The 246,382-nt window shown below is 40.8% G+C and overlaps 9 protein-coding genes across 13 annotated transcripts; 7 read left to right on the top strand and 2 right to left on the bottom strand.

The window, feature by feature from the left end:
* Window positions 1-15,307: 15,307 nt before the first annotated feature.
* On the top strand, window positions 15,308-37,834 carry LOC131459849 (ras-specific guanine nucleotide-releasing factor 1-like). Of its 2 annotated transcripts, none has more exons than XM_058629975.1 (27): window positions 15,308-15,979; window positions 21,080-21,186; window positions 21,809-21,956; window positions 22,645-22,737; window positions 23,282-23,535; window positions 23,618-23,697; window positions 23,978-24,171; window positions 24,909-25,018; window positions 25,414-25,532; window positions 25,761-25,921; window positions 26,028-26,091; window positions 26,815-26,957; window positions 27,337-27,419; window positions 27,731-27,979; window positions 29,681-29,730; window positions 30,465-30,581; window positions 31,777-31,947; window positions 32,719-32,825; window positions 32,915-33,027; window positions 33,375-33,435; window positions 33,575-33,681; window positions 33,838-33,922; window positions 34,021-34,218; window positions 34,708-34,787; window positions 34,954-35,071; window positions 35,794-35,862; window positions 36,070-37,834. In XM_058629975.1, exons 1-27 carry the CDS (start codon window positions 15,704-15,706, stop codon window positions 36,160-36,162), a joined length of 3,450 nt encoding a protein of 1,149 aa, XP_058485958.1. In that variant the 5' UTR covers window positions 15,308-15,703; the 3' UTR covers window positions 36,163-37,834. The 2 variants fall into 2 exon arrangements, with proteins under 2 accessions (XP_058485958.1, XP_058485957.1); XM_058629974.1 differs by having other exon boundaries at window positions 29,681-30,054.
* A 1,383-nt stretch (window positions 37,835-39,217) lies between these two features.
* Window positions 39,218-45,854, top strand: wdr76 (WD repeat domain 76). Of its 2 annotated transcripts, XM_058629214.1 has the most exons (14): window positions 39,220-39,443; window positions 40,148-40,270; window positions 40,428-40,520; window positions 40,648-40,706; window positions 40,789-40,906; window positions 41,026-41,127; window positions 41,495-41,535; window positions 41,680-41,833; window positions 42,074-42,232; window positions 42,725-42,840; window positions 44,214-44,312; window positions 44,398-44,550; window positions 44,640-44,693; window positions 44,825-45,853. In XM_058629214.1, exons 1-14 carry the CDS (start codon window positions 39,390-39,392, stop codon window positions 45,078-45,080), a joined length of 1,581 nt encoding a protein of 526 aa, XP_058485197.1. In that variant the 5' UTR covers window positions 39,220-39,389; the 3' UTR covers window positions 45,081-45,853. The 2 variants fall into 2 exon arrangements, with proteins under 2 accessions (XP_058485198.1, XP_058485197.1); XM_058629215.1 differs by lacking the exon at window positions 44,640-44,693 and having other exon boundaries at window positions 39,218-39,443; window positions 44,825-45,854.
* A 201-nt stretch (window positions 45,855-46,055) lies between these two features.
* LOC131459408 (FERM domain-containing protein 5-like) lies at window positions 46,056-127,483 on the bottom strand. Its single transcript, XM_058629213.1, has 14 exons — window positions 126,823-127,483; window positions 65,826-65,930; window positions 64,818-64,860; window positions 64,625-64,703; window positions 63,241-63,338; window positions 60,276-60,399; window positions 59,471-59,558; window positions 59,151-59,239; window positions 58,128-58,191; window positions 57,312-57,403; window positions 57,138-57,212; window positions 53,339-53,407; window positions 53,122-53,228; window positions 46,056-49,652 (listed from the first exon to the last, which is right to left on the bottom strand). Exons 1-14 carry the CDS (start codon window positions 126,922-126,924, stop codon window positions 49,066-49,068), a joined length of 1,722 nt encoding a protein of 573 aa, XP_058485196.1. The 5' UTR covers window positions 126,925-127,483; the 3' UTR covers window positions 46,056-49,065.
* A 2,958-nt stretch (window positions 127,484-130,441) lies between these two features.
* cry5 (cryptochrome circadian regulator 5) lies at window positions 130,442-135,462 on the top strand. 2 transcript variants are annotated; one of them, XM_058630348.1, is made up of 11 exons: window positions 130,442-130,578; window positions 130,967-131,188; window positions 131,321-131,515; window positions 131,599-131,717; window positions 131,832-131,986; window positions 132,538-132,678; window positions 132,801-132,968; window positions 133,069-133,209; window positions 134,086-134,237; window positions 134,319-134,539; window positions 134,627-135,462. In XM_058630348.1, the coding sequence occupies exons 2-11, from the start codon at window positions 130,974-130,976 to the stop codon at window positions 134,677-134,679; spliced, it is 1,560 nt and encodes a 519-aa protein (XP_058486331.1). In that variant the 5' UTR covers window positions 130,442-130,578; window positions 130,967-130,973; the 3' UTR covers window positions 134,680-135,462. The 2 variants fall into 2 exon arrangements, with proteins under 2 accessions (XP_058486331.1, XP_058486332.1); XM_058630349.1 differs by lacking the exon at window positions 130,442-130,578 and adding an exon at window positions 130,583-130,664.
* Window positions 135,463-136,042: 580 nt separating this feature from the next.
* On the top strand, window positions 136,043-152,790 carry LOC131459988 (alpha-protein kinase 3-like). The gene is given in 15 exon segments (XM_058630200.1): window positions 136,043-136,118; window positions 139,508-139,614; window positions 139,722-139,919; window positions 141,039-141,160; window positions 141,466-141,583; window positions 141,717-142,884; window positions 144,462-146,403; window positions 147,523-147,670; window positions 147,902-148,029; window positions 148,118-148,153; window positions 148,254-148,528; window positions 150,395-150,483; window positions 150,586-150,803; window positions 151,138-151,186; window positions 151,301-152,790. Coding segments are annotated over 14 exon segments (4,878 nt in total). The 5' UTR covers window positions 136,043-136,118; window positions 139,508-139,537; the 3' UTR covers window positions 151,611-152,790.
* A 2,690-nt stretch (window positions 152,791-155,480) lies between these two features.
* sec11a (SEC11 homolog A, signal peptidase complex subunit) lies at window positions 155,481-161,014 on the top strand. The gene is made up of 6 exons (XM_058630019.1): window positions 155,481-155,669; window positions 156,125-156,234; window positions 158,473-158,622; window positions 158,792-158,911; window positions 160,440-160,497; window positions 160,588-161,014. The coding sequence occupies exons 1-6, from the start codon at window positions 155,619-155,621 to the stop codon at window positions 160,636-160,638; spliced, it is 540 nt and encodes a 179-aa protein (XP_058486002.1). The 5' UTR covers window positions 155,481-155,618; the 3' UTR covers window positions 160,639-161,014.
* A 1,073-nt stretch (window positions 161,015-162,087) lies between these two features.
* On the top strand, window positions 162,088-166,378 carry LOC131459881 (uncharacterized). 2 transcript variants are annotated; one of them, XM_058630017.1, is made up of 11 exons: window positions 162,088-162,523; window positions 163,023-163,155; window positions 163,291-163,510; window positions 163,613-163,889; window positions 163,996-164,173; window positions 164,299-164,375; window positions 164,467-164,647; window positions 164,885-165,133; window positions 165,255-165,426; window positions 165,742-165,890; window positions 166,055-166,377. In XM_058630017.1, exons 1-11 carry the CDS (start codon window positions 162,203-162,205, stop codon window positions 166,231-166,233), a joined length of 2,136 nt encoding a protein of 711 aa, XP_058486000.1. In that variant the 5' UTR covers window positions 162,088-162,202; the 3' UTR covers window positions 166,234-166,377. The 2 variants fall into 2 exon arrangements, with proteins under 2 accessions (XP_058486000.1, XP_058486001.1); XM_058630018.1 differs by lacking the exon at window positions 162,088-162,523 and adding an exon at window positions 162,630-162,890 and having other exon boundaries at window positions 166,055-166,378.
* Window positions 166,379-170,266: 3,888 nt separating this feature from the next.
* On the top strand, window positions 170,267-176,015 carry LOC131460064 (tetraspanin-3). The gene is made up of 7 exons (XM_058630335.1): window positions 170,267-170,417; window positions 171,651-171,842; window positions 171,978-172,052; window positions 172,586-172,687; window positions 173,405-173,557; window positions 174,034-174,117; window positions 174,846-176,015. The coding sequence occupies exons 1-7, from the start codon at window positions 170,355-170,357 to the stop codon at window positions 174,936-174,938; spliced, it is 762 nt and encodes a 253-aa protein (XP_058486318.1). The 5' UTR covers window positions 170,267-170,354; the 3' UTR covers window positions 174,939-176,015.
* Window positions 175,992-182,835, bottom strand: LOC131460063 (proline-serine-threonine phosphatase-interacting protein 1-like). The gene is made up of 15 exons (XM_058630334.1): window positions 182,658-182,835; window positions 181,970-182,070; window positions 181,589-181,663; window positions 181,060-181,094; window positions 180,854-180,960; window positions 180,586-180,648; window positions 180,412-180,504; window positions 180,012-180,057; window positions 179,857-179,936; window positions 178,766-178,864; window positions 178,277-178,373; window positions 178,038-178,134; window positions 177,740-177,804; window positions 176,776-176,891; window positions 175,992-176,664 (listed from the first exon to the last, which is right to left on the bottom strand). Exons 1-15 carry the CDS (start codon window positions 182,688-182,690, stop codon window positions 176,533-176,535), a joined length of 1,239 nt encoding a protein of 412 aa, XP_058486317.1. The 5' UTR covers window positions 182,691-182,835; the 3' UTR covers window positions 175,992-176,532.
* Window positions 182,836-246,382: the final 63,547 nt, after the last annotated feature.

The following is a 246,382-nucleotide window of genomic DNA, read 5'->3' as shown; positions in this document are numbered from 1 at the left end:
TTCAAGTCAACCCTCCAAAGTCATTTTATACTTAAAAAAGCAAACAAGTGATAACAGCCGTCAACATGGTCACAAACGAAAGACTGTGAATGACTTGAATTACCCCAAAGCTTTGTCTGACTCAGACGTTGACTCTCCAGCATATCTGTAGGTAATGTCATGCACATGCCCTTATCAGTTCTCCGTCCAACGGATTCAGAATCTATAGCTGGGCTGGAAAAGTGATAAGGAGATGTGAGCGACCACAGTAACGTTTTAATCTCTGTCAGACTGTGATGAAGGACCCATTGTACAGGGTGTTTCAAAAGCCCCCAACCAAGGGCTGCATGAATCTGCCATCCTCTTCTTCAAAGTCCCGGCCGTGAGAGTGGACTTCCCGAGGTCGGAGCAGATGAGGTCTGTTGTTTCATTTCCATCATTCAGCGACACCAAGGATGAATCTGTCACGGAATAACACAAACAAACAAACAAAAAAAAAAGAAAAAAAACCTGCTCCTGTCTGTCTCTGTTTCTAGCAGTCAGAAAAACACCCACATCCTTACTCAGCGAGGAACCAGTTACGGTTAAACTAGTTAACGTTGGCTCCTGCAGCAGTAGACCTTCACCGTTTGACTGCTGACAGACGTTTGAGACACACCCCATTGATGAGTTTTATTTCACTGCAGCCCCGCCTGCCTCGCAGGGATTTCACCGCTGCCATTGGTCCGTGTTCAGAACTCACCATACCTGCCCCCTGGCTGCTGTGGACAGAGGCCAAATAGTTCCTTCAGCTGTCAATCACAGAGAGATCAGCCACTGGGATGAGAAAGGCCAGGCCCGGTGGGTGTGTTCACCGCAGGTGTGGCTGAGAAGCACATTCCAATATGTACATACCTGTCAGCTCCTCTGGCATTCGGCTGCTCCTAGAAAGTGAGACCTCTGTTGACCACTCTCTCTCCCCCTCTCCTCCTCGTGGGGCCCAAGCAGAGGGAGAAGCACACAAATCCTGTTTCACTGCACAAGCAAGTCATTTTCTACCTGTGCCTCGTGTATCTTCAGTTGTTTTTTCGTGCACTGACTCCTCGTTTAATTCGCGATATCGGGTTTCAGAGGGAGACCTTTGGTTGTCATTGTGCATCAACAATGACGCAGGAAAATGCGTGTTGCTGTAAAGTCACTGTATGGGACGGATACGGCTTTTCTCTGTGCCTCAAAGGCTGTTTGGAGTGTAAATACATGGACCTTGCTATAAGCGCCGTGAAACCATGTGGACACAATGTGTAGGCCTCCTGACATTTGTCACATGGTGCCATGGCTGCACCTCATTATACAGTAACTCCTGTTCATTTGAATCAGTTGGTGTACAGGTGCAGGCAGTGGCATGTGTGCTTCCCTCATTCAGATGAACTTTTGTCTGTTTTCTCGCAGATGAGACCCTCAAACGAGCTGTCTGTCGCTCTGGTATGACGGATTCTCTCTTTTTCTATTCAAGCCATTTTCTTTTGGTCTTTCTGTCTCTTTATCTCCCCTTCTTTCCCTCCCACCCCCTCTGAGTCTCTTTCTCTTGCAGCGGATTCCTCTGTCTCCGTCTTTCCGTTTCTATCTCTCGCGCTCTGTCGTAGAACAGATGTGAACAGTGTGTGCCTCGGGCAGGTGTGGGAATGCAGCTTTGCAGCATTCATGGGCCTCGAGCAGAGTAAAGCAGAGCAGAGCCCATGCAGCGATCACCCAGGGACGAGTCTGTGCATGTGCGGAGCTGAATCAGAGCAGCCAGCAGTGACTAAGGTTCTCTGTTGTCACCAGTCATTCCCCCACACTGCATCTGAAGCTCTTATCCAAACCTTGATGATGCTGTCTCTGATGTAAATCATCCACTTCTAGCATTCAAAGAGTTTATATTCATTAAGGTACCATGACAGATGTTTAATTTAAAGTGCTTTAATGTGAAAATGGCAGTATAAAAAGATGCGGTAGATCAGGGGTGTCAAACATACGGCCCGAGGGCCAGAACCGGCCCGCCAGAGGGTCCAATCCGGCCCACAGGATGAATTTGTTAAAATTTCACACTACGATTACAATCTAAACGTAATGTCAAATACAATATTTTTCTCTTCCAGATACCTGTGACTAAATGTTTGTGCCTTTTTAGAGTCCAGTGTGATGTGTAAATAGTACATTTAGGCACGATATTGTTGAGATTGCACTTGTTTCTCAAGAAATGTCATGTTTTGTAAAAATATCCTTCATTAAATGTAAAACAAAGGAGAGTTCTTGTTCTTCATAGGTTATTATGCTATTATTTTACTATTTTTACTGGCCCCCCTGGTGACACAGGCGTTTAGTCGATGTGGAGCAACAAGAATACAGAATACACTCTGTTTTGAGTTGACTGTTAACATGATTTAAATTGATAACCTGTATCAGCAGCATATGTGAGAAAAATCACACTTTTACTGCTTCATTTCATGAAAAAAAACATGATTTTTGCTTCTCTTTTAAATTAGAATAGATTTCTTTACATTTTACAGCAGTGAAGTATGTGAAATCCCAAACAATGTGGAAGTAAAATCATGTAAAGAAACAGCAATAGATTGATAATTATTGCAATTAGTCTTATTTGTCGAGTAGAGACTTAAATACACAAGCCTGATGTGGCATGTCCTTGTGATTGTTGTTGTTATTGTTGTTGTGGGAAGTAAAAGAGTGGAGGCAGATCAGGTTCGGGATCGGGATCAGGACCCGAATTTCTAAGCCCTGGACTGGAAGTGTGATTTTCAGATAGTTGTAAAGGCAGTTCAGGCCCCAAGGCTGTTTTCTGTCACCAGGGATAAAGACACTGTCAAGTGAACACACAGAAAACAGGGTGGTGCTGAGTCAGCTGTCCACCTCGTTTAGCACACGCTGCGCTGCCTCGGACTCTTCACCGCACGGTTCCCACCGGCTCCTCAAGTCAGAGGTCACGGTTGCTTCATAATTTGTGCTGATGAATCTTGATTTTATTCATTCACGTTGCTGTTGTTGTTGTTGTTGTTTTTTAATAGATTGCATATTACAAATTAACAAAATGACATGGAGGCAGAGGTGTGTGTTTCTCGTGCGGTAGATCGAACATTATTTATGACTGAGGAAAACAAATATAAGTATAACCATTAACATTTAGTTCAGCTGTGTGTCTAAACAAGATGATTTATCATGTATAATGATAAGGTATCATTTTCTATGTATAGTATTTTTCCATTTGATGACATGCAGGCCTCTTCTGCATGGCTTGACATGCTGCTCTTGATACTTTTTGATGTCTTAGCACATTATCAGGGGAGGAAGGGCTGCAGTCGTCTCGACTGGCATTGTTGTCAATTATTTAGTCGAATTGCTCTCTTTAGTGTGAAAGTCTGGTGCAAAACTAACAGCCATCAAAAGCTCTTTATCCAGTTCCGGGGGTTTTGTGGTAACATTGGCCCCCGGGGCCACTCATGTGGACCAGAGGAGATCTGCTAAAGCATCTTCTGTCCCTCACTGGTATTAGAGAGGACACATTCCTCACCCCTCTGCTCTGCGGCTCCCACACTCATGCTGCTCTCTCTAATACACACACACACAAACCTTTTTTTATATCTTAATGAGGACACATCATAGACATAATGCATTCCTTAGCCTCTTACCCTAACCTTAACTTAAACCCAATTGTAACACTAACCCTAAAACCAGGTTTTAACACTGAAAAAGCTGTATAAAGTTGTGGAGCCCAGACAAAATGTCCTCACAGAGATAGGTTTGTAGACAGACAGACAAACAACATAACCGCAAATGATTAAGTTAAGGATGGTGCAGTGTTCCAAATTGACGTTGATGATAAGATAGTGTAAATATGAGCACAGACCTGCCTTATTCTGTGCACATTATCTTCTTTGGTCTCAAGCTCTGGCTGCATGAGGACACACAGGGTAATTCACACATCACACGCAATGTTCGCTCATAGCTAGGCACTGAGGGGAAAGCACCCCCTGGCCTGGCCTGGTGTGTCCAATCCTCCCCTGGACGTTCTCCAGTGGAATGTCCCCGCGTGCCTCCTCCAGTGCTGCAGGTTTTCCCACTCTCAAGGATTCCTGTCCCACACATTTACTGTGCGACTGCTGCTGTTCAGAGTTTGCACCTGTCAGATATGTACATTCAATCCAGGATCCAGGACAAGGTTATCAAACTTTCGGATGATTTATTGTCATTCTTATTGTGATTAAAACAGTTTTGGTCATACGCTCAGCTAGTGACCTGAAGTGTAAAGAACTGAGACTTCGACCAAGAGAGCATTCATGGAAGTGTCAGTGAGCAATCAAGCTAAATGAAATCCATCCATGATTAACTTTTTTATTAGGAGTGTAGGTTTTAGTGACATCTAGTGGTGAGATTGCAGCCTGCAATTAATTATATATACACCTCACTTGCCGAGATTGTGAGATCTAACCCTAACCCTAACCCTTGTAATGTAGTTTTTGGTTTTATTGGACATTTAGAAAACAATTTGTTGTCTCTCAACAGATGAACTTTCTGCTCTCACCTTGAAGAACTTGATAGTCTGATCATTAACAGGTGCGGTAAAGGTAGGAGCGTATATAGACTATATAGAGTATATAGTCAAGCCTGTTGTTGTAAGATCCTAAACGAAGGCCTGAGGGCTGACACATCATCCGTTTTCTACCTCTTTATCCTTGGCTGACACAAAAATAACAGACAACTGCACATGGACTTTTTTTTTGTGTCATTTTCCAGTGACAAAAAGTGTGGTTTTATCCTTTTTTTATTGTTTTATTGTATTGCTTGATCCTGCATAGTCTCACGCTAAAAAGAAAGCGTTAAATAAAGTGTCATATACAGTTGTTTCAGAAAAATTCAAACCATATTGTACATACTTACTTGGACTGCAGGTGGCGCTGCTCTCAGGACAGATTTCAAATCTGCATTAATAGCCCGTTTTGTTAAGTCTCTACATTTTGTCACTACCTATGACAGGATGTTGTGTGTACACCACGTGGCCTCAGGTGTAACAGTCTCACACATGAGATAATTAAAACACAATTATGTTACTATAATCAATGAAGATGCATTTAGGTTTTCAGCTACTTTGACTCAACGTGATCTTCTGATTTTGTTTATTTATTTATTTGTGTTTCTGTTTTATTTTTTATTTATTTTCAGACCACCCCTCAGTCCATTTTGATGGGCCAAACTGCACTCTGTTGCCATGGACACAAATAATGTGGAGGTTTGAAGTAACGTGTCCTTGACAACAAACTACAACTTTCTGTTTGCATTGAATTATGAAGGAAGCTACAGTGGTTTGCTGCTTCTTCTGCCTGTGTGCACACATGTCATTTCTTGGAGATAGTGACATGACTGTAATGCCTTAAATTAATAATAATAATGATGATAATATAGTGTAACTAACTGAACCTGTCAACCACAGGAGAAGCAACAGTGCTGTAGAGCATCTAGAGCTGCTGCTGCTGCTGTTGTTGTTGCTGTTGTTGTTGTTGTTGTTGTTGTTGTTGTTGTTATGCTGTGCTACACCCCTGCTGTTCACTGAAGGGTGAAATGTGATCATGGAGGGATGACAGCTCACATCAGGACCTGGCATTTGAAATGGCAAGTCCAGCGAACGGAGCTCCGACAAGCCTGTACTGTCACCATTAGCTCATGAACACTAGAGGGCGAGCAATACCTTCACTTTGATGCTGCCTGTCTTAGTGAGTGGACAGTATATAGATATAAGTTTACACAGAGGTCAATTATAATAAAAGTTATAACAAAAAGTTTTTTTTTTTTTTTAATGATGACTTTTATTGATTATTGTGTGATGTTTACATCGGGGAGGGATGAGTTTGAAGGTAAAGAGGCTCTGTTTGCTCTGTTTGTTCACAGCTTCAACATTGAGTTAATGACATCTGATTATTCTGATCGATCACTGCACATGTTTACAGTATAATTCCGTGCACTTTGCTGCAGCCGTGACTCGCTGTCGTGCACAGCTGGAGGATTCAGACCAGGGGTGGGAAATACAGGGTACCTTGATACGCAATACAGGGTCCACGATACCAATAACATCACGATCCAACGATTCTGTGACAATCATATAGCAATATCTGTCTAACTGAAGAAAACAAAACGTCCGTGGAAAGTTAAAAGTGCAGGATTTCTCTAAGTATTCACGACATAGAGAACAAAGTACATAAAGTCTATGTATTGAATGGGGATAATGTAGCGTTTTCCACCATTATCCTGCTGTAATCTCCCTCTTCTTCGGTCAGGTAAGTAAGTTTCCCTCAATTATTGCATTGCACGAAGAAGGACAACGATATGTCACCAAATCGATATTTTGACCCACCTCTAATTCAGACCACCACCAATCCTCTGTCGGGGGGGGGGGTTTAGTGTCTTTAAGGGCAGCTGTAGTGAGACTACAATTCAGTTGTTGGGCTCCTAAAAGTTGCATGATTCAAAAGTAAATTCTTTTAATCCCCTGTGTCTTTAAAAGAAGTGAAACTGATAGGTTGAAAGAACAATGTGAGGATCAAGCCAGTACATACATCATCCTGATAATGTTGTTGGTTCCTGAATGTATCATTTGGTTGATTAAAAGACAAGATACCTGTGGAAAATCACACATTTTCTCAGAACAAGTTACACATTTTGACACACTAATATACTATTCATATTTAAGAAGGGTTTGGGCATTTACACTTAAAATTAAACTCTAAATAGCTGTTGACTGATTTTCTCAATTTCATCTTGTGTGCTAACTAATTATTTGAACTCTCATTGGAAACAAAATTCAATTAAAGCAGTTGCAATCTTCTATTACAAGGATTTTATATTTAGGCAATAAAGCGCACAGGAACTTATTCCATGACCTGAGGGCGATTTGGTTAAAACATTAGAAACCTAGTTAGAGTGCCACCTGGTGGAGCACAGTAAGATATGGCCTTGTGCACAAACCTAACATGAATATTATACAGTGCCAGGGTGATGTTTGATGCTGTGTGTTTTGTGGGCTCGTCCTCTCTCCTTTTTCCACAGGTGCCTTCACTCCTACAATCAGGCTGTGGGGAATTTAAATGTAGAAAAAAGGCTGGAACTGGAGCCATATGTTGTGCATGTGAGCCTGCAAACCACCGAGCAGTGTTGTTTCCCCCCCGTGCAGCCTAGGAAGCTGTGTTACCCAACAACGGTAGGTGTCATATTTTCTCATGTGGAGAAAGGGGGTATTGTCTTTTGTTGATTGTTCAGTTTGTTGTTCAGTTAGTTTGTTTTGTCCTGACTATTTTGAGTTAACCTTGTTTCTCTTTTCTAGTAGATTCACTTTAAGTTAAAAGCTGTTTAATTTATTTTACAGTTAATTTTCTCTCTGCCTTTTTGTATTTTAAAGATTCCAAGTTATTTTTTACATTGTGACTCCCCTCATCCCCTGGAATGGGATGTAACAAGTGTAAGCTTTAGGTGAAATGATTTTCTTTTGGCAGAAACTGAACATGGGCCACATGGTTGGTGTAGTGGATAGCACTCTTGCCTTTGCAAAGAGAAGAGTTTGGGTTCGCGACCTGGTCGGAACAAGATCCTTTCTGCCTGTGTGTGCATGGGTTTTTCTTCGGGTTCTTCACTCTCCTTCCACAGTCCAAAAATGTGCAGATTTGGGGATTAGGCTCTAAATTCACAGTGGGAATGAGTGTGAGAGTGGATGGTTGTTTGTCTCTGTGGTTCTGTGATGTACTGGCGACCTGTCCGTGTCAGCTGGGATCCTGACATAGGGCCATCACCCCCAGTTACCCTCATGTGAAGGATAAAGTGGCAGAAGATGAGTGAGTGTGGTGTTTTTAATGGGCAAGATAAACACCTTTTGAGTTATAATGCTAACTGAAAGCTACCAAAGGTTCCTATACCTGTAATTACATCAGTAGATGTTGCTAAATGCTTCACACTGTCACTTTTAAACAGAGGACAACATCTGTGGAGCCACAAAGGACATTCATATTGCTCCATTTATATTTTACATTATCATTTAAATACCTGTGAGGACCGTGGGCCTTTCTTTGTGGAATTTGCATGTTCTCACCAGGGTGTGCTCGAGTTTTCTCCCACAGCCAAACACACGCAGAGCTTAACTGGACACATTCTAAACTGACCATAGGTGTGAATGTGAGTGTGAATGGTTGAGGAGAATTCTTCTGCTCCATCATACAAAGCACCCTGCAGTATGGAGGCTCAGTCTGGTTTAGTGGCCTCTCTCAGTCCAGCTGAGAACCATGGTCTGTATTGTTTTTAATTATTATTGTTGGTTTTTGCTTTTGGCTTTCCCCGCTCTAGGGGAAACCACAGCTGATAGTCCTGACGTATCCCTCCCATTCATTCATCAGAGCTTGGGACCGGCACTGGGAGCACATTGGATGGAGTTGAGTGTCTGTAGGGACCAGTGGAACTCAGAATCAAACCCTTTACCTTCCAGCTGAATTTTTTTTTTTTTGCGTCTATGATTTTTAAACAATATTCTAATAACTCTTTTCTATTTTTCTGACTACAACTAATTCCTAATATTGTGTAAACTTTACCTGGCAATAAACCTGACGTGTTGAGGCATGTGTTGCAAGACAAATGTCTGTGTGACATTTTATTATCTTATCATGTATCTTATCTTATCTTATCTTATCTTATCTTCAGTCCTGGCGACCCTCACAACTGTGCCTGTTCCAGTTTATCAGTGTGTTCATACCCTGTTGTGCACTGCAGGCGGTGAGTACTAATTCAACTGCAGTTTTCACACTAAGCACGGCATACTCTGGGAGGTTTTATTAGTTCCTCCCTCCTTCCCACTCTCTCTCTCTCTCTCTCTCTCCTCGGGGCAAGGCAACTGTGGAGAAACACTGCCACAAATAGACTCTCTAAATATGGAGGGCTTCAGTCAAGAGAGAATGCATGATCGAATTTTGGGCCTCTTCACCAAACAGCTTCTATAAAAGGAACAAGACAGAGGAGAGTCAGTGTTTTGAGCTGTCTGTTAGTGTGGGTACACAACATGCACCTGTAGAAATCTGCAATCATCTGTGTTTGTAAGTTTGTCCCTGTGATCATTTTGTTTGCCCATATGTTTGACATTGAGTTAAGAAAAGATAGCATACAACACACTATATATACAATACAATATACATGTTGGAAACATATTGTATGACAAACATTTAGACCACATTTCTTTCTTTCTTTCTTTAAATAAAACGTGTCCAAAAGTATATGTTACATTTTGCACAGACTGTACAGACGCTGAGACGTCCCCATCATGGCCGTCATTGTGATTCAGTGGGCTCTTGAATATTTAAAGATGTGAGCATTATTTGAAACTGGAGTTGCAGTCCACTAACAGATGTCTCATCCCATGTACTTTGCATACTTCAGTGTCATTTTATGTATTTATTCTAATGTCATTATTTTTGCTTTAATGTGCAATAGATGGGGTTCAAAATGTATCACCCAAAATTCACCGGGTTTGATGAGAGTTAGGGAAAAAATAGTTCACTCATTACAAACCAGGTGTAACTGGGCCAAATTTCCTCCAACCACTGAGTCTTATGCTTTATGCATTGTCTGTCTCTCATTTGATGGCTGGCAGATACTGTATGTACAGGGCAGGTTGTGTTTTCTTTTAAAGTTCCTTTTAATGCAGCTGAAATCAATGCTACGAAAACAGTGTCAGAAGCAAACAGTAAAGTTAGATCTGAAATAATAAGTAATAATATCTATATAATAATAATATAATAACTAAGAAAACCGAAGGTTACACAAACACACTCACGGGTACTACATTCAATTTGGACCCTCCCAAATCTTAAAATGTCGCTTTGAAACTTTGCATTTATTCCCATTAAACCACCCGCTTACACATACGCACACAAGTTATTTTGCCATGTCTTACTAGTCCAAGCAAATGTGAACGAGAGTGAGTTTCATTACCCCGGAGCAGGTCGAGTGACCCTAATAACCACCAGAGTAAAATCATATACAGTACATGTATCATGAGACCCAAAATATGCAAAATATGAAGACACTTTCACACGGACTTTATTATAATTTGAACACATGTCCTCATGAGTCAGCCTCCTCCATATTTGATATGCATGTGCTTGGTGTCTTTTGGCGCAAATGCACAAATGTGCACGCGTCCATCAGTCACATGTCACAGCAGATGTTGTCCAGGTCCTCGGTAGTGTCTCCGGTGATGAACTGTCCACTGACGTTCAGTAGCATCATGTGAGGTTTTGTCAAGGACAGTTCACTTCTGTGGCTGATTATCATGCGTTGCTTTTCATTAATGCGTGTCACCTCCAGATCTGTTATACCGCATTTGCATGACATTACCATACCATGTCTGAGCTTGCAGAAATGACACCTGTTAGACTGGTAGGCAGATGCCACTCTAGGCCACAGGGTCACAGAGAGGAGGTTTGTTGTGTGGGGAGAATGAGCGCAACAAGAAAGAGTAGGTATTTTGTTGCATAACTTTTCTCATCAAATTTCTTAAAGATGCAGTCTCTAACATTTAGGAGTGTTTATAGGCAGACATTGAATATACTTGTGGATCAGTCTCCATGATGTGACCACGGGTAAAACACTTGAAAGCATGCTGCATACAGATGTACAGAATGTGTGATTGAATGACAAAGCTGTAGTATAAAGTGCTTTGAGTGGTCATCATTGTTACAGAGATTTTTGATTATCAGGTGAGAAAACTTATGATGGAACCTCTGGAGTCAGTGATGAGTTAAGTTGAAAGATTTTGTTGTAGACGGCTCAGATCCGAGGAGAACTGAGACGATGCCTGACATCTGAACAGTCAGGCATCATCGCAGATTCTGGCGTACAGCGTGCCAGGTCTGATACATATAGTTAGTAAGACTTGAGATAGAGTATCAGGTCCAGATGCCTGGCGCCTTGGTATCTAGGGAGGGAACCTTGAAAGGCGCCTAGTTTGTCTTATCCTAAGTTATGGCTGTTTATGTCAAACACCAGGCCTGGTTATAAGAATATGTGAGTAATTAAACTTAAAGGCGACATAGAATGCTTGTATCACACATATATGTTAGTTATGGAGGTCTACTTACATATATTAACTTGTTTTCATGGTTAAAAACCTCCCAGTCGCTGCAAACGAGCCGATCAAAATATCTCCTCACTGACGCTCTCGTCAGCCGCACTGTTTCAGACCAAAACCACACCCCCAGAACGTGGACTGTGTTGTGATTGGCCAGCCAACGAGAGCTTTCCCACTGTCCTGTGATTGGCCAGGTACCTGGAAGTGACGTAATTGGTAGGCCAGCTCTCAGATACACAGCTCCCCCTCTGGCACGGTGGATGCTCTGCATCTCAGCAGCTACAACGAGAGTAGTTCTTCTTCTTCTGCGGTTGAATGTACGCAACCGGATGTGCCCGGACTAGTGCCCGCACCGGGAGGTGCTACGGTGGTGAGAGGAGTGGTGAGGTATACTGATGACAACATCAACATACGGAAGTGCTGATCCACTTCGCAGAGCCCAGGAAAACAACACAACACTATTTTCTCAGCAGTGGCTGAACTGTTTGTTCTGAAACTTTAGGGTTTCATAAACGAGGTAATGAAGAATACACACACAAACGCAGCGTTAATTGGAGCTTCCGGTCTATGTGGCCTTTAAAATTGGCTGAAGATTAAAATTTGTAGACATTTGGCATAAGTGTGTTTCGGCTATATGTATTTTGTGGTCACTTGTAATGTGTCTAGTTGTATTGTGGGATCGATTGCATCTATATCTTTGTAATCTCATGTGATGACATTTGTGTCAAATTTGTCTTTATCTTTCTCCTCCAACCGGCTTCAGGCAGTGGGTTTTCTGTGTGTTTTGAGTGTGGAGTTTTGAAGAGAGAGAGCAGAGACAAAGAGAAAATATACATCATTTCCATTAGTTGCAGTGTTCCTTGTTACTGCAACCTATTCCAAAAATCTTCTCTGAACACCACCAGAAACAATTACGGTCTCAAGTTTTACCCTGAAAACAAATACCACACACATACAGGACACATGCAGTACACGTGTATATGTACACACATAAATTGACAGATTTCCTGTGCCATGTTGTTGCCCGTTTAGAGTGGGAACTCCTCTTGGATGTAGATTTGTCTGTAATTTGTAGGTGACATCTGCGGTTAGTTCCCTTCTGCGGCTCCAGCTTTGGTCATTTCTGAGGATGCTGCAGTCAGGTGGTGACCCTGCATGCAACACCAAGCACACAGCAGAGTGCACGCAGAGCTGTGGCCAAATCCTGAGGTCTGAGACCTGCCTGCACTGGCCAATCTGCCACCATCATAAACAAGCTGTGGACAGACGCTCTCACTGATAAAAAAAATCCTCTGGCAGCAATTATTTACTATTTCACAAGAGAAAACTACAACATGTTATAATAATAACACGTATGTATTGTATGACGATGTATGTGTCTAAAATGTCCTCGCGCGTCTGCTGACAGATGTTAGTCAAGTGTCAACAGGGCCGCTTCTCTAATCTAGCAAGTCTTTGCGTTACTTCAACATCCCATAATGACTGACAGCGTCGCTGATGGATTATGACTTCAAACAATCACTGACTCGGATGCACGCTGTGAGGATTCATGGTCTTCAGCCTCCAAACTGGCTGGCAGGTCCGAATCCATGTATATCCACGTAGAAGCATGTAGCCTCATAAATCCATGTATATAAAGCCCTATAAGAACTTTGATCATAGTCACAACGCTTTAAAACTCAGTTTTCATTATCTGAGCCTTCCATTAACCCTCTCGGTCATTACCTCTTCTGGGTTATGGACAGATTAGCTTTCGAGACACAGCAACCCAGAAACCCAGACAGGACGCCTCGAAATCCCATTGCACAATATTCCTAAAAACACTCCAGCTCTGGCTCCGCCCCCTGAAAGCTCCTCTCTCTCACTGGCCATAATTTCATGAATTTGAATCCCCTTTTTTGACCTTTGTCAAATGTCATCACCACCCTGTCACTTCAATCTTTTGCGTCCCTATCCATTTTATACCCTCTTATAATAGGGAGCCATAAAACTAATCTTTACTATCAGTGCCATTCAGGGACAAGAATCACCGACTCATTACAGCCACTGTACGAGGGGCTAAATATGGGATATAGGATGCCTCGGGCGTCCTTCCACTCTGTCTCTTAAAGACTGCATGGGATTAAATTGTTACTTATTCCACACTGTTGCGTCGCTCCCCCTCAACTCTCCTGACTCTCTTCGCTGCACATTTAAGATGAAGACCAACCAGAGCAAGTGAGACTCCCTCGGTTATGTGTCCTGTTACAGATCCTTTTAATGATCCCACACAGACAAAACCCTGTGATGCCACAGTAGAAAACACCCCGTGATGAAATAAACCATTGTGTGTGCTTGCTGGAATATGCTAATCCAGGATTAATTATGAACCAACCCAAGTGAGTATCCCTCTTGCCCTCTTAGATATGCAAATGTTCCAGGCATGGAAACGTGTTGACAGGCTTTTAACTGTGTGCTCAAAAAAAAAAAAAAAAAAAAAAAAAGAGGCTGAACAGGATGCAAAGAGACAAGGACAAAGGTTTAAGACCATGAGGTCGCAATGGTTCAGAGGTGTAAGTGATGGATTAATGTGAGTAAAATGTCTATCTGTGGATTTATAGAGAGCATGGCCCCTTAGATCAATAGAGAAAATTAGGGCCAGACAATGTGAAATGTCTTGCATACAGAAGGTCCAAGAACAACCGCACAGTCAGTTCATCACAATGGACAATTGTTTCAGTTCTTCTGGGATTTTGTGTCGTAGAATGGACCCAAATTAATCTGTGGCCACACATGAACTGGAGCTGATATTCAGAGTGAAGGTTGTTGGTTGGATGTGAGATGGTCTTTTGGGCCTCATATGGTTTTCTGAAATAAGGTGTTTCAGTTGATGGACTCCCATAATCTTCATTTTCTTCTGTACACAGTGTGTTTATTTGGACTGAAATGTCCAGTTCTCAACATGAAACACTGCCCAGACATCAGGATCCCTCTGCTCAAATGAACACCACTCTAATACAGCAGGTTTTGAACTGTTTTTATTTATTTATTTATTTGCTGAGATATATAGATAGAGAATGTCTCTCTCTCTCTCTGTTACTAGTAGCCCTAAAGCCCCAAAACCTATAGTCCCAGTGAGGCAGAACCACATTTGTTAGTCCCTGGTTAAAGTAGGATTAAGACCAAAATTATGGTCCGGTTAAGGTTATAGTTAGGATTAAGGTGTGAATTGTGATATGGTTATGGTTATGGTTGGGTTTATTTCAGAGTTAGGTTAAGGGTTAAGTTGCCATTGCCTAGAAATGTCCTCAATTAGACAGCTTTATGTGTGTGTGTGTGTGTGTGTGTGTATTTGTATTTATATTTTGTATAGTCATCATCAGTCATCATCTACCGCTTTATCCTCAACCAGAGGGTCGCGGGGGGTGCTGTGCCAATCTCAGCTACATCGGGCGGAGTACACCCTGGACAGTTCGCCAGTCCATCGCAGGGCCACACACAGATAGAGACAAACAACCATTCACTCTCACACTCACTCCTATGGTCAATTTGGAGTGTCCAATTTACCTACCCCCACATTGCATGTTTTTGGACTGTGGGAGGAAGCCAGAGTACCCGGAGAGAACCCACGCACACACGGGGAGAACATGCAAACTCCATGCAGAAAGGCCCTTGTTCCAACCTGCAAGGCGAGAGTGCTAACCACTACACCACCGTGTGGCCCTATATTTTGTATAGTCAAATTAAAATGTACATTTTGACCATGCAGGGACATTTTGTCTGGGCCCCACAACTTTAAAGGGCTTTTTCAGGGTTAAGACCTGGTTTTAGGGTTAGAGTTAGAATTGGCTTTAGGTTAGGGTTAGGGTTAAGGTTAGGGACTAAGTTGTGGTGATTAAGATTAGTGTAAGGGGCTAGAGAATACATTATGTCTATGATGTGTCCTCACTAAGATATAATAAATAAAATAATAACAATTTTATTTTTTACAAGGTAAAAAGTTAAGATGAAATAAAACGGACAAGATCAACACAGTAGATGGAGGTTGAGGTTAAAAATTAACACAATAATTCAAAACGCAGAATACTGAAAAAACAAGTTTGTGTGTGTGTGGTTGTTTGGAGTCTCTGACCAAGGTGCTGAAATCTACTGCTCTGGGAACAGGTCACGTGACTGCGCTTTCTTCTGAGTGAGTGAGAGAGAAAGAGAGAGAGAGAGAGCGAGCGAGCGAGCGCACGTGTGTAGGCAGTGCACGCGGACACTTCGGTCCTCAACATGAGTGCTTCAGGCTCATGACGACGGAAGGCTTTTCCCGAACACCACGGCGTGAGGTTTGTTTTTACAACATCAGACCTGAAGCGTGGATTTAACGCGAGTCTCGCACCTTTCTTGTTCTTCTTGTTCTTCTTCTTCTTCTTCTTCTTCTTTTGACCGCGACAAAACGTTAGTGTGGCCGCCGTGAATGGGCACTCAGGAGTGGGCTGCTGCCCACCAAGTCTGACTGTGTTTCGGAGCGGCTGAGAAGAAGAGAAGAAGAACAGAAGAAGAGGAGGAGGAGGAGGAGGAGAAGAAGATGTGATAAATCCGCAGGCACCGCCGCAGATCTCAGCCAACAACATGCAGAAAGGGATGAGACTCAATGACGGACACATCACCTATCTGGCTCTTTTGGCGAAGAAGGACGGCACGAGGCGAGGCTGCCTGAGTAAGAAAAGCTCCGACAACACAAAATGGCATTCAAAGTGGTTCGCTTTGTTGCAGAACATGCTGTTTTATTTCGAGAACGACTCCAGCTCACGCCCCGCCGGACTGTACCTGTTGGAGGGATGTGTTTGTGACCGAGCACCGTCACCCAAACCCTCTCTGTCAGCGAAGGAATGTTTGGAGAAGCAGGTAAGAAGCATTCAGCGAGCGTCGTTCAACTCCCTGTTGATTACACTAACTTATTGACCTGGTCCCGGAAATAAAAAAAGCACCACCACCACCAGTGGGGATCAGGTAGTTCCACGTAGCCGCTGCAAAAATGTGTAATTATGCAATAGTTATCATGATGTGACGTCAAACTGTTTCCCAGGGATGCTTTGGCATTGTAATGCACCTGACGTTGATTGTTGCGTAATGGCGTCAGTCCGTGCGAAACGAGTCTGCTGCGTCCGAAAGAAACTGGAGAAAGCACTCAGAGAGCGCCAACCTCCGCCAATGTAAACCCGAACTTTCTTAATCCGGATTGACGCAGTAACACAGACCAATGTGAGCTAGCTTTGACATGTTTCTACCCAAAGCAATGCTGTCTCACTGTGGCTGTATCTGTCTCTGTATCCAGACAATCTTTCCTGGAACATTGGAACACAACCTTCAGCCCCAGAGCAGTTTCATTATAATCCATCATTTTCTTTTGAGTTACGCTCACAGACACAGAAAAACAACAGACACAGAAAAACAACAGAGACATGAAGATAGAAAGCAAATAAACACAAATAACGACTTAAATATCCCTTTAAACCGAGGGTTAACGGAGGGAACAGGATTAGTGGGATTCCAACTTTGCATACACTACACTTCTCTGTAATCTCGCTCATGTTGCATCACATGAACAGATTATAAAACCCTTGTTTTTCTGTTTTTTTTTTTTTTGGGGGGGGGGGTTCGGGGGGGTGTTTGCTGACATCTCATAATGTAGGGGAGTGAGGAAACTTCAGCCACATCCCAAACTTTTGCAGGTTGCCATCTTGCGGAGGAGAGCTGCCCTTTCTCTGTCATTTTGACGTATTGATTTAATTCCTTGTCTTGATATTAATAGCAACCTACCTTGGCAACTGCGTCTCCCCAGTTTATAGCGGCTTGGTTCATTTGATAGCTCTCTCATTATACCACCAGGTTGTTAACAACAGCCATGAATGAAAACCAAAGGATGTCTCTCAGGAATGATTCCTCCCCTTCCTCCCCCCCCCCCCCCCCCCCCCCCCCCCGGTCCTTAGCACATCGCTGTTTGTTTGATTTTCCTCGGGAGTTCAGTATCATAGATTACAATGAGTGAGATGCATGTAGTAGAGGGTAACAGCAGAGGGATGGTTTCCTGTTTGCAGAGGTGAGGTAGAGAGAGGCTGCTGACAGAAACCTAAGCGTTTTAAAAAAGGTGGTCGAGCTGCTTTGACCCATGATGACTGCAGTCACCTTCTGAAATTTGCTCTGCCCACTGCAGTCTGTTCTGTTTCCCCCTGCAGCACAGACACTAAAGTGAGACGACCAGTCGATGGGTCTCTTTTTTTTTTAACCTGTGAACTGAATCTGTGTTTAGGCATTGTCTCTTAACATTATTTACCCTTTTTGTTTAGTGTGTGTATGAAGGGTTGTAAACCTGGTCTTGATTGGCCTTGTGTTACACTTTCGTCCAAGTGTTTTATGCAAAAAACCTTCACATGAATGATGATTACAAATTCGATGCTGCGCTTTTCACTGCGCGAAAATGTACAATAAAAACAAACAAATGCAGCTGCAGTGCACTCAGTTACTGAGAAGAACACTTAAATGAGTAAGTAATAATCACCAACAGGTGTGGTTAAGTTTTCTGAACTCTGAAAGTCACAGTTTTGTTTACAAAAATCCACTTTTGTTCAAGTGTATTTGATTAACGTCTCGGGATAGACTGTCAGCTGACAATAAATAAAATCGTACACTTACGCTTACGTCTTCTCATCAGCTGTCACATGACATTTTCTTCACACAGTTGCCCTCTGCTTGTTGGCTGAGTTGATAGGATTAGCATTCATTTTGGCCAAGAATCGCCACGTACTGTACAAGTACCAGCAGAAACTGGATTATTTTGAATCAAATTGATACTTTGAGGGTTAGATTAAATTTTTTGCTGTTGTTTTCTTTTCCAAATGAATATTCTTGCAGTTACAGTCCTCTGCAGAACATCACACATTTTTACAAAGTGTGTTTTCCTGACAGTGTGGTCAGACGATGAAAGGTACAGTCACATGGGCTGTCTTTAGTTGGGAGAACTTGTCGGTCACTGCGGTGGAGTGAGCTGAGGCTTGTCCAGCACCCCGTGTCTTTATTTAAAACCATGCGAGGACAAAGAGACAGCCGCTCGTCTCCGGGGCTGACGCATGGACCGATGGTGACACATGTTCATGCAGGCTGCTCCAGTGAATTTAGTTCAACAGTGAATTAAATGAATTTGAAAGCCTGCAATTAGCATAACACAGTCTTCTGTTCGGCCCATGTTCTTTCATTTAATATGTGTCAGGAATAAATTCTCTCAGTTTCACTTGTATTTGTGTGTGTGTGTGTGTGGGGGGGGGGGGGTTTGGTGCATTAAATTTGCATATGTCCATATACCATTTGGATGTCTAGCGGTCGCTCCGTGTGCCACTCGTTGTCATGCCAGCATGTGCGCGTCTCTGAGCGTCCACATCTGCGCCGTGCGTCTCGTGGACTCCCTGAAGTCCATGTCTATGAGCCTCACTGTGTCCTCCTGCATACACGGCAGTGTGGGTCCATAGAGGTAAGCTGAGGACAGAGAGAGCAATCAATGCTCCAGGTGTCTGCGGACGTACAGATTTCCTTTTCACTTTTCACCCACTCAGGGGAAAAAACAAAGGATGACACCTGAGTGGATGAGCAGACTGCAGCAGAGGTCGATGTGACTGGACATTTCTGACATTAGCATCTGTTGCGTGTACAGACAACAGTAGATTTTCTTTTTTTTTAGTCTTGCATCTCAGTGGTGTGTGCACCACTAATACTGTATTTATATGTTTGTGATACAGAGCTAAAAGGGGAACGGTCAGATGAGCACTGGATCTTATCAGTGTGTGACAGCGAGAGGGACAATGCTGCCAATAGATACTAAGCTTACTGCCACCTTTCAGGGCTACGGTGCTTTTTATAGCTCTCACTCCTCAAAAAAAAGAAAGAAGAAGAAGCCAAAAGATTGTTCTCCCCATGTGTCTGTCTCTCCGTTCTCATTGTATTCTTTGGAGTGTTCTACTTTTTTAAAGGTTCTTATTCCTCATTTAGAAGGCGAGCTACGTTTAAGCCCCCAGTTACTATGGCAACCCCTATTTGCATCTGAAAAAGTGATTTTGAAGGGGCCAACAAAATGTGCTACAACATGCCTCGGCACTATGCTGTACGAGTACAGCATTTACAACGGTGTCAATATGTGGTCACTTCACTTTTGATTTGACAGACATTATGGGGTGTTTAACCGTGGGTATAGGTTTGAAGCAATGGTCTCCACCTTGCGGCCCTTTGATCGATTTTATTGTTTGTTTTTGATATATTTACAGATTCATTTTGAGTCATACAGTATGTCGTTGCGTAACAAAGCAACGACAAAGCTTTATTTTGAAATGTTGTCCAACATCGTCACAAGATTCCCCCCCCAAGACTGAACAGGTGTTTTTCCCCACATAGTTGGACTTTTCTTCACCTGACCACACGACCAAGCTCATGTGGCCTCCAGGTCATTTGACTTTGAGACCCCTGGGTTAAAGTCATTTAAAAAAAAAAAATGATGTGTGTCCAGAAACGAGGCTTAAATCACTCATGTCCTCTGCGAAATTAATGCTACGTCCTATATATTCATATATATATATATATGTACAGATAGTTATAAAACTCCATCAGCTGGAGGAATTAGTGATGTGAAAGATGCACTGTCAGCATCAAGCACAGATACTGAGGATATAAAACGCCAGTATTGCTGCTGGAGTCTGTCCATCAGATTTTCTGAAACTCAGCAGTCGTTTAAAGTCGTGTTTTCTCTCATAAATGAGGTTGAAATTGTCGTCAAGTTCGTTACGATGATAAAACTGCGTTAGCAAAACGGATCCAGGCTCTCCAGAACTCCACAGATAAAACAAACCGTGACAAACCAGAGAAAGCACCCAGAGTCTGCAAACCTCATGTCCCCTCAGTAGGTAAACAAATTGTTTTCACAACCTACATTTTTCAAAAATAATGAATCCAAATCCGTCCTCTCTGAAAGAGTAATTTGGCCAGAGGTTTTTAAGACTGTGGCGTTCACCCGTTGAAAGTCTCTTTCTTATCAGCCGTCATTAGAAATGTGTTCAGGCTTTTCACCTTTTCTCTGTTCCAATACAAATTCAGCAGTTTTTTTTACTCATGGGTTTAAAACAGGGGATTTAGTGTATGGCGTACGTTGCCTCACTTACCGACAGAGAACGTTTCTGTGGCAAAAAAAAAATGTAGTGGCATAGAGCTAAATATAGCTGCCTAAAAGGCTTGACACACCAGCTTGCAGGAAGCGGGAGATGAGAAGCACATTATTGACAAAGGCCCGTTCTGCTGCTCATCAGGAAATATAGAACATTACTCCCCTTCACAAATGATTTGCTCTTGGCATTTGGGAGGGATAAAAAATCCAATATATTGGATTTGTGGGGGTCTATTTACCATGCATCAGTGTTATGTAATTTCATCTGTTTCTACCACAAATAGTCTGTCTGTACTATTATTGCAATGACCACCACCACCTGATAAGCCTATTAGAAAACAACTCCACGCGCATTTGCCGTAATTGCCACAACTGTGGGGTTCGCTGGAGACAACTGGAGAGTGAGTAAAAAAAAAAGGGTGGTCGGGGGGGGGGGATTGGGTGGAGTCCCAGGTGTGTTTGTGTCATGAAATCACTGGGATAAAGGAAAACAAAAGAAAACATGGCGTCAGTGAGAGGTTTCTGCAGACGTCAGATTAGCTTAATGATAAATCTGTCCTGACTGTTTTTTTCCCTTCAGGAACTTTGTTGTCTCCCACTCATTCACACTTCTGCACAAGCATGCACGACTTCAGTGTCAACAAAATCTCACTTTCAGAGAAATGCTGCACAGTGACGGCCACAGTGCAACGTTGAGATATTCTGTTTTCTACACCTTTCACTTTCAGTCATTTTAGTATATTAAAAAAACAACACCAATTATTTGACTCTTTTTCTATGCTATTTTTTTTGTTTTGTTTCAGTATTATTTCACTGTCACGTTTAATCATGACAACCAGAAGGCTTTGGAGCTGCGCTCCGAGGACGTCAAGGACTGTGATGAGTGGGTAGCTGCTATCACACAGGCCAGGTACCTCTCACACGTGACCTCTAACCTGCATATGCACTTTTATTTCTGTGTCTGTTCATGCAATTAGTAATTAAAATATCACTATTTTTACAGTACCTCACTTTATTTAAGAAATGTATTATATTAAGTCATGAAATGACCATCACATGTCTTCAGAGATTATGGATTAATAACAATAGGCATTGAGTAGCAAACACATTTGATTTCAAATCCCTGCAAGACAAGGAACTGTTAGACGACTGTTTCAATAATGAATAAATCAATTATGGACAATGCAAATTAAGACAAGACCAACGAAAAATAAGCAAATCTCAACTAAAACAGGAAAAAACATAGGAAAAGCAAATCTTATTTGGCCCTACCACCTTACTTACACTATGTCTTTAGAATAAATGTTCAAAAAATGATGTAAAGAAATAAAATGCAGAAGCAGCAGTTACACTCGGTTTGCCAAACTCCCAAGTATTTGAGGGATGGGTCGTGTACGTAAGTGCATGTGCTCTGTGTGGACGTCGGTTCAAACATATGCTGATCAGAGGTCCGCATCTGCTTTGATAAGACTATGGAGAGCCCATGAAACATGCGTTAATGAGGCCCTTGCGTTGCCTGTGTGTCTGTATAGTTACAGGAACCTGGCTACGGAGCATGAGACCCTCATGCAGAAGTACCTCCATCTACTCCAAATCGTGGAAACAGAGAAAACGGTTGCCAAGCAACTTCGACAACAGATAGAGGATGGGGAAATCGAGATAGAGCGTCTAAAAGCCGAGGTAACATGCTTGTAATTTCATGCTAGTAGGACCTGTGTATATGTGTGTGTTTAGTCAGAGAAAAGAGAGAGTGAATGTAATCTAAACATAGACATGGGGGCACAGGACAAAGGTCCTAACATTGGTTTCTAACCACAGTGCTGCGAGTTCATGTAAGCGCTCCTGTGATGTCCTTTCCACAAATGCTGCAATAGTGCTCTGTGTTTTATGTCCTTATTATTCACTCCAAACTGGATCAAATGCATCTCTCTTTGATGTGCTAATGGGAAACTCTAGTTGGACCAAATGTTTTCAATATGCATGAATCAGCTGCTGTTGTTAATGAAGACTTTTTTGTGTTAAAACGTGAAGTCGTAATGGATTTTCTCTGAGTTTTTTTTCAAATTCTAGCCTTTATTGAAAGGTGTTTTTACTTGAGCGTGTTCCTATTCACCGTCCGAACACACTGTGTCATTGTGATCAGCGCAAATTAGAGAGGGTTCACATTTTGTTGCCACTGTTCCACTTTCATATATTTTATTTTTGATAAGAACAAAAACCCTGAATAAAACAGGAATAATAATAAAAAAACACACGGAGACACAGAGGGCAGTGAGAAACGTATGATGTGACCGGGATCAGGCTTTTAGTTGCATGATGATATAAGGGACACAGAGTGAATTCATCACAGGTTTGTGTTGAATTTCAGATTGCTGGACTGCTCAAGGACAACGAGAAAATCCAGTCAAATCCAGAAGTGCCACCCAGTGACGATGACACAGAGATCAAGAAGATCAAGAAGGTGAGATCCGTCTGTGCAGTTTTAAAGGAGAAAGCTCAGCTAAAATGTTTGTTGTCTCGTTAAGAAAAACGAAATAAATACAAGTGGGGAACAGAGGTTTTTAAAGACTGCATCTTCCTCTTTGGTCTGTCACATCCTGGCTCCTAAGTCATACCAATTTTAATTCATTAATAACAGATTTTAACCTTGACTTTCCATTTGGAAGAGGACCCGCTACAAGGGCATATACTGTATTTCCCACTGGCTAAACCAAAGCAAGAGTGAATATGCGACTTGTTTTTGGAAGAAACTTGACTAATGTCTAAAATGTTGCCCCCAGGTGGCAGAAATTGTGTTAATCGGTACAAACGCTGTACATTCTTTATCAGCTGGTAACACTGTGATGCTGGTATCCATATCAGAAACAGAATTTGATGTATAGATCTGATCTGAATGAACTGAATATTGGTGTTTTTCTCAATGCCTTGTTAAGTTTGAAAGCTCAGCGGTACAGAGACAATTTTAAGACCAGTATAAGGCAGGCGTTAAAACCTTTCCACCACAGGTCCAGAGCTTCCTGCGCGGTTGGATTTGCCGCAGGAAGTGGAAGACCATCATCCAGGACTACATTCGGTCCCCCCATGCCGAGAGCATGAGGAAGAGGAACCAGGTGGTGTTCAGCATGCTGGAGGCTGAGGCAGAATACGTCCAGCAACTCCACATCCTGGTCAACAACTTCCTGCGGCCGCTCCGCATGGCCGCCAGCTCCAAGAAGCCGCCCATTACCCACGATGATGTCAGCAGCATCTTCCTTAACAGGTGGGTGGCAATGAGAGATTGTTTGTGGTTGTCGAGAGTTATAAACAATAGTTTAGAACCACCTCTGTTCTTCTTTTGTCAGTGAGACCATCATGTTCCTGCACCAAATCTTCTACCAGGGTCTGAAGGCCAGGATATCCAGCTGGCCGACATTAGTTCTGGGTAAGAGGCACAGGTGTGACACCCATCATCAGCTATGTTATGCTTTCTTTCTGTGACAGTCCAATTACACATGCAAAACATTTCATTCCTATTTATGTTTTCAGTTGTGCCACAAACCATGCACGATGAAGTTGACAACGTCCTTTACACGCACACATTTCATACTGGAAACATAAACAGCTGTTGTCTGCTACGGCACATGCCGAGAAAGCACTCCCAAGTCCACTGAATTAGACTAAATGCACTGAAGGTATTCATGGGGGCTCCTGTCACTCCACAGCGGACCTGTTCGACATCCTGCTGCCTATGCTGAACATCTACCAGGAGTTTGTGAGGAACCACCAGTACAGCCTGCAGATCCTGGCCCACTGCAAGCAGAATCGTGACTTTGACAAGCTGCTGAAGCAGTACGAGGCCAAACCTGACTGTGAGGAGAGGACGCTGGAGACTTTCCTCACCTATCCCATGTTTCAAGTAAGATGACAGCGTCGAGTCTTACATTAGCGTTTCCCAAGTAGTGACCTGAATGTGCTTGGCCTGGAGGTAAATAGCAGATTTACATCACAGTATTACGCAGCGATCCGGAGCCTTTTCTTGAACCTGATGCAGCATGAACTTACTTTGATGACTTCATTAGTGATGCAGAGATGCTACTTTAGATTGTATGTGTTGAAATAAATAGGTTTCACACCTACACTTAGATTACAAAAAACAGACATAAAAGATAACAGGTAACATTTGTCACCACTCAGAAGGATTGAAATAGCAACAGTAGTGGAACTGTGCTAAAATGAGCGCTGAGGTTTTAAAAGTGACCACACAATTATGACAATGACTTGAGCAACAAGTGAGCACAGATGTATATAATGTGTATATATATATATATATATATATATATATACACATTATATACATATATACAGTATGTATATATATGTGTGTGTGTATATATATGTATTTATATATATATGTATATATTTATATATTTGTATATATTTATATATATATGTATATATATGTATATGTATGTATATATATTAATAAACAGTAAAAGTAATAGTGAAAAATGCATACCCTAGACAGGTCTCATATACAATTACCTACCAAACCATGAGCATCAGCAGTGTTTCTTAAAAAAGCCTTTGACCTTTGAAAAGTTTGAACATAAACATGACCGTGTCCTAATCCCACTCCTTCCGTGTCCCTCTCAGATCCCTCGTTACATCCTGACACTGCACGAGTTGTTGGCTCACACGCCCCACGAGCACGTGGAGAGGAATAGTTTGGACTATGCTAAGTCAAAACTCGAGGAACTTTCCAGGTATAATTATTGTCTGTCAGTCAGAAAAGCGTTTTTTTTTTTTTATGTTTTGCTGTATATTTCAACTGAATGTTGTATTGGGAGTCCATTCATTTTGCATTGTTTTCAATTTATTTTATTGGGTCTTTCTAAGCATAACCTTTCTAAAAAAAAAGGAAATTATCCATAGATAACAAGCAAATATTATTTCCCGGTCCTTAAAGTACATTAAAGTAAATTACTACTATTTCAATGTGTATTAAAAGCAGGCACATGACACCTTGTTGTACTGGTCCTCTCAGATCAGGTAACGTGGTCATGCAGCAAATTAAAAAGCTGTTGTTGATGCTGTATTATAAAACACACTTTAATAACAGTGAAGCGCTTAAGTCAGTGAGTATTTGTCGTTCTTTCAGAATCATGCACGATGAGGTGAGTGAGACGGAGAACATCAGGAAGAACTTGGCTATTGAGCGGATGATTGTGGAGGGCTGTGAAGTTTTGCTGGACACCAGCCAGACTTTCGTCAGGCAAGGTAAGTTGGAGTTCATTGTCAGATTGTTGACAATGCTGACAAATGTGAATCAAGGTAAACAAGGTAAACACAAAGAAACATTGTTACTTACACAACCAATAAACTGCAAAGCTGCTTCCAAAAACATGGTTTTAGGATAATGTTCTCATTTTCTCACATTATAAAAGCCATTCAAAGGTTAGTCACTTTTCCCCCCTCACGTGTTTGTATGAATCCATGACTCCACAGGTTCTCTGATCCAGGTACCAATGAGTGAGAAAGGAAAGATTACGAGAGGCAGACTGGGCTCTCTGTCTCTGAAGAAGGAAGGAGAGCGACAGTGTTTCCTCTTCTCCAAACATCTCATCATCTGTACCCGAGGCTCTGGAGGAAAACTTCACATCACTAAGGTACAGCACTGTAATCTGTAATCCAGTGAAAAGGAAAGCGTTCTGGAAGTTATACAAACACCACCGATGTCTATTGATTGGCAACAACCTTTTAACTGTGTCACAGAATGGAGTGGTCTCTCTCATAGACTGCACACTGATGGAGGAGCCAGAGGGCACAGATGATGAGTGTAAGTTACAATGTGCAGTGCAGGATGTCCATGTTTTTTCTCAGTATATACCTATGTAGTAAAATTACATGTACTGCAGAAAACACAGTGAAATATTAAGTCATATAATCTTCTTTTAATAAACGTCAGATACTTTTGCATCACCTCGGATAATACAAACCCACACCAACCTTACAGTCCTAAACCTCCCCAAAATTACATGTTGTATTAATTCATCCCTAACTGGCTGTCCTGTCAATCAATGATAATTACTTACTCCAATTTCCATTGCTGGAAAATGGGTGAATGTTTCTTTATTGATGAATGTATACTGTATATACAGAGAGACGTTTTTCTCACAGCACAACAAAATATTTAAAATAGACAAATTGTGTTTGTTTTGGTGGCTACAATTTATCACATAGTCATAAAGAAATAGTCAAATATTATAATTAGCTTCATCATTAATGCCTTTTTCTTAATTCCCATAGTAACTTTCATGGTAGCAAAGAGTAAGCAATAAGTAAAACAGTATTTCTAAACTCTAAATAAGTACTTTGTTTTATTATTTTCTGACTGAGTGAAGTACTTTGAGCCTGTTTGATACAGACTTACACCACAATACAATTTTGAATGTTTATTCAAATTATTTATACTTTGAAATACATACAGACAGGGACGTGAGTATTTTACATTAGCCAAAATCCATCCATTATCTTATTTGATTTGATTTGTGCTCTCCAGCCAAAGGGGAGCGGAGTGGCCAGGATGTAGAGCATCTGGACTTTAAAGTGATCGTAGAGCCCAAAGACGTGCAGCCTTACACCGTCATCCTGGTGGCTTCATCCCGACAGGAGAAGACAGCATGGACCAGTGACATTAGCCAGGTATGCCTCTTCAAACTTCTTCTTTTTAATCCCGGTAGACTGAATATAGCATGTGACAAGTCCCGATGTGTCTGTGCCATTACGTGAGGGAGAGTTAATACGTAAAAGTAGAAGATAAGCTCCCTCCATATCATGAGACAATAGTCAGGTTCAGTTGAAACTTACACAAAAGTGACTACTCTGTGTTGACCTGTTGTCATTTAGTTTAAAAGTGAGTCATGTACAGTGTGAGCAACTTTACCTGGATGTGTGGGGTAAAATCATTTAAAGGCTGACAACAGGGCGGCAGCTGTTAGGGATGGGGTTTGAACTGGCTCACCCTGCTGTGCTGTTATACTCAGAGAGCCCTCTCCCTGTCTGTCTGCTTGCATTATTACAGTGCATCGACAACATCCGCTGCAATGGTTTGATGATGAACGCCTTCGAGGAAAACAGTAAAGTCACCGTGCCACAGATGATTAAGTGTGTGCCCGACACTGTGCAGCAAAGTACATTACATTATACATGCACAGAAACATCAACAGCTGAATTACACACTGTATACACATATTTACATATACATGCATATACATAATACATGCAGCCAAACCTACACTTACACTATACTTAAAAAAAAGTCTTATGTGTTCTTCACTTTCTGACACATTACATTTTCAGGTTTTACATTTTTAAATCCTTATACATCACGTTAATATTGTATAACAAATCCTTACAATAAATACTGTACATCCCTGCAAGTAACACACCATAACATGTCCTGCCTTTGAACCCAGGTCGGACACAAGCCTGTACTGTGACGATGTTGACATTCGCTTCAGCAAGATGATGAACTCCTGTAAGGTGCTGCAGATCCGCTACGCCAGTGTGGAGCGCTTGTTGGAGAGGCTGACCGACCTGCGCTTCCTTTCCATCGACTTCCTGAACACCTTCCTCCATTCTTACCGTGTCTTCTCCAGCGCCGACGTAGTGCTCGACAAGCTTATCACCATCTACAAGAAGCCAATCAGTGCCATCCCTGCACGGTGAGTGTCTGCGTTCACGTCACATGTGTGTGTTTTTCTGTACTAATATTTCTGTTGTGACATAAATGCTCTTTGCATTGATGTCTATCGTCATCCTTCCTTTTTTTAAAACTTGGTACAGTTCTCATTATAATTGAACTATTTTCTAAAGGGTCAATTTAAAGAGAGCCTGAAGTGAAAGATGCAAAATAATAACCAACCTGGACGTACTTCACCTCAGAAATAGTGTTAACAATGAAGTTACTATGGTGTCTCTACAATAGTGTCCATCCCTGGACATTCTCTGTGAAGGGATGCCGTCGCTCAACTAAAACATTTCATTCCAGTAAACCAAGCGTCTCTCTGTGATTCGATTTCCCCACACCTTCTGAAGTTGCTGCAGCTAGTGCTGTAATGGTGCAGTGAAAAGGTGGGACTTCCTCCGTGTTTGAATTTGTCTTTGCACTCACGTGGACTGTCTATAAGCAGCCTATCATGCTATAATTTCTGGTCCAGGTGAGAAGGGACCAGAGGATGAGGCAGTGAGAGGTCACACCGACACATCTTCAGTCCACCATCACAGTTAATTGGGTCCTGTATCCACCCACCTCTCCCTAACCCCTCCTCCTCTTTCTCGTTACTCTCTTTACCCTTTTCCATTCTCTCGCTTGTATTTTTCTTTCCACAAGTCTGACCATCCCTCTTTCCGCTGCGCTGTCACCATGGCAACCCCTCACTCTGCTGCAGGACCCCACCCTCTACTTCTCTCCTTGTCTCCTTTCTCCCTCCCTCTCTCCCCCCTCTCTCCCTTTCTCCCATCATCTGCAGTGGCTTTACTGTATTAAATATTGATGGTGGTGTTTTGCACCCAGACCCTCCTCTCCTCTCCTCTCCTCTCCTCTCCTCTCCTCTCCTCTCCTCTCCTCTCCTCTCCTCTCCTCTCCTCTCCTCTCCTCTCCTCACCTGCCTACCATCTCTCCCTTCTCTCCCACACACCTCTTCCTCCCCAACACTGTCTTTGCACCTTTCATCTCTGTTCTTTTACTGTTTAACAAATTCAAGTGAGGAGACACAACATGGCTGCAGCAGCTAACACCATGGAGGCTTCCCATTCGCCCACTCCCAGCCAGCAGCCCTCACTGTGGTGGAATCCATATCCAATATGTTGCTCCTCTCTCGCCCGCCCCCTCCCTCTCTGTCCGTTTCTCCCGTGTATTTTTTTTCTTCTTCTTTTTACATTGCACCTCTGTCTCTTTCTACCACTTCCCCTCTCTGTCTCTCTCTGGCTCCCCTGTTCGCTTTGTGTCTCTCTCCCCATGTCTCTGTGGGCCTCCCCTGGGCTGGTTGCTGTTGGCAGCACCCGTGCCTCCCACACTGTCACTTGACATGCTATTTATAGGCCTTCAGAGGGGGTGGCTCTCAGTGCAAGGAGGATGCTGTCTTAAACAATGTAGCTTAAATAAAAGAGGCAAGATCTCCCGAAGAGCCCTGTGGTTAATGTGTTCCCTCTCTGCTTCACCAAGCAACACACACACACACACACACACACACACACACACACACACACACACACATACACACCCTTCCCACTGTCTCCCATCCAGACTACAACATTTTTTAAAGTGTTGTTTTTTAGTAGTGAAACTTCTAAACTTCTGTCTTTCTCAACACCTCCTTCTCATTTCTCCCCTCTTTCAATCCCTTACATATATATATCTGCAGTTCTTTGGAGCTTTTCTTTGCCAGCAGCCAGAACAACAAATTCCTCTACGGTGAGCCACCCACGTCACCGCGTGCCAGCCGCAAGTTCTCTTCTCCTCCTCCACTCACCATAACCAAGACATCCTCGCCCAACCGCCATCGCAAGCTTTCACTCAACATCCCCATCATCACAGGGGGCAAAGCCCTGGACCTGGCTGCACTCAGCTGTTCTCCAAATGGCTACACAAGCATGCACACTACCATGTCCCCCTTCAGTAAGACCACCCTTGACATCAACAAACTGTACGTGTCGAGCACCATGGCCAGCAAAATCCCCGATGAGGGCGAGTCCAAAGCTGAAGGCAAAACTGAGGAGTGTGTCCTCAACAAGCAAGGTCAGAATGCGAGTCCAAGGAATTTTGCCAAGTTTTAATTGGGTTCTCATGCTCTGCGCTCACTTATATAAGTCATATCCATTCATGCCCATTACAGTTAAGTGCGGCTGATGTGTATTGTGGTTGAATGTAGGGTTATAGTTGACATTTGCGATTAAACGGCAAATGAGCAGCCAACAGAGGATACTTTTGTGGAATCATAATCTTTTATCATATAAGAAGAATTTTAGTATCTGTTTTTATTTCATAACGACAGTGTTCAAAGATTCAACTGACCAAGATAACCAGCCGTAAAGATTTTAAAACACTTTCTTCTCTCAGACTTTGTAATGTTTCTTCATTTTTTTTTCCACAGATCTTTTTAATTTTTACATTTACTTATTGACACCAATCACTTATTTTATGTGCAGATTTGTCAGTGAGAGAAGAATGTGATGAAGACCCGGGTCACACTGAAGAGACCGAAGCAGAAATGTCTCCTCCTAAGTCTCCGTCAACACCTAAGAATGTCAAGTCTAAGAACTCGGGTACAGTATGACTCCGTCTCACCGCCATTGTGTTGTAAGTTGTTGAGAACACCTTGTCGCCTTGTGGTGTAGAAGTTTAAAAACCAATTAACACAGATTTAAAAAGGAAATGAAGAGTTCCAGGAGAAGATTGACGTCGTCCTTTTGTCTGTGCAGTACAAGTGACGTGAAACAAGCTGTTTGAATCGAAGCCTAAATAAGACAACATCATACTTTTTTACAAAACGTGTGTTTAAGAGTTCAAAAATGATATATAACATCATTTTTTTATGCACGGTTGGGTATTATACAAGTTGTTTCGTCACAAGGTTGCCTGGCAACCAGGGAAATCCCAGGATGTCGCTGTTAATTTGTGGACTTAAGAGATGTTGACGTGTGATTTTGTTAGCAGGTTGGTTATCCACCGTCTCCCTTGTTTCCAATCTTTGTGCAAAGATTAACACTAATCCTGACATGAAACCAAATAAGTGTATTTCATCTCTATTTATTTACAATTATTATTCAGAACAATTCTGTATTAGCAGGAGTTTCAAATAAAACGCTGTTCTGTGTTTTACAGTCAAGCCACAGATCGAAAAAAAGACCAACAATGCAAAGTGTTCAACTCATGTAATGTAATATACAGAAGCCACAGAATACTTTTAGCAAACTTTTCAGATAACAAGTGTAATTATAGCCAAATAAGGTCTTGATAAAAACCACCCACAGCCTCATGGCCCTTCCCATACTGCAGAGAAAGGGAGCATCCACCCTGTAGGTAGTCAGGCACAATTTATCCCAAGTGTGATCTCTTCCCACGGCGCTGGATACAAGGGAAGCCAATGCCTTGTGTGAGTAGGTGGAAGGAAACCTTGTACCTTAGCAACGATGTGCGTGTTCTTCTATGCCGCCCCCGGTTGAACGGAGGAAGGCGAGGAGGATGGGAGGGAGGGAGAGAAAGAGGGAGGCAGTGAGGCAGACACACAGTGGAGTGTACACTGTACTCCGTCACTGCCACAAGCGACATGACACACTGTGCTGCATCTGTCTCAGCTCTTTGTTCCCCTCTAGTGGTCAACAACTTAGTTTGATGACACTCACATAGTTCATGCCCAGCTATTAACAATCAAATCACTGATAATGTAAATGTTTCTGATTAAAAATGGACTGTAAATGACAACATGTACATCTCTACTATTTGCTTTACTCAATGTAGAGTTTTCCCTGTTTTCCTTCAACAATGGCATGGTGGTGTCATCCTGCCGGGAGCTGGACAATAACCGCAGTGCCCTCTCTGCTGCCTCGGCCTTCGCTATTGCTACAGCTGGAGCTAATGAAGGCACACCGACAAAGGAGAAGTACCGCCGCATGTCCCTTGCCAGTGCAGGTACGTCACATTAGTTATTACAAAGGCTTGCTGAGGACTGTCAATCATTTTCCTGCGTGCTATTGTCCTGTTATGTAGATATTCTGTCATTAAAATGTGTGACAAATCAAAAACACACTGGTCAGATAAGCAGAAAACACCTGATATCTCAAATAGAGCTGAAACAATTAATCGATTACTAAATAAATCGACAACTATTTTGATAATGGATTAAAGCTTTTTTCCATCATTAAAACAAGATTTCCGATTCTTTACGCTTCTTAAATGTGAGTATTTTCTTCATTTCTTTGCTCTGGATAACAAATAATTAATCAAAAGTTAATCATTTTGGTTTGTGGAGAAAACCAGACATTTCAGAACATCATCATTTCCAGGTTTGACGAACACCGATCAACATTTTTTAAGGTCATCTGATATTTTATGGACCAAATGATTGATCTATTATTCGAGAAAATAAGTGACAGATTAATCGATTATGAAAATAATCCTTAGTTTCAGCTCTAATCTCAAATATTAAGCATCACTTTTTGAAAAAAGGACATAAATAGATCCGCTAATGTAACTTTTGGTCAAAAGCAATTTTGTTACACCGTCAGCTGTAAAAGTAAGGAATGCTGCATAGTAAGAGTAAAAGACAGAAGCATAATAATCTACATATGCTGTATATTTTAAAGTTCTTTTTCTGTACATTACTGTCAAACATCATCTAATAACGAGGCACTAGATTTGTGTCATTCATTTTAAATAGAATTTTGTTAAACTTGGTCCTAGGTTTCCCCACTGACCAGAGGAATGGCGACAAAGAGTTCGTTATCAGAAGAGCTGCCACAAACAGAGTCCTGAACGTGCTGCGTCACTGGGTCTCCAAACACTCACAGGTACACTTCACCTTTACATCTTTTACACCACACGACAACACACGACACTTCTGTCATGACGCTGTTGTTGTTCCTGTGTTGGTCCTCAGGATTTTGAGCTGAACACAGAGCTGAAGATGCGGGTAATCAGCTTCCTGGAGGAAGTGATGCATGACCCAGAGCTCCTGACGCAGGAAAGAAAGGCAGCTGCCAACATCATCAGGTTGGCTTTGTCATACAGTTACATACAGTTAGTCAGCATGACACATGGGTTTGTCAGCAGCTAGTAGACAATGTTTACTGCAAGTCTATCACAATATCAGTGAAGTGTATGTTCTTTCTCTGGGGAAAGAAAACTCCACATTTGTGTAACACAGAAAAATAATCTCACCAACCTGCCAGCATGTGGTTTTGTGACCTCAATATTATAAATACATGTAGCCGCATCCATCAGTGTGTCACTCAAGCAGATTAAAAAATGGCAAATTACTGTAATACAGCGTGAACTCTGTCATGATGGTCCTTTTTCCTCAGGTTTAATTCAAGTGTTGCCTTTTTTTTTTCATGCAGGACTCTTACTCAGGAGGACCCCGGAGACAACCAGGTCACCCTGGAAGAGATTATACAGATGGTGAGGGAAAGAAAATGACAAAAGTGTTTTCACTATTTGAAAAAAATATATAAAAAAAACCTTCCGTGTGTCCTGTAGAAAAGATTGATGCTTTAGATGTGGTAGCACTTTTCATTTTGTGTGTGTGTGTGTGTGTCAGGCCAGGGAAGACTGTAAGACTGAACCATTTGAGAGCCACTCTGCCCTGGAGATTGCTGAGCAACTCACTCTTCTGGACCATCTGGTCTTCAAGGTCATTCCTTACGAGTGAGTACACACAAACACACAAACAAAGGGCTTAGTCCATGAAAAAAAATATATTGAGAGTATACTGAGTGGGAGGTTGAGGAGGGAAGTGCACATGATGAGTGTTTGTTATTGTTGATTATTTGAAACATCTTTTTTTTTCTTTACCTTCTACAGGGAGTTCTTTGGTCAAGGCTGGATGAAGAACGACAAGAACGAGAGAACTCCGTACATCATGAAAACAACCAAGCACTTCAACGATGTACGTAGATAGATAGATAGATAGATAGATAGATAGATAGATAGATAGATAGATAGATCACAATACTGAATTTCTCTGTTATTTTTTGTTTTTGTCAGATCAGTAACAGGATCGCCACGGAGATCCTGCAATGGGATGATGTCAACCTGCGTGCGGCAGTGATCGAGAAATGGGTGGCAGTGGCTGACATCTGCCGCTGCCTCCACAACTACAACGCCGTGCTGGAGATCACGTCCTCTCTGAACCGCAGCTCCATCTTTCGCCTCAAGAAGACCTGGCTCAAAGTCTCCAAACAGGTATCAGTCATTTCGTTAGGTTCCAGTCGTAATGCTCAGCTACGCTCCAGCTAAACTAAGTTACCTGCCTCTGGCTCCATATTTACCTTGGTTCCTCCCCTTACATCCAAAAACTAGGCTAAACATCAGGGGCAGATGTGTCTTTTCAGCAGTAGCTCCCATATGAATGAATGAGCCACCCCTCCTTCAAAATGACCTTAACACTTCTAATTTTCTTTTATGACATATTTTTATTCCTTGGCTTTTAATTCAGCATGAGTTTTGTGAGGTGTGTCTTTTATTGTTTTTTGTTTTAATTCAATAATGAATGAAATAACTTAATTTATTTATGTGCAACACTTAGAGAACCTTGTTGTTTTTCAAATGTGCCTTTTTTATGATGTCTTTTTCAAAACATGAATCTTATAGTTTTGCACGTGAATATCTGATATAGTTAGCAAAAGATTCCAGTTGCATTTGTTGCAGTTCTGCTTTGATCCATTTTTCTAGACAAAGACTGTGATCGACAAGTTGCAGAAGCTGGTGTCCTCAGAGGGACGCTTCAAAAACCTGAGAGAAGCTCTGAAGAAGTAGGTTTCTCAAAGCTCGTCTCTCTCTATAGGATGTTCACATGTTCCGGTGGAGGAGTTTTGTCGATCTCTTACATATTGTGTATTGATCGTTGCTTTTTTGTGTGTGTGTGTGTGTTTGTGTGTGCGCCTGTACATTTACTGTTTACCTGTCTGATGTCATCAGCTGTGACCCTCCGTGCGTCCCTTACCTGGGAATGTACCTGACTGACCTGGCCTTCATTGAGGAGGGAACACCCAACTACACTGAAGACAATCTGGTCAACTTCTCCAAGATGAGAATGGTAAAACACATGTGTACATGCATCTCATGTTCAGCACCTTTGTGGTTTTGCTTCCTTTTGTCTCGTTGTGTGCTGAATAACTCAAAAGTGTCAGACAAATTTTGATTGGCATTTTCTTGGGGTCGCATATTATTGAGTGTTTGACCCTGTGGGAAAGCTTTGTGCTCCCTAAGACCCCGTTCAGACTGGGTATTAACATCCTTCCTGAGTGATTTGATTATGTCCACATCACGTACCTACAGTACAGGTCTGAATGCTTCCAGTGTGTCCTGAATGTCCTCAAATCCAATCACAGAAGTCATATTTGGAGGTGGTTTCAGGATGCATGTGACCACCACCTCAGCCAACGTCCTCCGATCCTCTGGTAGTTTCACAGTATTTTACTCTAACCTGAGCCCATATTTTAATTTACTTGCAGCCACTGCAAGAACATGAACAATGATTGTCACATGATGGACTTTGTGCGAGGAGAGCTTTGATTCTCCTCACCTCCTCCTGTCTCCTGTGTTTTTGAATAAAGGACAGGGAAGCCAGATCCCATGATACGTGGTCACAGGTGTTGTCCACGTGTGATGAGATCACTGAGGACAGAAGTTGATACCAGCTCTGAACGGGACCTAAGTGCTTTCTCTTTTTTAAGTAGTTTACTGACACTGGAACTAGTTTAGTTTAGCTGACTGCAAAATTGAATCTGACATCATTTTCTGTTGATTGATCCGCAGATATCTCACATTATCAGAGAGATAAGACAGTTTCAGCAAACAGCTTACAAGATTGATTATCAACCAAAGGTGAGATCAAGTGTTTTTGTCACACTGTGTGTACACTTACACTCCCGGAATGTCTGTATTGATCAAAACTCAATTTTAAGACGTCGTAATCAATAACATTGCATATGTATGGTTATTAGCCATGGAATAACTGTTCTATTTTTACACAAAATGTCCATTCTATATGATAAGAAATGCTGTTGTGATTGTGTTTGTTTGTTGCTGTAGGCTGCAAAGTACTTGTTGGACTGTAGTGCAGCGCTGGATGAGGAGAGCCTGTATGACGCATCTCTGAGAATCGAGCCCAAATCGTCATCATGAAGAGGATTTGGCTCAGTGCTTCTATGGACTGTACAGGAACACTATATCATAATGTACATATACTATACTTTCTATTAGACACAGTAGGTCGTTCTCCTCTAGTATGTGCTCCCTAATGAACCCATTGTGTATAACTGTTAGTAGAGACTGAGTAGAAGCCCACAGAGGTTTTATTTATCTAGTCAAAGAGTATTTATATGTTATTTATCGTGAGTTATTTTCAACCACAGGGAAAAAAAACAACAAAAACAAGGAGATGAGAGAGTATTAATATATGATATAGTATATCACACTGGGAATCCGTTGTATGTTGAGACATGGTCGTCACATTTGACACATGATGATCAACTCCCACTTTTCTGCTCCCATGTCAAAATCAATTGAGAACTTCACATCACTGCAAACGTATTTAAAATTTATTTAAATGCCCTTGCTCTATAGGTGCAGAAGCCATTGCTTCTTCCACAAGTGTAGACTTTACTATGAATAGCATGTCTGCTAATCCTATAGCTGCATGAGTGTTCATGTCAACTTGTACTGTAATTCAGCGAGGGATCGACGGCAGACTCCTCCGACGTGAACTTAAAGATGAATGGCACAAAAGTAGATGAAATTATGAGTTACTTCTTTGGTGTTTCTTGAAAATCATAAAGATCTGTATACATTTTTTTTTGTCACTTAAACACAAAAGTAAAGGAGGTGAAAAGTGGGACACGCATAAAGCTGAATCTTGTTTTATGTAGCGACTGAACACAGAGTCAGACCTGCTGATTCTGACTGAGATGGGACATGTTTTTTCAGTTTGGAGAGACGGGTTTTTAATGCTTTGCTTATTATTACTTTATTCCCCTGGTGGGCAACGTGATGTATATACAGTATAAGCACCGGGCAGTGTATGTAGCAGATGTAACCAATATTGAGCCACTTCAGGAAGTTAAATTCCCAGCTTTTACACTTCGACAGTGAGAGCATAGTTTTTATGGTTTAATCCTCTTTGGCCAGTGCATTATGTTTTTTTTGCCTTAATCATTAAATTGATTATATACCACAAAAAATATGTAAACTATTTTGTTCTACAATTTGCCAATGAAGCAGAAATATCTGCTGTGTACATTACGATGTACAGGCAGTCTGATGCATTTCCTAATGTGCAATGTGTTCAAACAAAACATATCCCTCAAAATGTGTTATTCTTATGATCGTTCAACTCTGTAATAACTTTTCTGTGTACGACACTTTGAGACAAATGTTGAAAACAACTTATAAGTGTAACACATTCTGTATCCTGTCTATCCCCATTTGTTAGCAGGAACTATACAGTAGTAATATTGTGCTTATTATTGGAATATTTGTATACGTATTTTTTACAGGCTTTGTATAGAACACATAAGCTTAAGTGGCAGGCATGCACCACTTTCACGTGTTCAAATCAAATCTATATCTAGAACAGTATGTGTACTGTATTTAAACCCTACCCTTGCACATGAATCTTTTACCCTCCAACAGGCACATCAGATGTTTGCAGTGAGCAATACCTAGGTGGTATGAGAATTATATTTCAGTCTGTTTCAACAGCTTGAGTAATATTTCCAGTTTTGTATAAAAGTGTATTCTTTCCTGATTACCTCTTGTTAATAAATCTATTCTTTCTCAGGGGGAGAAGGGTCTGAAAGCTGCCAAATGTTTGTCTTACACTCTATTAGACCATGAGCTTTGTTCTTCTGGATTTGCAGGTGAAATGGTTTGTAAGTATGCACGATACATCTAATTGGAGCTTCGGGGGTAGTTTTTGCTTTTACTCAAAGGCAAGTTTGTACTTACCTTTGTAAAATGTACCTTCCCAGTACATTTAAGTGCCATAATTTACTGTTGTGTGCATTTTATGTGCTTTCCATTCTTGTTTTTTTGATCATTTTGGCTGTGTTCATGCATATGGCATGAGTTTTGGCACAATTGTGTATTTTTATTGGATCTTATTATTTCCAGCTCAGCTCGTAACGGTAAGGCTAAAATACACAAGTGTGTACAAACAAGTGTTACACTCTTACCGTTAAGTACAAAAAAATGTGCCATTGAAACCCTTTCAAATTGCAATTTTTGATCTCACTTTCATTAAAGCTTAATACATGCAATTTATTATATCTCGCTGTCAATCAGGGCATTGTTTTCATTGATAATTTTTACTACTCTCCACCAGATAGTGTTGTTTTTGGCCATATTCGCCAAAAAACATGCTATTTCCACTAGATGGCACTGTCACAAACAAGTCTTGTTTAGTAATACAATTTGGAAATTGAAATGAACGCTATATGAAAAATAGGCAGTATTTTAGGCAGTAGTAAATAAATCATTGGAACTATTGGGAAATGTAGTCTTTGATACTTAATACTGATATAATACATAGAAACCAGCATGATTAACTACAAACAGGTGTGTCCTGTTTGTCTCGAATGTGGTACATCTGTACAAATGTATGGACAGTTGAAAGAGTTGGTATATGTGAACATGAATATTCATTCATAATGTAAGAAGCCTTAAATGCAACAATAATAACCGTGTCTTTTTTGTCAAGGGCAGTAATAAAACTAGTTTAGGTGTTAAGATAAGATGGAAGCAGTTGCATTTTCTTAGTAGAAAAAGTTTGTGAGCACTTTGTTGTGCAAACATTTCTTGTCTTTGTACACTTGCTACATACAAAACATCTAATCTTGTGTCACAGTAGCAGTCCACTCAGTAGCAGTCCACTGCCAAACTATTGTTTATCAGTCAACACAATCACTTTTATCTTAAAAAACCCTACTTTTTTTGACTGAGTTGTTAAATGTTTTTCAGTGCATCTAATAACTAATATCTATCTGAATACTTTTGCCACAATCCTGCTTATCCCCAAACCTGCCGAAAGATGGCGACAGGGTGACTCCACTGCTCTCAAACGGGGGGGGGGAGGGGGACGTCAATCATTTCCCAAGACGTTCATTGGCTATTGACATCATACTCCCGCCCCTTACGTCAATAACGTACCTTTTTGACCAATGAGGTGATATGATTCAGTTTCACAACATGGAGAGGTGAGACTTGTTACAGAACAGCGTTTTCAGCATGTGGCGCGAACGTTATCCAAGACTTTCAGCTACCGCCGTGTGTGTGTGAGTGCAGAGAGTTTGTTTTTGTATGTCGGCTGAACTCAGTCGTTCCTGAGGAAGAAAGTTCTTTGTTACAAAACTAAAATGTTGACAAGACGAGTGAAACGCAAAGCTGCTGTGACGACGGTACAGAAAATGGTAAATTCATGTTTTCTCTATATTAACCCGCCTTGTATTTGTCCTTTTGGTAGCAGCTGAATTACATTAACATTCTCTGTGTTAGCAACTCATTACATTTTGAATAAACGCATTGGTTTGTTATAAGGCGAGTTGTTTCAACATCTAAACGCTGTTCTGTAACTAATTGAACGTTTCTGATATTCACAGCTTCAGTAAATTAATGAATGAACATCTTTATTTCGGTAACATCCGGTTACACTACAAACATAAAGCAGAACAAATGTATTTAGAATTTGTTCTCACTTTGCTAGTTCCCTTCTCTTTCGAATGTCTGAATGCAAACAGGGAGAGTTTTATTCACCACAGGATAAATGATCTCTTGTGTTTTTGAATATAACATGTCTAGAAGTTTTAACAAGAAAGATCCTATGAAAATATTAGATATTTAACAACATATTACTCTGATTTCTCTTTTCTGAAGTTAAATTACACAATCTAAGTTTGTTTTATAAGTTCTCCAAACTTTGGCAAGTATGGCATGTAAGGCATTATAAGTGAACAGTACAATACACTAAAGCAGATTTTATTCAATAAATCCTTTGGTTTACGAAGAAAAGAATAGAAGATGTGAATAACCTTGTCATCAGCGAAACCCATACTTCATGGTCATTTTGTGTCTAAATACAGTAATAAATGGTTTACCATGGTGTTGCATCTTGCAGGAGAGGACCCCAGTGAATCTGGAGGATGTTGTGCGACGATCATCTCGACAAGCGCTGACACCCAAGCGTCTGCAGTACTCTCCTGAAAACATCAGCACAGCTGAAAAACCTAAGAGGAAAAAGGCGAGATGCTCCTCAGAAATGCACAAAACATTTTTTTGTTCTGCTTTTGGATTTCTGTTTTGACTTTTATGACCAAATCAAGTGATCACTATTCTCATCTGTTGTGTGACAAATGTATGCCTGTTTAAAGTGTCAATACTTTCTGTTTGTGTAACAGAGTGAGCTCAAAGAGCTTTCAGAGTATGAACTGGAGCGACAAGAGAACATCAGAAGAAACCAAGAATTCCTGTCCTCCATCAGTTTGTTCCAGGTAACTAAAGGTTATGAATTACCAGAGAAGCAATTAATTTGTTTCATACGCCTATCCTATGACTCTCTTCTCTGACTGTTATTGAACAGATGTGATAACTGTGAACTGTCTATATCTTTCTCTAAAGGCCTCTGAAGATGTCAAGCAGCTGATGCGTCCAAAGGCATCACAGAGGGGTCTCATGAGGTACAGATATTATGGAGCTCTCTGTTCAGTATGACACTAACTCCTAAATACCTGCTGTAATGCTTGGTTTCTGTTGAAACAGGTCACAGCCTGCTGCAAAAGAAGCGCTGCCAGTTCGTAAATCCCTTCGTCTCCAAAATATAGAAGCCGATCATTTGACTCTTCCTCCTGAACCCAGGGACACGCCTGTCAATAAACAGGTACAGCCCCATATAATATACAGTTATGTAAATACAATATGTAAAACACTGCTCCATTGCTGTCTCTGTTACATTTCCTGTTTTTTGATTGTTCACTTCTGTTCTGATTTGCTTTAAAGTCTGTGTCTCTCAAGAAGTCTTCTGGCTCTCTGCCCATGCATCCAGTCAACATGGAGGAGGGCAGCACACTGCCTTCAAAACTTTTTGAGCTTTTCTCTGAGGTAGGTACCTTTTTGTGCGAGTACAATGACTTACTGTATGTTCTAAATATGCTTTAACTTGCTGTCTAGTGTTTTCCATACCTGTAGAAAGTTATCGATTAACATTATTTTTGTTTTTTCCATTGACTCGAAATGTTCCTCATGACAATGCCAGATATATATATATATATATGGTTATATATATATATATATATATATATATATATAGGGTAAGGGTATAAGGTAAGGGTAGTGTGTATGAAATGACTTGAAAATATGAATCCTTAAAACAAGGCCTTACATAGGTATTTTGTTGAATAGGTCATTGATGCTTACTTATACTCCTTGTGAATAAATTCACCAATTTTAGCCTAACTTTTTTTCACAGGGCCCAACTGAGGAAAGCAAGGTACAGCTTGATCTGAAGAAGTAAGTTTCAAAGTTCTGACTTTTAAGTGTATCACCAATGAACAAATGACTAATTACCTAAAGTGGTGCATCAGCTGCTATTTTTTCTCAAATGATGCTAATATAAATGTGACAGACAGATGTGAATTGACTGGTTGTCTGCAGGTATACCTCAGTCCTGAGGAACATGAAGCTGACTGAGGACAGAGTGGCCAAAGTGGTGAAGGATCGTATCTTCTCTGCTGCTTTCCACCCCTGCACCAGCAGCCTGTTGATGGCAGCCGGAGACAAGTGGGGCAAAGTTGGCCTCTGGAAGTTGGTAGGTTTTTAGATCTGCAGTGATCCAAAGATGTTGAAAATGGGTGTTAGACCACTAGAGGGCAGGAAGTGAACACTAAATATGCTTATAGTAACAGGCCTCGATATACACACACCTTATCTTTCAGTAAACACCAAACGAGTCACATACAGTGTACAATTCCTGTTTTGAAAATTAAATTTACAACTCTTTTGGGTCATCATATGAACTCTACATCTTTTGAATGGTGTGCTTCTTCAGGGCGGTGACTGGGGTGATGATGGAGTGCTGCTCTTTGAGCCTCACACTCGTCCAGTGGGCTCTTTGCTGTTCTCCAAGGCTCATGCCAGCCATCTACTGAGTCTCAGCTACGACGGCTCTCTACGCTGCATGGATCTACAGAAGGCTGTCTTTGATGACGTGAGACTTTTTGTTCGATGAATTCATGTTACCAAGTTTGTACTGCAAACGTTTAAAGGTCCAGTGTGTAAAGATGTGTTACATGTAATGGTGGAGCTACAGATTGCATTACTAAAACAAGTGTGTCCGGTAACTGGAGGCTGTAGTATTCCAGAAAATATGCTTTTCATCATAGTTTGCACCGCAAGCTTCTGTTTTAAAAATGTGGAACATCTGCTTTCACTGGTTTGTGTGTTTGAGCTGCTGCAGAAACAGCAGTGCAAGAAGGCAGCCTCCATAAAGCAAGGTCCCTGACTCCAGGTTATATAAAAGGGTTACAAAAACTAAATTGTATTTTGTAACAATTTTAAACACATACTTTTAGGTAATAATATTTAATTTATGCCAAATAAACCCTCCTTAATGTTCCACACCGGATATTGTAAACTGATAAAAATCAATTCATCACAAAAGTTCACAAAAAGTTTGTTTTGTGTCTGTTTATTTGTTCAGGTGTATGACACTGAAGACGGCCTGAAAACATTTGACTTCATGTCACATGACTGTTCGACACTAGTTGTTGGTAACTGGTACGGAGAAGTTGCCATCGTTGACCGGCGCACCCCAGGGTAACGTATTATTGGTGACGTTGCTGAATATAAATGTTTTTTGATCTTGTTTCATTGTGTTACAGTTAGACTAAAGGCAAGAGGGTTGAAACGCCATGGGAATTAATGAGAATTTATGTACACTTTGGATAATTTAAAGCAACTGTCCTAATAAAATAAACATTTTGTTTCGTCATAATCAGACATGCATGCAAAATTATACAATTAAATAACTTGACACCGATTCATTTGTATGTATATTAACTATCCATGTCTAGCTAACTATATGGATTGATAGTAAGATAGTTAGCTGTGCCTCTTTCTCGCTGGAGCACTCACTCATGCATAAAAAAATACTGTCGTATACCGTGAATACCGTGGTATACATTTTTCTAGGTTTATAAAATTAATCTGTGCATGTGACTGAATTATAAGAACTGGAATGATCACCTCCCCTCTGGCACCATTCATTACGATGAAGCTGCTCACCCAGCACATATGCTGAAAACCTTTTCTGACTTCTGGGATCATTTCTGGGTTATACAGCCCATAGACTTTGCGCAGTAGCGCTATTCCCATCATGCCTCTCGGCTTTGTGAACAAGTCATTCGGAAATACAATATCTCTGTGCTTTTTATGGCCTTGAGGAAGGTTTTATAAAATTAAACTGTATTTAAAATCAAGAATATAAACCTCAATAAATGACTATGTCCATGTCTCGAGGTGTCCTGTGAAAGGTTTTATAGGTGTCTCTTACTTTTGTGGTCTATGGGACAATTGCTTTTTTGGATCCAGTTAGTATTCTATCCAGTTCTTATAATACAGGTGTGTCCAAACCTTTTTTTTAAGGAGAGCCAGATTTGATAATGTGAAGATTCCCAATGGATTGTTATAATAATTTTATTGTTATTGTCATTGTCATAATTATCAATGTATGTAATGCATATATCTGTCTGTCATGACTGGGTTGCTCCTCACCAGCTGAGCTAAAGGGGATGACATTTGACTGGGGTCGATTTTTTTTTTTTTTTTTTTTTTTTGTCCTACTCTGTCCCTGGTTATAAATAAGACTCAAAACCGAATCTGCAGGCAGAAAAAATCTGAGGGCTGGATTTTGGACATGTCTGTTAAAATACATCCATAGCACGTGATGGTGGAACAGTGCATATAGGGGGTGCCAAGATTATGGTACACTATATTATTCATCAACGATATTTAAGTTCCCAACCTTCACTTTTGAAAATGTCCAGTTTATTTTGAGTTCATTTCCATGGAAAAGTGTCACTTTTGCACATTTCTGGAACTTTGCAACTCTAGTTACAGTATGACCCTATTCACTAACTCAAAGTAAAACTATAATAATGATTCAATATTGGTGATTTATTTCTCTGCAGAAACTCCCATGAGTCTGTCCACTCACTGGACCCAAAGGTTGTGCGCTGTGTCAGTGTCCACCCTGTGCAGAAACAGTACTTTGCTGTGGCAGAAAGCAGGTATGGTTAATTATTGTCTAATTCAAATATTTTCCACTTAAATCTGTCAGGTGATGATCTTATTGTTTTGTAATCTTGTCTTAAGGGTAGTAAGTATCTATGACAGCAGATGCCTGAAGAAAACGAACAGCAAGGCGGTCTCCCAGCTGCACGGCCACTCTTTAAGCATATCCAGCGCGTATTTCTCCCCACACACGGGGAACAGAATTCTCACTTCCTGCATGGACAATTGCATCAGGTGGAGCTTGATATACAATTTAAAAAATGTGTTGTATTTGCTTCAGTTAGTTAAATCCCAACTCACTTTCTAAATGCCTTTTTCTACAGAATATATGACACATCTGCACTGACAACAGAATCTCCCTTGTTGAAGAGCATCAGGTACATCCTTTTAGTTGATTCACTAACTTTGTCTTGGATTGTGTTCTTTTTCCTCCTCTGTGCTATGAGAACTATGTAGCATGAGAACTATGTAGCCTGACCCTGTTGACGATCTTTTGTCCTTATTTCAGACATGACATGAAAACAGGCCGCTGGCTGAGTAAACTGTCAGCAGTGTGGGACCCCAAACAGGAAGACTGCTTTGTAGTGGGAAGCATGTCGAGGCCCCGGAAAGTGGAGGTGTTCCACGAAAGTGGCCAGCCTTTGCACTCGTTCATGGATTGTGAGAACCTTACCACAGTTCTGTCCGTCACTGCTTTTCACCCCACAAGGAATGCGTTATTGGGGGGCAATTCATCAGGGCGGCTGCATGTCCTCTCTGACTAGGTCCAATACATGACAGACTATCACCTCAGGTTGCCTTTAGAAAGGTAGAGGAAGAGAGGAAATACAAAGTCTCACTGCTGGTTTGTGACAGTATTGTTTGTTTCTTCCCCTGTTGAGCTTTTATGCAGCATTGTCTCCATCCGTCTCCATATTCAAAGCCATGTCCCTCTAAAATTTTAATGCATTTTACACAATCTAAGTTTCTTAGGTTGTGTAAAATGGATTAAAATCTTATACTAGTGACATATTACTCTCACAATAACACATCAGAATATATTTCTCATCTATTTACAATGAAACACTCATCTGTACGATCATTGGGCTGCTTATTAGCCTGTTCTTGTTTAAGATGCAGTTAAACGCATCATTGGACTTTGATAGAAGACCGCACTGTAATTAAGTCTTTGCTAACCGTCCAGACACGGTCACGTTTCCTGGTGACTGTTAATGATCAGAGTTCTGTCTGATATTCTGGACTCCAGCATGATGTTGTGTTGTGAAGCCAGTCCTCTGCAGATTTGGGTTTTTCCCGTTTTTTTTTCTTCTTCCCCCTCTGCCTTCATTTTACCCTCTGCCTCAACAAGCTGTCATGAGGATGCAGCTACCTCCTTTATGATGGAGAGGAATGATCAGTAGCCTTTATGCTCAGTTAGGGTCCAGTTAGATAACTTGATACCCCAAATGTCTGTATCTAATCAATGTCATTATTTGTAAATTTCATTATTGTTTTTTATGTTGCCTTTAAAACAAATACAATAAATATCAATTGTTTATTCTAAAAACATTTGGGTGTCATTTTTACTATCCATAATATTGGTTGTTCCATAAGATGGCAGCATTGTAACACAATGCTTGAGCGTGTGTGTGTGTGTGTGTGTGTGTTAATTCAAGAGCAAGGACACTGGAAAAAACTGGCATTGACAGTATCTTCAGAGACATCAACATTGAACTTGTAGCCGCAGTTACTGCTGGTTGTCAAGAATAGATTATATTTATTCATAAATAGTGTACAGCAGTATTCAGTTAGTGGTTGGAAATAAGCAGCCTTGTTGGAGGTAATAAATGCAGAGCACATGCTTACAGAGACAATTCCATGTGTGGGGCTATGGTACAGGAAACAATCTTACAGTAAGACAAAATCTCAGGCTTAACTCCAGTCAACATTAATCATATGAATGTAAGATGGAGCTGTCTTCCTGCTCTATCATGGTGTGGCTTAGGTGATCTGAAACAGATTTGAGCTGCACAAAAAAAAAACCAACACAACTGCATTGCACAAAGAGAGAGAGTCGAGTAGTTCAGTATGCTACCTATGCTGTTTTTGAATTGGCTAGAAATAGAAACTGCTCCAACGTCATGGAGGCCACACCTTTTTTCTGAGTCAAATAAAAAGCTTCTGCTGTCACTTTATACAAAATCTTTTTGTCTAATACATTTCCGTGGAGTGAGTGAAAAGAAAGCAGTTTCGAAGGAGGCAACAACTAAACAGGACTTGCATATAAACCTCCTCCCCCCCCCTTTCATGAACAATAGATACTCTGAAGAAATATCTGTACCACAGAGTGTTGTGTGCTGCTGGCTGCTGGAGAGCACTGGGCACCATTCTGTTCTCACATGCATCTACAGTCTGTTTTTACCCTCTGAGTGAATTCAAAAGACATTTTCCATGTTGAGTAGACAGATGAACATTGATTGGTTAGCTGTTCATTGTTAATCGTGTCCATTACATTGTTTACAATATTTATTGCTCAAATTATGCTGCATTTTCTTGACACACATGAACATAAAATGAGAAAATCAATCCGGTACAAAGCAAAAATATCTACTGATTCAATTTACCTCCACATCAAAAACCACCGAATACAGAAACTACAGAATATAAATATATCTGATATTTCTGTTTCTCTTGTCTAACACTGCACCAAACAGAAAAAAAGAACAAAAAAAGACCTGTGGTAATTTGAAGAACTGCCCATATTGCTTTACCTTTTCCTCAATCATTTTGTGGTTAAAGTCGTCAACGATCAGAATGATCACTTGCAGACAGCATATACCTACAGTACATATTGTTTAGGTTTGTCTGTGGTGTTAAGTATGCTGTTGTTCGCTCTGGGCTGCTGATTTACATGTGAAGTAACACAACAACACTGGAGAAGGACAGCAGGACTATCAGAGTTTTCCATCTGATGCTAACTGACGGACAACAGCGGTTTCTTTGGTCGGTTGAAGTTGGACGTAAACATGAATTATCTTAGGGTCTCTCAGAAGCAGGTGCGGGTCTGATAACCATGTATCTACTATAAAAATGACTTTTCAAGTCCACTGAAAGTTGCCGTGAGGAAATCTCCATGTGTATAAAATGATGAAATATAAACAGCAGAGCTAAACACAAAGTGGAACATGGGTCTTAATTTTAGAAAAGAAAAGAATACGTAGGACCACATTAGCCGTCTTATAACTAAAATATAACTAATATTTGCTCTACATTCTACAAAGACCAACATTTCCATCATGTAAAGGACTTTATATTAACAGTTTTGCACACAAAGATAAGCTCCTTTCTACAGAGTCATAGAGCAAACCAACACATCACTATCACTACAGCTCTAACATAGTCCCATCAGCTGATAGTAGTTACTGTATTAGCATTATTTGGCTGTTATTTAATTAAACCAGTGAACCTACCACCTCCATTACTGTCATACTAACAAAAGATTGAGTTATAATCAGTGGACAATGAAAGGTTTTGGTGTTCTGGCCGAGATGGTGATGGCGCACGACTAACAATAAACTAAGTCACTTTCATTACAAAGAATTATTCAAGGCTTGTAACAAGGCAGCATTAACATCACTCCCAGATTAAATAGCTACTACAACTTACTTAAACACCTTCATATGTGGTTGTTTAACATACCTGAAGAATTCAGAAAGGTCTAGTTGCTTTAAAGGTACATTATGCAATAGTCTGCATCCATATAGTATAGTTCCGAACTATAGTTCTTCAGCAGAGAGGCGTGTCACACTCCTTCTCTGTGTGTTGTCATTGGAGCCCCTGTTGTGAAAATACTCAATCGAATATTGCATATTGGACCTTTAAAGTGTGCTAATGGCTCTACACACATTGCCAGTGCAACAAAATATAAGATTTGTAAATATTGTTTTTACACAGGACTGATTTACATTCAGAAATTGCTGCTCAGATTTTCTTTAAACCCACCCGTTCACACACACACACACACACACACACATTCTTGTCTTTCCCCAGCTGTGAGGACACTCAATGGCAAAATGCATTCTCCAACCCTTGCCCTAACTTACACCGTCACAGCCACCACCCTAACGTTAAACTAATTTTAGCCCTACAAACCATGACTCAACACTCAAACAGCCCTTTGAAGTTATGAGGAGCAGCCAAAAATGATGCTGAACCAAAACTGGCTATCACAACAAAAGTACACACAGACACACACCAGCCCAGGTACTGTTATTAGTCTCAGAACAGACCCCAACAATGATAAATGTTGTTGTTAGTGAGACTGCAAACTTCATCTTACAATCGCTGGTCAACAAAAAAAACACACCCCAAGACAGCAAGACAATCTGTGTAATAATGATGTAACAGCATAAATTAGTCAAAAAGTAAAGGCAACTGTTTTTAGTGGTTGGATGAGTGTAGTCCGTCAGACATGTTTGACCCCGTAGCAGTGATTTTTGTGCACAAATAATAATCAAAATACTTTGCAAAGTAAATATGATATATTTTTTCCCTTGCTGAAATGGTCAAAACTTGTCAGGAGTCAGTCCGTGGCTCTGTGGCAGGAGCTCCTTCCTCTGAGACGCTTATGAGTCCATATTAGGAACCATATTTTTTTTCTTTTCCCTCCTCTTGCCCTCTCTCCTGACCTGTCTCTCTGTTGAACATGTCTCATCTCCATCTGTGGAGGGTTATGCTGTGTTGTTCAGTCAGTGCACCATTCAGCTCACCTCACTTACTGATAAGAAAACCTCCCATCCATCGTAACTTACAGGCGAACCAGCGCCGCAGGGGGCAGAAGTATTCAAAGTGGAACTGCTGGAATTCCGGTGTCTTGCGGATGTCCCTCAGGAAGGCTATGTCCAAGTCTGATTCTGTCAGCATGATGAGGAGCAGCAGCAGGGCGAACAACAGTCCGATGGTAACCAGGAACAGACGTAACACACTCAGGATGAATTTGTTCAGCTCCTCTGCGTCGCTCTGTGGTGACTGTCTGCTCCTAACCATACGCAGCGCTCTCCTGCCAAGCCTGAACTCTGCTGCCTTCCCTTCCTTTAATGTCCCCGCCCCGGAATCCTGCTCCTCATCAACGCTGCAAGTAGACCCATTGTGGTGGCGGTCCAAAGGCATTTCCATGCCATGTTCCGCCACAGGTGTAGGCAGCACACTGTCTGAGGGGCTGTAGGCTTCATCAGAGATGACGGCCGATGTACTTGCCTCGCTGCCGTCCATCAGCCGGCCCCGGGAAGGCATGAAGTCGCCATGGGAGACGGAGCGTACAGGCGTAGAGTGGGCACTGTCTCGAAGAGACTCCAGACCTGAAAACAAACCACAGAAAGGTCAGAAAGGAGACAATTGTAATTGACAGGTATTATCTCCTGATTGACTCTCTCTTTCATTTCCTCTTTCGTTGGTTTATGCATTGGCTTCATGTCAGTAAATCAGTTCACCATCATTTGCATAGTAAGTGGAGCAGCCCACACAGTCCACTGTCCCATGTCCCCCAGTGTCCCACAATGTCAAACATATGGCGTAATAATATAGTCCATGCTGTTGGGTCTAATCTATCTGAGTTAACAGATAAATTGAAGTAAACTGAACGGAAACTATTGTTACTATTAAGGTTAAGTGTAAGACTTCTGCCAAGTTGGTTATGTTTTCAGCAGCATTTGTCTGTCTGTGAGCAGCATACCGCAAAAAGTAAAGGACCAGCTTTGCTGAAATTATCTAGGGATGTATGTTAATTGGACACTCTAAATTGACCCCAGCCACGGGGCGCCTCATCCAATGTACCTAGTTTCCTAGTAAAAATCAAATTAAATATGCAGATCATCCGCTGAGGCGACCCATAGAGAGACAGAGAAGCCGAAAATGAAAAAAAAAAGAGCTAGGGATGTATTTAATGATGCATCTGGATTTGAATTGTCAAAACTGTATTGACACTGGAAAACTGAGCCTTGGGGAGTGTTTTTATTTTTTATTATACCGCTTTATCCTCCATATGAGGGAGGCATTGGGCTGGTGCCAATCCCAGCTGACATAAGGCAGAAGGCAGGGTACACCCTGGACTGGTCACCAGTCCACTGCAGGGCAAACACACAAGGATGAACAACCACTCACTTTTACATTCACAGTTCTGTGCAATTTAGAGGGACCATTTTATCTCTGCATGTTTGTGAACTGTGGGAGGAAACCCTTGTGCCGGGCATGGAAGGTTCAGAGCTACAGTGGATGACATCACACCCTATAATCGAAAATTCTCTCTTGTTCTCAACTTGCCCTTTAGTTCCTAAATTTCACTCTACATACATGATTTGTGACCACAAATGTGGCTAGTTTCATACAGTGTCACTACCACCCAGCTTCTCCCACTCTTGGGCAAAAACACACAAGTCCCCAATTTTAAAACCTCTTCTTCAATTTTAAAATGTAATTCTTCTGCTCAAGGCTTGTTAACAATTTCATCAAAACAAAACTACGTGCATCAAGGTGCATCAGTGGTGCTTTCTGTGTATCTTTAATGGGCCTGCTCTGTATCTTAAGAGGTGCCATTGTTATTGCAACCACTAACTGCAGGTGCGTCACACCCACAGCTGAGTCAGATGAGCAGATTAGACTGCACACAGGTAAACACACACACAAGCAAAAGGCACCAATCCCACTGCAATTTCTTTAGAAATGCCTATTTTACTAGGATAATTGTCCTTGTGTTAACGTGGTGCAGTTTAAATCAAATTAGTTTTTCTGTTATATCACACATGAAATATGTGCGATTTGACAAAAAAATCTTGAGCATGTACAAGTGAAACTCTAAAGATATCAGATGTTTGTATTATTGCTAGAACACATTAACTATGGCACTCATTCTAATTGATTGAATTAGACATAAAGTTCAGAATTAACAGCCACAGTATATCCTGTTTCCTTTTGTGTTTTTGGAAGCAAATATGAAAAGGTTTACGGAAAACTTTGTCGCCTGTTTTTAAGAAATGGATCCAGTTGTCCAATTGTGTAAGATAAAAGACTTAAAGGTGTCACCTCTGACACTACAGTAAACATGAGACCCAAGGACAATAACCCCTACGAACAGTTTCATAGGGCCAGGATAATCCCCTATCCCCACGAGTCATGAGAATATCATACAGACGACACAATCCTGAAATATTTGATTCACTCTTCAGAGCTTCTTTTCAATCTTTTCTAAAACCAGTCCTGCTAAATGTCCCCATTGTGGGACTAATAAAGGATCATCTTATCTTACCATCACTACTGCCTGGTGGGCTGCATCCTTGGAGTTTGGGTGGGACAGCGAGATTGGAATGGCTTCTGGAGCTCTGTCCAGCTCCAGAACCAGAGCTAGAAGTGGAAGAACCACCAGGTAGAGCGGGCAAGATTGGTAGGACCCCTAGGGCCTTTCCCAAGAGCCTGGGTCCCAGAGACAACACGCGCACCGTCACATCACGATAGCAGTGGTTGATCATGCGCAAGTGAACATTCACCTTGGTCTTGATCCGGATCAGACACTTCACCATGGTTCAAGGCGAGCAAAGAACACCTGTCTATCTGTAACTGCGTTCCAACACACTGCTCTCTCTTTTTCTGTTATCCTTTAGAAATGATCCACTTTTTCCTCCCTGTTCCTCTTTGTCTCTAACTACAGTGGCTCGGCTCAACAGCAAGCTTCCACATGGCTGGCAGGCAGGTCAGCAGAGAGACAGAAAGAAAGATGGACTGGGGGTGAAAGACAAGGCACAGGAATGTGGTCTACTTGTGCACAGTCCACCTCGCCTCCCCCCTGCTGTCAGCTGTGACACTCATGGCATGGCCACTGATGGCAGGAGCTATTTACAGCCAGAGATATTATTACCAGTGGAAAAAACAACACAGACAGAGCAACAGGACAAAACACAAGGGATTTGTTTCCCTGTTGCAACAATGTAACAGACTGCTCTTTATGTCAGCGGGGGTTAGTGTGGCAAAAGACCATTTTACAGTGAACTTACTATCAGTTTATTTGATTGTACTCTTGCTGGTTGAATAACCGCAACTTACTCACAGTGGCAGCAATAGTAAAAGGTTAATAGCCTGTTGTAAGACAGAAGGCACAGTAAGTGCCCTTTATAAACTGACAGGACGGCTTTCTCACATGAAAATAATGCCGGAGTTCACTGGCTGACGGAGTATTTCCGTGTTTCAGAAAGTGGACAAAAGAGCGTATCAGCCTATTAACATATCACACAATTAGGTAGTTTACAGGGACCAAAAAATTGAGTGATAAACATTTTGCACCGTGGGTGTGTTTTGTCATGTGTTTGACCACTGTTGAGTCAAATAATGAAAGGTAAGTGGTATTTATTCAGAACAAGCTCCAAGCTACATTCCGGGGTACTACTCATGCATAAGCATCAGCTAACTAGCATCACACATGTTGATGAGAAGATCCCGCAAGAGTAACCTAACTACGGCATCGAACGGCCATCCAGTGCAGCAGCACATCTGTCTACAACCACCACTTTCTGATCAGGTCTTCCTTGGGTCCAGTATTCACTTTCTCCACGCACGATTGCAACATAGACCTTTTATGAAAAGAGGTCTATGGTTCATTCACCAAATACTTCTGGAGCTTCACGTGGGTGATGGAGGTTCAGAGTTTATTTCAGATTAAAAAAAGACCAGTTTCACTCTCTCCTTTGTCCCAGGTATGAAAAATAGCACAGATTTTTTCAGACACAAAAGTTTTAGTACTTCTCCCCTTTGTGTGTGTGTGTGGGAGTGTGTGAGATTTACCTTCCATGATGGAGATGTGTACAGCTCTACGTCGGGTCCTGGGCACACTGGTCAAACGAGGGCCATGGGTGATGGATGGACAACTCCTACTTGGTACCATACCAGCCCTGAACAAGCATATATCAGAATATCATGCATATGGACCACAATGTGAACATGACTGTAGGAATACACAAAATCCCATCATTCATAACAAATATGTAGTTTAAAATGTTACCTGTGGATTTCTGGGGGGTCTCTCTTAATTTTGGCACTTTGTTCCATTACTTCCTTTGCAACTTTTCCACTAAGAAAATGGAAAAAGACAGTCAGTTCATATGCGGTTTATCCATTTTGGCAGAGAACTATATTTGGTAACTTCCACAGACATCCGAAAATGCGTCACCATGCGTTACCATTCGTTACTGTGTGTTACTGTGCAATACTGTGAAATCTTAGAAACGCATAGATTTCCCCCAGCCAATCAGCAGAGATTCAGCAATATCACTGAAATGTATCCTTATCGTGAAAAAACAGTTGTGTTAGTTAATTTTAGTTCAGTGTCACTTCCTGTTTTATTTTGGTATGGGGTTTTCTCTACTTCCTGTGAGCACCTTGTCTGCCTTGTTCTGTGTCTCGCCTGATTCCCTGATTGTTTTCACCTGGTGATCCTTACCCTTACCCTCACTCCCTATATATACCCATTTCCTGTTGCCAGAGTGTCTTACGTGTATTGTCAGCGTCCGTGCCACTTCAGGTTTTGAATCAAGAAAGAGATCTTTTTGTTGTGTTAGTCTAGCTTATGTTTTTGTATATTTCTCAGTTTTTTAAGGTCAAGTTTTAACTAAGCTGTTCCAGCTCCACTTTTGTTTTTGGTTAAAGGATGCAATAAAGCTCTTTTAAACCCTTCTCCTGTTTCTGGCCTTGTGCATTTGGGTCCAAGCCTTGTGAGAGTTCCTAGTCCATAGTTTGCTAGAACGCTCTGGCCAAACTATGGACCCAGCCGAGACCGGAGCAGTGAAGGCTGCCCTTGGAGCCCAAGGAATGAGGCTACGGGAACTCAAGGAGCAGTTTTCAGCCTTGAACCAGACGGTGCAACGGCGGGGAGGAGGGGAGGGGTTTCTATTGTGGACAGTCAGGACATCACAGAGCTTCGTGTCTGGTAGGCAAACCACTCACCAAGTCTCAACAAACACTTGTTAACGTTCCTAGCCTGCCTAGTTACCCTCCACCTGTCTTTTCATGCATTCAAATCACCTTTTCACTCCCTTGAACTTGGTTACCCCTGGTTAATAAAACACAACCCCAAGGTGAATTGGCGAACCCAGGGAGGTAGAATCATGGGGAGGGGAATGCTCAAAATTCTGTGAAATTCAGTGTCCATGTTTTCCACAGTGAATAAGACTTCATCTCACAGCTGGTGCATGATTTTTCTTCGTGGCCAAGAAAAATGTGTCCCTTCGGCCATGCATAGACTATAGTCCACTTAATTCGATTACTATCAAAAACGGTTATCCTCTCCCCCTCATGTCATCTGCCTTCGAACAACTCCAGGAAGCCCGTGTATTCACTAAGCTAGACCTCAGAAATGCTTACCATTTAGCTAGGATCAGGGAAGGGGATGAGTGGAAAACTGGCTTCAATACCCCCACTGGACACTATGAGACACTTGGTGATGCCTTTTGGTTTGTCTAATGCTCCAGCCATTTTCCAATCCATGGTCAATGACATGCTGTGTGATTTTCTGAACCGGTTTGTTTTTGTTTACCTGGATAATTAAGACCCACATCACCCACGTTCGCCAGGTCCTCCAGCAATTATTAGCCCACCAGCTGTACGTCAAGGCAGAGAAATGTGACTTCCACACCACCACAGTCACATTCCTCGGATTCATCATCACCACGGGGAAGATGGAAATGGACCCGGCCAAGGTCAGTGCAGTGAGGGACTGGCCTACATCTACCAACTGGAAAAAGGTCCAGCAGTTTTTGGGATTTGCCAACTTCTATAGCAAATTCATCAGGAACTTTAGCTCAGTCACCGCTCCTTTACATGCACTGACCTCACCTAGTTCTCAGTTTGTGTGGAACCCACAGGCAGAGAAGGCATTCTAACGCCTCAAGACGTCATTCTCCTCTTACCGGTCCTTATCATCCCGGACCTGCAACGCCGATTCGTGGTAGAGGTGGACTCATCTAATGAGGGGGTAGGGGCGGTCCTGTCCCAGAGTGCGGCTCAGGACAACAGACTCCACCCCTGTGCCTTCCTGTCCAGGAACCTCACCTCAGCAGAGCGGAATTACGACGTGGGAAACAAGGAGCTCCTGGCAGTGAAGGTGGCTCTGGAAGAGTGGAGACATTGGCTAGAGGAGGCTCAGCTTCCTTTTTTGGTCTGGACCGGCCACAAGAATTCTCGGCAAGCCCGGTAGGCCTTGTTTTTCAACCGCTTTAACTTTGTTCTCTCTTACAGACCTGGGTCCAAGAATGGGAAGCCTGACGCCCACTCTCGCCTCCATGACCCAGAGCCTATGGCCAAGGATCCTGAACCAATCCTTCCACTGAACTGTGTGGTTGGAGTGGTGACTTGGCCTATAGAAAACCAGGTAAAAAGTGAACTTGGTGTGAACCCGGCAACTAGTGGCTGTCAGCCTAAAAGGCTGTATGTCCCTGAAACCATGCGGTCTCAGGTCATTCATTGGGCTCACACCTCACTATTTACCTGTCATCCGGGGTCCAGACGGACCAACTTCCGGCAAAGTTCTGTTGGCCGGGCTTGGACCAGGACGTGAAAGAATATCAACCTCCTCTGTTCCCAGGTACCGAAAAGGAGGTGGTGGTGCCGTCCGCACATTCTTTGGTGAGGAGATGCCGTCAGGTGTGGGCATCTGCTCGCTGAATTCTCCTGAGGAGCGCTGACTGCCTGTAGCGGCGGGTGGCACCGGAGTACAGGCCAGGGCTCCACGGTTTGTTGGTCCCTTTCCTGTGTCAAAAGTCATTAAGCCTGTGACTGTTCGTCCCTGTCTGCCCAAATCTCTCCGAGTGCACCAAACATTCCACGTCAGTAGACTCAAGCTGGTCACCGAGAGTCCTCTGGTTCCCCCATCCAGACCCCCTCCACCCCCCAGGATGATTAATGGCGACCCAGTTTACGCAGTGAAAAAGCTTCTGGCGGTCAGGAAAAGAGGACGGGGTCATCAATTCTTGGTGGACTGGGAAGGGTACGGTCCAGAAGAGCACTCATGGTTACCTGCCAGTTTCATTCTGGATGACAACCTCATCCGGTTACAGTACTGTCATGCACCGTCAGTTGTGTTAGTTAGTTTAAGTTCAGTGTCACTTCCTGTTTTATTTTGGTAAGGGGTTTTCTCTACTTCCTGTGAGCACCTTGTCTGCCTTGTTCTGTGTCTTGCCTGATTCCCTGATTGTTTTCACCTGGTGCTCCTCACCCTCACTCCCTATATATACTCCCTTCTCCCATTTCCTGTTGCCAGAGTGTCTTACGTGTGTTGTCAGCACCCGTGCCACTTCAGGTTTTGAATCAAGAAAGAGATATTTTTGTTGTGTTAGTCTAGCTTATGTTTTTGTTTGTTTCTCAGTTTTTTAAGGTCAAGTTTTAGCTTAGTGTTTAGCTTTTTTTGAGCTGTTCCAGCTCCACTTTTGTTTTTGGTTAAAGGAAACAATGAAGCACTTTTAAACCCTTCTCCTGTTTCTCGCCTTGTACATTTGGGTCCAAGCCTTGTGAAAGTTCCTAACACCTTGATTTTCTACATGAAAAAAAAAAACATTTCGGAGGAAAACAGTCTTGTTATATCCTCCAATAACAACACTCTCGGGTAGAATTTTTTTCATTTCCAAGTATGAGTGTCCTGTAAAGGGTAATGCAAAACAAAAAGTGCAACACCAAGTACACATGTGCAATCATTTTTTTTTTTTTTACGAAGATTGTGGAAAAAACCCCACATGATCCAAGTGGATGAATATGAACAGTAATATTCCTGATTTGGCCAATGTATTATGACTACATAACACATTTAATACCTGTATCTGAAACGACTACCCTTGAAGAAGAGATTACTACTGGACACAGTGCGGACTTGACTTGACTTCTCCAGCCTGTGGGAGAATGTGGAGAAATATCACAAACAATTTAATCAACTGAAACAAACTTAAAAATCATTTTCAAAGTAAATGTGCTCAGGTGGTCTGACTCACTTGAAGAAGGCTTGATTCTCGACTCCACACTTCCACAAATGCTTACAGGCCTCGGGTGTAGGTGCAAAGTAAGTCAGGATGATCTTCCTATCCTACAGTCAACATGTTACATAACATTAAGAACACTTTACTGATACTAATGGACGACAATTTTTATATTTTCTTCAAGCTTATAATTCCTTCAGAGCGATTGCTACTGATTATTATCAAAGTATTTATATACAGTATATATTGACCATCTCTTAAACTGTGTCTTTACTTTGTCCTTTTTCTTGCTATTAATGACAATTTCCTGTTGTTCCTCCTGTTTTTTTGGTAACCTACGTTCTCTCTTGTTTCACATTACTTCACTTCCTTTGTTTTCCCACCACCTTGATTACATTCTCACCCTCCATTAGTTTCAGCTGTGTTTAATTTACTCACCTCGTTATATAGCCACAGCTCACCTGTGAGTTTTTGCCAGTTAATCTTGTCTCCTGTCAGTCTGCGTACCAGCGTTCACACTCTGAGTCTTTCGTAGTGTTTAATCTGTTTAGTTCTTTGGACCTTGTCTTAATCCTTTGAGATTATGATACCTTTGCTAAATTATTGACTGCCTGTGTACAGACTGTTTTTGGACTTCTTATGCTGATCTTGGTGTGTTTGGTGTCCTGCATTTCAGTCCTGTTACAATTTCCCAGTTACATCTGTATTAAGGATAGATTATTTTAGCTCCCCAGTGACAGTGTCTCCATGCATAAAACAAGGCCACACTCATTTAACTTGCTGATTTCCACAGGCCAAAAAGGGCAGTGTTTCAATAATTAATTTGCATACCTCCTTCTGATTTGCATATATATGGAATGTCTTTGCTTCAAACTTGAGTTTGGTAACCTCATCCCTGAGACAAAGAGACAGAACAGAGGCCAAATAGAGAAAGAGTGGTGAGAGATGTAAACAAATTGAAACAGAAATGACATGAAGTAAAGTTCAACAGAATTAAAGAAAAAAGGTGAAGGCAGAGCAGAGGAGAGAAAGGCAGGGAAAAGAAGGCAGAAAATGAACAAAGGTGCTAAAATATTAATTGAGCTGGAGGCCCATTAATAAGCCCAGAAACCATTCATTTCTGTGAAGAAAAGGCTAGAAGCATTGATTTAAGAACATACAAGACCTATAAATTACAAGACAACAAAACGTCTGTGAATCTGAGCTTCACAGTCGGTCAAGTCAGCCTTACACTTCACAAACTTTAGATAAATGAAACCTTTGACTGCACACAGTCATCCATCATGACATGATGCATAAAGCCAAATCACATTTAACACACAGCACCGCTCCTGGCTGAACAAAGTTCCACACATTTGGTTGGAGCTTTTTCTCATAAACAGGCATATTACAATAAATTCAATTATTTTAATCTCATCATGATACATGTGTGTGTGTGTGTGTGTGTGATCAATGTAGGAGAACAAAAATCTAAATCCTAAATACAATGAAGAAAAAGTGATATTCACAGCCAGCAGTAATAATTTGGATTAAGCCACACAAGCTGTTTGAACGAATGATAAGATTTGCTTATTCCTTTATCTGGCACTAAAATGATCTGAGTCTGTTATTCTGAGGAAGAGTGTGGATGATCTATACTAAATCACTTGCAGCCAGATTTGCTGCCATACATCTTGGTACAATTGTTTATGCAGGATATTTGTTTGCTCAGTTGGAATAATGCATGTTTTTTTATTTTATGGGCACAGAGCCGCCACAACAACACACTTTATCACACATGCTTTGACCTTTCACTTGTGACTGCAAAATCCATGTCCAGAGCATGTCCACTTGTAACCATTCATCTGTACTCACCATTTGAGGAAATGGACCCTCCTGTTTCCTTGCAGCACAGTGAATCCAAAAGGAGTAAACGCCAGAAAAGCTGGGTTGCCAGATACGTCCTGACAGGAGCATAAAACCATGGATTTAGTTGAAGTAAAATTACAGAGAGATTTGTTGTACATTTCTGACAATGATATAGGGATACTCAAGATTGAAGACAAGAAATAAAACACATCATTTACAATTTGTTAAATGCTCCTCATATTTAATCCAAAAACATACAGTACAGAATTACTCATCATATCCAGTAGTAAACCAAACAATGCAAACTTAAAAAGTTAACTTTTTACCTTGCATGGATGAGGGTCCACCCCATATGTCTCCAGCATCTGAGCCTTCTGGAGGAAGTTGAGCTCGGATGTTTCAGGACTCTGACCTCTGGGAGGAAAAAGGGGCAAATTTTTGGTTCTGTTATGTTTTGGTTATCAAAGGTCAAGTGTGTAAAATTAGATGATATTTACATAAGTCTACATATTTTATATTAGTTTACATTCACCTGACTGTATGAATTGTTTTTCATAACCCTAAATGAGCCTTTTATATTTATACAAGGAGCTGAGTCAGCTCTACGGAGCCACCTTTTTGGACCACCGTGTACTTAAAATAGCCCACAATGGACAAACTAAATTGGGTTTTTGAGTTTTGATGCTAAGTGAAGGCTACATACGTCATCCAACATGCTTGAAAGGAAGGGATGAGGTGAGAGCTTTTTCAGTTGCAACATGCAAGTTCACCAATAAATGGAATTCCTACATTGTGCACACTGTAGGTATAAGTCAAGCAAAACGCTTATTAATAAGTGTATACAGATATAACCCATAGTATAGCATTTCTGTTAAAGCATAGTGCACTTTTGTGATGCTACTCTCTGTCACTTATCATGGGAATACAATTAGGAAGGCTACAACTCATATAAACTACGCCAGTGTTGTGCCCATACTGCTGTTACTGCTACATGTGTATTAAATGTTATGAGAACACCTAAAATGATCAGAGGGGATGTTCTCCTTGTTCCCTTTTTTTGCACACAGAAAATTGTTAGTAAGTTGTGAGAAGGTTGCACACACTGGGGCATGCACACAGGTGTCACCTTACATGAGCTCAGTCTTGTGGATGTCAGCAATCCGCCGCTCCAGCTTCTCTGAATGCTTGGGGAAGAACTGGAACTTGGAGCAGTAGCCCTCCGGGTGTTTCCCGGGGTCGTAGTCACCGATTTCAGCTACGATGTGGGGTTAAGAAGAGACACAACAAAGGCAGGGATGAGCATGTCTTTTTTGTTTTGAGCCACTTATTTCTGTTTCAGTCAGGCCTGAAAGAGAAATGACCACTCTTGATTATAACAAAGTAAGTAAGTAAGTAAGTAATAATAATAACAATCTTCAGTTATGGAGCACTTTGCTTAACAATATTATAAAGTGCTCAACATTCAAATCAAATCAGAGAAGAAGAAGGAGGGGCATTTAGAGACAGAAGAGAGAGAGATCAGAAGCAGATGTATAAAATCACATCAGGTAGATGGAAATTGTTAAACCCCAAAGATGGAAATGTTTATTATCCTCAAATGACTTTATAAAAAAACCAAAAAGGTTTTAATACAAGATTTCTCAGTGGAAGTTTGGTGATATAGATAGGAGAATGGCAACTTAAAGTGAGTATTAAATATTTTTTCAATCAATATGGGAACTATTCAGGAGCCAATGAAGGGAAGCTAGGACTGGAGTGATGTGTTCATATTTGGTTGTTCCGTTGATTAGGTTTTGGACCAGCTGAAGACAATGCATAGAAGCCTGTCGGACAGCAGTGTAATGCATTACTATCATCAAGTTTATGGATAAAAATGGGTTGAGTCGAATGGGACAGGACTGTGCAACACTTTTAACTTCTTAGAAGGAGATAAAGATTAGAATCAAAGATTAACCCTGAAATTCCATGCAGTGTGACATTTCAGCATCTAAAAAAAAAGACCTATTTAATGCAGCTCAAAGTGGCAGAAACAGAAATTGCCCTGCATTAACCAATAGATGAGTGAGTTTTCTTGTTTGTCTTGATGGTGATTGAATGCTAAGCCCAGGACTCAAGGCGATGCAGGAGGACACAGTGGTCAACCGCGTCAAAGGCAGAACTTAAATCTAAGAGAATTAAGGGGTTACCTCTGTCAGCAACTAGTTAAAGACCATTAGTGACTCTGACAAGTGCTGTGACGAGCTCTAAAATCAGACTGAAATTTCTTTTAAAATATTATTGTTTCAATTCAATTAATTTTGCAGATAAACATTTATCAAAGACTTAAAAGAATAAGGTGGAGATGGGCTTGTAAGTACTCTGGAACAAGGGGTCCAGTTGCACTTTCGTTGGAAAATGTCTGAAACCAGAGCAGTGTTAAATACATCCAAAATGACTCATTAAAGTGAGCCATTAATTAACTACAGTCATTTCTAATGCACTGAAGACAAACTGTCATACTGAACTCATGTCATGATTGTCGGAAAATGCACAATGCAGTATGATTTTGGTCTTATATGCACTGACCAGGGTTTAGACATTATCTCACTGTATTCAATACAATGACAAATAAAGCTACTTCTATTCTATTCAATAAAACAAAGGGAGAGGGGGACTTTTGAGCTCAGATTTGATATTTAAACCAAAAAAAAAACCAACAGCCATTTGTTTTTACTTTGTATTTATTAACTCGACCCAGGGCACATTTATATTTGTCTGCGGTTATCCTGGTCGTAACAGTTAATACTGTTCATGGTGGGGCCTTGGCAATGGAACATTTGCAGAATACACAAGGCAAAGTGAAGGTTATGAAATACACATTTCATGACTGGACCCCTGAACGCTGATGTGGAAGAGCTCCAGAGTCAAACTGAAGATCCACAGAGTTTAGGTTGTGATGGACAGTTGAAGAGAATTGCTCATGTACACTGTGTATGTTATGCACTGTGCAGTCTGGAGGCTGAATCTTTTAAGAACTTCCATAAATATGTTATAGAAAACATGTGTGAACCACCACACTCTCTGGAGGGAACCTTTAGTCAAAGTTTGTCTTTGAGTATTCAGTTGGCATGTCTGTATCATAGCTGCCAGTGTTCTGTGCAGAGCTGCAGTCAGTTGTGCTGTTGCTTCCCAGTTTACTACTGACATCAGTTTACAGATGGTGAAGGAAGTACTGTGCTGCCCAGACACATGCCACTGTTCAGAAGTATACTTTGGAGAGTCAAAATTCTTCTAGTTTATATCTACGATAGCCATTATGGAGTCACATGTTGTCAGAAGGTTCTTATTTAAACCAGAAATACTTGGTAAAGCTCTGCGTGAAATGAAGATTCAGATAGTCACAGATTTGTCCTGTTTCTTGCTTAAATAAGAGCTGTTTGACAACATGTCAATAACGGTAGGGATTATTACCATATAACTGTTTGTAAATCGACCACACAGTTGGTGTAGTGGTTAGCAATTCTGCCTTTGCAGCAAGAAGACCAGAGTTTGGGACACGCATGGAGTTTACATGTTCTTCCCCGTGTGTGTGGGTTTCCTCCCACAGTCCATGCAGATTTGGGGATTAGGTCATTTGGACACTCTAAATTGACTGTAGGTGTGAGTGTGAGAGTGAATGGTTGTTTGTCTCTATGTGGCCCTATGTGATGGACTGGCGATCTGTCCAGGGTGTACTCTGCCTGTCAGCTGAGATTGGCACAGCGCCCCCCTCCATCTTATACCGATAAGGCGGTATAAGATGGATGGATGGATGTTGGGTGAGTTCAAGTAGGGTGCCAGATCATAAGAACATATTGAAATAAGAAGCTGCACTTATACTTGGCGTTACACAGTCCCACTGTTTATTTTATTTGTATTTATTTATTTATTTAATGCACCCGCAACAGGCGGGGATTGTGAGTGAGAGTGTGTCTGCTTGAGAGAAGTAGCAGACAATCCCCACAATCTTACATATGGCACCTTTTTAACTGCCAAGAAATTGGCAGTAGCTGCCCCAGCAATGAAGGCACAGTATAGCATTTTATGTCCATATTCTTACATGACCATGTTGTCATACCTTGTAATATGTAGGCAGCCAACAGAGCAGCATCTGATGTCTTGCAGAGGAGGCGACCATGGTAGAGATCCCTCTTAACCTGCAGGAAGACGAGATATCTGTGGAGTGGAACACAAAAACAATCTAATTTGGCTCATTATTTATGTAGGATTGGTGTATTGGCTGTCCTTCAGTTAGCACGCGAGGTTTAGGCAAGGACATACGCTGCGTGCTTTGACACAAATTGCCGCAGTAAAAGTAACATACTTTTTACGAAAATGACGACATGAAAAGGTATGTGATTGCTGCTTCACACTGAAGTGCTCTGGGAGCAACTCTTCTGGTCTGGTCTGGTCTCCAACATCCAGAGATTACTAACGTGTCATTTTCCTGTTTATTTATGCCTGTGATTCGTCTCCAAGTAAAGCAAAAGAAAAAGAAAGAAAAGAAGCAGTGCTATGCAGTACTATGCAGTATACATATACACAGATACCACCTGATGGTATCAGCTGATGTCTGTAGTTATAAGATATATATGTTATGATACACAGTGTGATCTGATCCCAAGAAAATGAATGCTTGTAATTAATAAAGCTGAATTTCAGCTTCCATTTCCATTTTATTATGGAGTATTATGGTTAATTAGTAAGTTGTGTCTATTAATCGATTATTATTAATGATATTATAATCTATTATAACATATATATATATATATATATATATATATATACATATATATAATATTACTAATCTATTACTGCTCTATAAAAGGGGCTTTATTGTGAATAGGAGGTTTCATTGCATGGCAACTAGTCGAGGGATGTGATTTTGAGGGATGTGTGTGTGCGCTCAATATCTCTCTGGCTCAGTTTGTTCAGCTGTCAAACAAAGACGCCACATACTATGTAATCGTCGTGAGGAGCATCATGACACTGTAGTTTATGCAGCTTAGGATTCGAATACCCGTGCAGACGGACTCACTGCATGGAGCTCTACTGCTGCTGCGAAATTAAACATTCTTTTGGAGCCAAAAGTTGAGACACTATTATATTATGCAATGTAGAAGCTCTTCATGAGATAATGCAATTGTTGTAACCTCAAAATAAATAACAGCTACAAAATATTTTTGATGGGGCAATAATGGAGGAACAATCTGTCATTCCCACTGTGCGCCTGACCCTCTGTCCTTGCAATATGCCTGTCTGGTTAACAGGCAGGAACACTGTGACAAGTGTATAACTTAATATTAGACCCAGCAAGTTCAAGAGTAATAGTGAACTGAGGCCAGTTAAAAAGACTTAGCCGTTGTCAAAAGAGCTCATTCTTACACTTTATTGACACTCATAAGCTACTCTTCCATTTCTAAATTCCACCTGCTGCCCTCTGAGCTACGAGCAAATCTTACCTTGTGATTTCCTCTTTCAGGGCAGCTGGGTCAGGTGGGTAAAACTTGACACGCAAACACATGGTGAATGGAGGCTGGGCTGCGGAGGAAAGGGAAGAAATATACTACTATGCAAATGTGCAGTCATCCGTTTTGTGTCTTTCTCTGCTATCTTTGCATTTTGTTTCACACACAGGTTACACCTAACACTTACTTTTCATCTGTTTGGAAATTGACTTTGAAAACTCCAACCAGTGCTGAAAAGGACAGAAAAGAAAGTAAAGATGTGGACGTGGGATTTTTTTTTTGCTGTCAAACTGCCAAGTCTGAAGTTGCTGCATCCTCAGCAGTTGAGAACGAGGACGTGTAATCTCAAAGGCACTACCATCTTTTTTGCCTTCTGTTTATTCAAACTCACATGCAGAGAGGAGACGTGTGGAAGACAATCACTGAAGCGTCGTCTTTTCTCAGAATAATAAGCAGCTCAGGCTGTAATCAGTGCGAGGATGGCACACCGACAATGACGAGGCACTGCACAATCATTTCTCAGAAAGTTAGTTGACTTGTTTTGTTTGTTTTGATCAACACCTGTTTTATTGTGTGTTTTTTTTTAAATACCTCTAAACTGGCTGCTGTCCTAACAGAAGCTGCAAACGTGTGCACTTTTTTTTGTTTGTTTTTTTTAGCTCAGCAAGCATTTGTATAAATTAACATTTCAAAAGTGCACAACAAACAACTGTGTAGTTCAAGCTCTGCGGATTCACCAGGCACTGTGTTAATTGCTATGATTGATATTCCTATCAGTTATAGAGGCTGATAAAAGATTCATTATTTTTTTTAAAGTCTGTAATAAAGTATCTGTCACTACCTCTGAGATTGAATTGGTAATTTGCTCTACCAAGTGATCTGCAAGCCCCACACAGTGACTCACATCAGCCTTTCTGGGCTTTTTACAGTTGTCATTTAAATAGTGCAATCATCCTTGTCAAGACGGTTAATGCTATATTATCTTACATTAAAATGTGTTTCAGCATCTGCTTTATTAACCTATACATGATCAAAGTTCAAATCATGCAGATTAAAGCAGTGTTCCAAACGAGGTGGGAGATAAAAATGGTCAACTGAGGCTCCAGGAAGTAGGAAATCCTCAGAGGAACTTTATGGTCACACTCTGTCACTGGACGAAATGTAAATGGGTTTATTATTAAAAATTAAAACGTACCCTCTGCTTGTCCGGGTCGACATATCTAATGCCAAAGTAGTCTTTCTCCAGCAGGTTGAGATGATGGCAAATGAGGTCAAACAGGTACTGTCCCTTGGCATCGCGCTGAAAAAGAAAATACATCAGGAAATGTATAAAATGTAAGACACAGCAGGATATAATCTCTGGTTTGACCAGGTTAAAATTTCAACCTGTATCACACACATAAAAACCCCAAAAAGATTTCCATTCCCATTTGATTATGATGCTCATTCTTTCTGGAGCCTCTGAAATGTCCGACAGAAACTGTTAATATTTCACTACCCTCAAGGGAGACGCACTATCAAATATTCATCACGGCAGTGGGCATGGCATCTGAGAAAGCTTTGAGACATGTCTCAAATAAGGTGCAGAGAAAGCTGATGAAGGAGAGAAAGCATTCATTCAGCATCGCCTAGAGTAAAGAACCAGGACATACACTAGAATGTAATTTAACCTAAAATAGCTCGGAATTAGTGACACAACAAGGAAACGTGTGTGTCTCATGGAAGCAGATCTGCTATTCTGGAAGCTGCAGTTTGTCTCAGCATGAATACTGCCTGACATAAAACCAAAACTTTCCCCAAAGACTCATTACAATCGGAGTCTTCATTTAGATTTTACAGCGACATAAGGTAAGAGACAACAAGCCTGCCATGGACGCAACACACAACGTGAGCCAGTAATTGTAGTTTTACTGCAAAGTCAGCAAAATCCCACCTTTAACCAAGACACTGGGATTTAGCAGAACAGTTATAGTCACTCTCAGGTTTGTCGTTTAAAGACGGTGAGGAGTCGTGAGCTGAAACTGCACTGAGGACCTCGGTTCTCAGGCTGTTCTCATAGAAAAGTGTCATGTCCCGTTCTGTCCTTTAAGTTATGTTATTTGTTTTTCTATTCATTCATTGGTTCCTGTTTTATTTTGGTACTCATGTCTTGTCTTCAGATCCACTTCCTGTCAAGTTTCCCTCCTGTGTGATTACTGGCCCCGCCCTAATGTGTTGCACCTTTTTCTCATTGACACAGAGGATTTAGTCTTCGTCTTCCCCTCCTTCAGTGCAAGTCAACGGGGCCTAAGTGACCCAAGGACAACTTATTTGTTCAGTTTTTAGCAGCTTCACAGTGGAAACAAGGCTCAACAAATTCTCCACCTGAGTGAGGTTTCAACTTCTTAAAAGGCATGAACTTTATCTCAAAGCATTAGTTTATTGAAGTCTGAAGACTCTATTCATCAATGTTCGTCCAACACATCTTGTCATAGTGACAAATCCTGACAGTCACTATGATGTTTCCCAGCAGTGACACAAATGTCTTTCCCTCACCCTGACTACGAACTAGCATGTAGCTTAAGTACACAATAGTCTACTACTTTTTCTAATCACTGAAACTTTATAGCTGTCATTGAGATTTTTGTATTTCTCAGTATTTATGATTTGTCTGTATGTAGCCTGGAGAGGATCTTTAGCTGTGCATCTGCAAAGACACTGGTGAATGCCTGCATGCATTCTGAGGGTAATCTCTCTGTCCCGTGTGATCTATACCTACAGGACACGTCCTTTTGTTCTCCAGTAAAGGACACAATGAAATACCTATACTCTGCCTTTTGTGTTTATGCACAAGTGACACAGAACTGCACAGTCAGAGAGAATCAAATGGAGATACTTGAGAACGGAAGAGGTAACAAAGGGAAAGACAAAACCAAATGAGAAGAGGAAAGGAAAACAGAGAGAGGACAAGCAAGGCCATATGACACTGATCTGTCTTTTTAAAAGAGAGAGAACGTGGAGAAGGAGGAGTCTGTGTATGAACCATTTGCAAATATATCTTCTGCTCAGATACTAGTGCGAGAATCTCACTGATTTAGGCTGTTTTAGTTTCACCTAATATCAGATGTAATACCTGTCATGTCATTAGTTATTACCCCTAGTATAAACTCACAGTCAAACTGCACAAAACATAACATTTTCACTCTTTGCACAGTTTGTTCTAAACCCATATTTCACCAGAAACTCAAGTTCTCTCAATTCAAGATCACCTTGACAAGTTGAAGCAATGTCATGTCAACTTGTTGTACTTTGTCCTTTAATCCTGTTGACAGCAACCTATTTTCTCTTCCTCTCAGTCTCTTCTTGTGGCAGCACTTCACTGGCGCTACAGTACGCTGTGCACGCTGAATAAAACCTTCAAAACCAAAAGGTGACTTGAAGTAAAATTGAATCTTAAAAATGACTCACTTACGATGAACCTGACAAAAGCTATACAGTCACTGACCATTGTATTAGGTATCACCAATACCTAATAACTTCTTATTATATCTAATCAGTCACATGGCAACTCAATGCATTCAGACATTGTAGACATATAGGTCTAGAAGACCTGCTAATGTTCAAACTGAGCAACAGCATGGGGAATAAAGTTGATTTAAGCGAGTGTGAACATGGCCTGATTGTTGGTACCAGGCAAGCTGGCCTGAGTATTTCAGTAAACTGCTCATCTGCTGCGTTTTTCACACACAAACATCTCTAGGGTTGACAGTGGATGATCCAAAAAAGAGAAAATATCCAGTGAGCAGCAGTTACCAAAAGGTCACAGGAGAATGACCAGACTGGAAAATTATAAAAAGTTTTAACCAAAGCAGACAAAATGTCTTGTCCTCTTGTGTCAAGCGGTGCACTGGCCAGACCTACTCAGCATGCTGACCCTCTATCTCCTCTGTCAGTGTGTCTGCATGTCACCGTCACGACCCTGACACGCCAGGACAGACATGCTGAGAGGCCAAGCAGCAAAAATAGAAAGCACACGCACACGCACACACACACACACACACACCCTTTCTTGCCTGTCAGTGGTACACCTGTGAATCCTCGAGATTCACAACATCTTCAAAGCCTGTACCTCCCACTCATTCCATCTGCTGTGCACTGAAGTGGAAACCACAGCATTGCACAAAAAACCCCCCCAAATCTTCCCCAATCAATCATCTTCTTATGTGTGCACCACTATGTTTCTATATCAAATGCCTAATGCATTATAAGAAAACATATCTGAACTGGTGACAATAAACAAATCTCTGTCTCACGTAAGCTGTGCAGCTTTTTATAGCTGCAGCACAACTTTCCACGATGGATTTATGAGCTACCAGATTTTAAATAGTGCAACCTAATGACAAGCTTTTGACCTACACTCTTTCCGTGCAGGTAAGCCTATTGTTCCTGGCAATTCACCCTGACTCTGCACTCAGAACCACTCTGTGATGGTGATAATGAAGTGCACGCTAACCTTGTCTGGCTTGACTAAGCAGTGACAGAATAAAGCGGTGTGATGCGATCGCCCGTCCACAAGAATGTATATGTGGTGTTGTGATGCATAATGATGACACGCACTGATTTTGAGAGAGCTGACCAGGACTCCACTGGGACACAAAGGCAGAAACCTTATTGATCTCAAGTTAAGTGTTCTTCAACATCCTTGGCAGATTTAAAACCCAGAGACAAGCTGCAATACTCTGGTGGCAGCGCAGAGGTAACACTATACAGTGTGTTGCCACTTGCCAGCTCTGTTTTATTGTTTTTGAGACAATAAAGTGAAGATCTATGATGTGGTTTGTGGTCATGTGATTCCAGTGTGGGGAACTGTTTTTCACACTGTTCTCTTTCCCTCAGGTTTTATTGCTGGAGGGGAAATAATTAGATCTGAGCTATCTTTGGATTAAAAATCCTTTTGCTGCCAAAACTTCAGGAAATAAAATAACCTCCTAGTGAGACAATTGACAATGCAGTTCAAAATTTATACAACCGGCTTTGTAGTGAGATTAATTTCTGTTTTACACTCAATGCAAGGATTTAGCACGGATCACTGTGTATCATAAACAAATTCTTAATCTGTACAACCAATCACCAAATAGTCATTAAGCCGACTTTTATTCAGCTGTCATGCGTCGGTATAAATCAAAGAGATTAGATTAATCTGCCTAAATCCATAAACAACTATTGGTTTTGTACAACAATGTTAAAGCGGTCTCACATGAGAAGTCACGTAGTTTGGGTTGATTTGCATCCCAAAATATCCATCCATCTTCTACCGCTTTATCCTCTACATAAGGGTCACGGGGGGGCGCTGCGCCAATCTCAGCTGACATAAGGCGATAGGCGGAGTAGACCCTGGACAGATCGCCAGTCCATCACAGAGACAAACTACCATTCACTCTCACGCTCACACCTATGGTCAATATTTACCTAATCCCCATATATATTGCATGAATTTAAAGCCATACAACCTGAATTACCACAATGTATAAACACACATGCAATGTCATGGCACTGTATGATAATAAATGTGTATACATTTGCTTGTACTTGTGTACTTGAAATATTCAGTATTTTAACGCCTTGGAGAATAAACTTGCAGTTGACCTTAAAAGAGATAAATGGAAAACTATAGTACAACTTTTAATTAAGATATAAGTGTATGCACTGATTGCCCTGGCAGATGGAGCTTGTGGTCTGCATGATAGACATCCACTGGCAGATGCTCCTGTTATCAACAAAATCAGCCTATCGGGACAATTGCGGTGGGTGTTAGAGAGGAGGATACGCCACAGTCTGTCAAGCCTCAAACTGAAAAGGAACAATCAATCCTTTTCGAGGATCATCTCCACTCTACGCAGTGATCCACTGCGTGGCCACTGAACTAAAACAATAGGTTTTTGTATAACCCACAGCAACCCACAGCAATTTACACCACTGATAGTCGAGCGAGGGCATTTTCAGTGGGTGTTGTCTGCCTGTGTCGCACTCGCTCCCTGTGAATTACTTTGTGTGTGTCGTGGGTGGGAAGTCACAGGTGGGAAGAATGTGAAGCAAGATAAGATGAAGCACTCACACACCAGACGCCAATTGACAGGGTGATGATGACTATCATCAGTGATGTTGTCATGACAGGTCCTGTCAGTTGTATTAGCAGTGACAACAGCATTGAGACGTGTGCATTCAGCGTATAGTAGTCCATGTGTGTACAGGGACCAGCCGTGATATCAGCCACAAGCTCTAATGAGATTAGTGCAGGCCTGTCAGTGGGAGAGGGATGTATTAAACAAGCAGAGGCCACTAAGTGCTTTCTGCAGCATCTCATCACAGCTACAATAAAAGTGATAAATGCAGAGCAGGAAATAAACTAGACTGGGGCTAAATGACCACTGTGGTCCTTAGTGAGCGTCAGAAGCAGCACCGGCACGCTTCTCTCAGTGCGGCCGGGCCTTGCGTCAGATTAATTATTGAGAGGGGTTCCATATCAGCTTGGGAAACACCGCATCAATAAATGATAGTGTAATTTCAAGCTAGAGGATGGAAATTGCTGCAACCGAGCACATGGTCCTAAAATGTTACTGTTTCTAGAGCCGCATCCGTTAACGGTTGTGTTTAGGAATGATTTGTGTTTGTGCTACATTACCGTACAGGTCTGAGCTCAGGGGAGTAAGTCACAGAATAGTTTTACAACACCCACTTCCTTTGGAGCTCAACCTAAGGCTTGATAATTAGCATATACTGGTTACACAGTCTTGGATTTTTTAAGATATCTAAGATTGCAAGCAGCAAAGCCTGTGATCGGCTTACTATAACCTTATCACATGGCTGTGTTTACTGTCCATACCATGAAAGACAGGCACAGAAGTGAGAGTGTAGTGGATTCTCCTGTCAGTCAGCAGCTGAATAATTTGAAAAAAGATTTACACTCAAGATGTTTGCCATTGCAACCAACAAGGAAGCAATAAATACATTTTGAGTTTTTTGCAATGAAGCCAGCGAGTCAGCTCGTTATACAAGGTGCATTTCAGTGTGATAAACAGCAGGAACCAATGCCGCGGTAAAGTAATTGTGAAACATTCAGTTGAATGAATTGTGGATGTACGCTACAGTCGACCGAGGTTTTCTTTCAGTCTCAATTTTCACAGCCTCCACGGATGAATAAACAAGGAGAATATGATAAATGCACACATAGAAAAGGCTGGCTCTCTCCCTCTATTTTCTCCTGTTTGGGTTTTTTTATTCTAAGTTAAGTTGCCCAGCTGCTGACTTCAGCTTCAGGATTAACATGCAAACATGATGTTTCTCTGTCAGAAACTGAATCTCTCTGAAAACACAAGAAACTGAAAGGGACAAAGATACATTCATATCAAATCAAAATGACTCCTAATTGTGGATACAATAATTAAAATTAGTATTTAAGTATACTAGTTATGTGTATCTGGGGTTCGCTAGCATTTTATCTTACTCTTACTATCAAACTCTAGAATTATACATCATTAAACGGCAATAATTTACTGAGAGATTTATTTTGCTAGACATGGGTACACAGAATGTTGCATCTTCAAACAGAGAACCTCCTTCAACATGAAGTGCTATACAAACCTTATAAAGCTCTATAATGTATAATATAATAAGGTTTTACCTGGTATGGCATCACTTGACTACATATGGAGTGTAATGGACCTCTGCTGCTGCCTTATTTGTTCGCCCATCTGATTGCCCATGAAGTGGCCCAGTGGGACTCAGCTACGCTGGGGCTGCACTCTCTACAGATACCTTCTCAGTTGAGTAAATCCTTTCTCATTCAGACAGAGCCTCATGCTCCTGGGCGCTCCATTACAGGATGCCATAGTTGAGAAGAGCAAACTCCATAGAGTCATAGTGGCAGACCAATCACTGAGAAGATAGCTTTTATGAACTGTTGAGGTTTGAAGGGAGACGAGATGGGAGGAGAGACAGTCATTGGAGGAGAGGTAAATGATTATCTCAGGATAGTATCCTGGAAAAGGGCAGTGATAAGCAAAACATAAAAACTTGTAAGACTTTTCCACTCTGTCCTTCCTTTAACCCTCAGTGGCAGCTCCAGTGACTGAGAATCAATCAGTCCAAATGCTATGGATGTCACGCTGAAAATGGTTAATCTGCAGTTCACTTTTTTTTTCTGCTTGATGTTGAGAATGTTTAAAAAGGGCATGCATACCTTGAAAAATCACATGCCTCGCGTTTCCTGTAACTCTCAGCTGAAATAGAGAGCACTGTTTGGTCTGAACTTCCTCTTATGTTGGAGCATGGCTGCATGACATTAACAGATACACCAAGGGCAGAACATACACAATCAATACAACTGGCACCTCTGCGTACAGTATATTATGTCATTTCCTCCAGCAGAGATTATACATGTTCACTGACTCCTCTGAGATCCGTGTTAATCATATATATATATATATATACATATATATATATATATTATTATTATATATACAACATCATATTGTTTAGTTTTTGAATTTGTGTTAATTTCAGACAAAAACGTGTAGTTGCACACAATTTACTGAGCAGTATTGTATCACATCCTTCAGTCAGCACCAATAAATAATATACATGTCATTTCCTGGTATCAATATTTCATATACACTTGATTAACAGTGGTATTATATTATTCTCACTGCCAGACAGCACCAAAGACACATCAGGCCTCCGGGTATTACGAGCACATTATCTGCCTCACATTAAAATATTGCTGTCGTTCTGAAATAAGCCTTTTAAGAAGAGAAGGGACACTCTAAACTGGATTCACTTAACTGTGACAAAAATCTGGAACATTGCTCCTGATCACAAGAGACTCTTGGAATAGGAACGCAGTATCCCCCACACATTTCTTTATTCTGTGCATGAACTGTTTTCTGTTGTTCAGTGTTATAACAAAAGAAGGCAAACTTAATTTACATAGTTGTGTGGGGGAACAATATTTACTCATATTGTCATGTCAGTTTTATTTAATTCAGGCTAAATGACACATAATTGCAAAAGCACTCGATACCTGCACCATCTGGTATCTGCCGGGCTAAGATAGTAAACTCAAGCATCTGTATGACAGCCTTCAATATGCAGCTCGTGACAGCAGAATATGCTGAAGGTTCACCCTCAATTAAAAATCGAGTTAACAAAAATAATCCATCATTCATTTTTAGTAAAAATAATTTGACAGTATGATTTTTAGCGTGCATAATAATGTAAAGCTGACTCTTTCAGGGGCCATAGCAACCATGACAGGATAAATTGCAATGAAGTTCTAGTTTCAATTCAATTCTGTTACAGTTGTTATGCTTCATCCTGTCTTTATTTCCTCTCACGCATGCATCCACACTCAATTGTTCCAGTCAGCCCCTCGAGCAGTCAGTTAAGAGATTAGTTTTTCATCAACTGTTCTTATCTATCCAATACACCACCACACCACGTCTGTTGATCTAAGGCAGCCTTCTATTAAACTAATATAAAAAAAGAGAAGAACAAATGATTCTCTTCCTGCTAAAGGACATTCATGCTGCTGTGATCCTTCTCCTCCACCTCCCCATCATCGCCCAGTCTTGGCAGTAATATCATATCAATCATTCGTCAACTTTTAAATCATCAACCACCAACAGTGTCGGGGCTCCAAAAGGGAATTTACCTCGTTTTCGCTCTGGACCGATGCCTTCAATCTCAAAACCTACACGCTGAGTCCTAACATCACAGACTCCACAGTCCACACCAAAGAATTTATCATCACATTTCATTTTAATTTGATTCTACTCACTTGTCTTTCCTGATTGAAATGAAGCTCTAGCACAAGTTCAGTCGGGAAGATTACTATCTTACTGATCTTATTCTCATATGTTCTGTTTTCATTCACTTTCATGGATACAAATGGTCACTTCCTACATGTAGTTTCCTTTAGTGTCAATGTTGCTATTCATCAGCTGGTCTCATCTGCCCCAATACCACTGTAATTCACCAAACTCATTAGCCAATCATCTTGTATCTGTCTTTTTGAGTATGTTGTCTCATTTGTCTTTACCTCCCAAACCCCACCAAGCCTTCACAGTTGCATAATTCTTCGTCCTTCATCACCCTCATCATTTCACCTTCATCACTCTCATCATTTTACCAACCTCACCACCAGTATTTGGACTTAATGGGTTTTCCTAGTACTCTAGATGCTCAGAAGCAGATGTCTTCGGCACAGACATCTCCACTCTTGTTTCCCAGTGCCAAAGACTGTGTTTTGTTCAATCCATTATAAATTAATTTTCATTCACTGGCCTCTCCTGATTGAAGTACCCTTTTACCAGAAGTGGAGTTGAATCTCTGGTTGTAGCATCATGTGCACTAGTGCAGTGTGCAAAATCTGTTTTTGTGTGTTTTTTTGGAGTGCTCATTGTTACTGTTACACATCAAAAGTTCAGTGACATTTTTATTTGTGTATGATAGAAAGCAAATACTGATACTGACATAATGGCATACAATAAATATGGAAAATTGAACTACATGGTTGCATAACAGTTGGTTGGTAGTAACCGGGATGCAGAGCTAGAGTTAGAGCTAGAAACTTCCTCTGAACCTGCTGGTTCGGGTGCGGAGAGACCTGTAACGCCTGCCGGAAGGGGAGTGGGGTGAGCAGTCATCTGCCTCAGCTGCACGGCACCTTGTCTCACCCACAGTGCTGTGTGAGTGAGAGGGGGAGTGGCTACAGTAGAGCCAATGTATGCTTCTTTTACCGATATATTTTCCATTACTTATCCAAACAATGTCAAACTTGGCACTGCACTTACTCGTGCCCGTAGCAAGACACCTGTCAAGTTTGAAAAAATCAATCTGTCATGATCTTCTCTGTCATCTCATTCACCTCAGCTCACTAGCCCCTCCTTCTCCTCACATGCCTGCCAGCCACTCCCTGCTCATTAGTCAACTCTCCCCACCTGTTGCACTCAGCTGCCTCTGATCACCAATCAACCTGGTTATATAAACCCAACTCTCAGTTCACTCAGTGCCAGATTGTTCTGTCGCCAGTACTAGTCGCTCTCCGACCTGCCTGCGCTGTCTCTATCTAGATGACTCGTTCAATGTGACGTATTTGTGGAAGTTTGAACAACAGGCTACACCTACAATATAGGCAAAATAGTTCTACTCCCTGTCGTCCCCACTCCTTCTCGTTATGTTTCATGTAGATTCAGTAGAAGTGCCAAAAATGTGTGTGACGTTAACTGCAGTAAATGCCCAGAGGTAAATGTACCCAATAATTACTCAGCTTCTTGGGCCCTTTAACGAGAGTCAATTTAATATATTAACTCAAGGAGCACTGCTAATAACTAGATGTTTTTACTTGGCTGCGCAACCATTTGGCTCAGCGTGAAAAAAATTAGCAATATGTCTCACATCATGAGATTGTGGCTGAATTAGTAGGCGAAAAACCCAATAATTCGTCATTTGAAAGATGTGCAAAGAAAAACACAACAAACACTGCTACAAATGTGTGTAGCGTGACAATTAAAAACCAGAAAAGGACACAGGACACATTTTATCAAATATTGCACCTTGGCTGCATGCTATAAGCAGCACAGAAGGTCAGGACTGTAACAGAAGCTCAGAACTGTGACACCACAGACAGTGGCTCATTACATAGAAAGTGCCTACAGGCAATACTGTCGCCCTGACCGAGCAGTGAGCAGGTCAAATGTGTTACTGATCATGGCTCACGGTGGGAGGAGGCACCCTGCATCTGCTGCACTTGCATTCAAACACGCATTGAGACGGACGCTGTGGTGTTTCAGAGTTCACACACCAGACACTTAGGCTCAGCTATCTTACTGTTAAGCTCTGTTCACACGTGCACATGCCACACTGTTATGTTATTTTATCAAAGTACCAGATGGTTCACACAGACTGATAGATATACAGTATCCTCACACGATATAGTGGTGCTGTGTCCTCCACCAAAAGCTTTTTTTTTTTCTATTATTTTTTCTTATACCTCTAAGAAAGTAGCGCCAATGCATCACACTTGGATGAAACGGTTTATCTCCTTTGGGAACAATGTGACAATCAGCGAACTGTCATAACACTCAGGATGTTCTCAGAATGATTTTGTAAAAAGAAAATTGAGCCTGAAGAACAGTAAAAAAGCTGGAATCTATAGCAAAGATGAAACCTGAGAAAACCTGCATAATGTGTGTGTGTGTGTGTGTGTGCTGTTGCCTTTAAAAATACTGTAAGCAAGAATGTTTAACCTCCACTTGCTGAGGGATCGTGGGATACACTGGAGAGTGTCTTAACAGATTATTTGGGACAGACTTTGGATATGCCTCATACATCTGATTAAAATGCTCACTGTGGAGCACTTAAGTCTCATGTTCACAAGGGCATGAATCAGTCTTCAAGGTCCAGTGGCATCTAATGTGAGACTGCAGACTGTAACTAATGAAGGACTCCTCCGCTCACCTCTACCTCTCCCAAATTCATCAGGGAAACTACTGTACGGTGGTCTTTACATACCAGAAAGCAACAATCAGGGAGAGATATATCAGGAGATGATGAATATTACAAATCCCGAAGAAGAAAATAATAATAATCATAATACTACATTTAAATCAATAATAATACATCCATCCATCAGCTCTCCACCTTATTCATGACAAACAATGTGCCTCCACTTGTTTTTTACACTGGTACACTACATATATAGTGTTAAGGCACATGCCCCACTTCAGGAGAAACTTTTCTCTACTCTTCCTGTATCTTACATGACATTCTTTCATATGCAGCTACTTTGCCTAATTCAGTCACCCAGTCCTGCAAAGGAGGTTTCCCATGTCTTTTTTTCTGAGGAAAACTTGGTGTCTAATCATGATGGCAGTCTGCTTCCAGTATTTCAGTGGTTGGGGGAAAATCAGACTTTACAGTCTCCTAATACACAGTATATATCTCGAGGCAGAGCACAAACTGCCTTGTTATGACATTAACAATATACAGTAACAGTGAATCTTCATCCACTTTTGATTCATCTTAGGGCCAGACTGCAGCGCAGGTATCATTTTAGCCTTATCCATACAACACCTCCAACAAGTATGAATCCTTTAAATTGAATAAGCCTACTCCTCACGTCCCTTGACACTGTTCAGGAGTCACCAAAAATCTCAGCCATTCCTGTTCATTATATGATACCCCCACGTCTCTTTCCAAGGAAAGTCTCAGGGCTGAGGCCCCCCTTCTCCCCCCTCATATTCCATCAGCATCCTTTAATATTTAGCTGCTTCAAGGCTTTTCTCCAGTACCTGGAGACCTTTATCTAACTCATCTATTGGCCTCAGGGAGTGCAAACTCGACCCATAAATCATTTGAAATACATGATGTAATTGGAGGTATCTACAAAATTAGATTTTGGATAAATCATAATCTTGTTTTCAGGTCATCAAGTAATTTAAATGACATTGTGTAAATGTTCTAATATAAGGATGACTCTTTCTACCCACTCATTCCAGATAAATACTTTGATCATATTTAACTTAGGACTTAGCCAAATACAAGCACCCTTATTTAAATGAGGATCAAAATCTATCAGTCTTGAGATCTCTAACCTTTTACCTTGAAGATGAGATATGATTGGATACATCATTTGATAGACAAGCTGTGGATAAGAGAACGGATGGCTAACACTGATTGCTCTAAGATCGCCCAGTGGAAAAGCCCACTGTGCCAAGTTTCTGAGATTAATTGCATAATAGTAGTAAACTAAGGAGTCCAAAACCACTGCTATTGGTCTTTCACATTCACATTCATCTTATGCATTGGTTCAAAATGCTGTCCTTAACCTATCATGCAAACAATATACAGTGTTGTGCTCTGCAGTGTATTTCATCTCATCCATATAACCTCAGCACATTATTAACCACCCACACAGGACTTTTAACACTGCATTATGCACAATGTAAAATGTAAAATGCTGCTTGGAAGTGTATCACCTGTGGAGGTGTGTGCTCAGAAGAAAGTCAGTTGATCACAATAGTAAATAACACGCTCTGCTCTACTCTACTCTGGTAAATCATACAGGGAAGCTCTGTATTAAATGAAACAAAATGGTCACATGACCATATCATTTGCACTAGCAGTCACAAAATAATAATAAAAAAAGGTTCTAATGACTTATCATTACCACTACACAGCTGAACACACACTGGCAGTTTATTTTAAACACTCTTTGTTTCTTCAATTGCAAACATTTCAAATGTGGAAAACAGCAATATCTAATTTAATAGAAACTTTCCAAACAAATGAACATCAAATCAAGCAAAAATAATGTGCCTGTGTCATCAAACTCCACCTTCTATCTCCCAGTGATCTGTTATCCACATAAACCTCATGTTTCTCCATTCATTCCTTCCTTTGCTCTGAAATCATAACCTTTTCAACCAGACTGTTAGAGTTCTGGTAACGGTCTGTTTTCAAATGAAATTTGTACTTTATTCTAGTAAAGTAGCTCTTTTCTTACTTCATTGACTGTGTCATACCCGGGGCTCTCTTGTCTGAAATGTTTCTCATGATCAAATTTATGGCAAGCGAGGTCACAGAGAGTGGAAAAGTGTATTGCTGCTGCTTAATGTGCTTAACATACAGTAAAACTATAAACTGTACTGTATAAACCTTTTATTTATGTTTTTCTTCCCAGAGACAAAGCCTGGTTCGATTGCATTCTCCAGCTCAGACTAATGGAATCTGTAATATGAAATTATGCAGAATCTCAGGGCCAGGTCATATACTTTCTTTTTGTGTGCATGTCGAGGTCCACTGGGGTCCGCGTTGTGTAAATTTCATCATCTGCACATTTTTGCATTGGTATGCAGAAAGCACTGACCCTGGGATGAATCCGCAATCCAGTATCATTCTGTGCTGACCATGCGCATTGACTGCACATGCTCCCTCCTTGTTTTTAGGCAAAAGAGACAGCAAAGAAGAGGGTAACCATGGAAACCTGCTCAAAGTTCAATACCCCACTCAAAGAATACAAACCTACTAAAAAGGAATGTGTGATCGAGTACACACCAATGTGGAAATGCAAAATTGCCATATGCGGTAATTGTGACCCAGCCTTAAGCGTTAGCAGGTGCAGAAACATGTACCTGATTTGTATATATGTCTTTTAACTGGAGCACGTAAGAAGGAACACAACACCTGTTTTAGCCTCACTCCACTGGCTGCCCGCGCACTTTAGAGTTCATTTTAAAATTCTTTTATTGGTCTTGCCCCGTCTTCATCCTTACACTCCTGCCCGGTCTCTAAGGTCAGCTGATCAACAGTCCTGGTCCCTTCACTGTCCACTTTTAAAATGCGTCTTAAACTTCATTTTTACTCTTTGGCTTTCAACCCAGTATGAGACGTTGGTTTGTATCTTTTTTATATATGACTTGTTTATTTGTGTTTTAATACTTTCTACAGTATTTTATTGTTTTATTGTATGTTTTACTGTTTGTTCTTAGGTCTATTAGATGTTTTTATATTTTATTTATCTCTGATGTACAGCATTTTGTTTCCCCTGTTGTTGTTTTTAAAGTGCTTTATAAATAAAGTTCTATTGGATTGGATATGCAGTGCAACGTCAGTATTCACTGACTTCATCCGACTTTTGATCAACACTAACAATGTTTACACATTTTCAAACACACAGCATGTGTTTGCACGTTGTCAGTTCACAATGGGCCGACAGAAAAGATGTGATAACATTCAACTGTTATAAAGCTGGAAACAGAATATGAAAGGAGCATGAAATAAGTTTTAAATTAAATTAAATTAAATTAAATTAAATTAAATTAAATTAAATTAAATTAAATTAAATTAAATTAAATTAAATTAAATTAAAATAAACTTTTTTTTAGCATTTAGATTAAGTAAATATTGTTATTTTATTGTTTATGCACTTGCCGTAAAACCCATAGTTAACCTAAAAGGCAAAAGTGCACAGTGTCAACATTTTCTTCTACTCACATCCTCAAACACTGGAGATAACGCCTTATCACGTATTGGACATTGGTATTTGAATATTTTAGCTCTACAGTTAAACTCACTCCATACCTGAGGAAAATCTGATTCAGCAATAACATAGTAATAAGATATTGATTGCTGACATTTCTCTCTCCATTTAAAAAATAAAATAAAATAAACAGGTTGATTAATTACATTCGGCATTCTCACGGACAATGCACCACTGGAGTCAATTCAACAGCAGCTTCAAAGGTACAGTGTTCTCTGGCTGTAAACCCTGCAAATATCAAGAGGGGTCCAGGTGATGCCAAAGAATGGATTTTGCTGAGTCATTAAAATGCAACACAAAGCTTGTGCCAGCTGGAAATACGCACATACACTTTCAGTATAGTGTGCAAATGACTACAGGAAGAAACTGAACAAAGCCAAAAGTACGACTATGCTACAAAGTGACAAAGATCATCTGCTAATAGAGTGTTTTTATTTTTATTTTTAATTAGGATGTAAGAGTTGCGGTGGAGAGATGATGTTTGTCTGACACTGTGTCCCTCTCACAGATTTTTATTCCTGACTAAAGTTTATTTCTCTGCTGACGCAAATTGATCAAATTATCTACACCACTTGGTTTACTCTTGGTACGGATGGTTAGTTTGTGCAAGAATGGTGAGGATGTCACACACAAATAATGGATGCACAGCACATGCGGCAGCTAAGGAGGTGCATGCACGCACCGACAAACACATAAAGATGCAAAGTCCTGGGATTTAAAAAGGATGACAGGTCTTTGGTTTCCTAATAGCTGGTGAGTCTGGAAATAATTGTAAGATCACTGGTTTCGCTTCACAAAAACAAAGACAAATACTTTTATAAGAAACCCACTGTTGAAAGTTATGAGAGTAATTATCGTTATTATATTTCCCGCTGTGCACGCCCTCACAGGTGAAGCAGCAGCGGCTTCACCGCCGCCAAAGGCAAACAGCAGTGTGTGACAGGGAAAGCACTGCCGCAGCATTCAGAATGCCGACACAAGGCGGTGGAGACAATTAGCTGCAGAGATTCACTGAGCCCCTGAGAGAACAGCGAGGAGTCGTTCTTATTCATGTCACACAGCGCTCAGCTCTAAAACACACTCCTCACAAAAAAACTGAAGTGGCAGCGAGGGGAAAAATGTTGAAGCCATGATCAAAATTGGGCGCAAAGTAATGTTCTCCAAGGTAGACAGGTCAAGCAGGGGATGTTTATACAGAAAGCAGCAGCTACAGCTACTCTCTGGCTCATTTGACAGGATGGTGCCCACTGTCCCACTGTAAACTAAGCGTCAGATAGCACAGCCTCCCCCTCAGAGGCCATTACAAACTGTGGTGTTACGTGGGTAAAAGCACACTGGCAATTTCTGTCATGTGTATTTATGAGCCGGGAACAAAAGTGAGAGAGATAAAATATCCTTTTCTGTACATCTGCTTTGACCAAGACCAAACAGAATCTGCACTTTATTGCAGTGGCTATTAACTTTTTTTGATTCCACAACCAAAGAGGGGATAAGAAAGCAGCATCTCACAAAAACAAACAACAACAACAACAACAAACAAGTGTTTGCTTTGCTGAATTAATAAATTGCTTTAATCTTTTGTTTACCTTGCTATGTTAGCAGGAAAGGCTTCTGCAAAAATGATCGACTCACTTTAAATCTAAATATATCTGACCCTTACATTGCCGCTTTTTTCTGGCCTGAAAACAGCCGGAGTGGACGTTATTCCAGATCTGCTGTATCTCGACATCTTTGACCTTCTGCTAACCTTGCTCTCATCCGACTCCAAAGAACGCTTAGACATGGAGAAAAAAAAAGCATTTAAAATAAACTAAAATAAGATATTCAATCTAGTAAACATTGAATTCTCTCCCTGATTTGAAGTGGTCACTATACAAGCGGAATATGTTGACTGTGGGTTCCTATCCCTCGTTTTATTTTTTCTTCATGTTTTATGAAAACAGCCGGCGAAGAGACGAGTTGCCTGACATATTGCCTGGTATATGTGTTGCTAGGTCTTCCTGCCAGTATGACGTTGTTTATTCAAACGAACCAAATAATTACCCTTTTTGTCATGTAAATGTATTGTAGGTAAAAGGGAAACCCAGCAATATGGGACATGTCCCAAACCTGATACCCCAGCGTTCTCACTCCACCTCAAAATTACACACTAGGGCACCATTACGGGCATAATGAGGGGCCTGAATAATGGCAATATAACTGGATCTCTGCGTAATTGTAAAAACAGTGTCCCAGGGTTGTACGCAGAGAACGGAAGGAGCGCTCACTGTGCTCAGGAGAGGAGCCATAACTGGCAGCTAAGTGCTGAGTTCATTTGTTGCCAAGCCGCTAACATAACAAGCCTCATTTCTATTCATGTGCCGCATTATAATGAGGATGACTGACACATGAATATGACCCATTTAAGCCACATGCCCATAGTATCAATGTCGGCATATTAGCCGAAGGCGAACAGTTAATGTGTGCAGGATTGTTGCTGCGCAGTAAACTGAGTGCACTTAAATAACCTGCGAGTTGAGATTTTTCTTACCAACAGTCAGGGATGCTTAACATTGAACAAATGGTGTCAAGTTTTCAGCGAAACAGCCCACCAGACTTGGAGCAACTCATCTCAACAGAGATGGATTAATTGAGAGCAAATAAGGTTTTATAGGCCTCAGTATCATTATTAGACTCCATTCTGTGAAGCAATAATTCATCCTTTGCATTGGAAATTGACTTTGAGATTCAGATTAGCCCTGGGAGGGAGGAGTAGCTTGCCTGACAAACAGATCATTCTCACACAGAGGAAACATAATTGTTTTGACAATTCATAAATCTGAAGCTTGGGAACATATTGATTCATTATTTCCATGAAAGACACATCAAGACAATGAGAGCATTCATTTGTACTCATGTGTAATTACAGCCTGGGACACGCCTACCTGACCGAGACTGACGAGCAGCTGTGACACTGCCTCGGATCAGCATGGTTATACTCGCACACAGTGCATCAGCTACAGCCAATGAGCAACCAGTATGTACATTCTGCATCTGCGTGAGCGCTAAACCGCTGCCTCAGAAAAGCCCAAAACTGCTGCCGTCAGGCAAACGATACAGATCTCAGAAAACACATACGACTTAAGAAGAGTTTTTACCCCACTGTCATCAATGTATTACATGTTGACAAAGCAACATTCACACATACAGTTGTGATATCTGCCTCAAGAGGATTGTGCAATATTGCTGTCTGTCTTTTTTTGTGTTTACCTCTTCCCTTTTCACTTAGAATAATGTTTTCATATTTCATATTTTAGGATATATTTTTATCTTTTGCACTGATAAGGAATACAATCAAATACGGATTACGGACTAATGCAGTGGTGGGGTTTGTGAACAGTTTGCTCATTTTCAGGGTGAAATAAAACAAGTAGATGCATTGTGCTGTGACTGAAAAACTTTAATAAATGTCAACCATTACTCATTTTGACATTTCCCAATTTAAGACTTCAGGTGAGGGACATTTTGCTGAGTAAACAACAAGGTTTTTTTTTTTTTTTGGAAATGTGTATGATGTCACATTTATTTTTTGTTAAAAAGAGAAACAAACAATATTTGTTCTTCAGAATGAGAATGACATAATCACGAACCATGACATTTACTTACAGACGAAAAGCTTAATTCCAGGAGTTCTGGCTCTTCTCTTAGAATGACGGTCTTAATCCTGAGATGGAAGTCTTCACACTAAAATGCATGTGTATACCCAGCATTTGTTTTTATTAAAAGCTCATAAAAAGTGAATAACACCATTCTCAGGTCTGCCCTGTGGTGTTTTTTCACCACTGCATCACATTTGTGTGAAATTCGCCGGAAACAAAACTAACTGGTGCTTTGAAATTTCTACAAAAATTTTTTTGTTTTGCTTTGGTCCCTCCTTTAAAATCAATGGTGAGCAAGAGGTTTTTGGTCGTCGGTGAAATTAAGTGAGATGAAATGAGAAATGTTGAACAATGTCCCAAGTTGTAAAAAGTTAGGTTCACCAAAATATTTCATTAGTAACTGCTATAATGAATGAACGGTTTGCTATGATGATGCAAACCTAAGATCGATGTGTGTCTTAGGTTTGCATCATCGCCAAAAAACGAAGCAGAGGAAGAAGAAATTTCCCTGTTCACCTGAGTCTTTCTTATGTTCCTATAAAAACCCTTGTACATGCAGAATTTCTGACTAGTGGGAATGGGGAACGAGAGATTTTTACATTTTACATTTTAACAAGGATATTCCACTGATAGCAGCTTTATGAACTAACTGGTGTGTATACATGGAGAGCTGACAAGATGAATTCCAACAACATGAACGTTTTCATTGTTAAACCCTGTCAATGTGCATCATTTACATATACTGTATGATTTTTTTTTTTCTATGCTTCTGGTTAATGCCAAGTAGCAGTGGTAGTGGTGGAAGTGAATGCACAAGGTTGAAAGATAATCTTCTCACTAGTTTCTCTCTAGAAGTTCATACTGTATGGGATCAAAACCACGCAGAAGCTATAGTTTGCATAGTTTATTCTTATTTTCTCCTCATCTCTTGTCATCTCTGTCCCTTTATTCGCCGGGAACTCACCTCTCATTCTGCTGCATTGTCCTCCACATCCTACATCCAATTTATACATTTTTAATAATGACACATGTTGGTGATATAACTCTTATTTAATTACCTAAGGTGTGGACCTGCCAGGGACACAGGATAGGTGACACTCATGGTCAGAATATATTATAATTTAATCCCACTGAGTTGTGTACTGTAAAATTCCATTTATCTTATGCAACCTGCACACAGCCAACCAGGTGGAAACCTCTCTCTCATCCCTCCATCCTCTCTTCCTCACAACTCTCTCCTCTTATTGTGACCCAAGGGCCCACAACACGCCGCACACGCCTCAATGTTCCGGTCAGCTGCAGGAACACCACTGACATGCAGTTCACTCAAGCAGCAAGGTCACTTTGACCTCTGCTGGAGCAGGAGAACACGAGGCACTCTGGTAAACACACGGCGCATTTCCATGCACAGTTAATCTGAGCAAAGGTTATTGCTCTGCCGTTCAATTGGACTACTTCTTGTTCCAGTATAAAAGCATTAGAGCGGAATCGATTTATTGACTGAAGTATGTCTGCCTCCACTACACTAGATGGTGATATGCCCCCTTTCAGCTTATTACTATTAATTGGTTTCCAGTTTAGCTTGTAGATCATTGTTGAGGGTTAGTCTGACTTTAAAAAACAGATTAAATACAATTTCAGTCAGACTAACATGTTTCGTTGGACTAACAACAATGAATGGAGTTTTTCAGTCACGTAAACATACGGACTCTCCAGCTGCCGCCATAACGCTAACTGGATGACTCAGTATCTGAGGGACAAAGTGGATTTATCAACCTCTCTCTCGCTCTTGAAACAACGTGACCAGAAGGAACATGGTTTGATTGGTTTGAAGGGACACAAATGACATGCCTGATGCTGACAGACCTTTTTGTACCAATCACAACCCCAACCTTTGCATTTGCGCATACCACCCAGTAATGGGTACTACTTCTTTCATGCAGCCATCTGTCACAGGCATCCACAGGGACACAGCCCACTGGAAACTGGGCTAACATAGACTGTTAACCCTATTTAAAGAGTGTCAAACACTTTAAGGACTAACCTTCCCAAAGGCAAAAATCAAACTGGGGTAAAGGATGCTACAGGTAGAGGAGAAAGCCAGTGATCCACAGGACAGTGCTGTGCTCCTGTTAATGCTCACTGAGATTTCAAGTTCCCTTAAATTTGATTAAAAAAAAACATCTATATATATTAATTTACATAAATGATTTGACATTGTCACATTCCTCTCATTCTTATGCTACATTCTCCATTTCTTGCCCTTTCTAAACGTACTATTGGGGAGGTATGCAATGTACGCTTCTTTGTATTTCTGACTAATCTCCTGGTTGTTATTACTTTTTCATTGATCATCTCATTGGTTGATCTGTAACACATCAGAGAACTGTTCAGAATGGCTACGAGAGGTTTGTAGAGTTAAAAGTTAGTCAGGCAGAGTAAACATTAACAATCAAATGTAATCAATTTAAGACAAAAAGGCAGATTTAAACATCTGTAGTCACCAAATATTGAAAGTGAAACATGCATGAATGCCATGTTTACACAGCTATTCTTAGGACACTCATTGACTCCCATCAATCTGGACAGTTTAAATAAAGTATTATTCCTATTGTTCCCATAACTTTAAGCATAACCAGTTAATGCCTCTAAACTTTTAACCCCTAACCACATTTCATATTCAAAGACAATGTGTGTGCCACCAGCATTATTTGCCCCGTGTGTGTGTGTGTGTGTGTGTGTGTGTGTGTGTGTGTGTGTGCGTCACTGTTGGGCTGCCGCACAGCTTGGCTAAACCCCAGCTTGACGACAGCAGCTGTAGAGTAGTGATGTAATAATCTTGTTGCCATGGAGACCCATAGTTCCCCAGCATTCCAAAAAAAAAAAATCCAAGGATGATGGAAAGTCACTGGGCCGGTTAGCTGGGCCAGTACTGCTGTGACGACACCATACACAGCCATGAGTGTGAAGACATTTGAGTGCAGTGCAGACGTACAGGTCCAGCGTGTGACGTTTATGTATGTTTGCATACGTGTATATTCACGATACATTCAAAGTTGTTTGGTTTTCATAGCCTGAGAATAAACCTTTTATATGTACTATAGGCAAAGGCTTTGCTTTACAGACGGCACCATCTTGTGCAGCCATGAATGGACAATCTTTCTTTAAGACGAGGCTTACACGTAAACAAAGAAGAACAACTTCGTTTCGGGTATGCGACAGCCACTGGGGTGATCCGACCTGCTTAGGAATGGGAGAAGTGGCTGTGTACGTTTGACTCCACCTCTGTAGGTGGCGCTGTATCTCAGTTTCCTGTTGACCTTTAAGTCATAGAAGAAAAAAAAGGCAAACAGCGAGATGGATGGTGCTGTGGCTCTGTAGGTTTCGTATACCCGCCGTACATGTCAATCGGGATACAAATTAGATGGCGCATAGATCTTGTGCTGTGAAGAAAGACGCCATCACCGTGTGATTTCCGGCAACAGTACTGCAGTTTCCACGTCGTCTCCTTCTTATTTTGGTGCATTCACAGAACGCCAAGTCCGACTCCAGTCTGACTAAGCCGATACATGCAGGAGTAATCGGACTATGAATTTCATTATCCAGGGATGTTAGTCCGACTAAGACTAGCTTGATTTTAGTAGGACTAACTTGACATTAAGAAAGCCAAATTATTGTCTTTAACATGCATGTAAACGCAGTGACTAGAGCTTGGACATAATCCACAGTGTCGAGTGTAAATCTATACTTGGCGAGTGGGTCATTAGAAGTAAGACTATTTTCCAAAAGAAAAGCACAATAACCTCATGTAATCAAGCTAAACCATCATGAATTGTTTCCATGTTGTCAAAATAGCTGTGTTGGGACAGAGTAATCAGTAAGTCAGTCTTACAATCAAACAGACACAGGGAACACTAGAGGCATGCATCGCTGAGAGAGTGGAAAACCTGCCTCTGAAATGAGTCTCCACTGTCTTTCATAAAAATGGAACATGCTGAGCAAATGTAAATGCAGCGACGGTTTCCCTGCATAAACTCACATCAGCAGCCTTAATTGCATTCGAGAACTCTCCCGGTCTTTTGATATACATGATGTGAGATCCGGATAAGGCTCCGCAGAGACATAAATAATAGTAATAATATAAAAATAAAGGGCTGAGAAACTGGCTGACAATAAGAGAAAGAAACCACTTGGAAACAAAGGAAGTAGGAGAATAAAAAAGCCTGCATTTTATCTTCAGTTAAAACCCAAGTGGTGTCTTGATGTCTGAAGCCTAGAAACCAAGCTCAGGAATCTAATTAGCTGTCTGGTTGTGCTGGAAATCATTTCATATGATAAAAAGCTTTTATTTCTAGGAGTTAATATTTTCTTGCCTTGACAGCTGGACACAGAGATTTCGCGCTACAGTAAAGTTCTTGTTAATAATTTTGGCAGATCATATGCGATCCCTTTAAATGAGGAGATGATGAAGCAGAATTTAATTAAACATAAAATGTATTTTTGCTCTTAATGACTTTCCATCTGTTGCACATAAACAGCGGTAATGTCAGCAAACTGAACGACCTGTCTTCTGTTGGAACGTGAGAGAAAATTAAACATTTGTAATAGCCTTAATCGTCTGTTTAAATGCACTATTTGTAGTCTACGTGTGTGGAAGTAGCCTTATATGACAAGGTCTTTCTGCATAATAAGCTATGTCTATTACATGTCAGTAAATAAATCAATAAATGAATAATAAATAAAAGACTAGTAAAGCTGATTAGATCAGATCCATATCACAATTCTTTAGGAAATGAGAAAAAAAGTCCCCTTAGGTAATCTAGTAGCCTCTCCCCATTTGCATCTACTTAGGATTTACCTACTTCAGAGAGTTTTAATTGTGTAATATGAGGTGATTCTATTTTTCTGGGTTACCAAAACAGAGTTTTATAATATTTCATAGAGTGATGGGTTTCCAAAAAATATCAAAATTGAGCAAATAAAATATGCAGTTTTCTCAATTTTGAGAGAAACTCCATTTTCAAAAGGGTTGACAATAAATAAACATGCATATATAGATTATAGATTTGTTTCAAATGTGTGAAACTTCTCCCGACAATTGCATGTTTCTGCAAGAACAATCTCCCAAATAAACAAAAACAACAACAAATCACAATATAACACATACAGTATCTTTCCTTTTGTCTTGCTAAGCATCTTAAAAGTTAGATTCTTACAAAGGACACCGCGATCTCATTAAGGCTGCCAATCTACCCAATCACTTTTTCTGTGGAAGTACAAATCTATATTTCATACTGTGACCATCGGAGTTGCAGTGATTGATGAAAAATGTGTCCGGAATAGATGAATTGCTTGCTGCTGGCAGAGGGCAGGGTTTGAATTAGTGTGTCGTGGCTGTGCGTATCTGTCCGTGTGTGTTTCTGTGAATATGTGGGCACTCAAATGGGTCTTATTGTAAACCTAAGTGAGACAGAGGACGATGTCGAAAAGCTGTTTGTTTATTGCCCCGATGGGTGAAGGAAATGTCAAACGGTGTTTTCATCAGTGAGAAACAGCTCGGTCTGATTTTACAAATTCTTTTTTCAACATTTGAAATTCTGTTTGTGTGTAGGCTTCCTCTCGAACACTCTTGCTTTGATTTACATTTACTCGACAATCATTTCGTCTCATCAAAGAGACTCACTCTCTCACTCTCTGCTCACACAACAGGCAATCACAACTTGGCTCGCATTCAACAGCTGCACAATCAAATTGATGATCCAGTGGAAACATCTGTCGCCCACTAAGGAATTCTGCCAAACACTGCCAGCACCTATACATGACTTACGCCTAGGTGATCCCACACCAGCCCAACCCATACACTAACCACTTATAATGTAAATGTATCCGTCAAACTGCAGGAGAATCCACTTCTGGAAGTTTTTGTGGGTGCTTCCTGGACCAAAATCCCATGATACTGATAATATAAAGGACATTAATTAACTTAAAAATGATAAACTTCAGCTAAACAGCTCTATTAACAAAATGTAAATGTGTATTGTGCACAAAACTACAATTACCATCCAGTGCTTGTATGATGACCAACTCAATTTATGCAGATTTTATTAAGATTATACTCAATAGCCACCAGGAGGAAACTCCGCAGTCTCTGCAATATCATGGAAAAATACAGTCAGACATTCTTCCAGGGCAGAAGAGTCAAGACTTCTGCAACAAAGTTGATGTACTGCTTATAAATGTATAGGAAAATACAGCCGATTGTATTTCTGTTTGTGTCCACAGAGGAATGCAAGAGGACAAGTAAGAGGGGCGTGAGCAGAAGTGAGGGCTCTTCGGCTGCCGCTTGACTTAAGTGTGCACCACTCTGCATGTGGAAGTGAGCTGACTGTGCAAGGGGGATGAGCACGTGTGAGTAAGAGGAGCCGTACTTAGTATTCCACACACATAGGGTTTCTCTGCCGTTGCAAGGGTTTAAAAATAGACCTCAGCAGACTCGCGGACTGACTATAGAGCGGAGCAAAAAAAAAGAAAAAGAAAAGAGGTGCAGCTTGCATACAATGACGGAGATCCGGAGTGGTACGTGCGGATGATGTGACAGGACGGGTTTGTCTTTGGTAATGATGATTATTGACAGTGTAAACCATATAAGAAAAAAAAAGACATAAGCGGCTAAGATAAGTTATTTTACCTTAATCTGAATCTAGCAGATAGATGCAGAAAATAGTATTGAGATACTGTATATATTGTTTTTGGAATAATTCTACTGTTATACTACTTAAAACATTAGATTATACACTGACCTCTTACAACTGCTGACTGGAGTTGAATTGTACAGTTTACCTCATAATTACCTTCCCTCGTCTGCTATGGCATGATTGCATTTACAATTTACAAGAAGTGCTTCAACCTAAGTGATAAAGAGGTAGGTTGTTTGTCCTTACCTGCTAACATAACACACTCAGGAAACATTCCCAATTTAGTGCCCTGATACCCATTTATAGAATACATGCAGCTAAATCTAATGCAGCATAGTAACAGTTGTTTAATTAAAACAAAAGTGATACTATAAATTAATGAATATTTTATCCACCCTTAATTACAAACATCATTCTTCTATGATTAGTTATGTACTGTATGTTTAAAGTACATTTTTGGATGCTCGCAGACCGCCACACATTCCCAAGAGAGGACAAGTAACACAAGCACACACACACACACACCACAACTCAGTGGCCTGAAACAACAACACAGACAATGCCACTTTCTATGAGTATAATGTAAACCTATGTATGATACACAGATACTCAGACGTTGAGAGTAATTCATTGGTGCAGCTGAGTCAAACGTTGCTGACTCCACAGACTTCCATGGCTAAGAATCCTAAAGAAACATTAAACTGACATTTAACTGTGAGGTAACTGCTGATTTTTCTCTCTAAACTTTTGTGGATTTGCGTCACAATCATGAGTCGACACTCGCGCACGTGTGCACTGCGGCCATTGTGATGTGCTAAGTCAGCAGGCGGCCTTACAAGATGTCTTCATCTAAAAGCTAAGCTTTTCTCCTTAAGTCCAACCCAATGTGGAGGGGTAGTAGCTATAAGACGTTACATGCTACATCCTCCACATGTATTCATTGACTGAAATAGTAACTGTCCAGGATTAGGTTAATTGGACACTCTATATTGACTGTAGGTGTGAGATTGGAGGGCTGTTTGTCTCTATGTGTGTCTCTGTATATGTGATTTATATGTTTAAGTACCCTTGTGAGAAAGCACAGATTATGTTGCCAAAAACAGAGGATTAGAGAACATAAAAGGTCCAGCATATATGCTGATCCAAATTATAAAGCATCCTAATAATATAACAAATAAAAACTAGTAATAGAAATTGATCATTAAAACTACACTAGTATTGACTGAAAAACTCACTACTCACAATAATACCATTATTGGTTTTACAACTAATTTACACAAGTATTGTACAGAATAAAATCAGATATGCAGCAAATTAGGAGAAGATGTGCTGTATTAAAAACAAGTTTCCAGGTGTAAACCTCATTAATATGGTGATTAAATAACAACCAGTGGAACCAGGAGGAAGCGTATTATGAATAATACATTACAGAATGAACGATTCACTTCATCCGCAGCAAGTTCAGTGTTGGCCAACATCGGCCTGGACAAGATCACTGCTGTGTCTCAACTTTCCCCCATGATATGTTGAACTCAACAGCCTCTGCCTTCCTGTTGTAGCTTTTCAAGTTTGACATAAAAAAGAGAGAAAAGAGCAAAGAGCAAAACGCGTGTCAGGGAAGACACCACTCTTTTTTCTGTTATTCATTTAAAGACGTTCCTGCTGCACAGACACTGACAGTGTGAGGGAGATTTCTCTGTCAGTCTGATATCCACCAGCACTGAGAGGCTTAATTCTGCGGATATTCACAGCATTTTTGCTGCTCGCTGAAGACATGGCATACCTTACTGAAGCTGAGTGTTACAAAGGAGACATATGCATATGTAGAGTGTGACAAAAACATCATCTGTTTTTAAACCACTTTACTTAAGAGCATCTCTCGGTCTTTGCTAGTGTGAATACACATAATCCCTGAGCTGTAACTGCTCCAAAACGAGGCGAGGTGAGGTTGATTTCCTTTCGCTGGTTAGAGTCTGGCTCCTGCTCAGTTCCCACATTAAGCCATAATCTCTTTCATGCCTCGCAAATATGACAGGAACATTTCTTAATTATGTTTCAGACACAGAATTAACACCACACATACAGGAGACATGACGCTGTGCAAAGCAAATCTTCAATGTAACTGTCACTGATAGAGGTCAGTCTGACTCTATGTACTCGTGACCGAATCTTCTACAATCACTGTTTTTTCATCAGCAACTACACACAGCACTGCCTGAGAGATGAGATTCATCACTGAGAGAAAACGGCAGAGGCTGCATAAATTGCACATTTCACACTTTTCCCTGCTGTGAAATTTTGGTGCGAGAGAGAAATTGGATTTCATTCAAGAAAAAGAAGTGAATGAGCGTGTGACACCTAGGGGAGCAACGCAGATGGTGACACTAGCAGCCTTCTAATGCTAGTAAAAGTGCTACACCAAAGATTCATCTCCATGGCAGGTTGTTGATGACATATTCCAACCGACTGACATTGTCATACCTAACAGATAAAACGCTGATAAAATCTGGGAATCATACACTCACCGCCTCTTCTGCATACTATCTGCCATTTAAATGTCTAGCAATGGCTGTAATGCCTATAGCCTGCAGTGACGTGCCTCTAGCAACCTTCTTGCTGTGTCACGTACATTATGTTTTTGCTGTGTTGTGTTGTACCAGTGTCAGGTTCAGTCAGGGCAAGTCCATTCATATGCTCAGCTGCAGTGCTACCGTGTGATGGAACAGAGAGACAAGGAGAAGAAATTAAGGTGGAAAATAAGGGAAAATGATGTGTGATATTGTGAAATTCAACAAGCTGACCAGCACTTAAAGACAAAAAGGGAATAGAAGACATGAGAAACAGGCGAGCAATGCAAAGAAAAAGAGAGTTTGCAGAGAAAACTTTGACTCTTTCATATGTGCCTCTGAGGTTTAATATGTCTACTCTACACGAGTCCCTGGAAAATGACTGCATCGAAACTTTGACTAAACATGTGGATACATTTTGGTGACATGGGATTCATATTTTCCTCCCAAATTGAATGAATTTAGGAAAATGTGCAACATCAATGCATCTTGATGCAGAGAATTTTAAAGTCAAACTGAAAAATCCTGAAATAATGATGAAATCTGTCTCAAGGTTGCATGATGTTCCCACCAAGAACGCTTTATGTATTAAAGTACTATAATCTGTCCGGTAAAGGCATATTTAGGGTTCGAGCAACAAGGTTGCAAGAACCCTATTGAAACTGGAAGGATTATTATTAGGGTTCGAGCAACAAGGTTGCAAGAAACCTATTGAAACTGGAAGGATTATTATTATTAGGGTTCGAGCAACAAGGTTGCAAGAACCCTATTGAAACTGGAAGGATTATTAGGGTTCGAGCAACAAGGTTGCAAGAACCCTATTGAAATGCAAAAGATTATTATTATTATTATTATTATTATTATTATTCCTAAAAGTAAATCGCATTTTTGAGGCCTTTCCCATACCCCAAAACTCACAGATTTTTGTGACCGCATCAATCCTGGTGTAAATTTACGTCTGAAAGTCGTTCGGGGAAAATGCGTGGAAAATTGGAAGTGGGAGGGGCTAAAAAGTCACGCAAAAAACTTCTATTAGGTCAACTCATGTCGGGTTTAACGTACGTGAACGAAACTTGGTACACACGTTCATTAGGTGGGGACGGTCAAAAAAGTCGATGACGACTTTCCTGTGAAACCTACAGGAAATCCGCCATCTTGGGTTGATTGGCCATTTTTTGGCGATTTTGGCGAATTCGCAGCAATGGTATTTGAACTAACTCCTCCTAGAGTTTTCGTGCGATCACCTTCAAACTTGGTGAGGTCCCTGTGGACCAGTTGAGGAGCTTACGGTATCAAAAGTTTTTTCAAATGTCGCACGGCGCACGAGATAGGGGGCGGCAAAGTTCGTGATGATTCTGATGTTTCGCATCAGAAAAATAAAACTCCTATAACTTTGCGATGGAAGGTCCGATCCGAACCAAACTTGCTACCTTTGATGATGGGCCATGGCTGAAGACGTCTACGAAAAAACGGTGAAGTTTGAAAACAGCGCCTCCTTGTGGTGAAAGAAAATACACAAAAAAAAAGTTTTTTTACAATTTCGGGGAATAACTTTTACACAGATAATCGTACTGCACTCAAAATTGGTGACAACAGTCAAAACACATGGTAGATGATGCGTGAGCAATATGACGACAAATCGTTTAACGGTGTTGCCATGGCAACGACGCAAAGTCGGATTTTCGGGACAAAAAATCAAACTGCTACAACTTCGCGAATCCTGGTCCGATCTGAACCAAACTTGCTAGGATTGATGATAGTCCGGCCCTAAAGACGTTCATATGAAAATATTCAATTTCGAAAACAGCGACCCCTGGTGACAGCAGACAATATGACTGCTTGTATTTCAATTATCTCCTCCTAGAGCTTTTGTGCGATCACCTTCAAACTTGGTGAGATCAATGTGGACGAGTTGAGCATCAAAAGTTATCAAAAGCTTTTTAAAATATTGTATGGCGTACGAGATAGGGGGCGCCAAAATTGGAGATAATAATAATTTTTCATAACAGACAATGAAACTCTTATAACTTCGCGATGGAAGGTCTGATCCCAACCAAACTTGCTATAGTTGATGATGGTTAGTTGCTGAAGACGACTATGTTGCTGAAACGGTACATTTTGAAAACAGCGCCTCCTGGTGGTGGTAGAAAATTCTAAAAAAACAAACTGTTACAACTTTGCCAATCCTGGTCCGATCTGAACCAAACTTGCAAGGATTGATGACAGTCCGGCCCTGAACACGTCTATATGACAATATTCAATTTCAAATACAGCGCCCCCTGGTGACAGCAGACAGAATTACATTTATAGTTTTTGATGCTGCTCCAACAGGGATTGTTGTATCCACTTGAAACTTAGTATGTGGGACCCCAGACCCTTCCTCAACATGTCCGTAAAAGGTCACCTCCCTACAGGAAGTGGAACGCCCGAAACAGGAAGTAAAGTCTTACATTGTCCGATTGACACGAAACTAGATATGTGAGTTACTGGACCTTCCCTGAACATGTTTCCGGAGACGCCGTTGACCGAACAGGAAGTCGGCCATTTTAAACAGGAAGTGCCCTCTAACTTTGCCGTACGTTGTCCGATCTGCACAAAACCTTATATGTGAGTTAAGGGACCTGTCCTGAGCATGTCGGTAAAAGGTCACCTCCCTACAGGAAGTGGAACGCCCGAAACAGGAAGTAAAGTCTTACATTGTCCGATTGACACAAAACTAGATATGTGAGTTACGGGACCTTCCCTGAACATGTTTCCAGAGACGAACAGGAAGTTGGCCATTTTAAACAGGAAGTGCCCTCTAACTTTGCCGTACGTTGTCTGATTTGCACGAAATCTTATATGTGACACCAGGGACCTGTCCTGAGCATGTCTGCAAAAGATGACCTCCCAACAGGAAGTGGAATGCTCGAAACAGGAAGTAAAGTCTTACATTGTCCGATCTGAACAAAACTTGATATGTAAGACAAGGGAACTTCCCTGAACACGTTTACGGACGCGCATTTGACCGAACATGAAGTCGTCCATTTTAAACAGGAAGTGCCCTATAACTTTGCCATACGTCGCTGATCCCCCCCGAAATTTGGATCGACATGCGCGGGGACGCCGCTGAAAATAACTAGTACTGAAAATAACTAGTACTGAAAATAACTAGTACCGCGCGCGGTGAATGAACGGGTGAGAGCGCGAGGCACGCGGGGAGCCGTGGCACACGGCGACCCGCGTGGGTCGGCTCGAACCCGTTCAGAACCGCGCGCGGTACTAGTTATTTTTATTATTAGGGTTCGAGCAACAAGGTTGCAAGAACCCTATTGAAATGCAAAAGATTATTATTATTATTAGGGTTCGAGCAACAAGGTTGCAAGAACCCTATTGAAATGCAAAAGATTATTATTATTATTATTATTATTATTCCTAAAAGTAAATCGCATTTTTGAGGCCTTTCCCATACCCCAAAACTCACAGATTTTTGTGACCGCATCAATCCTGGTGTAAATTTACGTCTGAAAGTCGTTCGGGGAAAATGCGTGGAAAATTGGAGGTGGGAGGGGCTAAAAAGTCACGCAAAAAACTTCTATTAGGTCAACTCATGTCGGGTTTAACGTACGTGAACGAAACTTGGTACACACGTTCATTAGGTGGGGACGGTCAAAAAAGTCGATGACGACTTTCCCGTGAAACCTACAGGAAATCCGCCATCTTGGGTTGATTGGCGATTTTTGGGCGATTTTGGCGAATTCGCAGCAATGGTATTTGAACTAACTCCTCCTAGAGTTTTCGTGCGATCACCTTCAAACTTGGTGAGGTCCCTGTGGACCAGTTGAGGAGCTCACGGTATCAAAAGTTTTTTCAAATGTCGCATGGCGCACGAGATAGGGGGCGGCAAAGTTCGCGATGATTCTGATGTTTCGCATCAGAAAAACAAAACTCTTATAACTTTGCGATGGAAGGTCCGATCCAAACCAAACTTGCTATGATTGATGATGGGCCATGGCTGAAGACGTCTATGAAAAAACGGTGAAGTTTGAAAACAGCGCCTCCTTGTGGTGAAAGAAAATACACAAAAAAAAAGTTTTTTTACGATTTCGGGAATAACTTTTACACAGATAATCGTACCGCACTCAAAATTGGTGACAACAGTCAAAACACATGGTAGATGATGCGTGATCAATATGACGACAAATCGTTTAACGGTGTTGCCATGGCAACGACGCAAAGTCGGATTTTTGGGACAAAAAATCAAACTGCTACAACTTCGCGAATCCTGGTCCGATCTGAACCAAACTGGCTAGGATTGATGATAGTTCGGCCCTAAAGACGTCTATATCAAAATATTCAATTTCGAAAACAGCGCCCCCTGGTGACAGCAGACAATATGACAGCTTGTATTTCAATTATCTCCTCCTAGAGCTTTTGTGCGATCACCTTCAAACTTGGTGAGATCAATGTGGACGAGTTGAGCATCAAAAGTTATCAAAAGCTTTTTAAAATATTGTATGGCGTACGAGATAGGGGGCGCCAAAATTGGAGATAATAATAATTTTTCACAACAGACAATGAAACTCTTATAACTTTGCGATGGAAGATCTGATCCCAACCAAACTTGCTATAGTTGATGATGGTTAGTTGCTGAAGACGACTATGTTGCTGAAACGGTACATTTTCAAAACAGCGCCTCCTGGTGGTGGTAGAAAATTCTAAAAAAAGAAACTGTTACAACTTTGCCAATCCTGGTCCGATCTGAACCAAACTTGCAAGGATTGATGACAGTCCGGCCCTGAACACGTCTATATGAAAATATTCATTTTCAAATACAGCGCCCCCTGGTGACAGCAGACAGAATTACATTTATAGTTTTTGATGCTGCTCCAACAGGGATTGTTGTATCCGCTTGAAACTTAGTATGTGGGACCCCAGACCCTTCCTCAACATGTCCGTAAAAGGTCACCTCCCTACAGGAAGTGGAACGCCCGAAACAGGAAGTAAAGTCTTACATTGTCCGATTGACACGAAACTAGATATGTGAGTTACGGGACCTTCCCTGAACATGTTTCCGGAGACGCCGTTGACCGAACAGGAAGTCGGCCATTTTAAACAGGAAGTGCCCTCTAACTTTGCCGTACATTGTCCGATCTGCACAAAACCTTATATGTGACACCAGGGACCTGTCCTGAGCATGTCCGTAAAAGGTCACCTCCCTACAGGAAGTGGAATGCCCGAAACAGGAAGTAAAGTCTTAGATTGTTCGATTGACACAAAACTAGATATGTGAGTTACAGGACCTTCCCTGAACATGTTTCCAGAGACGAACAGGAAGTTGGCCATTTTAAACAGGAAGTGCCCTCTAACTTTGCCGTACGTTGTCCGATTTGCACGAAACCTTATATGTGACACCAGGGACCTGTCCTGAGCATGTCTGCAAAAGATGACCTCCCAACAGGAAGTGGAATGCCCGAAACAGGAAGTAAACTCTAAGATTGTCCGATCTGAACAAAACTTGATACGTAAGACAAGGGAAGTTCCCTGAACACGTTTACGGACACGCACTTGACCGAACAGGAAGTCTGCCATTTTAAACAGGAAGTGCCCTATAACTTTGCGATACGTTGCCCAATCCCCCTCGAAATTTGGAACGACATGCGCGGGGACGCCGCTGAAAATAACTAGTACTGAAAATAACTAGTACTGAAAATAACTAGTACCGCGCGCGGTGAATGAACGGGTGAGAGCGCGAGGCACGCGGGGAGCCGTGGCACACGGCGACCCGCGTGGGTCGGCTCGAACCCGTTCAGAACCGCGCGCGGTACTAGTTAGGGACCGAGCACTCACACAGTGTGCGAGGACCTATTGTAATTCTAGCAACATAAACCGAGCACTCACACAGCAGTGTGCAAGGACCTAGGACTGTGCACAAACACAGTAGTGTGCAAGGACCGAGGACCGAGCACTCACACAGTGCGCGGAGGGTCCGAGCCCACGCAGTGGGCGAGGACATATTGTTATTCTAGGAATTATTATTATTATTATTATTATTATTATTATTATTATTTTCTTTCATGCCACGGGATCTCGAATTTGACCCCCTGAACCTGCGTGAAAACGGACGAAAATTGGCACGCACATCAGAACTGCCGAAAAATTCGATAAAATAGTGGAATTGCGAAAAACCAATGCAAAATGGCTCACTAGCGCCCCCACAGGTCACGTGCCTATGGAGCAGGCAAAAATTTAGTTTCACCGAATTTCCCGAAACTTGGCGGGTAGATTGTTCGGCGGAAGCCGAACAAAAAATCCTTTTGACACCATGACCTCGACTCAACAGGAAGTCGGCCATCTTGGATTTGGCGTCCATCTTGGCGTTTTACAAGTTTCGTAACTGAACGAACTTGTCTGAGGGTGTTCATCGTAGCAACGCGGAAAACGCGTCATATTGTTCCAGACCCATCCAAGATCAAAAGTTATAGAAAACTTTCGCAGATTCAAAGGGGCGTGGCCACGGCAGCCATCGGAATTTTGGCGAATTTCGGAGCTCGCCACGAAACAACACGTGTGCTATAACTTTGCCATACTTTGGCCTATCCACCTGAAACTTCATACGTGACACCAGACCCCGCCCCTGAACACGTCTACGAATGCGAACTTGACCCCAACGCCATGTCGGCCATTTTGATTTACGCGTTTCGCCGCTAAACAGGAAGTGCCCTGTAACTCGCCCAAAAATTGACCGATTGGCTCCAAACTTGATATGTGAGACCATGGGCCCGCCCTGAACATATCTGCAAGACATCACCTGCACACAGGAAGTACATCGTCTGAAACAGGAAGTGCCCTTTAACTTCACCAAACATTGACCAATCGGCCCGAAACTTGATACGTGGTATCAAGGGCCCGCCCTGAACACGTCTGCAAGACATCACCTGCACACAGGAAGTAGGGTGCCTGAAACAGGAAGTGCCCTGTCATTTGCCCATACATTGACCAATCGGCTCCAAAATTGATAGGTGGTACCAAGGACCTGCCCTGAACACATCTGGAAGACACCACCTGCACACAGGAAGTAGGTCGCCCGAAACAGGAAGTGCCCTTTAACTTCACCAAACATTGACCAATCGGCCAGAAACTTAATATGTGAGACCAAGGGCCTGCCCTGAACACGTCTGCAAGACATCACCTGCGCACAGGAAGTAGGTCGCCCGAAACAGGAAGTGCCCTGTCATTTGCCCGTACATTGACCAATCGGCTCCAAAAATGATATGTGGTACCAAGGACCTGCCCTGAACACATCTGCAAGACATCACCTGCACACAGGAAGTAGGTCACCTGAAACAGGAAGTGCCCTTTAACTTTGCCAAACATTGACCAATCGGCCCGAAACTTGATATGTGAGATCAAGGGCCTGCCCTGAACACGTCTGTAAGACATCACCTGCACACAGGAAGTAGGTCGCCCAAAACAGGAAGTGACCTGTAACATTGCCATACGTCGACCAATCTGCACTAAACCTCACATGCGAGATGAGTAACCCGGCCAGAGCCCACGTTATACATGACATGCCGGTAGAGGGTGGCGGCCGCGAGGTCCCGTACAACGCTGCTTGCAGCTTTAATTATTATTATTATTCTTATTATTCCTTAAAGTAAATCGCCTTTTTGAGGCCTTTCCCATACCCCAAAACTCACAGATTTTTGTGACTGCATCAATCGTGGTGTAAATTTACGTCTGAAAAAGGTTCGGGGAATGTGCGTCAAAAATTGAATGTGGGAGGGGCCAATAAGTGCGGCGCCACCTGTCCAAATTCACCATGACCAACACAATTATCGCACATGCCCGAAATTCGGTACACATGTGTAGAAGGTCGGGATGAAGAAAAAATTACATTATGACCATGATCCAAACCCAACAGGAAATCCGCCATCTTGGGTTGATTGGCCATTTTTTGGCGATTTTGGCGAATTCGCAGCAATGGTATTTGAACTAACTCCTCCTAGAGTTTTCGTGCGATCACCTTCAAACTTGGTGAGGTCCCTGTGGACCAGTTGAGGAGCTCACGGTATCAAAAGTTTTTTCAAATGTCGCACGGCGCACGAGATAGGGGGCGGCAAAGTTTGTGATGATTCTGATGTTTCGCATCAGAAAAACAAAACTCTTATAACTTTGCGATGGAAGGTCCGATCCGAACCAAACTTGCTATGATTGATGATGGGCCATGGCTGAAGACGTCTATGAAAAAACGGTGAAGTTTGAAAACAGCGCCTCCTTGTGGTGAAAGAAAATACACAAAAAAAATTTTTTTTTACGATTTCGGGAATAACTTTTACACAGATAATTGTACCGCACTCAAAATTGGTGACAACAGTCAAAAAACATGGTAGATGATGCGTGATCAATATGACGACAAATCGTTTAACGGTGTTGCCATGGCAACGACGCAAAGTCGGATTTTTGGGACAAAAAATCAAACTGCTACAACTTCGTGAATCCTGGTCCGATCTGAACCAAACTTGCTAGGATTGATGATAGTCCGGCCCTAAAGACGTCTATATGAAAATATTAAATTTCGAAAACAGCGCCCCCTGGTGACAGCAGACAATATGACAGCTTGTATTTCAATTATCTCCTCCTAGAGCTTTTGTGCGATCACCTTCAAACTTGGTGAGATCAATGTGGACGAGTTGAGCATCAAAAGTTATCAAAAGCTTTTTAAAATATTGTATGGCGTACGAGATAGGGGGCGCCAAAATTGGAGATAATAATAATTTTTCATAACAGACAATGAAACTCTTATAACTTCGCGATGGAAGGTCTGATCCCAACCAAACTTGCTATAGTTGAGGATGGTTAGTTGCTGAAGACGACTATGTTGCTGAAACGGTACATTTTGAAAACAGCGCCTCCTGGTGGTGGTAGAAAATTCTAAAAAAAGAAACTGTTACAACTTTGCCAATCCTGGTCCGATCTGTACCAAACTTGCAAGGATTGATGACAGTCCGGCCCTGAACACGTCTATATGAAAATATTCATTTTCAAATACAGCGCCACCTAGTGACAGCAGACAGAATTACATTTATAGTTTTTGATGCTGCTCCAACAGGGATTGTTGTATCCACTTGAAACTTAGTATGTGGGACCCCAGACCCTTCCTCAACATGTCCGTAAAAGGTCACCTCCCTACAGGAAGTGGAACGCCCGAAACAGGAAGTAAAGTCTTACATTGTCCGATTGACACGAAACTAGATATGTGAGTTACGGGACCTTCCCTGAACATGTTTCCGGAGACGCCGTTGACCGAACAGGAAGTCGGCCATTTTAAACAGGAAGTGCCCTCTAACTTTGCCGGACGTTGTCCGATCTGCACAAAACCTTATATGTGACACCAGGGACCTGTCCTGAGCATGTCCGTAAAAGGTCACCTCCCTACAGGAAGTGGAACGCCCAAAACAGGAAGTAAAGTCTTACATTGTCCGATCTGAACAAAACTTGATATGTAAGACAAGGGAAGTTCCCTGAACACGTTTACGTACACGCACTTGACCGAAAAGGAAGTCTGCCATTTTAAACAGGAAGTGCCCTATAACTTTGTCATACGTTGCCCGATCCCCCTCGAAATTTGGAACGACATGCGCAGGGACGCCGCTGAAAATAACTAGTACTGAAAATAACTAGTACTGAAAATAACTAGTACCGCGCGCGGTGAATGAACGGGTGAGAGCGCGAGGCACGCGGGGAGCCGTGGCACACGGCGACCCGCGTGGGTCGGCTCGAACCCGTTCAGAACCGCGCGCGGTACTAGTTATTATTATTATTATTATTCCTAAAAGTAAATCGCATTTTTGAGGCCTTTCCCATACCCCAAAACTCACAGATTTTTGTGACCGCATCAATCGTGGTGTAAATTTACGTCTGAAAGTCGTTTGGGGAAAATGCGTGGAAAATTGGAAGTGGGAGGGGCTAAAAAGTCACGCAAAAAACTTCTATTAGGTCAACTCATGTCGGGTTTAACGTATGTGAACGAAACTTGGTACACACGTTCATTAGGTGGGGACGGTCAAAAAAGTCGATGACGACTTTCCCGTGAAACCTACAGGAAATCCGCCATCTTAGGTTGATTGGCGATTTTTGGGCGATTTTGGCGAATTCGCAGCAATGGTATTTGAACTAACTCCTCCTAGAGTTTTCGTGCGATCACCTTCAAACTTGGTGAGGTCCCTGTGGACCAGTTGAGGAGCTCACGGTATCAAAAGTTTTTTCAAATGTCGCACGGCGCACGAGATAGGGGGCGGCAAAGTTCGTGATGATTCTGATGTTTCGCATCAGAAAAACAAAACTCTTATAACTTTGCGATGGAAGGTCCGATCCGAACCAAACTTGCTATGATTGATGATGGGCCATGGCTGAAGACGTCTATGAAAAAACGGTGAAGTTTGAAAACAGCGCCTCCTTGTGGTGAAAGAAAATACACCAAAAAAAAGTTTTTTTACGATTTCGGGAATAACTTTTACACAGATAATGGTACCGCACTCAAAATTGGTGACAACAGTCAAAACACATGGTAGATGATGCGTTATCAATATGACGACAAATCGTTTAACGGTGTTGCCATGGCAACGACGCAAAGTCGGATTTTTGGGACAAAAAATCAAACTGCTACAACTTCGTGAATCCTGGTCCGATCTGAACCAAACTTGCTAGGATTGATGATAGTCCGGCCCTAAAGACGTCTATATGAAAATATTCAATTTCGAAAACAGCGCCCCCTGGTGACAGCAGACAATATGACAGCTTGTATTTCAATTATCTCCTCCTAGAGCTTTTGTGCGATCACCTTCAAACTTGGTGAGATCAATGTGGACGAGTTGAGCATCAAAAGTTATCAAAAGCTTTTTAAAATATTGTATGGCGTACGAGATAGGGGGCGCCAAAATTGGAGATAATAATAATTTTTCATAACAGACAATGAAACTCTTATAACTTCGCGATGGAAGGTCTGATCCCAACCAAACTTGCTATAGTTGATGATGGTTAGTTGCTGAAGACGACTATGTTGCTGTAACGGTACATTTTGAAAACAGCGCCTCCTGGTGGTGGTAGAAAAATCTTAAAAAAACAAACTGTTACAACTTTGCCAATCCTGGTCCGATCTGAACCAAACTTGCAAGGATTGATGACAGTCCGGCCCTGAACACGTCTATATGAAAATATTCATTTTCAAATACAGCGCCCCCTGGTGACGGCAGACAGAATTACATTTATAGTTTTTGATGCTGCTCCAACAGGGATTGTTGTATCCACTTGAAACTTAGTATGTGGGACCCCAGACCCTTCCTCAACATGTCCGTAAAAGGTCACCTCCCTACAGGAAGTGGAACGCCCAAAACAGGAAGTAAAGTCTTACATTGTCTGATTGACACGAAACTAGATATGTGAGTTACTGGACCTTCCCTGAACATGTTTACGGAGACGCCGTTGACCGAACAGGAAGTCGGCCATTTTAAACAGGAAGTGCCCTCTAACTTTGCCGTACGTTGTCTGATCTGCACAAAACTTTATATGTGACACCAGGGACCTGTCCTGAGCATGTCCTTAAAAGGTCACCTCTCTACAGGAAGTGGAACACCCGAAACAGGAAGTAAAGTCTTACATTGTCCGATTGACACAAAACTAGATATGTGAGTTACGGGACCTTCCCTGAACATGTTTCCAGAGACGAACAGGAAGTTGGCCATTTTAAACAGGAAGTGCCCTCTAACTTTGCAGTACGTTGTCCAATTTGCACGAAACCTTATATGTGACACCAGGGACCTGTCCTGAGCATGTCTGCAAAAGATGACCTCCCAACAGGAAGTGGAATGCCCGAAACAGGAAGTAAACTCTAAGATTGTCCGATCTGAACAAAACTTGATATGTAAGACAAGGGAACTTCCCTGAACACGTATACGGACGCGCATTTGACCGAACAGGAAGTCGGCCATTTTAAACAGGAAGTGCCCTATAACTTTGCCATACGTTGCCCGACCCCCCTCGAAATTTGGAACGACATGCGCGGGGACGCCGCTGAAAATAACTAGTACTGAAAATAACTAGTACTGAAAATAACTAGTACCGCGCGCGGTGAATGAACGGGTGAGAGCGCGAGGCACGCGGGGAGCCGTGGCACACGGCGACCCGCGTGGGTCGGCTCGAACCCGTTCAGAACCGCGCGCGGTACTAGTTATTTTTAGGGTTCGAGCAACAAGGTTGCAAGAACCCTATTGAAACTGGAAGGATTATTAGGGTTCGAGCAACAAGGTTGCAAGAAACCTATTGAAACTGGAAGGATTATTATTATTATTATTATTCTTATTATTCCTTAAAGTAAATCGCCTTTTTGAGGCCTTTCCCATACCCCAAAACTCACAGATTTTTGTGACCGCATCAATCGTGGTGTAAATTTACGTCTGAAAAAGGTTCGGGGAATGTGCGTCAAAAATTGAATGTGGGAGGGGCCAATAAGTGCGGCGCCACCTGTCCAAATTCACCATGACCAACACAAATATCGCACATGCACGAAATTCGGTACACATGTGTAGAAGGTCGGGATGAAGAAAAAATTACATTATGACCATGATCCAAACCCAACAGGAAATCCGCCATCTTGGGTTGATTGGCGATTTTTTGGCGATTTTGGCGAATTCGCAGCAATGGTATTTGAACTAACTCCTCCTAGAGTTTTCGTGCGATCACCTTCAAACTTGGTGAGGTCCCTGTGGACCAGTTGAGGAGCTCACGGTATCAAAAGTTTTTTCAAATGTCGCACGGCGCACGAGATAGGGGGCAGCAAAGTTCGTGATGATTCTGATGTTTCGCATCAGAAAAAAAAAACTCTTATAACTTTGCGATGGAAGGTCCGATCCGAACCAAACTTGCTATGATTGATGATGGGCCATGGCTGAAGACGTCTATGAAAAAACGGTGAAGTTTGAAAACAGCGCCTCCTTGTGGTGAAAGAAAATACACAAAAAAAAAGTTTTTTTACGATTTCGGGAATAACTTTTACACAGATAATCGTACCGCACTCAAAATTGGTGACAACAGTCAAAACACATGGTAGATGATGCGTGATCAATATGACGACAAATCGTTTAACGGTGTTGCCATGGCAACGACGCAAAGTCGGATTTTTGGGACAAAAAATCAAACTGCTACAACTTCGTGAATCCTGGTCCGATCTGAACCAAACTTGCTAGGATTGATGATAGTCCGGCCCTAAAGACGTCTATATGAAAATATTCAATTTCGAAAACAGCGCCCCTGGTGACAGCAGACAATATGACAGCTTGTATTTCAATTATCTCCTCCTAGAGCTTTTGTGCGATCACCTTCAAACTTGGTGAGATCAATGTGGACGAGTTGAGCATCAAAAGTTATCAAAAGCTTTTTAAAATATTGTATGGCGTACGAGATAGGGGGCGCCAAAATTGGAGATAATAATAATTTTTCATAACAGACAATGAAACTCTTATAACTTCGCGATGGAAGGTCTGATCCCAACCAAACTTGCTATAGTTGATGATGGTTAGTTGCTGAAGACGACTATGTTGCTGAAACGGTACATTTTGAAAACAGCCCCTCCTGGTGGTGGTAGAAAATTCTAAAAAAAGAAACTGTTACAACTTTGCCAATCCTGGTCCGATCTGAACCAAACTTGCAAGGATTGATGACAGTCCGGCCCTGAACACGTCTATATGAAAATATTCATTTTCAAATACAGCGCCCCCTGGTGACAGCAGACAGAATTACATGTATAGTTTTTGATGCTGCTCCAACAGGGATTGTTGTATCCACTTGAAACTTAGTATGTGGGACCCCAGACCCTTCCTCAACATGTCCGTAAAAGGTCACCTCCCTACAGGAAGTAGAACGCCCGAAACAGGAAGTAAAGTCTTACATAGTCTGATTGACACGAAACTGGATATGTGAGTTAGGGGACCTTCCCTGAACATGTTTCCGGAGACGCCGTTGACCGAACAGGAAGTCGGCCATTTTAAACAGGAAGTGCCCTCTAACTTTGCCGTACGTTGTCCGATCTGCACAAAACCTTATATGTGACACCAGGGACCTGTCCTGAGCATGTCCGTAAAAGGTCACCTCCCTACAGGAAGTGGAACACCCGAAACAGGAAGTAAAGTCTTACATTGTCCGATTGACACGAAACTAGATATGTGAGTTACGGGACCGTCCCTGAACATGTTTCCAGAGACAAACAGGAAGTTGGCCATTTTAAACAGGAAGTGCCCTCTAACTTTGCCGTACGTTGTCCGATTTGCACGAAAGCTTATATTTGACACCAGGGACCTGTCCTGAGCATGTCTGCAAAAGATGACCTCCCAACAGGAAGTGGAATGCCTGAAACAGGAAGTAAACTCTAAGATTGTCCGATCTGAACAAAACTTGATATGTAAGACAAGGGAACTTCCCTGAACTCGTTAACGGACGCGCATTTGACCGAACAGGAAGTCAGCCATTTTAAACAGGAAGTGCCCTATAACTTTGCCATACGTTGCCCGATCCCCCCGAAATTTGGATCGACATGCGCGGGGACGCCGCTGAAAATAACTAGTACTGAAAATAACTAGTACCGCGCGCGGTGAATGAACGGGTGAGAGCGCGAGGCACGCGGGGAGCCGTGGCACACGGCGACCCGCGTGGGTCGGCTCGAACCCGTTCAGAACCGCGCGCGGTACTAGTTATTTTTATTATTATTATTATTATTATTCTTATTATTCCTTAAAGTAAATCGCGTTTTTGAGGCCTTTCCCATACCCCAAAACTCACAGATTTTTGTGACCGCATCAATCGTGGTGTAAATTTACGTCTGAAAAAGGTTCGGGGAATGTGCGTCGAAAATTGAATGTGGGAGGGGCCAATAAGTGCGGCGCCACCTGTCCAAATTCACCATGACCAACACAAATATCGCACATGCACGAAATTCGGTACACATGTGTAGTGGGTCAGGATGAAGAAAAAATTACATTATGACCATGATCCAAACCCAACAGGAAATCCGCCATCTTGCGTTGATTGGCCATTTTTTGGCGATTTTGGCGAATTCGCAGCAATGGTATTTGAACTAACTCCTCCTAGAGTTTTCGTGCGATCACCTTCAAACTTGGTGAGGTCCCTGTGGACCAGTTGAGGAGCTCACGGTATCAAAAATTTTTTCAAATGTCGCACGGCGCACGAGATAGGGGGCGGCAAAGTTCGTGATGATTCTGATGTTTCGCATCAGAAAAACAAAACTCTTATAACTTTGCGATGGAAGGTCCGATCCGAACCAAACTTGCTACCATTGATGATGGGCCATGGCTGAAGACGTCTATGAAAAAACGGTGAAGTTTGAAAACAGCGCCTCCTTGTGGTGAAAGAAAATACACAAAAAAAAAGTTTTTTTACAATTTCGGGAATAACTTTTACACACATAATCGTACCGCACTGAAAATTGGTGACAACAGTCAAAACACATGGTAGATGATGCGTGATCAATATGACAACAAATCGTTTAACGGTGTTGCCATGGCAACGACGCAAAGTCGGATTTTTGGGACAAAAAATCAAACTGCTACAACTTCGTGAATCCTGGTCCGATCTGAACCAAACTTGCTAGGATTGATGATAGTCCGGCCCTAAAGACGTCTATATGAAAATATTAAATTTCGAAAACAGCGCCCCCTGGTGACAGCAGACAATATGACAGCTTGTATTTCAATTATCTCCTCCTAGAGCTTTTGTGCGATCACCTTCAAACTTGGTGAGATCAATGTGGACGAGTTGAGCATCAAAAGTTATCGAAAGCTTTTTAAAATATTGTATGGCGTACGAGATAGGGGGCGCCAAAATTGGAGATAATAATAATTTTTCATAACAGACAATGAAACTCTTATAACTTCGCGATGGAAGGTCTGATCCCAACCAAACTTGCTATAGTTGATGCTGGTTAGTTGCTGAAGACGACTATGTTGCTGAAACGGTACATTTTGAAAACAGCACCTCCTGGTGGTGGTAGAAAATTCTAAAAAAACAAACTGTTACAACTTTGCCAATCCTGGTCCGATCTGAACCAAACTTGCAAGGATTGATGACAGTCCGGCCCTGAACACGTCTATATGAAAATATTCATTTTCAAATACAGCGCCCCCTGGTGACAGCAGACAGAATTACATTTATAGTTTTTGATGCTGCTCCAACAGGGATTGTTGTATCCACTTGAAACTTAGTATGTGGGACCCCAGACCCTTCCTCAACATGTCCGTAAAAGGTCACCTCCCTACAGGAAGTGGAACGCCCGAAACAGGAAGTAAAGTCTTACATTGTCCGATTGACACGAAACTAGATATGTGAGTTACTGGACCTTCCCTGAACATGTTTACGGAGACGCCGTTGACCGAACAGGAAGTCGGCCATTTTAAACAGGAAGTGCCCTCTAACTTTGCCGTACATTGTCCGATCTGCACAAAACCTTATATGTGACACCAGGGACCTGTCCTGAGCATGTCGGTAAAAGGTCACCTCCCTACAGGAAGTGGAACGCCCGAAACAGGAAGTAAAGTCTTACATTGTCCGATCTGAACAAAACTTGATATGTAAGACAAGGGAACTTCCCTGAACACGTTTACGGAGACGAACAGGAAGTTGGCCATTTTAAACAGGAAGTGCCCTCTAACTTTGCCGTACGTTGTCCGATTTGCACGAAACCTTTTATGTGACACTAGGGACCTGTCCTGAGCATGTCTGCAAGAGATGACCTCCCAACAGGAAGTGGAATGCCCGAAACAGGAAGTAAACTCTAAGATTATCCGATCTGCACAAAACTTGATATGTAAGACAAGGGAAGTTCCCTGAACACGTTTACGTACACGCACTTGACCGAACAGGAAGTCTGCCATTTTAAACAGGAAGTGCCCTATAACTTTGTCATACGTTGCCCGATCCCCCTCGAAATTTGGAACGACATGCGCAGGGACGCCGCTGAAAATAACTAGTACTGAAAATAACTAGTACTGAAAATAACTAGTACCGCGCGCGGTGAATGAACGGGTGAGAGCGCGAGGCACGCGGGGAGCCGTGGCACACGGCGACCCGCGTGGGTCGGCTCGAACCCGTTCAGAACCGCGCGCGGTACTAGTTATTTTCATTATTATTATTATTATTATTCTTATTATTCCCCCAAATGAATTGCCTTTTTGAGGCCTTTCCCATACCCCAAAACTCACCAATTTTTGTGACCGCATCAATCCTGGTGTAAATTTACGTCTGAAAAAGGTTCGGGGAATGTGCGTCGAAAATTGAATGTGGGAGGGGCCAATAAGTGCGGCGCCACCTGTCCAAATTCACCATGACCAACACAAATATCGCACATGCACGAAATTCGGTACACATGTGTAGTGGGTCAGGATGAAGAAAAAATTACATTATGACCATGATCCAAACCCAACAGGAAATCCGCCATCTTGGGTTGATTGGCGATTTTTTGGCGATTTTGGCGAATTCGCAGCAATGGTATTTGAACTAACTACTCCTAGAGTTTTCGTGCGATCACCTTCAAACTTGGTGAGGTCCCTGTGGACCAGTTGAGGAGCTCACGGTATCAAAAGTTTTTTCAAATGTCGCATGGCGCACGAGATAGGGGGCGGCAAAGTTCGTGATGATTCTGATGTTTCGCATCAGGAAAACAAAACGCTTATAACTTTGCGATGGAAGGTCCGATCCGAACCAAACTTGCTATGATTGATGATGGGCCATGGCTGAAGACGTCTATGAAAAAACGGTGAAGTTTGAAAACAGCGCCTCCTTGTGGTGAAAGAAAATACACAAAAAAAAAGTTTTTTTACGATTTCGGGAATAACTTTTACACAGATAATCGTACCGCACTCAAAATTGGTGACAACAGTCAAAACACATGGTAGATGATGCGTGATCAATATGACGACAAATCGTTTAACGGTGTTGCCATGGCAACGACGCAAAGTCGGATTTTTGGGACAAAAAATCAAACTGCTACAACTTCGTGAATCCTGGTCCGATCTGAACCAAACTTGCTAGGATTGATGATAGTCCGGCCCTAAAGACGTCTATATGAAAATATTAAATTTCGAAAACAGCGCCCCCTGGTGACAGCAGACAATATGACAGCTTGTATTTCAATTATCTCCTCCTAGAGCTTTTGTGCGATCACCTTCAAACTTGCTGAGATCAATGTGGACGAGTTGAGCATCAAAAGTTATCAAAAGCTTTTTAAAATATTGTATGGCGTACGAGATAGGGGGTGCCAAAATTGGAGATAATAATAATTTTTCACAACAGACAATGAAACTCTTATAACTTTGCGACGGAAGATCTGATCCCAACCAAACTTGCTATAGTTGATGATGGTTAGTTGCTGAAGACGACTATGTTGCTGAAACGGTACATTTTGAAAACAGCGCCTCCTGGTGGTGGTAGAAAATTCTAAAAAAAGAAACTGTTACAACTTTGCCAATCCTGGTCCGATCGGAACCAAACTTGCAAGGATTGATGACAGTCCTGTCCTGAACAAGTCTATATGAAAATATTCATTTTCAAATACAGGGCCCCCTGGTGACAGCAGACAGAATTACATTTATAGTTTTTGATGCTGCTCCAACAGGGATTGTTGTATCCACTTGAAACTTAGTATGTGGGACCCCAGACCCTTCCTCAACATGTCCGTAAAAGGTCACCTCCCTACAGGAAGTGGAACGCCCGAAACAGGAAGTAAAGTCTTACATTGTCCGATTGACACGAAACTAGATATGTGAGTTACGGGACCTTCCCTGAACATGTTTACGGAGACGCCGTTGACCGAACAGGAAGTCGGCCATTTTAAACAGGAAGTGCCTTCTAACTTTGCCGTACATTGTCCGATCTGCACAAAACCTTATATGTGACACCAGGGACCTGTCCTGAGCATGTCCGTAAAAGGTCACCTCCCTACAGGAAGTGGAACACCCGAAACAGGAAGTAAAGTCTAAGATTGTCCGATCTGCACAAAACTTGATATGTAAGACAAGGGAAGTTCCCTGAACACGTTTACGGACACGCACTTGACCGAACAGGAAGTCTGCCATTTTAAACAGGAAGTGCCCTATAACTTTGCCATACGTTGCCTGATCCCCCTCGAAATTTGGAACGAAATGCACAGGGACGCCGCTGAAAATAACTAGTACTGAAAATAACTAGTACCGCGCGCGGTGAATGAACGGGTGAGAGCGCGAGGCACGCGGGGAGCCGTGGCACACGGCGACCCGCGTGGGTCGGCTCGAACCCGTTCAGAACCGCGCGCGGTACTAGTTATTTTTATTCTTATTATTCCTTAAAGTAAATCGCCTTTTTGAGGCCTTTCCCATACCCCAAAACTCACAGATTTTTGTGACCGCATCAATCCTGGTGTAAATTTACGTCTGAAAAAGGTTCGGGGAATGTGCGTCGAAAATTGAATGTGGGAGGGGCCAAAACGTGCGAAGCGACCTGTCAAAATTCACCATGACCAACACAATTATCGCACATGCCCGAAATTCGGTACACATGTGTAGTGGGTCAGGATGAAGAAAAAATTACATTATGACCATGATCCAAACCCAACAGGAAATCCGCCATCTTGGGTTGATTGGCCATTTTTTGGCGATTTTGGCGAATTCGCAGCAATGGTATTTGAACTAACTCCTCCTAGAGTTTTCGTGCGATCACCTTCAAACTTGGTGAGGTCCCTGTGGACCAGTTGAGGAGCTCACGGTATCAAAAGTTTTTTCAAATGTCACATGGCGCACGAGATAGGGGGCGGCAAAGTTCGTGATGATTCTGATGTTTCGCATCAGAAAAACAAAACTCTTATAACTTTGCGATGGAAAGTCCGATCCGAACCAAACTTGCTATGATTGATGCTGGGCCATGGCTGAAGACGTCTATGAAAAAACGGTGAAGTTTGAAAACAGCGCCTCCTTGTGGTGAAAGAAAATACACAAAAAAAGAGTTTTTTTACGATTTCGGGAATAACTTTTACACAGGTAATCGTACCGCACTCAAAATTGGTGACAACAGTCAAAACACATGGTAGATGATGCGTGATCAATATGACGACAAATCGTTTAACGGTGTTGCCATGGCAACGACGCAAAGTCGGATTTTTGGGACAAAAAATCAAACTGCTACAACTTCGTGAATCCTGGTCCGATCTGAACCAAACTTGCTAGGATTGATGATAGTCCGGCCCTAAAGACGTCTATATGAAAATATTAAATTTCGAAAACAGCGCCCCCTGGTGACAGTAGACAATATGACAGCTTGTATTTCAATTATCTCCTCCTAGAGCTTTTGTGCGATCACCTTCAAACTTGGTGAGATCAATGTGGACGAGTTGAGCATCAAAAGTTATCAAAAGCTTTTTAAAATATTGTATGGCGTACGAGATAGGGGGCGCCAAAATTGGAGATAATAATAATTTTTCATAACAGACAATGAAACTCTTATAACTTCGCGATGGAAGGTCTGATCCCAACCAAACTTGCTATAGTTGATGATGGTTAGTTGCTGAACACGACTATGTTGCTGAAACGGTACATTTTGAAAACAGCGCCTCCTGGTGGTGGTAGAAAATTCTAAAAAAACAAACTGTTACAACTTTGCCAATCCTGGTCCGATCTGAACCAAACTTGCAAGGATTGATGACAGTCCGGCCCTGAACACGTCTTTATGAAAATATTCATTTTCAAATACAGCGCCCCCCGGTGACAGCAGACAGAATTACATTTATAGTTTTTGATGCTGCTCCAACAGGGATTGTTGTATCCACTTGAAACTTAGTATGTGGGACCCCAGACCCTTCCTCAACATGTCCGTAAAAGGTCACCTCCCTACAGGAAGTGGAACGCCCGAAACAGGAAGTAAAGTCTTACATTGTCCGATTGACACGAAACTAGATATGTGAGTTACTGGACCTTCCCTGAACATGTTTACGGAGACGCCGTTGACCGAACAGGAAGTCGGCCATTTTAAACAGGAAGTGCCCTCTAACTTTGCCGTACGTTGTCCGATCTGCACAAAACCTTATATGTGACACCAGGGACCTGTCCTGAGCATGTCCGTAAAAGGTCACCTCCCTACAGGAAGTGGAACGCCCGAAACAGGAAGTAAAGTCTTACGTTGTCCGATTGACACGAAACTAGATATGTGAGTTACGGGACCTTCCCTGAACATGTTGCCGGAGACAAACAGGAAGTCGGCCATTTTAAACAGGAAGTGCCCTCTAACTTTGCCGTACGTTGTCCGATTTGCACGAAACATTTTATGTGACACCAGGGACCTGTCCTGAGCATGTCTGCAAGAGATGACCTCCTAACAGGAAGTGGAATGTCCGAAACAGGAAGTAAACTCTAAGATTATCCGATCTGCACAAAACTTGATATGTAAGACAAGGGAAGTTCCCTGAACACGTTTACGGACACGCACTTGACCGAACAGGAAGTCTGCCATTTTAAACAGGAAGTGCCCTATAACTTTGCCATACGTTGCCCGATCCCCCCCGAAATTTGGATCGACATGCGTGGGGACGCCGCTGAAAATAACTAGTACTGAAAATAACTAGTACTGGAAATAACTAGTACCGCGCGCGGTGAATGAACGGGTGAGAGCGCGAGGCACGCGGGGAGCCGTGGCACACGGCGACCCGCGTGGGTCGGCTCGAACCCGTTCAGAACCGCGCGCGGTACTAGTTATTTTTATTATTATTATTAGGGTTCGAGCAACAAGGTTGCAAGAACCCTATTGAAATGCAAAAGATTATTATTATTATTATTATTATTATTATTATTCCTAAAAGTAAATCGCATTTTTGAGGCCTTTCCCATACCCCAAAACTCACAGATTTTTGTGACCGCATCAATCGTGGTGTAAATTTACGTCTGAAAGTCGTTCGAGGAAAATGCGTGGAAAATTGGAAGTGGGAGGGGCTAAAAAGTCACGCAAAAAACTTCTATTAGGTCAACTCATGTCGGGTTTAACGTAAGTGAACGAAACTTGGTACACACGTTCATTAGGTGGGGACGGTCAAAAAAGTCGATGACGACTTTCCCGTGAAACCTACAGGAAATCCGCCATCTTGGGTTGATTGGCGATTTTTTGGCGATTTTGGCGAATTCGCAGCAATGGTATTTGAACTAACTCCTCCTAGAATTTTCGTGCGATCACCTTCAAACTTGGTGAGGTCCCTGTGGACCAGTTGAGGAGCTCACGGTATCAAAAGTTTTTTCAAATGTCGCACGGCGCACGAGATAGGGGGCGGCAAAGTTCGTGATGATTCTGATGTTTCGCATCAGAAAAAAAAAACTCTTATAACTTTGCGATGGAAGGTCCGATCCGAACCAAACTTGCTACCATTGATGATGGGCCATGGCTGAAGACGTCTATGAAAAAACGGTGAAGTTTGAAAACAGCGCCTTCTTGTGGTGAAAGAAAATACACAAAAAAAAAGTTTTTTTACGATTTCGGGAATAACTTTTACACAGATAATCGTACAGCACTCAAAATTGGTGACAACAGTCAAAACACATGGTAGATGATGCGTGATCAATATGACGACAAATCGTTTAACGGTGTTGCCATGGCAACGACGCAAAGTCGGATTTTTGGGACAAAAAATCAAACTGCTACAACTTCGCGAATCCTGGTCCGATCTGAACCAAAGTTGTTAGGATTGATGATAGTCCAGCCCTAAAGACGTCTATATGAAAATATTCAATTTCGAAAACAGCGCCCCCTGGTGACAGCAGACAATATGACAGCTTGTATTTCAATTATCTCCTCCTAGAGCTTTTGTGCGATCACCTTCAAACTTGGTGAGATCATTGTGGACGAGTTGAGCATCAAAAGTTATCAAAAGCTTTTTAAAATATTGTATGGCGTACGAGATAGGGGGCGCCAAAATTGGAGATAATAATAATTTTTCATAACAGACAATGAAACTCTTATAACTTCGCGATGGAAGGTCTGATCCCAACCAAACTTGCTATATTTGATGATGGTTAGTTGCTGAAGACGACTGTATAGCTGAAACGGTACATTTTGAAAACAGCGCCTCCTGGTGGTGGTAGAAAATTCTAAAAAAAGAAACTGTTACAACTTTGCCAATCCTGGTCCGATCTGAACCAAACTTGCAAGGATTGAAGACAGTCCTGCCCTGAACACGTCTATATGAAAATATTCATTTTCAAATACAGCGCCCCCTGGTGACAGCAGACAGAATTACATTTATAGTTTTTGATGCTGCTCCAACAGGGATTGTTGTATCCACTTGAAACTTAGTATGTGGGACCCCAGACCCTTCCTCAACATGTCCGTAAAAGGTCACCTCCCTACAGGAAGTGGAACGCCCGAAACAGGAAGTAAAGTCTTACATTGTCCGATTGACACGAAACTAGATATGTGAGTTACCGGACCTTCCCTGAACATGTTTACGGAGACGCCGTTGACCGAACAGGAAGTCGGCCATTTTAAACAGGAAGTGCCCTCTAACTTTGCCGTACGTTGTCCGATCTGCACAAAACCTTATATGTGAGTTAAGGGACCTGTCCTGAGCATGTCCGTAAAAGGTTACCTCCCTACAGGAAGTGGAACGCCCGAAACAGGAAGTAAAGTCTTACATTGTCCGATCTGAACAAAACTTGATATGTAAGACAAGGGAACTTCCCTGAACACGTTTACGGAGACGAACAGGAAGTTGGCCATTTTAAACAGGAAGTGCCCTCTAACTTTGCCGTATGTTGTCCGATTTGCACGAAACATTTTATGTGACACCAGGGACCTGTCCTGAGCATGTCTGCAAAAGATGACCTCCCAACAGGAAGTGGAATGCCCGAAACAGGAAGTAAACTCTAAGATTGTCCGATCTGCACAAAACTTGATATGTAAGACAAGGGAAGTTCCCTGAACACGTTTACGGACACGCACTTGACCGAACAGGAAGTCTTCCATTTTAAACAGGAAGTGCCCTATTACTTTGCCATACATTGCCCGATCCCCCTCGAAATTTGGAACGACATGCGTGGGGACGCCGCTGAAAATAACTAGTACTGAAAATAACTAGTACTGAAAATAACTAGTACCGCGCGCGGTGAATGAACGGGTGAGAGCGCGAGGCACGCGGGGAGCCGTGGCACACGGCGACCCGCGTGGGTCGGCTCGAACCCGTTCAGAACCGCGCGCGGTACTAGTTATTTTCAGTACTAGTTATTTTCAGTACTAGTTATTTTTATTATTATTATTCTTATTATTCCCCCAAATGAATTGCCTTTTTGAGGCCTTTCCCATACCCCAAAACTCACCAATTTTTGTGACCGCATCAATCCTGGTGTAAATTTACGTCTGAAAAAGGTTCGGGGAATGTGCGTCGAAAATTGAATGTGGGAGGGGCCAATAAGTGCGGCGCCACCTGTCCAAATTCACCATGATCAACACAAATATCGCACATGCACGAAATTCGGTACACATGTGTAGTGGGTCAGGATGAAGAAAAAATTACATTATGACCATGATCCAAACCCAACAGGAAATCCGCCATCTTGGGTTGATTGGCGATTTTTTGGCGATTTTGGCGAATTCGCAGCAATGGTATTTGAACTAACTCCTCCTAGAGTTTTCGTGCGATCACCTTCAAACTTGGTGAGGTCCCTGTGGACCAGTTGAGGAGCTCACGGTATCAAAAGTTTTTTCAAATGTCGCATGGCGCACGAGATAGGGGGCGGCAAAGTTCGTGATGATTCTGATGTTTCGCATCAGAAAAACAAAACTCTTATAACTTTGCGATGGAAGGTCCGATCCGAACCAAACTTGCTACCATTGATGATGGGCCATGGCTGAAGACGTCTATGAAAAAACGGTGAAGTTTGAAAACAGCGCCTTCTTGTGGTGAAAGAAAATACACAAAAAAAAAGTTTTTTTACGATTTCGGGAATAACTTTTACACAGATAATCGTACCGCACTGAAAATTGGTGACAACAGTCAAAACACATGGTAGATGATGCGTGATCAATATGACGACAAATCGTTTAACGGTGTTGCCATGGCAACGACGCAAAGTCGGATTTTTGGGACAAAAAATCAAACTGCTACAACTTCGTGAATCCTGGTCCGATCTGAACCAAACTTGCTAGGATTGATGATAGTCCGGCCCTAAAGACGTCTAGATGAAAATATTAAATTTCGAAAACAGCGCCCCCTGGTGACAGCAGACAATATGACAGCTTGTATTTCAATTATCTCCTCCTAGAGCTTTTGTGCGATCACCTTCAAACTTGGTGAGATCAATGTGGACGAGTTGAGCATCAAAAGTTATCAAAAGCTTTTTAAAATATTGTATGGCGTACGAGATAGGGGGCGCCAAAATTGGAGATAATAATAATTTTTCATAACAGACAATGAAACTCTTATAACTTCGCGATGGAAGGTCTGATCCCAACCAAACTTGCTATAGTTGATGATGGTTAGTTGCTGAAGACGACTATGTTGCTGAAACGGTACATTTTGAAAACAGCGCCTCCTGGTGGTGGTAGAAAATTCTAAAAAAACAAACTGTTACAACTTTGCCAATCCTGGTCCGATCTGAACCAAACTTGCTGGGAATAATGATAGTCCGGCCCTGAACACGTCTATATGAAAATATTCATTTTCAAATACAGCGCCCCCTGGTGACAGCAGACATAATTACATTTATAGTTTTTGATGCTGCTCCAACAGGGATTGTTGTATCCACTTGAAACTTTGTATGTGGGACCCCAGACCCTTCCTCAACATGTCCGTAAAAGGTCACCTCCCTACAGGAAGTGGAACGCCCGAAACAGGAAGTAAAGTCTTACATAGTCCGATTGACACAAAACTAGATATGTGAGTTACGGGACCTTCCCTGAACATGTTTCCGGAGACGAACAGGAAGTCGGCCATTTTAAACAGGAAGTGCCCTCTAACTTTGCCGTACGTTGTCCGATTTGCACAAAATCTTATATGTGACACCAGGGACCTGTCCTGAGCATGTCCGTAAAAGGTCACCTCCCTACAGGAAGTGGAACGCCCGAAACAGGAAGTAAAGTCTTACATTGTCCGATTGACACAAAACTAGATATGTGAGTTACGGGACCTTCCCTGAACATGTTTCCAGAGATGAACAGGAAGTTGGCCATTTTAAACAGGAAGTGCCCTCTAACTTTGCAGTACATTGTCCGATTTGCACAAAACCTTATATGTGACACCAGGGACCTGTCCTGAGCATGTCTGCAAAAGGTGACCTCCCAACAGGAAGTGGAATGCCCGAAACAGGAAGTAAACTCTAAGATTGTCCGATCTGAACAAAACTTGATATGTAAGACAAGGGAAGTTCCCTGAACACGTTTACGGACGCGCATTTGACCGAACAGGAATTCGGCCATTTTAAACAGGAAGTGCCCTATAACTTTGCCATACGTTGCCGCGATCCCCCCCGAAATTTGGATCGACATGCACGGGGACGCCGCTGAAAATAACTAGTACTGAAAATAACTAGTACCGCGCGCGGTGAATGAACGGGTGAGAGCGCGAGGCACGCGGGGAGCCGTGGCACACGGCGACCCGCGTGGGTCGGCTCGAACCCGTTCAGAACCGCGCGCGGTACTAGTTATTTTATCTTATTGTTTTTGCTTCTATGTTGGACGTGTCTGTTATGGAGACTTACAACATGAAAACTGGATAGAGATTAAAACCCACTGTAAAACTTTGAGTAGAGAACTCAAAGAATCGGTGGTTAAAATACACTAATTATATTAAACATGACAAAATCATCTGCACTGGTTGAAACTAGCTGGAATTAATTGGTAGCTTGGATTCACCGATGACCAAACTTTTACAGTTCATCAGAATCAGAAACAGCTTTGTGCACAGACAGGGAATTAGACTGTGTTATTTTCACTCTCTGTTTAATTAAACCTAAAACAAAAAGAAGAAGACACAACAAGAACAATGTACCACATCACATATGGTCAACACCTGAATGTCCAAATCTGACAACACACACTAAAGCCCTGAAGGCTTATTTCACGCTTTCTCCACATTATGGAAGATTTCTTCACATTAGGAAGACGCATTTCGAACAGATTTCAAATGCACACGACTCATGTGCAGTGAGGCTGATAAGCAGAAGCTCTGTCTAATGCACATCCTACTGTTATTCTACATTAAGCTGGTTAGAATTAGGGGACCAGCATTCCCTGTCTATAGGTCGTTATGGGAAAGCAGCTCTCTCTGAATCCCATGCTTGTTAGCTAAATGTTTGGCCATCAGATAAAATGTGTGCTTTTCTGTCCAGAAAGAATTAAGTGAATAATTACTGCTTCATCAAGGAAGACGGACAGAACAGTGGCCTTTTTTTTAGCACCGCTATTCTTGCAGTTCAAGGTGCTACGAGTAAAACATTTAGCTCCTGCGTGAGAGACAAACTATTAACAGTCGCTCATTAGAACATCTTAATATTTCCCATTTAGCTCCATCTACTTACACGTGGGAGCTTCACATCTGAGCAGAATTGAGTTCTCATCTGCTGATCAGATCCACTAAGCTCAGACAGAGACAAAGACATTTTTTACAGCAGTTGAGTGGATTCATGCATGTGCATAACCTCAACAAGTCTCAACAGGATCATTTTACTGATTTACCCTTTCATTAAAACCACATGCTTCTATTAAAAAGGTGAATATAATCAATAATAATTTCTTATTTGGATGATGTGGATAAGTTGGAAGCATGAATCTACATACACTCAAAACGTGGGCTTCTTAAGTGAATGGTAATATGTCAAGAATTAGATGTACTTTAGTGTAACGTTATGCTGTAAATTCACACTTAAACTGTGATTAACACTCTGTATCTGATGTTTTCTTCTTTCGACAACAAACCATAGCACGCCTTCATGAATTCTTAGTTGATAAAGGTTTTGTTTGGATCCATTTCAATAACTAATCACACTTAAAGGATTGGTCAGTTTTGGGGTAAAATGAGCCTTCATGTTTATTTCAGTTCAGAAATGTTGAGGTGAAGGCAACATGTAGAAAAACAAAATATGTTACACGTTTTATTCCCATTTTAGTTGTGCACACCAGGAAGAAAATAGTATGAGTGCAGGGAGACCACTCAGGAGACAAGAGCAACCTATTTTAATAATGCATTCACAGCGCAAAACCACAGGAGCTCCTTCCAAGTTCTGCATTTGGGAGCGTTCCTAATTTCATTTGTGAGCTATATACAGGAACAGGCTGGTGCCAGGTGACTCAACCACTGATGAGGTACATCTCTCTGGATCAATACTATCCTGCCATTCATCTTACTTTCTATCTCTGATGTTTACATTTTACAACATGGTAGGAATATTCATTTCAGTGCAAATGCTTGCTGCTTGATGTCTTACATCTTCAGATATTGGGCTGTTTACATTATATGGTTTTGTCAAACTAGTAATGCTTTTCTGAGATTTAGCCACACCCCAGTGTGCAACTGCCAACCAAGACCTGTATCAGATCTACATTGGAATTGGCTGAGAAGCATGTGTATGGTTCATTGATCAATCAATAATCATAACTGGAAAACAATTGAGGTTTATTGTGTAACTGATCAAATGGATAACATGTTATACACTGTATATATTATTGCATTTATTTACATTTTATATTTATTGTATTGTAAAATAGTGAATTGAAGAGATTGGTCTGTGACGCATGTTAACAAACAAACAGCTTTGTCTGATCCTCCACTTCCCCTTCACTTTAACACCATTTTTGAAGGTCATACAGTATCTTCCATCATTCCCCTATGAGGTGATTTCATTATTGCAGCAAAAGTTCAAGGTGTAGGCTAATTGAGCTAAATGGAGACTATGACAGGTGCTGAGCCTCATGAGGGCCCTTCATTCTAGGCCACATCTCCCAACATGAGCAGGGAACAGCAGCAGCTATCTGCTCTCATCTTCAGTGAGGCAACAATGTCATTTTCAGTCTGGCCCTTGTTTTGTCACCTAAGCAGATGGAAATCATGTGTTTACTTCCAGATACACTTTGTGAGATATAATTAATAAAGCTACCAAAATGTTAGATAATTGGCTAAGCCACTAATCCTCGTTATGTTCCCAATAGACACAGCCAGGTCCCAGTTTCTGTTCTGTCATACTATGCTTACAGTATGAGGTTGTCAAAAACAAGACAGCAGGAACCACTCAGGTCATGTGCAGCGTTGAGTAACACATCCTCTCCCTCTACGATTGGTGTGAACAATCTGTGCTATTGAGTTACTGAGATTCTATATTCTATACGATGACAAGTTCCTTTATCAAGACTCTTTGAAATAATGGCATATTTTATTAATTTGTATGATAGAAATATTAAAATATACCAATCAGTGGTGCAGTGAGTATACTGTTGTCCACTTTTCAAGTGTTAAAATGGAAATCCTGGCCTTTGTAGTGGGTATACACCAGTGGCAATTGCTCTAAGACAGCAAGGGAAGTTCAGCTTCCACTAAAATGTTGTCAAATATGTACTATGTTGTATTCATGTTTCATTAATGAACGTTTAATACTAAAAACAAGCTTGTTCAGAATCAGGTGTTGAAGATGGATCGTGTTACGTGATTTTCGCATTCCCATAGCAGCCTCCACCACTTAAGCTCATCTTCAACTATTCTCTATGGGGCGGCACACTGCGGTGAGTGTGACGGCGGTTGGACAAATGCGGCACAAGTGTCACTTCCAGGGAAGCTCGGCTTCCACATCAGTGGATAGGGTGGTGGCCGGGTGTGGACACTGGGCTACTGCTTCATGATTGGAGGAACTGTTTTTGATTGACAGTGTTGTAAAAACACACGACAGCAGAACCTTTTCTGCCTCAGTCCTGTGTGGATTTTGCGAGGGAAGTCTGTAGACAAATATCTGGTTGTGTTATTTGCTCGGTGTTATAGCCCATTTTCATTTGTAAATCAATAGGTAATGTGTTTCCTAGTTGTCCGTAGAAATTTTGTAAGAATTTATGTATAATTATCTGGGACTGAAATTAGCTTCCCCTGTTTCAAAGACCAGCAACGGCCACTGGTGTAAACCTGTGTATCACATAGACTACACCAATAATGCCAATAGAGAGCTGATCCCGCTCAATCGAGGCTGCAGTAGAAATTAAGCATTCTGTCCCCGTTGTGTGATTTCTGCCAAAAACTTTCCATCATGACTGGGTGAAGGAGCTGCTCAGAGGTCAAGATGGAACAAGTGCAGGCTGCACTTATCTTATGTTTTTGTTGTAAGACGTTGCCATTAAATCTATAAGTTAATGGAAAATCCCATGAACACGTTCTTCTTTGCCTGTCTGAGTTGATTTTAAAAACGTGGGAGACCACAGACACAACAAACATTGTAACCGATTCTCACTGTTTTAATCCTGAGAAAGCACAGACTAGACGATCCAGTCAGGAATCTCCTCATTTCAGTGAGGAGATTCCAGGGATTTAAGATCTCACAGAAACTCGTGTGATTTAACGTGACTTCAGAACATAAACAGACAAGGAGGTGGACTGTCGTTGCCGTTGTCAGTTAATAGCTGTTGTGTGTGCGATGTTTTTAATCCTCTAGTGTGGGACAGGCTACAGATGAAACATGAAGAAAAATGATAATGGGAAAGTCACAACCGCACTTGTTGGTGATACTTCCTTAGCTACAGAGAGAATGAGAACATCCAGGGAAAGACCAGAGATTGTCATAAAAATGTCTGTCCCCGGAGCCCTGACACTTTAACTTGCTAAGTGTCTGCATCTACTTTGCCGTCAGATCGTAGGAACAAGTTGATGGTGATGGTCTTTGTGTGCTGTCATCTCTTATCCAGCAGCTTTTGAATCCCTTCATGTAACAAGCATCAAACGCTGCTCACGCAGGAGCTCAAAGACCAGGTATTAGATGATGCACTCTGCAAAAACAACAGCTGCACTCCATTTACAAAGGAGGTGAAACACATTAACTGCTTGTTCTTACTCCTCCACTCTCTTGCTTATAAACACACAGTCTGTTTACTGACTGTCACGACTTCATCCATGTCACTACAGCAATTGATTTTGTTTAACAAGTACAAGAAAACAGATGAATGCCTCAACCAAGGGGGAGTGAGTAAAGGGGAACTTCTGAATAAGCCTGTCACAGAAGAAAAACACACACGGTAACCAGACAAGGTCAGCTTTACAACACAATCAAAAAAATACTTACAATAAATTCTGTCCGACTGCATCCTGTACAGCTGCACCACAAACAACAGCCTCAGAAGTGACAAATAGAAGAAAAAAAGCTTGTCTTCCACTGAGTCAACAACAAATAAAAACCTGTAATGGTCTCATATTGTAGCTAATGCCACAACTGCAAATGGAAACTGAGAATAATGGAGGCAACATTCAATAGAGGGTCACAGGAAGCTGTTTGTTTTAAATCTAAACACTTTCATAATAAATTTAAGAGAAAGAGCAAACATATAAATGTTGTTCCCTTTTACTTCAGGTGTCTAATGATCCACAAAGCTGCCTTATGTATTTTTTATGTACTTAAACTTACAATATTTTAGCAACTTCTTGTATGGTTGTGTGTGGCAGCGGATGTGTGTCACACCATTGTCGCTCTCATCTGTGAGTGTGTCTGTTGTGCGTCTCCATTTAAAATAACAAATGTGTGCAGCATTACTATGACGACCCCGCCTGCATAGTAATGTAAAACAACTTGCCTGATACCAAACCAAGCAGAGTAGATAAGTGTCATAATGTTCTGTCAGTGTCAAAAGTTTGACTGAATATAATGAGCACCAAAGCAGCCAGTGTTCTGGACCGCAAACACACGCTATACTCTCTCCCATACTCTCTTACGAGTCCTGCGCAGAGCTACATAAAGCACATAGCTTGCTTCCTGCATGCTCTGCCACCAAAGCTCTTCCTAGACCAGATTTCCCATGATTCCAGAGGACTTCTATTACTGTTTTAATTTATAGACCCCTAGAGGTAGAAATTACATACTGTGTATTTAAGCAAAGTTAAGGTGAGCCTTTTTCCTTTGGTGTGTTTCCACTGCATTTCCATTAGGAATAGTACCAAAATAATGGGCCACAATCGTTCAAGTTTTCGGTATCAACTTGTGAGAAAAACAGCAACAAACTGCTGGATGTCCTCCATTGTTGTCTGTTGGGTTTGTTGTCGTCACACTGGTACATCGACTACCACGCCTACCAAGGTACTGTTTCCAGTCAAAACTCAAGCCTGATCCAGGGCTTTCCGTTACAAACCATACCATACTGTACCAAAACGAACGGTACCGTGATGGAAACATGGATCTTGTGTCCTCTTGGTTGTCGTCTGTGTCCCAGGTTAACCTTAGGTGTGATGGCACGCTGGTGACGTGCACAACTCAACGCTGACTGTGCATCAGTGTCTCATACAACCACAAAAATCCCCACTATCCCTTTAAGAAGCCCAACACATTTGGATCAGTATTTTATCAATTCACATCTAAGAAAGAAATGTACTCACACTTGTCTCAGATATAAATGTTTTTGTAACTCTCATCACTGAGAAGCGCCCAAATGCTCTGACAAGGTCAGGGTCAGTGTGAAGGACAAGCAGCAGTGACTTCACCTTTGTTTTCACATAATGTGGATTCCCATCCTCCCCTCAGACTAATCCAAGTGACATGTCCTGCATACAGAGCAGAACTTCCTCTGCCTCCGTCTGTCTGCCTCATGCAGATAGATAATCCAAAAAGCTAATCTGAGCCTTAAACATTCAAGATCATTGTATCCACATATAATCTAATGATTAATTGACAGTCCAGGAAATCTTACAGTGGTGATTGACGCACCACTGGCATCATGATCATGACGGGATGTCTACACACACACACTGACGACAGCAACATCCGATCAGCCCCAACAGTCAGACACCTCATCATGAACGTCATCCATCATCATCATCATCATCGTCCATCCAAACAAATGTTCAACAACTGGTGGAGTGGAGTCAGGGTGGATCATCATGACTCCTGCTGGTGAAGCAGCAGATGAAATGACCGTGTCACCTCACGTCCTCTGTGATCCCAGTGACTCCACAGCACAACAAGGTGACACGAGTGGTGCCACTCACTACACTGACCTGGATGGTGCAGGTGTACTCCGAGTCGTCCAGCAGCCTCACCGTGCAGTCGCATTCCCTGTCCAGACTCCTGATGCTGCTGCTCATCAGTCTGCTCAGCATCTTCTCGATCGTCTGCGTGCGGGACCGCGGAGAAGGACGCACTGCACATGCACACACACATACATGCAAGTTGATTAACGACGTCCCTGTTCTGAGGTGGTGCAACACCTGCTCAGCGGCGGCGGTGACGGTGAGCAGCAGCGGGGCATCGTTTCATCAGCGCGCGCGCGCGTGTGTGTGTAAGAGAGAGAGAGAGATAGAGAGAGGGAGAGAGAGAGAGAGAGATGGGTGGCGAAGGTACCGTTAGTCAGTGAATAGTTACAATAGTGCTCTCTCTCTCTCTTTCTCTCTCTCTCTCTAGTCCGGTCATGTCACACCTCACTGCTGTCTCTCCCTCAGTCTCATCGCCATTGCCATGCCACTCTCTCTGCGTCTCTGCAGCCTCGTCCTCCACAGAGCAGCAGAAATTCCGATACGCAAGTATCGATCTACGTCGTGACCACATGTAGCCACATGGTCAGGAATAATAAAACACTGGTGCGCCTCTGCACCTCACACACACACACGCGCGCACGTATTTGAAATAAGGTAGCTACAGAGTAGTTTTGGTCAGCCATTCCTTAACAATGCAAAGTATTATGCTGTCACATGTGTTAAAGTTGTAGTGCATAACTTATGTAACAACTGAGGAGGCATATATTGACATGAGGATTCCATCTTCTACTGCTTTATCCTCTCCATGAGGGTTGTGGGGGGCCCTGATCACCCACCAGTCCATCACAGGGCCACATGGAGCATTTAGAGTGTCCAATTTGCCTAATCCCCAAATCTGTTTTTGGACCAAAGATCCCCCCCCCACACACACACACACTGGGAGAACAGGCCCTTGTTGCTAAATGGGTCTTTTTGTTGCAAAGGCAAGAGTGCTAACCACAACACCAACCTTGTGGCCCCTGCTGTTAAAAATAATCCTGGACGTTTTAGTAGGACCTCATAATCCAGTTGTAATCCCAATATATGATTTTGGCATCTCGTGACCCTTCAACAGAATGCAAACAACTACCTGAAAACATGTCCACATCACAGCTGCTGCTGTTCCTGCACCATGAAGCTCCAAGTATCCTGGATGAAATCTGGACAAGTAACACTACATTAAAAGATGGACACACAGCATATAATTTACCAAAATGCCATTGAAAGAACAATTTAATGTGCAGAGAAGTGGTCGTGTAATGGTGGTAATAACGCAGAAGACCTCGGGGGGGTCAACAGAAGTTCCACTCTGGAGCTTTAATATGTGTCATTTATTGCTACTTTTTATGTATAAATAGAATGTGTGCATTGTTTTGTCTAACAGGCATGTGGAACTGTTTTAGTTGTCCATTTCTCCACATTTGTAGGCACACTTGTGTCTCACATTACCTCTTCCCTTTGTGTTGTGATTCACCAGGGAAGAGGTATGTGACTTTTTGATGTGTTTGACTGAAGGGTTTGTCTTTGTTTTATTCATGTTCTGTCAGAAATAAATGAAGATGGCCTTCAAAGGCGCTTTGGACCAGCCCTTGTTTCTTCTTCACAACAGCTGCACTCACAAACGCTTTGTGCCAACTGACATTTCACTGCTGAACAAAGTGTGAAACAAATGATAGAATGAATTGATGGGATTTACAATATGTGTAGTATTTTTATTGTTGTTTTTAACAAGCACTGTTGATATCTAGCATGCTCAGAAGACAACGCGAGAGTTTTTTGGCAAAGCTACAGCCAAGAAAAAGGCTGATCCAAGATCAGAGTGAACATCAGTGCTGCGTTTGAAAGGTGGCGAAAAATGAAAGCCCAGAAATGGCTGCAAAGTGATGCCCTGGTGGCTCTGTTTCTGCTGGACAGGCAGGTTAACTGCATGTCTTTATGATCTTTTGAGAGTGTTTGTCACATTTTGTTCTCATTTGAACAAGTATCCAAAAAAGTTAGCTTCACCGAAAAGTACCGAAAGTTACCGATGCTGCACAGTGCTCATGAATCCGTGTGAAACCAACGCATTACGTGTTCCTGTGCTATGGAGATGTAGCTTCGTAGGGAAACGTAGCCTGCTTAAACAGTTTTTCCAGGAGCTCCAACCTACCTTTAAATAATATGCTTAAAGTTAGGATTGATGTATCAATCATCTATCTATTGAACGTATTGAAAAATGGATACATGAAAATTGAAATGTTATAGTCTACACTCATTTGCTTGAGCCATCATTTATATTGTGAACTAGCTTGTCTTTTTTTTAAAAAGTGTCTCCCATGGTCTTTCCAGTTGTTAAAGCTGCTGAACCTCTATCACCCCCTGTGGACCTCTGAATAATTACCAAAACGCAGCGGTCTCTATTGGCTTGTTTCCATCCTGGTACAGTTCGGTTTGGAACGGTAATGCCCTGGGTCAGGCATGTGTTTCAACTGAGAACAGTACCTTTACTTGGTAGTTGTGGTATGCCCCTCTGCAGTCACACACACACACACACACACAAGAGGGAGAGAGAGAAGCAGAGCTTCTATTAACTATTACTATTAACATTATTATCCTCAGCCATTTGCATGAGGAGCTGGAATCAATCCAAGACAGTGTTGGGGCGAGAGGCGTGTTACACCCAAGATGAAATGATGAAGATGATATTGAAGACGATGATTATAGTTATTAATGGTATCATTTTAAAATACACAGATCTCTATCTCTGTCAGTCTGTCAGCATACAAGGAATGAACCATACAGAAGGGTGAAAAGGCCGTCCTTAGAAACACAAACTACATTACAATTTTAATTATATGTTTCATGTCCTCCTTATGATAATCATGATTAGAACAATAAACATATACCTGCACTCTGGGGACCCACTTTCAGTGCAAGAATCATTTCTTAACCCTCACATCGCTGCAGTCAGTCAGATTAACACTCTTGCTGACTCGTGCTCTCTGTTTAATATTTATTTTTGACAGAAGTTGACGGCAGCAACATTCCTTCATCACATCCTCCACAGATCAACTTGTCATCCGCACGACTACTCGAAAATTTATTTTTTAAGTAATGGTGGGATTGCTGGCGTCAGCTCAGACACAGTGAGCTACTGGCTTGAATGTACATCAAGAATGAAGCATTTGGAGGGAGAGCAAATACAAAAAAAATTCTATACAGAGAGGTTTGAATGTCACAGATGTTTGTTTATAATTGAAAATTACACATTGTAGTTTTAATACAGTCGGTCACAGAAATATGCCAAAATCATTTTGTTTTGTTGTGGATATTTGACCAGGAGGGCAATGAACCTTTGATTTAGGAGGTTTCTCATAGCATATCCACGGCCCACCCACTTGGCACTAGGGCCCACCCAATCAGAAGGTTTCATTTAACACCACCAGCAAATATATTAGGTACTTTAAGTTCCAACAACATAGTAATTTTATAAGATCATTAACTAGAATAGTAGATAAGTTGTTGGACCATCCATTTTTGGGCTACTGCAGAGGAAACACATCGTGTAGCCTCAACCTCGAGTATTATTGTCGCTATAGTGACATCTGGTGGATAAAGCTGCACACTACAATACAGCCAGAGCTTCTCTGATTGGCTGATTTGGCTGCAACGTCACAACCCTTCCTGTTTTGTAACATTCAATTGAGCACGTTATCAAACAAGAGTTTTTCAGTACATACCGTCGGAGTTGTATTAGTTAAGGTACATTTTTCTTTCACTTGTGTTTTGCTAAATGTTTGTTAAACTTGTGTATGTACCTACCTGACGCGGGGAGACGTTATCGTCTTGTAAGTCGTTTGTTTGTCTGTTTTTGTCGGCAAACATTTGCAGCGTGTTTGTGTAATTGTTTTACATTTTGGGTCCAACAAAAAGAGACATGCATTTGAATCAGAATGCGGCTCTTCCTGTTGTTTTTCATGAAGTTATTGCAAACGATATTAATAGAGTCTAGTTCAGGGACTCGAAAGACAATTTGAAAATGAATTGGAATGTCATTTATCCCAGGGGACAGTGAGAAGAACTGAGTTACATTGATTAATAACACATATCCAGACTAAAATGCAGTGGAATTTCTCTCATGTTTTCACAGGATCATCATGTCTCACATCTGCATTCACTGGTTCCGTAAGGGACTCAGGCTGCATGACAACCCAGCACTGGTGGCTGCTCTCAGGGACTGTAAGGAGCTCTACCCTGTGTTCCTCCTGGACCCGTACCTCCATAACAATGACTGTATGGGCACCAATCGTTGGAGATTCCTCATCGGATCCCTCAAAGACCTGGACTGCAGCTTGAGGAAGCTCAACACCAGGTAGAATCTCGGTGGAGAACTCCCAGAAGAAAATCCCAATTACACTTGTTCCATCATTTATCCAACAGTCTGAGTAATAATTGAGAATCATGGTCATATGATGTCATGTTGTGCTGTGTTTGACTCTTGCAGGCTGTTTGTCATCAGAGGCAAACCAGAGGACGTGTTCCCAAAGCTTTTCAACAAGTGGAAAGTAACAAAGTTAACCTACGAGTACGACACAGAGCCTTACAGCCTGAGTCGGGACAAGAAAGTAACAGAACTGGCCAAAGAACATGAAGTCGAAGTCATATATAAAATCTCACATACTCTTTATGATATAGACAGGTATGTACACTATCTGCCATCAGAGATTTAAAAACTGTGCCATGCAATGTTCAGATGATGAACGCTTTGTTTATCTTCTGTAGGATAATAGAGGAGAATGATGGCAAGGCTCCTCTTACTTATAACCGAATGCAGGCAATAGTGAAATCTCTTGGCCCCCCAAAGAAACCAGTCCCGGCACCAACCATGGAAGACATGACAGGTGATCAAATATCAGACACAAATGCAAAGGAATTCTCACTTTTCAAGTGTGTTGTGAGTATTCAAGTATGAAAGCACAAGTTCTAAATGTAACATACATGTTTCTCTGGTACAGAGGTGAAGACCCCTTGCTTAGAAAACCATGAGAAGAAACATGGCATCCCTGCACTGGAGGAGCTTTGTCAGGACACTGCAGCTCTTGATGAGGAGCTGTTTCCAGGAGGAGAACAGGAGGCTCTAAGGAGACTTGATGAACATATGAAAAGAACGGTATTTCACTGTTTCTTCCTACACTGCATGACTTAACATGATATATCCTTTTTTTATTTGTCATTTTATCATTATCTCTTACTCTCACTAGATACTTTATCAGTATGCCTGTCCTAGTTTGGTAATGCAAATATTGAAGCAATAATGGGCAAGAAAAGTGATTTAAGTGACTTGGAACATGGTATGATTGTCATATTTAAGGTTTATAGAGAATGCTCTGGAAAAGAGAAGATAACCTGTTGAGTGGCAGTTTCTCTTTGGTGCCAAAGGTCAGAGGAGACTGATTCTAAAATGATAGAAAGGCAACAGTAACAGTTACCGCCTCTCTACATGCCGATGTGTCCTTGGGCAAGACTTGTGCAACCCCACATTGCTCCTGATGGCTGTGACGGCAGCGTGTGGATAGAAAATGATAGAAAATGTGTTGCACATAGATATGCTACATGGTTATGGGGATGAATTGCAAAACTGTAATGTAAATCCTTCTGTTCCTAACATATAACAAACATGCAAAATGTTTGATTCATATTTCCTCTGTGTCCATGTTTCAGGGATGGGTGTGTAAATTTGAAAAGCCCCAAACATCTCCAAACTCGTTGAGCCCCAGCACCACAGTTCTTAGTCCGTATGTCACCATTGGCTGCTTGTCTGCACGAACCTTCTGGTGGAGGCTGACGGAGGTTTATCGGGGGGTGAGTGTCACCATATGAATGATGCTGAACGGTCCATGGCCTGAAATGGCATTGCAATTCAAAACCAATACATTTAGACAGGGAAATATGTGATATAAGAGCGAGATGTGTTGTTTTTGCAGAACAAACACTCAGATCCCCCAGTTTCCCTGCATGGTCAGTTACTGTGGAGAGAGTTCTTCTACACAGCTAGTGTGGGAATCCCAAACTTCAACAAGATGGAGGGCAACACTGTATGTACTCAAGTGGACTGGGACACTAACTCTGAATACCTGGCTGCTTGGAGAGAGGTACTGACATATATATAGTCCAATAGTGCTGTTAGTAAAAGAGTTTCCCCTGTTATTGAAATGATCTTGCCGCAATTCTGTGAATTGTACTTTCCTTAAGGCTCGCACTGGTTTCCCCTTCATTGATGCCATCATGACTCAGCTCAGACAGGAGGGCTGGATCCACCACCTGGCCAGACATGCGGTGGCCTGTTTTCTCACTAGGGGAGACCTGTGGATCAGCTGGGAAGAAGGACAGAAGGTGCTTTTGTTGTTGTTTCTATCAAACTCCCTGCAGGCATACAGTTGTGTTTAAAATAATAGCGTGTTTAAAACGTCAATAAAGCACAAAATCCTTATAATAATTTTTATTTCGATGCATTGGGAACACTACACTGTATCCATTTTTTAACTACTTAACAGAAAATGAAGAAAATTGAATAATCGGCTGTTCAAGAAAATAGCAGTGTATGCATTTTTCTTTAAAAACTAAAATATTTATTGTATAAACTGAAAAATCTTTAGGATTTAGCATTCCTGTGAATCCCTTAACTAATATTTAGTTGTATAACCTGTTTTCTTCATGTTTTGATTTAGAATATAATGTGCAGTGTTCCCTATGCATCGAAATAAAAATTAGGATTTTGTGCTTTATTCACGTTTTTAAACACACTGCTATTATTTTGAACATATATATATATATATATATATATATATATATATATATATATATATATATATATATATATATATAAATGTGTGTGTGTGTGTGTGTGTGTGTGTGTGTGTGTGTTTATTTATTCTTATTACTTATTTATATTACTTATATACTTAATATACTTATTTCACACCATAGCTAATTTTGTTGTACTAATAATAACATGCTATTACAAATGATCTATTTTTGGTTATTTAGTCATTTCTAATCTAATTCTCTCTAATTTTAGAGAGAGCCATTTCAAGCATCAATGAGGACATTGTTAAAATCATAATGAGTCAGAATAGTCTGGATATGAACCTTCTTGACATAAATTGGTCATATTTTCAGTTTTTGCTTTAATCACTCAGCATTGTAGGATTACTAAAGTTTCTTGGGGGGGGGGGGGGCTTCCTCTTCATTTTTTCTCTGCTCTTAAAGGTGTTTGAGAAGCTTTTATTGGATGGTGACTGGGCTCTGAATGCTGGGAACTGGCAGTGGCTCTCAGCGAGTACCTTCTTCCATCAGTTCTTCAGGATTTACTCCCCTGTCGCCTTTGGAAAGAAGACGGACAAACATGGAGACTACATCAAGTAAGATCGTAACTTTAGTTGCGCTTAAGTGACCACAATTTATCCGCAAATTACTTTCAACCGCCTCTGCTGCCTCTGCAGGAAGTACCTTCCTCTCCTAAAGAAGTTCCCAGCTGAATACATCTATGAGCCTTGGAAAGCTCCTCGCAGTGTCCAGCAGGCAGCAGGATGCATTGTGGGTAAAGACTATCCACAGCCTATCGTACAGCATGAGGTGATCAGCAAGAAGAATATCCAGAGGATGAAGTTAGCTTATGCCAAGAGGTCCGCAGACAAAACTGCATCACCCAGCAAAAAGCAAGGTATACTTTCATCAGTTTATCTCCATCCAGTGTTTGTCATGTTTACAGAAGAATCTGATTTCTTATTTATTTTTGTTTTCTTCACAGGTGTAAAGCGCAAGACATCTGTTGTTGACATGCTGAAGAAAAACAAAAGATGAAAGGCAAACGGTTCATTCAAGTAACATAAATGATGACAGCTGGATACAGATAACACAGGTTTTGGTTTTGGTCAGTTAGACTTTTCTTATGTGGACCCTACATTGTTTACATTTTTTTTCCCTTTTTTATTGTTATTGATTTCAGATCTGATCAATTATATTAGGCCAACTACAAATACTTGTACTAACCTTTTAATTACACCGTATCTCATATCTCCTCAGGTGTTTGTACACTGCCTGGCCAAAAAAGTCACACACTTGAATATTTGTCAGACCGTCTTTAGCTTGAACATGCCTCTGCCATGGCATCGCTTCAATAGGCTTATGCAATGTCACGATATCTTTTTTTCATCCACGGTCGCATACATTTTTCTTCAATAGCTTGTATTTATGATGGGGTTGAACTGCTGAAGCAAAGATTCTAATCCATGTGTGAAAATGATGTCTCATGTTCCCCAAGTTACTCTATACTAATTGAGCCTGATGAACCCTGGCATTGTCGTCTTGGAATATCCCTGAGAATCTTGGTCGTTCAGTATGTTATTGTCGTCCGTTGAACTCGTTTTTTGGGCACATAATGTTGCTGAATCTAGACCTGAACAACTGAAGCAAACCCAGATTATAACACTGCCCCCATAGTACGCACGATGCGAACCATGTGACTTTTTTGGCCAGGCGGTTTACATTTTTAAAGTGATAATGTGAGATAATCTTTTAATTCATAGCCAAATTGGCACTGTCTATGGTATGATAATTCAATTAAAAATAATGTTCCACATTTCAACACAAGCTTCTTTTTTTTTTTATCTTAATACAAAGATCTCATTGTTGCCACTAGAGTTCACTGTAACTCTTCCTGTATGAGGAGCTGTTTATTCATACAGTGCATTTGACATGGTATAAGTTAGGAGTCCATGATCACGATAGGCAAGTAAGTGCTATTAATGTGGAAGAAGAGCGTGTCAAACATGATTCCATACATTTACAGAAATATGTAGAATAGTCTTGGCTCTAATCAGCAGACATTTCAGTGTACAGCCCAAAAAAACATGATGAAAGTCTAAAACAAAAATGTTTATGTAATATGTCCCTCCCTCTTATGCTCATCAGTCCAAATAGAAGAATATACAGCATGCTACTTTCATGTGGAGCACTGCACAGCTAACACTGCTCCAGCCCTCCACATGTACACGTCCGTGTGTGTGTGTGTGTGTGTGTGTGTGTGTGTGTGTGTTTGAGTGTGAGTGTGTGGGGCACACAGCTGTCCTCTGACATCAAGTCTTCTTCTCCTGTTGCTGCTTCCTTGGAGCTGACACTAGTATGAATATACAGAAGATGATGTCACAGCCTCAGCATCGGCCGTACAAAGCCAGGCTCAGTTTCCACAGAGACGTGTCAAACATCAAAACAGTCTGCTGTCCAACTGTGCATGTGTATGGGTGAGTTTTTTGGGGTGGGGGGGTGGGGGGGGATGACACTTGGCACTCCGCTTCTCTGTTGTGGAACTCTTGAGACACAACCAGAGAACATATCGGACACAAACAACTCCATGTGGACTAAAATCATGTAACAGCTTTGTTTGCTGTGTTTTTTTTTCCTCGCATGCAGTGAGGGATTTAAAAGTTGACATGCCACAATGAATTCGGCAATTCCAGACCTATAAAATCTTGTAGTGACATAAGCCCCAGAATCACAGCCGTAACTGCCTTGACCTCTGTTTGTCCACTGCTCCCTCCCTGCCGGTTTTGTCAGCACCTCACCACTCACACCATCTTGGATCTGGGTGCTGTCATAGTTGGATTAGAACAGTGTGTTCCTGTGCAGCTGGTGTTTCATGCAGCTTAAATAGTAGTGATTTATACAAAGCTTATTTACCTCACGGGCAGCAACATCAAACCGTTAATGTCCATTTTGCTCATTTCTAATTTTACCAGTTTGAAGAATTGAAAAAAGATTCTTTCTGTGCCTTTTCAAGACCAGAGGGAGCATCATTTGTAAGAAACTGTTTTTCATTAAGTTACATTACAGACTCTCTTGGCTTAAAGTAAGTCAGTTCAAGTTTTCATCACCATTGACTGAAGATTACCACAACATCTGTGAACATGTCCACTTAACCACTTGAATTCTATGCTTTGATTGTTGACCAGCACAGAATAGAGCTGTCATTCAACATAACGTTACGAGTTGTCTGGCTGCTTTTTGTGAGTGTAGATACAGACACACAACACCTGCATATCACAAATAAGCTGTGCCTGTTTAGTTGCACAGACAATTCAAACCACAGTGATAGTCATTCTTGGCTGACTGAAGACAGGTGTGCCCCTTCGGTCACATCTGCTAAAAGTAACATCAGATAGAAAGTAGACTGGAAAGACTACAGCAAAAACAACACAATGTTAGCTTTCAGATAATGACATAACAGGAAATGCAGACAGACAAGAGAAAGGGTTAAGGAAAGGGTTCTCAACCACACACTGGAAGGACACTTAACTGGATGTCCATGGAGCTGGAAATGAAATGCTGTAATGAAAATAAGTAGTTGACAAAAACAAGGACACACGTTTGCACAGCTATTCTTCTTAAGACACTGCACTGATGCTTTGTCTAAACAAAGCGTATCCATGAATTGCTTAACCTTAACCCAACGTCAATTCAAATCTTAGTCCTAAATGTGACCAGTTCCTCAGATATGAGGTTCTGTCTTACTAGGGCCAGGTTTTGGTCAGGATGAGGACAACTGGTCCTAACGAAGTCAGTGTTTATGCCCAGAGAGGTACACACACACACACCTGAACAACAAAACTGGCTGTGTCCATTGCCACACTTACTGCATACTGTACAATTATATATGCAAAAGACAAAGCCCAATGTATAGTAATCTCAGTGAGCATTAACTGTAGCTGTAACTGTCAACTCTGTGACTAAGCCACAAAAGGGATTTTACAAGGGCTATACTTAGCAAAGCATGAGGCAATGAGCATGCAATGACAAAATCATGCCCCCCCCCCCCCCCCCACACACACACACAGAAACTCCATCTTCAGGTTTGGAGAGATATTGTTCAGATAGTGACAGTGATTATTATACTTCTGTGTTTTCATACCTGTGGTTCAGCATGTGATCATTGCTCTCAAACCATGCGGAGTTTATTCATATGAGGGGGGGGATTCACTCATATCCAAAGTCACGACACTGTCTGTCTGTCTGTCTGTCTCTGTGGTGTTTCCACACTCCAGTGTGCTTTGATCTCTCTCTGCACACCCCGTCCAGAATATCTACACCGCAGTGAGGCAACTGTGTTTTCCTGCCGCCTCACATGGAGCTGGCAGCCTATCACACATACACCGCTCCAACTCATACATGTCTGTCACGAGTGTGTACACTGTATATGTGCGTCTGTTAAAGGAATCACTTGTGGAATCTAATGTGAAAAGTCACATTTATTTAGTTGGAGAATTAAAGTTCTGTCAATGTACATAAAAATATCTACTGTGAATTCCATTCCATTAATCACGTTTGTCATGTCCAGTCAGTGAATCACCTCCCTGACTGGAAATGTGGTAAGTGTGGGGTTTACGGACGTGGATGAATGGATGGCACTGAAACATTTAAATAGCTGAACAGAGGGCACACAGGCATGTGAAATATGACAAGCGCATGTGGTAACATGAAATATAATTCCAATTGATATATTTGAACTTGATTTAACGAGTACTCAGTCATTTAGTGAGACTGTGATTCACATGTGTCTGTCGTTCACGCTGCAGGTTCGGGGAGTATCAGTTCATAGATGAGGCGGAAGGTTTGCTTGTTGTTCTCAACAAAGAAACAAACAAAACAAGATGGTGTTGATGATGTTTTTTCCCCACCTTATAACAACACCTGTATATTACAAAGAAAAGCAGCTGATCACTGTGTGTGTGTGTGTGTGTGTATACATGCCTGCATGCCTGCATAAAGATAAGAGCCCATAGCTCTTTGGCATTCAGTGGGATCTGCCTATATAAGGCTGTTCTATTCCTATTGCTTTGCCTCTGGGGATCTACTGCAATTGTCATTCAGGACAATGCATGTCAGAGAAGCTCTGATAAGCCACCATCTTGTGTTTATTATAAACACTGCACTTTCCCTTTTTTTTGGTTTGAAATTTGTTTTATCATATTCCGCTTATACACAGTAACACAGCGGATAATGAGTATATAAGCCCTAAATGTAATTTAAAAAAAGAAAAAAGAAAGAGAAGAAAACACAACTTTAAAGATACATAAAACAATGAAAACCAACAACAGCAAAAAAACTGACAAATAAACTAAAATATTTTTAATTATGTCATGTATGTATGGTTTTAGTCACCTGGGAGAGAATAGATGGACACAGTTTTAATAACACAGTTTCTGGATCAGAAGCTTGTGTTCGTGAATGAGTGATAAAAATGTGCGACAGAATCACATGATCCTTTATTATTGTCTGTGTACGTACTGAGCTAGACAGTGTGAGAAGCTATCAACTGGTCACAAGTGTCTCCTGTCATTTTCTCTGGGCCTATGTCACACATTAGTGCCAGAAGAGGAAAACACTTTGTTTTCTCCACCTATTTTGAGGGAAGCACCAAATCCAGGATGACCTTGTATTTGACGTTCGAGTACTGTGGAACTTTTCTCTTCAACAGGATTGTTTTGTTTCTCTTGCTTCCACACAGACTTTTTTTTTTTACAATACAATTGATATATAAAATGTATATGTGTGTGTATGATAATGATAATAATAATAGTCCAAAAGCAAAGTAAAAGTTTCGGAAAGTATGATGTGCTCTTGTGCCTATTTGCAGGCCAACTAAAAATAGTCCAGCAGCTTCCGCATGCTCATGTTTGATTGGAAATTGCAGCGCCTTAGCTCAGTGCAGTGGGGTATCTGTCAAAGGAGGGAAAGGACCTTGTGAGCGGTGAGTTAACTTCACACAAGAACAGCATATACCTTCTCTTCTTTTTATTTTAAATGTAATATATCATCTTTTGCTCCATGTGTTTATATTATTTTCCCAGGAACCCTCCCAAAAGGTGACAACGCAAACTTTTTTTTCCCCCCTTTTGGCATCCCTTGATTGGATGGAAAATGGGTTCACGAAGGACAACAACACGCTCCACGTCTTTGAATGGAAGGTCCAGCAATGGGGATAACGGCAGTGGGAATAGCCGGCCGAGTGGCTGCAGCTACATCTCTAACTTGAGGCCAGAAAACAGGTACAGATTTGGGATGAAAGTATGTGGCCTGTTATTACTCTGTTTGTTGCCATGGTCACCGGAGTTGAGATAAACTGCTGATTAAGAACAGCATCTCTGTTACGCATCATGGGCCCAGTTTAAATCAAGTGATACACTGACAACAGCTTCTGCATGGAAACAAAGGCTCTTCCTCTTTCACAACACACAAATCAGTGGGAACGGAAGGATTCTTTGAATTCAAAAGTATTTTTGAGGCAGTGGTACAGTGCAACTATCTGAATATTCCCGATTAGTTTGTATTTTTCTCTATACTCGGTAATTTCACTGTACAATAATCGTGAGGAAGCTGAGGAATAAGTGCCAATTTGTTATTAGAAAATCAACTTTTCAAACGACAACAAAAATCATCATACACAAAAACAAAGTCAGCTTTGAATTCCGTCAACATAAGCTGCAGAAAGAAGTGCTTAAACTTAACCGTGCAATTAATTCTAAGTGTGACTGTCTTCAGCATTAGTGTCTTATTTTCTGTGCTTAATCATGAGGAACATGCAGTGAAGTGTATCGTGTCCTTACACTGTGCGGTGACCCAACACTGACGTGGATGTCAACACCAGACGTGGATCAACCGCACAGAATATAAGCACGGCAGTACTGCTCTTGTAGTACATGCATGCAAGCCTTCATCTGTTCATTGTGATGCTTTGTGAAATGCATGTGTGGACTTCTTCTGCTTCTGCACTTCCTAATGCTATAATTGCTCTATATTGTAAACCATTCTATTTAAAGCTATGTTTTTCATTTCAGTGATTAATTTCATTTGGACTGATGAGACTTCTCGAATGAAGTGAGGTTTCAAATGTTAATCTGTTCTGCACCAATGATTTATGAAAAAAATATCTATATCCAGAGATGATGCGTATATAAATATATTAATGAAAGGCATTGATTCATGCATGCTGTTCCCTCCAGAGTTGACTTTTAGTTTAGTTAATGGTTTTTTTCCCAGCATGCTCAATCATAACTAACCATCTCCGTGCAGGGTCTACTCACACATCTGCTGATTTTAATCCATATGTTTGGAATCAAAATGTTACTCATTTACCGAATGGATCATCTCTCCCTTGTCCTGCACAGGAGCACTTTCTGCAGTGTGATGGCTCTGTTAACTGAGGAAACACAGCCGTCCTTTGAAACAACCCTCAAGTCCAAAGCTGTGTCGGAGAATTGCACTGTCAAATTCTCATGTGTGGTCACAGGTAAACACACCTTCATATCCAAATTTTGTGCAACATAATGAAACAGTACGCATTAATACACATTTTTTAAAGAAGTTAACAACTTATAAGTGAATCCACAAATAATGTTTTATCTCCAAAAATACACTGAAAATCATTTGATTTTCACATTTAACGAGCATCTGCATAATTAAGACTTAATAACAAAGCTCCTTGAAATAAATAAAAACTAAACAACTACTTTTGTAACTGTATGTTTTGTAATCGTTTAATCATCCAAGTCCGGATATCCTGGAACACTTTGCCTGTTGATCCTTTTTTTTCAGGACACCCTGTCCCCCAACTGACTTGGTATAAGGATGATATGCAGTTGGACAGATACTGTGGACTTCCTAAATATGAAATATTCCGCAATGGGCAAAACCATTCCCTGCACATTTACAAGTAAATATGTTTCAAAACACTAAAATTGTACTGCTCTAGACCAAAATCATCAACCTGTTATTCTGTAATATATTCTGCTTGGCATATTTAAATGAATTGTCATTTAAGGTTTGATTTGGTTTTGTTTCTGCAGTTGCACTGTGGAGGACGCAGCTATTTACCAGGCTTCAGCCATCAACAGTAAAGGCATTGTGTCCTGCTCTGGGGTTCTGGAGGTGGGTGAAATGAACGAGTTCAAGATCCATCAGCGCTACTTTGCAAAGCTCAAACAAAAGGCTGACCACCAGCGCAAGGAAACAACAGGTAAAGAAAACCAGGAGCCATTACGAACCATCAGTCCAGACCGGACACAGAGGAAACGCCGCTCCACAATGGAAGCCTTTCTCAGCACGCCTAGCTCCATGGAGGATGAGAGTCATGAGGAGAGTCATCAGGCCGTGGCTATAGAGACTGAGGTCAGGCTACAGAAGGCCACTGAGGAGAGGGTCGAGGAGAAGCCTGTGACTAATGGACAAGTTGTGAATGAAAATGGAAACAAGGCGGGGACACACATAAATGACACTGCCCAGAAAATGTTCACTTCACACCAACCCAAAACACCCTTTGTCAAGAAGAAGATTAAAATTTCTAATGCAAAATTTTCAAAAGCAGATACACTAAGGGAGAAGCCATCTGAGGTCAGAGGAGCAAAAGATGAAACCTGCACAGATTCAATAAAGTCTAAGGGGACTTCAGAAGAAATAATTAAAGTAGAGAAGAAGTCTGGATCACGGATTGTGGATTCAGGCTCTAGAAATGTAAGAGAACAACATGGGACATCAGCAACACATGATGCTGCGGAGATGCAGACTGAGCAGCTCACAGTATCTCCTACTGTTTTTACACCTGAAGATCTGCGTGTGTCAGGAACTGAAGGCAATCACGTTAAAAAAGTCGGGAATGGGGGTGGACACAAAGACACTGAGGCAAACTTAGAAAAGCGGAAACGATTTCTTAATCTTTACCCAAACCATACCTCATCACAGCCAAGGACGAGTATTGATTCAACGCGCCTAAGCAAATTAAAGGAGGGCATTAAAAAAACTGACAATGCTGCCGCCATGGATATTGGTGAGAGGCCAGATAAGTCCCCTGCTGGACCGTTAGCTAGAGCTGACCTCAAGTCAGTGAACACACAGTATGGTAGCAGGGCCTCTTCGTCTGAGCGTCCCCGCGAACAGGCTGGAGATCAACTGTCAAAGAAGGAAACGAGTCCCTGTCTGAAGAGTGTGTCTGAGAATAAGCCACTTCTGCCCAGTGAGGTGAGTGAGCGCCTTCGCATGAGCTCATCAGTGTTTTGTGCTGCCAACATGGGCCTCATCAGTGGCACAAGCATCACAGAGCTATTTATAGCAATTACAGCAATATAACAAGTATTCTCTGCTGTGTGTCAGGCATGAAATGACGCACATGCTGACAGTTAAAAAAGCTACAGACAGGTGATAAATTTAAGGAAAACCCAAAGAATGTGTGGAGAAACCGGATATGGCTTCTATCCAGGGTGTGACAGGTTTGATGTCATTAGATCTCAGCCCTGAGACTTTGGACTGACATGGCATCATCACCAAAACACTAAATGAATTAATATCCTTTAGAGGATGATACTCCACAAACTTGAAGCATCAATGCCAAAGTGCACTGAATCTGTTCTGGCAGCACACAGTGGCCTAATAACTTACTGAGACACTTTACTATTGTTGCGTGACTGCACATTGATGGATTTGAAATACAGCTAAGCAGCAATTGATTAGTTTAACACTTTAATAAAACAATTTTAATTGTTTTTGTTTCACTTTTTATTAACTTTTTTTACAAGCATTTTGTGGTTAGGATATGTTACTCTTGGATAAAGCCAGACTACGTATAACCACCTTTGTGCTATTTTAAACCAATTGGCTGCTGGCTGTTGACTCACAGTATATTTAATCTGCAAATATTCAAAATATTTTGACCTCATAATCTAACTCTGGAACTTCCCCCCAGAAAGTATCATCCTAGACTTTCAAACTATTCCTTTAGAAATGACTGTTGTTAACTGTGTAACATAATGTAAAATAAGTGAACTCTTTATTTTATTGTATGTTTTTGTAATAATACTATAGAATTGTGAACATTTATTTTACAGCGCTTATGCAGTCATCCAGACCTCAGCTGCATGTCTCAGTGCTGACAACACTGAGACCTGAGATAAAACACTGCATAGCTTGTGTGTCTCTTAAAATTATTTGCATTCCTTCCTGGGGTAGAGTCAAATACCATCTCAGCACGAAGGGAAACAAGCAGACACACAGTTTGAGGTATTTTAACTTAAGATTTAAAACTGTAAAAGCTAAACATTTTAAAGTCAGTTATGTTGTTGCCATTTGAGGCACAATTAAAAGATAGTTGGAGGCTAAATTTGTTTGCCCTGAGCTTGTCTCATTAGATGAGACGTGCTTCTTTCATATGCAACAGATGACCACAGGCAATCACTCCATCCCTGAAACTGTCAGTCAGTACTGACACGTGTTTTTACTTTTTCCAAGTCAGTGTCCTCAGATTTGTCTACAAGCATCTTCAATCTGTCAATAACAAATATAGCAACTGTTCAAGCTTTTGAACCTTTCAAAATATAGATTTTCTGATTTTCCCATATTACCAATTGACTTACGAACTATATCTTTTCTCTGGCTCATACGTTTCTTTTTCCTCTCATGTCTTACCATTCCTTCCTCTGTTTGTTGCTGGTTACACTGTTGCTGTTTGTTAAATTGTATGTGCTTTTCCATGTGTTGCATAGCGAGGGATAAGGGACTAAGTATTTACAACTTGTAAACATCTGTTTGTGTTCCGTCCCAAGGTTACACAAGCACATACAAAGATGGAACGGCCTGATGCACCTGCCGACCTTAAGATTCCACTCGACAAGTGTAAGATGGATGTGTCGCCACGACAAAAAACAGGAAAAGTCGCTCTTGACAATATTACACGGGACAAACGGGATCATTCCAGGGAATCACATGAAAGCCATCCAGTCTTTTTTAGAGACCGACAGAAGTCACCCATGGAAAACCTTGAGACCAACCATGAATTTAACATTTCACCACCGACACTGCAAAGCCAAGTTGATCCGACTATGAAAGCTGTTGAAGGGACGAGAATGCAGGTTGATGACAAGGTTAAGAGTAACAAGGAAGGTGAGTTATTAATGAAGGCCGACAACATGGCTCCAAATCATGTAGTTGAGATGGAGATTGAAACTGCGGCTCCACGTGTGGTTGAAAAGGCCAGAGATGCAGTGGATAACAACGACACTGTCACTGTGGAAGTGTCTTGTGAAGAGAAGAAGGAGCCATCGTCAAAATTGGCTGAAGAAAGTTGTTCCAAACTGCAGAACATGAAGTCAAATATATCAGACACTGCTATGCCACATCTAAAAAATAATCCAGAGCATGTAAACACACAGGAGCAAACTGTAGACTTCAAAGAAATTACAAAACCTGTGTCAAAAGTCATATCTGTAGCTGAACTTCTGAGATCACAAATAAAAGCACTTGAGCTTTCAGTAGATAATACTGTGCCCACTGTACCATTTCATGGTGACTTTGTACAAGAACTAACAACAACTGCTGCAGAGACACGTCGGGGATTAAGGACTGAAGTGAAGAAGTCGATACCTGAGACCATCACTGCTGAAGCTCCTCCTATGACCATAAAGGCAACACTTATGGAGGTATATCGTCAACTAAATCTATTTGATCAAGAACCAATTCTGACTCAAAGTCAAACTTCATTGCACGTTAAGTCTGTTCATTCTTCAGAAAAAGATCTTGTTAAAGAAACTACAGGACTTCAAAAGAATAATGACGATGTTGATATTAACCAGAAAACTGGAGCATCACATCTGGTTCCTTTGATAGATCAACCTGCTGTAACGCTCACTGAGAGTCAAAGTGGCAAAGATACATATCTTCCCTCAACTTGTAAGGATAGAAACACACAACCATCTGGAGTTGCCAGCCAAGGATCTGGGAGTTCTCTAAAGGCTAGTCGTCAGGAATCAAAAGAAGCTGTTCCGAAGCACACCCAAGATAAACCTGTTCAAGGAAAAGATATGGATATGGAATTTGATCCGGAAATTAAACTCAATGGTAAAACTGGAAGGGAAACTGAAAATGATTTTGCAATACCTTTCGATCAGTGCAAAATGAAAGACACAGTTTCTCCAAGGAATTTGCAAAAGTTTCCCGCTCAAAGTGTATTTACTCTGGAAACACCAGAGAAAACTCCTCAGGTTCTTCAGTCAGACAGCTCTATGGTTGAGGAATATTCAAGGAATGACTCCTTAACCAATCCAACACTTGAGGCTAGTCCATTGTTAAAGAAAAGAAACTGTGTTTCCCCTATTCCCTCTGCTACCCCACAAGAGCTGGCCTCTGGTGCCCGCCGCAAAATCCTAGTGCCCAAGGCCAAACCTGATGAGGCCACAGAAGCCACCGAGGCCACAGAGGCCACATCACCTGCTGATAACCAGGATCAGAAAAAAGAGGTTTCTACCCCGAGCAGCAAGCTTTCTGTAAGTCCTGTGACCCCCTCTACGTCTCCAAGCCTGTCTCGGCGATCACCTCTACTCCAGCCTCCTGGTGAGAGAACCTCTCCTGTGGAAAGGCGTTCTCCGCTCCTGAACAGGAGGAAGACTACAGTGGAGGCTCAACCTCCAAGCCAGCAGTCCACAGAGAAGATCCACGACCGGCCCACTGAGGAGAAACCTACTGAGAAGATCAAGCATGACCCATTCAAAGGTAAAACTCCTAATATATCAGTATTAGATTAGACACTATAGTAGATATCAGAGCATGCTAATAGTCACCTGGTAGACATGAGTCACACGGTCCTCAGAATAGAACCAAAGTCACACAGATACACAGATATGGTTCAGAAAGAAAGTCATTTCTGAGGACATATGAACATTTGGGACTTTAAAAAAAAAAAAAAAGACAATATTGTTTATTGTAAAACAAACACTAACTATATCAGTTGCATATTCTGTAATTGGATACCACAGTTCCCAAAGGTTTGGAGTCTCTGAACTCTGTTTTCTCATCACCTTGTACACTTTATTTACTGATGCACACAAAAATATGTGGACTTACTACGAGAATTTATTGATCTAGTTCTACACCAGTTGGTTAAACACGTGCTGTAGCCAGTTACACACTCTTAACTACGATTATGCAGATGTTGTGCTTCTGCGTCATAACCACACTTCAGTCGCAGTGTTCAGTTATTTACAGACAAATCACTGACTCAAGTTTTTTCACCTCAGTTTCTCACTCATCACAAGTTTATCAGGCTGACAAATGAAAATCTCTATACATATTTTTTCTCTCTATATATAGTTTAGTTGTATTTACCCTATTTCCTGTACATATAACCAAATTTGTATTTTTATGAAATCTGGTCCAACATGGTATATATATTTATTTATTTATTTATGGTATATATTTATGCCTTACATATATAATTTACATCCTGTTACAAACCACAGTTAGTCCATTAACAGTCACACAGGTACTTACACTAAAAATGCTAACTCTAACTGGTTCCCAGCACAATTTGCAAAGTGTTGACATTTGAATTGGCAGTTGAGTAATGAATATGTAATTTGATTTTCTGAATTGGTTTTTGAATAACAAATGATGTAGGGATGTTATATGCTGTCAACATTGTATTATGTACTATTTAATTTGAGTGAAATTGAGGTTCACTTATTGTGCCATGTTGTATAATACATACAGTAAAGGATTTGTGATATAGCCAAACAGTGTTTAGTATGTATTGTAGATGATAATCTGTCACCTGGTAAATAGCAGAATGAATATGCCATGGTTTCTTAAAAATGTGTTTGTCTCTGCCTGCAGCTCCTCAAGTTATTCGCAAGATCAGGGGCGAAACCTTTGCAGATGCCTCAGGACACTTAAAACTGTGGTGCCAGTTCTTCAATGTTCTCAGCGACTCTACAATCAAATGGTACAAAGATGAAGAGGAGATTGTGCATATAAAAAGAAAGTGAGTCGTCAAATGAAATAACAATGATATCAATGGCCTGCATGTCACATAAAGTGTAGTAAGAGTGTAAAGAGGGAAAAATGGTTTTCACATGACTTGATGGAACATAAAATCATATTTTACTTGTTGATTCAGATTTGTGGTAAACTCAGTCTGGCTCATATTAATTATAACAGCAATTGTATATGTTATTGTTTATTTGTTTTATTAATGTTTTTCTTTCTCTCTCAGTGCAGGAGACGAGACTCAGGTCAAACTTGCCATCATACAAGCATCATGCAGAGACACTGGTGTTTACAGATGCTCCATTACAAATGAATATGGCACAGACTCAACAGACACACTACTTAGTGCAGAAAGTATGTAGTTCTCTATTTTACATTTTGCATAAGCTAAACTTTTTTCTTTGCATTACTTGGTTATAATGCTTTTGGCTTTTCTTTTCAGTCTTAACAGGAATGTCCCTCCGAGAGGATCTTGGAGGTAAGATAAGATCTTTACATGTTTTAGTCACTGATTTTTAAGCCCGATGTGCTTGTCTTGTAACACTTGTGATGTGTTTCATCTGTTACTGTTGTTACAGTTGGAGAAGAAATCGAAATGACGCCCATGTTATTCAACAAGGGTGTTGCTGACTCTGGGATGTGGGGCAATAAATTATTTGGTCGCATTATGATGCAGGAGTCTCATATCGGCGATGGCTGCTCTCGCAAGGTCTGGAGAGCAAAAGTCATATATGGTCTGGAGCCTGTGTTTGAGTCTGGTTATACGTGTATCATTAAAGTACGCAACCCTATCGCCTATGGAGGCAAAGGAGAAAGCTGCCTGACAGAGAGAAACCTGGACATCATCAAGCAGGTTTGATTTTATAATTTACTTGTGACTTCCTATACTTTACTGTATACAACCTGTAAAGGTGTTAATCCTACCACCCACATAGAATGTCTATTGATTTGTAGAAACTTTAAAACATATGTAAAAATATTAACAAATGTCCATTACATTCAAACCATTGCCTAATGACTTCACTTACTGCTGATTAAGTCTCTCAGCTCCACACAACTATCTCTCTGTCTCTCTGGTAGTCCAGCATTTTGATGGGATTAATGCTTTCTGTCCTCACCTGACCCTATGGAGGACTGAAAGTGCCAAAATTAAATAAATAAATTCACCATTAAATAATTACTTAGATGTGTCATGGAATTAAATACATAAATGTGTTATTAAATGTGTCATTCATTCATTAAAATACCAATTCATTGTAAAAAACATATATCATTATTTCACTATTTAATTGATTACTTTTCAACAAGGTTGTGTGTTGCAGTGCATCATGAATTTATTGTATCTGTCAAACTCGCCCATCAAAGTCAGTGGGCGGGGCTAACGCTGATCTAGTCTGATCCATTGCTTTGGTCTGAAGTAGCATGCCTGGTGATGGTTCATCAGGTATCTGTTGAGCCAGAGGAGTCCTGCTCAGAGCTTCCTCAATCAAATTAGCTGCTTCTCTCAGCAGTTCCAGGCAAGTTTACGACATCTTGTCCTGCACCTTGCACGTTGTCCCAACATTGGGGTTAGCAGGCCATTGATAGAGTATCGAAACCAACGTAGTGAATAGCGCAACCCAGTGTATAAGAATGTAGCTCTAGCTCTGCATCAATCCATTATCTGGAATCAATTTGCCGTGACTTGATGCGCAGGGTAACCAATCAGGTGTTAGAAATCCACCCACTGACTTTGATGGCTGAGGTTGACAGATAAAGATAAATAAATTCATGATGCACTGCAACACAGGACCATGACATAATTAACTAAATAGTGAAGTAATTATATATGTTTTTTACATAAAATGAATTGGTATTTTAATTAATTATTAATTAAATGACACATTTATTAACACATTTATGTATTTAATTCCAATTTTAATTCATTAATGACACATTTTAGATAGATAGATAGATAGATAGATACTTTATTCATCTCACAGAGAAATTCACAGTTCACAGTAATGGTGTATTTATTTATTTATATATTTAATTTTGGCACTTTCAGTCCTCCATAGACCCGTTCTGCAGGTGTATACACACAAACACTTCCAGGGCTGATAGTATTGCTTTTCATTTGGTGCTCCTCCACCACTCAGTAGCTCGTCATGGCACGGTTTGGCTCTACACGGTTTGATATGGTTTTCTATTACCATAGTGACTTGTAAAGCAGGTATTTTCGGTGTACTGAATCAATAGACTCAGTACACCAGACTCCTCTGTCAAATGTTGAGATTTTAGACATTTCCTTGTTAAATATTGGAGATTTTTGTTTTAACTGATCTACAGTTCGGCATTGTTCGGTTTGATTCTTGTGTCGGATGTCGTGCTCATGACTCATCCAGTGACGATGCTCACACACACAATCAGTGACCGGCAGTCCCTAAGGTTCTCAGCTCAGCTCGCTTGGAACCTTGTCAGAGCAGATACTAAAAAAAGTGGCAGGTACTATCACTAATGGAAAAGCAAAAAAACAAAAACAAACATGTGCTGCGTCGTGTCGTGCCGTGCCCGGACTGTGTAGTGGAAAGTGCCAATTGCTTCTGTTCACAATGACCAAAGGCTGAACAGAAATCCCAAAAAAAACATTACGCACTGCATCTTTAACACATACATTTTTATAGGTTGAGCTTTCTTTGCTTTACTTGAGCTTTGCTGTTCTCCAATGGTCTGCTTACAGGAGTGTAAAATTCAGAACCTGGCTCGTGAATATTGTAAAATCTTCACTGCAGAGGCAAGAGGGATAGAAAACTTTGGCCCCTCGCTTGAGTGAGTGCAATCACTTTAAGGATAAAATCCCAAATATTATTCACAGTACAAGGGCAACAGAGCCTTCTTTAAAGTTATGCACATCATTGCTTTGTTACACAGGGTGGTTCCAGTCTACTTGATGTACCGACCAGCAAACCCCGTCCCTTATGCCACGGTGGAGGCTGATCTGACAGGAGTCTATGAAAAATTCTGTGACGTGGATTACACTGGCAAGAAAGACATGAGGACTGGTTCTGTGGCGGAGCAGAAATGCTGTGCCCTGCAGCACTGGATCTTTCAGTGGACCAACGGCAATCTGCTACTCACTCGGCTAGAAGGTAGTCTGATTCCACAGAGCTATGTGACACTTACCTTTACCCTGAAATGTGTGTTTGAAGATGACCATGATACTGTAGAGGCAGCCTCTATAAAGCAAGGGCCTTGCTTAAAATACATATAAAAGGCTTGTTCTAAAGCAATGAAATCAAAATTATTATTATTAAGTGATTATACTTATGCCAACCTATTTATGGGCAGCATAAATTAATTTGAATGTCTTTAATGTTGTGTCAGACCTAATGAGATGTAAATTCATGATGCATGCTGATCAGTTGTGAAGGTATTACTGTAGACCACAGAAAAATGAACTGATTGCATGGTTTTACTTTGCAGGTGTTGACACCAAGATCACGAATGTTGGGATTGCAGTCAAGTCCACTGGGTCAGTATATTTGTATTGCGTAATATATGTTATTGTGAAAACCTCCTTTTACAGCTTATTTACATCATTGCTGTTTAGGCCCGCAGTATTTGACTTTGTTGTGTTTCGCTGCAGGCATCAAGGTCTACCTGTTGAAGGGAATCCCAAAGTTTTCGAGCGCTTTGTCTCGCAGCACCAGTGCAACTACTTCTGTGGTCTGCTTGGCCTGAGGTCACTAAAGGTCGTAGACTCGTTATTGACACCAACAAAGTCCAAAGGCTCGAAGAGCCCGTTACTTCAACGCAAGTTGGCTGCTGCTTCCCCTCAGATGGGTCGGAAAGCTGCTGGCAGCCCCAGACTGCCAAGGAAGGCTGAGCAAGATGGTATAAATACTCCCACTAAAGAAAAAGCTGTGGATGCTCCAAAGGTTGTAGTGTTTATCTAAATATTCATAAAATGCCCAGGAAGAGCTAGAGGGAAAACAGACACCTGATGAAGACCAGGGAATTCATTTTTAATGGCTACCATTCCTTGCAGTGAACACTTATTATGGACTGATGCTCTCACATGTTGTGGTGAATCTCTGTGTCTTGCATTTATGCTCAAATCTTAGGACTGATGCTGTTAAGCAGTATGAAGGAATCGCTTTCCTCATTTTGTATTCTATAAATCCACATGCTGTTTTGTTACAGAGTGTGGCTGCCTGTCTGAGGGTCAATGTATTTTTACTATGTTATTCTGCACTGAAGCTGCATAATGTGGCGCCCACTATGCAAATGTCAACCTTTAAATGTAATGAGCACAAATGTTATTATTTTACCGTTTTGCAACCAGTTATTTTGCAGTCAAATGTAACTTGAAACGTGACACCGTTGTACAGTGGCTGATGGTGCAAAGCTTTTATTCTTTAACCTGTCATGTTTACATGTCATTGTGCAATGCACTGCATTTTAGAAACTGCACATTTGAATGCAACTGGCTGTAAAAGAAAATATATAAATATGCCTTGTATGTTTGGAGAGGCTGTGCATATTATGTGCTTTTTAAACTCTAAACGTCATTCTTAATAGAAAATGATCACATTATATATGTCGCCTTATAAACAATTGCTCCAGTTATCTGACAGGACTCTTACATATTATTTACATATTTGGTTTATTGGGTAGTTTCATTTAGGCAATTCTTTATTTTTTAGCTTCCACCTTCATCAGAATTGTTTTAAAGGCAGAAATCTGATCTACTTTCATTATACTCTTTCTATATGCTAGACAACTGGAAGGCACAAAACATCTATAAAAGGGAAAAGTGAAAATCAAATAAATCAAAGAATCATGAAGAGACAGATAACATCAACTCACAATAATAATTTTACATCAAATTATTGTTTGCAGGTTTCATAAACGGCATTAAAAAACAATGTTACAGATGAGGCTGATGGAGAGTATATTACTTTTGCGTGTATTTAGTCGTGAACTAAAGTACTGGACACATACTTTTGACTTGATGTTGCTGGAATGAAGAAGAGAAATGGTCACCTAACGTATTACAAGTCATCCTGATGGGCACATGAATGTGTGCATCAGATTTAGCAGCAGTATTAAACATGCCGTTACATATTCACTACACTATCAGGGGTGTTGCTCGCGCTGTGTTTGAGGGTGGAAGGCTGTGAGGCATTATCATAATCATTTGTGATTCACAGTCATTAGTGAGTCATCATTTATGTAAGCAGTGGCCTCACACATGTGTGTGAACAGTAGCAGGAAGCTTTAAACACTTAACCAGAAAAGACTTTAATGTGAGGTAGCAGTATGATCTTGTCAAACAATCCATTTGTATCATGCAAAATGAGTAAATTATGAACTATGAAGGACCTTTGAATTGTGATTAAGAAGTTTGAACGGTGGAGGGCAGCATTTCACCTCTCTGTGTACAGCTTGCCGTCAATGATTAGAAGAAGCCCTGTTTTATGGAATGGACATGACAGACAGACATCCCTTAAATTAATTGGAGATAAAGAGATCTTTCCTTTTTCTCTTTCCTCTTTACCTCCTTCAAGCTGCTCACACTTTTAATTGCAGTGGGAATCAGCAATGCTTCACTTTTTCTATACTGACTCGCACATGTGACAACATGGAGAAGACTGGGCCTAATAAACAAGACATTCATGCCACCTCCCCTGCATCACAGATGAATGCAAAATGAAATGATTCAGGTTTTGATTTGATCATAATCTCTTGGATTGGCACTTAAATCATTCTGACAATTCTGCTATGGGAGAACAATATTGAATTACTAGTATTAGATCATAAAGAGTTTTGAGCAATATTGACTAGATACAAAACTATAATTCAGCCTTTCTGGCAATTGGGCAAGAAATGCCTTTTTATTAGGTCAAAGGATTGAGATGGTTTGAGATGATAGAAAGGCAACAGAAACTTGTTTGGTATGCATCTCTGAACACACAACACATCGAACCTTGAGACACATGGACTACAGCAGGAGAGGACCACAAAGCTTACACATAATATTAGGGGGACAGCTGATGAATGGTAGAGTGAGTTGTCTTTCAGCTGGAAGTTAGAAAAAGCACAATATAAATAGAGACCAGTTACCACTCAAAATGGCACCTCCTCATGTGCCATATTGTGGGTAAGTATTCATCCGGTGTGCATGAAGCTCACCACAGCAACCACTGGGTATCACAACATGTGACATGTGGGTATCATAAGGTATCAATAATATCTGCAACAAAATACCCTCACTGTCACCTGTCATAGGGACATTTATATTCAAGAGGACAATAAAACATCCAGCAGCTTCAGTGGATGAGAAGATATTGTTTAAATTATAATGGTGGCTCTTATATCTTTTCAGTCACTTTACATTTTGGTATTACCACAAAACCACAGCATTTGAAGGCGAGGGTTGCAGTAATTTGATTCAGTGCTTGAGTGCTTAAATATTGAGTATATATGGAAGTATAGATTCAGGTATTCAGATTATTTTTTATTTTTTGCAGAAAAACAAAATAAAATATCAACGTGAGGTTTAAAAACTATCTGAGAAAAGAAAACAGTGTAATGAATACCTGAACTCTGCAGGGTTGTGGGAATGTAACAGCTGACACTGTTCAATGAATAAACATGCAAACATACAGCTGGAGCCTCATATATACATAAAAATACAGCATATTCTGTATGAGCCATGCATGTATAAACAAACTAATTATGTCATGACTGAGTCAACAACCAAAAATGTCTTCTTATGGTCACCAATTGTATTATCACTTAATGCACTTTGTAGTGCCGAACGTACACTTAATTCCAAAGCCAAGCAAAGGCAAGAAGGAGTCATGTGAAGGGTTTGCACATTTATTTCCACTTGCCGCACATCCAAGTTACATTTCTATCCACATTTATCCAAGCTTCTTTCGGATCAACAACACATAGAAATATTCCCTGAATGTTCCAGGTCGTTAATGACGATCTATTGATTTAACAGTAATATAACAGTCAAAAAAACTTTTTACACCAAGCCTAGTACACGTTTACGTGTAATAAACATGCAAAATATAAACAAGGCTGTCTATTAAAATGAACCGATCTAAAACAGTGTGCAGAGATGAGCTGAACAATTCACTATGAATTTGCTGCTACTTTCGATAAAAATATTAATGGCTGTAAACTCTGTTTCTGTCAGTCAAATGAAGTAGAGATTAAACTGATCATTCACATTAAAACTCTTGACTGATTTTTTTTGATGTTGTGGCTTTCCCTTGTACTGATGGAAATAATTTATCCTTTAATAATTGATGACATATTAGCTGCATTCAAATGATAAACATTGCTTTCCATTACCAATCACTACAATTAACATCTGGCCCGTCTCACAATGATCATATAAAAATATGACTCACAAGAGAGAAAAACTCTCTCTTGGCAAGTCACAACTTTCATTACAACTAATAAACTGTTTTATTGTGGCCCTCACTACATCTAATTTTCTCAAGGAAGTGTGTAGGAGCCAGTATTGAGTTAATTTACTTTTACAAGTAGTTAACTGTTGATAAAATATTTTTTTTTTTTCAGTTTTGATATCTACTTTGATATCTTTGATGGATAGATAGAAGGATTGGGAGATGTGTACGGGAAAATATCTTGCAGTTTTGTAGGTTGATGTGTCCGTTAGAAGCTACCTACTAGGATTGGGGACACGTAGTCTCTCTCTCTCTCTCTCTCTCGCTCTCTCTCTCTCTCCCCCTCTCTCTCTCGTATCCTGAGCTGACACCTCAGCGGTCTCTGTTCTCGGTGTGGGCGGGACTTCCGGTTGAGCGCACCCGGAAGATTCGGATGCAACTTTCGGTGCCTGGTCGTGTTTCCATCCATATGCTCGACCCTTGAGCGTTTTCATGTGATTTTAGACGCCTTTTCTACGCTGTAGTATTTCAACAATGTTGTCTTTAGACTTTCTCGACGATGTTCGTCGCATGAATAAGCGGCAGGTAGGTGCACGGCAGCTACTTCACTCTCGTACAAACGACTGTTGTCGTAAAGCTCAAAGCTAACGGTAATTAGCCGCCGAGCGCTTTTTATCGCTGCAGCCTGAGTCTGCCGGACACATGTTAGCCACCTACAAAATAAATGCGTCTAACCTGGAGGGTTTCTTTTATAAGACAATATAAAAGCCGTGGAAATACACTGGTGCAAAAAACACTGATCAAATAATAATTCTAACCTCAGTGTAGCTAGCTGCCTTCCTCATTTTCTACACTATCGTCGTGAACTGAGGCCAGATGTGTTCATCACCTCTTATCTCAAATCTAAGAGTTATTGAGATGCCTCTGTGGCATTCTACACCAGATTGTGTGCCCGATCTTAATGGTACTTGTATACTGTAATGTGCTATGCTGAAGCCTTTCTTCTGACAGAAATGCAATGCTGTGCCTTTGTCCTGCAGCTGTATTACCAGGTGCTCAACTTTGGTATGATCGTTTCCTCTGCGCTGATGATCTGGAAGGGACTGATGGTTGTCACTGGAAGCGAGAGTCCTATAGTTGTTGTTCTTAGGTAAGTTACAGTCATGTACTGAGCTTTTAAATGTGGGGATAGGACAATACATAGTATTATCACGCATCATGATTAAACACTCACAAGTACACTGCGTATCATTTCCGTCAGGGCTGTACAATGTATTGAAATGTCATCATCAGCGGCGACATCTATGTGCCTGAATAAACCAGTTGATTGTGGTTTTTAACTTGTGTATAGACATGAAAAGTCATGCATTGGTGTTGTGCTTTGATGTGTGTTTGCCTTTGCACAGTTTATAAACATCTATCTACCGTGTACATTTACCGATATACAGTATATCGAACCTCGTTATATTGATAATGAAATAACCCTCTTACATCTTTGTGCGCCCTCTTACCTAAATGCAGATTTAGCATTGTATGCTATTGAACATGTTTCCTCACTCCATAACGTAGACATTGTATGATGATTCCTCTTTTTGATCTGCTGTGTTTCTTCTCCCGGTCTGTGTGTGCTCTGATGCACACAGACTCACACACATTCATGCAAGTTGCAGTAGGCAGTCTGTGGTCAAGTGGAAAGGGAACTTGGCTTGTAACCGGAAAGTCGCCGGTTCAAGTCCCACCAGGTCAAATGGGCCTGTTGCTCCCTGGGCGCCACTCAGTGTGGCAGCCCACTGCTCCTAATTCTAGGATGGGTCAAATGCAGAGAAATAATTTCCCTAAGGCGATTAATAAAGTGTAAGATTTAGATTTAGAAAACACGTGCTTACTCACCTTTACAACGTCTGTTAGTGTATATTAATATAATATAAGGTTATTATGTTTCTACACATATTGTGTGCATGAGGACTTTAATGGTCTAAGTTCTTGTTTTTGTTCTGTCACTGTTTTTTTCTTTGATTTGTGTGTCCGTGTGAATAACAGAGGTGATCATTTTGCACAGGATTCTGTCTTCTTTTTTTCAACACAATTTAAAAATACAGCGAATCGTCCTTTCATTCATTTCCCTGCTCTCTCTCTCTCTCTCTCTCTTTTTCTCTCTCTCTCTCTCTCTCTCCCTCTTTCACACACACACACACACACACACACACACACACACACACACACACACACACACACACACACACACACCACTGATTAGTCTGTCCCTCCTCTACATGCACAATGCCTGCAGCCTTTGTCAAATGATAATGCGTGTCCCGCTCTGTGAGTTAGGTAGCATTAGCTTGCTCGCACCTTTTTCTATTGGTGAATCCAGGCACAATGAATTAATGAATGAACACAAATTCAGCATAGGCTACCAGCATCAAACAGGAGTTAACTGTACAATCTCTCAATTTTATTGTGGACCTATTGAATTTCCCAGGGATCCACACAAATGAGCACATGTGGGTCCCAGGACTCACTACATTGAAAACCTATCAACATCACTGCATGATTCATAATGTACTCTACTATAATGTACTACTGTTCTGCACATGAATGTTTGAAGTTACATGATCTGCAGACATTAGTTAAAGTATGCTTTTATCATGAATGGCCATCAGTTGTTACAAATACCTGAAATGTTTTGTTCTTTAAACTTTCTATATCTCACTTTTAAGGTGATTACAAAAAGAAATAATTTTCTCCTTAGGGAGCCAGAAGTTCCAGGCTTCGCAGGTCCTTGCAATGACTCGTCATGGGGGTCTTTTGAACCGTTCTTTGTCTGGTCATTCATCTAAGACTTTTTTCTATTTGTAAAACTGTGATGCATTAGCGTGCAGTGCTAGTAAAGTGCTACGATCGAGCACGTTGAGCCCTATCCGGTTGCATAAAAAGACACACTCATGCATGCATTGCCAGACCACCAGCACAATTCACTGCACATGAATGTTATTATATTTAGATCCCCAACTTGTATTTGCAAAAACACAAGTGTGGGAATGAGTTCAAATTAGGTCAAAGAATATGTGTTGATATGTATCAATCAGCATTTTTAAGTAGTTATAGACGTAGGCTACACCACTGAATAAAATAAAGTCACGTTCCACTGTCTCACATTTTGTGGATGAATGTCTGTCCTAAACATTCATGTAAATTATGGCGTTGCAAACAATAACATTTGTTTTGTCAGTGTAATTTCTTTTTTACCTATTTAAAAGACATGCCTGCAGATAATGTCTGTTAAGCAAATACTTAGTTTAGCAATTCAAGGTGGACATGTCAAATATTTAAAGGATTCAAATGTTACTAAAGAAATTTCCTAATGTGTATTTATCCTTAATTTCAGTGGGAGTATGGAGCCAGCTTTCCACAGAGGAGACCTGCTGTTCCTGACCAACCGAGTAGAAGATCCCATCAGAGTCGGAGAGATCGTTGTCTTCAGAATAGAAGGCAGAGAGATCCCAATAGTACATCGAGTACTGAAGATCCATGAAAAGTATGACTGCACTTGCTCTAGTCTATAATGAAATTGTGCTTTCATTATCATTCCAATACCTGTGTATCTGAGAACTTCATCATATTTAACTACATGAAAATGCTCATAGAAGACTGTGGGACATTTATATGAAGGGGACACAATGTTCATGGTGATTCTTTGTTCACAGGGATAATGGAGACATTAAGTTCTTGACCAAAGGGGACAACAATGCAGTGGATGACAGAGGGCTGTACAAGCAGGGCCAACACTGGCTGGAGAAAAAAGATGTAGTTGGAAGAGCTAGGGGGTAAGTACTTCGTCAGAAAATGCATAATGGTACAGATGTCTTTAAAACAGCTTTATAGGAAGCTTCTTTTTCTCCAATACACTGTCCCGGCATGGGGCTAATTTTTGCTTTTTCATTAGTGATGGTACCTAGTACCTGGTACTTTTTTTAAGATCTGCTCTTGCGAGATTCCAAGTGAGCCAAGCCGATACTATTTGTGACATGGACCGACTGCTGGCCACTGATTAGCAGAATGTCGGCACTGGAAGCGACCGAACAATGCCGAACTGTAGATCAGTTAAAAAAACTCACAAATCCTGAAAAAATGTGTTAATCTCCGACATTTAGCAAAGAAATGTCTAACTTCTCAATATTTAACAGAGGAATTGGGTATATTTAGCGACCACAGTGCCAAAAGCTGTGATTGCATGCAGAGAGCCGCATATCAACCCCTTCCACTGTATTTCAGTGTCAGATGGAGTCTGTGCTCCGGTCATGCAGAAAGTACTGAACGATTCTGTGAACAAAACTTTTTAATGAACTGATTGCTTTACTCGTCACTGGTTTGTGTGTGTCACGTATAAAACAAAGTCACGGCAGTTTCATGCTATGATAACTCCACCCACATTGATGAGGTACTATAGTAATGGAAAACCATACCAAACCGTGCAGAGTCGTGCCAAGGCGAGGCGTGCTCGGACTGTAAGTGGGAATATCCATAAGGGAGTCTGAAATATGAAGAAGAGGTGGATAGAATAGAAACATATTTTAATGAAGTGGTTTTATTGATAGCCCTAGTCATTCTTTTGTTTTGAGTTTTATGCAGACTGAATTGATTCAAATGTTGTTGTCTTGAGTATGTTCAAACACTTACAACTTTAAGTCATTACATGTGTAGAAAATAATCAGTTATTACAAACTGCTACTTGGATTTGTGTTTGTTTATTCATTATTACTTTAACTACATAAGCCACGTTAATATCAGCAATGTATATTCGTGTTTTCTGTTGATTTAATTTTATGTATATAACTCCATGACATCACAAAGGGATTTAAGGTTGTCATGTGCTATGTTGCACATCTGTGGAGAGGTGCTTTAAATTTCTGCATGCACATGCATGCCTGCGCTTCTGTTCATACTAAAACAAGCGCTGTGTCAGTCAGAGTTTTGTGCATGCATACTCAATCTCACATTCCATTTCAGTAGCATCGCTTATTCACCAGGAGTTGCCCTTGTTTGTATTTCCTCCCTATATAACCGCAAGCAAGTTTCCATGGCTACCGCCTTCTTAGATGTCTCTTTTTACCCTAACAAACGTGCACCACCAACTGGGAGCCAAGTTAGGGAGCACGTACAGTCTGCGTGGAGTTGGAGGTGTGTTTGTGGTCGTCCTTGTAGGGATAGACCAACACGGAACTGGGCGGATAATGACACTTGATGTGCAAGAGGAGAAACCACCACAATTCTTAATGGGGATGAGAATGGAGATAGATGTACAGCACAGCAGCTACCTGATGTTTACAAACTCAATATCTGTGTCCCCTCCAGGTTTGTGCCATACATTGGAATTGTCACCATTCTCATGAACGATTATCCCAAGTTCAAAGTAAGTTTGTTGTTGACTTTGTCCCAGCTGAAATTTGCTCAACTCCTTAGTGTTAACATTTCTAATGTGATTCTAATTTTCATTTTGCAGTATGCCGTCCTCTTCATGCTGGGTCTGTTTGTGTTAGTCCATCGGGAGTGAGGTACCCAGACTTCAGAACTCAAGAAGGATAAGCTACGTCCAGGAACCTCAGTCATGCCTTTCAATAAACAGAAATTAGTTAGACTTTGTCAAACCCAACAGGCTTTTTTGTACCATTTGTTTAGACATTTTGTAGAAATGTGGATAGGATGTTTACATTTGAAAAATCCAAGCTTTAAAAATATTTTTGTGAAAACTAGTTTAAATTTGGTTCAAAGTCAGTCTTTATTTGTAATTCACAGAATGTGAAAAGACATTCTTAAAGATAAATTAAGTCTTGTTTATTTCCCGTTGAGTCATTGTTAAATAAGATATGTGAAGTATTTTATGAGAACTGATTTCAGTGGTATTAAATATGAAATCTGGTTGCCATCCACTATGTCTTTTTCACTTGTCTCAGTTTCTCTTGTTCCCAATTCAATAGATGTGAGCAGTAGTAATATGTGGTCTTTGGTCTCTTTAATGTGGCTTTATCATTATTTAATGGAGATGATAATTCACAGCAATGAATGAATGAATGAAGCAATTTCCCGACCATCAACACCTTTGTTGCATTAAAATTTGTTTTGTTATGACCAAACTAGCCTATGAGTCAGATGAGGGTCACTTTGCAGCACCTTGTCAGAAACAATTACAAAAGTGGGCTTACTTTTCATGCTGCTAGCTAGTATTAACCTTGCCATTGCCCATTGTTTACATGATCTGAATCTGAGAATTTTGGTGGCTGCTGGGAAGACCGACATGATCTTTGGTGAATCATGCGGTGCGTAAAAACGCACAGACACTCTCTCACGACAGTGAATCGACAGATTACACTTTTTTGCAGCATTACGGCTGAATAAAGTAACGGGCAACGTAAGCCCCCCTGTTAGGAGAGCCTATAAAGCCTGAGCAACAACGCACAGCTAACAGCAGACTTGGAGCTTTTCTTCCTTCAGGACTAGTTCGCCACTACGCGCAGAGATGATGTTTACGCTGAATAACGTTTGCCAGTGTGGCTTATTTACGTATCTTCTCTTGTTTTCTTTTGTGTTTCACCGCTGCTGTCAGTTTCTACTTGACTGAGCTTAGAAATACAGTTGCAAAAATTAAACTGAATCCAAGAGGCAACCTTTGGGCCACAGGTAAGAATCTTAACTTGCAATCTACCATAGTAAATTCGTTTGGATGACATATTCATGTTTTTTTTTTGTCCCCACACTAATTTAGACGACATAGTTGAGGCGATTGTTAAAAAAGTGATTACTCTTTAACATCTTCGTGTGTTTTTTTTTATTTATATATTAATATAAGTTAAAGAGGACATATTATGCAAAATCAACTTTTTAACCATTTCAATACTTATATTTGGGACTGTGGAGGCCCTGCCAGTCCCCAAAGTGTGGAAAAAGAATACTCGGTGCTTTTATCGTGGTCCCACTTAGTTTAAGTATCGGCGATAAAACACTCGATGTTGAATTCCCTGCGCTTATGAGGGCAACATGCGCATTTCACCGCGAATGTTACCACCCACCAACCACTTTACTTAGAGAGCTCCACCTCAGGTCCACGTTGTCCCTATAAAATGCAAGAGTACAGGCGAGGGAGGAAAAGCAGTATCATGTCAACGCGGAGGGACAAGTGTGCTGTACGTGGCTGCACAGCGGATCACACTGTTTTACACAAACTTCCAGCCTCAGGGGACGTGCGTGTCCAGTGGGTACATTTTATGTATGAAGCCGATGTGCCGGATAAAGTCAGCAAACGTGTGTTTGTGTGTTCGCACCATTTCGCGTCGGACTGCTTTGTAAACCTTGGTCAGTACAATTCTGGACTGAGCAGAAGATTGAAGCTGAAAATGGGATCAGTACCAACTCTCCGTCGAGAGACCGCTGTGGAGCAAACTGTAAGTATTGTTTGGGAAACGTATGCTTTGTTTGCCATTGTTCGTGTAACGCTAGCACATGCTAACTGCTATTAGCTAACGTAGCACCAGAGACGTGACCACGTGTTTGCTCTTGCCTGCTGCTATTTTATTAGAGACTGACTGAAAGTTTATGCCGTGCCAGTGCAGGACGTTGACTTGGTGACTGTGGTGTGTTGTTGTGGCCGGCGAAATACGCTCTACGTTCGTATACTTTTCAAGTTTCATGTTTCTTTGCTGCGCTGCTTGCACGAGCAGACTCGTATCCTCCGAGCTAACAAACAGTAGGGACAAACCTCGTTACTTTATGAGGTAGCTGGTCGGCACTAAGGATACAAAGGCATACATTGTGAGACTATTTTCTTTTAATGTATTGACTACGTTCTTATTATAATTTCATATTAAGTAGGTAGATTTCTGCATCGTTTGTTGCCAAATTAGGGGAAGGCATGCATTACATATCGCTGCTCTTTGCGTTCAGGCTAGCACATCCGGACCGGTGGAAAAGGGTCATCATGTGGCGTGCCAGACGGACCCCCCAACAGCAACATCAACACGCTCAACTGGAACACAGCTTTCAATGAAGACTCTACAACCTCATTTCAGAAGTGCAGGTTAGTTGACCAGAAGTTGCTGTATTACATGATTAGATATCTTCTGCATTTGTGTACCCTTACTGATTAGCAATGGGATTGCTTACCGTTTTTAGAAATTTGCATAGACATTAACATTATCTGTCTTTTTCTAAGACACACAGACACATATTCCCTCAACTGATGTTGGTGTTGGCACAGCAGCTGCTCTGCCGTTTTTGACATCAATACCTATAAAGAGACCACGTAAGAGACGATGCACAGTATTGGAAGAGGAGGAAGAGGAGCCTGCAGAAGGCAGTTATGTTGACATCCAGGTGCCACATGATTCCACATATGACCCTGTGGACACCTTGAATGAGTCCGCTGATGTGACGTGAGTTCCTTGATCTTTCAACGTAAACATGTGATTAATCATTTGTGTGAATTTCCTCTACTTGGCATTCGTCTAATTTTGAATCATTTGTGTTTATTGCAGAAAGAAGTCTTCTGTTACTGTTCATAAGACTCCCACTTACATTGTGTACGAGGACTGCCTAATGGAGCTGTTTCAGGTGTGCCCTGTGTGTAAGCGGAACTGTGACGTGCGGTCAAGAAGGCTAGGCACGTTCCTCTCTGTGGAACAGCAGTGTCTGCATTGTGAGTTCTCCAGAAAGTGGAATAGCCAGCCACTTGTTGGTAGCACTCCTGCTGGGAACCTGCAGCTATCCACCGCAGTGTATACCACTGGTGCCTCTTTCTTCAAGATTGAGAAGGTATTACATTTGGACATATTTAGCAATAAATGTAACCGAATACAGCATATGTTGTCGTCAATTTTAAAGTGTGGGCACCTGTCCTGTCTGTTTCTCTCTACCACAGGTTTTCCGGGCAATGCAGTTGAAGATGTTCAAATATGACTCATTTAGAAGGCATGCTCGGATGTACATAGAGCCAGCGATTGTGCACAAGTGGAAGACGACACAGACTGCTATTTTGCAGCAGCTCAGTGAGCAGCAGAATGTCGTCCTTGGTGGTGACTTGAGAGCAGACTCTCCCGGTATGTAGTACTCTAACGTGGCATAACAATCTCATTTATATATGTATTCACAAGTGTCCTTGAAAACACTAAGCAAACACACAATGTCAAATCGAATGAAATGTCTATTTACTATGCTTTTCTAGGACATGGTGCCAAGTATGGTAGCTATACCATGATGGACCTGAGGACCAACACTGTTATTGATTTACAGCTGGTTCAAGTAAGTGACAGCCGGTAATTCATCTCTGTTACAGTGTACCTGTAATCAGCTGAAATAATCTAACTTGATTTTGTTTTCTTACATGTAAAAGAGTAATGAGGTCGGGGGAAGCTACCACATGGAGAAAGAGGGCTTGAAGAGGAGCCTGGCTCTGTTGGAGGAACGGGGTGTTACTATGGAGAGTATTGTGACAGACCGTCACCCCCAAATCCAGAAGTTCCTGAGGGAGTCCAATATCACACATTACTACGATGTGTGGCACATGGAAAAAGGTATGATTCCGTGGCGTTACTTTCCAACTCAGAGGCGTAAAAACAGCATTTATGATCACTGTAAATCATTTGCTTGTCCACACTTGCATGATTACTTATGTGCTCCTGCCTATTTGTAATGCAATTCTGATTGAATGCGATTTAATTTCTGATACGTTTGTGCTAAGTAAATAGATTTATTATGTAATTTAACTACGGTACGTGCACATTAAAGACTAACACTGTTTGTGTTATTAGGACTGTCCAAGAAGCTGTTGAAGATCTCACAGAACAAGGGCTGTGAGAAACTGACAAAATGGCTTTGCAGTATAAAAAACCATATGTACTGGACGGCTGCATCTTCCACATCGGGGCCAGAGAGAACTGCAAAGTGGACGTCCATTTTGAACCATGTCCTGGACGTCCACACCCACGACGACCCCGCTTTTCCCCAGTGTCTGCATCCAATCCGCACTTCTACAGACAGGAGCAAGTGGTTGACAGCAGGTGTGTAAACATTGTCATGTGTAGGCATCGTTCCTCTACTTAACCCGATTATTATTATTATTATTATTATTATTATTATTATTATTAATATTATTAATAACAATGCCTTGTTTTTTCACAGGAACTCCAGCCTTCTGCAGACTGGAGAAGGCACTGACCAACAAGAGGGTCATGAAGGATGTGGTGAAGCTGAGCCCTCATTACCAAACATCATCACTGGAGGCTTTTCATAGCCTCATTCTACGCTTCGCGCCAAAGAATGTTGTCTTTCCTTTTCTTGGAATGCTGTGCAGGTAAAGAGGGTCTTTTCTGTTATTACAGTTACGTAAGGACGTAGAGGCACACCGAAATAAGCCAGATATGCAGCTAAATGAGTGTAAATCATAATAGAAAATAAACTTGTTGACCTGTTTAATACAAAAAGGTGACAAAGGGTAACAGTCCTGCATTCTTCAACTTGTTATATGTACAGTCAGTTCATAATCTCATTTAGCATTTAATTCTTTTGTCTCCCAAGACTATACCTGGCAGTCATCTTCAACTTGTTATATGTATATGTACAGTCAGTTCATAATCTCATTTAGCATTTAATTCTTTTGTCTCCCAAGACTATACCTGGCAGTCATGCACTTCAATGAAAACACAGCCCGTCCACAGGCAACAAACTGTGATGGAGAGCCACTGTTCAGGCTCCAATTTCCAAAGTCGAAAAAAGGGGAATGCACAGCAAAGCCAGTGAAAGAGCAGGCAACGTTCAGTAAGTTTTGTTTTCTTTATTGAAAGTCACATGAAAAAATTAAATGGCCTTTACAAAATCTTAGATAAATAAAATATTATACAAATAACACTACAACAAAGGTCTTACTTACAGTAAATGCACACAACCAATTACACACAATATTGCACTTTCTGTTATTGCAGAGTACGTGGACGAAACCATGGACCTGGTGTTTGAGAAGGTTTTTCCGGAGCCTGGTCCATACACAGAGGCGGTTCTGCAAATGTCCATCCCTGAAGACCTCTCTGCACAGTTCGAAAAGCCGGACCAGAAGGAGGTGATTGAGCGCTATGTGACGAGGTTCAGTCAAGGGCCAGTCTGAACCCCACATAGATGCCTTCCGCGTCAGGGTACTCGATCCGTAGGACGACACAGCTGGGCAGTGGCACACAAAGTCTCCGTCCCAGAAAACCCCAACACCAGCTCACAAAGCGCGTGTGTGTGTGTGTGTGTGTGTGTGTGTGTGTGTGTGTGTGTGTGTGTGTGTGTGTGTGTGTGTGTGTGTGTGTGTGTGTGTGTGTGTGTGTGTGTGTGTGTGTGTGTGTGTGTGTGTGTGTGTGTGTGTGTGTGTGTGTGTGTGTGTGTGTGTGTGTGTGTGTGTGTGTGTGTGTCATATGTAACATTTTAACAATAGCAAGACTGCCCTTCGAAAAAAAATAATAATAATAATAGAACAAAGTGGACAAATAAGTTTATATAGCTGTACTTTTACTACAAGGACAAAAGAAAATAGAAAAACAAAAATAACTTACTGTTTCGCTTCCCCTGAGACGTAAAGGCCCATAGTCTGCTCTGTAGATGTTCAATGCTTTCTGCAGAGAGAATACATTCAAGCATACAGGTTCGAAGCCAGGGTGGTCTGCCATGCAGGAAGGTGGGTTCTGCAGCTGGTTCAGTCTTTGTAGAGCCTGTAAATGTGAAATGGTTAGTGATGTCAGGAAATGACAGAGACTACGTGCACACACGCCTCATTCGTGTTTGCCTGTGTCTGATTTGCATGTAAAGAGACAATGCACAAAACGGAGCCTTCTGAAAGGGGTGGGTTTAGCAGGGTTATTGAACTGCTATGGTGCTTCATCCTTATGGTATTTTGACCAAAGCATGTCACTGACATGTTCATTAGGACACCAGGGAACTATTTTAACTTGGGGAAATATGGTATAATATGTTCCCTTTAATACATCACCTATAAAGAAAAAAAGTTATAAAAAAAATAAATAAATTGAAAGGAATCTACAGTACTTAAAGAAACAGGAAGAAAGATTACAAAACAACATAAAGGCAAAACATTCTGGTCCACTCTCCACCACACCCAAATCCTCCCCTGGGAGGATTTTTTTCTATGGAGAACAATATGAATATTTGCCTGTTGACAGGCCACTGTTCAATAATTATGTCTTTGAATTCACGGAATATATTCAAATAAGAAAATGTTTTCCTCCATAATATTTCTATGTTATTTTATTTCGTCTGACGACATCATCTAGAATGTGACACCTAAAGGTGCACAATGTTGTACACAAGTCGGTCACCAGGTCGTAAGTCTTCTTAATGGGACACAGGAAAAGCATTCAAACATGCATTCCAACCTTTGATGAGAAATTGAAAACCTATTCAGGCCCAACATGGTCCTTTAACCAGACCAAACAGTCTTTATTTATTCATCTGAAATAACCACATGATTAACTGTGTGTTAATCTGTTGTATGAAATAATAATTATCAATTTGTGTGTGTATGAATAAGTGATTATAACTCCCCTCTCATGACTTAAAATTACGGATCCAAACATGTTTGCAAATTGTCAAGGTGGTGTCTCCACACAATTTGAACTCCCACTATGGACATGTACGCCTTCTCCCTCCTCAGGGAATGAAAGAGCCAATTCAACATCTTTTTTTTGCTCATATTAATGCTTTGTAGCACTCACCGCACACACGAGGAGCAGCTCTGTGTCTTAAAATTCACAGACCAACCACAGGCAAAAATATCTTAAAATTTTTATTTGAGGAAGGAAATTGTTTTTCCTGCACAGATCTGATGTCATTGAAATCGTTCGTCATCATCTATTAATTCACCCTTAATAGATCTGTATCAGTGGGACGGACAGACAGGAGGGTGTGGGGCTAAACACGCACACAATATAACACACACTGTTACAACTCGCTGCTGTCTGCCATACTTGTACAGACTCTTTATTGCTTGTTTTTAATCTTTGAATATTTATTGTTTTAGGACATGCTGTCCAAAGTTGGTTGTAGTTATTTTCTAACCCCCTTAATATAATGACTGTGAAGCTATGTCTACTACATTTTAAATATGACTAAGAGAGGAATATCTGTTGCAACTGAGGTGTAGCTTGTGAGTAATTATCAGAAATGACCAATATCAATAAACCCTTACATTCATATTTACTGTGGGTGTCATTGGAAAGGAACACTTAAGTCTCTGCTGTGATTTAAATAATTAAAAGGCATGAGGACACTATGCCATAAGACAGTGTGTGTATAGTCCAGCCACGATATGTCTAGTAGCTATAGTGCATTATTAAAGAAGATTTTATCTGTTATATTCAAGGTGTTGAATGGAGCTAATTAAAAGCAGATACAAGCAATGATCAGAAATGAAAGATGTCTTTACTTTAGGGATTAATATACGTGATATGTGCTTTCTTTTCTTTTCTTTTCTTTTCTTTTCTTTACTTTACTTTCATGTCTACTAACATAAACTAAGAAAGCACACGGTGTTGCAGTGGCTAACATTGTTGCCTCAAAGCAAGAAGGTCATTGTACTGATCCTGATTCGACTGTGGGCCTTTTCGTGTGGGGTTTGTATGTTCCTGTGTTCCGAGGAAGTATTAACCAACACTTCTCATATTCATTATCTTATTTAATATAATTTCTTGCTTACATACAAACTTATATCCAGACATATTTGTTGAAAAGATAATATGAACTTAAATTAGAGGCTTATAGTAACCTTTGCTATTTGTCTTTCTGTCCCTTTCTGTTTATTTGCTTGTTTATTAGTTTTACATTGTCTTGTTTTAATAATGACTCAATTTACAGCCAAGAGGGGAGCATGGTGCATAATTCACAGTGTTGTGCCAACAGAGGCAGTGTCAGCTTCTGCTTGTGTGTGCAAGTTACACGTTTGTTCAGCTGTTCATGTTTAGTTAAACATGAACAGCTGACAGAGATACATGTAATACACTTTAGCTTAATAATACTGAGGCTTTGGGCACCAGCCCAAGTCACGAGTAATCCGTCTTTCCCTCATAAGAGATGCACATGTCTCGTAGGTTTTAAGTAAAGGCTGAAGTGGCACATCAACTATCTTTTATTTTCATTTTAAAATGTATGTTGAGAGGCTGTGTGGTTGCAGTATATGATTATTCACCCAGGCCTGAGACTGAACATGTGAAATATTTATGTAGTCCACTGGACTTCATCAGTTGTATGCAGTTGTAGGGAGGGTGGTCTTACCAACTGCATTCACTGGGTGCATCATATTCTATCACACGTTTTATGACAGTGTCAAACCAGCAATCACACACTGCACCTTCTGACATAAAACCCACTACAACACGATGAGAGGATCAGATATTCTCATTTTTCCAGTTGGCATACAATGGACACAAAATACTCACCTGCTTTACATGAAACTGATCAGAAACAGTGTCATTTACACAAATAATGTATTTGTGTAAATGACACTGTTTCTGGCATCAAGTGCTCCATCTACTAGAACGACTATGGCTGCAAAAATTAATCTGCTCGGGGTTCCTGAAGGCAATAAATAAATTAAAAAATAAATAGATAAATCAAAAAAGATATTGATAAATGTCATTGTTTTGATATTTACTTAAAAAACAGTGTCACGTTTTTCATGCTCAAAGTTCATAATCATATTCTTACATGCACTTTTTAATTGCGCATACACAATGTGAAAATAAATCTGCTAAAAATGTTGGTTCAGTGATACAATAACTATTTTTGTTATCACTGTTTAGAGAAGTAAAACATTTTTGGACGTGTACAAAATATGTATGTACATTTTTCAGTCTTTTTTTACTTTAATCTTAAAGTATTTTTTTGTTTCACATGTGGCCCTTATCCTCTTTTGTATTGGTCATTAAACACTTGTGTAACAATAGTCTTTTGTATCCTCTATCCACCATTAGACGCTTTGTTTTCAATGATGACGTCATTTGAGCACGTGACCTGGGACTTTTCATTACGGTCATTTGATTGGTGGAGGCTGATGGAATCTGCAGAGTGGGCAGGGCCACTGAAGCCATTTTATTATTATAACAGCAAAGGTGCAGGTGCATCCTAGCTTTAATATATATATATATATCTTTTTATATATATATATATATATATATATCTACATGTCTGTTTATTCACACTGCCACAGTGGTAATTGTTAAGGCGGAGACTACAATGGGTCAGTGTGGAATCACGTCGTCGAAGACCGTGCTGGTTTTTCTCAATCTCATCTTCTGGGTAAGAAAGCGACACTGAACAAAGTGCAGCATCGGTGATGGAGAGCATTAGCACACGAAGCTAACTGCGCCAGAGACGCTCTGCGGTTCTAAGTCTAACGGCGGACAGATGTGGTTGTTCGTGGACACTGTGTCACGTTACTTCTTACAGACTGAGCAGATTTAACGGACACACACAGTCACAAAGAATGTGTCGCTCGAGCTAGCTGCAGTGTGTGTCGGTGGCTACCGCCCACAAGTTGTTTCTGTGATGTTATGCGGCAGCTGCTGTAGCTGAGTGACCCTGTAGCGTTACGGATTAAATTATATATTACACATCTCTGGTATATAATCTGAGCTTTAGTTTAGCTACACATGACTCCTCATCACTGAGGATGTAGAGATAACTAGTGGTCCACATGTATATGGTATTTAACTGTCTTCCCTTGTGTCATACTGTGTGTTCAACATGCATTTAACTGTTTAAAAAGTCGTCATCGTATTGTCACAGCAAAATGCACATGATTGCAATGAAAGTCATTATGAATGTTGGAGTAGAAAAAAAAAGACAAAAACCATTAATGACACTACAGTACATAATGTAGTACAACACTATTGTAGGTGTTGCAATTCTTTTGTTTTGGCATTGGAAGATTATCATGTCATTAATCTGCCTGTTACTGCTGATTTATGTCTACACATTTTTGTTCTCATTTCCTCTAAAAGAGTAAATTTTTGGTTTGTCTGTTTCACATATTAGACATTTAGTTTATACATAATATGTATTTAGCGTACATAAGCACATTGCACTGCAGACACTAAATGCAGATTGGAGAAACAGATTATAAGTAGTGTTTATTTAAGTTGATCAAATGTGTGTATTGTTTGTTATTAATAAACTGTTATATTTAATCAAATTGCAGAAATAAAAAGATAACTGCCTGAAATACTTTTTTAAATATATCTGATATTCTGATTTCAGAAGGTCGACATTTGTCTTAAAAAAACCTGTATCAGTCAACCTCAACACTACTTGCAGGGTTGGTGTTTTAATATATACAGCATTATACTCAACTGAAATCCTGCACTGTATAATAAAAAGAAAGGAAAAGAAATTAACCAGAAAAATAATGTGCACTATGAGACATTTAGTAGTTTAGCACTGAAACCTAATTATCCATGGAAGAAATAAAACAAACACATTTTCACCCTCCTTTTCTCTGTCTCACTGACTCCCGACTCTCTGTCTGTACAGGCTGCAGCTGGAATTTTATGCTACATCGGAGCCTATGTGTTTATCACATACGACGACTATGACCACTTCTTTGAAGATGTGTACACTTTGATCCCTGCTGTCATAATTATAGCCGTTGGGACTCTTCTCTTCATCATTGGCTTGATTGGCTGCTGCGCAACAATACGTGAAAGCTACTGTGGTCTGGCAACTGTAAGTGTGAAAGTAACATCACACTGAGGTGGAACACAGCTTATTTAAGTGCACTGGAATGTAAAGAGTTACGTAAGCATGTTGCCTCAAAGTTACCTTACTAATGTGTATCTGAACAATATACTGTCCTTTCAGTTTGCTGCCATTCTCCTGCTGGTGTTCGTAACAGAGTGTGTGGTGGTGGTGCTGGGTTATATATACAGAGCAAAGGTAAACTCACTCATGCCTTACTGATGATATAGAGCCACACTTTTCATCTCTTTGACATTTCTGAGTAAATCAGAAAATAATGAACTAACTAACTAAATATAGTATTTATTGTATTTATTTGTACAATACCTTGTTGGTGTGCTTGTGTTGTCACAGCAATGAAGACTTGTTTTTACTCAAGTCTTCATTGCCTACTACAACTACATTTTACTATGTGACACGTGCTATGGTCAAAATACAGATACCACACACATGCACACGATTGCTGCCTTATAGGCTAACACAGTGTTTTTTTATGTCTCAAACCAGAAGTCACAACCATTTTTCTGAGCTTGGTGTCTACATGCTGATTCTTTTAAAATCACTGAAAGAAGATGATATTGAAATGAAGATGAGGTTCTTAGATACTGAACTTTGGCACTAGATGATAAGACACTAGATGTTTTGGCTATTCAATAGTATCTAAACAAAGTTCAGTTCCTAGGCCTATTTGTTGAACAGTGACCATAACAGCTGCTGTGTAACTATTTCAGGTAGAAGATGAGGTGAATCACTCCATTCAGAAGGTTTACAATGAGTACAATGGCACCAACACTGATGCTCCAAGTCGTGCTATTGACTATGTGCAGAAGCAGGTGGGTGAAAAAAAAGTCTGCTTTCTCTAATCTTTTTCCTGTCTTGACTTAAATTGTTAAAATTAACATTTTATGCAAGTTCACTACTGTGCAAAAGTCTTTGGCCACCATAAGATGTGTTGCTTGCTATAATGACCATGCAGTATAACTATTACTCAGTCACTTTATTGAAACACATCCATACAGGAAACAAATGCAGTTTAACACCTTCTACAAGTGTAAAGTATTTAGTGTAACCTGCCCTAACACTTGACCAATAGCACCACCCTAGCTCTCTTAAAACTGGAGTGGAACCCAAATTAATGTTATTAATAAATGTTGCGTTTGTCCTACTATTTCATTTCATTTCATTTTCTTTTATACTATGCTTTAGAGCTGAAACGATGAATCGATTATTAATCGATTACTAAATTAATCGACAACTATTTTCATAATCGGTTTGAAGCTTTTTTCATGATTAAAACAAGATTTCCGATTGTTTAAGCTTCTTAAACTTCTTAAGCTTCTTCTTTGCTTTGGATAACAAAGAAATCATTAAAAGCTAATATATAAGATCAACTTTCAGTCACATCGTTCCAACCCAAATGCCATTGATCACAGAATTTGACAGACGTAAAAACATCAAAGCTGCTGGTGCCCAAGTTGTTTGCACAGTACTGTATTGTCACAAGTATATTTTAGACATTCACTCACCCATCATTTCTGTTCCCCTAATAGCTTCACTGCTGCGGCATTCACAACTACTCTGATTGGAGGAACACTCACTGGTTTAAAGAGTCTAAGAACAACAGTGTCCCAGTAAGCTGCTGTCAGCCCAGCATCAGCAACTGTACTGGCACTCTCACTCGTCCATCAGATCTCTACCAAGAGGTACACACAAATGACAACTGGTCGTGATGTCACCACTAAGAATCAGAACCCCCGATTTGAATCCTCCAGAATTGCAATTTGGCTCGCACCATGTTGACATTTTGCAACAGGGAGTGAAGAGGTGTCACCTGAACGATACTGTCAGTCACAGTGGTGTCCACTCTTATGTGCTTACTGTCTGTTTTAACCTGAAATGGGAAGATCATTTACTAGTGATTGGGACAATTAACTCCTCAGGAAAATGTTTACTGATGTTATTAATTTAGTAAGAAGTAGGAAGATTTTTTTTTTGCAACTAGCAGAGTTGCCTCCTGGTGGATATGATATGAAATGATATGATGTAATATGTGGGTACACACACATGCATAAATAAATGGGTGAATTGGCTAAAACCATAGAATGACATATGATCGACAGATGAAAATGTTTAGTTCAACATTTCTCAGCAGTTTTGAGATCATTTCTTTGTGTCTTAGGGCTGTGAAGCTCTCGTTGTGAAGAAGCTAAAGGAGATCATGATGTACGTCATATGGGCTGCGTTAACCTTTGCATCTATACAGGTAAGAGAGACAAGCCATACATTTGAACCATGGATGTATAGAAAGCTTTCCAAATGACTCAGATTATCTAGTTATATAACCCCCCCCCCCCCCGAAATCGCAATACAGCCTACTGCAATTTTCAAATTGCAGGAGGCACTATATTTGTTAAAGCCAAAATGTGTGTAAAAATATCGTTTTAGATTATTTATTGTCTTGATCTATACACATCTTATTCCACAGACTGAAGAGCACAACTTTGTTTCTTACAGATCTGCCCAAATAACGCAAATTCTATCACAATTCCTGTCAAAATAATCGCAATTAGATATTTATTCAATATTGTTCAGCCCCCCCCCCCCAATTCAAACATTTTTACTGAATGCAACAATGGGCCTACACCAGTGGGATTGATTTAGCATGTTTTTATGAGGAACATAATTAAAGCTGCAGTCATCTCTGTCAGCAGAAAACTGACCCAGGTCTGACCCAGTTGTGTCAAACATTTTGTACTTGTAATTAACAAGCTCAGCATGGTTGCTGCAGACCAGGATACCTTTGCTCTCAAAGTAGTGATAAAAACTTTTAAAAACAGCTTTGACCACTCGGTTGATATTGCATTCAAACATACTCATTATAGATTAGCATTCAGTGTGAGTGTGAAAAGATTAGACTTATGTGCCTGTCAGGTGTGAGTGAGGACATAATGACTTAAATAACGGCTTCATTCCTTTACTGTGTGCCTGCAGATGCTGGGAATGCTCTGTGCCTGCGTGGTGCTGTGCAGAAGGAGTCATGACCCAGCGTATGAGCTACTGGTCACGACCAACAGCTACGCATGAATGACGCGGCCAGCAAAGCACTCCGAAAATCAAAAAGAGTGTCACCAGACATGTCCACAGTAGATTCAGCTGTAGTTAAATAAGCTCAAGCACACCTTGCACAATTCATGATAAAGTAGCGAACACTGATGACGTGGTTTTGGTGGGCGGGGGCTACAAGGCAAAACCAGTGACATATTTATTGACATACATTGTAAGTTGCTGTTACTTTAAATATTCTTTTTTCTCCTTTTTCTCTCCTTACTAATAGTGAAACAGGGAAGCCAAAGTTGTGTAAGGCTAATTGACCCTTGTGATTTTGATGTTGCATTTCCTTGTTTTGTTTTTGTTATTTCTAAAGTGAGGGCACTTTTCCAGTGAGGTTGATGAGAAGTATTTTGGAGCTTGTGTGTCTTATTTGGAATGTATTTCCTTGTCAGCTAGTTTGCACTACGACTGTAACCCTGGGGATATTTTGTGGTCGTTAAAATGCAAGGTCTGTGTTAAAAAGAACACATTCTCCTTCTTTTGGCTTCTCCAATTTAATATTTCCAAAACTTAAACTTGATCAGACTTTGTGAAAAGGAAGAACTTTTCTTTTCCATAGAAAGAACATCCTTTCTTATCCTTTTTTAACATCCGTTTTTATCTTTGTCATTTTGTTTTTGGAACATTGCTTTTAAAGCTATGGTTTAATAGAACGAGTTCATATTCCCAGTTATTCAGGTTGTAAATGATGCACACTCTGTTTTGGTGGAGATGTTCTCTGATTCTAGCTTCACTAGTGAGACATGCCTAATATACTCACCTTTTAGTCTCCAGTGTTATTGGTTGGAGTATTATCAGTGTTATGAAAACTTGTGTATGTGTAGTTACCGGCAGAGAATTCCTTCTGTCCACTTTGTTAGTTATAAACCTGCTATAAAGAAATATGTCACTTTGTTTTATACATTTTCGTGAATTTTGGGTTTTGTTTCAATATTTTTGTTAAGTTTGTTGACCCCCTACAGATACTTAGCTAGTGCTGATAAAAACAAAACAAATGTATAGACTAGAAAAGAGGCAGGAGACAAATAAACTCATACATTTTAATGTGAACGTTTCACTGTTTTTTTATGAAAATAAACCATACATACTAAGATAATGATTGGATAATTCATCTGCCACATGACTGTAGATATAATCTGTTTCTGTGTATATGTGTGTGTGTGTGTGTGTGTAAAATATCTACAGTTTCCTTGATTATTTCAACCTTAGCAGAACTTTTTAAAAGTAGTGAACAACAGACAAACACATGGGGCAGCAGGGTTAAATATGTAATATAGCTGCAACCAAACTGAATGACTTTTTCTTTATAAATACAGAATAGCGCACTAAATATTCAAACAAAAATGTTAAAAAAAAGTGTTAAAATTACGCACTGTTTTCAGGACGGGTTGAGAAAATCAGCTCAGTTTGTAGAAAGCACTTAAAAAGAAAGCTTGGCAAATAAGTATGTTGATTAACTGGGAACATATGCATGTACATGTGTTTTAAAGTGTGTGGCTATGTGTTTATTGTCATTTGTGAATGTGAGTGTGTGTGTGTGTGTGTGTGTGTGTTTGTGTGTGTTTTTTTAGATTTTCCCCAGATAGTTTCCTGGCACCACTCCAGTCAGCCCATTCCTGTCCACAAGCCACCAACCATCTTCCCCTTGCTCCAATACTTGGACCACTTCCCCTCTGCTCACAGTCAGTTCATCTGCATCCTGACCAGTCAATGTAACCAAAGGTGAGTCCGAGATGAATAACATGAACTTATACACTTACACTGGCTTTGTAACATCTTAACAACCAAAGTCATGGTTGTGTGCAATTACCTGTGCAGTATATCCATAAATCACCACGTAACTTTCTTCGTCCGCTGTAAATGTGGCCAGCGATGTGTCTCGCGCGTGGCCTGTTAGTGGTGCATATCCTCCATCTGTAATCTCAACTAAAACAGACAAATGCCCAATGAACCTCGCTTTATAAAGTATAATACACAGTACTGTACATTGTCCAGTTACATTTCCATCTGTTACTTCAAGATTCCCTTTACTGTCATTCTGCAAATGCATTAAAAAGGAACACCTAAAAAAACTTAAAAAATAAAAAGGTTATTGCACTGAATAAAATACTAAATAGGTCACAATCCATATTGCTCATGAAATGTGTAAATAATACTGCCTGCGTTGCAGATCAGAGAAATAGTTAGTGGTGTGTGTGATTGTTGTTTGCAGCCTAACAGCAGCTGAGTAGAAGTTGTTCCTGATCTGATCTGAAGTCAACAGGGAGAAAAGGCTGTGACGAGGGTGAGTGGAGTCTGTGAGGTTGCTGGTGGCATAATATAATATAATACAGTATAATGTACAATAGTGTGGTCTAATTTATACTTTTACTTATTACTTTCAATCTTCAATCCTATATACAGTAAGAGGTGTTGTGTTTTGCAAACATACCCAGTACATTAAGTTTTCCCTTTTGTTAAAGTTTTATTTCAGATGTGTGCATATATATACAGTATATATATATATATATATATATATATATATATATATATATATATATATATGTATATATATATATGTATATATATATACATATATATACTGCATATGGCTTTAATCTGAATTGGCCTAATATTTTTAATGTAAATATTAAAATACTTGCATCACAGCCACCCCACAATAATACAATTCTCAACGGAGCCAGAGACTTGCTGATTATTCAGTTAAGCTTCGTATTCAAGAACATTTAAACACGTAAGATGATGGTGAATGAGTGAGTAGATGTAATACTTACATTCACCAGAAGAGATCTGTGATAATCGTGAGTTTTGTGGACTGTCGATGTTGATGTCCACAGGCCTGCAGAGAAGGGGTTCAGGGCTCAGCGTGTATGTAAATGAATGTGCATAGCTTGATCACACTCTTATATATATATATACACAGTTTACTGTTTAAAGTGATCAAAATACACACAGAGAAAGAAAAGATTAGCCATAACACTTCTGCCAGATGTATAATTTGTCCTGGCAGGTTTCACTAACAATGCTATTATCTTCTGTTAAATTTCCTCCTGTAGGCTATTTATGTCACACCTCCTCATCACGTCTTCTACTCCTCTTGCGATAAGAGTTTGGCCATTGCTCTGTGTGGACCTTTCAGCGGAGTAGTAGCTCTCAAACACAATGGGATCTGTGAGAGGAAAGAGGTAAGGACACGCACGGGCAGAAAACTCCTACTGACTGCCCGACTATCAATGTAAATGACATTATTTTGCTGTTGCGCTTCTCTCCTTTGTCGTGTAAGTAGTTGCTTCTGAAGGAAAAGGGCTCACCTGGAGGCCTAGATCCTGTGCTTTTTGTCTCTATGAAATAGTTGTTGTCTGCAATGATGTCACATTGTTCCAGATGTTTCCTCACTTCCTCGTAAAACTGATTTTCAGACAGGAGACATTACATGCGAGATCAGAATTGGCCACTTTTCCTGATCAGGTCAGTAGGTGCAAGAGCCCAATCATCTCATCATCTGGAGACTTCTCCTCCTTGCCATAATACATTCATTATATAAATTATATAATGCAGGCACATTTTTCAAGCATATTCATCCCCCAATTTAGTGTTAATGTATTAGTTTTAACATTTGCTTTCAACCACATCCTAAGGGGATCATGTCATGTCAACAAGCTTTCATGGAAATTCCTGGTTGTGCATGTACACAGTGTTATTTAGTAGAATTGTCAAATATCAATACAAAGTTGCTGGTACAGTGCAGATATCAAATCCTCTTTTTGATGTATAAATAAATGACGGGAAGTACCACTCACGTCATCATCATTGACGCACTGCTGGGAGAAATGATTGCAGTGGTCCCAGAGAGCACTTCTTAACATGCTAATGCGATCTCCTTCCATTTGCTGGAGCACCTAAAAGACAAACACACACTTTTTTATATATGTTTCATCTTTACTTTCTAGTTACTTTCTATTATTCCCAGTATAATATGAATAGTTAGTTAATGTCTGTAAAGACATGAAAGTTTCCTTGGAACAGTCAGAACAGTCGTTTTGCTGGTATTATTATTATTATTATTCTTGTTATTAACATGCATTACACATGGCTGAATGGGCAGCCCATGGCCTAGTGGAAGGGTAACTTTGCTTGTACCTGGAGGGTTGCCAATTTGAATCCTGACAGGTCAAGGGCCTCTGAGCAAGTTCCATAATCCCCATTGCTCCCCATTGATAGGGTAAATTGGATACCCTGGTCGGGTGTGGAGTGGGACAACACATCCACTGTCCTAGTACCAGTAAGGGTCTGTTATGTTATTACATGTTTTTATTTGAATTCATTTAGACAAACTCATCAACTTTGCCAACCAAGTAATATTGGCTTCACATATGTTTTCATATTTTTTGACCAAACAATAAAAAAACGATGAATACAATGACAGAGGAGTGATACTAGAAAAGTATAAAAACACACCCAGTATAAAATAATAAACACATCTACAAACTAACAAGATATAAAAATGCCAAATTGGGTTTGAATGATTTCCTCAGTTATTTCACATAGATATTTAACACAGTTTGTTGATATGATAATTAAATAATGTCTTATACTTTATTATCAATATTGACAATTCGGGCTTCCATATGTCCAAAAGTGACAGTAATGGAAGTCTCCGCCTCCTCAGCACGAGCTGAACGATAAAAATAACACACCAAGAGAGGCGGGACTTGTTTGCTGCCAATCATCCGCCGGTCACACTCAAAGCCGGTGTCATGTTTGAGGCATTTTTACCCTCTCACAGGAAAAGTGTGTGTTAAAACACCCACATCCTCCACGGGTGTGACACTCCTGGTGAAAGTGTGTGACCAACAACAAAGACAATAGGAACATTGCCACCCCACAGTACCTCACATGTGCTTTTATGCGTCTCTGCCCAGTCCTGGCGAACATTTTCGAGCTGAGCGATGTTGTTGGAGTACAGCTTTTCTGTGAGAGATTAGAGAATAGTTATAGGTCAAATTCAAACGCAGCCACAAATACATTTGTGGTTCTTTGTCACACCTGCTTCTTTGGCTGTCTGTCTGCAATGCGTGGCCCTGTGACGTATCTGTGAACACATTTTTTGCACAGGAATAAAGACTTTATTTTTAGTGCAGTTATTGTGGTAGACTTCTTGTATATACATAAGACTGAAAATAATCTTTTGTCTGACTTAAAAAAACATGACCAATAGCACTAAAGTGTATACTTTAGTTCCCCCATGCTAGAAGTTTATGTTAAGTTTACTGCCTCAGTTAGTCTTACCACAGATGTTTTCCTGCAGCTAGAAACCTAACAGAACTGAAGGTTATTTGTCTGGTGGGATGTGGTGCAGAGATTAAAATCCAAAACAAAATGTATTTCCTGTTTACAAACTGGATCATCTGACACTACTACTACACAATAGTACATATTGAAGTACCTTTTCAGAGTTTTTGCTTGCTATAGTGGTCTTTTCAGCAACCTGTTCAGCTTCATCTGCCTCCTTGCATCTCAGCTCATAGTTCCTCTTTGACTGACAGAAAGAGAAAGTAAGAGTTCTAGTTTCATTAAAGGCAGAACGAGATTTATTGTGAAATACTAATTCTTTTCCAACCTCCATGGTCTTCTTGAATGACGTAATCTTTTTCTTCTGAACCTTCTCCATGATGCTTTCAAACTATAAGGGGAAACAGAAGAGTCAGAATTTGGAGGCTTGTGTGTTGCTTTATGCGCGCTGCATATTATGGTATGTTGGACTTATAAGTTCCTAATACATATAAAAAGACAGAGAAAGTCCGACTTCACATTATCATGGAAATCAAACCCTATACCCGTGTGCAGAATCATGGCTGTTGTTAATCGACGTGAATTGTCCACACTACCTTCCTCCTCTGCTCTCTCTGACGTTCTCTGAATGTCTCAATCTTTTTCACCTCCTCTTTCAGTATATCAGAAAGTTGGATGTGAAAGTTCCCAATGGTCTCGATTTCTGCAGCCACACACAAAAAAAGGCAAACTGAATCGTTGACATTTGAGAGCACACAAGATGAATAGCAGCAGCAGCATTCAGAGCCAGTGAGAAACTTACGTCTTTTCAAGTGGTCGAAGGACGTTCTCAAAGTGCTGGAAATAAGATAATAAGATCAGAGATAATTCAGTGTTGTCAGTGTTATATCTAGTGTGTAAAGATTCTGTCTTTTTGGTCATGGTTGTTTGTCTGTTAATCCGTCAGTTTGTCTTTCAGAAGCATTTCTGGGGATGAAGGTTATGACCCTTGAAAGAAATGATTAGATCTGGGTTGTGCACCAGATATGGATTCATTTTATATTTTAAATTGTTAACCTTGGTGGTGCTTTCTCTAGTTTTAGTTGTAGTTTCTGTCGTTGCTACTTAAACAGTGCTGTCGGAAGCAGAAGCAACACACACACGCACGTACGTACGCACACACAGTCTAAAAGAAGACGCAGTCAGATCCTGACGACCATTGAATTCAGTATTAAACATCTTAATCTTACCACAAATTTTTTTTTATTACATAATATATTATGTAATACTTAAGCTCCAACTGTCTATCCATTTAATACATGACTTTAATGTGACTGAGGCAAAGCACTTACTTGATCTCTGATTGTCCTCCAGCTTTGCGAGCGATTGTCACCAGCTCCTTCCCATACTTTTCCTCTGCTTGTGCCCTGTGCATTATGAACACACACACACATCATTCATCATTTAATCATTTTCTCACCAAAATGATTCTGTCATTAAAGTTGAAAAAGGGAGCAGTAACAAATGCGGATGAAATGCTTGTCATTGGGTGAGGCCTACTACCATGTAATTACATGTAACTGCCACATGAGATCACCAATATTTAAAGATTTTGTTTTTAAAAACATATTAAACATCTCATGGTGACAACTTTTATCAAACCTCAGTGGTTTTATGAGGTTTTCTTTTTGTCACAATCACAGATCACACGCGTTTACACATTTGGTTTCAACCTCATCTTTAGAAGCTCCTCCATGTCTTTGCACATTTGCCTTCCGTCTCGTAACCTTTGGATCACAGCGTCATATCCAGCATGACAAGTGAAATCCGACCCCTGCATTGAGAAGACATGGAAAAAAAAAAGAAAATTGCTGTAATAAACAACATTGTGGAAACAGCCATTGCGACATATAGTTGTGTCAATCCTGGACTCACTGTGGTCAAAATGCAGAACTATACTTGCAAAATATAGTTATAGAAACCATGGCAACTAAACTCTTCACTTCATCGAGCTGCTCATATACACTTCATAGAGTAGATAAGATACTGTAGATGTCAGGTGGGAATACAAATGTGCAGAATATATTTGCAGGGTATAATATGACGTAAAATGAACAGAGAAGTGATCAATACAAGGAAAAATAGGTTAAAATGTTATTTTATATTAAGTTTTTCACAGCAACATTATTATAGTGACACCAAAGTTATGTGGACTAAGTTATCATTTAAAATAAAGTGTATATGGCAACATGTGTCAAGATCAAATTTGGTTTTAGGATTAGCATATAATGGATCATTATAATTGAGTTCAGTTGAGAATTAAAACTTATAAAGCTTGAATGCAATTATTGCATGGTTGTTGTTGTTTTTTTTTTATAAGAACAACTTCACCAGAGCATAAAACTGCAGAAGCGAACTTACCCAGAAAGCGTCTTTAAACAGCAGCACTTCCATTTTAGCTGTTACTTCCTTGAAAGGAGCACAGTTGTTTGCTCTGAATGAACTTCCCTTGTAGAATTTAAATGTAAAACTAAATGCTGACCATTAGCTTCAATGAAGTTGTCTCAGGTCAGGTGACTTGAGCCGAGTGAGCTGTGTTTTAAAGCGTGAGCTGCCCAAGTGACAGTTAGTCATTTTAAATGAGGAAGAGTTTGTGTCCCATGATGTCACTGACCACAGATGGTTCAGTCCTTATGAGGCAGTCACTCTTTCGTTATCACTTAATGAAATAGACGGTGTGTTTTCTGTAAAGATTCTTCAACAGTGTATGAGATACATCATTTACATATACCTGTCTAAAGATAATGGAGTGCATGTACAAAATGATTGGTTTGATCCATAAAAGTGATGAGCTAATACTGACATAAAGTACATTACAATATCAGTCACAGTTCACATGACTCACTGACTGTGACTTTTTAGTGTTCAATAGCAAAATGTTATGTCACCAGCAATATGTAAACAACATATTTTAAATGTATTTGATACAAATCTCTCACAAGCATTACATATATTACATTACATGTGTCATATTACCATCATTCTTTCAATTTGACCTCAGAAAACTGGAAATGTCACATTTTCTTCCCTATACACTTTATCCACCATCGTTTGACTTGCCTTTTTGACACTTGACTGGTTCAATGGTGTAAAGCCCAACACCATGTTGCTGCTGTGGGAGCATGTTGGTTTTAAGCCGGATCATTAATAAGAGGCCAATAATGTGGAGAATACACTGTGTTTAATTGTATGGCAACACATTTATGTCAAAGGTCAAGGACCAATCTCACCCACCAGGTTCATCCCAGCAGTTACAGAAACTATATGTTTAATTCCCCTGAATGTTTGTTTTTTTTCCTTCATAAGGTGTATTCATATTACATTTGGATTAGGCTTATAGTATAATTACAATTGTCACCAGAGGTTAAGTAATGAATTACATTTACTCACATTGGTGTAATTGAGTAGGTTTTTTGTGTACTTCTATTTTTAAAGTCATTTTCAAATAAATCAGGCACCGGAAACTTTGGCAGTGAATGATGAGGACAGATGAATTGGCGCTAATTATGGTCCCCGAGTGGGGAGACTGATACATTGTGTTTACATATTTAATTTAGTTTGCCTTTAATTAAAAAACAATTCATGTGAGATTTGTAAGTAACTTTTACTCTGAGTAATTTTTATTTTTTACTTTTAAACTGTTTTACCTTTTAGACCAGTATACTTGTAAAATGCTATCAAAATAGTGGTAATTTTACTTGTGAGTGTCACCCTGACCATTATGTCTGAAACAATGCAACAATTACCAATATCACTAAAGTTGTTTTTTTGTTACTTGAGAACATTTTATTCAGCAGATATTGTGTGCGTTCCTTACCTGTGCTGACCACAAGAGGGCGACATAGACCACTGTAAAACCCCCTCAAGCAGCACACCCACGTATTGTTGGGATCAAACCCTACTATGACAGAGTTAGTAGGTCTCAAATGTCCATGTAGGGGGTCAGACATGAAATCCACAATCTCCCCACCTTGCTGAGATGAAAACAAATCTGTGCCTCTGTCACCTCGCAGATGGAGGCATGTCAGTGAGCACAGAGACGCTTTCTATTGATTTTCAAAGTGAGGAGAAGGACAGACTGGGCTTTCTCTCACCAGTTGCTCACTGGGTTGTGTGAAAATCTTTGGCTCTCTCACAGAGCTGGGGATCATTCTGTCACACACCTACTGTAACAGCATGTTAAAGGGACAGTGCAGATCAATATGGTCAATAGAAAATAAAGTATTTGGTCTATTTCACAGAGTATTTTTGTGTACAGGACAGTGCAATAGACACATATGTTGGAATAATTGATTGGACATTTGAAATCGGATAAGCACATATATTTAAGGTCAGTGTCACTGCCCTGTTTAAACCATATACAACAACTCCAAAACAGCAGCTTTTCCTGGTTTAAGTTTATTATTTTGCTATTTAAGTTTAAGAAGAACGGGAGTTTTCTTAATCCACGAGGAAGTGTTAGGATGAAACAGTGTGAGGTGGAGAGACAATGTGAACACGTGAGAGAAACAGTTTACTTTTCAACTTTTATATTGTTATTTTGTCTTTAATTGTATTTGATCTTTTATGACATTTATGCCCATTTCACCTTTCCATTGGTCTTGCTTGCACCTTTTCATTTCCATGCATCCCGTTCATTAGGCTTTATCAGAAGCCACGCGTTTCAAGTTGACATCCTTTGAGACTGGTCATCTTTGGGTTGAAAGGGGTAAAACAATTGAGCTTTCCCACTTGGAAAAAAAAGATAATCCTGCCAGACCGAGGTTTACAAGTTTTCATATTGAGATGACTGAATCCGTAGTGCTTGGCCTTCACTGTGACCCCGTTCGAGGCCTCTAATGGAGGGACAAGCTCTGGGAATCAGCTGTGCTTCCCTGGTCTGAGCACACAATCACACACCAGGGTTGCAGCACACTTACACACATCTTACCCTCCTCTTCGTCTCTCTCCCTCCCTCTCACTTGCCCAGAGTGGCAGTTATTGAACTGTGACAAACGAGCCGTGTCAGACCAGCCCCCCTACCTGGGGGATTCACTAAATGACCTTTCCATTACCCAACCACTGCTGTATTCCCCCTCCTTAGATAGAGTTACACATACAGCCACACAGCCTATTTGCCAGGACCGGTGTCACTGTCGCTGCTGTTAGCCACTGCATCTTTCTGCGTGTTTTTAAAACCTTTTGTTTTATTTTATTTTATAAGGCAGCAGATTACTTTAACTGCAACATATGCAATTTCAGCTGTGGGGTCTGGCCCAAGAGACGTCTTGTGCCTGGCTGCAGAGTTACTGTAACTGCTTTTCACTGATCCCCTGATGACCAGTGGTACCAGTCCTGAACTTTCCCAGATACTTTAGGGAACAAGTCTGGAGAGGAGAAATACAGAGGAGCATTGAAGGGATTAGAGGAGGGCAAAGGTTAAAAGTGGATGAGGAGTTCAGAGAGCGAGAGGGGAGAAGGAAGGCTAAGGTGATGCTAAAAAAGAGAGAGGGACGGAGGTGATCTGAGGGAAGAACGAGCAGGATCAGAGGAAATTAGAGGAAGCGAAGGTGAGAGGATTCAAAGTCGAAGGAGCAGGACAGAGCGCAGAGCTTAGACGACTTCTTCTGACTGCTGGAGAGGAATGCAGTGAATTGAGTCCTTGGCTGCATTAGTGGGAACCTGTTAGGAAGCTGACAGATGGGGAGCTAATGGTGTGTAGGCACAGGGGCAGGGACTGTAGTTGCTAGTGAGACAATCTGTAGTGGCTGTCACAATACAGCTGAAAACCAACAGCTGAGAGCAGCAGTGGTGCTGGAGGAGGAGGAGCACAATCACACTGGCCACAGAGAGTGCAGAGCTGGGGGGCCTTTCTCACGTTTGAACTACATCTCACTTCACATGGAATATTTATTAGCAGTCTAAATCCCTATTACTGCTCAGAACTCCTACTTTAATCAATCTGATTGTGTGTGTGTGTGTGTGTGTGTGTTATTCCCTGATGTGATTCTCCGGACACTGGGATGAAAGCAGAATGGAAACACACATCATGGTTGCTATGTTGGTGTGTCTCTCCCTTGGTATAAATATTTGATGAGCATGGATGGCACATAATGCAGTCATGACTATGTTCTTGTTTGTTTGATGATTTTTAAATGAGTGCAGTGTGTGTGTGTGTGTGTGTGTGTGTGTGTGTGTGAGAGAGAGAGTTTATATTGTGGTGATAATATGTGGGGAAAGTATTGCGTCTGTGAGGTGAGTTGATGTGTACTGGTGGTGACCCCGGTGAAAGGGGTGCGTGCCACAGGCAATTCCCCCACCACCCCTCTGCTCTCCTCTTCCCTCACATGGTTCCTTTAGCAGATTTGGATGTTGGTGTCACAGCAATTAGCCCAGCGGCCAATCTCTCTGTTGGGACACACTCTGTCCTCCTCATTTGCCCCCGTGTCCTCTCCTATTTTCTACTTAAAAATTTCTTACATGTTTTCCTCTCACTTATTTTCCAACCCCAGTCGTCTCCCTGTGTCATCATCTCCTCCTCTCACTCTCCCTGTCCTCGCCTCTTTCTCTGTCTCCCACTCCAGCCTGTGTGCATGTGTCTAGTCCAGCCAGTGTCTTGTGACCTTGCATTTTGCCATCTCCTGCTTGTGTGTGTGTGTGCAGATGTGGGCACTTGTGCACATACCTGTGCTTTTACAGGATGTGTTTGTACTGCGTCCCCGTATGTGTGTGTGTGTGTGTGTTGTGAAGCCAGTAGGAGAAGACTAAGTGGTTTCTTCCAGATTCTGCTTGGGTTCACTAGTTCTGTGATCCAGGCCACAAGGGGAGTCAGAGTGTGGCCAGATGCAGGCCCCACACCAGCTCCACTCTTTGCTTTGTTGTTGTTGTTTTCTTCAAAGAGTACAAACAGGCTGAGGGCATGTGGAGGTTTAGTGTGTGCACTTGTGTGTGTGAAGGTTTAAAAGCCTGTTAAGTGGAAAGTGGACTGTTGTTTGACAAACTGATTAGAGGTGTCAGGTTCCATTTTTGAGTGTTTCATACACATATGAACTTGCTGACAAAATGATTCAAATAAATTAAATAAATTAAACATGGACTTACACTTGAGATACTTGCCCACAGCATTTCCCAAACAAAACCACACGTGTAGTCATCTTTGTCCAGTCCTCGACGAGTCTCTGCTTAACTTACAGGACTGGTGTTAACTGGTTTTCTGATCTGGTGGTTCTCTACTAATCTGTAACTAAAAAAGATATGACTGCGATTATGATAGATTTGTACTCACAAAATGAGCAGACTCTCCTGAATTATGCTGAATAAAGAAGGGTCAAAAATCAAATTAGCATTATTCATAGTCTTCAGAAAGGTCCCTGCATAGCCAGAGACAACAGAAGAATTATTCAACAATGTTTGTTAAAAATCTGTGTATGTCCTTCAGTGGGAAGTTTAAGATCTTATATCTTGCTGTGTTTCATCCTTCTCCAAACATTGTTCTGCATGGACGCTGTTGAAGTAACACTGGGCACACGTTGATTTGACCCTCAGGACAATGCACGTAGTAAACAGTAGGTGGTGCTGTTGAATTTTTAAATTTGTTCAGCCATTGGATGGCTCATCCATTTCCATTGTCATATTCCTTTTGTTATTTTCTTAGGTCTAACATAAACAGACAAGACCTTCTGAATATCACCTGTCAGTTTGCGATTATCGCATGTCTGCAGTATCTTGTACTGTTTCCCGATAACCACTAAAAAGAAGGCTTAACAGGACCCTAAGGCACAAACATGCAAATAACTTTGGTTTATTTCTTATATTTGCTACTTTCTATAAAGAGAGAAAGAACAGTTGAGTTCCCAGACTTTTCCTCTGTGGTGCACTGATGTGCACCGGTGATTTGGAGGTGTTTACAGACGTAGGACATCTACAATGTGACAGTTTGTCTTTGATACTATGTGTTGCTGTGAGTGGCACAAGGTTGGTTGTTGGCAATCCATCAGACATTTTATTGCCATGGTAAAACTGAGGACAGCACAGGTTACACTTTACAGTATTACAGCAGGGAGAAAATGATTAGCTAAGGGCTCCGATTTATGTAGCTCTTCTTCTCTTTACCTTTGTCACATGCAGGCCTATTGCTTTTCCTTTATCTGGTCTGTTACCACAAAGATCTATATGACGCAACAGCTGATGCATAATGAATGGTGCATGTTTGATGGCAGCAATGTGCATAATATATTGACTATATTGAGTATGTTCTGTAGTGATTCTGCATAATCGCTCACAGTCACAGTCAACGGATTATGTTCATGTGTGACTACTGTATATCTTAGTTTAATTTACAATTATTTAACATTACATTTGTACCGACTAGGAGTGGTGTAGGAAGAGGAAGTAAATATTAGAAATTATTTTGTATCTATATTAAGGCTGTTGATTTTATTAAAGGCTACATAGATTAAATAGGCTATTCTCATCCAAAATTCACTGGGTCTATGGTAGATTATACTAACTAGTGCTGCAGTACCTGTTTTTCCAGATTAGCCTGTTTTTTTTGTGTATTTTTGTGATTAGCAGATGAGTGGAATATCTCTCGGTGCTCTGCTGTGAAGCGGCTGTTTTAGTTATTAAATCATCCGTTGCATTTCTACCAATGTCTTTTGTGTTTTCGATCCAAACAAAGCACACAATGGTGGCCTTAGTAATTCACCCGCCAAGTCTGAAGCTTGTCAAACAACCCGTTGAACACTTATGTGATTAACAGACAGACGTTCCTTGCATTCGTTTATGTCCTGCTGCTCAAAGTCTCTGAGTTTCTGTCCTCAAACCATCGTCATGTCACACCGTGCTACTCACTCCTGACAGAAACAAAAATTCAAACACTCATTTCAACAAGATCATTTTGCTGTTAATTTGAGTGTGGCTTCATCCGGGCGTGACCCGTTATGCAGGCCGGCAGGCAGGCCCAGGTATCGCAGTTACAGTGGTGTTGTGCTATGCGGTGGTGTGCATGATTATCGACCAGCGTGTCATGCCGGATAAGGCCCAGTGTGCCTCTGTTGACTGCTTTGCGGTCAGCACTGCAGGGAGCAGGATTGTGGTTAGCATACAGACAGCCAAGGCTGTGTAAGAAGATCAGCTGTGTGTGTGTGTGTGTGTGTGTGTGTGTGTTATTAGTCTTCTACTTTTAATGTGCCCTTTCTCTGTATTTTTGTGCACTGTACCACTGTGCTTACGATCATTTTGTACTTTTCTACCTTTTTCTACCTACTTTTTCTTTTGTTCTGAATAATAATATATAACAATAATAATATATTGTGGTAATAATAACAATCATAATAATAATGTAATACAGTGTATCTGTATAGGGACAAACAAACATGTCATCAACATGGACATCTATCATTGTCTCCTAGGCATTGAATACACAACTAAATCCGTCTTCACAGACATGGAATGACTTTCCCTACCAGTTTGTGATTGTATTTATTTTTTTATGCTCTGCACACAGACACACACAAACACACATGCAGCAGCAGTGACCACCGAGCAGATGCATGCAGGAGTTGGGCCCCATGGCTGAAGCAACTAATGGAAGGCTCTCGTAAATGGCACGGAGCTTTGCAGAAATGAAGCGTTTGCCATGCTCTGATTCTTCCCTGCCCTGATGCTCGCAAAGTTCCAGAAGAGCTTCATCAATTCTTCATGGGGCCGAGCACTAAACACAAACAATATCTGACGTAGATTTGCCACAGGCATGCTCCGAGCACCCTAGGCCTCCTCTTTCTCCGTCCTCTCTTAGTATGTTTTGCAAGCTTGAGTAGGTCTGATACAGTCGTGCCAGATTGGGGACATCTTCCTCAACATCAAGTCGATTGTTTGATGTAACGTGTTTAACCTTGACTTTGTTTGATTCTTGTCATGACACACTGGAACTATTGATTGTGGTTTTGTTTGTGTTATTACACTTTTGCTGGGCTTTGTCCCGCACAAAGGCGGACACAGAATAGCATTGCCTGTTTACAACATGGCATTTGATAGTATAGTGTTAAAGTATTAGAATATTGAGTATGAAATTATTTTGAATTTGATGTTCACCTTCAATTCTAAAGATTTTTGCATGGTTACAGTTGACATAATATGTGCTTTATTTGTGTCATTTATATTTAATAGCATTCAGTGTTTTAATAACATCAGCACAAAATGTTGGCTTTATCTCAGTCATGCCTCCGTCAGTATATCTTCCTGAGACATTGGCGTCATGTTTAATGAATTTGTTTGAATAACACAGAGAGCCTTTTAACCCAGAGTATTAATGACTAATTTGTTTTTGCTTTTGTTTTTGTCAAACACTCCCACAGAACCTTGATTTATGCCACTTCATTTATTATAGAACGTGAGGCACTCCTCCCTGTCTTGCAAATGAACCCATCATTTGTTGCCAAACCCATTTGGGCCAGAATCCAACAAACTTGTCTACTCCTGAGCTCTAATTGGGTAGATTAGTTTATGAAGGGTTTACGTATTACTTGCCATCCCAGTAACATACAGCTGTGTGGTGAAAAATAGATTGATTTCAAGTCTCCGGTGGTGATTTCACTCATTTGTCTCTGCTGTTGAGGAGTGTGGTGAGATCATTCATTTTCTCGCATGAAGGAACCTCTCTTACTCAGCTTATGTGAAGGCTCTTAGTCACTCTACTACAGGACAATATTACGCAAATGTGAATTGTTTACTTAGTGGATAACATGGAAGAACTTTTTTTTTTTTTTTTAAAGAATAATTACATTTATCCATACGGCCTTCTGTCCATTAACGGTCCCAATTATCCTTTGTGGGTCCTGGGGAGAGCTGGGGCCCAGCTGACACTGGGGAGAGGCAGGATACACACCGTCACCAGTTAAAAACATGGCCAAAATACAGACCCAATGACCCATGTCACCCCTTGTGCGTGTATATGGTCCTGATTATTTACTAAAACTAACATTGTGTCATCTGTAGTGTAACTGCTGTGGCCCCCACACTTTCTCGGCGTGGCTCCTCATTCATTACCTGATGAGAGCTCACTGGCATGGCCCTCATCCCACTGTTAACCAGCATCCATAATAAGGAGCACAGTGGTGTAGACATCTTTCACTAGTTGACTTGTCATTAACTAAAAGCATTGTGGAGCTTTACTCCCAATTACCACTCCTCTCACTGCTCACATAAATCACACATTGTCGTCTTTCATGAGCTGCACTCTTGTCTTGATTTTCTCTCTCGCTCTCTCTCTCTCTCTCCCTCCAGCCGGCCGCTGCTCGCTCATCCGCTTCACTCACGTTCGCTGCCCCACAGGAGACATCTCTGAGTAGCATACACTGTGGATGTTAGTGCCTTTATGAGCAGGAGTAACTTTACCTCCCAACCTGTCCTCTTTTATATTGAATGCAAACAGTGGTTTGATTGCAGGAAGTTTAGGCAAGAGCAACAACAGAAACCTCATCGTTTAAGCTGTTATGATCTTTTAATGGTCTTCCATTACTGTATCGTTATCCTGAAAGCCAGCAGTCACTGCCGTGGGCTCTGGCTTTGATATCACTTTCATTAAAAGGAGGCCAGCATCATTTGTAGTGGCATCTAAGTCATTTGTTGAGGGTGTGTGAATATATCTGTGTGTGTATGCGTGTGTGTGTGCGTGTGCGCGCGTGTTTATAAAGGAGACGAGCTGAGGTGCTGTGTATTTTTATCTGGATCATCGATCTGTTTCAACCTTCCCTTCTCTGCTCCTGGGTGTAGAAGCCTTGACCTTCAGTGTGGGAGGTATCAGTGAGCCATGTGACCTCCGCTCTGGGCCACTGCTGCTACACCACTCTCTCACACTCACAGGCAAATACACCTGCTTGCAAATGCCAAAAAGACTCTAATCATAGATTACAATAACGACAGAAGATGTAGGAAAGTCTATATTTAGGGTGTAAAGTTCCCTATTTAGCCATCGGTCCACACTGGATTACATTTGCTGCACATGCAGAAGAGTGTCTGTTGCTTCCTTTCTCCCTTTTCACATCAAAACTCACACACACACACACACACACACACTCACACACTCACACACACACACAAGGGTCCGGGTCTCGAAACACAAGATTTCTGTTGTCTTTGTTTGTCGTCAGCACCTTCTCAGGCGGTTGAGGTTTCGCCTTATCCGGAATCAGCCAAGTGCTGCAAGGAGGTACGTCTGTGTGTGTGTTTGCGTATCGGAGACTATGTGTAAGGTATTGTGTGTCTAAGTGTGCACAGGGTGAGAAAGGCTGTGTGTGTGTGTGTGTGTGTGTATGTGCTGAGGAGAAGGTGGAGGGCTCAGTAGCTGCTGGGGCCTGTATTGATGTCCGCTGTCTCCCCCCCAAGGCCCAGCACTGTGGGATAGTGTGTCAGTAGGACAAAGACATGGCGCCATCCGTCCTGCTCTACGGGCCAGTAACTAGAATTAATTACAAACCAATCGAATCCGCTGCAGCCAATTGGTAAACTAATTGGTAATTTCAGCTGTCCATCTAGTCATGGATGTGCTGTGGCCACTGGGGCTGGTGTTTGAGGTGGGGGCCTCTCAGGTACACTTTTGTAGAAGTACCGTCCACTGCGTTGTTACAGAATCACTGAAATATGAGTTAAATTTGTTTGTAACTCTGCATTTAAAGGTCCAGTATGTAACATTTTAGGAATATATGTATATACATACAATATATTACCTATTCATTTGTATGTAAAGTATGAAATAGTTTGGTTTTCAAAGCCTTAAATACACATTTAATATGTACTTCAGGCAAAGACCTTGTAGGCTGCCACCATGGTTCTACAGTGACCCAAATGGACAGACTAGCAAACTGATGAAGCAAAGCAAATGACAAAGAAAGGCTCCGCCCAACCGGATGAATTGACCAATGAAGAAGAAACAGGAAACTGGGAGAAAGGAAGTGGGAGAGGAGGGTGTCGAGAAAGAAGGTTTGCGTCATTTCTAGTATGTGAAGGCCACTTTAGTTCCCTGATACACTTTGTGATGAAATGTGTGAGTGGAGGAGTCGTCTATTTGTTACAATCCGTGTTCTATATTAGATATTTCCCCTTCATTGACAGAGATCAATGAAGTTTTTCTTAAGACGGCAGTCGACTAAATCCCCAAGAGTCCCCCACCACAGTGTCACTCCAGGGTCCAAAGGGAGATTTGAGTTGTGATTGCACTGTTGTTACATCTTCATCACTTACACAGGAGAGGAATAGTAAAAGGTGGTAGCCATCAACAATGCCGTGTCAGTGTAATACCTTCATATTGTTTTGAATAAGACAAGGATGGAGTAAGTGCTTGTGTTCCCTGGTTAATGGCTGCACTTGCCAAGTGGCTGGCTTTGGAGGTGATTGGCTACAATCCTACTTGTTTAGCTTTATCCAAATGTCCGTTGATCACCCACAATGCATGTTAATATCAGGTGTGATATGGGGGAAAAAAAACTGACAATGCCTGGGGTCAGAGGCAATTTTGTGATATGTAGAAAAACAAGCTGAATGATTCAAATGTTACCCCGTCCTTTGACCCCCCTTACCAGGAGGGTAGTAGCAAATAACTCAAGAGAGGTGTATATGTTCAGATGTTTGATCATTGGAGAGGAATTTCGGTTTAAACCTATACTGACCCCTTAAATGGGAAAATATGCCCTCTTATAATTTGGGTGAACTAACCCTTTTAAAATGTTCTGGACTCTTCTGAGTAATATCTTATTTAAACAGCAAGCACTGAGCAGGACATGCTCCACTGGCCCTTGTCTGCTTGTTGGCTGTGTTGTAGAAGTGGTGGACGTGAGGTTCAGGTTACAGCACGCTCCGATGTGGCTTGGTAATGTGGGACACAATAGATCTTCTGCCCCCACTATCCTCGTCCAGACATTCCCCACAAATAGCCCTATTAGTCGGGACCGATGCCCCTATTCTTCCAGCCCATTCAAGGATACCTTTCAGCATATCTATAGCCTAAATTATAGGCAAGACTGGGGCTATGGAATTGTAGGAGATAACGGTGGATTGAACAAGTAGTAATATTTTTTTTTAAGAGACCCCGCTGACTGCGGTGACTTGTGTTGATACTGTTCACCGCTCGTGTGTCATCCCTGGCCAAGGATGGCAAAGAAGAGTCCTCAAAAAAGGACAGCTGTCTGATTTTCACTGAGCCGTCAACATGTCTGGCTCTAGCCATTTGGGAGGAAGTGCACACGGGAGGATGAAAGGCATGTCATGGTGCCAGGTTTCTGCAGGAACATCAATCTCCCAATTAGGCCTGAAATAACCTGGTCTGACCTGACACTTCCTGTTTGCCTTGGCGCGAGAAAGAACCAAAGACAGAGAGGACAGGAAGGCAGAGGGAAAGTGTGAGAAATTAAACTGAATTAGAGAACGAGAGTGAATTAGAGAGAGGAAATGTGTTTGGATTCTGTGCATGTGTGCACACTCTACTTCTCTGCAACCACCAAGTCCAAGTTACTGGTGGAATCTAGCCGTGATTGACTTCTAGATCTGGATAGTAAATGCTGAAGTTACTACACAGACAAGATAACACAAGACCAATGCTTTGTCTGTCTGCCTTCTTATCAGTAAAGCCCAGAATTATGGCAGTAAGGTGTAAATCTGCCTTTAGCTTTTCATCTGCAAACACGTCTCACCTCATGATTCAAATCTGGTTCATCGGGACACTTTGAAGTGTTGATGCCAGTCAGTCACCATGTGAAGACTAAAGTAAAGCAGAAAACGCAGCGTCTCCAATGCGCGCGCACACACGCATGCATGTAGCCTTTGTGTCGCGCATCATAAACATAGCTGTTCAATGGGCCAGGCAATATTTCAAGGTAATCCACTAGTTTATTGGCTTAAACAAAATGACCAGTACACTCATAAATTGATTAAGGCACAAAAGTGCAGGCTTTTAAGGAGCCAGACCCTCCCTCGAATTGTGCTTTTAGCACAGACTCTACATTGATTGTTTTACTAATGCTTTGCTTAGGTTCTGGCTTTTTGTTTCCCATATGGGTAATAACCCAGTTTACGGATGTAGAAATGTGTATTACATGAGGTGGTTTGTTGTACTAAGATTCCCAATGGGGAGAGGGTGTAGTGACAGGAAACGGTCATCGCAGTAACTAGTGCTACTGCAGGCAAGATTTCTGCTGATTAAAGGTGATTAATAACTATTCTTTGCGACTGATAGACATTAAAAATAAATATTAGATCTTTGGTTCTTTAATCCTGCTGTGTCACCCTTTGACTCTGTCAGACACAAGAAAGACACAAGCAATCAGATCAGAAATTCCAAATGTCAGGGAGGATTGCCAGTTTCACACGATCCAGTTTCTGATTTGTAGAAGATTCTGAAATCAAACGCTTCTATTCCTTGCATATAGCACACATTTAGTTTGAGAGTGGGTTTCCACTGAGTGGCAGCGAGATCGAGAGTTTCCTCATATTAAGTTAACACTGCTGATCTGTGCAGGATAAACAGGAATTGCAAACCAGATTAGAGACACATTCCCCTCTCAGATACCCAGTCTGCACTGTTAGGATCTCCCAGTTAGGCCAGTGGAACAAGATGGATGATCCATGGCTTGTCTGAAAATCATTTGTTTAATCTGATTTGTAGGGATTTTCTCTCCTTCTGCAACGGAAACGGTGAAAGAAAAACTGTGGTGGGAGTCTGACGAAACATTGGTTCAATATGGACATTATTCTGAAACCTGACACACAGGAAATAGATATTGATCATGATGACCATTTACTCACTCTATGGCTGCATGGGGGGCAAAGCAAGACTTATCAAGATGGTGCTCAGTTGAGTGGCGCTGTCACAGCAGCCTAAGGTGTGCTGTAACGGTGCTTTGTGTTATGTCAAATTTTAAGATTCATGGTGGTCACCATATTATTTCAAGTGGCAATGCCATGAATTGATTTAAACCAGTCGATAACTGATTGTACTAACTATAGTGTACAAAGTTGCTTGTTAAGCCAACGCCTAATTTACAGTGCAGCTCCATTGTTGCATACATAGATATATGAAAACATCAGTCTGGTTAATTCTTTGACTATAATTAATGTGGTCACGCTACCTTTTTTTAATATTTAATTTGTTTATTTGTTTTTTTCCTTCTGCCGATAATACCCACTGGAGCTCTAATTTCATAATTTAAAGTAGTTCTCAACAAAATTCAGTCGTTCCAGTAAGCTTTACTAAAAACCACAGTGGCCTTCAGTTTTGGGAAATTATGAAGCCATTTTAAATAATGGAAATATAAATCTGTGACCCACTTTTAAGATTTACATCTTTAGTAGGAATGAATGGATTTGGCTGGAAACCATTATCAGACTGATGGGAAAAGAACATAGAGACTAATGTTGCTTTTGATGTTTGCAGTGGTTGACAATAACAGAAAGATATAATATACAGGGTCTCATTATAATCCTGAAATAATCGTGAGCCTTTTCCAAACATATAAAGTTGAATTAACACAGCATCACATGCTTTTCTTCTACACGCTATAGCCATATCCTCTTCTTCTCTCAGCTATTTACATGTCGCCTCTCTCCCCCGGTGTTTACATTATTTAGATCCCAGAAATCTGTTTGCCCAGATACTAAAGCCAGGGCTTTCAGCTGCCGTTAGTGTCTGCATTTTTGTTTTCCTTTTATCAGGCTGCTAAAACTACCTGTGATCTTGAAAAATTCATCAGAGGGGCCAAATGCACCAACAAGTCATGCGTGTGAAAAAGGCAGGCTAATGCCTTTTCAGAATAGCCCAGTTAACCATGAAAACAGCCAAACTGCCCCTGTCTACACTGCTTTTATTAAAAACAAACAAACAAACAAAGTGAAGATTGGAGAGACAGTCTACGTTGGTCAATTTGTTATTATTTAATTGTTCTATTTTATCTCATGTAATGAAAAGATTAACTGACCAAACATATTGACCATAAAATTGGTGTCTGCAACTCTGATTTCTTAAGATCATCAATCATCAATTTAATCATCAATTATCCATTTCAATTATACAATGACACAAACACAGTGTGTCTTTGTATAATTCCCCTATAGGATAAACATGCAGTCACACACACTGATATCATTCTGCAGTTTTATTTGTCAATATATTATTCATGGGAACAATGTATATTTTTTTTTTCTCCGATCATCTTTATCAAGGGAATTCCATCAGTATTGATCGGGACAGACAGGATGTACAGGATAACACACATAGGAAGAAGCCATGGAATTGAAGAGGATTTGTCTCAGTTAATACACTTTCAAATATGGAGACTCGCCGGGGTGTGTGTGTGAAGAGAGACAGAAGTGTGTGCATGAGTGTGAAAGACAAAGAGAGAGCGTATGACATCAACAGAACAGATCGATATGGCCTGAGAAAAAAAGAAAAAAGTTTGTTTGTCCTGTACGGGCTGGTCATGTGGCTCATGTCTCCATGTGTAAGTTGAGAACATCACACATTGTGTGTTGTGCAGAACGTGTGGTCTGAAAAATGCTACTGGACCATACAACAACTTTAGATGGGGTTTCCCCAGGACATGCAAATGACAGTATCTTTAGCATGCAGATCAGTGTAGAGTAATCAGTATTTAATTAGGTGAGGGAATTGCCAAGTAACTTACAACACGATACATGATTTAAGGGCCATGTCAATGTTAAGATCACAATACAGAGATTCTGCAATCACACTCTCCTACATATTTGTGTCTTTCTAACTAAAGAACAAACTGCGGCAGGGATACTAGGTTTGGAAATTGAAGATCAGACTGTAATTTATTCCTGTAATATCTTCCTGGTGAAGTCCAGGGTGTCTGTATGCAAGTGTTTTATATGAGCAAGTTTTATCTGACTTTAACTGAACTGCTGCAATCTTTGCCAGGTCTCCCTTGTAGAAGAGATCCTTGATCTCAATGCGTCTAAACATGTTAAAGGATGCATGTGTGGATATATCGTTAATTTCTGTGATGAAGTGCCACTAGCTTGATGAAGCTTTTGAGACAGCTTGGCAAGGGAGTCTTTGTTTGTGTGCTGAATGTGGACGTGCATGAATAATCATAACCCCCGAGTCAGGATGAGAATATATTCCCCCCTAATGTTAATATTATATAAAAACAAGAGGCTCTTTTTCTAATGTTGTGATTGGCTGGTATATGTTTTGCAAGCTGCACTTCCATTCTCATTTGCAATAATAATAATAATAATAATAATAATAATAATAATAATAATGTATTTCAGTAGCACTTTCAGCTCTTTACTCTTTGCTTTACCCAGCCTCTCCACTGGACCTCTGCAACACAAAGTATCAAACTGATTCCTATGCAAATACAGGGTCTCCATGTAATGCCACCGCATGAAACCTTAATTGTGCTGAATAACTAGCCTCAGATAGGGATCGACATGGAAACTTGAATATTCGTTTAATTACAAAAAGTTGGGAGCAGCAAGCACTTGGCCAGCAGACTGTGTGTGTTGTTGCAGAAGTGTTGAAATTGAAGAGACTTCTTGAATGCATCTTGAAGCCGCCCTATTCTCATTAGCTCTCATGCACTGGAGTTCAGAATATTTGAACATTCAATAAATAACTCTGTCAAATATTCAAATAGCATTTTTGCTTTAAATGCCCATCCCTAGGTTCAACACACTCACTATTTCCAGACTCAACAGTTAAACTTAACACTCTCTGTGATGGTGCTGCTATAGTTCTTAATTGTAGGATGTGGCTAATTAAAGACTGTGAAAGATAACATCTTTTAAATAGTAAATGTAAAGTTGTACAGTGTCGTGGAACATATGTATATAAGCAAACACCCCAGCTGCTACAAGCACAGCCTCTAACTCTGGGTTGCTGAGATATTTTAGACAGAGCAGGGTGAGAGATGAGGATTGAGGGAGTGGAGTGTGGGGGTAGAGCTCATTCCCACAGGAGACTGTGACGCCTAAACAAATTCGATAACCTAACCTTGTTACCACCAAGTCGCATGGCGCTGGCCTCCATAAAACCCGCATCTCCATTCAAAACAATAGCTTAAGCAGACAGGCAGGACACGTCGTGCATAATATAGACACTGATGTGCACACATGTTCACATGGTGAAAGACACACACACACAGCTTAAACAAAGTGTTATCCCTGACCTTTAACCTATACCACAATTCAAATCTTAGCCCTAGTTCCTCAGAAATGAGTTTCAGCCTCATTAGGGACAGGTTTTGGTCTCCATTAGGTACCCTGACAAGGTTAGGGCTGTCTCTTTTTATTAAAAAAAATAAAATAAAAATAAAAAAATGAATATTTTGAATGTGGGGTCTAAAGTTTACGTTTTTTGGTCACATTCTGCAATCTTACAGACCATTTGAAGTAGCAGTAGCCCTTAGGATTCAGCAGAGGGCGCTTGTAAGGTTTCCTACCATAGATATCCTATTTGGGGACCTGTACAGACAGAGTGACTTTGACAAAGGCACCTGCAGCAGCAACAGCAGCTTGGAGATGCAAGCCAACACGAGGGAGACTCTCCCTGCAGATAGTACCCACTGCTTTGGTGGAGAAACATGGGAGCACAATGGCAGCACAGCTCTCTTTAAGCTGCTTCATAAATACTGTATCTGTGTGTGCCAGGGACATCTGTGCACTCTGAATTTATTCAAATTGTTCAAATGTATTCAAATGAATTATGGGTCATTATAAATTTGTTCAAACTTGATTTTTATAAAAAGTGACAGCCCGAGACAAGGTCATTGTTTTATGCCAGAAAAGATATTTAAGAGGTAACAAATACAAGAACACACACACACACGCGGAACATAAAGAATGAGTGGTTGTGAATGGATGGCTGTGTGCACTTAGCGCCGGGTGTAGCCAGCCTTGGCCGTAGATGATGTATCGACGGCAGTTTGTTGTAGCGGCTGAAAAATCGTGCATCCAAAGATTGAAAGGAGAGGCAGTAAAAGGTGGAGATTTAACCACAAGGTGCGGCAGAGCCAGTGAGAGAAGATGGTTGTGGGGAACGATTTTGAGGAGAAGAGAAAGGGACGACTCCGTGGGGAAGGTGATGAAGCATGCAGCTCAGGTTTCCTGTCTCTGATGTAAGGCCAGCCTGGATCGATGGCTCCACTGGGGCCTGGCCAGCACACTCCAACCTGCCTGCTCCCACAACTATCACCCTCCTTTTGCCTTTAGCCTTATCACTTTTTCTCTTGCTCTTGTCATCTGTCATTCTCTCCATCCCCTTCTCTCACTCTCCCTGGTCGCAGTCACAACAAAAGGCCATGCACCCTGCTGTTATCTCTTTGTCACTTTAACAGACATACCACCTTGATTCACTCAGGTAAAGTGCAACATTTCCCCTCATTACATCACTACACTGTTGATTAATGCCGTGATCAAACAAGGCGAGTCCTCTCTGACATGCAGGGCAGGAAACTGAGGTCATCTTCTCTGTGTGCATGAGTAATTTAGATGAAGGAGACACAGCTAAATTGCTCTTTATGCATTATTATTTGTGGTCAGTATTGACTACACAGGGTTAGACATGGTTGAAATTGAAGATCAACACAATGTGTCAATTGGTAAATCATATTGTTGTGAGATGAATTATCACTTGTAAAGTTGCAACACAATGTCCTGCATTCTGCTTCATACTTATATATTATTAGAAGTATATATTATTATTATTATTATTATATATATATATATTTTTTTTATTGAGTGCATTTGTCTGTTTTTTGATCTGGTTGTGGATTCTCAGTGGACTTGTTGAAGGTTTGTGCTCACTGAATTCTTGGTCTTGTTCATTTGCATAATGGAAAGTGTCCATAACATAATTTCATTGATTTGAAAATGAATGTTCAGTCACTTTGTGAGAGTTTGACACTGGTGTAGGTGTTGCAGTGGACAGAGGAGAAGCTACAGGGTTAAAATAAAACACTTGGGCTGCCTATGACTGGCTGCCACTTGTATTAAGACAAATGGCTTTTTAATAGCCTTCAGGGATTGATACGGTTCTAAGGAGACTGGTCTGGCTGTGTGGCTGTGTCTCTCAGTGTGGGATAAGGCACCAGTTTGGGTGGTAACAGGGACAGACAGCCCACCAATGTTGACTCTGCCAATGCCACCCAAACACAGACCACTTATCATTTATGCAAAAAATAAGTTGAGCAAAGACAGTCCACTCATTTGTTTGTCACCATTTTGCGAAAGTCAAATAATGAGTTTTGGTAGGTTTTATACTAAACATCACTGGAAAAACATACACATAGTTGTAATATAATTCTGCACAGTAAACCCCAGTTCAGTTTTATTTTGAACCAGTTAATACACTTTACATAGTAAAGCCGATGCCTTAAAATATTATAGAGAAAGAGAAACTATGTAGTTCATACAATGAGCAAGCACTTATCTTCAGTGGAAAGAAAGACAAAAAAACACTCCCTTACTATGAAAACATTGGGATATTTTTCTTTTTCTGTTTGATTTTGTGCTCTGATCCTACACAGGTTAGTATTCTTGTTGATCCTGCACATTGTAGCAGTTTGGTAAAGAAAAAGGTTCTAAGACGTTTAGCCTTGTTGCATTCAAGTGACACTGTTAAAGATGCGTTTAAGTTAAGAGCGTGTTACTTTTTAAACTGCCAATATGTTTGCTACATACTGACAACACATTCATTTCCCGATGCACATTTTATTTTATCTAAACGTAATGCTGTAAATAAAACTGAGCTTACAGTTAACATTTCATACCTTTGAGAAGCTTTTATGCAGGTAGAGGTTAAAAGTACTGAACAACACAATAAAAGTTTCCATTTTAGAGTGGCTTTTGTGTTTATACTGGCCTCAGTCATGGTGCTGAATGAGTCGTGTCTGTCCTTGTCCTCATTAAGTCCTGTTGCTGCCCGTTAGCAGACATGAGACTGGGGGAACTATTGTTAGGTGTCCAGAGGTTTGGGGTTGTCATGGAAAAACTCCAGTCTCATCTGTCAACAGGAGGATAAGTGTTTCAAAACCAAACACATGCAGCTCAGACAACTAGCCTCCATAACACCTTTAAGATAAAGTATACTATATGCTTGTCAAAAATGCAATTTAGAGAGTGCTTAAACATTTCATATTTGCTTGTTGCAAATGTCTGAAGAGCAGTATGCTTTACCTCGCTGCAGTATTACGTCAGTTTATGTCAGGGTTGTTTTTTTTTATTAGGAAATTTCAAGTATCAACAACAAACATGTCATTTAGTGTAACGTCTGTCAATTGAGCTTTATTTATTGCTCTTTACTGTGCCTTTAATTTGAGGTTACTGATACATTTCAGGCTAATGAGCTGGAGCAATGGTAATTTATTGGCAAGTAAATTGATACGATACTGAGGCATGCACTGCACAAGTGAAGGGCTGATGTGACCACAACCAGAAAAACAAGAAAGAATCAGCTCAGGGGTTTTGGCTTACTTCATAAATTACACAAATGTGGCCAAATCCAAATTTTAACATGGATGCAAAGTTGATAAAGTGTCTGCTGAGGTCTTCTGCTGCTCCCAAAATGACTTATCAATTTTAATGAGTGGTTATTGGAGTAACCATTGCCTTTCTATCATGTTGTACCAATTTAGCCATTTTCCTCTGACTGGTTATAAAAAAGGCTTCTTTTCCCCTATGGAATTTATTTTTTATTTTTTGGATCATTCTCTGTAAACTTTATGGTTATGTATGAAAATCCCAGTGGATCAGCAGTTGCAGGTCATCTTAACCATGTCTACGTGCACTATGTTGCTGCCATACGATTGGATGATTTGCATTAAGCAATGGAACAGCTGTACATAATAAAGTGTTGATATTTGACATTGATATTGAGATGAAATAACCCTTTCAAACACTTTCTTTTGTTGCTATAATTCTTACTGGAAATTCTCTTTTGAAACTTCAGTCGTGGATATACGAGATTTCACCCAGCAGCAGAGATGATGTTAGTCTTGGCAGAGCGTAGGACAATGAAACGACTTATCTCTTACCCTCTGTGTGCATGGAGGGTTTCTTGTCATAGTCTGATCTAAACCCATCTGACATCTAACATAACCATAGCTGACATATCACTGCTGATAGCACATGAGAGCAGTCTGGGCTCAGAGAGATCCACTCCCCTGTGTTTGTGGTCTACCTTAGTTTCCCCACAAATACACAGCAGCATGTCAGCACAGAAGAGCACTGGCTCCATAAATATTTCACCTCCAAAAACCAGGGTGTCAAGAAGTCTCGGATGAGGCCCGAGCAAATAATTCATGCCATGTGTAGTCCAAAACGTCCTGGATCGAAGAGTATCATCAGTAAGGTCAACAGAAGGGCAGAAATGGAGAGTTACGTTATACAGTGTGGTATTGTTGTGTTTGCTGCCTGGTGCTCTTACATGTGGTTGTGTAGATACAAACCTTTGGCTTGAGGCAGTTTCCCCAAAGCCGAGGAGCCATGTGAAAGAACTCAAACTGACAAAAAGACAGGTGTGTGGACTTTCACCTGGGGCAACAGGTTTCTCAGCAATTTGCTGACAGACCTGTGGCAGCACAGACCTCAGAGAGAGAACAGTGTAGGGGTCTATAGAGTGCAAGCAGTTGATGGGAGGAGAGAGAAGAGTGAAGACTGTATTGGCATCAGCAGCAGTCCAGCAACAGCCAAGTAAGAGGAAGAGGCATAACATGGTGAAGTGAAGGCCGTCCAAAATCTATTCACTGGTGCAAAATTGGATGTAGAATCTAACGGTGCACTCATTCACAGAAAGCTAAATAATGTGGCGGCTGGTAAAGGATATACCTGCCTTTTTAATACGTTGCCATCCTTTCTGGATTTCTTGCACTGTTTTGTCTTTCTCTCTTGCTCAGTCTCTCTCTTGCTGTCCCCACGCTCCATTCTCACATTCTTCACACAACACACCAATGTTCAGCATGTGAGCTTCCCACAGATATTCTGCCTCATTTCCAGCTAAGATTCAGAGCAGCAACATCCACGCACACACAAATGTTTTATTTTATGTTTTATAAATGCATTTCACGTTCACAAGGAAAGTATGTTGCCTTAATATCACAACTTGAGGACAATGATTATTTGATATATTGATTAGTAATCAGTTACTAAATTAATTTCATCATCCATTATTTGTTTTTTAAATAATAACAATAATTAAAACAAACTTAAATGTAAATATTTCTGGTTTCATTGCTCCATACATAAAAAAGGAAAGAGGTTTAGGAAACACCAATCAACACTTTTCAACACTTTCTATAATTTTATGGAGCGAACAAATACTTAATTAATTGAGAATATAATCAACAGATTCATCAGTTATAAAAACATAATTGTTAGTTGCAGCTCTACTGCAACGCACTGCTCAATAAGCTAGAAGACAGAGGAGGTCTTGTGTCTGAAAGTCTTTTTGAAAATAATGAAAATAAATGAAGTGCCTTGTTAAATGATGGCAGTAAAATAATTATATATATATATATATATATACATATATATATAGATATATATAGATATATATTTATATATTATACAATTTGTTTCACTGATTTTATAAACTATCATTAAGCAGAGCTGATGCATTTAACTTTTATGTGCACTTATACTTCAATCAAGCGAGGTTCAAGTGTGATTATAAACTTATTATTTGAATCAAATGTTTATTGCTTACTAAATTGATAGAAAACTATGTTTTAATTATAGATTAATCAGTTTGAGTTTTTATTTTCTAGTTTCTTTGCTCCATTTAACAAATACATTTGGTTTATGGACAAAACAATACATTTGAGTAACATCATGTTGTGGTTTGGGAAACTCAGTTCAACATTTGGCTGACATTTTTCCAAACCAGTAATTGATTGATCAAGAAAATAATAAATAGATTCTGAAAATAATGATAATAATAATAATAATAATATAATAATAATAATAATAATAACACTACTACTACTACTATAATAATAACAATAGTTACAGCCCATGGTGCCATTTCAAAATGACTTCATCATACTGTATATGATGATGAATGATTTATCATTTTCAATCTCAAAGTGATGTCATGATATCATTTCTATCATATGATTGATTATGTTCCGATCAATATATTTGTATAGGGAATAATATATCTCTCACATAGTATATGATCAATAATAGCCTAGTCTATTCAAATTTTCTGCTGATCTTGTGTTTTGAACCACACTTTTGTTGACCTTGACCTTGAACCAATCTGAAAGTAAATCATTGAAGATACATCTCAAAAGTAATATTCCGAACAACTTTGATGGAAATCCACCCGTGCATTGTTGAGTTATTTTGTTTCTCACACAGGCGACAGGGTGAAAACAATCCCCCGCTTGCCCGGCTATGCTGGCATGCAGGGTAATTACTCAACTTAAGTTACAGTTCAGTGAAGAGGCTATGACAGCACGATAGGTAATGAATATATCTGCCATCATGATAAGTCCAGAAATCTGACATTAACAGTCAAATGTCATCAGAGGAGTGTCTTTCTAGAATATAATTTTCATGTGTTTCAACTGAAAACAAAACAATATAGACTTTTATATATTTTAGTGTCATAAACATTCTTGTAGAATTTCTAGTTTGACAAATAAATCACGAGTAAGTTGCTCATAGAAGGCACCGCATCTAACCCATTGTTGGTGGCATCACACCAGCCTTCATGATATTTGAAGTAGGACATTCATGTTTAGTGAGCTTGAGTTGAGATATTCACACTTGTGGTGGCGCCAGTGAAGCATGCAGATGTGTTAAAGGCTGTTTGTACAGAGCTGCTGTGTCCAGGCCAGAGCCTCTGGTGAGTCAGCAGGGAGCTGCATCAGTCTCATCTCACTGCCTCACCAACTGAGAGGACACTGATGTGGTTGCTTTGTACACAGGGGGCCTTCTCATAGGCAAAGGCACACATGCATGCATGCATGCACACAAACATGTGTTCATAAAACAGACGTAGAAGGACCTTAAAAGGTACAGTGTGTAGGATTTGGCAGTGTCTATTGGTGAAGTTGCATTGTTTCAGCTTAATATTTGTCACCCCATCCTTCCGTTTTAAGCATCTAGGAGAATCTATTGTAGGCTTCAGGCATTATTTAATCTCAAAAGGTGTTTAATGTGTCCCTTGTTGTAGTCTGGGTTAGGGTTAGGCTCATTTTGTGGTAATGAAAGCAACAATTGATACGTTCAGGTGATTGTACACCTATACAAACATCAGTGTCATTTCATATTCTATTCCTGCCAATTGTATGATTTCATCTAAATCTTACATATGTGGTCTTTAACCCTTTAACACCTAACCCTCAAAATGTCCGCCTGGACTTTTTTTTGCTTATTTTAGCCATAAAAGGACAAGAGGATGTCCAGTAACTGAGTGGTTTTGCCAATTTTTCCAGAATAACTTCCAATATTTGGCAGTCATTTACAATGTACTGCATGTTAAAGGTGACATTGAATGCTTGTATCGCACATATATGTTAGTTATGGAGGTCTACTTACATATATTAACTTGTTTTCATGGTTAAAAACCTCCTAGTCACTCCAAACAAGCCGATCAAAATATCTCCTCACTGACGCTCTCGTCAGCCGCGCTGTTTCAGACCAAAATCACACCCCCAGAACGTGGACTGTGTTGTTCCCTCTGTCCTGTGATTGGCCAGGTACCTGGAAGTGACGTAATTGGTAGGCCAGCTCTCAGATACACAGCTCCCCCTCTGGCACGGTGGATGCTCTGCATCTCAGCAGCTACAACGAGACTAGTTCTTCTTCTTCTGCGGTTGAATGTACGCAACCGGATGTGCCCGGACTAGTGCCCGCACCAGGAGGCGCTACGGTGGTGAGAGGAGTGGTGAGGATTTCTGATGACGACATCAAACTACGGAAGTGCCGATCCGCTTCACAGAGCCCAGGAAAAAAATACAACCCTATTAAGTGTTTGTTCTGAAACTTTAGGGTTTCATAAACGAGGTAATGACGCAGATACACACACAAACGCAGCGTTAAAATCCGTAAAAACCCTAAAATCCTTTAGATTAAATTCAGCCAGACATTAAATTCACATATACTTCCATGTAAAACTCTGAAACTACTCTGTTCTGTTAACCCTCACAGCATAAAATGAAACGGTGTGGAACACTGAGCCTCCCAGGCACAAATATCCAGGCTGTTAATGTGTTCCAGCCGGCCAGTGCAACCATAGGGACAATGCACACAGACACACACACACACACACATACACTTACACAAACTAAAACACACTAGCAGGCTTGAGGTGGCGGCTCTGCCAGGCACATACATCTCAGTTGCTAATGTGTTCCAGCCAACCAGCCAAAAGACAGTGACCAGTGGAGCAAATAATCACATCATCTGCAGGAGACCTGCACAGCCAGGCATCGCTACTGCTAATGCTGCTGCTGCTGCTGCTGATGATGGTGACGATAATACTGATGCTTCTGCCCTTCTCTGACCAAGCAAAAACTGCATGTGCACATGTTCAAGTGTGTGTATCACTTGGGTTATAAGCTTCACTATTAGATGTATATTAGCACGGCGAAGTGCTTTTTTAGTACTGACAGTAAAGTGTGTGTCTGTCTGTGTGCGTGTGTTTGTGTGTGTAATGGAAAAGTACTATACTCACAGTAAAGTGTGTGGTTGTACGTTTGTAAGATCACAGCTTTATTAGGGAATATGTGTGCTGTTTGTTACAGTAAAATGTCATTATGGAGCTGAGTAATCATTTTTACTGAGCCTAAGTGATGATCTAAGCCTCACTTACCAGATACAGTGGATGTGTGGCTTCTTCTATGATCAGTATCAGTGGTTTTCCTGATGGTGGTTCAGTTAGTGCAGGTATGGTCTATAAATGAATGTTGACCACTCAACCTAAATATTTTTATGAATAAAAAATATTAATAACAAATGTACTACATACTGCAATATGGTTCAACAAGAAAAAATGGACATGATTAATATTGTTAACAAAGACTAGGTTCAAACACAAGGAACTGCTCATTGCTGTGTCTAACCAGCAGTGTTCTTGCTTAACTGTGACAGTAATTACATGTTTTACATTGTGGGTCACATAAAAAGTTTTTATTTTTAAAATAAATAATGAGATGTACCCATTATTTATTTGTAAATAAAAAAATGAAATAAAATGAATGTTTTTTTTTGGTTACAGAAAGGACATTTGTTTGTAGTCAAAGGGTCAAATTACCCAGAAGATATTGAGAAAAAATTAACAATATTAATTTTTGTAATGAGTTGCTTTTACATGTACAATGTATACAATTTAAGAAGCACAAAAACTGTTTGGCATTGATGTGACATGCTACATGGTGGCTACTGAAAAAGTGATCATAATCATCTAAATAATGAAATGCACTAAAATCAAGAAAGAGTACATTTGAACAAATTGTGTATATGGAGCTATGAAAAGAAGCATTCAATTCAAAAGATGCACGTGCCTTGTAGGAGGGCAGAGGGTTATTTGCCGCAAAGTCATTGTCTTTATACAGTATTTCGATTCACTATCTAATTCTAAAATCTGATGCTTCGTTGTGTTTGGGATTTTATGTTTAGTGCAACAAACACCAAATAACACCACGCTGGGAAAGAAACTGTGGTGATGTTTTCATCTTTCTCAACAGACATATTGAGACATTGCTTGGGTATAATCTGCAATGAAACATGTGACATATGATGTCTCATTTGCATAGTTTTATATGGAAACACAGGGGTAGGTCCCATTTCTTTTGTTAGATCAGAGAGCATATTTAAATGAGTATTTAACCTCATTCATTGAACATGAAGTGGCCGGTGTGATAGATGCACTTTTATGTTCATGCTTGTAGAAGAGAGACGACGAGCTATAAATCAAAACATGCGGAACATTAATCTGTAGTGGAACAAAATGGAAAAGGGGGGAGACAATGAATGTCAAGCGGCATCTTGTTGATTAAAATGATCCAGTGGACAAAGGAGGGGAAGGGGGAAACAAAGGAAGACATTAAGTGGAAGGAGAAGAGAGACAGGGTGTATACTAAAAAAAAAAAAAAAAAAGAGCAACAAAAAACCTGACAGTGAAATATTGTTATGGGAGACGGGACACATGCAGAGGATAAACAGAGAGAAGCAGAAGAAAGTGCAGCGGAGAGCTCAGAGGATCAAATCTAGTTAACACTGTGGCATGACCTTGGCCAGCAGCTGACACCGGCGATCATCTTTAGGTCACAGTCACAAAGCCACTCTGTTTAATTGACTTTAGCCATGGATGTATGGCTGAGGCCTTTGAGAGGAGCTGCACTATTCATGCTGCTGTTGTGGCAAATTAGGCCACACATTTGTCCAGTGTTTCCTATGATCATGATTATTATTATTATTTTTAAAGAAGACAAACACATTGATGAACAAATTAGTATTCGCAAAAGCAATAGAACATGTATATATCTCCATGTGTTATCTAATAATAACATCATATTACATGATTGTTTTTTGATCACAGCCCTTATTTCTTTATATTTTTTTGACCTTCATTTCTTTGTTTAGAGAGACCTTTGTTTTTGTTTGCATTTTCCTCAGTATTTGTCATTTAATGTAAGGACGTGTTTGCAAGCTTTATTATTCAAAACAGTTTGAAGTTCCTTTATTTCTCATTCCGGTTTATTATATATACTACAATCAACACGCATGTTGTCCTCATAAGCCATTGACCACTTACACTTGACCTGGTGTTATCATGTGGTTTATCTGTGTCTAATTTGGATGTCTATGGTGCTGTGTTCTCTGATCATATGCTGTTTGTGTTTGATTGTGCAGTTACTTGTCAAACGTGTTGTTAAACCTTGCACACCTGCGCTTCGCTGCCGCGTGTTTAACCCTTCCACTGCAACTCTGTTCTCCTCTGCCTTCATTGCTAACCGACCTTGTACTTTCACTCCACCTTAGCCCTCAATGTGGTGGCTCCACTGAAAACCAGGAGAGCAGTCAACCTAAATGTTTTTATGGAAGAAGGACAAGCTGCAGGTGTCCTTTGATGTGCTTAGAGACAGTTGGCGGTGTTATCAATACACTGTCAAAGCGGAAAAAAGCAAATACTTTTCAGAGGTCACAAGCCCCGTGTCCTTTTTACCACAGTCAATGCTATTTTTAATGTTCCCCACTCTAGAAGACTCTGCTGCAGTGTGTGAGAATGTTCTCCTCTTCTTTGTTGACAAAGTTGTGTCAACCACGGCTCTCATCTCTCATATGACCTTTCACTATGTGCCTCCCGCTCTGTTGTCCCTGTCCACCATAATGGACATCTTTGGTCATATAAAATCTTCTGCCTCCACCCCCGTATGCAGGTATGTTTATATAGTATGTGGTTGTTCGTCACCATCTGTTTTATTTTTTTATTTAAAAAAACAAACGTATTTATATAGTGATTAACAGTAAATATTTGTCATCGTTTATCGTCATTGCAGCAGGAAGTCTGGCTGACCTCTGAAGGTTTCCCAGATTCCCACGTCTGGGACCGGTCGTCATTTTTGCCTTCATCAGATGGCTCTTCTCTGAGTAACAATAACAACAGCAGTGTGTCAGACAAACACAGCCAAAGAAGCAGGGAAGTCCATCAGTGACGGAGTCATTGATGTGAGTCAGGACGCTCTGCGCACTTGACCCCACAGACTCTGTGGTTACAATGCCTGGAAGCAGAAGGGCTTTACGGTGGACGCTTTACTTCTTGCACCTATGAGGGCAGAAGGGGAGCGAGGGAGGAATAACGTCTCTCGCAGAGAGCATTGCACAATTTATACCTCGTCAGGATCAGTGCTTCTTTACATTCCAAAGGGGAAGGATCACATGTACATAGCAATGAATCTTGCCTTTATTTAGTTTCAAAGGAAGAGTTGTTGCTGGATGTCACCACTGCCGTTACTCTAAAGTAACTCCATGTCGACACGTGTACAGTGCATAAAATCTATAGGCATCGGCTTTGGAAAAATGACGTTGACCTTTTGTGTTGTATTTCTGCTGTAATTTCTTTGAAACGTTTGCAAAAAGCTCTATTTCTGTGCTGTTGCACACCGTTGGTCATATTTACTCAGCACTGACAAACTGTTATGAGATATTATCTGATTATGATCGTTCTTTTTGAGTTCAGCCAGTCTGGCGGCAGAAATCCCCTTAAAACCTGTCACATAATTGGCCACATACAGTAGCATATTTCCCTCTGATCTGAAGTAAATTTTTTCTGACGTCTTTTAAAGAACAAAAAAAAAAAGGAATAGATTAGCATCTGGACAAGCTTTTCTTTTAATGTGTGGAGACAGTTTTGTCTTTTTTCTGTCTCGTCGATAGTAAGCAGATCTCCCCTTAATAAACATGCTGAGGTTGTCTGACAACTATTGGTGGTATATGCCTAACCCTTGACCTTGCAGTCGCTCCTCAGTGGAGCCCCCTCTGCTGCCTAATCTCTAATGCCTTCCAAGCTCCACTCTAATTCATTACTTCCCTCTCCACTGCCCTGGCAGGGTCACAGAAACAACGGGCACGGCACTGCACCCTGTTATGGCCGAGGCCAGCGTTTGATCTTTAGTGCGTACCTCTGATGTCTCGTTGTTTGACCCAGAGTCAAACTGAAGACCGAGTTATTTAAAAAAATCAGTTGTTATTTGGTGCAATGATTAAGAAAAGAGAACAATAGTCTCAGTACAGACGTGTGTGTGACTTATGGTATCACTGAGAGCATCGCAGTGTGGAGTGTGATGGAGGTCTTGGGAGAACTTGAATAAAGATGACAGACGGCAACGGTTCACTTGTGGAGAGTAAAATTTGTTTTGCATAATAAAAAGCTGGTAATAAATAGCAATAAAAAACTGACCTCCCTTCTTATGTTGCCATGTAGTCTTTTACTTGTTGGGGTAAGTGATTTTATCTGAGGTAAGATAACGTGTAATTGTTACCAGACGTATAGTGAGGTCAGTCAGTCATGTCTCATTCATTGGTATTTAAAATGATTTGCAAATGCAGCCCGCACATACATAGTCATTAAACACAGGTGTCTTAGATTACTGCCATGGCCCGTATATTGTAGCTACAGCACATTGTCCTTTTTTTATATTCATTGTTGCTCATAGACATGACACAATAGGCAATGAGATCAGAACTAATTTGACAATTAATTTTTGCAATAAGTGTCTTGTCTGCAGTGGTAATTTAATTCATGCGATTACACCTGCAACAAGGGCTTGCTAATATTCTGGTGTCTGCTATCTGAATTATGCAGTAATACACATGCATTCAGCCATAAGAGTGGAATGATAAATACTTTTTTTTAGTCACTGACATTGCTAAAAAAAACACCACTTTTCATGCCTGATATAATATGGCAACCGTGACTATTTTAGAATACCAATATCGGTCCATTACAGTCTTTTTTTAATGCCTTTTGAACAAAACAACTACTGTAAGGTGTGGCACATCTGTGCTGATTTACCAGCCATTTCAAAAACATAATGCTGTACATAGTGTGTAACAAATATTCTTCCCCAATAAGAAAGAAGATTTAACACAGCACGACTCCTGCTACATTTGAATGAATCATTTTCAAAAACAAAATTACATTTGGTTGTTTTGCTTCGTTTTCTTATTGGAGCTTAGCTGACGTGATTAGCGCTCATTCACGCTGTGGTCTCAAGAAGGTGGTGCTGTTACTGAGGCATTTATGTGATATTTGGAGTTTATTCAGTAATTGTGGACTGATAGTGTTGCGAGTACTAAAGGATGATGCATTGTTGTTGTTCATAAAGAGGCAAAATAAACAAGAACTCCTTAAAGTTATACACTCTGCAGCTTTAAGGACATGTAACAAATGACATCACCCAAGTCTGTACAAAAGCACACTGCAGCCACAAACTAAAAGAACAAGCCAGTCCATTAACATGAAATGCAGTCACACTGTAACATTTAAACAATTGAAATACCTGCGTTGTATATTGTATATTAAAACATTTCACAGCCTTTTAGCAGCAGAAACAAAGCTGTTTCTTCGATGTTTGACTTCATGTTTCAGGCTGAATTAAAGTCATGCTATGAAACACACATCCATAATAGTCTCTCCAAAGTCAAACAGTTCTGCATTAAAGTTAGCGGTAATGCAATGAGGTCAGGTTAATAACAGCAGGATCCATAATATCACATAAAGTTTCATGATTTCAATAAAGTTGTCCAGAACCGCAGTTGGCCGTCTTATAGGGCCCTCCGTTTGGGAAATTGCGTCTTCTGTCACGTCCTATCGAGTAGCTGTTGCTTACTGTATTCACACGCACAATTTGTTATGTGGCATTTCATTCGGGCTGCTGCCAGAAGCCCTCATTGTACCTTCCATAACTCTTACGCCCATGAAAGATTTTTAATTAAAATGAAGACAGCTGGCTGAACTGTGGATGTGTCTCAAATAGTTTTCGCTCCCAAAGAAACCCATTAGGGTCTACAGGAATCAGATTGCAGGCAATTCCAGTTTTTTTGAAGAACTTGTTAATCATGTCTCCTTCTTAATTCAATTATCAACAGCTGCAGATTGATGCATCCAGAGATGGCAGGATGGGGAGAAACAGAGAATTCAATCGCTTTCTGTCGACTTATACCTTGTCATTTGCGCCTTTCTGTATTATATATTGATATGCTAGTGACCCAGTGCATTTACTGTATTGGATTTTTTTATTGCTCACCTTTGAGCCTATGCTAAGGAATAACCACTGACCCCTCAATGTGATCACAGGGGGCCTGATCCTGTGCGTGTGTGTGTGTGTTGGCACTGTATGATGAGGCAACACACATAACACACACACATCCTTTTACATGTTCAACATTTGTTTTGTCTTGTCAAGATGGGGTATATGTTGTGGGTCAGAGGGTCACAGGGGTACTGGAGCTCGTTTTGATGTAGTTGGGGGTGGAACACTGTAGCTCCCAGGGCTGAGAGTGGGAGCTGGAGAGTTGGAAGGTCATGTTCATAAATTGTTACCAGTGCGCCGGTGCTTAATTGAAAAGGCTCGCGAAAGAACAGGACCCCTGATCTGTGGCCCCACACCCCTCCCTTCTGACCCTTCTGTCTTTACTCATCCAAGTGTGTCAAGTGTGTTTCTGTGTCTGTCACAGCAAAGAGGAAGTTGAAATATGGGTTCAAATCAATAACTTACCTGGCAATGACAATCGAGTACAGTGTATTCAGTATCCAGTATCCTGACATTTTATTAGCCATGCTTAGGCTTTTATCATCACAGTTCCTGAGAATAAGAAATCTAAGATTCTGATTTGTTGTAAGGCTGTACCGATTTAAATGTCTAGAATGTGCAAGAATGACACATTCTAGAATGACCAGTTTAGTTCAGATAACCAATATCTATATCTATACACTATTTTGGATACTTATGTCACAGCAGATGCAGATATACACTTTCTTCATTGTGCAAAATAAATATACATTAGAAAATATTAGTGGGAGAGCATAGAAGTCAAGGAGCCTATTTAGCCAATATGCTCTTTTAGTCATATCTGGGATCTTGGTTTTCTGATGTCTGCAAGTACATTTTAAAGATAATGTCTGCCGATAATATCGTGCATCCCTATCTTTCACCACAGTTTCAGCATCTATACCTGTCTCACATGTCACAGACTCTGAAACCTTTCCATTCATTTTCAACAAGGCTTTTATTGTGAAGTATTTGCAGGACAGTCAGCTGTGACATCATACCAAAGACTCCTGGCATTTAGTGAAGTAGACTAAACTTTAGTCAGGTACATTGTTTATCTTGCTCAGAGTAATATTTAAATACTCAACAGTATAAAGATCAGATTGGGATTGGGGCCAAAAAAGATGACTGAGGAAATCCTATACACAACATATTCATGGGTAGTATATTAATTTTCTGCCAATAAACCTTCCTGAATGTAACACTGGAAATTCAAAGTTCCTGTGTGGGGGAACATACATATTATATTATACATTCAATCTGGACTAAGATTCAAAACCCACACTGTGGCCTATGGAGTCAGAAGCATCAGAATTATGAACTGCTACGTGTCCAGTAAAGAAGACGTGTTGCATCGTGTTTCCATCTTCACTGATTCCCCTACCTCTCCAAGCAGAGAAAAATACTGATATGCATTTATTCACCAGTATATTAAAGTAATGCTGATTAATATCCTCTCACCATCACTGATCAGTTAATTACCTAAAGGTAAGCATTACTTCGAACTGGAATATTAGTTCACATTCTTTGGAACTTGCGTAAACATCTTGAGTTAAAATCTGTATTTTTAATTTATTCGTTCCTCCGTGCATACTGTATATCTATGGCCTGATCACCATATTGAGGCCTCACTGATAATCATCTCCCTCCATCAATCTTTCAGCTGCTGCTTGAGATGACCCCACTCCTGTGTTGACAAAGCAACGGCTCATTTATAAAGCAGAGGTCCCACCTTCCCATCCCCTATGGACCCTGAAATATCTCCGCCTAACAAAGCAATCATAAGCGTGAATAGAGGTGTGCTGTGAAATTCAATCCGACGTGTCTTTACATACTACACAGGTGACACATAGTCGCGGCCTTTTGAAGAGGAGCGCTGAGCCGAGTGGGCACTCGGCAAAAGAGAGGGAGAATCTGTCATTTCACACTGGGAGGAAATCCATCCAGGGCTACTATTGTCCTCCATAATAGGCAGGAGATGGTTAAACATATCATTTTGACACATTGGGCGTTATGACATGGACAGTTTTGCTGCTGCCATGGGTGGAAGAGATGAAGGAAACTCCTTCTCATATTACCCCGTGAGGGGGGAGATAACGATGCTCACGATGCTGTCGTCCTTTACTATATTTCTCTTCTGTATTTTCTTCATCTTTTCTGTCTTTGTGTGTGCGATCGCTCCAATGCCTCCCTCTGTGTCTCAGGTGGGCTGTCTTCCATTAGCATGGTGATGCATAGACAGTTTTTGTGTAAACTGACATTGTGGTTAATACAGTTCTCAAAAGTCTGTAGGAAAGATGAAGGTACCCTTAACAGATTGTTATGTTGACACAAAGACTAGAAATCTGGGCAAACAGCTAGTCTGGGTCTGTTTTTGTTGTTGATGTGTTTATTATTCTGCTTCTGTTTGGTCTTTGTGGACAGAATTGACGTAGCATTAGTTTGCTGCGTTCTTCTGAAAACATGCTCTGTCAAGCAATACTATCAGACATGACTGAGGGAGTATTTGCATGTGTACATCCAAAGTGCAGGGGTGGGAGCATTTATCCTGACAAACTGTCAAATGACTAACTTCGGAAACTTTTCGTGGCTGCTTCTTCGTGTTTTCAGTCAAACTTCAACTTGTTGGCATCTGGCTTTAGTGTCTCAAATTTGCTGTTGCAAATCTAAACACCGTTGTGCTGTGGAATACACTGCACTTTGTGTAGCTGATAGGTTTAAACTGTGTGTGTGAACTCATGACAATGGTTTAAATGTAATTTGTTTATATTTGAAAGTTAAGGGGGGAAATAAATCACTGCAAGTTATGTAATGCAACGTTGTGTATTCCCAAAAAAAAGTCAACTTATCCTTTCATAAGAAATAAACCAAAACACTGAAAGAGCATTATTAATTAGACAAAGTTAATAAATATTATCAATGCAATTTTCAGATACAGATGTGTCAGAGTGAACCTGTTATGGCCAAAGTAAGTCATTGACTCTCTTATCGTGCTAGAAAAACGTACGTCTTTCTTCTAAAGAGACACCTGTTTGACAGCACCTCAAATGATATCCATCAACTGTGACAATCAAGGTTCCATATGTTGGATGGTTTTCACACTTTTGAAGCATATCATCTCTCTGCTCCTTGTCAATATGTCAGCCATCTGTTTTAAGACAATACAGCGCAGGGAGGGGACTGTTTTGTGATTCTGAGGTGTGAAGCCACGCTGACCCCCCCCCCGTCCGTCCGTCCTCCTCCTCCTTGACGCACATGTGGTGTCTCCTCATTCACTGTGTCCACCTGAGGTCCCAGGACAGCAGTTATGGACGACGACTGCTCAGCCCTGGTCTGCTGGCTGCCTCTTCTTTAAGGTGTAACAGAAACAATCCCATTAAGTGGTGGATCGCCTTTCACACAGATTACTGAGCATCTGTCACTCCTGCTGGAGGGGGGCAGGGACAAGGTCGTAACCACTGGCACACACCAGTATACAGACCAGCGGGAACTAAAGCATACCAGTTCATTTTTTTTAAACATCAGCAGAGTCGCAGAAGTTACTGTAATGAGCTCAAAATGAACGATCACTTGTTTCAGCCAAATAATCAACCAAACCAACCATGTGTAGTGATGTTTCTGTGACTGTAAGTTGTGTCATATACAGCATAGGGCTGCAACTAACCATCATTTCTGTCATTGAATAACTCTTTACCTTTCCTTTTTAATCCATTGCTTAGTTGTTTGGTTCACAAGATGGAAAAAAATTATTAAAATTAAAATTAAAATTATTATTATTATCAGTTTACTGGCATAGCGGAGCAAAGAAACTGGGAAATATTCATTATTTCATTCAATTAAAGCTCATTAAATTAACTGATCATCAAATTAGGTGACAATTTATTTAGTTGTCATTTAATATCTACAGACCAAATACTAATATCTACAGTACATAACAGCATCTGCACACTATCAATACTATTTCCATAGTAATTTGAAGGATTTGTAGGCCACACAAAGACATCTGCCGTTTGAATAACCTTACACTCCACACCAGCTCAAAGTCTCTTTTGCAATGTCAGTCATTTGTTTGTTCCACCTGGTTTCTTTCGCCAAATTTGTGTCTTTCAGCATTCCCCCGTCTCTCCATACAGCCTGGCCTCGTCAGACTGGTGTTGTGTTCTGGTCTTCACGGGGCTCGGGGCCCCCGAGCGATGCCGCCTCACGTTCACCCTGGGTGAAAGGTGAGAACTCTGAGAACAGAGCGTTCTGGTCTGTTAGAGAGGACCTGCCTGCTCTGTTCTGCGTGCTTGAGTTTGGGCAAGGGGTGATATGGTAGTGGTGAGGGGTGAATAGGTGAGAAAAAGAGAGAAATAGGAGAAAAAAAAGATCAGTGCAACTGAGGACAAATGGCTGACATTCCAAGGGACGGAAAGAGAAACAAAAAAAAAAGCATCACAGAAAGGACAAGGTTTTTCAGTGGATTTAACTGATTGTGAATTTCATGTGCAATTCCTTTTAGTTGCAGTAATCAATGATTTTATGTGGATAAAATGTTTTTCCCCCATAACATGAACCTGCAGCTTCACAGATTGAGTTTGTCTGTTGCATATTGTGGTCAGTTGTGTTACCGTATGATCCCCAACGTAACTGTAAAATGCTCCTTATAGATCACTCATTGGTCTGGATAGACTTTAGGATTGTATCTGTAGTGCTGTACATACAAATAGGATCAATAATAATAATAGTTAAAATAATTATAATAATAACTGACATGTCCCTTTTTTAGACCACTTTGCAGCCTCCTTTAGTGTGTCTGTGTGTGCGTGCTTGTTTGTGTGTCTGTGTGCGAGAGATTGTGAGTCTGAAGTCAAGTGAACCTTAACTACCTTAAAAAAATAATACATCTTAGTTTTGTTGCGAGTGATTCCCTTTCATCTTAATTGCTACTTTATTTTGTGTAACAAAACCATTATTATCACAAACCAGCACGACTACTACTGCCCGTACAAATAAAAACAAGTCTATATCAATTGTTCACAAAGAATTCACAACACTCATGCTCCATGGAAAAACACAGAAACCTCTTTTATAATGACTGCAGTCATACAGCTGGGGTGGAATAACATAACTTACTGTAAATGAACGTAGTCTCCTATTGTAAATTCAAATAAAGTGAGACCGGTCAAATTTCACTTATATATCATGCTGAAGGCCCGCTGTTTGCCTGTTATTTGACACTTGTCCTTTCGGCCTGCCATGTGGAATGATGGAGGATGGAGCGGTTATTTCAGAAAGGGGGGCTATTAAAAGAGCAAAGGATACCAAAAAATAAAAAAAATAAAAAAATTGCAGCCATGCTTCATGGCTGTCTTCTAAACAAAACAGATGCGCTTTAATTTATGGCCACTTTCTGTGATTGGAGAAGAAAGCTTAGAATCGATCCAGGCCCTCTCTCTTCCACCTGTTAAGAGCTTTCCTCGTAATTGGCCGCTGCCATCACGGCTACTGCCAAATCTGTGGCCTTCTTTGTTGCACAATAGTATGTTAAAGTATGTGTAAACTGTGCCTATTTTTCTCCTGCTCTGGCTATTGATTTTTAAATGAAGTATTAAAGAAAATCAATAGTAATCAACAAATAGAAGGCAACACGCTATAGTGTCAGATCCTGGGGCACGGCTTAATCAATTTAGAACCCTGTCACAACATGGGGACATAGGGGGACATAAAAAAAAAGTTGAGAACCTGGTTTGAATGGAAAGTGAGTAGTGAGATAAGCCATTTGTCATTAGACAAGAAGAAAGATGTCAAGCTTGTCCTACACAAAACATATCCAACCCACCCCCCCCGCCCCCCTTCCCTTTCCTCTCCTCCCTGCTCCTCCTTCACTCCCCTGGACTGTGACTGAGCACTCACCCATAGTTTGGGGCAATTCATGTAAAAACATTACAGTATCCCCAAGGCTGGGGATCAGATTACACGTGAGCAAGGTCTTTGCAAAAGAGTCTGTCCAAAATGCTTAATGAATTCTCAAGTGAACTGTGAAACAGGTAGTCTACCTGCCAGTCACTGTCAACACCTAGCCATCTATCAGCGTCACATGTCTCCTCTCTCTCTCTGCATGCCTGAGCGCTGAGCCAATGCTGGGCCTGTGTTGGATCCACGATGAAAGACGTCAGACACCAAAGCCTGAATGACTTATTTATATTATTTTAATAAGTGATAGGATCACCAAACAGCCAAACAGTGACCGAGTTGAGATGTTTCCACAAAAGGCTTTGGCTGGGAATTTTCTTTTTTTTTTATGTGTGTACATTTATCTTATTTTGATGGTACTTTGGACAGTAAAAGACTGATTCATGGGTGCATCAATGATACGTTTGGCTGGGTCTTCTACAAAGCAGTATATAATATCACAGCGTTTCCCAGACTTTTTATTATTATTACTTTTAAAGATGACAAAGCAAACTTGATTAATTTCACAAAATAAATTGTAACCAGAGCAAATTTGTGCATAATGTAACATTTCGGACTATTGTAAGTGTCATTTCTGTACATCTAATATTTTATAACTAGGTAAAATAGGTAAACCAGCCAAGATATATGTATATCTATATGTTTATATATGTATATGTTTGATAAACTTTGTACGCATGTAATTTCAAATATAAACACATAAACCTTAAGTAAAATACTGAAAAGTTTCTGCTAATCTGTGGATCCTGATCCATGTCTTTTGGATTAGGCACAATATAACCACAATCTCTTCAGTTTGTTGGTGCTTTTCTTGCCCCCCCCCACACACACACACATTTCCGGTGTCTGCTATGGTCAAATAATAACATTATGGAGAAAAGAGAAAGTCTGTTTCATGTTTTGTGTGACGCTGTAGTATCACATAAAACAGCATCAGCAGTTTTAATGCAATTCAGTAATATTTAGAGTTCTGTATCTGTAAATGTCTGTGATTTTGTGTCACTGTGAAACAACTCATGATCTCGTTGAACCTGAGAAACAATCAGTGTATTAGCATTTTCCTACTGGTGGTGTGCCATGGTTCCCCCGTTAACAACTCTTTATTTCTGGTGAAATATCAATCACCATAGGCAAATCTTCGATTACATTCATTCGGAATGCAAAAGGATATCAAGCTGTGTCCGGTCTCCCTTCAGGCTATGCTTTCTAGTAAATGAAAAACGGTGGAGACATGTTTTTGTCCTCTTGCTTTACTGTCTGATTTCCCCTCCACCTCCTCCTCCTCCTCCTCCTCCTCCTGCTCTCTGGGTCCTCCCCACCCACCACCCGCTCCAGCACTATGAGCAGACTGGTGTGCCAGGTCTCCTTTCAGGCCACAGCACTGAGAAAGTGACAACATAAGGTCCATTCTGTTCCCTGTCACTCACAGCCCCAGGCCCACTGTTAAATGGAAAAGGCTTTTAGAGGCTGTAAATGGGAGAGTGAGGTGGGTCACGGTGGACATTTCAGTGTGTGTGTGTGTGTGTGTGTGTGTCACAACTAAATAGAATCTCACAGCAGGGAGTTGGGGACACTGGTCTCCTGCGTAGGTGAAGCAGGATTAGCTTAAGTGGAGCATGACCATGTAACACTGTGACTGTGTCCACTGGCCTGTTGTTAGCGTACACTGTTTCTCAGTGGGACGTTATTTTATGGCTAATTATTGCCACCAAGCATAGGATTGGCTTTGTTTGTTTCACGCTGTACCAGCACAACAGAGTAGGGATACAGTCATTAATTTTGTATCTGCAGTACCAGCTTTTAATGATACAGAAGAGTATTAGGGCCACATGTAAAAAAAAATTAAAAGAAAAAAAAGAAAAATTATTTTTTTCTCAAGATTCTGACTTTAATCTCAGAATTCATGCTGGTTTTTTTTGTTTTTTTGTTTTTTTTACACGTGTGCTTAATACTCTTCTGTATAATGATGATGCAGTCCCTGCAGTCCCTTTATATTCCTAGACTGAATATAAAAACTGACCTTGTCTTCCAACATGAAATGTAAAGCCTATAGGAAGTATGATGGAATTAGCGGTTATCCACCAGGGGGCGACTCCACTGGTTGCAAAAAAAAATAACTGAGTTTGAGTGGGAATGTGAATCTACAGGAAAATTAGCTTATACTTCTCATTTGATTTATAAAGTCAGTAAAGAGTTTCCTAAAGAGTAAATGGTCTGAATCGCTAGATTCATGTATTCAATAAAACATAATGTGTTGTTCCTGTTTAGAAGAAAATTGACGATGAAGCCCGGCACATATGAGTGGACACTACTGTGATTGGCAGCCTGTCTTGTCCAATAGAAATTAATTAAATTACATTACAGTTTTATCACAAATCCGAAGGCTTCATAATAGGAGTTTGTTTTGTAATGGAAGCCTGTGTCTACTTTTTATATACAGTCTGTTCACTCACTGGCCACTTTATTAGGTACATCTAACTCTTTGTCAGTCACCTCTGACTATGTGCTTTTGTGCAGCACTTTGGCGCGGCACTTGTTGTTTTAAATATGCAGTGGAAATGAAGAAATACAACTTGACCTGAGTGTTGCGATAATGACATGTTTTTGTAAAATGCAGGGATGTCTGTCGATCACAGGGTCAAATGTGTCCGCACACACATGCAGGCTTTTGAGCAGATATACAGTTTGTCCTTTGACGGTGTCTGGTGAGCAGCACTAAGAACCGAATTCCTCAGTGATCTCCTTTTATGACACAGGTTGTCTGTGTCAATCCCACAAAGGGGTGAATGCAGGGACAGTTTTGATTCATTGATTATTACTTCAGCTTTGAAGCCTTGCGTGTCCCCCCCTTTGACCAGGCTGATTACGACTATTTATAACTTTCTGCCATGTAACTGTGTCTGATGTAGATATAATATATTACTTCAAAATTGGTCCTCATTTAACCCAGCGGATTGTAAAGCTGTCATGAAGGAATAATGGAAGACTCACCTTTACGAGGAAGCAAAATACAGTTCACACTGAGCAACTGGAGCCCAAAATTTGGTTCGACAATTTCTGGATTCGGATTAAATTACTTTCCTGAAGCTGGGAGTGTAATTACACATTGTACTTACACACATGATTCAGACAGTGGGAAGAAAAGATTCTGCTGATTTGATTAGAATGGATTTATAGAATAGAGAATGTACAGATTCAAATAATACTACTTTAACACACTCAGAGAACAATACAGGTGTCATTTAAATACAATATTAACAGTTGATTAAGTTCTTGCTGTTTTCTTTGTTTAAGTCATTTTCAAATTTCAGCACTGCATAATCTGACTTATAAATATCATGTGTCCACATATTGGTTTCAAGTGTGTTACATAAAAAAAATATTTAAATGTTAGTAACTGTAGATTAAATTATGCTCATATCTCTGACGCTCTAACTGTTTCACAAGAGTACAGTTTTTCATAGTAACATAATTATTTGTTGACTATTATGTGTTTTTTTTTGTTACCTTAGGTTTTGTGCTCCTCGTTGTATATCTTTTGTACCAAAATAGAACAAAAAAACCATTGAGATCAAAATCTTTTTTTACGGAAATAGTATTCTTTCTTAATTCCTTAAAACTACATTGGAAACCTTTTTGTTTTTTTCTTTTTTTCCCCCCTGTGTGTGACAGAAGTGATGGATTGACTGTGGTGTGTTGCGGCATTGTCAGTGTTGAGTGTGATGATAGTCAGCTGAAGGTTCTCACTTGTCGCTGCTGAGGCAAAGTGAGGGGACGACTGGCGCCGACTCAGTCTAAACAGGAGTCGGCCCTCGTTGTCTGAACAGGTCTGCCTCACACTGAGCATGTCATGCAGGGAGGGAGAGAGAGAGAGAGAGAGAGAGGGAGCAACACACACACACAGAGGAAACCTCACACACAGTATCCCTCACACACTCCTATCTATATTTTTGTTAGCAGTTAGTTGGAGACTGTTAACACACTCTCTTCGCGCTGCGGCGAGTACAGTGACTTGAAGAGCTTTTACTGTGCTTGAGTTTTCCAAAATATTTATTCAGAGTGTGTGTTACTGCACGCATCTCGGGCCACACGTGTTTATTTCACACATTATGTATGGACATAGCACAACATGTAGACTTGAAGAGTGTGAACCAACTCATGTTACGTATGATTTAATCTTGAATTTTCAAACACACACTCCAGGACACACCCTCCTTTCTTTTGGACAGTGGGCTAATTTGCAGCATTGAGCTCCCAGGCTACACTCCTCACTCCAGTGTGTGTGTGTGAGAGAGAGAGAGAGAGAGAGAAAAGAGAGAGAGAGAGAGTGATGGCTGAGACAAAACATCTGTTTGGCTGAATCTGGGTGTGCTTGACGTCCCCTCTGTCTCAGTGTGGCTGCCCTGCAGATGTTTTGGTTGTTTTTAGCGCTGCTTTGTTTTTGATTTCCACTCGTCTGTTTAGAACTGGAGGGATTACATCCTGTCCACTATGGGACATTTGAAGAAGTGTTCGCTAAGTCTCAGTGTTAGGACCCCGCTATTAAACTGTGCTAGTCCACTCGTCTTTGGAGCAATCAGGCAGAGATTTACAATATGAACCTCGGTGTCCTTGGTTTTATCTCATGTCTTTAAACACATTTTTGACGTTATTTGTCTTTAATTTACTGCGTCTGAACTCCCACATATGCCACAATGTGGATTATGTCAGCTAAAGTTTGCCATTTCGTTCACAAATTGTGTATTGTAAAATTACACAGTGACGATATATATTTAAAATGATATTTATCTGTGTGTATATGTTGATGGATCTGGTTAGGTTGCATGATATTGGACTTTTTACCGATATTCGGTATGCCAATATTATGGGAGTAACCAATATATGCATGTTTTTCCCTGCGCCCAACTGCAGAGGTCATTTAGTCTTTTCTGTAGTGCAATTAATATATTTATATACTTATATTCACTGTGCAAAATAAATAAACATAAAAAAAATTATAGTAAAGAGCACAAGCGTAGAAATAGGAGGTAGCAGCTGATTCAGCCTATTAGTCATTAGTCATATGTTGGCGGGTTTGCTGATATGTGATAATGCATTTTACAGCCAATATTGTTCCAATAATATCCCTTTAGCTCTGGGGAAGATTTCTGTTGTATTCAGAGATTAAGATCTTCTTGGTCTTCACTGGGCATTTGCTTTCACATGGCATATGTCTGTAAATGCCACTTTGAGTATAAGAGCGTCTCTGCTTACACTTTTTACTGTTACCGTGTGAAATGTGTCTTTTAAGCTATGCACATTATCTTAAGTGTGTGGTGTCTTCAGAATGCAATCTATCACGTGAAAAGAATCCATGTGCGTCAAAAGTCAAATTCCTTGTACTACTGTTGTGTGTAATGCTGTACTAATGCTGACACTTAGCCAAGATATCACATTACACATTTTAGGGATTTTCACTTTGCATTGTCCAGCCACTCAGCACTTATCATTCAGTTATGTTGAGTGATAATTCTTTCTTAAAATAATTAAGCAGCAGAAGCGAGAGAATTTAGAAGAGAATGTGTAAGAGTGAATGTCAGGGGGAAAAATGTAACAAGTGATAACGACGATGAACAGATGTAATGGCGATTATGACAAAAGCTTGTTCTGACCATATAAACTTAAGGCCTTTGAACATCAATGGTGTAATGGATAATAATGCAAAATTGCTGATGTGATAACATTGATTGATTAGTGATTCAAAAATATTATCAATGTGCAAATAAATAGTGTGAAAAAAAGCGTCTGGTGTAGATAGTCATTCAGAGGTGGGAATTTAGTCACACCATGATTATGAGCAGGAGTCGTCTGTTCCTTCAAATTCAAGCATCTGTTTTTTGCCATCTGTCATTAAAGGAAATGAGTCAGGGCGACAGGAGAGAATCTTCTGGAATCTGTTGGATCCAGTTTATCTTCCTTTTGCCTCCAGAGCCTCTTTGGTGCGGTGTTAGTGGGATCTCACCGGCCCGTCTTATCTATTGGTGCCCAGGCAGGGTTATCAGCTCTGGCCTCCCTCAGGCATAAGGACCTTAGACCTCACACAGACTGGTGAAAAGAGGAGATATTGGAGCTTTTTCTCTTTCGTGAGGGAAAACACATTTTCCTAAAAACACTTTACATATATTTGGATAAACATTTGAATACCTCCAGTATTATATATTTGCCCACACACCAGTCAGTGATAGTGATTTTTTACCCATCCTTTTTACTCACCAGTAAGCGTGCGGCACACCTCTTCACTCAAGCAGCATTGGCGGTTTGGTACCTTGCTTGGGCACCCAGGATTCAAACTGGCAACCTTTCATTACACACCCAATTCCATTCCACTTTGCCATGGGCTGTCCCCACTGTAACATACGTTTGCTTTTCACTCCCTTTCCATCACTTTAATCTGATATGTATATTTGCTGTTGGTGTCAGCCATATTTGTTTTGGTTAGAATGTCCCCTACAGTATCGACGCTAAACCTAACTCAACTTCACAAGCATAAATTAGTCAATTGTTGTTCCTGTCAGAGAAGGGTAATACGCCCACACTTGCCCCATGTGTTATGAGTTGTCCTGAGTGGTGAGTGGGGTAGGTGGTGTTGACTCTGTGGTGAAAAGTGGCCTTGATCCATCTCTGCGTGGTCACTTCCAGGTCAGGCTGTAGGCAGAGTCGTTGCAGGGCGTGGAGGGGGGAAAGCAGGAAATCAGAGACAGGCCAAATAAACAAACCTGTCAGCCATAGCATGGCCCTCTGACCTCCCCTGTCCCATCTGTTTTCTTATCTACCCCACTGCTAATACTGAGAACAAGTGACACCTCTCTCAGGCAAGCACTCACTGTTTTCCTTACACTTAGCCATGGCAGAGGTGCACGAGGACGATATCGTATGGCTGGTTAAGGCAGAGCTGCGCAGAAGGCAGAACAGCTTCTTATGATCTGGAATGTTAAACATAGTATTTAACCTTTGTTATGGTTATAGTACAAATCTACTTTATGGCTAAATGTGTTTTCCTAACTTTTTTCTTCTATGTAATGTAGGCCTGGGCGATGAGGCCAAAAATGTTATTACCAAAAAATGGTTTGAAATCTGTCAATATCAATTATTATTGTGACAAAAATGTCACATAGTTAAAGACTGAGTTGAGTGAAACCAGTTAATTGTGGTTTTGTAGTTTTGTTAAAAATAAAGAAAAACATTACATGAATCCAAGGCAAACGATTTGCACATTTTATTGACTTGTAGTGAACATGAAATTGATATTTAAGAAAAACATATACCACTATATATAGTTATATTCCATATGCATTGAATTATCACCTAACCCGAATGTGAAGTTCAGTGAAAGAGATCTTCAAGTGCAAAATTAGCTCAAAAGCTACATATGATTGTGTTTGTTTGTACTTTGAGAGAATCACTCATTTGAAGAATAAACAAATACAGCAGGACATTTACTTCCACACCTTAGCATACTGTAAGTCTGATGGAGTCATGATGTGCTCACTGTGGTGCCTAAACCTGATCAATAACTTTTCTGTCATGTCAAACAAGACAGATTACACAAGTAACTAGTGTGATTGTAACAACAGATGCAGAGCATCCTTCTCCACCTTCTGCCCAGCTGTTGCTCAGTGCTGGACACGGAGGTCATAGGCCCATCATCCATGTAGGGGTGGAGTAGATAGGTGGTTGATGGTGCCAATCACTGGTGAGGGCGGAGGAGATGGAGCCTGTTAATGAATCTCCCATGGGAGGCAGATTGTGGGGGAGGAGCTGCAACAGTAGATGATGTCCTGAAGGCGGAGCTTATGTGTTTGGAGGAGGGGAAACAAGCTGTCACACTGCAGGAAAGTCTGCTCCAGTAAGTCACATCTGCCAAGGGGCACAAGGACCATGCCTCAGGGCTGCCAGGTCAAAGGGCAATGCGTTTGCCTGCCGAGCGCTCAGATCACATATCCACTCCAGTCAATAAACTGGCTGCTGCTACTGTTACAGACACTGACAATACTGCTCTTTTTTCAATTGAGCCAACTGTAGAACTGTATCACATTATTTACACTACGTTTGAGTCTCCCTTATCTGTTGTGTTCTAGGATCCCAGAGATTGATAGATCATGTTTTTTTTATGAATAAAGCCAGTGTTTGCTACTTATAAAACTAAAGGCAAGTTTAAATGTGTATGTACACTCACCGGTCACTTTATTAGGGCACTTCATAAGGTGGCAGGGGTGGCATCTGGTGTGGTCCTCTTTTCCCAGGGTTTGATATGTTCTCCTCTGTTCTCTGGCAGAGACATGGCATTTTTACCCAGAGAACTTGTGCTCCCTGGATATTTTCTCTTTTTCAGCCATTTTCTGTAAACCATTGAGGTGGCTGTGTGTGTAAACCTGCAGTTTCTGAAACACCAGCCTGTCTGGCATCAACAACCATGTCATGTTCAAAGTCAAATGACCTTTCTTCTCCATCCTGGTGCTCAGTTTGAACTTCAGTAGATTGTCTTGACCATTTCTACATGCCTATAAGCATTGATGTCACTGATTATTAGAAACATGTTGTCGAGCATATTAAACAGGTTTGCTCAGCATTGTCAAAGGTTAGGCGAAATTAAGTGAAAGTCCTTTTCATCATGTTGAGAATTACAACCATCAGTTGTGCTTATAAGTTAAGGTTTCTGACAAATCCTCAAGCAACATCTCAAGTTCTGGAGCCATCCTAACATGAAGTTTATTTTTTCTCTGAATTATCTGATCTTGTTCCCAAATTCCAGTCAACTCATGGGCACATGGAATGCAGCCAGCACTCCTCATCTTCTACCCCCTTCAGTGTGTGATCCTCGGCTGCCACTGCCCGCTTACAAGTTTGCCAAAGCCCCTGACCTCTCAGCGCAGCTCCCTCGGTGACCGGTAATGGTTTATTTTCTGTCAAAGTGTATTTTGGTACCACGCTGCTCAAATTTTCAGGACTAATTAAACAGTTGTGCAACTTGAACCAGTCATGAGCTCACATGTTTACAGTGAAGGGCTGCCATTGTTTGTCACACCTTTCAAATAAAAGGTAGCCAAGATGGACAGTGTTTACGGGATGCAGGGAGCTGTCTGGGGCCGTGGCTGGCAGCTTTGTCCACTGGGATGGTGTTAGGAGGCTAATTTGATAGTTATAGAGGTTCCTCCCCCACCCTTCCTACTGCAGCTGAGTGGTTCATGTCTGGATGCTTCATGGTCATTGCATGGATTGTGCAATAAAGGTTGTATGTTTTAAACACTGTTTTTTGACCAATAATAGATAAAGAATATTTGGGGTTACAGAAGCTGGGTTCATGTCCGTCTTTACTTCCAGCAGCTTAGACCATAACCACTGAGAAACTGTCAGAAAAATAACTTTTAGTATCTTTGATTCACTGCTCTGCTTTGTTTTGAGTGGTCCTCATTGAGAGAGAGGGAGGGAAGGAGAGAAAGACAAAGAGTTACACACTGGAGCTTTAACAAAGGTGCCCTCAGTCTTGATAAGGCAGCTTTAGGTCCCTACACAAGCAGCAGAAAGTTTCACTGTTAAGTCTTAAAAGAACTCCTAGTGCTGTTTTGATTGGACAACTGATACAGGCTATTAGACACCAACCTTAGGGTTGTGTACATGTATTGTTAGTTGAACCGTATAATTAAAGCAGGGAGTGAAGTAAACAGTGCTAATGTAGTTAGGTTTTAGCCAGGTGTATCAAATTAGTCGAGCGTCCACACACTATCTGTGGATAATCAGCTTTGTTGAGTGCATATTCTAATATTAGTGGAAAAAGGTATAGAAGAACTTCATCAAATGGAACTGTGAAGAGAATATGTTTAAAACAGAGACACCATTTTGTATTTTTAGAGGTAGTCTTAAAGAAATGTATATGAAATTTCCCATAGTTCTTAACTACTTAAATAGTAAGTAAACCTTTAAGCCACTTTTTTTCAGGTGGAGTGGGTGAATGGGTTTCTAGTAATATTATTTGTTGATCCAGTTGCAAACGTGAAGTATTGAAATTATACATATTGTGATAATAATATGGATATTAATCTGCCTCTCTCTGGTCAAACACCAGCTACTGCATTCAAATTTTGCCATTTGTTATTTTATGCTTGCATCACTGGTACACTCTATTGCGTAGGTGTTGATGTACAAGGTTCAGTGACTATTTTTGCCCTTTGAGAAGTTGCATTTCATTTCTGTCTTATTTTTACAATGTTTAATTAGTTAATAGTTTAAATGTACAAAACGACAATGAATAAAAGGAGATAAAAACAATAGTGACCAATGGAAATTAAATGAGACAGTGATACACATATATAAAATGCCTTTCTCAGTACAATACAATGACATAAAATGTTCATCATTCATGAACTCATTAACCCTGCAATGAGCTGTTACTGCAATGATGTCATGATGACTGCAGCCACATTTATTATTCAGCTTAGTGTGAAATAAACAGCAGGGCGATGGTGCACTTGAATGCAACACCTGAGGGCATTTTTCATATAAGCCGTGGGTCGCAAACTCCAATGAGCATCTAGTCTGGTCAGGAGGGGAACAATATGATCTTAAAATTACTACTACTGGTTTTCCAACAGAATTTCAAATTAAAAGTGATTATAAATGACATTTAGATCACAATAAAACAAGACATATTTACGATGCGAAATTCCCAAACAGACAGAAATAAAATTGAATTAAAAAAAAATCACATGTGGACAACTGTAATTAAAACTTAATTTTGAGTTAAACATTCAAAATAATTATGTATTATTAAATAATGTATTATTTAAAAGATAATATTATTTATGTCAATTGCTAACAAATGTTTTGTATTATACTCTGTCTATATTCTATCTCTTCTTCATCAGCTTTGCTTATGCTCTGGTGTCTGCTGCAGGTTAAGCAGTTGCAGCAGTGTGAGCAGCCGACTTTAGTTTCAGTTTCAGTTTTGAGAAACATTTATACCACATTTTCCTACTCTGCATCTTATTGGCAGACTCTGATAAGGGACATATAAATCAGAAGTGCAGTTGGGCGCACACGTGTGCTGTGTTTACAAGGAAGAGGAGGTTGTGGGCCAGTTTTTAGTAGAACTTGATCTTAAGTTGCGGGCTGCTGGAATTGATCGGGGGGCTACATGTGGTCAGCAAGCTGCGAGTTTAAAACCTCTGGTATAAGCCTTTGCATAGGAATGAAACAAGTGTGTGTGTGTGTGTGTGTGTGTGTGTGTGTGTGTGTGTGAGACAGGCCTGACTGCTGTCTGATCAGCTCTCTGTCCAGTTGATCTGGGATCTTACTGGTCAATGATCTTCTCCACCACCCCCTCCTCTCACCCCACTCCTTCTGTCCTCCTCCTTCTCTCCCATTTTTCTCCCTCCCCTGTATTTCGCTCTCCTACCCTGCAGCCACCTGTCCTTCTCTCTTCATTGCAGACTAATTAGGGGGCAGAGGAAAGGGCAGTACAAAGACCTGGTCTGGCCCACCCACTGACCTCAGTCCACCCTTTTCTGAGCCTTCATTTCTTGTCATTAGCCCTGTCTCTGTCTTTTGATTATGGTCAAGAACGCTTGGACACAAAAGAGGCTAATCATGGGATACAACTGACTGGGATGTGTCCCTCAGCTTCAAGACTGTCCCCTTCCCGTCCCACCCTGCCCACTTCTTTCATTTGTCTTTGGTCTACTGCTCCAGAACTGAGCCTCTAATCTGTTTGCTGGTCAGCGAGGCACACAGTCTGTCTCACTGAGTTTCTGTCTCTAATTCTTTAGCTGTCATTAGGAGTGTCTCACACTTTGTTTTGTTTTGTTCATTCAGGTACATGGACACTGAAATTAGAAAACATAACTCCATGTATGTGACACAATCAAATTAAACTCTTCATTCTTCTTTTGGCTCATTTGAATTAAATATCTAATCCTGACACAGAAATAACATTTACCCAGAAACATAATGCCTCATTATTCACAGTAATAGTCTAAAAGTGAATTTCTATTGCCTACTTTACGCTGTGGACACAGCCATCAAATATGAAATATATTTGTTTGCATAATGGATTATTTACTGAACGTATTATGTCCCGGAGCAGTAATACAAAACCCGATATTGTAAACAGTACTCCAGTCTTCACCGTTATGAATCTCACGCTCTCTTGTAAGGACACTTTTAATTGTGACTGTAGAGTAAAAATGTGCGTATCTATGCCCGTACGCCCGTATCTATGTTAGTGTTTTCAATTAGCGCTTTATAAAAGCACCATGACACATGTCGTAATAATGAAAGTAAATACTAATTGAGGAAATACATTTGCATGACATGTTTGACTCAAACATTCACTCGTCCACTGAAGAGATGAAGAGTGACAGAGGAAAATATCAGATATGTGCAGAATAAATGTACACAATGAACCATGACACATTGTTTGTTGGTTCTCAATGTATGGTTCATGTACTGTATGTATGTAATGTTCACAGTGCTCTGCCAAGGAGGTTACTGTATGTGTTTCTGTACGCCATGAGACAACAAACACGAGCACTGTTACATCTCAGCCGAACTGAACGCATGCTTATATCCACTGACAGTGATGAGGTTGACTTCTTATGTACCAACATTTTATATTGAACGACAACACAATTTAGATATTAGGTGAAACAGAGGAAGTTTGATACTGTCGGTACCGTATTAAAGTATTAAAGCCCCAAATTCAGTCAATTCCACAAAAGTGTCACAGTCCAAGGAAATCAAAACTGTCAAAATCTGGATAATGAAGGAAAAAATGAATATGATTCTCCAAACAGAGGTCAGTATTCTATAGTGCCAGAGTGAAATTGACTCTTTATTGATTTATCTGTTGGACAGACTTGTAAAAAAAAACATGTGTCTGCTACAAGGCACACAATCCACACACACACACACACACACACTTTTGTTAAGTAAACACTTCCATAATTGTTCCTGCACACAAAGAAACGTGTCCTGTCATGAAATCACAGTTCAATCAGTAGTTGATTGCGTCGGTGGAATCCAGCCAATTGAAACCCAAGGATTGTGCCGCATGCCAACATGTCATTCTTCTGGCTTTCTGCTGCACGACGAAACCTCTGGGGCAGTTGCCATGATGAACAGAAAGCTGCTCAGACGAAATTTTGGGGGGGGAAAGTCTCTCCTGTTTTCATGTGAAATGTGTTAAGACTTGCAGGACAATGGAACAAAGCGCCCACTCTGTAAGACTGTCATACTGTCTGCTTGAAGTTGGCACGGTGAGCTAGAATTATAAAGCATGTCTTTGAACTTTTCGATCTGTTGAAAACAAAGCTTGCTCATTATCCAAAACCCTCGCCAACGTCCAGGTGTTTTGAGGCTTCGTTGGCACTGAATGTCGGGGGGGAAACATGAGAGTTTGGCCTTTGGTATGATGCTGACATGTGGATTGTGAGTGTTTTTTTTGTTATGTCATTTAACTAATCATTCTGGCCATCAAAAGGGTTGAGAGTTGTTGTATTTCAGGTTACTTTCATATGTATTAATCTATTCAATTAGATTAAACTGTGCGCCATCATAGCTGTTTTTTAACTCATGATTTCACTCTATATTGCCATCATTTTTTATAAAGAAAATGCAATCATCCTCCTAAACCAGACCAACTGTCTGATCCACATTATCACTCCTGCAAAACCAGTTGTGTGTTGGAGCAGCGCTCCTGCAGGGTGAAACAATCCTCCAAGCAGGTAAGTATGTCAGCAATGCAAACAGATCCTATAGGCCTGTTAAAGTGGGTGGCGTTAAACTCACACATTGCACTCTGAAGTCTGCCAGCACTTTAGACAAACTAGTCTGTTAATTCCCAGAGGTTACATAGGTCATCACAGCAAGCTTGTATCATAAAGAGCCCAAAACAGTCCAGATTGTTGTTTTTTCCTCTGTTGCAGTTAGACTTTGAAGTCGTGTAATGATTTATTTTCCCAAAACACATGCACGAGCTGAATCTTCGCTGTGACAAAATGCTGAATAATGAATTTAAATATCTTTAAATAGCTTTTTTAGAGGTGTACCAACATGAGGGATTTTTCACCTTGTGATCGATAAAGGAGTTGATTATTAAGCAATGATATTTCTTACACAATGACAATAAAGAACATTTGATAACTCAATAGTGCCATTCTCATGATCTTAACTAAAGGAATGCAACACAGAGGAGCAGAAAGACCCGGAACACACAGAAAATGCAATCTTTCACACTCGTGTGCATAATTCATCTGTGTGCTTCCATCAATGTGTTGTTTGTCTTTGACTCATCCTTGTATTAACATTTAGAGAAATGATGCCATGGATTTGTTCTTGTCATGTAGGATGCTGACTGATGTTCTTCTTCTGTTGGTTTCCTCGTCCTCCTCCTGGATGCCCTGGATTAGAGCAGACCTCCCTGCCGCCGCTCACACACAGACCTGCTTCTTCTCAACTTCTCAATCTCAGTTCTCACCCCCGGTGCTCACAGCGCTTGTGTGAAGAGATGCAGTGGTTTATATGGGCAAGTTTGAGCATGTGTGTGTGTGTGTGTGTGTGTGTGTGGATGGGGGGACTCATGCATTGGCTTTTGAGATTAAGCAGGAATGTTTTAGGGATCACTGTTTCAGATTTCACCTCAGTTTTAGAGGTAGCAGAGGAGGGATGGGACCTTGAGAGAGAGACGGAGAGTTTAAAGAAAGGTGGAGAATGTGGGTACATGAGGATTGTGGGAGTCGGGGGTGGGGTGGGGTTGTTTCAGGGTAAATCATACCTTTCGGAGAATAACTTGATCCCTCGGCTTGGCTGGCTGTTCTTGACTGTGTCTTGTTCTGTCCGTCTCCGAACAATGCAGATGGAGTAACGTTTCACGTCGGAGGGGAACGCTGATTGTCCAGACAGGTAGTCACTGCCCCTCCCTCGTCCTCCTCACTTCCTCCATTTATTTCTCCCCCTCTCTGTCTTGCGCGCACACACACACACACACACAAACAACAACAACAACACACCAGCTTCCCCTCTGTCCCGTCTGCTTCGTAGGTCCTCTTTGTGTCCTCCCCCCCTCGTCTCCTGTTGATTCAGTGGACAGGTATAGTTCCCTCTGACCCCACTGCCACCACCTCCACTCACTCCCATCCCCTCTTTCTTTTTCTTTTTTTTTTAACAAAGTCCCATGTGCATTCCTCTGCAGAGACTCAGTATTAAGTGCAAGCATGACCCCCCCTTTAAACACTCCATTCATTACACACTGCTCGCTCTGTTCCTGTGCTACAGATAATCTGACCTTTTTACAAGTATCTTCAGTGAACTATACACCATTGCTTTGCTTTGTTTTTTTCAAAATTAAAACTGCCATGTTCAGACTTATGGATAACAAAGCTGAGACGCAATTTTAAGCTGCGATGCCAATTTAAACTGAGGCACACATGGTATTTACATGCAACATTCCGGCGTGATGCATTATCCCTTTGCTTGTTACTTTGCCCTTGTATTCTTATATATATAGTTTTTGTTCTATCAAATCACATAAAATAACAATAACAACGTATTTGATATTGGGCACTTAAGGTGGATCTAATAATTTTTCCAAAATGCCTGACGTAACCAGTATGACTTTCCTGAGCTTCATAAAACTCCTTCCCTTTTATGTCATGCATCAGAAATCAAATTAGATCCTCAAATGAAATGAGTCTTTCAAGTTTACAGCAACAAATACATTTTCCTATTTTCTAATCCCCTGTTTTTTTCTCCCCTCAAATGTACAGAAAGTCCATTAGTACCATTTATCATTAACCTCCCTGTGTGTAAGTTGTGGGTCCACGTGGCCGTGTTAGTTTTTCTCCCTGTGAAAACACAATCATTTCCCAGCGCTAAGAGCCCTTAATGGACTGGAATGGGCACTCTGAGGCTCATTAGCATTAGCCAGCTTCCTACTCTCCGTTAATGGAGAAATGCTCTTTATATTTATAATGCTTTTACAGAGCGGCACGATCAATATCATAATCTACATGATTGTGGAATATGAAGTAAGGTTTTTTGTGTGCATTAGGGAGAAAGTATTGGTTTGAGTTGCAAAACAAGAAAACACTTTGATCAGGGTGTGGTTGCAGTTTAGAGTGGATATATGAATCCAAATGCAATAACAATAAAAAGATTCTGTTTATGTAACTGAAGAACATATTAATGGCTGGGGGAAAAAAAAGTTTCCTCCGAATCTCAAAACTTTTGAGGTGTTCTGATGTTTTCCTAATTCATTTTTTATTCAAACTACTGGAAACTACTTAAACCAAGATCAAATAAATAAAGGTTGACATACAGTACAGTCTGCACAGTGTCACAAACATCAGGGCAGCTTTTTCTTTTTGCTCTGCAGAACCAGCCTGCTGCAAGTCTTCTCTCCACATTTCTGTGAGTGATGTTAAGACACTGTGTGGATAAGATAAGCAAGTGGGCACTGTTCTTGCTCTAAAGGCCGGGGGGCTTCCCCGGCACCTCTTCTTCCTGTGTGTGTGTGTGTGTGTGTGTATTTGTCACCTCTTTAAGACCTTTCCTGGCAGACACACTGATCTCGGTCATCAAAACCTGGACTTAATGAGGCAGAAGCTCATTTTTGAAGAACTGGTTAAGTTAAGGGATACCATTTTAACTATGGTTAGCTTAAGGTTAAGGTTAGACATGAGCTGGTTATGGTTAAGTTTAGAGATAATGTGTTGTTTAAGCGGTCCAAATGAATTCAAATCAGTGCAGTATTCAATAAGAATAGCTGTGCAAACCTGGGTGTGTGTCAATGAGATGTGTTTTATGTTCCTATGTGGAGGCTGAGTGACAGAGACAAGTCCTGCTGTATCGCTGGAGTTGAGATGTCTGAGCCTGGAGGACTGTGTCACTCATTAGGAATCCCATCACCAGCACTGATGGTGTGTAGGTCTTAAGGACACGCGCCGCGCACTCACATGTAACTTTGGAGGACACACTTGTGTCATGTATTTTAAACTGGCACTTGCTATATAACGTCGGTGTGAGGAGCACGTGAAGGAAATCAAACACACTCACTCACTCACACTGAATGTACTCAGAAACCAGGAAGCTGTAAAAACCCTCAACAGTCATGGTGGTCCACTGGGATCTGTCTCCTTCAGGGCCTGGCTTTACAGTAATGGACCACAGGAAGGACAGAAAAGCCACATTGTTCTCAAAACATCTCTCACACATCATTTTTTAAAATCATAATTGTTCTCTTTTATTGTGTGTGTGTCACTCACACTGCAGCCCACTCTCTTCGATGGGTTTTATCATTTTATTTAAATTACCAAATCTGTTTTGAAAGGATTATTTCACCTTCTAGTTGTTGTTTTTTCATTTGTCAGAATGAGTTTATATTTATGTGATTTTACCCCTCCTCCTGCTTTCCGTCTTTCCCCTCCTACTCTTTTTTTAACCCCTCTCTTTTCCCATCAAGCCTCACTTTCCTGCAAAATCCACCTCTCAAGACTGATACCTAGATTAGTTTTCTCTTTTTCCAAGGTCGGACTGACGTGTATCATGTTTGATACTTGTGGATCAGCCCATTCTGTCCTGTCAGTCCACATTGTTTTCCCTCCGTGCTGGTGTGAGCTGCACTGACATTATAGAGCACACAGTAACTTCAGCAAGTTTACCTCCGGAGCATATTGATCAGAAAATGCTTAAGGAAGTCGAGTCATTAACCAAAAGGACTACAGTGGCAGAAAGAGATACCTGGTGGGAAATGGCCTCTCCAGTAGAATCTCTGGGGCCTTTTAATCTGGTAATTCTCTGTTGAGATGCAAGTAAGAGGATTTTTGCCTTAAATGTAAAGATGACGTTTAGTGGGATGACACACATCACATAAGGGGTTTACTAAGCCGAAGCTCCCATGTTATTATGCCCTAACCCTATATCGGGTGTTTCATCCATGGCACATTTGAATTTTATTTTCTCTTTGAAATATCTGTCATCTTGAAATATGACTGACACACGAACATTCAAATTCAAATCCATACAACAGCTTTGTTGCATTCTGATTTTGCTTTTATTTAAACCACGTAGCAAATGATTACCGTGCTTTTTTCTGCACGACATCGCTTATTGGATCATTTTCCTTTCGCTGTGATATAGTCTAGTGCTCCAAGTGTAACATCAGTGCATCGGTTTCAATTAACAACAGTGCAAACCTCTTTTTTTTCTCCTCTGTGTACAAGGAGGGCGATAACTGCAGAGGGAGAAGCAGCTGCTCTCGTCCACATGATTAACCAGCGTCTGAGCGTGCTGCAGGAACACGCGTGTAATGTGCATGGACTGTCTCCAAGACATTGACCTTAAACGTCCCTAATAAATAAAGACAACCTTGCACACAACACATTAGCACCACTCACCATCTCTGTGGATGCAACCCATTCATATTGTGAAATGGATTTTTTTTTCATTTTTAGGTAATGTTGCTCCCTTGAACTGACCAGGCTGACTGGACGTCGGAGTACTGGAATATCACATGTGCTGAGGAAGAAAGGAAAATAAATAGGTGCCATATTTATACACTCACTGTTCAAATGTTGGCCAAACTTAAAATAGAGGATGATTCCATTAATATGTGTGGCCCATCAAATTCCGATAATGCTGTTTGAGGGATAATGCATTAGATTTATGGCATTTTTTTAGCAGTATGCACTATATGTGCAATATGTTTGTATGTGCAAAGTGGACCATATGCAAATTTGAATTGATATTTTTTTGTTTTACGTTATTCATTTTACCCTAACAGAGAAGCATAAGGTGCACAGCTCTTCAGTTCAAGACAGGGTTCCCTAGGAGAATAAAGTAGCCTATATATTGTCACATCTAACATATGGAATCATGTCATGAACTGCTTTCAGTGTTTTTTTTATGTAAGTACATTACATTTTATTTGTTTGCATATGGATACTTTAGAATTATTCAATGCTCCAATAGGTTCAGGTTTCAATTTCTGTTAGTGATTATTCATGTGAAAGTTAAGTATGGTTTAAACAGCTCAAGTATCCACTCTTTACAATAATCCTCATCTTCCAACCTGAAAGAGCAGCCTCTCTCCCTCTCTCTCTCTCTCTCTCTCTCTCTCTCTCTCTCTCTCTCTCTCTCTCTCTCTCTCCCTCTCTCTCTCCCTCTCTCTCTTTCTCTCTCTCCCTCTCTCTGTCTCTCTCACACTCACACATTCTTCATTTCTGTCTATCTCCGGGGGTCTCACCTACAGTAGAGCACATCTGTTCTTCAATCTTTTCCAAACTACCAGCAAATATTTGAAACACCTGTTCATACGGCATGTCTGTATTCACTGGTGTTTGTGTAAGATGTTGACAAATATACATGTTATGTGTAGGTTCTTGTAGACCCCAGTAGGTGCTGCTGCAGAGCAGTATAGAGTAAGACTTAGCTGTGTGTGAATGTCCCCACAATCTGGGCTCACCACCAACCTCCTGTCAGCAGACAAGACCACGACTCACCACGTCTCCAGGGAGACGCTGATAGAAAAAGCCACAGCAACACTAAGTGCCAATTCACACCTGAGACCATGCAGTATTTGAAAAATACAGTTTAACTTGCATTTATTGCTGGATACAGTGTGGGGGCTTTTGCTGCATCGGGACAATGTAGACGGATACAGAACATAATTATAACACTAATGAATTATTGTGTTAACTATTATCTATGAGATTCTAGTGTGTAAACAGATGTCTGACTCTGGTTCACATGGTCCAAAAATGTACAATTTATTACATAGTGAAGAAAGCTGAGACATTACAGTCAAACTAGTCTAACTAACTGGTTACGCTATTCTAGTCTAATTTCTAAAGACAGCAATGCAAAACTACCTTCCACAACTGTTGTAGTAAAACTGCACCGAGCCACAGTGGCGCAGCTGTCATTAAGACTGTGCCGTCTTAGATGATTCAAGATTCAAGCACTTTATTGTCATTTGTTTAGCACAATGGAAGTGCATTTGTGACAAACCCAGAGGTGGATTTAATATCCCAAAAGCATAAAAAACAAGACAAAATAAGAAATACAACCAGAGGAATCAGAAAGAACATATGCAGGAAGGAAGCCATATACTGTAGTGCGAACTGTTGCCAGGGAAAACGATTCTAGCTGTTCTCGTCTCACTAGCACAGACTATTATTGCACATAATTTATTAGTTTACAGTGCACACATTTTCTTTAAAGCACTTTTATAATAGTCTGACTCCTTTTCCCCTGTTCTTTCTTAGAGGTCCAGTTTCATTTTTGGGATTCTAACTCAGGGTGACCAGTCCACTGTCAGCTAATCCCATCTCCCTCCTCGTTTGTCGTCTTTTGTATCAGGTGAGTTTTTCAACTTGTATTGTTATTACTTTTGCAACAGTGTGAACTATCTTCAGGGGAATAAGAATGATATGAAGTAAAACAAACAAAAAAAAAATGTAATTTGTGACTCCCCAATCTTCTTTCCCCTCACCCATAAACCATCTGTCCTGGAATTCAGATTGGGAGTTAAAGCTCAACTAAGCTGACAAATTCCCAAAAACCCACACCCTTAAAACCTTTACAGTATAGTTAAAGTTTTATAGACTCTGGACTATAAATATGGTTTGTGGTGTTTAAAAAAAACATTCTTGTTTCTCTGGTGAGTCTCACTCATCCAAAGTCATTGATTTATAATTAAGTCTGAGGCAATTTTACAAAGCATCACAATTATTGTTATTAAAAAACTATTAGCAACTGACAAAAACAAGCAAAGCAACAATTCTGACTATTATATGCTCTGTCTATGATCTATACCATGAGCCAGTGTAGCATACAGTAGACATTAACCCTTTGTTAGCCCCTAGGCCAGCAGCCACTGACAAGGTTAAGCTGTTTAGGGTAGGTGAGGAGATTACACATCTTATTATCCACATCTCTCTCTCTTTCTCTCTCTCTCTCTCTCTCCCCCCCATACACACACACTTCCCCCCAACCTGGCCACAGGAGGCTGGTCCGAAATTTAATACCATGTCTACAACAAGATAAGGCTTTCTTATGGACAGATTAACAATATGCCCATTGTCTGTTGCCCCTGTGCAGCCTTGCGAGCAGGCAGACACAGGCAGCCCAGGCACTAAAGCCACAGAGTCGGGTTGTCCGATATGAACTCACTAGCAGGGAAAAAAAAGAAAAGAAATGTAGAATGAGAGTTGAAGGATGGCATGAAAAATTGCCAAAGGTGAGGAGGAGGGGGGAGAGATGATGAGTAAGAGACTTGGACAAACAGGAACAATGCAGAGAAAGAATCGGGAGAAAGGAATTCTGCAACCTCAGATAGTTTGGCACTAGTGGGTCAAGCACAGCATACCTCCCGTAACAAGAGACTGGGGAAGGCCTGTCAGCGGCCAAATTGTCCCTCAAACCCGCTGACAATCCTTGTCAGCGGAGAAGGGAGAGAGACTCACTCTGGCCTGCTCTGCTGCCAAGAGTAATCACTGGCAATTGCAGAGAGGAGGAGCAATCAAAACGCCGCGATGGCTCGACACAGGAGTGTGTGGGCCACTGTGCTAGGGTGTCAAAAGACAACTGTGACTTTGGCCAACCGTTTCTCAAATTATGGAAAAGTGCATGTTTTAATCCGTATAGCTGGTCTTTGAATTAAATATTGAGTTGTGTGTGTGTTCAAAGAGGGCTGGTAGGATTACAGTAGTGGGGATTTGGAGGTGATGAAGCTTTAAACTGGACGGGTTCCCTAAAGACCCTGTGGTATTGAGCACCTGCACAGATCATGTCAGTAAAGCACGACTGTGATTGTGAGCGAGTGATGATTGCGACACGGTACAGATGGATCCTTAAAAAAAAAAAAGGGTTGTTGCTGTTTTTTTCCATGAGAATATACTGTGTGTACTAGTAAAATATAGTTTTACATAGATCACACGTTTGTGATCTATTTGCTAAATAGTCCTTAGTAGATAAAAAACATTATTCTTCTAAAATGTACTATGAATACTATACTCACTGAAAATACCACAATTGATTGCACAAGTATAACAAGAAATGAAAATAGAATTGCAAAATCTATTTAATTTTAAAGTAAAATAAAAGTGTCAGTACGTACGTATTTTATATCTAAATGTGTTTTACATAATCGTGTGTCAAAATAATGTTGCTGGTGATGAATATGCACAAAGTGGTGTGTGGTCAGTGTCACTGTGCATCCCAGCACCACGCTGCACACGCACTCCCTCCTGTTCCCCTTTGCAGACTGTTTGTATTCACATGGTGACAGTTGACAGCTGTTTTTCCTGTAATAAGATTAAGCTAAAGAAATTAGTTGTGCACTCTTTAATCTGCCATTTAACAGGGGGGCCCACCTGGGGTCCGCTTTATCCCATCCACTTTGAATGGCTAATCAGAGAGCATTTGATTCATATACAGGCCTGAGCACAGCATGGCACTCAGGGGCTGCTCTTCTACGAGCCAAAACAATTCAGAATTCTCCCGTGCAAAGTAAAATAAAAGGGCATGATTTTCATATTGAAACACTGTCTAAGGAAACAGAAGGAATTTCATCCTAAAAGCACTAAACCCCTGGGATGTACACTGAAGCCTCATTCACCTCAGATACATTTTAGTACACATTTATTCCACTGAAATGACTTTGATATGGTATAAGATCAGGATGAAAAACCACAGTGATTACAACAAGCAAGATGTGTTTGTATGGGAGTGAAGGAACAGGACATTCACAGATGTTATAATCTCACAGAAAAGTAGCCAGTGAACAGATCTTATGTAAATACTAATATACTTAACAGATATTAAGTATCTTCAGGTGAATATCAGAATCTGTCTTATCTATGAAATGTATTTTATACTGTTACAGCATTTCCTAAGTTTTAAAGTACAGGGTGGATGAAGGGAAGGAGCAGTCACCCATGTTTGCTCTCAGTCTGTACGTGTTGGTTAATGTGGTTTCTCTGCAGTGGGAGCTGTAGTGAGCTGGTGGAGTGGAATCAGCTCTGGCACAGCTGTACAAATGGGCCTTTTACTGGTCAAATCAATCAGGCAGCCCCGGATTTGGGCCTCTGCCCAGAAAGCACAGTTTGGTGGGAGTCTCACCTTACTCCTCTGCGCGGGCTGAAAGGAGCTCGTTTTATCACTGTACAGCACCCACTCTGTCACCTCCTCTTTCTTTACCTTTGCCGACTGCTCTGCTCTTTCTCCTGCTGTCATCTCTGTCCTGTTCCCCACTTCTATCCTCATCTCTCCTCATCCTGGCTGTATTCTTTTCCACTTCTCCTCCTCCTCCTCCTCCTCTCATGCTCTGCTAGTCTTTACTCACTCTCCAGCTTAACAGATTGCCATCAGAAGGTTGTGATATATGAGGAGAAATGTCATCTCGTCTCCTGCTATTGGCAGTGCGTCCCTCAAATTGGTTGTGACAGTTTCCTATTACATTGTTTACCTGCCTAAAGGCGGAGGCAGCCCTACTTTAGCTGTATTCAATCTGCTCGATCTGGAGACACCACGAGTCTATGCACAGCTTCTTTTGGTCGATACGTTATGTGGTGTATAATGTCTGCTGTTATTCCAGCGAGGATTGGCTTGAGAATTAGTTCCAGATGGAGAAAGTTATCATGGATGTTGAGATGTTTATGACAAGGAATAAACAGCGGGCTTGTTTCAAATGTCACTAATCTAAGTCGCTCCCATGGAATTCCATTTCTGGTTGAGCTGTTGCACGTACACTTTCTGTTTTGAGTGAGGTTTTGGATCCATTAATGGTTAGAGAATGAACAAAGGTCATTGCATGTTGAGATAAATGTCATGATATACTTCATAAGAAACTACATGGTAGTGCAGTCTGGGGATGCAACAGGATGCACAACCTCAGCGTGCATCAGCTCTCAGTGCTGCAGTGTGGACTTGCTGGTCTTGGGAGCTCCCTCATTGTCCCTGCTTCTTATCTCAGTGGACAGGTCGTAAGGTCAGGGAGATTAGATTGTCAGTAACGTGGCAGACTTTGGCAAGTGAAAAGCAGGTTCCTTATGGCTGTCTATTGCTTCCTCACCCATCACAACTGCTGATACTCTACAAGTGCATGCTTTCAACCTCAAACTGCTGCTTTCATGACTCAATTCATAGCAGAAGATGAATTTGGGGTTAACCAAAAACGGGTATATGGTTTGATTTTTCTCTATAAACCTACTGGAATGTAGATTTTTGTATAGTGTTCGAACACTACGTATCCTTGACTGACCGGGTTCTGCTGTTACAAGAGGCCATTTTCATGAATAGGATGTGTTGGTCTCTCTGTTGAGTTGTTTAAGTTGCAAATTTTAAATTTGAATAACATCTTCTGGTTTTCCTGGTTTTAAAAGGACAACGTGAAACGGAAATGGCACACTGAATGATTCACCAGTAACACAATAGACAAGTGTACTGTACGTGAAAATCTTTTACGAGATGGTGGATGTATAAATACAAAAGCTCATTTTGTACTCTTCAATATTAACTCAGTTCATTTCTCTTTACGTCACCGTGTATTAAGGATACAGGTGAAGAAATCCCCTCTATGGCTGCCAGTGACCTGCCAAGCACAGTGTTTCCAGAAATCTCCAGAGCCTGGCAATTAGTTAATTGAAAAGTTATGTAGTCGGTATGAATAATTAAATACAGGGTCTCTGGAATTAGCACAGCATCCAGTGAATTCTCCATAGCTCTCTGAGATAGATAGAGGTGCCAATGTTTGGCACATTTGCTACTGTAGATCATTTCTTAATTACATAACGTTTCGTGAGAAAAAAAAAAACATGAAATGTCACTTTAAAATGGGTAGTAAGAGTGAAGAAACATGTGTATGTATTAAGAACAGATGTTAATGATGACTGTAGAAATGCTCTAATTTGTTGCACGTTGCAAAAGTGTGTTATTTTTTCAAAAGCCTATCTCTTGATCAAAAGTCAGCAGCGATGTTGAATTTGTCACATTTTCATGTAAATGTAACCGTGCAGACTAAACAAAGCAGACTTTTCAGAATCCTTCTCAAACAGACAACACATATGGTCCATGTTAGGAAACCCTGAATCAGACATCTTTGACCAGTTCACTTCTTGTATGGGCAGCTACCAACAGTATGTACGTCAAATGTAAAAAAAAGTGTATGCAACTTCTACAAAACTATAACATTAGCAATGGTTAAAGAGCACTGTTTTAGCGTTTAGTGTGTGAAAAAGTACAATTCAAAAAGAAAATAACTGTATGCAATGGAGTTTTAAGAAAATGCATAAAATACCCAAATATCTCACATCTCTTTAGGTATTTTGTGCCTACAATTTAAACAAATTGAATTAAAACAGTTATCTGAATAGTTTCCTCACATTTAGTTTTGTTAAAATAATCACATGCACCTCACTTACTCGACCTTGCAGCCTTTTTTCCCCCTAAAATGTGTTTGCCTCATTCTTCATCAGTGTATCCCTCCTGTGTGTCCTTTCCTCACCCACTCAACCTCTCTCTCTCTCTCTCTCTGTCCGCCAAAGACTTCCTCAATCACACCCCAATGTGGTCCTGCTGAGACACTGGTGGTTTCTCATTGTCAAGCTTTAGCCCCAGTGTTTAGCCATGGTTATCTGAACAGGACTAACATGACCTGCATGGCTCCTTCACACCCTGTGCAAACACTTCCGAGACTTCTCACTTGCCTGCATTTGGCACCCGACCAGAAAGCATCTGTCACAGTGACTTCAAGTGACCAACTTCACTCCCGAGCTGATGAATAATACAGAGATGTGTACTATTATTCATGCTACAATGCTGTGGGATTCTCTCTGAGGCTAATCAAATCTGAGAAGGTACAAAATGCTTTAGATATTACATTTAAAAAAAAGAAAATGCCCACAACGTAAAGTCTGGTTACTTCATTGGGGGTTATTATGGCAATCTTTTTTTTTTTTTCCCTGCAAACATTCTATGTCATTCAACAGACCGGCTTCCTTCTGCTGACAGATGAATCAGCTCAGTTCTCCCTGTTCTGATGAAACTGATCACTTACCATCGGAGCAGGAGCCAAACATTAGTACTGCTTCCTCTCTGTTAGCTAGCATGGCGAAGTGCTGCACTGGCCTTTTGCCCATTTAAACATGGCTGGCTCTGGAATTACAGCAGAGCAAGGACTGAGCGGCATTTACAGAGGATGTGTCGATGTTGATAGTCCATGCTTACAAGTGGACACATCATTCTTATGAATAACTTGCTCATAGATAGTGTTTAATATTTATGAAGGACTTTTTAATTGAGCCCACTTTTCACTGGGTCCTTGCA

This window comes from Solea solea, chromosome 5 (genome assembly GCF_958295425.1).
Source record: "Solea solea chromosome 5, fSolSol10.1, whole genome shotgun sequence".
NCBI classification, from domain to species: domain Eukaryota; kingdom Metazoa; phylum Chordata; class Actinopteri; order Pleuronectiformes; family Soleidae; genus Solea; species Solea solea.
Note: the sequence above shows the minus strand (reverse complement) of the source record. Positions and strands in the feature narration are given on the sequence as shown.

Excerpts from the sequence above, each read along its gene's own strand:
- LOC131459849 (XM_058629974.1), top strand. The coding sequence starts at position 15,704 with ATGCAGAAAGGGATGAGACTCAATGACGGACACATCACCTATCTGGCT. Across the intron at positions 27,980-29,680 it reads ATCAGTGCCATCCCTGCACG|TTCTTTGGAGCTTTTCTTTG; the intron begins GTGAGTGTCTGC and ends ATATATCTGCAG. Across the intron at positions 30,055-30,464 it reads GTGTGTCCTCAACAAGCAAG|ATTTGTCAGTGAGAGAAGAA; the intron begins GTCAGAATGCGA and ends TTTTATGTGCAG.
- wdr76 (XM_058629214.1), top strand. The coding sequence starts at position 39,390 with ATGTTGACAAGACGAGTGAAACGCAAAGCTGCTGTGACGACGGTACAG. Across the intron at positions 40,907-41,025 it reads ACACGCCTGTCAATAAACAG|TCTGTGTCTCTCAAGAAGTC; the intron begins GTACAGCCCCAT and ends TTTGCTTTAAAG. Across the intron at positions 41,128-41,494 it reads TTTTTGAGCTTTTCTCTGAG|GGCCCAACTGAGGAAAGCAA; the intron begins GTAGGTACCTTT and ends TTTTTTTCACAG.
- LOC131459408 (XM_058629213.1), bottom strand. The coding sequence starts at position 126,924 with ATGCTGAGCAGACTGATGAGCAGCAGCATCAGGAGTCTGGACAGGGAA. Across the intron at positions 64,861-65,825 it reads TCGACCCGGACAAGCAGAGG|CACTGGTTGGAGTTTTCAAA; the intron begins GTACGTTTTAAT and ends TGTCCTTTTCAG. Across the intron at positions 59,559-60,275 it reads ATCCACAAGACTGAGCTCAT|AGGTCAGAGTCCTGAAACAT; the intron begins GTAAGGTGACAC and ends TTTTCCTCCCAG.
- cry5 (XM_058630348.1), top strand. The coding sequence starts at position 130,974 with ATGTCTCACATCTGCATTCACTGGTTCCGTAAGGGACTCAGGCTGCAT. Across the intron at positions 134,238-134,318 it reads AAACATGGAGACTACATCAA|GAAGTACCTTCCTCTCCTAA; the intron begins GTAAGATCGTAA and ends CTGCCTCTGCAG. Across the intron at positions 134,540-134,626 it reads ATCACCCAGCAAAAAGCAAG|GTGTAAAGCGCAAGACATCT; the intron begins GTATACTTTCAT and ends TTTTCTTCACAG.
- sec11a (XM_058630019.1), top strand. The coding sequence starts at position 155,619 with ATGTTGTCTTTAGACTTTCTCGACGATGTTCGTCGCATGAATAAGCGG. Across the intron at positions 155,670-156,124 it reads GTCGCATGAATAAGCGGCAG|CTGTATTACCAGGTGCTCAA; the intron begins GTAGGTGCACGG and ends TTTGTCCTGCAG. Across the intron at positions 158,912-160,439 it reads GTAGTTGGAAGAGCTAGGGG|GTTTGTGCCATACATTGGAA; the intron begins GTAAGTACTTCG and ends TGTCCCCTCCAG.
- LOC131459881 (XM_058630017.1), top strand. The coding sequence starts at position 162,203 with ATGCAAGAGTACAGGCGAGGGAGGAAAAGCAGTATCATGTCAACGCGG. Across the intron at positions 162,524-163,022 it reads AGACCGCTGTGGAGCAAACT|GCTAGCACATCCGGACCGGT; the intron begins GTAAGTATTGTT and ends CTTTGCGTTCAG. Across the intron at positions 163,156-163,290 it reads ACCTCATTTCAGAAGTGCAG|ACACACAGACACATATTCCC; the intron begins GTTAGTTGACCA and ends TCTTTTTCTAAG.
- LOC131460064 (XM_058630335.1), top strand. The coding sequence starts at position 170,355 with ATGGGTCAGTGTGGAATCACGTCGTCGAAGACCGTGCTGGTTTTTCTC. Across the intron at positions 171,843-171,977 it reads GCTACTGTGGTCTGGCAACT|TTTGCTGCCATTCTCCTGCT; the intron begins GTAAGTGTGAAA and ends CTGTCCTTTCAG. Across the intron at positions 172,688-173,404 it reads TTGACTATGTGCAGAAGCAG|CTTCACTGCTGCGGCATTCA; the intron begins GTGGGTGAAAAA and ends TTCCCCTAATAG.
- LOC131460063 (XM_058630334.1), bottom strand. The coding sequence starts at position 182,690 with ATGGAAGTGCTGCTGTTTAAAGACGCTTTCTGG. Across the intron at positions 178,865-179,856 it reads CGCATAAAAGCACATGTGAG|GTGCTCCAGCAAATGGAAGG; the intron begins GTACTGTGGGGT and ends TTTGTCTTTTAG. Across the intron at positions 178,374-178,765 it reads AGTGCGTCAATGATGATGAC|TTTTACGAGGAAGTGAGGAA; the intron begins GTGAGTGGTACT and ends TCTGAAAATCAG.